The sequence below is a fragment of the Equus przewalskii genome, unplaced genomic scaffold, assembly GCF_037783145.1.
Source record: "Equus przewalskii isolate Varuska unplaced genomic scaffold, EquPr2 ChrUn-13, whole genome shotgun sequence".
In the NCBI taxonomy this organism is placed as follows: Eukaryota; Metazoa; Chordata; class Mammalia; order Perissodactyla; family Equidae; genus Equus; species Equus przewalskii.
The window spans coordinates 465322-753679 of NW_027228750.1; the positions used below are offsets into that span (position 1 = coordinate 465322).

Below are 288358 nucleotides of genomic sequence, written 5' to 3' on the forward strand. Positions count from 1 at the left end.
ATGCCAGCCACTTTTCTAACCATTTTACATATCAGACCTCATAAAACTCTATGAGGTAGTATCATTATTGTTTGCATTTTACAGATGAGGAAATTGAAGCACAGAGATTAACTTGTCCAAGATCTCACGGCTAGTGAGTGACAGAGTCGGGAGTCACACCCAGACAGTGTGACACCAGAGGCCACACTTGTAGCCACCATGCTGGATTGGCTCTGCAGACTTAGTTATCCCAATACTCATCTCCAAGTAAATGGTTTGTGAAAACAACTCTTAGATGTCTAAATGGCACTTATTTGTTGGATGATTACCTATTACCTGTTGAAATTTGTTAACTTTGTTTCTAAAAGTGACAAGCTTAGTTTTTTAAATCATCTTTTTCTGCCTTCTTTTCCACAAGAGGTAGTTGTTTGGATAGTAACCTTTTAGAAACAAAATAAGTGTAGAGTTACTTTTGTGAGGACAAATTTTTTATTTATACGCATTAAAATCTTCCTATATAACAAAAGGTATCTTTCATTTTTCTCATCTGCCATTTTTCTCATCAGTACACAATTCCCTCTCATGTACTCCAGGTTTGATATAAGACTAGCCTTTTCACATTTGATACCCTTAGGGAAAAACCAGGAAAAAGAACTGGATGAGAAAGCATTCAGACTTATTAATTTATGATATTTTAGCATTTCAGTAACTCTCATCATGCTATTTTCTCCAGCTTCTGCTGGGTCTATGATGGGGAAGAGATGCTGATCTAGAATGACAACATTTCTCCTCATTATTATTTCTTGCGTAGGATATTTTTAAAAAATTGTAATCATCTTACTTTGGAGATTTGGAGATAAAGAAAGGAACAACAAGTACAACCTGTATATTGGGAGTTTTCCTAGGGAACATTATTGTGACTTTCTTCATGAGATAAAAGAGAAGTTAGAATTATACTCTGTTTAAATTTCAGATAGTGCATTTTGGTTCAAAATTTGCTGTGAATTTTAGAACTTTCTCTTGTGTCATGGTGACCCAGCCAGGAGACTTTTTTGGTTCCTAAAGATTATTATTAATCTTATACCCCCAAATATATTTCACATGCAGTTCAACAAATGAAAATTAGGTGCTCTTACTGGGTTTAGGAGTCAATGGGCCAATGAGAATAAGCCCCTTCTTAAATAACAATCTCAGGGAGATGACCAGTCAGGGACAGTCCTGCTTTTTCCCATGGGCAGGAGGGCTGAGGGGCAGAGAAAGGAGCACTGTAAGAAGGCGAGCCCCTCTCTGGAGGCAGAACTGCTATACTACACAACTTGTTTGTTTAGATGATATTCTGAGAGCTGAATTCACCCTGTTCTCTTATTTTCTAAGAACAAGCCAAGCAACCAAAAACAGAGTCCATGCTCAGCTAAGTCAAAACCCAAGGGAATACTAGCTCACAGGCTTCCCCAGCCCACCTGGAGCATGGGAGTGTCTGTGAGAGAAGAGGGGAAGGGTGGGGTCACCACTGTCTTTCTCTTTGTGTTCACAAGACTGAAAAAACAGGCCTCTTTTCCTCTTCTAGAGTCTTGTTGTGAAGGAGGCATAACTCAGTTGGAGCATCTCCAGATTACTGTGGCTGGTTTACAAGCCCCCCTGGAAATTGATACCCTGGCACAAATTTATCAGCTACATTTTACCATAAAAAGAAACTCAGGGACTTGTTTACTCTGAGAATATGGTCAAAGTGAGAATTTTCTTTTGTTTTATGAATACACAGTATATTAGGAAATTAGATAATTTATATATTTGAGCTCAACACTAGGTAGTGAATTATTTCTTAGGAAAAGGCTAATAAGACATTAAACTTTAAAATTTAAAAACACAATCTCTAACAAATTAAATTTAATTCTATTTCAATATCAATGGAGAAAGGTCATGGTTGCGAAGGACACGGGGGAAACTTGTTTTTTAATTAAGAGAGACTTCTGGGTAAAAGATAGTAAAATCATATCATCCGCAAAAAAAGATGTTTTATAAGAGAGTTAAAGGCTATAGTCTCATCAAGATAAAGCTCAAATAGTATGAAGGCTAAGAGAAGCCTTTGCTCTTTTGGTCAATAGAAATTGGCTCTGGTGCTAGAGATCCTGAATTTTAAATTCTGGTGCTCAGCCCAGTATTATACTGATGAAGCAGAAATGTCTGCTAAGTCAAACATATACAAAAATTATGAAATGGACATGGAGAATCTGGTAGAGCTCTGTGTATTCTGCTGAGCTAATAAACAGGGAACTAACTAAATTAAGGTGGACAAAACCATTGGGTTTCTCTCAAGCTTCTAATGTTTTCAAAATGTATTTGTCCTATCACTTAAAGGCTTATAGTAATAATAATCTAAGTTCTGTTTATTTTCCTCTAAAAAGGAATAAACATTTGAGGACACAAATTCTGTACTCCTTCATCAGGAAGAACCCATCCTTTCACCGTGTGAACAATTTAACCAGAATCACTGCTCACTATTCAGAGAATGGTTTATATAACCTTTAGGTCAACTTGTGCTTCATGGTGCACTAAGCTCTTGACACTCTCCTCTATAAACTGGAGACAGATTTGTTACTTGCATTCCCAAATATTGACTGTAAACTTAAAAGGAACCTCCCTTCTAGAATTACAGAATGTTAGAGCGAAAGAGAACTGAAAGATGATCTCAAATAAGCTACCATTTTGTAGATGAAGAAACTGAAGCACAGAATGACTTGCTGATGGCTCCCCAAACTGGGGCAGAGACTGGCCAGAGCTGGATTCCCCTGACTCTCAGACCCACACTCTAGCAACAAAATCATGTAGCTTCTCTCTTATTGCTTGGTGACTAAGTATGTTAGGCACTGAGAGGATAAAAATGAAAGAGACATAATACTTGACATCAAGGAGCTCAAAATCTAATAGGGCAAATAGACATATAGACTCCTTCCCCACACCCCCACTCCCACTCTGCCAAAGCATTATATTTCATTCTGTACATTGTTGTTAGAATGATCTTTCTAAAAATACAAATTGGAACATTTTATTTGTCCCTGCTTAAAGCCCTGCAGTGCCTGCTTGTTGCCTACAGGGTAAATCTTCCTCCTTGTTCTCTGGCCTTTTGTCTAACCTCATCTATGTTGATGCCCAAGATCAGACATAGAGAACCAATTGCTCTTCCCTAAACATGTCATGCTGTTTCGTCCTGCTAAGCCTTTGCTCACGCTGTCCTCTGCTTTGAATGCCCTCCTCTCCTCATCTTCCAGGAGGGTTATCTCCTTTATACCATATTTCCTTAGGTTTCTCTCCTCTAATCTCCAACCTCACAGGCAGAATTGGCTGCTCTCTCCTGTATTTATTGTCCACTGTGTCCTGTCTATACTACTCCCATAGCACCTGTAGTACTTTCCAACACTGATTTCTTAAAAATCAATACATTTAGAGCCAGCCCTGATGGTCTAGTGGTTAAAGTTTGGCGCTCACCACTTCAGCGGCCCAGGTTCAGTTCCCAGTCATGGAACCACACCACTCATTTGTCAGCCATGCTGTGGCAGCGGCTCTCATGGAAGAACTTGAATGACTTACAACTAAGATAGACAACCATGTACTGGGAATTTGGGGAGGAAAAACAAAAGAAAAAAAGGAGAAAAAAGAGAAAGATTGGCAACAGATGTTAGCTAAGGGAGAATCTTTCCCTGCCAAAAAATTAATTAATTACTTAAATATATGTATTTGCTATTTACACTTATGTCTTTATCTACTAACTGAAGGTATGCTCCTTGATGGCAGGACCATCTTCTTTGTACCTTTAGAACACAGCTCATCACCTGGCTCATAAAAACTCCATTGAATGAACAGCCTGCAGAGGGCCTTGCAAAGTGCTATAGCAATGCAACGGAAGGAGCAGTGACCTGTGCTTGGAGGAGCTGCCCCAGAAGATAAAGCATATGCACCAAGTCTTAGACTATCAGGAGTCCATCAAGGCAGAGGGCAAAGATTGGTTCATACCTAGAGGCAAGAATAGAATGCACAAAGGTGCAGAGGCCTGAGAAATGGTGAAAATGGTGGCATCTTTGATAAATGGTGATTTGTTGTTAAACTAGAAGAGTCTACAAAAGTCAGCAGGGCCTGTGTGCGAAAATCCTGGTAATCCATTCAAAGAAAGGAATTTTGATTGTATTACAAGGAGCTAGAGAAAGAAGAGTTGTGGAGGTCAGTATTCAAGAGTATGACTGGTTGAACTTGTCTGTCAAGAGAAAGGGCAATACAGCAACTGAGGATAGGCTACTCTAGAGAGAGGTGGGACTAGCATCTTTGAGTCCAGATATGACATTGCTGATCTGAGGATTAAGAGAACTGAAAATGGTCCTGGTGAGAAGTGATGACGGCCTGAAGCAAGGCAGTGGAGATGCAGGAAAAAAGTGATTGGAGAAACATAGCATTGGTGGAATGGTGAGTGGTGACTGGTTGAAGATGAAGAATGAGGGAAAGAGAGCAGTCAAGAATGATTGCAAGAATCTATCTTGCATGTTTAAATGGATGGCAGTGTCTTCATATGGAATGCAGGAAGAAAAGATTTGTGAAAAATAACATTAAGTTGAGTTTGTTTTGCTTATGAGATACTTACAGGAAGATGTTAAGAAAGCACTTGGAATTCTGTGTCTCATACTCAGGAAAGAGTTTAGCTCATGAGTATATCCCAATGATAACTGAGTCCATAGGAGAGGAAGAGAGCATCTGGAGATCATGTGAGAATGAAGGAAGAAGGTCTAGCATGATGCCCTTGGGAAAGGAGGAGAGGAGAATGAGCCAACAAAGAATGAATTGGAGTAGACAAAGAAGTAGAAACAAATCTGACATGGAGTCATGGAAGTGATAGAAAAAGAGAGTTTATTCACAGGGAAGAAAGAGTTAATTGTGTCAAAACCAAAGAAAAGATAAGGATGATGAGGATTGAGAAAAGGTCCTGGAAGAGCTATAATAAAAGGCTGCAAAGGTACTCATTGGGGGCTGGAGGAAGTCCAGCAAAAGCCAGCCCCAGCAGAGACAAAAGGCTCCTTCTATTTCCTGGTCCCATCCAGTTCATAAGCCTGAGGTTGACTTAAACTATGATTTATGCTAAATAGCTTCATCTGTTTTGGGCTGGTGAAATTGAGGTGGTTAGATTATCTCCGCCAAGAACTTGACAAAGAATTGAGGAGCTTTCACATTAATTTTCTTCTTCATTTGTATGAGTTGGAATTGCATTAAGGAGGTAGCTGACTAAAGAGGTAAAAGATAAACATGAAAAGGAAGGGGAAATAAGAAGTATTTCTTCTGTAAAAAGGTGATGTGCCAAACAGCAGTGCTAGAACTCTTCATTTTCCTGCCTCCACATAGTCTAGGGTCTATTTATGAGAAAACTATAAGCTAGCATGGCCAACATAGGCTTCAGTGAGCTAGCAAAAAATGCAATCACCATATAATTTGTTCCAAATTCCTCAAAACCATGGGGACTAAAAGTGTGGTCTATGGACAGTGTACAGAAATTGAGAGAAAGCGTTTTGAAATTTTCAGAGCAAATCAAGAATGCTGTGACATACAAGCACATCATCAGTGGACTCATGTCGTTGAACAGGGTATGGATGAGTTTGGGTGTTGCGGGATTTACACAGTGGGTCACTTGGGGCATGACCTGTGCACTAGTCATGTACAGGAGGACCAGGTATCAGACCACAATAGTTTGAAAATTTTTAAAAATCTGAAAAACAAACAAAACCCCACATGTAGTTTTAGAAGCACTGCTTTAGATCACAACCAATTGTAAGTAAGACTTCCTAAAGTTAGTTTGGGACAATCTAGTTGACAGAGCTTGAGCGCACACAAAAAATTTAGATATAAAGTGAGAGGAAATTACTAGTCATTGTAGAAGATGTGAATTGGTGATGGAAATGTCCAAAACTACCTTCTAAAAAGACCTTCTGGATTAAGTATAGGCTAGTTTATTTTAAAAATTGTTTTGTTCACTACAATATCCCTAGGGTCTATACCAGTACCTGGCACATGGTTGAAGATTGAATTAGTTGTTCTAACTACAATGTAGAGAATAGAGGGGAAAGGCTAGCTAGCATTAGAAAAAGCATAGGAGAATTTAAAGATAGTCTAAATATAGGTTGTTGGGACTAATCAGCCTAGTGGACACAGAAATAAAGAAAATATGAATCTAAGAAATATTGGGAGGAATCTCCAGTTTTTCCTATCTCAGTAGGCAGTACTAAGGTGCAAATCAGGAAGTGGTCATCCTTGACTCTTCCCTTTGTTTTCCCCCCAATTTTCTGTTGCTCTAGGAGTCCTAACATGGTTGGTTGAATCCACCAATGCAGATCCTGAGATATGGAGGGCTGACTAAAGGACTTCAGCATCAGCAGATTTGGTATCTTCATGGGTCCTGGAGCCAATCCCCCATGGATTCAAAGGGACCACTGTGTTCTGACTTCTCCTTCTCCTACTCACACTGCTTTAGTTCAACCTGTGGCACTTCTCTCTAGGACTTTTGCAATAGCTTCCCAAGTAGTTTCCCTGCCCAGGTTCTTCCCCATTCAACCTTTCATTCAAAATTGAAAATTCAGTATTTTAACTTTTTTGTTTAAAATCATTAAGTGGCTCCTGATTTACCTTAAGCAATACCAAGCTCCCTGCTAGGGCAGCCCCTTGCAAGGCCCTATATCACCTGCACTTGCCTCACACTCCAGGCTTTTCTCACTAGGTGATCCTTGAAGCTCATTAAACCACTTGTAGCCCTTGCCCCAAGGGGGTGCCATGCTAGTTTGTGCTCTTCTTATGCTATTCCTTTTGTCTGGAACACTCTCCACACCCACACCCTGCCTACTGCTCCATCTGTATCTTTTCCTTTTGCTACTGTAACATTATCTTACATTTTTGGAAATCAGAAGTCTGAAGAGAGTCTTATGGGGCTAAAACCAAGGTATTGGCAGAACTACATACGTTCTGGAGGCTCTAGGAGAGACTCTGTTCTTTACCTTTTCCAGCTTCTAGTGGCTGCCCACATTTTTTTGACTGATGGCCACGTCATTCCAATCTCTGCTTCCATCGTCACATCTCCTTCTCTGGCTCTGACACTCCTATCTCTCTTTTATATAAGGATCCTTGTGAGTACATTGGGCCCACCTGGATAATCTGTAATCTTTCCATCCTCCCTGAAATTAATCACATCTGCAAAGTCCCCATTGCTATGTAAGGTAACATATTCACAGGCTTAGGACATGGACATCTTTGGGGAACCATTATTCTGTTTACCATACCATCTAACCGCAGTTGATCTCTTAAATCTCAGCTCAGGTATCACTTTTTCTCTGAAGCATCCTCTGGTAATCCTTCCACTCAGAGCCAGTCATTCTCTATTTTGGGTCATATACATGCTACCATCACTGCATGGATTAGCTTGTATGGCATATATTAGCTTTTTAAACATGTCTATCTCTGTACTACACTTTGAGCTCTTGAAGGGGCAGCTTATTTATCTTTGTATCACAAGCACCTAGCATACTACATGACATATAGTAAATATGAGCTAAATTTATTTTCTTAAAATGAATGTGCCAGGTACTAGGATGACCCATTTTCAAGTTACCTAAAAATGTAGATTTAAATGGTGACAGAAGCTACAGTGTGTCCTGGACTCTCCAGGGTCATCTTCTACCACTGTGCCTGTGCACTGCCCCACTTTCACACCTACTTGGAGTCACATGGACTTTCCAACCCTTCTTGATCATGCCATGCCTTCCCATCCTCATCTCTCTATTTGTAATGCTCTTCCTCCAACTTTTCTGTTTTATGAAGCCCTATTCATTCTTCAAGGAATGAGTCAAAATTTTTCCTTCTGTGATGCCTTTTATGATCCTTCAAGACAAAGTTAATTCCTTGCTTGTTTGAGTTGCTAAGATATTTTGTACATATTTGTATTCTCTATCTCACATTCCATTTTGCTTGGTTACATACATGTCTGTTGCCCCACAGCAGTGTGCAGGGACCAAGTCTTGTTTATGCCAGTGCTAGGCATATAGTGAGTGCTCAGCAAAGTTTATTAAATTAAACTGGACATATGAAAAGACGAGCATGGAAGGGGTGAGCATGGGGGGCAATAGGAAGGAACCAAAGGTAAAGGATGCCCTTGAGAAAAGGTAAAGGAGGCAGGAGGAGACTGAGAAGACACTCAGAAAGAGTGTTCAGAAGACTCAAGAAAGCAGACTGTGATGATGACCAGAGTTAGAGTGACTGACCTCTAATTAAAGAAGAGAGTGTGGCTAGCAGCACCAAATGCCACTGAGACGCTGACCTGGAAAATCAATGAGAAAGGCTGTTGGATCTGACCTTTAAGAGCTCCTAATGGCTTAGGAAGCACAGCTTTGGGAGGCTCAGTCAGGGCCCTGGGTCTGCTCCTGTTTTCAGTTTGTGAGAAAAAAGATCTCCAGAAGATAAACGACCTGAGGAAGAGGAAAACAAGACTTCTTATCCAGTCAACCTTCTTGAATGCCTAAGGACATGAACACCACAGCGCAGCTCCAAGGCAGGTTGGAAGGCTTGGTTTGGTCATCTGATACAAAGGGTTCAAAGTATCGGGACATGTGGGTGGTTCTCAGGGAAAACAGGGATCAACTTGATGTGTTCCCAAATAATAGTTAGAAATTCTCATCAATGGGGCATAAGCAGCCTGGTAGTCTAGGGGTTCTTTAGCTTCAAAGGCAAAATGTCTAATCTGGCTTCAGATCTGAGAGCAATTTCTCTTCCATGGAGCTTTTCTGGATATTGGGATTTCCCTGTATGAGACATTCTCTGACCCAGTGGACCAATATTCTCCATGCCTCTGCTTGCCTTGAACCTTGCCTTTCCTGTCTTCCACCAAAACTGCCTTCAGCTGCCTTCTCCAACCTATATCCTTCTTGGCTAATCTTTATGGCCAGCTGTCTGTCTTGACCCATACTAAACCTGATCTAGACAATCTCCTATGCCTGCCTCCTGCCTGGATTTATTTCCCAAATTGATTTCATGTAGCATTTAGTTCTGTGATATCCTTCTCTTGTGTCCCAGATCACTCTACTTTAGTCTGATAGCTTATGCATTCTCCACAGGAGTGAGAATGGTTCTTGGGGGAATGAAAAACAACTTAATTTTTTAGTGTGTAAACTACAGATATAAATACAGAACATAAACTGATGTAACAATATATCTGGGGTATTAAAATGTCATGGGGGGAGCAATTAAAAAATGTCCTAAAAGGCTCCTTAGCAGGGCAATAACGGGGGGGAAAAAGGTTGAGAAACACTTTGATAGGTGGTGAGGCTGAAATTCAAGCCACAAGAGGAGCACAAGAAGAGTGGATGGTGAGGAAATGGAGGAAGCCATGGTTGGTTACTGACTGAGAAGTAGATTAGGGAGAAGACTCTAATCTAGCAAACAAATTTTGAGCACTTATTATATGCCATGAGCTGTGTGAAACCATTTCACATTGGTTAGTGAAAAGCATCTCCTTATTTTAGTCTCCATGTACATATTCCTTGCAAGAACAGCAACATTTTCCACTGAGACAGTAGCCCTCCTATCTCCTCTCTGCTTCAGCAGGTTTTAGGCTAATTACACACTTGGAGGTAAATCCTCATTCACATTTTGCAACATAAGAAAATAAGAAACACAGCCCAGCTTGTGTTTGTAAAAGCTCCTTTCATGGCAGCCTTTCAACCGGTTGGGCAATTTAAAAGATGTAATTGTAATCATGACTAACTCATTAAAATGCTTGAGGGAAACCTGAACATCCTCAACCTACTTTTGAAAAGAGAGGAAAGGAAAATACAAGAGTTGGAATAATCCAAGGAAAACAATTTCAAGTCTTTGAACAATAGACAGACTCTAGAACCTCCTTAGCTGGGCTTGTGGTAGGTTAGGACCAGGAAACAGAATGTTGCTTAAAGGAAGCCTGGCAATCATGTGTGTCTACTTGCTCTTCTAGAGTATGACCTTGACTTGGTTGTTTGTTTTGACTTTTAAAATGCTCTTCTTCGTTCTCTTGTAGAATTAATTAAGAATTTACCACTGAGTCTTTGCATTTTATCCTAGTCAGATCATCCATGCTCTGCATTCATCTCCTGTGCTTGACTCGCGAGCTTCCCTTCTCTCCTGCTTTCCTACTCCTGTCATGAGTGCTGAAGCAGAGATGATGTTGTTGGGGTGGAAAGCTGAAGGGGGAAGATGGATGAGCCACAGTGTCCACTTAGATTCTATAGCCAACTCTTGGAAGCTTATCGGTGGTAAATCTTGTTTTCAGCTTCTTGTTGACTTTATCACCCACTGTGTGGGCTTAACTCTCTGACGGATGTTATCACCAACTCTGTTTATTCACAATGCCAAGAGTACCAGTTGAATAGGGAAATATTCAGGAAGATCTACTCTTTAACTGTTCAGTTGAACCAGAAAAAAAGAAATATCATTATTTTACTGAATTTGGCATTGTTTTAGAAATAAACACTCATTTATATTTTGTCAAACTAGTTGTGCATGTAGTCAGTCTTATTCCTCCTTTCTGGTCATACTCTGTACTTCAGAGGGAAGGGAAGAGAAGTGAAGGGAAGATTTTTAAAACACTGCTTCAAGTGGGAGTCTGAACCACAGGTAAATGTATGATTTTAGGGGATAGGGAAGCATCTCTTCTTAGGTGCACACAACTGAGAGGGGCCATTGATGACAAGAGAATAACAACAAGGGACACTGGAGGGTAATTAAACATCTTTTGCAGTTCTGGGTCATTTTCACATTGTAGCCTCAATATATTTTTTTAAGTTTTGTAAATTCTTGGAACGTCAAACATACCCATTCAAACAATTCTTTCAAATTAGTGAACTATTTGTAGGCTGCTCTGGGAATCAGGACACCTTGAATTTAATCCTTGCTGTGACATTGGCTGACCCTGTAACTTTCAACCTTTTCAGTTATCCCAGATGGTATGAATAATGGAAAACATACGGGCTTTTGAATTATTACAACATGGGTCCATATCCTACCCCTACCATTCATTAGCTTGTTGACCTTGGATAAGTTATTTAATTTCTTTGAGCCTCAGTATCTCTATTTGTCAAATGGAGACAAAGATATCTACCTTGCAGGAATGTTGTGAGGATCCAATGAGATCATGTATGCAAAACACCTAGCACATAAGAGTCACTGAATAAATGGCTGCTCTCTAGGAATATCTGCACAGAGATGGGAAAAGGCTAGGTTACAAAAGGCATGGGCATTCTGAGCTCATTAGCTGCTACATGCTTCCTTAACCTTACAGTAACATTAGAGAATGAGGATAATGCAGGCTACTCACATAGAAATCCAGGCCTGTTTTATTTCACCAGGATCTGGTCACCTCAGCAATTAGCATGTGTAGGGGTAAGGCAGAGAGAGGGAGAAAGAATGGAGAGGATCTGTTCTCTCCAAAGGCAGAGAATCTCAGCATTCCTTCAGCAGTAGTACAGGAATGAGAGGTGAATGGCTGCCTGCTGGTGGTGTGCTCATCAAGCCAGGTAACCAAAGAGTTTCCTGTTCAGTCTCCACAGATGTTGTTCTTTAGCTCTGGATAAGTCCCTGGAGGGTATTTTGCCGAAAGCAAGAAAGGCAGCTGCATGATTGCCTGGTCCATGGAGCTGACAAACTGGTGTGTCATCAGAGAAAGAGAGACTCATCGGAAATAAAAGCCTGTGGTTCAATCTCTCAGGCAGGGGGTCAGGTGGCTGTCAGGTGTCATGTTTGACTTTTGCTCATTAACAATGTTTCTCTTTATGTCCTCCTCTTTGCCTGCCTGGCCACTGCTGGGTTCCACTGGATAGGCAATGAGTGCCTACTCAAATCATCACTTATTTATTGAGTGTGTACTAAGTACCCAACATTCATTCAACACATCCATATTGGTTGTCTTGAATGAGAATAACAAAAATAATAAGACAGACTCAGACTGCGCACTCCACTAGGTCCAAATATTGTAGTTACATGTGCAACTAATTGTTAAATGGTGTATATAATATGCAGAAACCAACTGTAGAGGGGCTCAGGGAAAGGCTCAACAAGGCTGAGGAAAGTTTCACAGAGGAGAAGACATTTGAGCTAGGCCTTGAGCTAGGATTCCACAGGTCAAGGGGAAGATGGAAGAGGCAGGAAGGAGGGCATGCCAGGCAAAAGAAAGTGCATGCACAGAGGTGAAGAGCACATGAGCCCACAGCATGACTGGGGACTGGCCAGTTGTCTGATGTGCCTTTGATGTAGGCTGGGCAATACGGGGACAGCTGCAGGAGAGGAGGTGAATGTGGCCAGAGTGCCAGGGGTTTTCTGTATCAGCCCGTGGAGTTTGGGTTCTAACTACAGGGAATGGGGAGCCGCTGGTAGGTTTTAAGTACAGAGCGGTAGGATTATACTTGTATTTTGGACAGTCCTCTGGGCTTCAGTGTAGTGAATGGACTGAAAGAAGGTGAGACTAGAAGCTGGGAGACCAGTTAAGACACTGTCAATTGTGTCAAATACTGAAAAATGGTCAAGGAGGATGAGAACTGAGGAGTGCATTGAATTTGGCAGTTGAAGGTCTTTGGCGACATATAAAAATAATTTCACTACAACAATTTAAGCCAAAGCCAGGTTACTAAACCAATGGTTCTCAAAGTGTGGTCTCCAGCCCAACAGCATTAGTATCACTTGAGACTTACTGGAAATGCAAATTACCAGCCTCACCCCAGACCCCACCCCAAAACTCTGGGAGTGGAGTCCAGAAATTTGTGTGTTCGTATGCCCTTTAAATAATTCAGATGCTTGCTAAAGCTTGAGAACCATTGGCCTAAACAAATCTTTCTCCATCTCTTCTCTAGCAATCCTTACTAGGAACCCAACTATTCCAATAACTGAGCTGTTTGGTATTCCCTAAATAATCACTAATATTATGGTTTCTCAGCCCTTTGTGTAAGTTGTTTCCTCTGTCAGTTGTATGCTCTCCCTGACTCAACATTGTACATATATGCAGTCTCTACCTGGCAATACTGAACTCATTGTTCAAGGCTTAACTCAAGGGCCACCTCCCTAGGAAGTCCTTCCAGTTTCCCCCAGGCAGCCTTTCAAGGATCCTTTTGCACATATTTCTATTATGACATTTATTTTACCGTGTTGCATTGTTTGGTTTACTGTCTGTCTTTCCCACTAGCTAGAAGCTCCTCAGGAGCAGGGACTGCCTTGTTCATCTCTATTTCCCCATTGTTTTCATGTAGTAGATGCTCAACAAGTGTAGTGAGAGGAAGCTGTAATGGGTTGAGGAAGCAAGAACAGAAAGGGATAAACTACTCTTTTCAGAGGTTTGAGAGTGAGAGGAAAGAGTGTAGGGAGTGACCCTACAATAGAAAGTGCATGGGTGTGTGCACACACATGTGCCTTAAGGCTGGAAGAAAATCGCCGGCTGAGGGGGTTAAGCCAGTAGAGAGGGAGAGCCGAATGACAGTGACACTGGGTACAGATGGCTAATCAATGGCAAAATGGTCTTGGAAAAAGCAGAAGAGGATGAAATCAGTGGCTAATGCGGAAGGCTTAGCATTGGAATGAAGCAACGACTCTTCTCTGAGATGTAAGGCTAGGAAGTAAAGGTGGGTACAGAAGAGATAAGTTATGAGGTTGAGGTAGAGAGGTTGGAAGAGTTCTTAGATGGCCTGCCAATACAGAAATGGGGAAGGCAAGGAAATGTTTTACAGGGGAGGTGATAATCGTGCTAGGAGATGTCTTTATTGAAGTGGGAGGTGAGGCCTTTTTCTGGCAAGGAAACAGGGAACAGAAAGAGAGAAAGAGGCCAGAGGAGAGTGGTAAAGGCTGTAAATGCCATGGAGGTGGGGGATGGGTAGTGAGGTTAGAGAGCAGTAGCAGGGGATTCTTTGGGGCTGACCCATTTCAGCTGCTGAAGGGCCCACCCATTCACCCCAGTGGCTTTGGCAGTGGAAGCAGTGTGGGTAGATTGTCTGCAGGGGCTGTCTCTGCAATGAGATGGACAACTCTGGTACAGATCTTAATACTAAGAGGGAGAGCATTCTAGCTCTATATCACCAATCCTGGAATATAATGCAGACATAACACTGTTATATATGACAACTCTGTAGCATCACAGGAAACGATTTATGATATATGAATTAGCTGAGAGAGCAGGATAAAAACTGTATGTCTTGGTTATAACTATTTGAAATGTGCATATGCAGGAACAACTGAATAAAACATATCAAAATGTTATCCATGGTGGTATTATAGGTGATTTTCCTTTAATTTTTAAGAAAATATATTTTTGTTGATAATTTCAACAAGGATGTGGCAATCAATAGAATTGGTTCTTTCCCTACCGGAATTGTCTTTTATTAGATAGACTTAGAAGAGAGTATTTCAAAATAAAAAGTTGTAGTGTGGAATCACACTGCAGAATTGTCTGACCTTCTCTCATCTAGGGTGCAGAAGCAGGGCAATGAAGTCTTGGAGTTGTCCCACAGTTGGAGGCTGATAAGGAAGAGATTGGGGATTATGCCGTGGGGGAGCACAAAGGAGGTATGCGATCAAGCCCTTATATCAACAAATTTAGGAGACCAGGCTTACAATAAATGGTTACAGGGTGACTTATTCAGTGCTCAAGTGGGAAGTCTAAACAACAAATGGGTTTGGATCTCTGAGGCAGAGACCTGTGGGCAGGCATACACGCCATGCAGAGGTCAACTGTGTGGCACTGGAGGTGGTCAGATGGACCTGGGCTGTGCCACTGCCCAGCAGCTGTGTGCTCTCGGGCAACTTGTCAGGCTTCACTTTCTCTGTCTGTGAAGTGGGAATAATAATACCTGCTCATAAGCTGGTTGGAGCATTACAAACAATATAGCAGGTCAAGAGCTTAATACAGTGCCTGGCACACAATAAGCACTCCATAAATGGTTACTGCCATTCCCATTACGAATGCAATTATTGTCATTATTATCCATAAATATTTATGATGGAGGGCACTGATTGGGACTGGGGGCACTCTGAATTCTTTGGAGAGAATTCAGGGAGGTGTCCTGAGGGCGGTTCTCTCTCAACTCTAGAACAATGCTGTGGGTTCACCCCAGGCCTTCAAGAGGGAAGAGAGAGATGTGCAAGGAGGAACTCCACATTGGTTCTTCTTTTGCTGGTGTTCATGCCACTTCCCCACTTCCAAACAGGTGCATATTACTCCAGAGCACCCTTTCACCTTCCTCTCCCAACTCTTCCGTTCTGTTTTTCTTCTCCTCAACCCTTCTTACTTCTCTTTTCTCCTCAAAACCCCAAGTGGTGGATGAGTAAGGAAGTATACTACTTTTTGCATGTTCCAAGTTTGCCTTTTAGAAACTTGAAAGCTGTCTCCTAATTCCAGCACTAGGAGTTTACATAAGTCATTCTGTGTTCATCCTACCCATTCCTTCACTTACTTAAAAATATCTATACCCACAACAAATGATAGTCCTCAGTAGACAGGCAAGTATTCTAGACCATAAGAGTTCAATTAAGGAAGGCTCTTTTGAGGTGACTATAAATTACAAAAGAAACTCGCAGAGGCGTGAACTGTCCACAGGGCTCTTCTTGGCAACGAAGTGTACTTTCCTGGACACAGATGTAGATCTTCATGTCAGAAACATTCTCTGTCTTGCTCGCATCTGTTCTTCTTTTACTGCTTCAGCTTTTAGTATGTGTGATAAGAGGGAAAGAGTTCAAATGTTTGAAAGAAAAATGATTAGATCAGTGGTCTGAGCAAGAGAACAGAGCAGTCATATTACATTACTCTTAACAGAAATCAGAATGATTAAAAACAAAAATAAGTTGATATCCAGATCAGGTACAACCACCACTCGCCTGCTGAATTCCAATTTCACATTCCATTCCACAATGATGAATAATAATGATCCACTTTCAGCTTTGTTGGAAACCCCATTTGTATATTTACAAGGTCTTTACTTTCAGCAACAGATGCTTGCTCTGAGCCTAGCAATTACCACCTCTGTCTCTGCACACATTAGCACACATACACACCACTGATTTGTACTTTCCTATAAAATTACTCTTTCCCTTTTTAATTAGAATGTTTTCAGAGGCAAACCCTCTCGTTAAGGCCATGTACGCTTCCATTATAAATACCTGTTGCCAGCCATTAATTATCTCCTGATGAATTACTTTAGAAGATTTTTTTACACTTACTTTTAAAAATGGGATTTCTTTTCCTTTCTTTTTGATGCCCCCATCCTCCTAGTTAGTTAACCATTTTGAATTCCACATATAAGAAAACGTTCTCTTTTCTTCTGCTTCAGGAGACTTAGATGTGATCTGCACCCAGACAGCATGCAGATTTTTCCATACTTTAAGGTGGAAACTTTCTGTATGCCTGGACCTCACTGCTCAAGAATTTCTTGGCTAATTGTGAGGGAATAATATAAGAATGTTGAGTAGAAACAATTGAATAGTCCCTGAGAACAAACACCTTAACATTTCACAAATATCCAGAGATGTATAACCACTTGAGTGGCTGAAGCACTGTGACTCATCCAATAATACTGTGGTTTGATAATTACACAGTTGTGGATTTATGCTACTCTTGAATTAGGGAGATGTCCTGGTGCATACAGGTCAACTCTTTTTTTACATCATTACATCTATAAAGTGTACCCTCACTTAGGAGTTGAAGTGTAATATCTCCCTGCATAAAATACCTAAAAGAAATTTTTAGTCAGGTAGTGCTAAAGTGACCATTCCTGTACTAACTTTTCCTGCTTATCTCATGGATAGCAGAGAATTTTGGATTCGTAGTTAAGTTTTATATGTACCATTCATCACATGGTACATGCATGCTAGGAAGAGTTAATTGTACAAAGACAATCTGAAACTTTCTTCTCCTTGATATCAATTGAATTGAAATAATCACATTCTTAAAAGGACAAAAATATGTCAAGAAGCCAAAATTACAATTTCTTGTATTACATATTTGGGTCTAGGCTCAGTTGAAGGGTCTGATTGGCTCCTAATTCTCAGAGCTAGTTTGGATCTTGAGATTAACTCCTGCCTCCTAGAACTTGTTCTCTGTTTGGCTGAAACTGGTGGACCTCTCAGAATGTGTATCTTTACTGGGCACTTACTCTATGTAAGACAAAGACCCAACTACCATGGTGTTTACAGACATGAATAAAAGAAGGTTCTTGTGTTCACACTGTACAGTCCAATTGTATAGGCCACCTCTGTTCATTTGTATCTTGCAGGCTGTGTACAGGACAAAACGAAAGTGGCCTTAGAATTAATCACAGCACTCTCTACTTTTCCACAGCCCCGTGCTTTATCTCTGTTGTAGTTATGTTGTTTGTATGTTGTCCTCACTCAGTGCCCTGTGATCTCCAGAGAACAGGGGCTGGATATGATTCATGTTTGTACTGCCAGAGTCAAGAATGTGCTTTGTAGAGGGTAGGCTCTCAAAAAATGCTTTTAAATAAAAGAATGCACTTGCTTGCTTAGGTTTCCTAATTACAGTGGGTCAGATTGTTCTGTACCAATATGGAAGTGATAAGAAGCTAGTGGACCTCTGCCCAGAGGTCCCAACACTAAATACTGTCTTGGATATGCTTCACAGTGTTGCAGGAAGGGACAGTGGAATGAGACTGAATAAGAAATCAGAAACAGTGGGGTTCTGTCTCAACTCTGTCACAAAGGAGTTATTTAACCTTGGGCAAGACACTTAAACTCTATCTCAGTTTCTCCATCTGTGAAATGGGAATAATAATGACTGGGTTGGCTATTTCCCACGATTGCTTTGAGGATCAAATCAGATAATATACTTAAAAGTGGCTTGGAAAGCCTGAAGCACTTCACAAATGCAAGGCATTATTTTGAAAGAAATCTTCCCTTTAATTCCTGCTTCCACAAACACTTTATCACACAACCCTAGGTTCCTGGGTTGTGTTGTAAGATGTGTGGAGTAGCTTGATATGTCAACCTTTCCTTAATATGGACCCCAGAATCTTTTCTTCAGCACTGATAGTGTTTAAATGATTCAGGCTTGGAAACACCTCGATTTTCTCTCAATCTTGCGTCTCTCTCCAATTCATGTAGATATATATGCCCCTCCCTCAACATTTATTTAATGTTACACATTGAGCACATATGTGTACTAACTACTGTGCTAGGAACTGGGGCAAAATAGACAAATGACACAGGATCTCTGCCCTTGTGGGGTTTTTTCAGCTTATTGGATCTGAGAGAACAGACATGAGAACAAGTAAGTGCCTAATTCTGCATTTGTTTCAGGAGGCAATTTTACATGTGAGTTTTAATTATTAAAGACATATACATACATATGTATATACATACGTATATACATATATATTTAGTTTTGACTAAAACGAAAACTAGAATTGGCCCTTAGACTGTTAATCATCTGTAAATTTTTATTTGGTCTTGGAGACTGAGATTTTTCTTTCAGATGAAAGTTTGTGGGATCCTATTTTTCTTTGTATCAGTGAAGCTATGGAACTTTAAGGAATAGCAATAGCTATGATTAATTATAGGATCACCTGAATGTTTTCCTGCCAATTTCTCCTACAAAGTAGGATTTGCTTTGACTAGAAGCACTCACCTTGGGGAAGACCATGCTCCAATTCAACTGAGAAATTAATGTGCTGAGCACATTTGGGGCTGACATCTCCAGGCAGATCCTTGCCTTCATATCCTCAGCTGCTACTCAAGTTTTGAGACACCATCACAAGACCCCTTGGCTTCTGAGAGGGATGAGAGAAATGGTCACCTAAATGCACACACTGGAATTTAGGCTTAGCTTTGGGGAGAGGCCAATAGCAGAAAGCATATTTCAGTACAGTTCAGTCAGTCTACTCCTGGCTTTCCCTGAAGCAGTCAACAGCTGCTGCTGCTCCTCCTGAACATCATTTTCCCCTTCCAGAGACTTTGATATCTTGCCTGCTTAAATACTCTACCAAACCTCCTTTCCCTTCTCCTATATTTCCTATATCTGGGAATAGCTCATTATGCCTCAAGATACTGAGGTCATTGCTTATTCCTTGATCTACTGTTCCTCTTTCATCTAAGCAGTTATTAGTCTTAGGAGCCAATGCCCATCTTTTCTGCATTCCCACAGGCCCTGCCTAAGTTCTTGTCTTCCCGCTTTAGGTAACAGGCTCTGGTTTCTATTGTTTACCTGCCTCTATACTTGTTCCCTGTGCCTCAAATAGCCTTAGACCTCTAAACATGAGAAATCTCTTCTTTGCTTGCTTAATCTTTGGTCCTCCAAGTCTTAGTCTGGCTGCTGAGGTGTTCCTGGAAGCCTACCCTGACTGGACTACCCAGTTCCTCAGCTGTGAACCCGCAACACTCTACTTGTCATACTGATCTTAACTGTTGATTACTTGTCTCTCTTTCTCTCTCAACTCCTCACACAGGATCTCGCCCATGGTAAATATTCACCAAAATGCTTGTTGATAGGTTGGACTTCTTGTTCTCATCTCTCAGTTTTTGCCAATTCTACTTCTTCCCTTGATTTTCAGCTCCCTTTTTGTTTTGTTTTGTTTTTACCAATTTATATCCATAGCTTCCTCCGAAACACGTCTTTTAAAACAATTCTTTGGTCATAGCCTTCTACTTTCACTCATAACATTTATTCTTTATTCCTCTTGTCCTTATGGAAATGTATGCAATAAATTTAACATTGTAACAAAACCAAAAAAAAGTTAGATGTGATCATAATAACTGCTTTCCTTAAAACAGTCACCTTCAGAAACTGCACACCTGTTTTGATAATGTTGGCATAGCCCCAGTCATTTCTAGAACTGCTCTTTGGGAATGATTACTCCTACATTCTTCTGAATAGACTTTAACAGTGACAAATCTAACTTTTGCAAGTGATTTTTAAAATTTATATATAGCCAAGTCACCATGAGCTATATTTAGTGAGTAAAGAGAATGATCAAGCTGTTAACTCTATGGGTCCACAACTAAAAAGTAATGTTATTATCTTTCTCTGAACGTATTTGCACAAGGGAAATTCCAAAACTATCTTGACTAATTATGTTATTTTTGAAGAGTTTCTAGCATCCCAAGGTGACTACTTTCAATAATAGTACTTGCTTAGCTATTATAAAGTGCTTATTAAAATCCAGTGTTGCAACTTCATAAGCCAGTGATCATACTGACTTGCACCTGTTTACTGTTGTTTTACATTCTAGTTCAATAGCTATTATGTGATAGACGCTGGGAATGAATAAGGCCATGGTCCTTGCCCATAAGGACCTCCTAATCTAGTTGAGAAGATGAAAATATAAGGAGTCCTGTGTGAAAAATAGATATCAGTGTAAGATAAAGAAGCAGTACAGCCAAGAGACTGTCTGTGAGGGGAAGGAATTTGCAAAGCCTTCTCAGGACTGAAGGATGAATGATGATTAGAAGTTCAACAAGAGGAGGAGGGAAGGGGACTACAAGAGTCATTCTAAGCCAGGGGAACAGAAGGTACAGAGACTGAAACAAGAAGATGTTTGGGGGAATCTCAAGTCATTCAATACCGTTATTGTGTAAAGTTCACAGTGGGGGCAGAGAGGACAAGAGATGGGGCCCAATGAAGTAAAGGCCTTGTATTTACCGTTTTTTAGAAGTTTGGACTTTATCCTATAGGAGCCAGGGAGAGGCTCTGTGGGTAGGATTTCCCTCCCCAAAAGGACTATAAACTCCCACATCCAATTAGTCACATGGGTTTGCCCCTCCCCCCACTCTCTTTTTTTTCTTTCAAGATTGTCTCAGATCCATCTCTTCCTTTCCACTCTGACATTTACCTCATTAGTTCAGCCCTTCATCACCCATGCCTGGTCTGTTTCACCAACTCCTGACTGGCCCTTGGACTCCAGTTCATCTTTTGCTCCTGACAATCAATTTTGCACAGGATTATCAGAGCAACCTTCCTTTCCATCAAGTCTCACTCCTGTTCAAAAACCTTCAATGGTTTTCCGTGACCTAAGAGAGAACTGCCCCTCCCCCTTTTCAGCTTGTCATTCAAGGTCCTGCATAATCTGGTCCCAACACTCTTTCCCTCCTTGACTCCTGTCACTGCTCATAGTGCCAGAACTCATCTACTCATTCCCTGATCTGTACCTTTGCTTTTACAGTGGCTCTCACCTGGAATGCTACACCCACACAAACTTTTTTTTTTGCCGTTTATTTCTTTTCTTACAAATAGCAAGCCCATTTGTACCCATGTATGATCACATCCCCCGGGTCCTGCCTTGAAAGTGACCATTATTTCAGTTATATTCTATGACTATATACTGTATGGCATGCATCCATAAATCATATATAGTATTATTTTGAAAAAATTTAAACATACATAAATGATATACTTTATATCTCCTTCAGCAATTAATTTTTCACTATCATTTTATTTTTAAGATTCATCCCTATTGATATATGTGAATATAGTATTTTCAGTTGCTGTACTGCATTTCAGTTTATAAGTATACCATTATTCATCCATTCCTCTATGGGTGGGCATTTAGGTTGTTTCCAATTTTTGGCTATTACAGAAAATGTTACAATGAATATCCTTAGCTGGTCTCCTTGTCCTACACAAATTTTACTAACCTTTCAAGATCCTGCTCTCATCCCAGCTCCTCCGTGAAAGCCTTCTCTGAATTCACCGGCCCGCAGCAGCAAAGTCCTGGTGCTCAAAAGTAGCTTGCGCATCATGCGTCTTTGGTATCATTTCATCGTGCCAAGCACAACGCTTCCCAAAATAAGGCGCTTAAGAAATAGTTGCTAAACGAATGAATGAAAGAATGAATGAATGGTACAGCACAGCCCAGTTGATGGCTCTGTTCATTTTAAACGTCTTTGGCGCCTTAGCCCCTATTTCCTTCTTTGACAGCACTGGTCCTTCTCTACTGCCTTCCTCTAGCTAGCTCGAGAGTGTGTGGACGCGTGGGTGTGCGGGGCGAGACCTATCTCACTGGATGAGGGCTGTCTCTCCCTGCAAGTTCACGATCTCGGCAATCCTAGTGTATGAAGCTCAGAGTCCTAACACCCACCCCCTTCACCAGAGACCGGCCCAGCGAGGCGCTCCAGCGCCGACTGAGTTAAGGCGCGTCCGTACCCAACGCGGCTTGGAGAAGGCTGGAGTGGGTGTCTGAGGACCGTAGTAGATCCCTCCGCGCGCAGCTCGGGCCGGCGCTTCTTCCTGCGGGAAACCCCTGGGTGCCGAAGGCGGCGGGGCCCGGCTAGGGCGACAGGGGGGCGGGGTTTGCAGAGGGAGGAGGCGGGCGAGGCGGAAGGACACACGAGGCTGCTTCGCTGCACACCCGAGAAAGTTTCGGCAAAACTTCGGGCGGCGGCTGAGGCGGCGGCCCAGGAGTTGCGGCCTTGGGGTACAGGGAGTGGAGGCATTGAAGCTGAGCTTCGGGGCGCAGCGCGAGGCCGTGAGCCGCAAAAGCAGGAGCAGGGGAGGAGAAAGTGGGGGCTTCTCTGTCGGGACCCCCTTCCCATGTGGATCTGCCCAGGCGGCGGCGGCGGAGGAGGAGGCGACCGAGAAGATGCCCGCCCTGCGCCCGGCTCAGCTGTGGGCGCTGCTGGCGCTCTGGCTGTGCCGCGCGGCCCCCGCCCGTGGTGAGTACCGCGCCGAGGGCTGCTGTCCCCCGTGCCCAGGCCCGCGCACCCAGCCCCCGCGCCCCGCCGCCCCCGCCCGGCCCGGCCGGCCACCTGGGGCGACCATTCCCCTCCTTGCGTCCTCCTCTCTGGGATAAGGCCGGGCTCGGCCGTCGGCGCGGAGCGAGGCCACTTGGTTCCCGAAAGTTTGCACATCGTCGGGGCCCCCTCCCCGGGAGCGCCTCCTCCCCTCGCTCCCCGCTGCCTCCGGCTCCCCTCGCGGGTGGCCCCACACACGCCTCCTCGGCCGGAGGAAGGCCGGGCAGCAAGTCTCAGAAACCCCCTTTCTCGAGCGCTTCAATTCGGGGAGTTGGGCAGTCTTGCCCTTTTGGTTCCGCGTTTCCTGGGGTTGAGGGAGAGCCGGGGGCGGGCTGCCCGAGACGAGCCCTCGCCGGCCGCGGACCGCAGATGGGCTGAGCGAAGGAATGCCAGATTCTGGCGAGGAGCGAGCGGGGGCAGGGCCTCCGAGGCCAACGGCTTGCACCTTCACAGCCTGCCTTCGCTTCGCCAAAGGGAGGCACACAATCTGGGTGGGTGGGTGGGTTTGGTTTGGATGGGGACAGGGTTTTGCGATGCGTCTGAATTCTGACACTCCGAATCCATGGTCCCGATAAATCCGGTCTGTTTGGCTCGAGTCTTGGAAAGGTGGAAGCAGGAGCAGAAGGAAAACTGGTGTGGCTGCATGGTGAGCCATATGATTTAAAAATCTCAACTGCTGTTATTCTTTCCGAGGCGCGGACCTCGGGCGCTGTTTCAGAGTCTGTGTCCAGCCCCAGGAATGTGGTGTGACGATCACCAACTCCTCCAACCTGGCTGCGGCATTTGCTGCTCTTTTGGCATGGTTGGGGGTGGGGCACGGGCGGGTGAGGAAAAGTGGATACGTTAATTCAAAGTGCTTCCTTAGAAAGCCTCTTTATGGTTGGATATTTGCAACAGCCTTTCTTAACACGGTTGGACCAAGGAAAGGAAATCGAATCATATGTTACCCATCCCACTCGCACTCTTGGATTCCAGATTTCTTCAGGCTGTTTAGTGGAAAGAGCTGGGGCTTTGGAGCCCTGCTCTGTAATCCTGGGTTCAAGTCCAGCTATGCTGTATGAACTCACCAATAAAATGGGAATAAAATTAGCCAGCTAATAGGATTAATTAAGAGAATGTGTATTAAACCCATGGCAGTCAAAAGGTAGAAAGTCCTCTCAGGGCAGGGCTGGTTTTTATTTTTTCCCAACTCTGCTTCCAGTGGGATGGTCGCTTGTGCATGTTTGTTGAAATTGAAAGGGGTCCCTTCTTTTCCTAGCCTAATCTGAAGGAAAATTTTTACTTTTATCAAAAAACTAGTATATGAGCTGTGTCTCTTTGTAAAGAAAAGGTTAAGAAGATGAGGAGCTTCAGAAAAATTTGCTGTTTGTTCATTGTTAACAGGCAGTCGACATGCCAATCACAGATGTTTAAAAGAGAACAAGGTTATTTATTACAGGGCTGGATTCGGCATCAACCACATTCTTCTTGGGAAGTTCAAATTCTTCACACCTCTAGGTCCCTAAGAATTTCAGAAGTGGACCATGAGGCTGTGTGATGATGAACAAAAACTGTTGTTTCGGAAGAGTTTGACAAAGCATGTAGATTGGCATTTTTGCATTTCTTTTTTGTTTGAGTGGGAACTTTAGTATAAGTGTAGATTTAGGATAGAGAGGAGTATAAACAATGGGCTAGTCTGAGGGTTACAATCCTTGGTCTTCCATTAACTTGTTTTAGTAAATAATGTAATCTTCATGATCTGTTGTCTCCTCACCTATAAAATAGAACTCAAGAAATAACCTTCTTTAGAGAGCTGGAAGGAATAATATGATTGCAAAATTAAGTGTTAAATGATAAGACTGGTGTCAGAAGTAGGATACTCTGACACACAGGGCTTCTCATTCTAGGCCCTCACTACAGAGAATGACACCCTCTTTTATACTTCTGCACTGAGCAGGTATTGCTATTACTAGCTGCCTTTCAGGTGGAAAAGTGAGTGTTAGTCAATTAGCTGAAAGGACAAGATTTGATATTTTAATTTTTAAAAAATCGACAGGTATTCTTCAGATACTAAGCTACTGCACTATAAGAGGTTAAAAAACATTTCTCAGTACAAATCTTAAAACTTTTCAGAGTCTAGCAGTGAAGGCTTCTTGAATCTTCTCAGCTTATCAGCATTGTGTTTTGCCGAGGTACCAATTATAACACTCTTCCAAACTTTTGAGTGTTCCTGTATTTGGCTTGTGGCCAGTCGTTAATTTAAACATCACTGAGTTCCTAAGGCAAGGAGCTGTCAACCCCTCTGTCTGATTGTCTAAACAGCTATCCAAGACCACCCCTTGCTCCTTGTTTACTTTTGCTTTGCCATGGGCAGTGACTCCCTGGTTTTTCTGCCTGCTAGATAACTTCTCAGCTGAATTCTTCTCTTGCTTTTTAAAAAATCACAAAGAGCGATTGTTTTTTTTCTTTCAGATGGAGATGAAATGTACCCTAAAACTACTTTCCTTTTCTCTTTCTTCTTGTTCTTTCTTTATTATTACTCGTTTTTTGGAAGGGAGGAGGAAGGCGAGTGATTATTTCTGGTCTCTTTTCCTCTTCCTGATGTTTTGGTTTTTAAAAGTATTTACCCACATCTCCTTGGCGTCTCTCTGCGCCAGTCCCCCTCCACTGCCTCTTCTGTAGACTGGTTACGACGTAGAGGAGTAACTTTGGGTTCACCTGAACTGTAGTTGCTGACTTCAGGACCTTTAGAAAATGTTTAAATTCAGTGGGATATGCTTGGATGCTTCAGAGCAGCCTTATAATACATTTTAAAAATATCACACCCACAGCAATTCTATTTTGCCCACAAAATTTGCATTGATCTAGTTCCCACTCTCTGATGCAATTCCTAGTAGTCCCCCTCCTTACCCTGTCCTCTGTGATAGAACAAAGCTCCACGGTCTGGCTGCTTCAGAATCTGCCCAGATGATTCTTAGGCTCAGCACCCAGGGATTCTGATATAATAGGTCTGAGAGTCTGCATTTTCCAAGATTTATAGGTTCTGATACAGCGCATTGATTGGAACCCATGATGGTTCATTATTGTGCCTTCAGGTGTGTATGTGGAGTGTTTCCTTCTTAATTTGAATGATTTCCAGAATGAACCTAACCTTAGTCAGACATTCCAATGTTTAACCTTCTGACTCTGAAAGATTTTGTAAATTGCTGACATAAAAGCTGTAGAGTGTAATGCCATTTCTTCTTGTTCATCTGGGCTAGTGGGTTCCAATTGTCTCTTTAGAAGGGCTTTGTGTATTTGAATGATATTATTATAAACTACCCCCCCCCCCCCGCTGCCCCACTTCTTCTCTGTTATCTCTTTTTCCTCAAGCTCATTCATCTATATCATTTTGGACCTTTTATCTGTTGGTCCTTAATGATTTTAGAGTAAAAAATTCTAAGCAGTGATTTGAATGAGAATATAATAAGAGATTTTACATTATCCTTACATTGTGTTTACACTTGTTATTTAAGTGCTTCCTTTCTGGACATCTCTAACTAATGCAACTTGAACCTTTCAGTTTCCTCCCACCCTTTCCTGATTCTCTTCTTTTCTTCTTCCCGTCCTTTGCAAATGACTTCAAACCAAAAGGTTTTCTTTTCTTCTGTTTTTATCTCTTTATTGGTACACCATATGTCTAATATTTTGGAAAGATCACTGTCTAGGAGCCAGAAGACCAGAATTCTCCTTCAGGTCTGTAATTAATTAGTCTTCTGATCTTGGGGGAGGGCAGTTTTGGTCCTCCATTTGCTCAGGTATGTTGTCCATAGTTTTTGAGCCAGTTACAGAGTTGAGACTGGAATCTCTCTCTCCTGGTCTTCAGTCCAATGCCTTGGCCACTCTCCACACCACTTCTGTCTCTTGCACAAATGAGCTCATGTACATAAAAGCACTCAGAATATCCTCAAGTGCTTATTGTTCATGTGTACTTGTTGACGAAAAGAACTCTTTTTCATTTATGTGTTTATTCTAATGTTCCCACCCCTACCCTTATACCTAGCACAGTGCCTTGACGTCTAATAGGCACTCAATAAATATTTGTTCATTTGAACAATTACTTTTAGTCATTTTCTTATTCTGGCTACTGTGGTACTCCAAGACAGTTTTTTAAAAAATAGTATTTGTAAAAGTCATTGCTTACCTTACATTTGGGGAAAAGACAAATTTTTCCCTTCCCCGGATGTTTTATTTAAACTTGCCATTTTGAATTTCTGTGTGTGTGGTTTCTTCTCTCTCTCTCTTTTTGTTCTGATCACTTCTGCAATTCATAAAGGTCACTTTGACTTTGGAATTTAACCTCAAAGGCGCTGGCACCCACCCCCTGCCTCTCACCTGAGTTGCTACTACTGCTTTCTGTATTAGTATATTACTAGGCCAGCAATTTCTATTATTTTGTTCAGAGTTGCCACATTTTATTGTAATTTGGTCATTTTGGGGTCTACTGGAATACTATTTTTAAAATTACAGTTAACTAAGTTTATGTTTGTTAGATGATTTTTTTTTGAGATTTTTTTCATTGTGAGCTCGATATGGCAGACTTGTACTGGACTAAGAGGATATGTACATTTAGTAAAGTTTATTTGTTTTCTTTCCCATCAAGAGAGCTCCCTGAAAACCACTACCATTGACAAACTCCAAAGGTGGGATATGATAAATTTTTGAGAGAACCATATAGTGTGTGAGCTGTCTCCCCTACAGGATTTGCTTCTTGAGTTCAGGGACTATCTCACGTGTATTTCTTCTCTGACCTACAAAACTTGTCTAGCATATGCCCAACATGCAGAGTCAGCTGAGCAGCAGGCTTGGTCACAGTATCTGTGACTCCTGGTCTGTCCTCCCCACCTCTGGAACGTTCTGGAGGAGAGGCTGGTGGTGAGTCAGAGGTGTGTCTTTGTGCTCCTTTCTCCTTTGAAGAGAAAAGATCAGTTGAAAGCTGACCCCACCTACAGGCTTTTATTCTATCTCTTTTTGTTAATTAGTGAGTAGCTGAAATTTTCCTCTTTGTTGACTTACCTGCTGGCAGGAACTTTAAAATTCATCTAGTTCTTCTGTCCATCCCGTGCTGGATCTGTTCCTCTTACAACATCCTGGTCAAGAGGTAGCCTGCCTTCTTTCTGCTTGAATACCTCTTGTGATAGGCAGCTCCCTGCCTCCAGAGGCAGGTTAGTCCACCTTTGGACAGCTCTAATTCTTAGAAAGATCTTATATTCAGCTGTAATCGGTCTCCTTATGATTTGCACCTATTGGTGTCTTCTCAGGAATTTGCCTTATAGAGTCCTGAGCCCTGTGTGGACGACAGGGATCCAAAAGGGGTACCTTATTGAACTGACACCTCCCCCTCCTTGAAAGAAGTTAAACTCAATGAGGAGCATGAAGATGATCAATTTGGGGTGTTCTCCTGGAGATTCTGATTCACTGGGTCTGGAATAGTGTCTGGGAATTTGTATATTTAAGAAATAGTCTGGTAATTTTTATATCTGGCAAGTTTTGGAATTACTGCAGAGTGAATGTGGAGAAGCCAAAGGTTTAGTTTAGTTTTTGTTGGTTTGTTCTTTGATAGTGCTAGAATGGGTTGCTTTGACTGGGTCCTGTGGTCTTTTTTGCCCCTTCTTGCTGCATACTAGGTCCCTAGGGAGAAGAAAGCTGCTCTGTTATCTCCATAAGGCTAGTAAAATTGTAGGTTTTGTCTTTCAAAAAATAATCTACACACTATGCAAAGTCTTAGGACTGCTGTGTGTGTGTCATGCATGAGTTTGGTGGATGCCTCCTTATTCCTTCATCAGAATGTTACCTGAGGTGCCAGCATACATAGGTGTTCCAGTCTTTTTGGTGTCCGTTAAAGAATTCTGTCCTCAGCCCTTGTGAGTGATGCTGCCTTTGAGGACGTCTGCTTTGTTAACCCATGAACGTATCTGATGTCAGGGATTTCCCTCAGATGTGTTAGTGCAGAAAGATATAAAGGCCATTCATTTCAGGCAGTCTTGCTTTTGGGGTATCTGGGCTGCAGCAGCAAATGAAATAAAGAAGGGTGAATAAAGGAGGAATCAAGGACTTCTTAAGCAGAATAAGAGGGGCCCAGGGACCCTGCAAGAACGAGCCCAGGAACACTGCTCTGATACAGATACTTGATATTGTTGTCCTTGATAGGAAAAAGGAAGTGACTTCAGATCTGAAAGGATATGCTCATTGCCTCTGGATAGGACAGACTGCAGTGTTCATTGTAGTGATAGGAGGTTTGCTGGAGATCTGTTCTTTCTCTCCCTCTCTCCATTTTGAGGGGAATACCAGCTGTATGGCAGAAAATGCATTGTGACCTTAAAAAGAAGAGTAAAGCCTAGAAGGGGAGATGATAGAAGCCATAGCTTAGAGTGAGAAAAGTGAAGCGATTATTGTATTAATTTATTTATATATGTAAATATATGTTTTTGTATAATACTCTGGTAGGAGCCCTGGCTATTGGTGCCAAGATTTATCTTTGTAGCTCTGCTGTCTTAATTGTGTGTTAGGGAGGATTGTGGTGTGTTGTTATCCTTAATTTGTGTGTTTCCCTTAATATCATGTGGCCAGGACTACAGGGTATTCTACTCTCCTAGATGTGTGGGAATCGTTGACCAAGTAGAAGGTAGGGTCCTGACCCCAAAGAGCTGACATCATCATGGAGACAAGACAGATGAGCACACAATTAGGAATATGAAGCACAGTCATTTCATCACTTATCTACACTCTCTGAAAGCAGTTTCCTGCAGTGAGGCTGACTAAGAGCTGTAGAGTCTGGGGGAGTAAATTCCAGCTCCACCAGGGAATAGTGACCCCCCATTCACCCCTGCTGGGCTTGTCTGCTGTTCTCTTTCTCTGCTGTAATTTAGAGGTATCAAAACTTGACTTGGGGAAAAGACAAAGACCCATTTGTGTGGTGGGGGTGTAAGTATAAATTTGGCACATGTTGTGGTGTTTATTATGTCTATTAGTGGGTTTGTGGCAAGAGAGAGGGCTGAGTTCTCAGTCCGGGATGCCGAGCCTGATCTAGGACAACTTAAGGTGAAAGTATCTTCTTTGGAAGATCTAGTTCTCAGTGGCAGTAGCTGAAGGAACTTCTCATCACAGCCAGGCAATGACTGAGGTGCGGTATGGACACACCCAGAGTTGCTGCCTCAGGTGGCATTGATTAATCGTACTAACATTTCCCTCACCCTCTTGTGCTTGTCTTGGCAAAACCCTGTTTTACCAGCTCCTCAAAGTTTGGACTTTACTAGATATGATTCAACAAACTCTTGGGGGGTCATCTTACTGTCCCTTGCCACTCTTGAACTGCGGGCCAGTTACCTTGGTCTCACTCTGGTGCCCTTGGTCTCCTGGCCAAGCAGTGAGGGATCTGGGTCTCTCTTCCCATTGGACTGAAGCACTTTCCCTGGAGGCCTGCCTCGGGCAGTTTCTGGTCTCCACTTTAGTTCCTTCTACAGGGTATTGGCAGCTGGGCAGTGACTCTGGTTCTTTGAATACATCAGCCAAACATCACACCAAGATGGACTCATCGCCTCACAGAGACAGGTTGGATTTCTGGGTGTTGCAGAACCTGTTTCTGGGTTAAGAGTAGCTCTCCCGCCCTCATATATATTTATTCATATGAAGAAACTGTGTGTGTATTTTGTGAGGTAAGGAAAATATGATGATAATATTTTGATTGGAGTCAGATGTTGTCTCCTTAATAATATGTTGTCTTTTAGCAAATAGCATCTCTTAAATATGATTTTGCTTTCTGAATAAAGGGTGGTACAAGAAGCTGTGGTTCCATTCCAAAGCATACTGCCTTGTTCAGAGGCAGGTGCATTTTAAAATTATTGTTGTTTGCTTCTTTTTCAACTCTTTTTACTCTTATCTCTCTTTTATGACGAAATTCTGGAAATAGCCTATTTTAGCTGGTACCTAACAGGGAGAAGTTGCTATTTTGGCATATGTATCAAACATTCAAATAAGAATAATTGAATACTGTCTACTCGCTAATATATTTTGTTGAGTTTCTGAATATGAATAGTCACAAAACTAGGTAATGCTAATGTATTAACTTCTCTGAATGGTGAATATAAGATGGAAAGAGACTTTTGTTTAATTCTCTGCTTTCACATGCTTTTGTTTGTCCAGAAAGTAGGACTCAACTGAAGTTTGAGGATATGTGTATTTTGATTATTACTTTTTATAATGTTTTTCTTTGCTGTGAACATGGTTTTATTTGTTTGCTAGACCTCTTTTAATTGGAAACATTAAGGACATTTACTTTATTACAACATTTAAACCACTTTATAATCTTTATGAGGATTATTAGGGGAAAAACTATATCCTGTGAATCATGCAAGTCTTTTGCATTATGTTACTATTTAAAGTCAGTAACAACATGTTGTGGCTCCTGTGACATATACTTTCTAATAGATTTAAGGAAAATGGTCATAACTAAAAACAAACATTGTAGCATTTTAAGCTAGGTTTACATAGCAACAGAATTATTCCTTGTGTTTACACACAATTACCTCATATTTGTACTTTGTTGATTTTCTCTGGCACCTTTACAAGATTTTTTTTTCCAAGTGGTTATTTAAAAAGTAATTACGGGCTGGCCCTGTGGCTTAGTGGTTGTTTGGTGTGCTCTGCTTTGGCTGCCTGGGTTTGGTTCCCGGGTGTGGACCTACACCACTTGTCGGTGGCCATGCTGTGGCAGTGACCCACATACAGAACAGAGGAAGATTGGCACAGATGTTAGCTCAGGGTGAATCTTCTCAGCAAAGAGGAATATTGGCAACAGATGTTAACTCAGGGTGAATCTTCCTCAGTAAAATAAATATGTATATATATTTAAAAAGTAATTACATTTAAAAGTAGTTAAGGATATTTGAAAAATCTGGAAAAATGTAAGAAAAATATCCACAATCATACCACTGTTAATATTTTGGTGTATCTCTTTGATCTTTTGGCCTTATTTTTCTACTCTTAGGTTTACAAAAGTTGTTGATTTATAATATATATACAATTTTCTGTTTACCTTTTTTGATGGTTATAAATATTTTTCATATTTTCAAGCATTTTTCATAAATTATATTTTAATGGTTAAATAGTATTCTAATTAATAGGTTTACTGTGTTTTGACCACTCTCCTTTGGTTCGGTTGCATATTTTATTGGTTCCTTTTTTTTTTTTTGCCATATAAATGGTCCTGATCATCTTCATACAGAAAGAAATTTCCCTTCTTAGGATTTTTCCTTTAAGCTACATTTCCAGAAGAAGAATTACTATGTCAAAGAGAATGATTTTTAAAAATCAGGTAACAGAGGGGCTGGCCCCGTGGCCGAGTGGTTAAGTTCGCATGCTCCGCTGCAGGCAGCCCAGTGTTTCGTTGGTGCGAATCCTGGGCGCGGACATGGCACTGCTCATCAGACCACGCTGAGGCAGCGTCCCACATGCCACAACTAGAGGAACCCACAACGAAGAATACACAGCTATGTACAGGGGGGCTTTGGGGAGAAAAAGGAAAAAATAAAATCTTTAAAAAAAAATCAGGTAACAGAGTTAAAACCAACAACAGGAAAATGTAAGAGAAAATTAAAATTGCCAATAGTCCCGTCACCTCCAACCAAAACTCATGGTGAACATTTTGATGCACTCTAGACAGCTTTTTTCTATATCTATTATTGTAATTGGGATTTAACATATGTACAGTTTTATCGTCTGCTTCTGTACCAGTTAAAATATTGTGAACATTTTCCCACATATATAAATAGTCTTTAAGAACACGGTTTTAAAGGCTGTGTACTAGTCCGTCTTAAGGATCTACTATATTTTATTTAGACTGAAATCTATTCTTAGATTTTTTCCAATTTCCAATATTATTCCAATTTTTGTAAGTATAATAATGCTATGTTTAATGTTCTTGTATATAAATCTCAGTAGGGATATTTATTTCCTTAACATAAGCTCCTGGAAGTCAAATTATTGTATCAAAGGGTATGGACCTTTCTGTGGCTTTTGCTAAACACTGCCAAATTCCCTTCCATATAGTTTGACCTAATTATACTTCCAGCGGCAGAATATGGGACTGTCAGTGTATGCAACCATTGTCAACACTAGTTTTTATTTTTAAAACTCTCTCCCAATTTGATAAGTCGTAAATGCTACCTCATCTTAATTTACCTTTCTGATTACAGTGATGTTGAATGTTTTTTCATATGGTCTGTGACCATTTGTATTGCCTTTTAAAAATTTATTTATTTAGGTAAGTTGTATCTTTTACCCATCAAGGTGTTCATTTTGTGGTTACTGATTAGTCTTTAAATATTAGTCTTTTGTCTATCTTATATATGTTGCAACACATATGGACAGGTTGGTTAAACAACATAATATCAAGTTGCTACCAGTATTGATATCAAAAATTATTTATTTGATAGGTTAATTTTTTTACCCTTTGATTTCTAATGAGCTTGGTCAGTTTTTTATGTATTTGTTAACTGTTATTTTCTGTAGCTACTTTAAAAGCCTAATCTGACTGTATCATAAATCAACAAACCATCAGTTGTATATGCCCAGGAAATGCACATTTACTTTAATACTTTATAAAAAGATACTGGAGGAAAACAGTATATTCTGAAGCCAAATATGTGATTTTTTTGGTGGCAACAGGGTAATCTGCTTCTGTCCTGTCTCCCTAGATGTCCAAGATTTTTGAAGTATGTAACATCCCTGAAAGGCAGGACTAATGCGCTACTAAGTCTCACGTTTTGACCTAATTGATAAGTGTATAGTGGTCTAGCCAGTCAGGTTGGTCAGACAGCAGGATGACTAAGATGCCCTCCCCTTTCCCCTCACCAAATTGATTAGTTGTGGGACAGAACTGACTGAATCAACCTGTTGTTTTGGCACCCCATGGACACCACCTGTTTCTTCCATTTCTCCCTGCAGCCTCTCACTGCACTAGTGCATCGTGCACAGTGAGTAGGAGATCAATGTTGTTGCTGAAGAACGTTGCAATAAAGAAGAGTAGATTGCTTTTTTTTCCAAGCTTGTATGTTCTTTAGGCACCCTGATGCTTTTGCCATTAAGAACTCCATCTGAACTGCTCTGTGTGGAAGCCCTGCAAGTCTTAACTGTTTGATTCAGAGTAATTTCAGGCAATATGAATGCTTTCTTAAGTATCATTGGAATTTACTGGGCTGGTTGTTTGCCAGCTATTACCATATTTAGCATGAGGAGACCTGGGGAACAAGGACATTTCTGAGCAACCAAAGAAGGAAACCTCTCTGAAGGATTGTGACTTTTTTTTTTTTGACATGTAGTTAAGAGAATGGCAGTTGGAGTGAGATTCCAGTTTGTGTCCAGTGGTCTTTATTTCTGTGCCCCATCCACAAAATTAATATATGGATGGGAAAAGAGATTTGACAGTGAAGCTTTTTCTCACCGCCAAGTTTAACTCTGTTCCTGGGAGGAAATTAGAGAATTCTTATGCCTCGACTGTGTGCTGAGAGACTTAATCAGCAGGTGAAGCTGCTGATTAAAAACACGGGTTTATGGGTGTTTATTCTCATTTTTCTTCTTGAAGGCTTTTTAGGTTTTCTGCTTTGTCATAGTCTGAATTTATTTTGGCCCAGTCTTTTTCTCCATCTTACTTTTGGAATCGTCAACTTTCCCTCTATAGCTTAAAACTTCTCTGCCTCAGGGGCCGGCCCCGTGGGCGAGTGGTTAAGTTTATGGCTCTGCTTTGGCAGCCCAGGGTTTCACCGGTTTGGATCCCGGGCACGGACATGGCACCGCTCATCAGGCCATGCTGAGGCGGCATCCCACATGCCATAATTAGAATATGCAACTAGGTACTGGGGGAATTTCGGGAGAAAAAGCAGGGGGGAAAAAAAAGAAGATTGGCAACAACTGTTAGCTCAGGTGCCAATCCTAAAAAAAAAGTGCTTTATTTAAAAAAAAACTTCTCTGTCTCAGTTTTTCCACTTTAAAGATGAAGATAGTATTTGAAAGGACTAGGCAATATAATTAACATAAAACTTATTTTCATAAAGTAAAACAACCCCAATGTTTACATAGCAATGTAGAGTTTACAGAAAACTCTTAACACAATTGCCTCCTTTAATCTTAACAAAGCCTTGGTGGAAACTGAGCCTCAGAGGGGTTAGTTAGCTTGTATACCATTGTTTAGTCCTAGATAATAAGTGACAGAGCTGGGACTTAAATTTGTGGTTTGACTTTTTAAACATTTATTGAGTTCTTACTATATGCCTGTCATTCTGTTAGGGACTTTACGTATATTTCCTTATTTAAGCAATTTCACATGACTATCCTCATATTACAGATAAAGAAATCGGAGCTTAGGTTCATAGCTTTGGGTGTTGGGGCGAATCATGTAGTTAGTGAGGGATGGAGCCAGGATTCAACCTCTGTCTGGCTCCAGGGCCTCTGTAGTCAGCCGTGGCACTTTATGTGCATACATACAATTAAACCTCACAACAACGCTATGAGATGGGGAGTAGGGAAATGGGGAAACTGAGGCCTTTAACATGCTCAGAATAATGCAATTAGTAAGTGGCAGAGTTGGGATTTAGAGCTAGGCCTATCTGTCTGCATAACCTTTACTCATTCCAGTACACTGAAGATGCATGTTTTTGTGATATGTGTAGCTAAAAATTAGTTCATAAGACTGTCAGTTCTTTGAGTGTAGGAGCCAGCTGTTAGAAATCATTTGTATCTTCTGAATAAATAAGAAATGGGTGGACATTAGTTGACTGATGGCCCTTGCTTTCTCTCAGTTGCTTTCTATCACCCGGACAAGCAAATTGAATTTGGGTTGAGAGGAGGGGAGTTCCCCTAACTGAGCCACAACTATGAGCTCTTCAGAGGGGGCTGCTCTCAGGAGTAATGGCTCAACTCCTGAGGGTTCTGCATGTGGACATTCCTGTCTGTCTTTCTGGAGACTTCTCTCTGGGAGGGGGTTGTCAGCTTATGGGGAGAGAGGGTGGTGATACTTAGAAGTCTGGCTCTAGACATACTAGCCCTGTGTACTTGGGCAAGTTTCTTAAGCACTCTGTGTCTCAATTTCATTATTTGTAAAATGCAGATAATAGCGGCATGTAATTATTAGGGTTGTTATGAGAATTAAATAAGTTAATAAGTTTTAAATTCATAGCACAGTGCCTGGACATAGGAAGAGTGCAGTAAATAGTAGTTACTGTTGATGGTGGTGTTATTTTATGTTGCAGAGTGGATGGGCTTTTTGTTGCTTTCACTTTTCTTTAAACAAAAGTGAATGAGTAATTCAGACACTTGCTGATAAATAGGAGTTTTACCTTTGTAGCATGTAGATTGTTCACTGGCTTCCAGTAACCCTATAAATATTTATGGGTATTGTGTTTGAGTCTGTTACCTTAATGAGGTGTACTTCCAATTTGGAGAAATTTTGTCTGTTATACAAATTTCATTGATAGGTGTTAAATGATTTCCCCATTATTTATTAACCAACATTTGTGGTAGGATGTTATGTTTAGTACAGAAACTGATTCTTCTGAGGTGTGGCTTTGAGGACAATGTCAGGTCCAACACTCTTGTTTCCCAATTTCCTATGATATGACAAATATCATCACATGCCATTCAGTGTCACCATGTGGAGTACTAGCCTAAGGCCAAAATATTTGATGTTTTAATTAGCCTTATAGCTCTTAATGGACTATCTCTGTTAGACATTTTGAAGTAATAGAAATATCCCATGGTCTGTTATTACAACTTCAGGAGCTCCTGGAGATTTTGGGATCTCAGGCTGGAACCACCCACCTAGTCCTTCCTTGTTTTACAGATGAGGAAACCAAAGCCCAGAGAAGTGAAGTGATTGGCCAAAGGGTCCAGAGCGAGGTCAAGTTGGGGCCAGAATCCAAGCTCTTGTTTTCTAGTCAAGTTGTTTTTTGTCTCCACTCACTACTCAAATGATGTATTAGTATGTCAACCGTCTGCCTTTTGAGATCCGAGAAGGGAACAGTGCTGGAGCAGGAGAGGGGAGGGAGGGGAGAGGTGTGGCCATATTGAAAATATCAGTGATAGATGAGAAAATATTTGCCTATGAACCCCTGCCTGTCCCGCTGGACTTCTTTGTGGTGGCTAAGACAACCCAGCAGGGCTGCTGTCATTAGTGATTCAGAATTGGGTTAGCCAGGACTGGTGGAGTTAACTTTCTCAGAGAAGGGTTTCATATTTTAACATTTGTTTCCCATGACAGTTTGCTTATTCTCAAGTTTTGGCAGCCTTAAGCAAATGGTTGTCAGGTTTTTTGTTTTGTTTTGTTTTAAGACAAAACTCCAGATTTTATTTTGCCAATTTAGTAAACTGTCTTCTACCTACCACTCCCCTCTGCTCCCTCTATAATTATTTCTAAGACTTTGTTTTTCAGTTGTGGGAGTACTATGAAAGGTTTTCTTTTATAGTCTGAGATATTTATAATTATGTGTAAGCACACTGTTTACACAAAATGTAAGTGGTGCATATGTTAACTCAAATACCCTTAAAACACTTAAAATATTTTCCAAGAATTTAAATCTTTCCAAAAACCAGCTGAAGCCACTTACAGTAAGAGAGAGGAGGTATACACTGAGGATAGCAGCATTTGAATGTAATTAATATAGATGAGTGTGAATGTCACTTTGGAGGAACTGGGAGTATTTGCATGAAAGCTGACCGAGGCATGCCTCCTTATTAACAGAGTGAACCAAACAGACAGAAATCTCTGTCTTCAAGGAGCTAATAAGAAGTAACAATAGCTCCTGTAAACTGAGGGTTTATTATGTGACAGATGCTTGGGGAAAAAGTTCTTTTACCCGTTTCCTTTACTCCTCACAGTAGGTGTTATGATTCCTGTTTACTGAAAGGTTAAGGGATGGTCATCCAGGTCACCCAGCTAGTCAGTAGTATAGACCAGGAACCAGAACCTCTCTTGCCTGACTCAACCGCTCACACACTTATCCCCTATAAATAGTGCCATTGTCTATTTGATGGAACCCTGTAGTCTCACAGATACTGTAACTTTGACTTTAATAATATTTTGCACACTAAACTGACTTAAGTTTTACTCTTCTTAACACTTCACCTCTGAATGAACATTTGCATAGTATGGAAATTAATTAAACTTGAAAATTCCGTTTTAAGGAGTTGCAGTTCTTTCTAAATCTCTTTGAAAGTGGGAAGCATGGATTTATGTTTTTTGTAATCCAAGGAAAGTTGTTTAGTGTTTCTTTCCCTGTTACTTCTTGATCCTAAAAGGAATTCTTTAGTAGATTAAGACCAGGAATGAATGTGTAGCTTTTTTCTTTTTAATAAAAAACATTTTGAAAGATTGAAAATGGCAATCCAGAGTCATATTGATGCTGGCCTTTTTAGTTGCAGATAGCTTTTTCTTGACTGTGCGCTTGTATTCCTATTGTATCATTCTGAAAGGGACGTAAGAGACCATGTAAAATGATTGGAATACCTCAGCATGTGAACAATGGACATAACCAGTTGCTAAAACTACCAAAGACTAACCTATCTTGGCCTGGGAACTTTGGAATTAACTGTGTGCAACATTTCTACACATATCATTATAGAAAATGCATACGGATAACCTTGGTTTTTCTTTTCTGTGAACTTTTTCCTTATTATCTCCTTTGTTACTGAAACTTGATGGTCATCTGTACTAATAGGTGAGAGAAGTATGTTAGACACCAACAGATTATCCCATATACTCCCTTATGTTTTAAAACAAAGTCCTGCACATGCATGCTCAGACATGAGGGTCCTTTTGAACATACTGGACTTTTTCCTTAAGGTTTAGTTGTTGTTAGCCACCAGGTAAGTGGTGAAGGAGAGAATGCCCAGGAATATTATGGATAATGAAAGAGATACATGACAGTAAAGACTTGGTTGTTTATTTTTAATTACCTCCTGGAATGACTTTTAGATACTCTTCCCTACTTCATTTTGATATTTACTTTAGCATAGCTGGTAAGTTTTGGAACCAGCTAGACCTGGCTCTGATTCTTAGCTAAGACTATTGGGCAAGCCACGTAACTTCTCTAAGTCTCAGTTCCCTTATTTATATAATGGGAGTAATAGTAATACCTAACTTGCAGGATTGTTTTTAAATATTGGAAACAACATATTTAATTGCATGGTTCTGGGAACAAAATAGGTACTCAAGTGCGGGGAACCCCAAAGTTTAAACTTCGTTAGCCTTATGGTGATTCCCTTTGGAAGACAGAGTCTGGGAATTAGTTGTCTCTGGACCTCCTTGTTTCACTTTGTTTTTAATGATTTCCTTTAGACTCGGCTCCACTTTCAAGATGAGATTATGGTTCACCTAAAGAACAGACGAAAGCACTATTGTCTAGAAATTTCAAGTTTGTAGATTAACTGTGTGTGAATTAAAAGCCTTTCTAACCCTTTTGTCTGCTCATAGTTTGCAGCATCTTGTACCTCTCAACTCTCAAGCAAAGATTCATAGAAAAAAATAACTTAGTGTTTCAAATCAAAGCTGGAGAACTTTTTCAGTAAGGAGGAGCTACTTGGTTGGCTTATTTGTTTCCATCTTTCACCCCTGAGTCTTCATGGAAATCAGGTTTGAAATGTTAGAAGCAGTTGGGAAAGCTTATCTAATCAGGCATGTGAAGTGGCCTATGTCGGATTTCTGTGCCAGAGAAGGCTAGGGGAGGTTGAGGAGATTATTGCTCTTGCTTCTAATTCCTGAGCATTGCTGAGACACTAGGAGAGCAGGGGGGAAATTTTTTTTTAAATTGTCGACGTTGGTTAAAGTAGCCCAACACACATGTACCTCCCACCATCATTTGGGCTGGTCTCATAATATAGGTGTATGTGACCTAATTTGAATCATGTAATAGTTTATCATTTCTGGGCTAGATGGTGAGGATTTTCTGTTTTACAGAATTTTGGATTAGGAATTTTACATAAAATAATATTTTATATTAAATAGTTGCTTTCCGGTGCATAATCACTTTTATAAACATGATCTTATTTGAGTAACAAATGAACTCTGCTAAGGAGGGAGGCCTGGTGATACTATTTTAGTTTCACAGATGAGAATAATAAGTCTCAAAGAGCTTAAGGGAATTCCTGTAGATCACATGCTGAGTATATGGTGAAGCCAGGATTAGAACCCAGGTTCTGATTTCTAGGGCAGTTCTTGTTTCATTATACCACATTGCTTCCTGCATCATGTCCCTAAATCTGAATTCTGTTCCCCATGATATGAAAGGATTCTCTTCCTTTCTGTTTGATTAGCTGTGTCAGTTAGAGCATGGCAGCAATGAAGCAGAAGTTGAGGATTCTTTCCCCAGAGGAGTCCGTTAGCTTTTCCTAAAGCTGCTCTAGGCCTGCAGTAACCAGTAGTCTCTGTTACCTGGACAGGATGTTGATCCAAAGGGAAATTAGGGAGGAGAGTATGGCTGACTCAGCTTAACCGAGCACAACTTCCAGATGTTCTGCCACAGAGTCCATAATGTCATGTTCAAAATGACATTTACATGCATTTTGTGTGCTCTGATGTCTATTTCTTAGTATTTTTCCTTAGCTGTTTTTTTGCTTTTTGGTTTTTTTTGAGGAAGATAAGCCCTGAGCTAACATTTGCTGCCAATCCTCCTCTTTTTGCTGAGGAAGACTGGCCCTGAGCTAACGTCCATGCCCATCTTCCTCTACTTTATACGTGGGATACCTGCCACAGCATGACTTGATGAGCGGTGCCAGGTCCGCACCCGGGATCCAAACCAGTGACCCTCGGCCGCCGAAGTGTAGTGTGCAAACTTAACTGCTGCACCACCGGGCAGGCCCCCTCAGCTGTTTTTAATGTCTCAAACCTTAGTTCTTCCTAAGTGGGTTGAAGTACCTTTGCTGTTCCTTAAGTTTCCCTAAAGTCTCTCAAGAGCGTACAGCGTGGGCTAACTTCTTAATGTAATTTTATTTCGTAGCTCTTGGCATTTCCTCCTTAATCATTAAAACCTTAAATTCAAACAGAATATAAGTTGTGTATACAGATAGGCGTGTCAGTAGTGCACTGTCACTTATGTAAGCGCACTTGAGCATTTCTTCTTTCCTTTTAATCAAAATGAGGAAATAGAAAATGTTTTGTTATGGTAGTTTTACACATACACCCACAAGGAAATGCGTAGCAAGCTTCTGTGGGAACTGTAACTGATACATTTCAGGGAAGAAAATGCACAAGGGCTAAAATTTTAACTCTGCCAAATTGTTCATTTGGAAAGAAAGAAGAACGATCAAACTCACATGTTGCACTTCAGTTTAGCTTACTAATTCTAAGACTGATAACTTGTATGAGTCTCTGTCTTGTTTCCATCTATTAGTATATGAAAGTATGCTTGCCTTTCCATAAAAGTGCATTTTACAAGTTTTCTTTCAAGGGAGTCATCTCAACAAATGTTCTTTCAGGTGTACAGAGTAAGGCTTAGCACAAAGAGTGGCCAACTGGTTGAAAGTTTGAGACCTCACTATCAACAAAATGCCATTTGGACCATCTTGACTCCTCTAGCAATCTGGCTGGACATTTGGTCATGCCCTGTGGTCCGTTGAAAGCTGTGTTGATGAAGGCTGCTGTCATCTAGCAACATTGGGGCCATCCAGCTCTCTCTTTAGGAAGAATTTGACAGTTGTTTATCATGAGGTTTGGGATTCCCCATTCTCCATTATCCTGAGGGGAACTTTGATAGCAACCTTGCTCCTGAGGCACATGGATTATCCAAAATGCGTATAATTTGTTCATAGAAAATTGGGAATTGATTTTTTTATTAATGACAGGTTGAAATTAATAGACTTGTTACATTCACTGTAGTAAAGGAAAATTTGTGGTTTTGGTGAAGTTTTAAATTTCAAATTTGATAATTTGGATCTTTGAAGTAAACAAACATTCCTGCCTTAAGTGTGTTGTGAGTTCGTTTGTTGGGAGGAAGAATAGACCTTGGTACTGTTAATTTTTTTTTTTTATAATGGTGCCTATTCTCAGTTGGCAGAGAATAGCTATCCAGAATGTTGCTCAGGTCTAGTGAAAAGATTTAGGGAAGTTGTAACCAGTTTAATAACCATCTGTGGAGTGACATAGATCGACACACCCAATTACACAAGACCTGAGTCTGAGAACTGTTGATGTGCAGTCATCCCATCAGCATCTGCTCGTCATTATCAACAACAAGAATGGCTCAACTCTTTCTTTGGGGCCGCATGAAAAGACAGTGTACTCAGCATAGGGCAAGTCAGACCTGACAAACACCTAGCCCTCTCTCACCTCTTGTTCCCAATCTTCTCTTTAAACATACCCTTTTGTGAGGTTTTGAAATAATTCACTTTATTTCTTACTTGTCATTAATTTTCCTTCTTAAGTACTGTGTCTTTCCAGTTCAAATTTTTGCCAAAACCAGGAAGGGCCAATGTACCATGGGTCATTTTTCTAGCCCATTTCTTTGTCCTTTGAGAGGCTTCATGTCTGGCTTCACGCCGCTTTATGTGTACAAAAGTGTTTAGTATCTTTTCTAGTTTACACTTGTTACAACTTCCGTGAAGCCACTTACGAGCACTTTCTAATATAAATCATTTTGGTCACTGTGAGTGGGAGGGGAGGATTTGGTTCACAGGAATAAATTTGCATGTTGAGAAGACAATATCTGATAGTCTGCAAAGCACTTTCATGTGCACTCTTTTACAAGACTATGTGTTCATTTGTGGATACTGAGGCGGAGACCCTGAGACCTTATCCAGAATCGCGCTGTAGGTACCAGGGCCAGCTGGAGAACCAAAGCCAGGTCTTCTGTGTGTTCCTTGGTGTATAACTGGATCATTATTTTATTGGCAGAAATACGGAGTCTTTCTGTTTTTAAAAGGTGCCCCTTTGCCTTTGGAAGTTATGTTAGTAATCCTTTCTAGAGTGGAAAGAAGATAGTTATATTTTCCTTCCTTTTGACAAAAAATCATCGTTTTCTCTCTAAGTCTTATTGTTAGAGTCTCATGGCACTGCAGGGCTTCTGACTAAGGTGCCTTTTGGAAAATTAAGGTTTTATAGAAATTAGTGAGCTTTTCTATTACTTTCTGAAGGAGTAGACTCACTCTAGTGATAAAAATGTGTTCTTTGATTTACTGACACATTATAAATTTTAATTTTGAAGTTTTTTATTTGATTTCTTTCTTTCTGAAACAAATATATGTTCACAAAATGTATGCTTAATAAGTTCTTGTTTTGACAAGTTGTCAAATGCAAGGTGGATATTGGTAGAAGAGTACTAGGTAACTTCAGTGCCAAGATTGCTGCGTGCAGACTGGCTCTGAGACCTAGGTCTTCTTTTGAGCACTGATGTAGAGTTTCAGGAAGCACCCTGAGCCTGTGATCCAGAAGTCCTGGTTGGGACATTGTGAACCCAGGGAACATGCTTAGTTAGGTAAGACACTGTTGAAGAAATGGGTTTTGCATTCCTTCTAAGAATCAGGCCTTGTGTTCAATGTTAGAGTAGTTGTTTCAAAGGGCCTCTTTGTCTAGTTTAGGCTTCTAATGGTGAGCTAAGGAGAAGCAATTCCTGGGAACTTCCCTAGAGATTATAGCTGGCCCTTAGGAGTCTTGGTTGAACTAGGTGAGTACCTAGTTCCTAGGACTAATGAACTTTTCAGGAGTCCCTTTGGTTGTACACGTAGCTCCCTAGGATTGCTGTAGGGTTCCAAGTCATCGCAGTTTGGAATGGTGGTTTTCAAACCTGAGTGTAATCGAGTTTTGGAGGGTTTGTTAGAACCCTGGGCCTTACCCACAGAGTTTCTGATTCTGTAGGCCTGGAGTGGGACCTAGTAAGTCGCATTTCTGACAAGTTCCCAGGTGATGCTGCTGTTTTGGGAACTAGACTTTGAGAACCATTGGCTTAGAGCAACCTCAGGTGTTTCAGTTTTGGGGGAGAGGGAGCTATGCAGGCTTGGCTGGATCTTTTCACAGCAATTCCAGTGCATAGAGATGAGCTTCCAGATGTATTAATTCATTCAACAAATATGTGAGTGTCTGTTATGTGCCAGGCACTGTTATAGTTGTTAGGGGATACTGTGAAAGCACACAAAAATATCCCTTCATTTGGAACTTCAAGTGGAACTTCAATGAGGACAGACCAGGATTAACCTGACATCAGTCCTGCTGGTTATTGATGCTTGCAGGTGGGCCTGTTTCGTTTCCTAGCTTCCTACCACTTATTTTACTTTCTTTGGGAATCTTTGAATTTAGTAATAGTAACAGTGATATTATTAATCATCACCATAACTTTTTATTAAGTGCTTGTTCTTTGTCAGACACAGTGTAGCTAAGCTTTACATTCATTATCCCATTTAATCTTTAGAACAACTCTGGTGTTTTCATCTCAATCTAAAAGATGAACTTTGAAAGAATTGGTAACTTACTCAAGATTATGCAACTAGTTAATGGTGGACCTCAATCTGTCTGACTGCAAGGCCGTGTCTTTACTACCATGCTTTAGTCCAGTGTTTTTAAACAGTAGATTGTGAACACTAGTGGGTCATAAAATCAATTTGGTAGGTCTCAAATGGCACTTTTGGAGGAAAAAATGGAATAGAATAGAAAATAACACAGTAAGGATAAGCATTGTTTCTTGAAATTTTTGTTTTTTGCTGTGTACGTATATATGAATATTGAGTTTTGACTTAAAATATATTTCTTACTGTAGATTACAGTAAAAATTATTTGTAAGCTACTCCCTCATTGGCTGTGGGACCATAGGTCATCTAATCTTGCCTTTTTTTTTTTTAACAGATTTGACAATTTAAGCCTTAGAAAATTAAGTAATTTTTCAAGAGCACAAACATAGTGGCAGTACAAAGATCAGGTCTCTGATGTTTTAGCCCCTGGTCCACTGCTTTATCCCTTGCATCGTGCTGCTTCCTTAAAAGTGCACTATATTGCCTGGGAATTGAGTCTTATCTTTTCACGTGATGGGAAATATGCCATGGAAACTTTAGAGATGTTGACAAAACCTGAAAAGGGAAGTTGAATCTCAGCCTGCTATGAGTAGGTGAAAATTCTGCCATGGAGACCCTAAAGTCTGCAGACAAAGATGTAACAGTTCTCTTGTTAATTCTGGTGTACTTGATGGAATGAGGATAATAATATTAACTAACAGGGCGAGGCTGTAAGCGCATTGCATATATTAACTCGTTTAATTACTAATTATTTTGACAGGGTTGCCATGGCTGGGACACAAACTTGGCTGTTTTGAGTGAGAGGGGGCATCCTACCAGTGTGAGTTAACACTTCTCTATGCTGTCCCCAGTTCCTCATTTTGTTCCTGCTGAGTTCAGAGCTATTTTCGTCACAGCCTGGCTTACCTGAGCATGGTCTCAGCTTCATTTTCTTGTGCCAGATCACCTACCTTTATGGGTGATTTAGGTTGCTATTACTTTTCCCCTTAAATTAATACATTGCTGATTTGTATCAGGGGCAGGGCTGTGGATTGTCTGCATGATCAGGTGATGATATATATTGGTCCCCCATGCAGAATGGTGCCCCAGCACTTTAGCTGATGGTCTGTCCAGGAGTAATGGAGGACACTTGGAAAGAATTTGAGAATGCTTACAAACCCTGTCAGCAAGTTTCCTTTAGCATTAGACAAACAGTCCATGGAAGCTGAGGGGATGCATAGGCAAGGCCTCATCAGGGAGGGAGGCAGAGGTTGAGATTGGTGGGGAGGAGAGGCTAATACATTCTAGTTAGAAGAATGATGTGTAGAGCAAGTAAGGACGGGATGAAAACCTTCACTTGCGAATCATAAAATTCAAAGGAAAAACAGCGTAAAAGACCCAGAAGAGTAAAGTGATTGGCCTTTGGTCAGATGGCTAGACGATAGACAGCCAGGGAGAGAACCTAGGTCATCGTTCTGTGGCCCCTTTCATCCTAAGACACGTTCACGGGGGGTTGTCTTCCAAAGCATCTGATTACAGAAAAATGTCTGTCACTTACCCTAGAGTACATACAATAGACACCAGGAACATGTACCAGATTTATCCAGTTTCTTTGCATTTTCTCCCAAATGCTGTGTACCCCACGGCTGTGTGTGTCCTAGTTTGTGAAATGCATGGATAAGGCAGAAACCTCTAAACTTTAAAAAAAAATGTATGCCCCAAGAAAGATATTTTTTTTGAGCATGGACCCTCTCCTCCAAATAAGTAAATAAATATTTATAAATTATATGCATATACAACTATTAAACCGTACATGCATATTTAATTCTTAGTAAAGCTTGATAATAGCTTTTTTAGACTGTAAATATGTGGACGTTCTAAAAGTTCTTCTGGTACCCCAGTGGATGGTCTTGCACCCCTACACCTCTGGGATACACACATCTCATTTTGCAGACTGCTGGTGCAGAATGAAAATTGAAGAGTTTAGTGTCAAAGCTATTGGTTCTTTCATTAGATAGATTATTTTCACTCCTAATATTTCTAAAGTCTTTCTGCAAAATAGTTTTTGAATTGAAGTTTTGAATTAAAATGCTATCTTTCCAGAGAGGAAGAGGTTAAGGATGGAGGATGTATGTGAATTAGGTTGAATCTCTCCTTGAGAAAGAATGCTGTTTTTGATCTATGGAGAATAAGCCACTTTCCCTTTCGTGGTCTTTGTTGGTGCAAAACCCTTGTTTGATGTCATTAAGCCTTCCCTCCCCACCATTATAGTGATTAGCCTGCTTCATAATCCATATTAGGACTTGGTAAATGTTTGCTGATTTTTTTTTTTAATTCTTTCAACCTTAACTAGAGAGCAAACTAGAAATAGTTTGGGGGATAGATAGAGCAATAGAATGGGGGATATATTACACTTTCCTGAGGAATGCTGTTGAATGAGACTGGTAGCATGCAAGGGCTGTTGATTTGTTGTAGGCCTTCTGCAATATCACCCAAAGTCCAGCAAGACTTATAATCAGAAGTAAAGAAAATAAATTAGTTCATTTCATTTCAGACTTGGGAAGCCCAGGACTACAGGGATTAGCTAAAACAAAGGTACAGTGAGTAAATGCAGTGAAAGATTATTTTGACAATTAGAAGGAATTTCATTTTTGTAATAAAATAAAAAGGAATAACCTTGGTCATCATTTGTAGAGAGACTCTGGAGAGCAAATTAGAGAGAGGGATAAAACTCACTTTGGCTACACAGCAGAGCCAGACAAACTCAGGGACATGTATTCTATATTTGTAGGTATTTTCAAATATTTTTTCAGTTGTAAGGATGCAAATCATTTCGATGTTAGAGCAGCTCGGTCATTACTGTTACTGGAAAAACTAGTTAAACCAAGTACATGTCCTACTGAGGGTGAGTCAACAGTGTCGTTTTAATATAAGGAGGGACAGTACATTAAGTGAGTTATTCCAAGTCCTGTGGTTTCCTCCAGCTGAGCAAAGACAACTGTTGTTTCAGAAGTGAGGCTTAGATGCAAAAACAGAAGTTGCCCATTTCCTTTCTTTCTCAATTATAGCCGTTTAGTTTTCTTTTTGCCTGAGACTTTTCAAAAATTTATTTTCTCCTTAGATTTCTATCATTAGATTTCCTGAATTTTGACAGGCTACTTTTTTTTATAGAGAATATTATTTATTATAGACCCATTGTAGTTTAAAACTTTATTTTGAATTCATTTACCAATTGATGGACCAGAGTTGGTATATGATGTCAGATATCCTTTAAAAAATGTCATAAGGGAAGCAGGAAAGTGATCTGTTTTAACATTATTATTTTCTACAGTTCCTTAGCGGTGTGGACATGAAGTAAGATGGTATTTTATGGAACAATATACCAAACTGTAATGATGAAATATATCCTTTTGACTTTGGAAGACAAGAATCTGGTGTTCTCAGCTTTGTGGAAAAATAACCGTGAGCTGTCTGAGTTTTCCTTAAGTGGGATCCAATATCATTAAGAGTATGTGTCTGGAGAGTTTATTTCTTGGTTTGGGAAGGTGAGTTTTTGTCTTTTTTCCCCTCTCAGTTGATTCCTTTAATTGGAGAGAAGCAGACCAAATGAAGAAAATGTTCTCCCTTCCAGCATTCTTGGTTTACCACATTAGTTATTACCTACCTTCTCTGAGTAGCAAGGCCATACTTTTCCTGTTCACTGGGTCACTTTCCACTAACTTAACTGCACTTATGTTCTTTGGAGGGATTTATTTTTGATCAGTTGAATTACGGATAGCTTGATCAAATGGTGATGGGTTGCCTACTTTTAAGAGGGTCACCATTCTTAACAGTAAAATCTTATCAATATAAATGTGATCAGTTGTATGATCTGGTTCCATAACTTGTTGCTTCTGCAATGTTACTCTGTTACTGAGAAGAAATGGTATCTAGTTACAGTTTTACAAAGGAGGAACTCTATGCAGTTTCACCCATTCTTTTACCTCAAAGGATAGTTTGTTTTTGTGTTTTTCCTGGGAAATAATACATAGCAGTATATTGAATCCTAGAGTTAGCAGTTTTTCAAAAGTGGGTTTCTTTTGTGGAAGTAGAAGGGATACTGATGAATAGATGTCAGTTGTTGTTCTGGCATGTGTGTGAAGACTGGTTCTGAAATGCAGCATTGGTAGCTCCTCTTGTCCTGGGAACTCAGTCTTGGTTTTGCTTTTGACAAGCTTGTGGTCATTAGCTGATCTTTGACATAAATGTTTTTTATGTACATAGCTGGTATGTGGGTGCTTATCTACATGAGGATGTTATAGTCACAAATGTATATTATGGATGTTTGCAGATTGTGGTGGATATCATGTTTTTCTGACTGCAGTTCAAGAGATGTAATGAGTGAAGTGATGCTGGACTAGTAGATAAAAGACTTGTGTGCTAGTCCAGGTTTGGCCATCTTGACTTGAATGACTTTGGGCAAGTCTCTTATTTTTTGAATTGCAAGTTCCTCTTCTGTAAAGTGGTGCTAATATCAATTTGATGTCTTACAGGGTTGTTGTGGGGATCAAATGAGATCATTTGTATGAAATGTTTTGTAAACTGTGAAGATATGTATTAGTATTGTCTTTAGCCAGTTGTTCTGGGTATGGTCATTCTTCTCAGGGCTGAGAAATCAAGGATTGTGACTTTCTGGTTTGTTTGGTCACAATGTTCACATTTGCCTTAGAATGCTTGTAGGTTTGGGTGAGAGAACATCGATGGAAATCAGCTGAAAATCCCTGCCCATTAGAAGCTGGGATGTTAATCCTAAAATCGTGTTGCCAAGTCAACACCAACTCCATCTTTAGGTGGAATAGGTGCTTGTTACTCCCATTTTACTGGAAGGACTCTGACCAGCCTACTAACTTAGGATAAAACTGGCTAATGTCTGAAATGCACATCATTAGAGTTACTCCTTGAATGTAAGGTATGGTGTCTTTGGAAGGTTTTTGGGTTATTTTTTGTGGAGGTAGAAGGGCACATACAGAAGCTCACTGTACTCAAATTTATAAACTTGTTCTACTTGACAATTGTAAAGCCAGATTACATTGAGGGGAAGGATACTTGATTCACTTGATGTTTTTAATATAAAACTTAGAGTATTTGAGACTTTCTATGGTAACTTGTGTTTAGGCTTATAGCCAAAGTGATTACAATGCCTTGGTTTTAATATTTTCAATGAGGTAATGTGTGCTTTGGTAGGGAGGAGGAGAAATGTTATTTAATCACTAGCACTACACTAATAACCACGTTCACTAAATCCTTTGTCTCTTTGCTTGAACTGAGGGTTACTTGCTTTAATACTGGTTTTCCAAAGGACTTAATCCTGTTAATGTGATGAGGTGATGGGGGAAGGACATTCCTACTAGGCCTGGAGTGGTTTAACTGGTAAAACTCCCTTTGTAAATCCCTCTTGTTCAACATGAATGTCACTCCCATGTCCCCAAAGTGGAATGAATTTTTATGGAGAGAATATTTTAAGAGTGATAAACAAAAGAGATTAAAATATCTCCTGTACCAGGTCATTGTAACCTTAGAAAGCTAGAATAAACTATCATTTTGCAGATTTTATTTTTGTCTTCTTTTGTGGGAAATTAAGGACTTGTTTATATTCTCTTGGAGGGAGATAGATAATTACTGGCCTGCTCCTTCAACAGTTGGGCTTGGCAAACATTTTCTAAGCATTTACCATGTACCTGGCGTCATGGTTGGGTTGAAGCTAGATGGAGCAGACATCAGGTAGGTGTTGCCCAGTCCAGGATTTGTCTTTTGCTGGAACTCCTTTGGCTGCCAGGCAGGAGGAGTGGCAGCAAAGCAGATGAAATGAGTGGTGGGTTGGGGCATCTGCTTTTTTTTTAAATTCCTCTAGGAATTTATGACTCATTTATGAGAGTGGGGGAAGCACTAAGCTCCAGAAAGTCAACACCCCTTACAGGATTTACCAAAAAAAATTTATTTTAATATATTACAGTTTAGGTCATTTCTTTTGCTCTTTCTGAGAACTCTGGACTGAAGCTGGAACAAGAGAAGTCTTTTGATCTCTCTAGAACCAAGATAATCTTTGTCAAAGGCAATGTAACTCTTGGGTTTGCCAAATCAGGTGTTGCTGCAAATGGAGAAACCTCGATTTCCTTTCTGTGTTTGAAGACACAAGCATGGAAAGTTTAAGTTCTGGTATGGTCATTTATTGATGTATACAAAATTTTCTGTCTTTGCTTCCTTTCTTTGCTCATCCAGCATCAGTTGGATGAGCAAGAATGGACGTCAGGATTTGCAAACCGGATTGTGACTGTTTACTAGTGTGCTGGGCTGTTTTTATTAAAATGGCTGTTACTGAACTCCACAGAAATCTAAGGAGTCTTGGAGATAAATTCTTGCTTACACTCGCAGTAAAGAAAAAATGTGAGTAGTTGAAAGGTTTATGGAGTTGGAGGACTGGAGTTTTTAAGAGGATTTAATTGACCATTGAAATTATAAGCTCTTCATCAAATATCTTAAAGGGTGCATTATTATTTTTTTCTGTTGACCATGGGGCCCAAGTTATGTTGACGTGAATTGGCACTGATTTGTGTTTGAAGAAACAAATTAAAAGAATGGAGCAATTGAAAACCAAACTAAATAAAATTGAAATTTGGGGCTATATTTCCTGTTTTCTTCCCCTCTCAATATTTAATAAAAATTTGATATTTTCCTGCTGTCCGCTCTTCCTCTGTGCCAAGGTTGTTGCCCCAGGCATGTTCTGTGGAAATGGGAACGATATGCATTTACCATCTCCAGATTTAGATATTTTCCTCACAGTGCTGGTTTCCACACTTATCTGGAATGTTCTGGTTATGAGCCCCCGTTTAGGACCTTTTGAACTCTTGGGATTACACAATTCTCAGTGATGTGTGCAGGGATTTTGAGTTGAATATTGTCAACAGGTGAATAGGGTTTGTTTTTTGGCTGAAGATGTAAGACCTCTGTGACTCAGATAATAACAGAAATAACCCAAATATTAGAACCTTAGCTTCTGCAAACCCTGACTTGAGAATGGTTAGCTATACATGTAGGGGGACTTTACGTGGGACTCAGACCTCCCATCATCCATTAACACAGCACATTGCTTATGGTGTTCTGGTGACTTGATTCTTGTGAGTAGCCTTCATTGCTACTAACCAATGGTTTGTAAAAAAGGCTGTGGTGGAAGGGTGCCCATGGGGAAATCTGGGGCTGTTTTCTGGATTTTCCCCATTTGGTTTTGGGAAGTCTTCATGATTTTATATAATAACATATAACAATTTTAGGTTTTTCCATTTTCATTTTTAACATAATTTCATCCCTTACTCTTTCTTTTTGGGCTCTACCTCTAAATTAACAAACAATAGAAATTGTCTACTCCATTTAAAAAGTGTCCTGAACCATTTAAGCTAAAAGAACACTTTCTTTCTTTTGGGTGGGCAGCAAGAAGATTATATATATTTATAAAATTCTTTTCCAGCAAGTGCACTTAAAGGCATGTATTTAAAATTAAGGGCTTTTTAAAAAATGAAGCTGTACTTAACAAAATAGTCTTTAAAAAGCTTTAAAAGGGAGCATTTGCAAAAAGCACAGGAAATTAGTGACAGGCAGAATTCGTCTCTGATAACAGAACAGATATAGTTCATAGAACAAAACAGATAATAGAAGATATAAGATAAGACAATGGAATAACACCTCCAACTGGCCTTTTTTGACCATTAAGTTGTGCACAAATATGTAGCCCTTTGTATAGAGAATAATTTAACTTCTAGATATGATATAGCTTCTTCACCCTCTATTGGGTTGTTTTACACCAAGATCCTGAACCTTATGGACATGGAAATCCTGTAATTATTTCAATCAGTGTCATTTTACAAAGGGTTAGATACTTATAGTGAAGAAATACATTGGGATACTTTGGATCAGATTGGTGCTTATGCATGTATCAGTGAATCTACTCATAGGGAAAATGGTACCGTGCAATGAAAACACACTATCTTAGCTTACCATTTGCTTGGAATTTTTATTACCTTGTTTTCTGCATTTGTCATTTAGATGTAAATTATTTTGGCTTCCATTCAACCCATTTTAATCAAAGTCTTACCATAGTACACATGGCTTAAGATTCTTGGAGGAGGGTAGAGGAAGGTAGATCTTCATTCATGCAAATTTTAGGGCAGGAACTTCCAAAGATGTTTTAGTTTTATGAAGATTAGAAAAGTACAGTTCCACTTATCAACTTTTCATCCCTGATAAAGGCCAGGAAATTTGCATCATTTTTTCCTTCTCATTTTACTTTTCTACTCCTTACACAAAATGAAATCAGAATTATTAGACACAGTCATGTTTGGGTATCCTTATGGTTACTAAAATCGTAGCCTTGGAACATTTTAAACATATAAACTGATTGTTGAGTTTGAGAATAGGTTTTGTCTTAGTTACAGATAGTTCATTGAACATCTTGTGAGTATTGAGTATACCTGCTGTGATCCAGGCACTGTGCTAGGTCCTGGGTATACAAAGATGAGCTGATGATGGTCACTGCCTTTAGAGAATTTGCACAGAGGTTGGAGAGAGAGATTGGTGAGCCAGTACTCATAATACATCTTCCCAGGATGTAGTGGGAGCACAGAGGAGGAACATCTAAATCAAACTAGAGGGTCTCTGAGGGCTTCCTAAGGCTTTATCTATGATTTGAAATATGAGTAGGAGTTAGCAAGATGGAGAAGAAAGAAAGGGAGGGGAAGTATTTTCCAGGTGGAAAAATGTGTATGTGTGTACAGGTGATCATTAACAAATGGGCCACATCTAATTTATAAGTATATGTGGATTTTTCAAATTTTGCATTTCGTATGGAAGTGTTAAATCCGTTTTCATCCCCAAACTAAGAAATTAAAATTTAATAAATAAATTAAAAATTATGCAGTCTTTAAAAAGATAAAAATAAAATGGAAAGGAAAAAGTACAGTGCATAGTATATGTCAATATAGCACAGCAAATATTGATGGATTTTGTTTTTTGCAATAAATCCAGTATTATGAAATAAGACAAAATTGAAGTTTTTAAAATGAAAGATTATTCTAGATTTATCAAGTCACTGGAATGAATATCTTTATAAAACAAAAATTCTATTAGTAATGTCAAAAATACCCTTATGTTATTCATAACTTCAGTTTTTGTTGGTTATATTTTCTTAAATCAAGGCATACCTGTTTTTGAAAAGTAGTAATATTTTGCTGAACCCTATATGAACCCTGTAGCCTAAACTTTAATCTCTGTGGTTCTGGTATCAGCATCTCATAAGTAGGAAACACATTTTCTTTTAGATGATATCTGTAAGAGGCATGGAAATCCTCAGAACACTGGCAGGAAAATAAAATTAGTATCTCCCTTGCTGCATTTATTTGCCTTTTAATCAAGACAAATTTCAGGGAGGAAGACAGATGTTTTCTTCACTTTGTTTTTATTTAAATGTACCACTTGGGATTTGAAGCTTCTGCACTTCTTCTGTTTGTTTGGATTTTTTCCTTTCATGGCTTGATCCCAAAAAATGGGATAAAAAATTTAGTGAAAGCTTTGTTGTTTGAAATTGCGGGGTGCTACGAGAATTATTTCAAATCCCTGATGTCTCCCTGTCTGCCCTCAATTCTCCTATTTTTGGTAGTAATGCAAGCAGTCATTTCAGAAAACTTTGCTTTGTTCATTTTACTGAGCCTCTTCCAGACACCATGTGCCTGAAGCAACAGCAACCAGCCACAGCCAAGGTCCTAGGGCGTAAACTCCGACTTCGTCTCCCTCAAATGCTCCTACTTGAAATTTGCATAAACGTTGAAGAGAAAATTAAAAGGGCCCTGTATACCTCCTCTTCACGTATTTTAGGAACCCCAGCCATTCAAGGCATTAACATGTCTTTTGATTGAGCAGTGGATATATAAGCACAGATACCACACTGCAGACAGAGGGAGCAGGATATGAAAAAAATCATGTGAGATAGAAAAGAGACAGAGGCTTATTTGAAGAGGCTACAAAGCAACAAGTAATGCCAATTTAAAACGATTACATGTTAATACAACAAGTGAAACACATTGAAGGCTGCTCAGATTACACTAGCTGGGGTGCAGGCTTAATTACTCATGTTAGAGATTCCTAAAACAAAGAGAGGCTTTTAAACCAGTGATTCTTAGCTGGCATGATACTGAAAAGCCCAGGAAAACCAATGTAAATGCCTAGAGGAAATTTTAAGGAAGATTCCATCAAGTTTGTGTACCTTGGGCCTGTCCCTAAATGAGCAAATTCCTGAGCACTGGAACTGGTTAAAATCAATGACAGCTTATTCTGTTGTTTGCAGTATTTATATACAAAAGAAGCTGATAAACTTGAATAACTGCTAGAACCTTGTCTGGACTGAGTTTTAGTTAGTGCTAAACAACAAGGGTTCGTAGTGTATTTCTTAAAGGTTTTTTTCTGGAGTGACTCAGATTAAGAGGGTCTGCTAAAGGTATATAATAAAAGCCCATTTGGGGCCGGCCCAGTGGCGCAGCGGATAAGTGCGCACGTTCCACTTCAGTGGCCCGGGGTTCGCCGGTTCAGATCCCGGGTGTGGACATGGCACTGCTTGGCATGCCATGCTGTGGTAGGCGTCCCACATATAAAAAGTAGGGGAAGACGGGCACAGATGTCAGCTCAGGGCCAGTCTCCTCAGCAAAAAGAGGAGGATTGGCAGCAGGTGTTAGCTCAGGGCTAATCTTCCTCAAAAAAAAAAAAAAAGCCCTTTTTATTTTGTTTGTGTTTATCTTAGAGTCATTTGGGTAGGTCACAGTCTTTCTGTCCCCATCCCTAACTTCCCTCCAGTAGATTGTATGGATCATCAGCAAAGCAATTGTTTGTGTTATTCATGTTTGATTTCCATGCAATGCCCTGTAGAGAGCCATGCTCATAGTAGTTGTTCAACAGTGTTAATAGAACTGTATTAAAACTGAGTGACATTTTTGCTCATGTACAGTGTTGATTTTACCTTTAGTGACTCACTTCTTATGCCTGCAGTGCTGTACCTTTTTATTTTTAAAGAGCGGTGACCTCTGTTTTTTTTTGTAGTGGTAGTTCAGTATATCTTTTATTAGACTCTCAGTGATGGCAACTGGGAAGAACTTATTCCAGTTATTGATATCACATCCTACATTGTCCAGGGCTCTTCTATTTTTCCAGGTTTCTCAGTTTGGTTAGACTGAGGTTTGATTGATATGACAAGTTTCCCTAAAGGCACTGTTGATCATGGAATCAGTGACTAAGAATTTAAGTACCTACTGTGTGAGCTAGCCTTTTTTTGAGTTCTTACTAGGTATCAGGCATTGTTCTAGGCTCTTTAAATGTGTTAATTCAGTTCATTCTTACCAGGGCTCTGAGATTATTTTACAGAGGAGGAAACTGAAGCATGAAGAGGATACAGAGATAGATAGTAATGGTGGAGCTAGAATTCAGACCCAGATCCTGATTTCAGCATCTATGCTTTCAACCACTACACTGTATTGCCTCAAATATACAGAAAGGAAATGTTTTCTATCCTCTAGGAACTTGAAAGTGAAAAAGCAGAGAGAGTTAGAAGACAGTATAGAATTAAATTCTAAACTAAGTTATGATTGTTAGAGAGTAGGAGTTGGCCTGTGAGGACCAGAACTGTCAAGGCCGGGCTTTGTCGGTGAGGTAGGAGGTGAGCAGAACCTCAGGCGAATGAGTAGAATTTAGATAGTGGGGGGGGGGGGGGGAGGGGGGAAGCAGCAATCAGAGGAAGCTGAGACACACATGGAGGCATGGAACTGAGTTCGATGGTGATCTATTCAAGCAAGAGACTGCATTCAAAAGTAATACTGGACAGGTAAGGTAGGCTGCAGTCTTGCAGGTGAGCATGAGGGTTTAGCAAGAAGTAATGAATGGCTTGTCTCTGGAAGAAAAAGTGCCAAGCTTGGCACTGTGTGAAGGTACTGCATAGACCTCTCAGCTGGTTCTTCTGAAGCCAACCTGACAGTAAATTCTGAGAACTGATTAAGAACTGAAAGCCACTGTAGATTAGAGAGTGGTGGAGTGACATGTTTCAAGCGGTGCTCCTGGGAGGTTAGATGCCATTAGAATAAAACCCTTAACCATTTTGGGGGACCTGAGAAAATGGATATCTTCAGCCTAGTCTAAAAACAGATGACTTGAATAAGCTTATATAAGAATGGAAAAAAGCCTTTCACTCACTGCAACATTTTACAGTTTTGACTTTTTTCAAAAATAAATCTGTGTCATTTTCCTTGCTTAAAGCAGCCCAGTAATTCACCCTCACACTTGGAGTAGAAGCTGAGATCTAACCCTGCCTACGTCCCTGGCCTGTCTCCTGCTACTCTTCCCCCTTGCTTAATACTCTCTATCCATACAAACCTTGAATACCAGTCTCATGCCCATCTCAAGGCTTTTACACTCGCTGTTTCCTCTGCCTGGGATTACCGTTTCCCACTATCTTCATGATTCGTGTTCATTTAATTCTTGGCTCAAAGGATACCTGCTGAGAGAGACCTTTCCTAGTCATCCTGTCGAAAGTAGATCCCTACACCTCCAGCCTTTGTGATTACTGTATCTCATAACTGGATTCTATTTCCATCAAAAGCTATCACTTACCCCTGTCTGAAAATATTTATTTATTTATTCATTTATCTGTCTTTTCCTAATAGAAATAAGGTTCTTGAGGACAAGGAGTTTATTCTGTTAATCATGGCATCCTTGACATCATGGCCTGTACCTCACACAGTAGATGCTCTGTAAATATGTTCTGAATATTGGAAGACTGGTTCCCAAATACACTGCATGGAAAATGTGTGAAAATTGAAAATTGGCTTCTAGATTTTGTGTCACATTGCCAAGTGATGGAGTGATGACATTGGAATCCACTGCTTCTCTTCGTTTATGCCCTTTTTTGGGGGAGAGGGCATGCACATATAGATACACAAATACAGTATATGAGATTGATTTCAGTCAGCCAGTATTTATGGAGTGACCACAGTTTGTGGCTTAAGGTGAAAATTTGGAAAAAAGTCACTCGTTTTATGAGTGACTAGTTTCTCTGAGTCTATTAAAACATTTTAAGCATCAGTTCTCTGTGGTGTGACTGAACATTTCATTTTTTTACTCTGCAAATATAAAGCTGCTTTCAATTTCGTTGTTAAATTTAAATGTTGTACATTGGGAAAAAAAGTAAATTGAGTTTTGAAATGAGGTCTTTCCCAGTCTCACTGTCATGGTTTTAAGTTATCAAAGTTTTAACTCTTGTTGAATGTCAAATAATTACAGTGCTCATTTAGAAATAGCCCCTGAGCAAAGTCATGACTCTCAAATTTTCCTTTGTTTTTCTTTTGTTTATTCATACAATATATTATCGTCTGGGTCACCTAAGACCTCTAGTGGATTATATAGTCTTAGAAGATTCCTTAAGGTGGACACTCCTGCTTTAGGACAGTAGTTGTTCTCAAAGTGTGGTTCCTCAGACTGGTAGCGTTAGCATCGCCTGGGAACTAGTTAGGAATGCACATGCCCAGGCCCCTCAGGACCTGCTCAGTCAGCACTGTGGGGATGGAGTCCTGCAATCTGTGTTTTAATGAGCCCTCCAGATGATTCTGATGCACACTGAAGTTTGAGAACCGTAGCTCAGTAAATGTTAAAGGTTCAAGGTAGAGTGATCCTACACATCAGCCAAATGGCATTAATAATTAGCCCTGTAAGCCCACCTCCTTTTTGACCACTGAATTTGATTAGTTCACTAAGGCCAGGCTGTAAAGTTATTTGCTAGATTGATTGCCACATATTGACTTTGGGTTGTTTGTATTTCTCTGAACCTGTCACTGTAATGATTTGCCAGGACACTTAATAGGAACAGACTATGATTTTTTGCGCCCATGGCTTTCTGAGTCATGGGTGGCTGGGTCCTTATGCTCTTCTGGGTAGATTTTTCCAGGTACCAGGCATGCCATTCATATACTTTTAATGAGGGCAGTGTCAATCTTGCATCACAGGGGACCTTCGTGAACATTTGGTTCACCCTCGTTTGGCTTACAGGTGGGGAAATTGAGCCCCCGTGAGGCTGTGCTTTGTTTGCAGTAGCACAGCTAGTAAGTGGTATAGACGGGCTTTCAGGTCTCCTGACTCCCTCCACTGCACCAGGATTCCTGAAGGGAGAGGACAGAGCTGCAGCTTGCTCTGTGCCTGCAGGACATTCCTTTCCTACTGAGAGACTTTCTTTTTTATTTAAAGAAAAAAAGCAAATAGAAAAAAGTCAGGAAGTTCTCATTGAAACTAATAAAAGTGTCTAAAGAGAATAAAAAAATCAGTTTGAGAACTTTAGTATGGAGGAAATAACCTGACATTAACTGTTTTAATTATAGTTGTTGCATTGGGCTTATCAGTGTGGGAAGAGAGAGCATTGGAGCCCTACAGGGAAGTGGGATATGGACAACAAGATGACCCTCTTCCTGAATCTGCCTGTTCAGGCTGCAGCCTAGTGACTGCTTGTGTGACCTCAGCAGCTGTCATGGAGACAGGGCTGGACTCAGTAACAGACCTGGGTCCCAGGCCCAACATTGCCACAGCTAGTGGTGTGATGCCCACGAGGAGGTCACTTAACCTCCTTGGCCTTCACTTTCTAGTAAATGGGTATAATAAAACCTGTCCTGCCTGTCCTGAGAAGCACAATGTCAGGTGGTGGGAAGCAGTGTATCACTGTAGTTAAGAGCACGGACACTCTCACAGGATCCAGACCGCCTAGGTTCAGAGTCCTGCTCTTTCACTCACTGGTGTGACAATGGGCAGGTCACTTATCCTTTCTGTGGAATGGGCGTAATGAAATTACTTCATAGGGTTGTTGGGAAGATTGAGTTAGTCTATCTAAAGTGCTTAGAACAATACCTGATATTTAGTTAGTGCTAAGTGTTAGCTGCTGTTGTTATTACTATTTTTTAAAAATATTACTGTCTTAAGAGATGAAATTTCTTTGAGCATGTTCTCAATGGTTCCATCACTTGATAACAGTACTGGGCAGATAGAGGGTTCTTATGCAGTAATTGTTAATGGAGTTGTTCTAGCATCCAGCTTGTGCCTGGGCCTTGCCGTGAAAAGAAGCTGGTTTCGATGCCCAAGAATGGCAGGCCCAGAGCCTCTGGTATTGCACAGTTTATTCAGAGTGATGTGGCTGGAGGAAACTCAGAGGAGGAGACTTCTCAGTTTTGGTTTCAGGTAATGAACCATCCTAGGAGATGGACGTCTTAATAATCTTCCAGAAAAAGTTTGTGAACTTCAACTTTGATTTTTATTGTTTGGCTAGGTTTCTTTCTGTCTTGTCTTTCCAGTTGTTATTAGGATCCTTGACAAGCATTTTGGTGATGAAAATTCCAACTCTAAAAGCTAAACAATCAAGGTATTGTAACTATCCAGCGAGTGAATGGCAGACTTTGGGTGGCCTTCCTCCTCTTTTGGCTGAAATCAGCGAAAGTTCCCACTACCGCTGTTTATTTCTGAGTTGTCTGTTTCTGGGAGGGATTAGTGTGGTGATATGACTTTTCATTGCCTTGTAAAGCGACTGGGGTTCAAGAATTTGAGAATTATTGTTTTATCTGTTTGTATAAAATTAGCTTTTCATTTCGTTTAATGTCTGCTCCTCTACAATCTCTATTCATGGTCTACCCTCCATCTTTGTGTGAACACGTTGAAGTAAGAGATTGTGTTTTATTCATTTCTCTATGTGTTCCATTTCCTCTTTTCCCCCTGACTTCTAATATAGTGCCTGGTACATACTAGGCTCTCAACTACTGTTTGTTGAATGAGTACTGGCGATGTTTCTGATTACTTCTTGAAGTGTCCTGTTCTGAAACTTCACCTGAAGGCTTAAGTAATTCATTAATATCACGGTCACCTAGTATCTACCCAAGTCTTTCTAAATCTCCATTGATGAATCCTTATATTATTCATCTGAACTATCCAAATTCCAAGAGGCTCATGGCATGTCATGGGGTTATAGCTTTAATTTTCTTAGTATCATTATGAGATAAGGATGTAACAGCTGGGGAGACAGAGGTGCAGAGAATTAAGAACATCATCAAGACCACAAAACGGTTACTGTGGGAAGAGACTTTTGGGATGAGCTTCCGTGTTTCTATGACCCCAAAAACAAAAAGATAAAAAACTGCTTAAAACTCTAAAGGGAAACTCAGATCAGGTTGGACATGGGAATGAATGTTGGCCTGGAGTGGATAACATTTCTTTGATGTCTGAAGGTTATGATCAGTTACTTATTTCTAATGTGCATTTGTTTTTATTTTTAGCATTGCAATGTCGGGACGGCTATGAGCCCTGTGTAAATGAAGGAATATGTGTTACCTACCACAATGGCACAGGATACTGCAAGTAAGTTTTTCTCTGGGTTTTTTTTCTTTTTTGTATATTTATTTTTCCTCAGTAGGACACTGGACAAGATTTGGTTCTACTATTCCGTTTTTAATACTGCTGTGAAATGTTATTGGTTCTCTAACTTTTCAGATGAGTTTGTAGCTGGGATGAGGATGAAAGGATGTGGATGTCAGATAAATGGTTAATAAGAACTTCTTATCTTACTATCTTTTTCACTGTGAAAAAGACTTTTCAGTGAGTGGCTAGTTAATATATATATATTAAGTACATTCTTATGCATTTTTCAGTTTAAGACAAAGCCTTAGAATCACTTCTCAGTATGTTAGCTATGATCTCATTTTTAAGTCAAACCAAATAGATATTAACTTTAATTCTGCCTAGTACAAGTGAATATTACAGCCATGTGAAAGTAATTTTTTATATTGTAAAAAATCCAAATCTGAGAGAGAGACTGTGAGAGAGGAAGATGCACGTAAACCTGTAGGGATGGAGTGGGGATTAGGGGCTGTGGGTGAATGTTGTTACATGAGTTTTAAAAGAGTAAGGATCAGGAACAGGACTAGGGAGCGTAGGCTAGTTCTCAAGAGCGTTTCTTTCTTTCTCTCCGACCATCTAGTCTAGCCATACTTTTTGTTTGTTTGAGGAAGCCTGTGAGATAATCTCATAAAGAGCTTCTCTAGGTTTCCTATGGACCATTTTTTTCCTTCTACCTCAGTTGAAAATTTTTGGTAGGAACATGTATCCATTCTATTTATATCATGGAAAATAAGATTTGACCATATGAAATTTACTTTCTTTACCACTCGTATGGGGTATATTTGTTCTTTGCTTTGGTAGAGGTACTTGCTTGATAAACAGTTTTGAGTTTATCCAACACATTTTTGTTTCTTCTCTGGATATTTAATTGAATACTATAAATATAATAATGACATTTGTTCCAATCAAGTCCATTCTGGCACCAGGATCTAAGTTCTTTAATATCATAAACAAGAATTTTTCCAAGTCAGAAAAAATTTTCTTCACCAAAGTGAAAATATTTTAAGCTGCGATGACAGTAAAGCTTAACAATAGGCTGTTTGGATTGGAATAAAGATAACATTGGAAATGAAATTTTTTATGTAACTGATTATGGGCTGCTCATTTAGCTTTTCTAGCTGGACAAGCAAAACAAAACAAAACAAAAACGTGATGCATTCACCTCTAAGATTGGAAACGCAACAGCAGATAATAAGGGAAGGAACTTAATACCTTAGAATTGGCCACTGAAATCTTTTCAGTCCCTTTTTGGCATCTGGTGTCTTAGCTTCTTGCTTTATTCTATTATTCAGCTCTCTTGTGGTAGTTAACCCATCACATTAGGGTCATTTGTTGATATGTTTGTTTCTCCTACTGGATTGTGAGGTCTTGGTCTTACGCATTTTTGTATAGTGAATGCCTGGTGCAGTTCCTGGTGTATAGCTAGCGCTCAGCTGTTTGTTTCTTGAACCAAAAGGTGGTCAATAGATACCATCATTCACATGTTTTTTAATCTATTTGTCTTAAATAAGAAGAAGCTGGTTCTCTCTGAGAATTTTATTTGCTTCACGCAGTATCCAGGATAGTAGTACTATACAGAAAGGCAATTTACTTCTATTTGGAGATAATTCAACTTGGTGATTCATGTAGGGAGAATTTCAAATAGGTCTAACTGTTGGTCTACGTATTTGTAGTCTGGTATGGGGAGAGAGGATTTCTAGAGGAGACCAATCTTTGAGCACCAGGAGAGGTCACTGAGGGTAACTTTCGGGAGAAAACAAATTTGTGGCCTGCCGCTATCAGACTCTCCAACCAAGGTGAGAAAGACAAAGTTTCCCCAATTCTGGAAGAGGCACTCAGAGAAACAGGGACTCATTTTGTGATTGACAACAATGGAGCTGCCTGCATTCTGTCCCTGGATACTTTTTCACTGTCAATGGGATGGGTTGCTTATGGATATAGTTAGGGTAGGTCCCTCAGATGTTCTCCAATCCTGTTGTGAGGGAAACAAGCCCCCTGAGAAGGGAGGGTAAGGAAAAAAACGGTTGAGGCCATCCTCTTGGCACACCAATATGAACAACAAAATTTGTAAAACTTAAGAGTGTTCCTCTACCTCAGTAAAAGCAATATTAGCATCTTCAAGAGTGGCAGTGTCAACATAAGTGGACATAGGGAAAGCAAGAACAGTGTTAGGGAGGTCAAGTCAAAGATCTGTGCAATGCCATGCCAACCTCCATAGAAGGTTAAGCAAAATTTTTAGCAGAAATAACATCTGCTTGGCAGACCTTTTAGTGTATCTTCATCAACTTTGCTTTTTTTCCCTGGGGAAAGAAGGTAATCCAACTTGTTCAGTAAATATTATTTTCACAAAATGGTAAATGAATATTAGGACATTTAGAAGGTTTATAAAAATTACATCAGACATGCAGAGCATATGATTATGTTTTATTCACGAGATTGCTTAGTGGATTAAGAAAATTGAAGCCAAATTCCTTTTATTGGGGGGTGGGGTGGGAATTAATGGAAAATGTTTCAGAGTAGAAGGTATCTGACTATCTGTTTAAAGAGCATAATGCTGCTGTTTCAGCTAAAATATAATGGTTGTTTATAGAAATTATAGAAATCCTTGATAAGCTCACATTGACAGAGGAGGATAAGTACTTTCAAAGGTTAGTTTTGTGCACAGCTCACCTGTTTTTTCTCACTGTTAGGAGCCTGAGTATTCTATCAGTCTGTGATTAGATTGAGATGCCAGACTAGGAGAACCTGTGTAATCTTGCGTAAAACTCAATTATTGCTCCTTAATAGTTGTTGTCAGATCTTAATAAAGCCCTCTCACTACAGAGAGATAAGACATTTTATTCTTTCCCTTGTCCTACTGGGAGGTATAAATATATAATTAAGTTTGGCTGTCATTAATCACTTTCAAGTTGTTTGTCTCAGGCTTTCAAGATAAACCATTCCAAATCCCAATTTGATTAAAAATCGTGGGCAACTCAAGTTCACTAGAATGTTGGGGGTGGGTGAGGTCACGATTTGCAAAATGTGCATTTTTAAGGACATATTTATCATAGTTATTTAAAGTCCTTGCCTGCCAATTCTTAACATCTGGGTTGTCTTTGGGTGTGTTTCTGTCAACAGCTCTTTCTCTTTCCCTTTACTTCACATTTATAGTAGCTTTTATTATTTACTGGACATTATAGGTGATGCATCTTAAAGTTTATCTTCCACTAAAGAATGTTGAGTTTTGTTCTAGCGGGCGGTCACATTACTGGAAGATCACTGTGATCCTGTGGAAACTTGGTTTTAGGCTTTGCCATGGTGGTCTGTTTTGCCCTTAGTCTGATGGTGTAAGTCTTCGTCCTGGGATATGGTCCTTACTCCCAAGATATGACCCTCAGGGGGTTCAGTGAAAAGCATGAGGTGTTCCCAAGCTCTGGGTTTTTCCCAAGCTCCTCTAATTTGGTGGGACTTGAATGCATACCTCTGACTCCTAAGAACCCTGCTCAGCCTTTTGGCCTTCCAGTTCTTGCTTTCCCTTGAGTTCCTAAGTATCGTCTTGTTCATGCACAGTCAGGAATCATTTAAGGATTTGAGTGGAGTTGTATGCTGTTTTTAGGGCTACCCCTCTGTGGTTCTGTCTTTTCCAGGATTTCTCTTCCTCAAATTCCAGCAGCTTTGACAGTTCCAGATACCTTTGACTCCTTAGCCCAGTAAGACTTCCATTTTCTGCTTGCATTCTGTTCCTCTTGTGCTGCATGGGCTGGGGAATACCTTCAAGGAAAAAGCTGTATAAATGTAGGTTTCCTATAGTTGGCTTTTCTTTTTTTGATGCTAATATCCCTTCCAGTTTCTGCCCGCTTTTGGTTGCTCTCTGGTACCTTTAATATTTTGTCCAGAGTTGATAATTATTATAAGCAAGAGAATTGGTCTGATATATGTTACTCTGCCATTATTTTTAATGATAAAAATTATAATTATAAAGGAGGCTTTCAAAACTGTCTACATACCACTTAGAAGGTAGCTAGCATAGTGTTTATTAAACAATGGAAAGTCACCATGAGTTTCATAGGTTCTTGCGGATGAGTGACTACAGTTGAGAATCTCTACTTTTTGCCAAAGTATCTAACTAGAAACTGCATTTTAAAGTCAATCATTATAAAATGTTATAAAATACAACATTGTACCATATTTTACCTAAAATTTGTCTGCTAACTGTAAGAAACATTAAACATTAACAACTGACAATTTTCCTTGCCAGGGTTAGGGAGTAATGTTGGTGGTCCAGGCCTCCTAAAGCCATCCAAGAAAATTGCAGCCATTCTCTTCTTTGTCCTCTTGATAAGTTTCTGTATAGTCAAGTGAGAATAGGGGCTCTCAGAATCCTCCAGAGCCTGGCTTATAGCAGAGGATTCATCATCAATGTTTGTGTTGTGGTGGTGCTACCCTAGAAAGACATTTTCAAAAGTGATGACTGATTTAGTATTTTTCCCTTTTACTCACCTTGTTAACGGACTCACTGCTGTTCAGGGGCCGTGTCAGATCAAAGAAGTACACTGGGAAAAGCATCAACTGTTAAATCACTTTCTCTTCTATGCTCAAAGTGGTTCTGTCAGCAACGTTCCTTCAAGTGGACTGCCTATTTAGCAGAACATTATAATGCAATTTTTCTGGAAGATACTGGCCCCTTTTCGATAGTTCTTTTATCTTTACCATAAAATGAGGAATGCTGTCTTTTGGCTTACTAAATACCTTTCATGGAGTAATTTTTTTTAAGGTGATGCTTTAGGAGTTATTAATTCAGGAATTATCTATTGTATTGCTGTTTATGTGTACCACATATAACATACCTCAAGTCTGTGGTAGTAGGAATTATTCAATATTGTTTTGACGTTATTTCATACCTCTTGGGGAAGTAATAAAATAATGACCAATTCATTATCCTGGACTTCTTAAAGGACTTCAGAATGAGTCTTACTAGAGTATTGTAGAGTAAGTTGTGAAATGACTGACTGTAACATGGTATTTTGGTGCAGGAACCACCAATGACATAGGGCTGGGACCAACGTGAGGTAAGTGAGGCATTCGTCTTAGGTATAAAATTCAAGATGGTGCCCAAAACTTAATAATCAAGATAAATAATACTTTAATGCAGTAGTTCCAAAAATCAAAATTAATGTAAAAAAAAACTATGATAAAAAAATCCAAATTTTGAATAAAGAGAAAATCAGTAGTACTGATTTTTTTCTTTGGCCTCAGCCTCCGATATGGTTCAGTTTGGTATTCGTGAGTAGATTAAGGCATCTAGAAGAGCCCTGCCTGGTGACATGGAGACAACATAGGTTTTTATGCCACATCGACTTGAGTTTGAGCCCTAATTCCTGTTAGAAATTGGCCTTTAGCGACTTAAAGAATACTGTGCTAGCTAACATTTATTGAGTATGTGTTATGTGCCAAACTCTGTGCCCAATTAAGCTCTTTACAGGTGTTGTTTTAGTCCTCATATAAGGTAGTCTTAATATCCCTGTTTTATCAACGAGTATATGGAAACTCAGAGGTGAAATAATTTGCCCAAGGTCACATAACTCTTGAGTAGTGGACCTGAGATGTGCTCTTGGAAAATGTGCTATCGCTCCGTCTCAGTTTGCCTATCAGTAAAATGGGACAAAATTACCTACTTTAAAGTGCCAATTCAAACAGGATCTTCTGAAAAGGAAGTGTAGAGCATTTGAAAGTATATGAAAAGTGGCTTTTCAGATCAGGAATATGATTAAAACTCTGCTTTATATAGTTCCTAATTTTAAAGTAGAGACTGTAGCATTAGGTAGGCCTGGGTAGTTCACGTAATACTCGAGTATTGAGCCTACTTGTAGTTACATGAGTGTACATGGCCAGGCTTGGCTAATGCTGCATTTCTGAGAAATGATCTTTGATTTTAAAGCTGAGTGCAATTACTGCAGATGAAATATAAGAAGAGGGCAGTGAAGGTGGGGATAGAGGATATTATCTATTAAAATGATCTTTCGTGGAGAAAAGTCAATTGAAAAACTTGAAACTTCTCACTTCTTTTTCCTAATGGAAGATGAGCAAGTCCAGACAGATTTTATGCAGCTGTGAAATTGAGACAGGTTAAATTCAACGACGTCTGATACATGGTAAATGTTGCTGCCAGCACAAAAGTCACAGGTTGTTAAACACAGCACTGTACGTTTGCATAGCGAGTTATAGATGTATAGATGTGTATCCTGTGAGGCTTTCTTTGTTTGGGACTTAAGATCAGGACCCTTTAATGTACCATTCCTCAGTGACTCTTCTTATTAACACTTATGTCCTTGAAAAATCCTTTAACAAATATGTTAAGTGTCCCTGAGGAATTTTTCGTAAAGGAGGTCCTGATTAGCAGCTTCTTGTCAATATATAACAATAGGATTCTCTTACTCTTTTGAACCAGTCTTTATTCTTTAGGTTGGAATCTTTATAAACTTCAGTGTTGGGTAGAGAATAGGAGAAGGTGGTTCTTAGGTTCTGCTTGTATCCTTTTGCCTGTCTTGGGTAACTGCCAATAAGTCAGATCAACTCATTTTGGCCTGCAAACCTGGCATGAATAGACGTGAGTTTAGTTAGGCTTCTTTCAACATAGTCCCCAGGTTAACCATAATCCTATATAAAGCTGCTTTCTTATTGTTTCATTGTGGCATGTCAGCACCATTAATTTCATCTAGGAATTCTTTTTTCCCCTTTTTCCTTGTGATTAAGCAGGATAAGAAATATTTCTCTTTCAAGATCTGGAGTAGCTTAATTAAATCCTTTATTTTAAATTTTGGCTATCTGTCTTTCATTGAGGCTAGCGAGATAGCATACAAAGAGGTGGGGGGATTTCAGAATGTGATAAAAATGTAATTATCTAAAAATTTCTAAGTGCTTTTTTCTTTGTTAAGCCAGCATAGATTTGTGGGAGTGATGGGGGTTTTTGCTAAGCCCTCTTCTCAACATCCTGTAGCCAGGAATTTGGTAGCTAGGAATTAAGTTTACTGACTCCTCCACCCCCATCATTATGTGTGTGTGTTTTGTTTTCATATTTGTATTAGTTATGTTTTACTTTTGATCTCATTGTAAGGTAAATTACAATTTCTCTGGATTTCCCAAAGTTTTCTATATCTTATTTATTCATCATCAGTAATCTTCACTAACACTTTATAGTCTGACTAAAAATGTATTACTGATTCTTATACTAGTGCCTTCAGCCTTCCTTTATTAATGCCGTTACCTTCTGTTTAAAATGTTCTTCCTCTAAATAGTCTCCTACTTGGATCTTTATGAAAGGCCTTAATGAAAGACAGGTGAAAGTAAAGACTAGTAAAGACATTATTTAAGGGACACGTAGTATTACTGAGCGAACACATCCAACTGGAACATTATGTCCAATTTTTTTTTCATGTAAGTGTGAGGAGAAGGTAGGTGTTAATCAGAAAGTAACCTGATTAGGACTTATGTAGAACAGTAGCAGTTAGGGTACTAAATCTGTATAGATTCAGGCCACTTTCCTGCAGTTACTATGTCTGTATCATGTGTCCTGAACACTGAAATTCAGATAGACCCTGAAGCACTGTAGATCCTTACTCTTTGTCTTTGTCGGCCCAGGCTGCTGTAGCAACCTACCACAGACTGGGTGGCTCAAACAGCAGACATGTATTTTTCACAGTTCTGGAGGCAGGGAGGTCCAAGATCAAGGTACTGGCCTATTTGGTTCCCTGTGAGGACCTTCTTCCTAGTTTGCAGATGGCCGCCTTCTTACTACAGTCATGTGTCAGTTAATGATGGAAACATGTTCAGAGATATGCATCATTAGGTATTTTTGTCATTGTGTGAATGTCATAGAGTGTACCTACACAAACCTAGATGCTATAGCCTACCACACACCTGGGCTATATGGTATTAATCTCATGGGACCACCATTGTATATGCGGTCAGCTGTTGACCAAAATGTCATTGTGTGGTGTGTGACTGTATATCCTCACATGGTGGAGAGAGAAAGCTCTGGTCCCTTCATCTCCTTATGAGGGCACTAATCCCATCATGATGACCCCACCCTTATGACTTCATCTATCTTATTACCACCGAAAGGCCCTACCTCCAAATACCATCACATTGGGGATTAAGGTTTTAACATAGGAATTTTGGTTGGGGGAAACAAACATTCAGCCCATAGCACTCTTCAAAGAAAAGTTTAATTTTCATCAAACTGGTACTTATTGAGCTGGGTCCTATGGTAATACTGTGCTCAGAATTGTGAATATACATAAAGGTCCAAGAGGCCTGAGCTGTCTGACTTCCTTACTCACAAGTATATACACCTCCAAAGTGTCTGCTAATGGATGTTGTGTTTCTCCTGCATAAGACATGGTGGCAGTCCTCTGACACCTTGTTATCTTGTTGAGGAGATAAGGCATACGTATATGTATAAATTCAAACAGTCTATCATTGCCCATGTAGTGGCACAGATAAGAACTATGGAGATTCAGACAAAGGAGCAACTACTATGGGACTGAAGACTAAAATCAGAGGATTTTTGGTGGATTATCTAGATTATAAATCTGAGAATATTAGTGGTAGCTTAGAAGACAGATAAGTAGAAGGATGGAGGTGGGGAAACTGATGGGACTAGAAGGGCTGTTGCTTCCTGGAATAATTGCTACCAGTATCTTCATCATTTTTTTTCTTAATGACATAGTTTCAAAACTTTTCTACATCTTGGTTGCTCTCTTCTGTCTATACTCCAGTTTGTGTGAGGTTTTACTAAACCAGTATGTGGATTAATCTGGTTTCACAGTGACAGGTAAGTGATTTAAAAAATCATTCCTTTAGCACATGGTGGCTTGAATCCTTGAAGATAGAATGTCTAGAGTGAGGAGTGAAGGGGAAGACCAGGGGACAGGAGGAGAGGGAAGCTGGGAGCAGTCACCTGCCCCCACCCGCGGACCCCCAACCTTTTTGGTCTTGACTATTGATTCTTGTGCTGCTTCCAGAACAAAGCAGCCAGATAAGTTTGTGAACACCATTTATAAGGAATCTCAGAATCCATGAATCTCTGAGGCAAGAAAAAGAATGAGTTGGGATAGGAGGAGTGATATAAAAACAGAGACGCTAAGAACAGGATCAGTTTTCATAGTGCATTTTCTTAGCTGAGAATTCAGGTATCCCAACCTCAAATCTCTTTTTTCCAGCATATCTTTGGCTTGACCCAGTTCATTTCAGGGATCCAGAGTAACCAAGCATCTGCTAGCCAAGTCTTTGGTTACCCCAAATTAGCTCATGTCCTTTACTGCTTGTTTCCTCTGATTATATAGTACATATCCAAACCCTCAATTATCCAGAATAAACCAGGGCTGCCTGTTCTGTGTGGAAAACATTTGACAGTAGTTATGATTCTCTTCCCTAGACCCTGGTAGCGCCTTAGCCATTTAACTGCCTGTCCCTTTAAAATTTTGAAATGCTGGTTCTTGTTGTGTAAGCCAGACACATCTCCTTGAGGAATTATTTTACTGGGCAACTTGCCCCCTTCTGAAACCTCAGTCATCCTGAAAAGTACCTCAGGAACTTCTTTGACTTAAGTTTTTCTGTCTTAGTCCTATTTGTATATAATGTTTGTGGTATTTGAGTCTCTGTCTCATATTGCTAAAACTCATGGCCTTGAATTTCTGGGTCACTCTTAAAAAATGGACAGACCTTGATTACTAATGAAAAGTTGACTCATTTCCTCCCAGGCAAAAGCTGACACTGACTATCAGAGTTGATAATTAGTCTCCACAGAAGCAATGTCTCTAATTATGGGACATCATCTATTCTTTCCCAAATTTTATAAGAATTAATGAGAGCGTCATGAGCTGGGGAAGTGAGTAAGACAAGCGTTTATGCTGTGTTGAGAGGATATATAAAAATGATATGTGGAAAAAGTCCTACATGAATTTAATTAAGTGGTTGATTCCCCGTGAGTTTCACTTTGGTGCGTCTCTTCCCAAAGCATTGTTTTACACACACAGGAGTCATTTTTAGCCTTGTGTAGTTTATCAGCAGGTCAGATTTCAAAAAGAGACTGCAGTGTCTACAACCACTCTGTGCTTGAAGAAAATGGGCTCCCATGTTGGCCAGTTGTTTTGGGGAAGATGGTAAGACCTTTCTTTCCCTTTTAGGTTCAGGATTCCTTTTTATTTTCTGTGTCTTGTTTAAATATATTGTTGTTTTCTCCTTTGCTTGTTCTTAGCTTCCTTATGCTTCCTGTGAGGGGTTAGCTGAAAGTGTGAGTTGTGCAACAGTTCATTTACACAAGCATGTATGGAACTGTCTGCGCACTTACAAGGGTAATAGGTAGGCAGTGTGAGGGATATAAAAGGAGAGAGACAAGGCACACTTCTTTCCCCAGGCAGCCCCTGCTTGGATAGTGTGACGGTCAGGATTTATACAACCACTGACCCCAGGCATTAAGATCAGCAAGCGTCATTACATCCTTGGACGATATTGCAGAGGGAATTCAAAAGCTGAAATTGTAGAGTCATCATACTTAGGAGGTTGAAAGGACTTTGGCGAGCACCTGTCCCACTCATCTTGTTTTATATGTGAGGAGCCTGAGATTTAATGTGGCCAAGTGACTTACCCTGTATTATATAACTGATTAGAATATAGACTGGGACTAAAAGTTGTTTCTTAGACCCCTTTAGACAATCTAAAGATTCAGCACTATTTCTTTTCATTCTCGGTACCAACCTTCAAGGAACCAATGTGGGTGAATACACACACACACACACACACACACACATACACACAAAAGCAGAATAAAAAAAACCAGGGCTTTTGTGAGGCAATTTGAAAGACCAAGTATTTTAACTCTAGCTATGCATTTTTATTTTGTAACATTCCATGAAACAAAATAGTAGTCTGGAAATTCTTTTGAGTTCCTCATAAAGGAAATCTACTCTATATTAGTATCCAAGGGGCTTTGGAGTTGGATTCATACAATTTTAGAGCAAAAGGGAATATTAGGGATTATGTGGTCTAACATCTTGTTTTTATACGTAAGGAAGCTGAGGCTCAGAGAGGTAAAGTGGCTTTTTCAAGGTTAACGTCTAGGGGAAGAGCCAGGGCTGGCTGGTCCAGAGGACAGGTCTCTGGGGAGCCACTCTATCAAAAAGATCTGAGAACATGCTGAAGTCTTGGGTGAGAGATTTTTGTAAAACAAAAATATACTAATTATATTTTTATTCTTATTCAGATGAAAAACATACTCATAACTCTTAAGATTAAAAAAATTATATATATGATGTTTTTAGGACAATCTTGAACATATATATAAACATATATGTGTATAAGTTTTGAAATCTTAATATATATTTGTTCAAGTATGCCTTAAAAACATCTCACCTAACACTAGGCATGGGTTTTTTAAGCAGAATGATGCAGGAGAATGTAGCCATGTCAGGTGTGGCTTGGACCTGACTCAGATCAGTGGGTGAAGTGCCTCCCCAGAGTTACTGTGAAAACTTGAGTCTTGATTTATATCATGGTTTCTGCTATAATATTTCTTTTTGTTTAGAGTGGGGAGATTTTATTTGGAACATCAGCTTGGGTGCTAAGTACAGATGCAGCCTGGGCCATTCAGGTTTCACAGGGTCTTTGTGCTTATTACCTCCATCTTTTTGATTTTGGGGTAAATGTAATGTATTTGCAGAATGCATTTGTCTTCACTTGGAGTAAACTTCCAGGATACCTGTTTGATACTCAGTTTCTCTGGTTTAGAAGGCCACAAATCATTGTAACAGCTACGATTTTTTTTGGCCCCTTGGGCCATGGTCCTATCTTTTAGGGAAGTAGTGGTTTTTGTCTTGAGTCACCACATTAGGGTTAGACACCATAATGTTTTTCCGTGATGTCCATTATTTTATTATCTTTGGTTCTAATTATGCAAAGGTATGGCAACTGACGATGATCCTTTGACCATTTGATTGCCTTTCTGAAATTAAACATAGTTCATTACAAGTGCTCCTAAACTGACCTGATTTCTAAATAAACAAAAAAAGTTACCTAAACTGTAAGCACGTGTTTTGGGATTGTTTTTGCTTACATATACTTTAATGCCATCATGGCCTCAGAGCAGGGATCAGCAATATTTTGTTCAAGTGCCAGGCAGTAAATGTTTTAGGCTTGCTGGCCAAGAGGCAAATTGAGGATGTTATGTACGTACTTATATACCTACTTAAAACATAGCCATGTAAAAACCAGTTTTAGCTCCTGGGCTGGAGGTATAAGAACAGGTGGCCTGTGGATTTCATCTGAGGGCAGTATTGTCTGACCTTTACCTTAGAGCATAACAGCCACTTAAAATGCTTCACATCCTCCCAGGGTGTGGGGTATAGACTGGTAGAACCATTCTTTGTGGCTAGTTTTTGTTTTTTTTAATATACAGAAGAAATTCTTGAAGCAGATGTTGCTGCAGTTAGAACAAAGAATCATATCTGAGTCCTCCTTTATCTATTTTTGGTTGATGCCACTTTTCTAGTTGAGGTGATCTGTAGCGGAGGTCTGCACTAAAGCTGAGATCCTGTTAAGTTAATGAGTGGTAGCAAGAAAATAAATGAGAACATTACATTTTTTTCTTTAACAATAAACTATTCCCTTGTTGCCATCAAAGTAATCAATGTTGTGAGATGTCATTGACTTCATGAAAGTTATCCTTTGTGTGGAAAAGATTTTTGGGTGATTACTGTGATGGTGATGATTTTAATAATTATGTTTGTTCTCAAAAGCATATAATCCAGAGGAAAACAGATAAACAAACCAAATCCAGTCCCAGCAGTGTAGCTGGTGATAGAGCATGCTTCTGAGGATTGGCTCCAGGAGGCTAAGACTTTCACACGCACTACTAGCATCATCCACATGATGAGGGTTTCTGAGTTTTGTTGTTGTTTTTGTCTATGTAAGAATGCAAGAATACGTGAAATAATGATAGCATTGTACTTTTAAAAGAAATAATCTGTCTGGTGTCTGGATGTAGGTCAGGTAAACTTTCTCATGAGACTACTGTTTGGCTCTGTAGGATTTTTCACTTTGTCCCTGTGGAGGCGTAGACTTTGAGTTCATAATAGCACATCAGGCATAGGTGAAGGAATTTCCAAAGCTGAGGCACACTTGATTTTCAAGACGTGTGAGTTTGGATATATACTAATACAGGCAACATTTGTAGGAAATATTTCTATTCAATTCAACCAACATTTATGAGTATTATGAGTGCTAGATACTAGGCTAAGAATTACTTTACTTGTATAAGTTATCTTAGTGTTTCTCAATCTTTTTATCATTACCCCTTACCCAAAAAGAACCTTTTAAGGCTTTTTTTCCTAGTCCCCCCACCCCCAATTTTAATATCATATACTGTATATCTGTTTATCTGTTGTGGCCCTTTGGAAGGCCGCAAATGATTCTAATATCTAAGATTTTTTTTTGACCCCCAAGAACCAATTTTTTTACCCCTTGGGCCACGGTCCTCTCTTTTAAGGGAAGTAGTAGTTTTTGTCTTGACATACAGTTGAACACTGTTATTTCTTTTTCTATGATGTCCACTATTTTTATTATCTGTGGTTCTAATTGAGGCCATTTAAATGGGATTTTTCTTGTGTTTCAGGGCATACTGAAATTGTATTTCCCAATTTTTCACTGAACAGTTTCACATACCTACATTTGTGATTCCTTCTTTTTTTGGATAATGATTTTTTCCAAATCTACAAAGAAATATTTTTTATCCTCTTAAAGTTTGAAGGAATGCAGATTCTTCTCCCACTAACTCTCACAGTCAGCTTTCGTTTGATATGATTTGGGTCAATTATTTTTGAATTAGTAATTTTTTCAGACCAAACTTTAAGCTTTTGGAACTGTTTTGCTTTCAGACAGTTTTTGGACTTCAGAACTTTGAAGGGGGTCATCCACTCATGCTGGAGAACAGAAAGCAGGCGTCCCCACTCACTTTCTTTCCTAAAATCTTGTTTAATTTTCATTGCTTGGTCTCTGAAGAACTGAGCAGTTCATGCTACTGAGGCTGCTTTGTAGGACGTTCTGTCACTAAGGACTCCACGCTCTGGTGGTTCATGTAGTCAATGTTTTATCAAAGATTAATAAAAGTGCAACAGAGAATGAAGACTCTGTGTGTGTGTGTGTGTATTGGTTAACTTCATATTTTGGGGGAAAATGTGATTAAAAAACATCTACCCCATGTAGGGTTGGCTGGCCCACTTTGAATGATATAGGGGTGAGTGAGAGTTAAGAAGTCCTGTATATATCAGGAATCTTAATTGGCTTTGATAAGCTTTTGGGTAAATAGTCCAACCTAGTGGTTCCCAACTTCAAGTATAATTAAAGAGGGTTTTAAGATATAAAGATTCCATGACTCTTGCATTTTGCCCTTTGGCTTTTAAGAATATGAGCACTGAATAGTCTCTATATGCCAGTTACTGTGTTAGACACTGGGAGTATGGTGACGAACAATTCTTAGTCTGTTGGAGAAGACAAATAATAAGAATAAAGGATAATGAGTGATATATCAGGGTTATGGGAACATTCAGTTGGGGGTATCAGGCCTATTTCTCAGAGGAAATAACATTTAAGCTGAGGCTTGAAGGAATTTTAGGGCTTAGCTATGAGAAGAGAGTGGGAAAGAGTGTTTCGGGCTGTGCAAAGGTCTGGAGGTGAGAAGTGGCACACTCTAGCATGTTCTGGGAGCTGCAAGAAGGTGAGCCCAGCAAGAGTGTCAAGCATAAAGGAGAGATGATCTGGAGGTGAAGCCTTTTCTCAGTCTATTTTGGAATGCAAAGCAAAATGTCAAAATCTACCAAGAATTCTGTAAACCATTTTATAATACCTTTATATATTAATAATCATAACATAATCTATAGACATTTAAATATGGGGAGGACATTATTTAGTGGTCTATAGAATGCTTTCTAAACATTTGCAGAGCCCATGCAATAACTGTACAGCCCATAGCTTGGGAACAACTGGCTTAACTCATTCATTTTTGCCTATTACTGTGAAGGGTGCTTTTTGTACACTCATATGTTTAGAGTGTGTTTGCCATCTTTTAATCACAAGCAGACATTTTCTCAGGGTCCAGTGCAGTGAAATATGGTAAGATACTGAATGTATGCTAGAAGACGGAAGAAAGACCACCTTCTGTTTTAGCAGCAACATAAGCCTTTCAGCACTGTTTGTGTGCCCTTGCTCAATCTTTCAAGTGATGATTGAAGAGACTAGGCGCTCATTTCAGTTTTTGAGTTCTGATAAATGAGGCCAGACTGTAAACTGGAAGATAAGGGTGTTTGCAAATTCTTGTGTAAATACAGCATGGTTTCCCATTGCAATGGTTACTGATTTCATAGTCTCTGATGAAGATGAACAATGCTGTGAATTAACAGTTTTAAAGCTTGTACCATTGCAACTTCTTTTTGGTTTGGATTTATTAAAATCAGCATGCATTTATTGTTTTATTCGGATGAGGGGGTTGAAAAACCTGAACACATGGAAACCAAGTGAGGTGGAGTTTCAGAAGATAATTCCCACCCTCACAATTCCCTGTGAAATTCTTTTCCTGTGGGAAACTTTTAATTTGGAAGCATTCAGCCTAATGTGGGAACCCAGATTAACATTTTCTGAAATACTTCTACAAGAAAAGCAGAAATGTTCTGTTCAGGAAGCTAAATTTACATAGTAGGAAAATGGGCTGTCCTGCACTTTTTGGTAGTCTTTATTAGTTGTGGTAAAAAGTTGTGTGTGGTGTGTGTGTGTGTGTATGTGTGTGTGTGTGTATGTGTATGTTTGACGAGAGAGAGAGAGAGAGAGAGAGAGAGAGAGACAGATTGTATATTTGTCTTTGTTTCCTTTACATCAAACCAACAAAGCCCTAGAAAGTGTGTTTTACCACAAACAGCCCAGTACTGGGCCCTAACTGTACACGAATACTTTTTTTAGTTCTTTTTGTTTTTCCTTCTTGCTGAGTAAGCTATAGTGTTTCCTTTTTTCTTTCTTTCTTTCTTTTTTGGGGGAAGGGAGGGGAACGTGGGAGTGGGAATGGCCAAGAAGAAGTCAACATGACAGAGCTGCTTCCTTTTTCTTCCCCTCTGTATCAGGAAGTTAACTAGAAGTCTTCATTGCAGCTGCTTTTTTTTTTTTTTCTTTTTTTTACAAAGTCAGTAGTTGGTATAACCCAGTTAGTTACCTTTACACAGAGTTACAGAATTAAAAAGTTGACAGTCTGATGAGATATCAAACTGGAAGTGCTGGGAGGAGGGGGTGATGAAGTTAGATTAGTTGTTTGGGCCTCTTGAATGCCAACCTGAGAGAACAGAGTTGATTCTCTAGGCTCTGGGGCATCTAGATGTTTGTAGCCAGAGCCTTGGGAATTAAATGTTATATAGGAACTTTCACTGGTTACAGTTAGCCTTGGCTGTTAGCAATTATTTTTATCTACTTTAACAGGGTTGCGGGGGAGGGGGCAGGAAACTAAGCTGGCATTATGGTCACAGGAAAGAACAGACTGATTTGGGGCCTTTTCAGACTGCAGACCTTTGTTACTGACCAATGGTTAATTTGGTTTCTGGGTTTTGTTATTTTTTCCCCTGCCCTTACCTCATTTACCTTAACGACAGCTCCTTCTCTCTCAGCTAGGGCAGGCGGCCACTGCGGACTGTGGGGCTGAGAGGCCCAGAGCAAGAAGAAAGTGGGTTGAAAGCAGAGTGCTGTTTAAAGAATTTTCTGCTGGAAACCAGCCCAGAGGGAGTAAAGAGGAGCTGTAATGAGGAGCAGCTGCAGGGCCGATGCAACCCACATGAGACATTTTTTTCCCCTCTGTTCCACATTCTGTATAGATTTTGAAAAATCACGATTTTGAAATAGCTGTTTTGTAAAGCACGCCTCTCTTTTTCTTCTTCTTGTATGTGGTTGGGTTTTGCTTTGTTGTTTTATTTTTTTAAAGACTAAATCCTTGCTAAAAAACACTAAAGGCAGAGCTGCAGCAAAGCCCTGGATGCAATTTGGGTTCACCCTGCTGATACAGAACATTCGGTGGAGAAAACAAGGAGCGAGAACGCTGGCTCTTATTTGGAAAAGGGGCTTATTTCCTGCTCAGATTTCAGTCATCTTGGAGCTGACACAAGCTGCTACAGTGTTTTCAGCTTTTCTCTAGACGAGTGGCTATTCACTTAGGAAACTTGAAAGAACAAATTTTTCTGTCCTGTATTACTAGGGAGACTGATCCTGAACTGTAGCCATTGCCAGATAGCTTGGAATTGCTATTTGAATCCCAGCTTCGTTGAAATCTGTAAAGTGGCTACATGTAAACGAATCCAGCCTGCTGGTGACATCTGAGAGTTGGGGTCTGGTTTTCATCTGTTTTATTGAGGGGGGAACTGTATGGGCATCCTTTCAAATGGAATGTTTTCTAGTTCCATTAGGAGGAATCCCGTCTTTTTTCTCTCTTTTCCTCTGTCCTTCCCTCCCCTTCACCCTACTCCCATGTGTGTTTGAACAATGACAATGAAAGAGTAGGCCTCTTCATGTCAGAAACGGCAGACTTTTTCAGAAAAAAAAGCATGAATATATCTGTATGGACCTGATAAGTATTCACATTAGTTTACTAATTATTTTATAGGGGAAAGGCTCCTCAAAACTTTCCCTGTATTAACTGCCTCCTCTGTGAACTATTCTTTGAGAGTTCCAAAACTCGAGAAGGGGGATAGGAGAAAGTCACTGAGAGAACTACAAAAATATTGATAAGTTCCCTCCAGGAGGGAGGCATTCGTATAGTTTTGGGAACAAAAGGCAGCTTTCATACCCCAAAAAGATTTACTTGGTTATTTTTTAGAAAATTTCTTACATACACCTTTAGTTCAAGATGTAAGCTATTTTCCGAAAGTTATACTGGGGTTGCTTAATAGAACTACAGATTTGTGAGGGAACTTGGATGATCAGTCATGTTTCCAGCCTCTAACCAAACTCAACTTGAGTCATCTCCGGGAGAGAGCTGTTTAAACTCTTGTTTTCAGGCAGAGAGTCTTAATTCCCGCTCATACTTACAGGATATATAGTGTTCTTGTATTACAGTTGAACAGGGATTTGCAAAGTTGAAAGGTCTCCTGCCTTAGGAAACAGAGGCCCTTTATTTCTGGCTGTCTCCCTTACCCATTTCTCCCTTTTCTTCCCATGTCCATAATTCTGCTTAGCCTCCTGGGGTGTGAGGGATAATCTTGTACCTCAGGATGATTCTTAGGGTTGATTTGGCCTGTGTTCTACCAGGCAGAGCATAGTGTGGGGTTGGAAGGGGATTTTATAGCAGATTGGGGTTGAGAGACTGACTTTGTTCATCCTATGACGTTTAACTTGCTTTGGAACCAGTTGCTTAATGGTAAGTAGATGCTTATGATATTCAAGGAACCTGCACCAGGGTCTCAAGACATGCCCCCCCCCCCCATTAGAGGGGAGTTTGAAAAGGCACAGGAAATACATAACAATGGCTTAAATGAAGAAGAGACATACTGGCAGAAATAGCATGATGTGTAATGCGGCACTGCATCTACCGTTGGAGAGCTCGGAGGTGGGTGAGATGGTTTGGAGGAGCCTTAATGGAGAACATAGGTTTTGAGCAGATCTTTTTTGAAACAAGGATGGAAGAGAGGAACATTAATTAGAGACACATCAGATGGGAGAGAATGATATCTCTCACAGGAAATTAGATTTTTACATAGGGAACAGTAGATAAGGTGTGGAAATCTCTAGTGTTTGAGTTATAAGTTACTAGAGAGTAAGATGGTAGGAGTGGGGCAGACAAGCTGGTTGTAGATTCTGAGGAGCTGGGCACTAGTGCTGGTTTCTGAGCAGAGAAGTGATGTCATCAAAACTGTGCGTGAGAAGGGTTATTCTTTAAGTAGTAGTTAGTTTCAGCAAGGAATTTCCAGGTTGTCCTTACGCAGAGATGTGGATAGGATGCCGCTGCAGTTAGGATGATAGAGCTGACTGAGTAGGTGCTGGTCTCGGGGCGAGACCTAGGAGAATACTTTCAGTTAAGTGCCATTTTATGTTTTGATAAAAGATCTGTGTGAAGATAGAGATACGGTTGTAGCTGACACAAAACAGGGAAATTGCTAGATTCACAGACAACAAACTTGGGCAAGTCAGTTAGCTTTGGCATCCTTATCAGTGCAATAGGGCTTCAGACCAGTTGACTTCTGAGGCATAGTGCAGTGCTGACATTCTACGATTCTAAGAATAGAGTATAAAAGTTATCCCAATCAAGGAAACTTGGGATAAGGATTCAGCATCATGAATTAAAAAGGAATAAATAACAGGTCCCATTACTGGATTCAAGAAACATGTACACGTATACAGTGAGAGAAATGTGTCATAAAAGTAGTTCACGTGAAAAAAAAAAAGGTCTGGGCTTTTTAACTGACTCTGTGTTCAGTAGCATATATAGTATTTTGTGGCATGAGGCTACCAAAGTAGAAACATAGTATCCAGATCACAGGAGGTGATGATCCAGCTTTATGCTGTGCTGGTAAGAACACGTGTGGTTTTTTTACCCCCATTTTGAGCCCTGCACTTTAAAGAGGTTTTTGATGAACTAGAATCATCTAGTGGGGGGAGACAGGATAGCTCAGCGTTGATGTATAGTCATGCGCTGCATAACGACATTTTGATCCACGACAGCCCGGATATATGACACTGGTCCCATAAGATTAGTACCATATAGCCTGGACATGTAGTAGGCTATACCATCTAGGTCTGTGTAAGTGCACTCTATGATGTTCGCACATCGACGAAATCGCCTAATGATGCATTTCTCTGAACCTAGCCCCATGGTTTAAGGGACACATGACTGTACATGAGCTCTGGAGTCAAACCTGGTTTTGAATCTTGCCGCTGCTGTCTACTACCTGTGAAATCTTAATATTTCTAGCTTCAAGGTCCTCAAATACAAAATGGAGGTCATAATATAATATATTGTTATAGGGAGTAATAAAAGAGATAATAGTTGTTAAATGCTTAGCAAATACATAATCCATAGTAAGTGTTTCAAAAATGTTGTCACTATAATTATTATTACTATTGTTATCTTAAGCATAGAAGAGCCATTAAAATGGTGAGGAAGTCTGGAAATAATTTTACACTGAGGAATAGTCCAAAGCACTGAATCCTGGAGAAAAGAAAACAAAGGGTCAACATAACTGTCTTCAAATTCTTGAAGGACTATGTGTTCTAGAAGACAGGGTTAGCCAGTAGGTAGAAATTATAAGAAGGCAGATTTTTAAAACATAAGATGTAATTCACGTGGTTCACCCTTTTAAAGTGTACAATTCAGTGGTTTTTAGTATATTCACAGAATTGTATAACATCACCATTATTTAATTTCAAAGCATTTTCATTACACCCTAAAGAAACGCTCTGCTCCTTAATAGTCACTCTCCATTTCCCCCTCTCCCCAGCCCCTGGCAACACTAATTTGTTTTCTATCTCTATGGATATGCCTCTTCTGGATATTTTATATAAATGAGATTATACAATATATGGCCTTTTGTGCCTAACTTCTTTCATGTAGCATGATGTTTTCAAGGTTCATTCAGGTTATAGCATGTAACAGAACTTCATTCCTTTTTATGGCCAAATTATTTTTCATTGTATGTATGGATATACCACATTTTATTGATCCCTTCATCAGCTTATGGACATTTGGATTGTTTCCACCTTTTGGCTGTTATGAATAGTACTGCTACAAACATTCTTTACAAGTTTCTGTGTGGATTTATGTTTTTAGCTATCTTGGGTATATACCTAGGAGGGGTGGCAGAATTTTAAGACTTCAGAAAGAAAGAGTTTTCTGACAAAGGGATCCACCCATACTGAAGACTGTTCTATTGTTGAAGTAGTGAGCCAGTAATTTTATTTTACGTAACAAATGCATGGTGTGTACTATATGCTGGATACTATTCTAAATGCTTTACAATTATTTAAAAATGCTATGAGATAGGCACTATTATTAAATCCATCTTACAATAGGGAAGTTTACCAACTTGCCCAAGGCCACTCATCAAGTGAATGGTAGAGCAAGGATTGAAATCCAGGTACTCTGGATCTAGAGTCTATCCTTTTAATAGCAGGAACAATAATAACTTCAGGAATTTATTAAATTCTTACTATTTCTAGGCACCTTGCTTAACTGCTGGTATTCAGGTAGAGGCTTATGATCATCTTTGAGGGTTGTTTTAGAAAGAATTATCTCATTGGATAGAATTACCTTAGGGTGTCTTGAATTCAGAGGATGGATCGAAGTCAGGAGAAAGCCAGCAACAAGATGCCTGGCCTGAGGCTTTTAAGATGATCAGAATTTGTATCAAAAAGGAGACTGTGAATATGAATGATAAGTATTATAGGAATTTAGTTAACAAGACTTGTCAGAACATGGCAATAAATTATATATAACTGAAAAGGATTAACCAAAGCGACTTTTGAGATTGTGAATGGAAGCCTTAGAAAAATGGAGGAACTGAAGTTTCATGGGAAAATGATCCCACTTTTTAAATGTTTAGTTTCAGATATTGGCAGGATATGTTATGGTAAGTAGATGACTTTTAGTAAACTGAGCATATGGAACTGGAGCTGTATTTTGAGAGTCAAATACATGAAGGTAGTTGCTTAAAACCAGGTGAACAACAACAATAACAAATGCTTATGAGAAAAAAGAGCAGTGCAGCCCGGACTTCAACTTTAAAGTGGTCATAATTGAGGGGGAAGAAGGGGAAGAGGAATCAGTCATCTACACCTAAGAATTTATGGAGTTTTGAGGTAGACAGAAGGAGTCATGGAAGCCAAATGTGAAAAGATTAAAATGATGGAAGGCACGGTCAGCAATACTTTCTATAGGAGAGAATTTCCTTATGAAATCTCAGATGAGACGGCTGAACTTGACAAGGGGAGGGTCATTGATCTTAGAACATAGTTTCTGGGCAATAATTAGAATGAATTTTTTGTTGCAAAGGGACAAGTAAGAAGTAGATGGAAAAGAAAGGGAAAATATCTATGAAATTAGGCTATAATTATAGAAGTTTGATTGTGAAGGAAGGAGAATTGGGAAATGGGGCTTAGTGAAAAATGTAGGTTAAAAGGGACTTATACATGTTTTAAGGTAAAGAAAGAGGCTGATGTCTAGCCTGCTAGAACATCTAAAGTAAGAAGTTGAGTCTTTATTATTATACCAGCAGTAGGTCTAGTTTCGCATAAATATAAGATGTGGTTCTGTACAAGGACTTTAGGAGAGTGAGTCAGTTAAACTTCTTATCCAAGAATTATCTCACTTAGAATAACACAAAATCCTTCTTAACAGTGGACTAAAGGCCTTTCATGATCCGCCTTCTGGTTACAGCTCTCATCTGTTTTCAGCTGCCCTGTTTCTTAATCCCTTTGGTAGAACCATAAAGGTCTCCTTGCTACTCCTCAAACTGCCGGCACCAGTGCCTGTTTGGGGGCTTTTGCATTTGCTGTTCCCTCCACCTTGAACATCCTTCCCCTAGATGCCTGCATAGCTAGTCCCTCACTTCATTCAGGTCTTGACTCAACTGTGCCTCCTCACTGAGGCCTTCTCTGATTTTCCTATTTAAAATCAAAGTACCTCACTTTACCCCCTGCTCTCCCCAATTCCATCCTTTCCTATCCTGCTTTCCTGTTTTAATTAATTTTTTACATAGCACTTAACTCCACCTAACAAATTATGTATTTTACTTACTGATTTTGTTTTTTATCTTCTCCTAGTAGAATTTAAACTCCACAAGTTCAAGAATATCCTTAGCACTAGAACAATTCCTGGCACATAATAGGCACTTGCTAAATGTTTGTTGAATGAATGAATGAGTGTAATATTCTTTGTGGAAACTGATATGAAAACATTCTTCTTCATCACCAACATCATTATTAATAAGCATATTGGATGCTATTTATAGAATTAGGCTTCATATATTCTCTTACACAGGAGTTGGCAGATGTTTTCTGTACAGCACCAGATAGTAAATATTTTTTGTGGGCCATATAGTCTCATCTTAACTTCAACCCTGTTATTGTAATGCAAAAGTAGTCAGACAGTCCATAAATGGACAGGTGTGGCTATGTTCCAATAAGGCTTTATTTGTGGACACTGAAATTTGAGTTTTACATAATTTTTAAGTGTTATGAAATATTATGATGCTTTTGATTTGTTTCCCCAACTATTTAAAAATGTAAAAACCGTTCTCAGCTGATGGGCTATACAAAAACAGGCAGCAGAGGGGCCAGCCCAGTGGCACAGCGATTAAGTTTACACATTCCACTTCCGCGGCCTGGGGTTCGCCGGTTTGGATCCCAGGTGTGGACATGGCACTGCTTGGCAAGCCATGCTGTGGTGGGTGTCCCACATATAAAGTAGAGGAAGATGGGCACGGATGTTAGCTCAGGGCCAGTCTTCCTCAGCAAAAAGAGGATTGCAGCAGTTAGCTCAGAGCTGATCTTCCCCCCACCCCCCCCCAAAAAAAAAAAACAGACAGCGGGCCAGAGTAGGCCTGTAAGCTGTAGTTTGCCAACCTCTGCTTTCCTGGTTTATTAACATATCTTAGTTGAAACTTATTTTTCCATACTTGGTAGATAGCAACAATGTAGATTAAACCCTAGTAACAGATAATTCAGGAATACTTTTGTTTGGCTCCGGAATTTTTCATATTGTTTCCTGTTTGTTTTCCTGGGCACCTTATGTTTTCATTACGTGTATACAATGCTGACATTTAAAGGAGTTTGCATTCTCTGAGCATGTGCCACATGATAGGGTTGGAGAGGTTGTGGTGGTGTAATAGTCTGGCAGCAAAGCTGAGCAAAGCCCACCCAAGTTTAAAAGTTTACTATTATTTGCAAGGTGAATAATTCCCATATGGGAGAATCAAAAGTTGTCAGCCAGGCTTAATGCCCAGAGGACTATCACTGTACATGAGAATTGTGTTGCAGTTTTTAACATCATTCACAACAGATTTCTTGAATAAGTTACAAATGCTTTTGATAATATAGCTCAAGGTTAATTTTAGCAGTGCTACATTGACAATTTTTGCTCCTCTACTTAAAAAAAATCAGAAAATAACCTATCCTATTATCAAATCAAGCTGTGATTTGAATAAAGCATCATATTTTCCTCAATAAGTACAAGGAAAGAAAAATGTTTTTCATTTGCAAAACTTTTTATGTATAATGTTTTTCACACACTTGTTTTTTTTCAATTCTTACAATAATCCCACGATGTAGGTAGCCTTATTAACTATTTAAAATATGAGAGAACTAATAGTCAATGAGGTTAAGTAACTTGTCCAAGGTCACAGCATCGGGACTCCCAACAGGCCTTCTCACCATATGAGGTACAGACTCCTCCCTGGAAATTTCAGCCGGTCTTTGATTTCAGCGCTGTGCCTTCTCCTCCCTGCCTTTCAATCTCTAGCTTCACCTGCTCATGAAGATGCTCAAAGCTCTAGCTGCTCCTGACTGCCATGTTTACTGTATACAGCTCTGGGAAGGGGTGAGGAGGCAGTGGCCAATTACATCACTACTACTGTAGCTACTTAGCAGCTGTTTCCCCCTCCAGCCATTTTAGCTACTGCCTAATTCTTCTGGGCACGTTACTCTTAGTTCCCTAACATTTGGTCCTCCTTCTTTTCTCAATAACTGTAACTTCTAAAGACCTCACCTTGCCACCCAATGGCTAATGAAATGTCTTGGGGATGTTTGGCAAAGACAGGAAGGAGTAAAACTGTGCTTCAAGTATGGGTGATTGGGAGAATCAGGACACAGTAATTGGGCATAGGAAGACATGATAGGAGCTGGCTTTGAGGGGAAAATTTCGAGTTTGGTTTAAATGTGTTACCTTTGAGGTAATGGTAGAACAGCCTTCTAGGTTTAGTTTCCTATCCTTCAAAAAGTAAAGTGGAGAAATAAATTGAACCAAATATTTGGGGTGACAGCCAAGTGACAAAATTTATAGTTAGAATCAGTCTTTGTGTTCTTTTAAATGTGTCTTAGAGGTCCCATTTAAACAGCTTCTTCATTATGAAGATGGAGACTTTCCATGCCTTTTCTATGCTGTTTAGAGAAAATTTCCATAAATATTGCACACAATTTGGGATGGTTATGCATCTTCTGAATCAGTGCATGGCATATGAAGGGAGTCCTCAACACAGCATATGGAAGAAGTTGTAGAATGTTATTCTGGAATTGTTTTCCCTTCTTCACTTGGGTGTTTGTATGCTACCTTAGATATTTTTTATGTTATTTTAATTATATTTTGTGCTTTTTTATTTGGTTATAAAAGCTACCTACTACTTATATCTTAACAGATTTAAGTTAAAAAAAAAACCCCTTCGAACCCTCCCCTATTCCTGTACCTACTTTTTCTTTCTTTATCACAGTCTCAACCCCCTGAACAGAACCCAGAAATCTATGTATAGGCCAGTCAATGTCTCAGTGGAAATAAGAAAAGAAAAAGTTATTATTTCTCAATGCTTACTGGAGAGAAACACATGATATTTTATGTATTTTAAATTAGAGAGGATAAGAGGATCAGCCCATGGATTGTCATGTGACCATCTTGATCCTTTCAGATGGCTTAGTCAAAATGAAAAAGTTAATGAATTTAAACAGACAAGTATCAACAATGCTGCACAGAAAGGTACTGTTACCCCATACCAACCTGTACCTACAAGAAAAAAAGCTATGATTGTATTTTGCCTTTGAATAAGGCTCATGCTGACTGGCTATGACAGACCATGCTGGATCACCCACGTGGTATTCTGTCACCTTTCAAGTCTTAAGACTCAGAGGACACGGGAGTGTGTGGTTAAGTTCTCCGAGCACTTCTCTTAAAGCGAGGCAGTTTTACAAGTTGTTTTTCTTGAATGGACTACATTATCTTGTAAGTTTTTGGACTCACAAGAAGTCAAGTGTTTTCATAGACTCCTCTCTTTTCCACACAGGTGTCAAGAGGGCTTCTTGGGAGAATATTGTCAACATCGAGACCCTTGTGAGAAGAACCGCTGCCAGAATGGTGGGACATGTGTGGCCCAGGCCATGTTGGGGAAAGCCACATGTCGCTGTGCCTTGGGGTTCACGGGCGAGGACTGCCAGTACTCGACCACTCACCCCTGCTTTGTGTCTCACCCCTGCCTGAATGGAGGCACTTGCCACGTACTTAGCCGGGATGCCTATGAGTGCACCTGCCAAGTGGGTTTTACAGGTAACAAATGGGACTCAGGCCCATACTTTTCTATTTTCAGCAGGTACCTCTATTTAGCATCTTTTAGATCTTGGCATCTTGCTCTTAAGGGTTCCCCAATTCTGGTGCATGTTTAACATTATGGTAAGGGACTGGCATGTTCCAGATGACTATCCTTAACTTCCTTTTGAAAGTTTTAAGAGGGGAGAAGGAGATAAAAAAAGTCATATGCTTCTGAGCATTTGACTACCTAAAGTGTATATGTCAGGATTGGGGATCAGAATTATTTCACTGTTACCAGAAGAAAAGCTGTTTGTGCTCTTGATAACTTATTCCTTGAAATCTCCTCTCCCTAGACATTCAAGGTACTGCCTTTTCTGGTTTTCTAAATTCTGATTGTTCCTTTTGGTTCTGCATTTCCTTGTCCTCATCCATTAAATTTTTGTCTTCCTTGGAACTCTGTTTTGGGCCCTCGTTTGAGCTACATCGCAGTTCTTCCCAGGGAATCTCACCATCTCCAGTTACTTTCAGCTGTGTTATCTTTATCAGTTGCTGATGACTCTCGAAGTTATCCTTTTCACTCCACCCCAACCCTGACACTCAGGCTCATATTTCTAACTATGCATTGCATGTTATCCTTGGAAATTCAATAGGTATCTCAAACTCAACGTATTGATATAAATAGGTGGCACCAATGTATACTCCAAACACTCCACACTAGAAACTCCTTCTCCCTTGTGTTTAACCCACTTGGACCCAGTCACCCAACCCAGCCTCTGAATTACCTCTCACCTGTCTACTCTTATCCATTTCCTCTCCTACTCTGTAATTGAGGTCCATGTCATCTCTCACCTGGACTCCCGTAGTCGTTTCCTTGCCTTTACTTTCTCCCCATCTTGTTCACCTGTCACATTGCCACCTCTTTAATTATAAATGCAAATCTTCTCACAGACTTGCTTGCTTAGAAGGCCTGCTGACTTTTCATCATCCACAGAGTAAACTGCAAACTCTTTTGCATGGCTTCCATGGCCCTTCCCAGTCTAGGCCTTCTGTATTTTTATAGCCTCACCTCCCCACCAGCATCTATCTCTAGTCACGTCAACATTCTCATCACTTCCTGAAAATGTCACCCTTCCTACTGCCTCCATCCTATTACACACCCCTCTTCCTGGAATGCCCTTTTCTACAATTGGTGATTGCCCAATGTTATGTAAAACTCTGTCTTACTGACCCTTTCATGACTCTTTGAGGCAGTTTAGTTTGTATGTTCTCTTATTTTATGTGTCACTTTTTATTGCAATTAATTTTTTACATGTCTCTCATCTGACTAGATTATGGGTTCTTTAAAGGTGGGTCTGAGCTTTATTCAGGATGAACCATAAATGTTTATTAAGTTATATGAGAAAAGGAGAACCATTTACCATTTTGTCCCCCACCACACCAACAATTCTGTAGATCTAATTGGCAAAAGTTAAAAAACATACCCATAAAACTAGACTAGTTAGGAATACTTGTTATACTGATTTTTCATGTAAAGGTGTTGGTGGGGTTGAGGATAGTTAGGATGATCCATTATCTCCATCATGACTATGACAGCAGTGATGCTGTGAGTCATCGAAGAGATGTGGTGGTTAACAGATTAATTTTTTCCTAATTGTTGGTTTGAGTTGTTTTGCTCCACAGCCAAAGGGGAGGGCATACCCATTTAAAACATTTTAATCTTGTTCAGTGGAAATGCCAGCAGTGCTTTCTTCATAATTAAAATGCTACTCTGAAATGATCCCTAAATTATGACTTCTTCCTTTTCTTTTAAAAGGATCTCTTTTTGGTGTTCTGCAGAGTTCTGATCATCTTTATACATCTGCCACTTGTCTGTCACTTTAGGAATCACCACAGGTCAAGTTCATCCCTTTGGTTTTGTGATAACCCAATACCCCATCTAGTCAGACCATATTAACTTGTATCTACTCATAGATGAAGAAACAGAGGCAGGAAGTTAGTGCCTATGTATATTAGTGCCTATGTAACATATATGGAAAACCAAGTTCAAGGACCTTCCTGTTTTAGTTGTAGGCAAACATTCTGACACACATGGTTGCTAGAAGTAAGCATTTTTATCTCTTCTCCACTGTAAGTAAGTACCTCTCAGTGGAATGAGAGAAAATAGGGAGAAAAATTACAGTTCCTTCATTTTCTCTCTGCTTAGCACCCTGAGATATATGTGCTGTGCCCAGACTTTTATTGCACCTTTTCCATTTGATTTGACGGTCCTTAATAGGCAGAGACCACTTCTATGTGCTCATGTGTCACCTCGTTGTCCCTTTTAGAAAAGATGTCATAGCTCTCATTTGCTTTTCTGTGGGGGTCAAAGATTTGGATGTTTACCTAGACAACCAGATGGAGTATTAATAAATTCATGGAGTTCTCATATCTTTAGTTTAAAAAAGGATGAGGCTAATGAAAACAGAAAACCATGTGAATGCCAAATTTACTAGTAGCATGGGAGTATTTTTTTTCTCTCTCTCTTTCTATCTCAAAGAATCTGCTTTGCTCCTGTGAAGTCATGCCTTAGGATCTAGCACGTCAGAGTCTTCCTGCTTCTGCTAGTACTTTCGTACCCGAGAGAGTCCACAACAGTTACCTTTTTAGACCTTTATTCTTATGGGAACTTCTAGTTCTTTTCATATATAAGGAGCCAGAGAGTCTTCATCCTCTTCAAACACATCAAGCAATATTTGCAGCAAGACCACAATTAATAAAATGTTTCCCAGAATTTGTGTGCATGTGTGTTGGTTTAAAGGAAATAGAAGTAGTGTTGACTTGTTTCTATCATCCAAGAGGTTAATTTAGTAACTAGTAATATGCTGCGGAAAATATCAGTACATTTTATTCATTCACCAGACATGATTTGAGAGCCTACTATGGGGATCCAGCCCCTGACAGTGTGGCAGGTGGTATAACAGAAGGAAACAGCAAGCTTGAGATGCGTGTGCAGGGGCGTGTGTGTGTGTGTGTGTGAGAGAGAGAGAGAGATTTGGGGAGTTGAGGGAGGCATTAAGGATGACTTTAGTAACCGTGATTTATGAGTAGAGTTGTCAAGATAATTGGGAGTTCACTAGGAAAACAAAAAGGAAGATAGCATTCCAAACTGAAGAGCACCTTATGCAAAGACAAGGAAGTGTGAGACAATAGGTGGACCCAGACCCTTCTTTGCTGCAGGGACTGATGGGATCCTGCAGGACTGGGCTTCTTGTGACTAGCTTACAGTCTTCTCCATGTGCTCGTTGGCTCTTTGTGTCTCAGCTGAGGGCCCTGGAGAGTGCCTGTGTCAGATGATCTTGATGAGGCTCTTATTTGGGCTTCCTGTAAAATTCAGAGAGTTTAGGGATTTTCCATGCAGGAGCTCCCTGGTGTCAAGATGTGGGGTGTTGAGAATTGGGCTAACTCCCATTTTTGTGGGCAGTACTGAGTTCTCTTATCCTTCCTCTAGGTAAGCTGTGCCAATGGACTGATGCCTGCCTGTCTCATCCCTGTGCAAATGGAAGTACCTGTACCACTGTGGCCAACCAGTTCTCCTGTAAATGCCTTGGAGGCTTCACAGGGCAGAAGTGTGAGACTGATGTCAATGAGTGTGAAATTCCTGGACAATGCCAGCATGGTGGCACTTGCCTCAACCTACCTGGTTCCTATCAATGCCAGTGCCCCCAGGGTTTCACAGGCCAGCACTGTGACAGCCCTTATGTGCCCTGTGCACCCTCCCCCTGTGTCAATGGAGGCACCTGCCGGCAGACTGGTGACTTCACTTTTGAGTGCAACTGCCTTCCAGGTAAGCAGTCCCCCTAGTGTCTTGGGATTGGGGGTGCACGTGCAGCACAGAAGAAAGGTGGTAGGTGTGGCTCAATTGCTCCTTTAGGAAGTAGCCTTCCCAGGAGGGAAAAGGGGAAGTGAGAATTTTGTGTGAGGTGGGTCACTGGTGAGGGAGGGGTTTTATGGGCCCAATGTGGTCCATAAACTGAGCAGGGGGTAGTTTAACATGTCACAGTTTATGATGATGAGTGGCTAGGAAATTGTTTATTGTTCTTTTTGGAGAAACAGTAAGAAATAAGAGAAACAGAGCTCCAGGAAAGGGATAGAGAAGTCTATGGCATGGAAAGGAACACAGTGAGAATTAGACAGAAAAATGTGTATGTATGATTAATAAAGCGCTTTAAACTGAGTTGACAGTAATATCAGGTGACCAACTTTTATTTTATTTCACCTCTGATGGAGTAATAGGTTATTTTCCTGTCTACCTAAATGCACCTGCCTACTCTTTTGTGATTTTCCTTGGGCTTCTCTCCCTCAGAACCCTCTCCATGTACCTACCCTCACTGACTTCACAGTAACCCTGCCCCAGCTTGAAGCTAGAGAAGTTTGGAACTGAGGGGGTGTGGTGCTCTGTTAATCAGTGAGTGCTTAATTCCAAGATAGAAGCAATGAGAGAATCAGTGTATGGGAGCTTGGGGCCCTGCATTCTGTAGAGATGGAGAAAGGAGCAAGCCTGGCCAATTCACTAAACTCCTTATAAAAACGATGAGGAGGTTGAAAACCGAGAATTTTGATTGGGAACAGAACACAAGCAGCTGGAGCAGATGAATTACTAAGCAACAAAGATTCTGTTTTTATACAAATATTCTTAGTACAAAAACAAAAGAAGGAAAACTGTAGGGGAGAGTAATGTGCTAAGTAAGCAGAACTGCCTCAAAAAGAAGTTGTTCTAGCTACTCTTGCAGAATGGGAATCTTAGGTTCTGGTGTTGGGGCTATGGTTCACGTATAATGGGGTTGTGTGTTTAATTTGGAGATTAAAGGTGATATCTTGGTCCTCGGTATAAAACCAAATGGTAATTTGTTCACTTCATTCAGTAAAAATTTACTGACTGCCAGCCATGTTCTAGGCACCATGCTGTGTGCTTGGGATACAATGATACAAGACACTGCTGCATAATAGAAAACTTTATACCATTTAGCTGTAAACCACAAGAACAAGCTAGTAATTGTATTGCTTTCAGTTTCTCTTTCAATGAAGAGTAAATAATGTTATCATTCTAGACACTAAATAAATTTTTATTGACATAATATTACCATCACCCACATTATCTTTTAGAAGGAATAACTAAAAGATATCTTTCTTCACTCCCATGTTTGTTTGTATTTTAAGGATTAAAGAAGCAAATAGAAATGTAAACAATTTAATTTTACAAATATTCTAATAGCCTAATATTCTAATAGTCTCAGTGGCTAGTAATTGAGGTTAGTGTGATTTATTGTTGAGGCTAAATATGTTTTTCAGTTTCAAGAAAATTACTTTTAATAGTTGCCTAGAACCAGAGGTTGATTTGGCAGCAAAATACTGACGGGAAGTGAGAGAAGTCAATAAAGGAAGTTTTTAGCTAGGAGAGAGTGATTATTCACTCCCATAGTCTCTGCATTGTTAGCCATTAGCCACGATAAGAACCTTAGGGAATTCTGAGAGTGTGTCCAGGAAAGGATCTGTCAAACCAGAATAGTATCTCCTTGAGAAAGGAAATAACCAGGGATTCCACAGCTGAGAGGCTGCCAGGGCTAGTGGGATGGAGTAAGGAGATCTGGGCTGTCTCTTATGCTCTGCTTGTAGTTTAAAGCAAGACGTTTATTTACTCCCTGATGAAGTGTGTGTGTGTGTGTGTGTTAGAGATTGGGATGGGAGTGCGGGGGCGGGGAGAAGATTTGGCGAAGAGAAAACCAACATTTATTTAATACTTTTTATGAGTCAGGCACTGTGCCAGGTACTTCTGCATCCATTAGCTCAATTACATGAAAACCTTGAGGATAGGTATGATTTTTTGAGTTTTCCCAGGTGAGGTAACTCAAGTTTGAAGATGTTAAGTGATTTACCCAAAGTTACACAGCTGACATGTGGTTAGGCTGGGTCCTGAAACCCAGGCAGGTTATTTCCAAAGCCTGTGCCTTGTGCATCCAGCTGCATCACACTGTGCTGCCTGTCTGCCCCTGAAATGTGTGAAACTTTTTGTTAAATGCTTTGAGTTGTTTGGGTTAAAAAAAAGTAGTTTCATGTTTTAAGAAAAAGGAGATACTTCTAATTACGATCAAAGAGTATTTATTACATATCAGCCTATATATGGCATCATGCACATATTTAAAAATAAGTAGACTAGTTCTTGCCTTTGGGGTCCCAGGATCTAAAGCAGATGACATTAGCTTGGACAACGTGTAGAAGGAAATCAAAAAAGAATTCAAAACAATAGATGGTGCAGTAACACTATGAATAAATATGTATTTACACAATTTGTAAGATTTTATGCTCATTGTCTCTATGTCCCAGGTGGAGTTTGGAAAGTAACTTTGTTTCTACATAGGGAAATAGTGCCTGGAGACAATTTTTCTTTTAGAAAGTCCTCTTCATAATGTAATACCATTCTCCTTGCCCCTCCCTCCATTGCCCTCCACACTATTCAAGAGACTAAAATGTTAGTTAAAATAATAATCACTCTCTCAATGTAAACACTACCCTTATTTGAAGAGAATGTTCTAAAAATGAGGAAACCAAGTCAGCAGGAGGTGAAGTAGCTTGTTAAGATGCTCTGCAACTGTCCATCGCTGGTTCCCACCATATTTCAAGTCTTTGCACTTTTAATTGAGGCCTACCCTGATCACCCTATTTCAAATTGTAACCAGTCCCCTTCCCCCCTTAATTACTGGCCCTGGTCTACTTTTTCTTTTCCTTTTCTGTAACACTTAACCATCTTCTCACTATATAATTTGCACTATATAATTTACTTCATTATGTCTACTGTTTATTGCCTTTTTCCAAATTCTCCCGCCTCTTCCCCCACCAGAGGGAAAGCTATAATCTTTGTTTTTTGTTTAGCAATGTATCCCAAACACCTAAAAACAGTGACAGGTACATAATAGGCACACAAATATTTATGGACTGAGTTTAGTATAATATCATAGTATTGCGAATATAACTTTGGTCTTCTCATTTTCTTCCTGGTATCATGCATCTTTAGTTTGCTGAGGATGCACCCGGACTTAGTTTGGCTTCTCCTTTTGTTCGTGTATACTCTTGTACTAGATAAGAAAAATTTGAGAGTCCTTTTCAACTCTCAAAGTCAGTGAACCCCACATAAATTCGTGATTATATTCAAATGGCTAAGTTATAGTTCTTTTCCTGCAAAGGAAAAGTTACCATAAGTTGATTTTAGTATTATTGCAAGACTCATGTGGAGGGAATTAAAACTGAAAAAATGACTCATCTGTGTGACAAAAAAAGAAGTGTTTCTCCGTAGAGGGAAGGAAAAAAGAATATGTTCAAGAGGGAACTAATAGAATAAAACCAGGGAACTATATTTCATCTTCTCCTTGGATCAACAACTGTTAATAATCCAGATCCTTCATGAGCTACCATTAAGTAAAATCTTTAGCAGAAGCCCTGAGGAAGGGCACTCAGCCAGGATAATTTTAACGTAAGAGCAAAATAGAAAATAAATTATTGAATCATTGACTCTCAGTAATTTGGGGTTAGGGCCAACTAGTGGGGAGAGAATGAGTTAGGCTGGTTTTGTGTTTGTGGATATTTAAAAAAGTAGCACAATAATCTAACAGTGGGTTGTTTGGATCTACTGGCTGTGCCTTGGGAGTTCACACTTAAACAGGCCTCAACATACTTTCTCTTTTTCTCTCTCCCACACCTCTTTATTCCTCCGTGATCTTTTTTAAACTTCATAAAAAAGCTGTCATCTGTCCTTTCCAAACAACGAAGGTTTATTCTTTGTAAACCACCTCTTTACTTCACAGGCTGATTACGTGTAGTATCCCTATATCATTAAAATAAAGCTTAAACACTTTTTGTGGCTTTTATGTCTCCTCTGTTGTTGCTGAGCTTAACACCTGTTAGAAGTAATCCCCTCTTGCATTCTCATCTGCAGGGGCATGTGATATTCTCTTGGGTATTATACTAATCATATTTGGCAGATTTCTCTGGAGCAGATGCAGAAATGATCGTACCAGTTTCCAGGGGGCATTGGTTTAGCTCCTTTGACTTGATGTTCCTGGAAGTCTTTCCTGTTCTCCCACGCTTGGTAGTTTTGCCCATGCCATCTCTTCAGCTTTCTTTCATCTTCTACCCCTCACCCCACCTTTTTATATAGAACTTATTCTTTGTGATTTGCCAGAGGTACCTATTTCACTGAAATGCCTTCTATATTTTCTACCCCATGGGGATTAGAGACCCTCTGAGGTCTTTTGGCAACCTTCATACCTCTAGCACAGCACTTATCAAACCAAGTGTTTATTTGTTCCTTTTTCCTAGTAGACACTCTCATTTTAACTTTCCCCACAGTATACAACTTAGTGCGATGCACAAAATTGAGACTCAGTGAATATCTGGCAAATAAATGAATTCATTGTGATAGAGAAGAGAGTTCCTATATTCTGTAATTTTTTTTTATGTACTGAATTTATTGCTTTTGAACCCCCTTATTCATTTGTCTGACTTTTTTGGTGATAAGGTTGAAAGGGAGGTGGAGAGCCATAAGGAAACATCAAGGGAAGCAGGTAGGAGCAGCAGCCTGGGTGGGTGGTAGGGCTGAGGGATACATGGGCCAGTCATGGGGGTCACTGAGCTCATCTGGGCCCATTCAGAGGATGGAAGATGTGTGCCAAGGAAACCAGTTGGACAAAGATGCGGTCAGTTTGCTTTTGTGATAGGCTTCTCCCTGGGGGGGAGGGAAGAAGGTGGCCCTGTAGCCTTTTACCTTTTGCCTTTGTCCGGTTCCAGGTATCCCTGTTTTTTTCCTCACTATTTCATCGCTGTGCGCTGAAGCTCTTCCTGAGAACTTTCAGCTTGGCCTGAGAGAATCCTGGTTGTGTCATCTCATCTTCCCCTTTCTGCTCTCTTCTTTGTATCTCTCAACCCTCACACCTCCCAGGGTCTGAAAATGGAAAGATATGATGCTCTCTTGAGAGATGCTGTTTTCTGTGTGGGATGACAAGTTCAAAAGACTCTTTTCTGCTCCCCACCCTCACTGTCATCATTTATCAGTTACGTGGCCTACGGTTTTATAACAACACAGCCTTAAAATGTTCCTTCTAAGTTTAATTTCTCTCCTTTTGGCCTTTTAAGGATGTGAGTTGGCTTTCAGCAGTATACTCCTTTTAGTGCAGTCATGTGAGCCTCTCCCTAAGTCGGCTACACCCATCCCACCCACGGGTCTGGAGACTTGTCTGTTTCCCTTTCCCCTAAAACCTTAAAAAATATTTTTAAGAAGTGATTGCACTCTAACTTGTTCATATAAACCTTACCCCCTCCCCACTTTGTTAGACTTTCTTATAAGTATTTGCTAGCTGTTTCCAAAAAGAGTTCTGGATCTCTATTTTTAAAGCATAAATCTGTCTTAACTCTGGAGGAGAACTGATTTGGCTTGAGTTTTCTCAGACGTGGGAACTTTTGACCTGAGGTCAGTTTTTCAGATTATTGAAAGGAAATTCTGGAGTCCCCGAGAGCATACTGATTGAAACTGGGTGAAGTTTCTGGTTCAGCGCTGACTCCTATCTCCTAGCCATGTAAACTTGGGTAAATCAGCCATGTGGCCCTCAACTTCTTCATCTGTAATGTAAAAGGATTGGAGTAGATAATCTCTAGGGAATGCTTTGATCCTGTTGATATATAATAGTAGTAGCTAATATGTATAGAATACTTATTATGCATCAGACTGTTTTAAGTGCTTTTTCCGGAAATATAACAGCTTTATGAGATATAATTTGTATACCATATAATTTGCTCTTTTAAAGTGTACAATTCAGTGGTTTTTACTATACTCACAGATATGTGTAACCATCACGACAGTCAATTTTAGAACATTTTTATCATTCCAAAAGAAACCCTGTACTCATTAACAGACAGTCACCATCTCCTGCCACCCCCCACTCCCCCTCAGTATTAGGCAACTACTAATCTACGTTCTGTCTATAGATTTGCATATTTTGGACGTTTCATGTAAATGGAAACACATGCTATGTGGTCATTTGTGATTGGCTTCTTTCATATAATGTTTTTATAGTATTTTCATAGTTCATCCATTGTTGTAGGAGATATCAGTGCTTCATTCCTTTTCATGGCTGAATAATATTCAGTTGTATGCATTTACCACATTTTATTCATCCATTCATCATGTCTATTAATAGACATTTGGGCTGCTTCTACTTCTTTGTCTGTTATGAATAATGCTACTATGAACATCTTTTTAGAAGTACTTGTATGGACATGTGTTTTTATTTCTCCTGGGTATATCCTTAGGAGAGGAATTGCTGGGTGATATGATAACTCTATTTAACCTTTTCAGGAACTACCAGACTGTATTTCAAAGTGACTGCACTATTTTACATTCTAACCAGCAGTGTATGAGGGTTTCTGATTTCACCACATGCTTGGCAACACTTGTTATTATCTGTCTTTTTGATTATAGTCCTCCTAGTGGGTATAAAGTGATATCTCATTGTGGTTTTGATTTGCATTTTCCTGATGGCTGATGATGTTGAGCATCTTTTAATGTGTTTATTGGCCATTTGTATATCTTCTTTGGAGAAATATCTATTTAGATCCTTTACCCATTTTATAATTGGGTTGTCTTTTATTACTATATTATGTATATTGTATTCTTATCATTGTTGTAAGAGTTCTTTATATATCTTAGATAAAAGTCTCTTATCAGATATATGATTTGCAAATATTTTCTCCCATTCTGTGGGCAGTCTTTTCACTTTCTTGATAGTATCCTTTGGAGCCCAAGTGTTTTTAATTTTGATGAAGTCCAAACTGTCTCTTTTTTATTTTGTCGCTTGTGCTTTTGATCATATTATGGAAGCTTTGCCTATCCTGAGTCACAGATTTACCCTGTGTTTTCTTCTAAGAGTCTTATAATTTTAACTCTTACATTTTGAGTTAATTTTTGTATATCGTGTGAGGAAGTGGTCCAACTTTATTCTTTTGCAGGTAGATAGTCATTTGTCCAACTATTTATTAAATTAAGTGCTCTTTATATCTAACTCATTTAATCTTTACAACAACCCTTTGAGTTAGGTCCTGTTACTTCTCCCAGAGAGGAAAGAAAATTTAAGTATCTTGTCCATGTTCACATAACTATGGCATGGCAAGGTTGAGAGTTGAACCTAGGGCCCCAGAGGCCCTGCTTTAACTGTGAATGAACTCTTTCACCTACCTGCCTTCTTACCTACTTACCTATTGACAAGGAAGAACCACCTTAAAAATAGTCATAAAAAGAAAACATTTTATTTCTCATATGTTGTGGTTATGCTGAAATGCTTCTGCTTTCTTAATTTGTCTGTGGTTGGTGAATTCAGTTAGTTGTAGCATTGGCTAGTATAAATTCAGGGTTGCAGTTTCAATTCCTTCTAGTTTGGCTGCAAGGGCTTCATCACCTCCCTGACACCCTGGTCAGCCATATTTGGTCTTAGTCACCAGAGAGATCAAGGTAGGGGGAAGATGACCATTGCCAGTTCTAGAACACCCCCAGACCACACAGGTTCTACAGTGGAGGGTCAGGAGCCCTATTTCTCTCCCGTACTCTAAAACTGTATCTTTAACTTTCCTAAAGAATATTTCCATTAAGAGGACTAAACTAGGAGTATGGACCTCAGTTCTTGCTTGGGGACTGCTACTTGGTGGATCTGTAGATTTGCCCTCACTTATCGTAATTAGGGGTGGGCCTAAACAATTCAACATTTTCTGACTCAGTATTCTATTTTTAAGACTTTCATTTGATTAAACAGATATGTGAGTAATACAATAAATTTTTAAAAATCTGAGTCTCTAAAAATTTTACTAGTCTTTCTCAGTCTTACTTGGTGATTCATCTGCTTGAATGGACTGAGTACCAAATACCTGGAGAAATATGGTTCTCTGTAGTCAAGCTTTCACTTATCACTGTCTTCTAGGGAGTGATTTCCTTTGGTCTTTGGGTGATTTATTTGGCCACTTGGTTTATACTCAGTTACCTGACTGCCACTGTATTCAGAGGAACCAGCCGTGTTCCAGTGGAGCAGAGCAGATGTAGAATATCACAGTAGCTTGTGCTAAGGAATGAATAAAGCAAGATGTGATTGATGTCTGTCCCACCCACCAGGCAAATGGTGGTGAAAATGCCCTGAAATCAGGGATTCTGTCTCTTTTCCTCACTGTTATATCCCCAGTGCCTAGTTGAAGACCAAATAAGTGTTTTGAGTGAGAGAGGGAAACTTTAAGGGATATTTCGAAGAGGCCAAATACTTAGTCATACTATATTTCAAATAGGAGAATGTTCTGTGAACTTTCTCTTGTTTTAAAGCTGGTAGTCTTCTATTTTAATAGTAAGGGATTTGGTAGCAAGGAGAAATGAAAAAGCCCAATATATAAATTACAGAGGAACACACTGCGGTCAGTTAAGGCGAAGTTTGGTGTGCTGGTTCGTTTTTCATAAAAGGGAAAAATGAGGAGAAAGGAAGTAATGTTATAAATGTAGAAAGGAGGATGAAGATTTTGGAGAGTTGGTAAGTTTAATTAGTAATAATGCCACTCCATTTTCAGCTGGCTTTTTATATTTATATTGCACTTGACTCATGACGTGGCACTTATAACAACCTAGAAAGGCAGGCTGGGCAGGTGGAATCAGCCTCTTTTTACAGATAAGGAAGCTGGTTCAGAGTTTGTAATTTACTGTGTGTTAAATAGCTTATAGATAATGAGGCTGGAACTTGACTCATATCTTCAGACTTTAAGTTCAGTATTTTTCTTATGCTCCCTACTTCCACCTAGTTTTCCCAACCAATCATCCCAAGAAAAGAATAAAAGGAATTTAAATTTAATTAGGTAATCTTTTATCTGTTCGGCTCATTCCCCAGCATGGAACTGGGGCAAATATAATACTCTTTTTTTTTAGAAGCAGTGAATAGCTGTCCTGACTAGACATTCATCTTCACTGGGATTTTATTTCATGAAAACGCTTTGAAATACTTGTGAGGTAACTATGAAGGCATGTCGTTGGCATAATGATTCATTTTAACTGTCTAGCGATGCTTGAGGCAAGAGAAGATAGATGATTGAGGGATTTTTTTTTATATGGTGAGTCCTGGGTGGACCAACTGTTGGCTACTGAATTGAAATAATGAAGTAGGTCTGTTCTGATGACCATGTCCTATGGGAGAAGAGTAGATCACCTCTCCTCTATGAGAATTCATCATTTTCTCTTGTTCTTCTTGCACCAGGTTTTGAAGGGAACACCTGTGAACGGAATATTGATGACTGCCCTAACCACAAGTGTCAGAATGGAGGGGTTTGTGTGGATGGTGTTAATACGTACAACTGCCGCTGCCCGCCTCAGTGGACAGGTATGTACAGTGTGGTGAGTCAGTCAGGATGGGGCAAGGATTGGTATCCAGAGGCAGGCTTTTACTGAAGTGGGCACTTTTTATAAGGGTGCTACATCATTGGGTAAAGTGCTAACCCTGTCTGTTCACCTATTTCTCTGAAAGAAAGAAATATTTTCACAGGTATCTATTGGGCAGCTGCTCTGATCTCAGCACCATGCTAGGTGCTGTGGCAGATATGAGAGAAGAGCATGACTGACAGACTCTGATGTCACTATCTGGGAAAAGCAGTACATTGCCTGGAACATAGCAGATGCTTAATAAATATTTGAGAGGGCAAGAACATACTTAAATGTGAAAATATAAATGTTTTCACCACACACACACAAGCGGTAACTGTGAGCTGATGGATGTGGTAACTAATTTTATTGTGGTAATCATTTTGCAATGTACATGGATATCAAATTATCACGTTGTACACCTTAAACTGACATGGTGTTATAAGTCAAATATACCTCAGTAAAGCTGGAAAAAAGGGAAACTACAACTTGTCAAATTTTGGTGTAATATCAAAGAATATTCATAGTCATATGAAAAGGCCATTAAAAATACTCCTTCCAACTGAAAAAAAAAGTGAAAATAAGTTATACAGAATGCAAGAGTTCAGAGCTTATCTTCACAGACAGAAATCTATCTCATCTTATTGTCGTGTCCTATAATTGTGCAAAGAGTGGGGCAGGTCCCCTTGATGGCATTATTTTTATGACACTCACCTACATTTCTGTTTCTTCTTTTCTTGTATCCCTTTTTGCATATAGGAAAAAGAATAGATTTTTCTGCCTCTGACGTCAGGGGAGTAGTCTTGCTCAATTTCACAACCTCTTGGAAGTTTCTGATGTTGTCTTAGGCAGATTTTCCACTTACTTTTGAAAGTTAAGTGATTTTATGCAGACATTTGGTTCCAATTTCTGTTTCTATTTGTCTAACTGAAAGTGGAGACAATTAGGACCTGAGTAAGTGATTAAGAGAGAAATTGATTGTTTTAATCTGGAAACCCAAGAATAAGTGAATGTTACAGGGAAGAAACTCCAGTGCCAGCGAGGAATTGTGCCCAGCAGAGAAGTCTAGATCTTGGGTCCCTGCCGATACCACCTGGGAGTCTTTCAAATCTCCGAATTGCTTTCCCTTCTCTGTATCAGCTAATTATTTAGAGTACTCTTTAGAGCTATAAACTATGAATAGAAAAGGATTAGAAGGGTTTAAAACTTCAATAACATGATTTCCTGGAAGGCCACACATTTCTGCTTTTAATCCCCAAACTGTCATTTTTATTGCTTTCCCACCAACTTTCCCTGGAATTGGACTTCCCCTAGAATTTCTTCTCGGTGTCTTGATCCTAGGACTTCACTCCCAACCCTCTGCTCTTTCTGTCGAATTCTCTATTCTCTTTAGTTTTTGCCATTTCTCTGGTAGACTTTTCAGAGGCCATTTTTTTTTCAACTTAAAACAGTTACTGTGAAGTTAATTATGTGACACATAATACCTGGAAAGATTTGAATGTCTTTCTTTTTAATGATCCTCACGGTGGTGTTGGGCAGGATGAGATACTTGCTAGGAACATGACCCTGTTCTCATCTCTCCTTTGCCCTGTGAGAGACTGGCTTTGTGAGGTACTAAGGCTTCTGATGCCAGTGAAGATTAAATGATATTGTGATTTCATTGCTGGTTTTTCTTTGATACCATACTCAATTTCCTGCTTTGGTATGAATTAGGAAGGCCTGATCTTAGGGAAATTTTCCCAGTGGAATAATAGTTTACCAAAATTTCTTACGCAGGATGTTTAATAAATACCTCTCTTCTATGAAAGTCCTGATAAGGTGTTTCTTCCTCCATGTGTTTTTCCATTTTCTAGAAAGGATGGTAGGAATGATGGATAAATTCAATGTGGCAATATTTATTTCGTTTGATCTGCTTTCATTTAAAGTGACTCAGTCTTCAGTTTCCCATCACATGTTTCCTTCCTCTTTTCACTCATGCCAGTTCTTTGATTTCCAATGACATCCTTGTTTTTTTCTATCCCCATCACTAACAGGATGAAATCCAAGGTCCTTCCTCTGTAATATGAAGTCCTTCCTGGCCTTGGCTCTGTCTGCTTCTATAGTCTTCTCATGCATCCACCAGCACTTCATATTCTAGCAATAAGAACTGCTTCCAGTTCTCCTATATCTACCACATCCTGTGCCTTCATTCATACTGTTCCTTTTCTTTAGATTTCCCTTCTCCGCTCCTCTCCCTATTGTCCTCACCATTTTTGCCTTCCTGGCTCAGATCAAGTGGTTACTTCCTTTGGGAAGCCTTCTGTGACCTCTCTCCAGGCTGAGTTAAGTGTTCTTCTCTGGGCTTCCATACTACCCCATACATCCCTCTGTGATAATGCTCCCCACGTTCATATTGGCATTATTATATGCTTGAGGTAAGAGAAGTACTGAGTTATGGGGTGGTTGAACTATTGATGACACCACTTACTGGAACCCTTTATAGACCTTTGTTCTCAGTAGAATATAGCCGAGCTGTTCACCATTCCAACCCCCACTTCATTCTGAGAAAAATAGAAAGAAAATTTTGGGTCATAGCGTTCCTATTTCTATTGATGTTAGAGCTGTAAATTCAAATTAATATTTTCTGCATTACATAAATTAAAGAAATGAATGGGACTGGGCACTTGGAGTCAACTAAGGTTTATTAGCACCCAAATGATAATTATAATGTTTTATTTTGTATAATCTTCATGATAACTGTATTAGGGGTAGAGTTTGTTAAATATGCTTTTTACAGATGATGATGGATATTCAGAAGGGTTAAACAGTTACTCAAGTCACATAGTGGTTGGATTAGGGTTTGAATCTAGGCTTGTTGAACGCCAAGTCTGCTCAAATCTGTGGTCTTTTTTTCTATACAGATTGACTCTATGGGTTGTTTTATTTTTATTTTTTAAGGACTTTGAGTCTTTTTAATAGATTGAAAGTTCAATTTATAATTTTATCATCCTAGGATATAATGATTTAGTCTTTTTGTTTTTCCTTTTTAAATATTTGCCTGTTTACTTTGAGATTAGAAATTAAGTGAATTAAGTGAATGTTTTATATTCAGCCTGGTGTTTTTTTCACTGTACCTAAGAGCCTTATTACTGTTTTGTTCAGAATTCCCTTTACAGTTTCCAGCTATTGAAGCATGTTGTTTGGTCTGGCTTTTGACAAAATAGAAAAGGAAGGGTTGGAATAGGCACTAGGAAAGGAAATGAACTTGCCAGCTATCTGAAAAAGAATGGATGGGATTATATAGCTGAATAACTAGGTATCAATTTGAAATAATTGGAGATTTGGGAATTTGCTACAGTTTTAATGAGAAGAGCCTGATAGGTACTGTATTGCTTTATAAGTGCACATAAGTAGAAGACTTGGTCTTTTATAGCATGTTCTGGACTTCAAGATGACCAGAAATTTTTTCCGAGTCTATTCATAGTTTGATTTGGGGTAAATGAGTCAGCTTCCTTTTCTTCAGAAGTCCTTATTTGCTATCCATGCAACTGATATGTCTTACTTTGTTGGAGTATTAGGAGAATAAATGGTACAATAACAAGATTTTGAGCTTTTCATTTATTCAGCAAACAATTATCATGTAAAACATTCTAGATCCATGCTGTTTGATAGGGTAGCCACTAGCCACATCTTGCTACTGAGCATCTGAAAGGTGACTGATTTAAATTGAGATGTCACCACTGTAAAATACCTGATTTTGAAGACTTAGAAAAAAAAGTAAAATGTCTCATTAATAATGTTTTAAGTATTGATTAGATGCTAAAATGATAATGTTTTAGATACACTGGGTTAAATAAAACATAATATTAAAGATAATTTCACCAGTTTCTTTTTCCTTTTTTTAAGTGCTACTAGAAATTTAAAAATTATATCTGCATCTCTCATGATATTTCTCTTGGGCAACACTACTTTAGATGCAGAGACAATCTGTAGGTATTACCATTGCTGCTACTCTGTAGGGGCCTCCTCTCTGATCCTGGGTGATAGACAGATGGACTTTTGTAGCTATCTGCAGAGGGGCCTTGTGTTGGCCTCACTAGAGGAAAGCATGTTAGCCTTGTTCTGGTGTGGTTTCTACATCAGTTGTGGATAGAACTGTGTTCTAGTCCACTGCAGAACCTCTTTACTTGACATGGCTGTGTAGAATAGTATTAGTTTGTGCCTTTAAAAGCTACCACTCTTCTGGATGAACTAAAGCACAGGAGGAAGAAACTGGTGTTGGTTGGCAAATGGTTTACTTTTTTGTAGAAATCTTGTTACAGAGATAAGTCTGAGTAGTTGGATGCTCCTTTAGGAAATGGAAGCATACCTAAGGATTTGATGAAGCCTGAGCACAAATGTCTTTACTATTACTGTATTTGGCCCCAAGTCATCTCATGAAAGAAGTTCTGCTCTGGCAGATATCCACTTAAGGAAAAAAAAAGTTTTTAAAGTCTCCCAAATTAATTAATGCAGTGTAGATTAATGTTTTGTCTACATAGCTTGTGATTTGAATTTTCTTTTTAAAGGTTCATTTCCTTCAGAATTAAAGTTGCCTCTAAACTCAACTCACAAATTCCTCTCTGGCAGCTTTTGGTTTTGGGTTCACTTCTAGGGCAGACATGATTTATTTTCCTGTGCTTGTTATTAACCCAGAAATGTAATTTCAGCTTGGGCTTGGAATAGTGCTTTGGGATGCTAAGCAGAAGTGAACGATGGAAGTTAGGTGGACATGAGTCAAATAAAACTGACTACGTTTTCTCTCAGCTCTCCTTTATAACATGATGATCCTAAAGATTTAGTTAAGATTCCCTTTGCTGTCTGTTGCTCCAATTTCAGTAAAAATTTTTGGCATGAATCAGCAAGTGCATACTGCCAGAGGTAGTGCCTGAGCTCCTTGTGTCTGAGAATGGAGTCTTTTCATGGTGGTATTTTGATTTTGAAACAAATGCTCCTCTTTCAGTCTATCCTCTAGTTATAAGCTATTCTCTAGGATGAGGCTTTTCTCACAACCATTTTTTGTTTCTTTTCTGGGACTATAAAAGTTTTCTCATTTGTATTCTGCATGGGAGAATGGGAAAATATACCTCCCATTTCAGTTTCTCTACTGTCAACTTGATTGTGAGGACTTGATAATAAGCCTGTTTTCTGGAATTCTGCTTCCCCACCCCAATTTCAGTCTGCTCTCAGTTGGGCAGACTGCCGGAGTGCTAACCTGAAGCACCCTCATCCCAGAGGTCTCAGAGCTAATTAGTGCTCGGGGGTGTGAACAGGGCTGAGTGGTTAGTATGACCCTGCACTAAATCCAGAGGGTGAGATTGACAGGCGTCTTTCCTGCCCTTGTGGTCCATAATTCAATGTCTGGCTTTGGCTACAGCCCAGGCAGGATCCAGTCTCACTTCATGGCTTTTCAAGCCCCCATAGAATGGTTGTAAGGTAGCTTCAATAACAGATATTTATTGAAAAACTGTTATAGCCAATATGCTATGGTGGATGCTGGAAGAGATAGAAGAAATATATCAATTTCTACGTTTAAAGAATGATCAGATTCACTAGGAAGAAATAAGAAAGTCTACACATAACCACAATAGGAGGTAGAAAGTATGAATTAATGTGAGTTTGAAAGAAGCATAGGTAGGAATTAGGGACCATCTAAGTACTCAGTTGGGTGAGTGGGGAGATTAAGAAGAGTTAACTTCTGTTTGAATCTGAGCAGTGGGAGAATGTGGGGACTATTGACAGAGATAGAGAAATGGGCTAGCGATGATAGTAAGTTTGAGGTGAGTTTTCCAAGTGAAAAACATCCAGCAGAAAGACCAGGAGGTCCAAACAGAGGGAGGGGCTAGAGACTCAGATTTCAAGTCATCTTTGGTTGTCTTGGGAATGTATCAAGGCTGTAAGGGAAAGTGTGTGGAGTGAAAAGAATAGAGAGTTTGGACCTGAATTGTGAGAATTGTCCACACTTAAGAAAATGGATGAGGAAAGGGATCCAAAGGAGGAAGGTGAGAAAAGAGGATGTATGAGAGTTGGGAAGAGGCTCTGCCTTAATAGCATCCTGAGTTGGGGGGTGGGGGTGCATTCTAAGATTGTGCCCTTGACTCAATTCTGCATGCCTCTGTTGTAGCACTTGTAACATTTACTGCTCTTATTGGTTTATATGCTTTCCTCTCTTAATAGGCTCTCAGCCTCTGGAGGATTGAGAACTGGTCTTACTTATTTTGACATTCCCAGGACCAATTTTAACAAATTATAGTTACTGAATGAATGACAGGAGACTCAAATAAGAATGATAACTGCAAAGTGTTAATCAGAATTTTTCAGGTCATTGGAAATCTTCTAAAATGTAGTTTCAATATAAAGGAGAGAAGGAGGCCAGATTGCAAGGGGTTAAAGAGAAAAATAGGTGTTGAGAAGGGAGGAAGGGAAGGAGTGGGTATAGATCACTCATTCAACATTTTGTGCAGCTAAAAATTGGAGAGATACAGGGCAGTAGCTATAGAGGACAGGATCTTCATTCATTCATGTGACCTACCATAGAACATAAACTAAGAGTGAAGGCAGCTAGAAGGGAGTTGGTTAATGAACTGGGTTATTTAGGAGGGATTTACTTTGACAAGTTTTAGTGGGGGTAAATTAGGTGAAACGGTTGTTGGGAATGGGAAAGGAGAGAAATGAAAAGTTATAGTCAGAGAGTATAAGTGCTAGGTTTGAGATCTTGGAGTTGGAACAATGAGTGTCTTATAATGAGATCTAGAATGTGAGTATACTTGTGATATGGAGTGGTGTAGAGGTCTGATGAGTTGAGAAAAGTAATAATTCTTGGCTCGGATGACCTTATTGGTCCTCAACCCAGATGTTGATTTCATGGGAGATGGGAGAAGAAAGAGTGAGAAGAACATAAGCTATGTGCTTAAGTCATTCAAGGAAGTGGAAAGTGGTCCAGGAGGACAATAGATAGAGGTGAGATGATTTAAATTATAGCATTTAGTGTTTTTTAATTTTGTTTTTAGAGGTATACATGTTTAGAAAAGTTTGGATTTGAATCCGTCTCTCTGTTTTAGTGTCAAACATGAGACTGTATATACGAATTGCCTCTTCTGTAGGATGAGGAATAAACATACTTTTAGTTCTGTTATATCTTCTATTCACTCTCCAGATTTTGTTTATGTGATCTGGGATTTAAAAATTTAAAAATTGTATGCATGTTCTTTTAAAATTATTCTTGATATTTATGCTGTTTTATAATACAATTTATAATATCTTAGACTTAGCTCTATGTGTAACTTGTTTTGTGTTAACTACCAGTACATTTAACATTTATATCACAACCTTTTCATTCCTGAGTTCTTTATTTTGGTTTATTTTCTTCAGTCAAATGAGTACATCTTTGAGTAATTTTTTTTCCAGAAAAGTGACATGTTGGCATATCTTCAGAGCTCTTGGATATTTGAAAAATATCTTTTGATTTAGTTGCCTTAATGCACAAATGGCATCTTATCTGGATATTGAAATCTTGGGTCACAAATTAATCTTATTAAGTTCCTTGACGTTGTTCCTTTGCTTCTCGTGGTCAGTATTTTAGGGACGTCCAATGTAAGATGAGTCTCTCACTCCCTCTCCCTTTCTGTCTCTCCTCTCTTCTTCCTCTCTCTCTTTAAAACTTAAATCTTAAACCAATATTGTATAGGTATCTTCTCTGTTATTCTTTCTCCTAGTACTTTTTTGAGTCCTGTGTATCTACAGACTTAGGTCTGTTCTCACCTCAGGAAAAAAGTGTCCTTTTCATTCTTTTTGTGTCTTCAGGAACACCTATTATCTTTACATTAGGTCTTCATTCTTCCCCATAGCTAAAAGCTTCTCTCTCCTTATTTTAATCTGCTTGTTTTTTCCCTTTGCATTTTAAGACAGCTTCTTAAGCGTTTCCTTCAGAACACCGATTTATTTTTCTTCATTGTCAGTTCTATCCTTTATTGCTTCCAATTCTGATTTTTATTTGAACTGCAATTTTATATTCTTACAATATTTACTCATTGCCTCTAGGTCCTCTCTATTTCTGCGTTTCTCCCAGCCTGCACCCTTTCATCAGATATGATGTTCTATGTTATTTTTTATTTCTTTTTAGAACATATATGTGTCTAAATTTCTTGAGAATCCAGAGCCAATTATTTCTAAAGTATATTAGTTTCTGGATGTGAATATTTTTCACAAGTATGCTCTTTATCTACATCTTACATAGTATGTTCTCCATCTTTTATATTGCAAAATGTTTTAATAGATCCCATGTTATTTTTTTAAACTCCATTTTACTCCTTCTGCTCATAGTAACTGCTTGCCCATAACAGAGTATGTTGATTCTCTTTGGAACCCCTGCTGCAGTTAGTTTTTTCTCCCATTGAGGTGAGGAGCTCTATATGTAAACTGGTTAACAGTCCAGCAGCAGGAAGGTAGGGAGAGAGCCAGAGTGTGGGCCTCCTAGTAGGGGGACCAAAGCTTGGCACCATTTTCTTCTCTGTGGAGAAGCCTCTGTGCCAGGGGTCAGCTTTATGAATATCCAGCATTGGCACAGCATCCACTGCTCTCCATACAGTGGCTGAGGCTGGATGCTCTTTGGTGCTGCTGCATCCAGAATTTGCCCCAGATGCACCACAGACTTTCTCGTTGCTATAGCGGCCACAGGAGCCCTGGGAGTCCCCAGTGCTTTAAATTGCTGTTGACCTGGAGGGGTGAGATGGAGTTCAGTCCATTCTCCCCACAGCAGCGGAGTGGGCTTTCTGAAACACAAATTGGATCGTGTTGTTTCTTTGCTTAAAATGCTTCAGCGGGTCCTCCTTGTCTTTGGATAGAGTTCCAAGGTTCTGCATACAACTCCCTCTGCAGCCATGTCTCCCCTGGTGCATGCCTTGTCATTGAACCACACTAATTTTTCTTCATTGCCTCAAATGAGCCATGTTTTCTCTTCTGTTCAAACCAATACACATACACTTCCTTCTGCCTGAAGTACTCCACACTGCACCCCCTTCCTCTACACAGTCTTACACACATGCACACTTTCACACAACCTGGTTAACACATAAAGTCTCTCTCTCTTTTTTTTTTTTAACAGTAATTTAAAGTTTATTCAGTTATAATGCAGGTTATTCTGACTTTAAGGTAGCATCACATGGCATACTTCTGATTCCTTTCCTGAGATATTCTGTTGTACCTATCTCTGTCTGTTTTATAGATTCATGCAGTCTCTGGCACTAGGGGCTCATCTGGGTCTGGATCACATAGGAGTGAACAAATGGATAAAAGTAGAAATAGTTAAAGCAAGAGACCACTGTGATCTTAGAATATCAAGACAAATGCTGCCATTATTGTTAATATTTGATAATAAATTCTTGTAAATGCAACCTTAGGTGATTTGAAGGGGTAGTCTGTAGGAGAATGAATTGTTAAAAAAATACATTGCCTTGATATGTGCTGTCATTGGGTTCCATAATTGTGGCTCGCCAGTGAAACTCATCATCCCCAGCTGGACCTGTAGACCATAGTTCTTCTCTGTTCTCCTACTTTGTGCTCCCAAGGCAACATGTATCCATTACAACACTTATCACCCTCTGTTGTAATTGTTTGGTTGTAAAACACTTATTTGTGTAAGTTCTACAGAGTAGAAGCCACAACTGTTTACAATTAAAATCTCAGTGTATATAGGTCAGGGCCTGCCACATAGTGTATACATATTTGTTGAATAAATGAATGAATTGGGACATTAAATTTTGTAGTTATTCCTGGCCCAACCCTTCTCTCCAAATTCAGGGCTGTTATTGGGTTTTGTCAGGGTCTCTTCTCCTTACCTGGCTGAGATACTTAGTATCTTTCTTCAGTGTGGACTGGATGTGTACTCCATCTGTAAAACTGGACTAATTGTATGAGAGGATTACATTTGACAATCAATGTAAGCACTTATCACAGTGTCTGGTACCTAGAAATAGCTAAATAAATATATTTTCACTCTTTGAAGTCAGTAGCAGCATTAGGGTTTAAAGAAAAAGTTGAATCTGCCTACTTACCTTCATATAGATGGAAGTAATTGGAAGAGGAGGACCTCTGTCAAAGAGGGCTAGCTGGGATACATTCTTTAGGGAAAGCTTAGGTTTCAGTTGAAGAAGGAAGGTACCCACCATGATGGAGAGTTACTATTTAGATGTAGTTGAACTTATAGTGTCAAAAGGCAAGATGAATTTGGTATGGTATAAATGAGATGGAGTTCAGCAACTAATGAGATATCTGTATATGAGAAGTTTGAATGGAATGAGAAGTTTGTGTATTGATTGGTGGATGTGGATAAGTGGATGATGGAAACTTTGGGAGTATGAATAGAGTAGAGACACCCTAAAGGTGTGAGAGAGATGAGTTGAAAGATGATTATTATTTTGTGATTAGAATGACTTAAGAGAAAACAGAAGCAGATAAACATTCATTTAAGAAATATTTTTGAGCACTTCTCAAGAAATATTGTTAGCTGGGCACTGTGCTAAGTGCTGAGGAGTCACTGATGAAGTAAATAGATAACGACTCATTTCTTCTTGGAACTTATAGTCTAGTAAGGACAGAAATCATATAATCATCTGTAAAATTTTGAAGTGTAATAAATACCTTCAGAAAAAGTAGAGGTTATTAGGAGAGCTTATTAACAGGCAGAAGTACTTGAATTTGGGGTAGGTATGTAAGGTCTGTTTGAGAAGGTGACATTTTAGTTGTGGACAATGAGTAATAATTAGTGCGGGAAAGATGTGGGTAAGAGTGTTCCAAGCACAGGGAACAGAATATGCAAAGACCCTGGGGGGGGAGGGGGAAGATTGTGATCATTTTGAGAAATGAAAAAAAGCCAGAGTGGCTGGAGCTAGTGATGTTTCAAGGGGAGAGACTGGAGAGGTAGGCGGAAAATGTGGATAGGATTTAGAATTTTATCCTAAGTGTAATAGAAGTCATCAAAGGGTTCGAACAGGCAAAATGGCACAATCCCCTGTACATGTTGAGATCATTCTGGTGACACTTTAGAAAATATATTGATCAGGATGCAGGGATACCAGGTTTTTGAGGAGTCCTAAAAAAATGATGGTATCTAGGATTAGGGAACATTCACTGAGATTCTTGCATTTATCCATATGTGTATCCCCTACCTCTACATTATCCCCTTAGCCACTTCCGTACCCCCAGGCTTCGTATACATATTCGTGTGCTTGCGCATTAGTGCACACTCACGTTCCCTCATTAGGCAGACTCTGTAGGCTCCAGGGTTTATACAGAATGTTTCAACCAGCTTTAGACCCAGCAGGCAGTAGAACAGTCAAGCTTGTTCTCTGTTCTTTCACTTCAGCAGCGGAATGGAAAATCTCCTGTGTACAGAGGAGAAGGTTTATAGGACAGAGGTTATAAGAAAACTCTGTTATGATATGGAAAGATGAAACTCCATAACTCAGGATCTTGGGTGACTGCTGGCTGGAAGGATATGTTGGAGACCAAATTATCTTGATTTAACCATAGAATAGGAGATAGCAGGGTCAGGGCAAGGAACATTTTTATATGTTCCCCATGTGGTGATTGTTGTTGGCAATGAGAGTTGACCCTTAACAGGGCCATTGATGTGATAAAGGTTTTTCCCACACACTTCACAGTTGAGAGATGACTAGGAAGGGTGAGGGCTTCTTCTCAAAGTGCTAAGACTCAGTGATCATTTCTTTTCTTTTCTTTTTTCCCCCTCCTCCTCTCACTTCCCAGTCATTTGTAACTCCAAGTCAGATTGATGGTGTTTGTGGTATCTTGAGAGAGCCATAATGAGCTGTTTGTACCCCGGTGCGTTGCAGCTCATAAAATGGTGTCTGTTTAGTGGTCCCGGGCTCACTTGAATGCTAATGAGGCCTAGGTCATGGTTTCCATTTCAATACAGACCTCTTAGGTTTACTCTGTTGTTATATTTACTGCCACAGGCTGTGCCCTTAATCTTACTCATTCATCCTTTGGTTTTAAGATCGTAGGACTGGGCAATAAGAAAAGATTAACATGAAAGTGACACTACTCCTATAAAACCAATACAGCATGCTTATTTTTCTAATGGTTGGTTGCTAGTATTGTCTTCATTAATAGCACCACTGAGGCGTCCTGCTCTTCCCCTGTGTTACTCAATTCTGCCCTGTCCCTCAACAGTCAGCTCAGAGTCCCCTTCCCCATTTTGAAGACTAACTTGATCTGCTGTGATCTCACACCCCCAGCATCCTTTTTAGCACTGAATGATTTCCATCTTTAATTTTGTCTATTTCCAATTCTTCTGCCAACTAGCTGTGCAAATGTGGACAATCACCGTACCTCTTTGGTCCTACTTTCCTCATCTGGAAAATGAGCATGTTAGATTAGATACAAGGTCTAAGGTCTATTTCACCACTGATACCAAGTGTCTAGTACAGTGCCTGACATGGAAACTGAGGTGAATGGCAGACACAGTCCCTGCCCTCATGGTACGTACAGTCTAATAGGGGCAGAGACTGTAAAGAGTTAATAAATATAAAATTACAACTCTTGGTAAATGGCAGGATGGATTTAATGGAATAGATGCAATGATGGAGAAAAACAGGGAGATGTGAATTTGGAGATCTCTTAATTTATAAAAGAGGTCAAAGAATGAGAAGTAACTAGTCGTATAAATAAATAAGAGGGGCAAGAATATTTGAGGTGCAGAGAACAGGGTATGCAGAGACTCCGAAGTAGGAAAGAACTTAATGTTTAAGGAACCAACAGTAAGCCATGGGGGCTGAAGGAAAATATGTAAAGAGAAGATACGTATTTGTGATATATTTACAAGGTAAAAACTATCACCCAGAAAATTGTCAGTTGCTATCAGTGGCTCTACGTGTTTAAGGTATCAGCCAAAGATTTGGTAGTGTGACATTTCTAGTTAGTCCAGACTCATGGTGGCAATAGGGAAGGTAATTTGTTGTTTTTTTTTTTAAGTTGTTCTTTCTTTTTTTTTTTTTTGCACACAAGCAATGGGAAGGGCCTAAGAGCCCACTGCCTTATTCCTAGTGTTAAATGGTAGTAGCCTGCAATGTCTGGCAGTTGGAAATTAGTAAGAGGGATAATTGATACCCTCAAAAGCTTGCCTAACTGAGCTTTGTGCAGTGTATTTTGGGAGTTCACCAGCAAAGTTTGCGTGTTGACACAGATGGTGATACATGCTGAGACTTGTTTGGACTGACGATTTAGTAGCTTGGTAGGGCATGGAAACAACACAGCTCTCCCTTTTCACCAGAGGCTTTTATATGCTAGGTACCTCATAACTTAGTGCTCTCTCCATCTCTCCCTACTCACAGAAAGTCATTTGCTTTTAGTCCCTTCTGTATTCTACTGGCAGACTAATCTTCAAACACAATTTTGATCATGTCTTTGCCCACCCGTGAGCCTACAATAACTCCCCTTTGGTTGTTGTATCAAATTCAGAATTTATAGTTGAATTCAAAGCTTCTAATGATCTCCAACCTTTTCTCCTTTTAAGCACCTCCCCACCACCCTCAGTAAGCTTTCTCTCTCCAGCCCAGGCTGGTGTTTTCTTGGCATGCTGTAGTGGGAAAGTCAAATGACTGTAGACAATGCGCGCAACCCCTCTAGATAATCACCAGTAACTTTTCCCATTCTACTATCTAGAGACTTTCTGCCTTTATTCATTTCTACCAAGGGTGTTCTTAATTGTCTCATGCTTCTATGTCTTCTCAGTGTTCTTTAAAACTCTAGGATCAGGGACCTAGTCTGTAGATCTTGTTGATCAGATCCAGGGCTGGATACTTAACTGTGCTTCAGTACAAAGAGCAATAGATTTTGAGTCAGGCTGATCCAGGTTTGAATGACAGTGCTCTCACTTACTAGTTTATGACCTTGGGAGGGTTACTTAACCTTTCTGAGCCTTATGTTTTTTATTTTTAGCCTTCTGCATTGGTTTCCTCCTGTTCCAAGATGTGGTGACATGAAAGAAGTGCAGTATCATAGCAGACATTCTTTGGGGAATTTTGGAACAAGCAATTGTAGTCGCCACCAGGGTTACTGTTTTCCTCCTTCTGAATTTAAACTGGGTGATAGAATTGGAATGAGGGGAAAAAAGTTCTGGCAGAAATGAGCCTGGGAGGGAGTGTTGTTCTCTAGAAATGTGCCTGAACCTTAGAGAAAAATGATCTGTTTTGTAGAAAATGACTAATAAGCCAGTATGCTCTTGGCTGTCTAAATTTGATTTCTCTAACAAACAGTATCTAAGGTGTTCAGTGAAAGTATCTAACCTTCAAAAATCAATCTCATTCAAAAAACAGTGAACTGTACCCAAAAGTACATTTGACTTTTGGATAGTAATTCAGAGTCATAAGTTTTTCCAATAATCCAGTTGTGTGAGTCATGATTTTATTCTTCACTTTCTCCATCCTCTCCACCTCCCCATGCCTTTGTGTGCTTGGGAAAATGAGACATGCAGAAATGGTTTGATATGGTGAGATTCACACCTTAGGTCTTTGTTAAGAATTTAGAGTCAGGTGACTTTGGTTGAACTTCCAGCTCTCCTGCCTCACACTAGGCAAGTTATTTTACTTCTCTGAGTCTGTTTCATCCACTATAAGTGAGATAATTTTTGTGACAGCCCAAGTGCAATGGCTGGTTCATAGTGGGCAATCAGTGACTCTTGGTTTCCTTTCCAAAGACTTCCAAATTTCCATTCCTAGCATTGTTTTATTTACCTTATATTATGCGTAAGAAATATATGAGATATTTTTAAACACACAGTGTCTTATACCCAGAATCATCACAGAGCCAGTCAAAAAGAAAAACATTCAAATTGCTCACGTTCAGCAAGTCAATTTGGTTTGAGGGTAGCATAGATATTTGAGTTAGCATTAAGTGTAAGAGTTAAGATTGCCAGTAATTTCCAGGTTATACAACTCTTCACCTACTTCTTCGTCATGTTTTCATTTCTAAATCTCACCTGTATCCTAATTACACATTTACCTTTGCTCTGAGGTAGGATTTCTGCCAGTATATTAAGGGATCAAAGCTTTCTGTAATAAATGACATCATCTCTTATGGGGTAATTGATTGCCAATGTGAGCACTCACTCACTTACTCACTCTGTGGTACTTAATGTAATGAATTTCAATTGACAGATCCTCATCTGAAATTAGGGGATCTGTTCAAAGTGACATCTCTCAGCATGGCTGTGCCCCTGAATGGGCTTAGGAGCAGTTGAGCTTTAGGAACAACAGAAACCAGTAATTTGAATGCCTCCATGATTCTGTTTTTCTCTTCAGAGCACATCTGATTTACCCATATCACTTTGTTTGTAGATTGGCCACTTCATCCTTTTGATCCATGTGGCAAAGGGTTCCTAGTCCAAAATAGTGGAGGAGACACAGCAATAAAGCTTGTATCAGATGCCCATCCTGGCTCAGTCAGCTGTAACTAGGAGAATGTGATCATGTAAAGACATGGTAGCTCCTTCAAGAATTATATGGATGAAGTGGGGCACTGAGCATAGAGTTCCAGAGATGCCCACACACCCATCCTACCATCCTGCCATCCTAGGCTGTGGGATCTTAGCTGGGAATACAAACAGGTATTCCTGAACTGAGGTTGCTTGCAGCCAAATGATGGCAGATGGATGTGCAATCAAATAAGGCAATAGGGTGATGTTGGTGCTGTAATAATGGATGTTTAAGTTAGAGAGGAGTAAAGAATAGGTGATCAGTTAGCTTAGCTCAGACACAACCAGCTTCTGCTGCAGGGATGGCTATACAACTAGACACATTGCAGGCTTTCTGGAAATACTTGTCAGTTGAATTATTGTTAGGTATTCTGGGGACTAGGGATAGACTTGGCATTTTCTGAGTATAAACATCATATGCTTTTTCATTGAGACCTCTTCATCAGAATGCCTTTTTGAGTTATTCATTGAGTTATCGTCAAAGAAAGAAAGAAGGCCACCTTGAAGTTTTTTGAGTTTCATGCACTTGTGTTGTGTCTTAGAGATTTCAGATGATCTGAACATTAGTTCCTTTTGATAGCTCTCTAAACTGGTATCAAAAGACCTCTGAAAAGACCAATTCATCAACTTGTTTTACAACTCTGGTGGCCTGGAACTAAACTACTTGTTAATCACAAATTTCTTGCTTGTAAATTGAAGACATACTGTTGTTCCTTGTCATGGAGCCTGAGACCTTTGCAACAGTCCTCCACCCTTTGCTATTGTGGTGACCTGCAGTGTGTCCATAATGTTTATCATCCTTCATTTTGGTCTTTTTTCAGGCAGAGCAAACTGATCCTTTTTTCCATCTTCTATTACATTGGGTCAGCTTTCTGCATCTTATTCCACAAATTCACATCCTTGAAGCTTGAATGCATCAGGCTAAGCACAATTTGCTCAATATCATCTTGACTTTACCTTTCACACCCATATTTTACTAAGGCTTTTCATTGTCCTTAATCTCTTCTTTCTACCCTTGCTTGTCCTTACTTTTATTTTCTGATTAAACTTTTTATTTTTAGATAATTGTGATTACACATGTAGTTATAAGAATTAATATAGAGGGGCCAGCCCGGTGGCGCAGTAGTTAAGTTCGCACGTTCTGCTTCTCGGTGGTCCAGGGTTCACCGGTTCAGATCCCAGGTGTGGACATGGCACATCTTGGCAAAAGCCTTGCTGTGGTAAGCATCCCACGTATAAAGTAGAGGAAGATGGGCATGGATGTTAGCTCAGGGCCAGTCTTCCTCAGCAAAAAGAGGAGGATTGGCAGTAATTAGCTCAGGGCTAATCTTCCTCACACACCAAAGAAGAATTAATATAGAGATGCCCTATACCCTTTACCAAGTCTCCCCCAATAGTAACATCATCCTGTAAAACTATTGTACAGTATTGTAACCCAGATATGGGCATTGCCCATAGATAGAGATAGAGAACAATTGCCCTACCATTTTGACTTTTTGGTTCCTTCTAATTATTCTTTTCCTTACTCATTTCTTAGACTCTTCTCTCCTCGCTCTTCTCACTTATATATTTAATGTCCCAAGGATTTAACTGAGTCAAGCATCCTGCAAGACTTATCTTCTCTTTGACAGGTTGGCTAAATTCTCATGTTGTCAGAGTTTCTAAGAATAGCAACTTCCGTTCTTCTTTAAATTATTTGCCTGGAATATATATTATTTGGATGGCTCAAGGTGGCCTCAAAATTTATGTGAGGGCCTGGTCTGCTGTGATTTCTGCTTGACTTAATTTCAGGCGGGTCACATGAAGGTGAAGAATGTATGGGGGCTGGTGTGGTACTAATCCTTTGAGACTTAAGAGCCCTAATCAAAGTCACTTTTTCCCCCAAAGGACAGTTCTGCACAGAGGATGTAGACGAATGCTTGCTGCAACCCAATGCATGTCAGAATGGGGGCACCTGTACCAACCGCAATGGGGGCTATGGCTGTGTATGTGTTAACGGCTGGAGCGGAGATGACTGCAGTGAGAACATTGATGACTGTGCCTTCGCCTCCTGCACTCCGGGCTCCACCTGCATTGACCGAGTGGCTTCCTTCTCTTGCATGTGCCCAGAAGGAAAGGCAGGTAAGGCCAGTAGAAGGACAGAGCTGGAGATCAGGGAAGGGACGGGTGAGCATTCAGAATTTCTGCCTTCTCTTCATCCTGATCACTGTGTCCTTTTAATTACCATCTGTAGGAACATGTTGCTTAATGCTGTTCTGGAAATGTAATCACTAGCCAAAGTGTTATAAAGTTAGTCTTCTTCCTTAGAACTTCTTGTTCTCGTCTCAACTCTGTGCACCTCAGTGTTTCATCCTGCAAAATGAAAGTTAGTTAACTATTGCCTTGGGAGCATCTGTTGACTTCTTTAAGATATTAGGCTGAAAGGCACCTCAGAAATTAAGATTAATTTTTCAGAAATTAAGACAGAATTACTAATAAATGGATTTGGGGACTTCATTTTAAGAAGAAATAATACATTTACTCAGAAGGAGTTGGCAGAAGAGAAGCACTTAAGTGCATTCCACCTCTCCATGTCTATGGAAATACTCCTTTAAAGGATAATTTTTACCAACTGCGAAGTTAACATTGCTCTAGCCTCTCAGTTTTAACAGCTTCTAGTTCTAGGAGTAGAGAGCAATGAAGGGAGGAATGTGATGGAAGAAGATAGCTTAGTTGAGAGAACTTTGTGCCCATCAGTTTTGAAATGTTCTCATATCTATGTCTTTCCAAAAACCCCACCTCCAGCTTTGTAGAAGAAGCCTTACTTACCTGTTCTTAAGCTAATTGCAGCCTGGAAAATCCAGTTCCCATGTGAACTACGCAGAATATTGAGCCTAGTAATAACTTCAGAGTCCTGGGAGCATTTGAGCCTGGAATGTTGACACTATTAAAAGGTTGCCTTAGTACAGGCTAATGATGTTGAGCAGTTTTTTTATTCTGAGGCTAGTGAAATGTTTTTGGCCCCGTGATCATCAGGTAGCATGATTTTAGGAAAGCAGGTTGCCAAATAAAATACAGGATGCATACAATGTTTGGGACTTATAGTAAAAATTATTTACTATTTATTTGAAACTCAAATTGAACTGGGCATCTTCTGTTTTTACTTGCTAAATCTGGCAGCTCTATTTGAAGGAGATCTCCATTTTCCTGTCTCCATCTTCCTGTCTCCATCATCTAACCGTCTCACTTTCTGGACAACTCTCCCCTTTAGGAGAGGTCTAGCAGAGGGCTCAGGGGCAGAGCACTAGGGTTGTTGCAGAAGCCCCTCGCTTTGCTGATGGCTGCAGTGTGTCCCTAAGATTGCGTCAGACAAAAGGGAGAGTTGCTGCTCAATCTCCATACTGGATTTTGATAAGTCCATCACAAGGTTTCCCCTCCTTCTTTAAAGAGAAAACTTCCCCAAGTAAGTGACCTTTTCTCTTTGTTCTCATTGTGTCCCCCCCACTGCTCCCCAGGTCTCCTATGCCACCTGGATGATGCATGCATCAGCAATCCTTGCCACAAGGGGGCACTGTGTGATACCAACCCCCTGAATGGGCAGTATATCTGCACCTGCCCACAAGGCTACAAAGGGGCTGACTGTACAGAAGATGTGGATGAGTGTGCCATGGGTGAGTATATGGAACTTTTCCTCTTCCTCATGGTGTCTGTCGAGCTCGGCAAGCATTTAAACTGAAGCACGTTTTACTGTAGGGCCATATTTCACCCAAACCTCAGATCTCTCCTGTCACATGCCTGCTGTTTACAACTCACCTGTCAGTTTAACCATATATTCTCTTCTGGGAATTGAAATATATGGAAGATTTGTCCTTGGTTATCAATAGAAAGCCCTGCTTTAGTGACAGTTGGGGCAAAAGAACAGCAGAGACGTGCAAGAATTGAGATTGCCCTAGTCTGTCTTATTTCTTTATTTTTTTTAAGGAAGGATATGGAAATTGAGAACCAGATTATTAAAGGCCTAGCCCTCATGCTGTAGCAGTCAGATGTGCTTCTGTAGTCCACATTTGTGGAAACTCCATCAAGTGCTTTGATCCCGGTAATTGGTGCTTGTGTCTTCCAGCCAATAGCAATCCTTGTGAGCATGCAGGAAAATGCGTGAACACAGATGGCGCCTTCCACTGTGAGTGCCTGAAGGGTTATGCAGGGCCTCGTTGTGAGATGGACATCAACGAGTGCCATTCTGACCCCTGCCAGAATGATGCCACCTGTCTGGATAAGATTGGAGGCTTCACATGTTTGTGCATGCCAGGTACATGGGCCCATCAGTGTGTGGGGTCTATACAGGGGGCGCTGCACTGTGCTTCTCTTAGGTGGAGCACTCAGTGTAGTGTGTCAATTCCATGAGCTCTGTTAGCATTTAATTCCCAATAATGACAGGGTTCCCAGCCAAGGGGACCCTTAAGGAGTAAGGCTGTGGTAGAATTCTTAGAGCTATAGAGACCAAATTAAATAAGCCCTCAGCATCATTTACATGTAAGAGAAGAATTCAAAAGTGATTGTTTTTGTGCAAATATTCTTTGATTAATACACGATTTACCACATGAATCCTGTAAACAGTAAGCTTTCCTCATCCCCTGATATATTACAAACACCATACCATTCCATTTATAGAAATTCATTTTACAGATAATTGTAAAAGAACTTGCCATTCATTCATAGTGATGTACACATGCTTTGTTATATTCTGGAGCTCTTCTGCAAAGACTGTTTCTTGAGTCCTCAGAGAGCACAGCCAAATCCAACTTAAAATGTCAGCAGACAGTGGCTGCTTTGCCTGGTTAAGGATGCTAGCCATCTAGCTTTGGGAGGCCCCCCGACCTTCACCTGCACCCTGAGAACAACAGCATCTCCACCTCAGCTGGTCTTCAGGAACATGGAGTGGAGATCCTGAACATGAGTGGCCTGAGACTGTTCTGAAAGCAATGCCTGGACTGGTCAGAGAATGTGGGACAGTCTTTGTTGGCATGCCAGGTCTTACCTGTCTACTTACTTGTCTTTGAAGGTAACCTCTTCCCGCTCTTCACAGTGACGTGGATATCCCTGTCTAATGCTAAGTCTCTTTCCCATCATGGCAGAGTTCCCTTTGCCCTCTGCAGAAATGTTGATTCTCATAGAGGATGTAGTCATTTTTGCCAGTTTGTACTTTCTTGGCTAGAATATGCCTTTCTCTCTTTCTAAGCCACTTGTGTGGTCTGTTTTGTTCAGGTTTCAAAGGTGTGCATTGTGAATTGGAGATAAACGAATGTCAAAGCAACCCTTGTGTGAACAATGGGCAGTGTGTGGATAAAGTCAATCGCTTCCAGTGTCTGTGTCCGCCTGGTAAGTGCCCACCACCTGCCCCTGTTTTCTTTGAAAGCATAAAGCTGACTGACCTCAGGGAAGGGAGGAGGGAGAGAATGTGTGTGGGCTGTACATAAGGAAGTCATTAAAGTGAGCACTTTGGAATAGGAGTGTGTGTGTACAGAAATGAAGAATTTGTTTCAGCTAATATATCTTCCAAATCCTTTGTGGCCAAAAGTCCAAGTCTGTTCTGAATGGCCCATGACCTCTCTGTCTGTGTGTATATTTCAGAAAGTTCATACCTCACAGAAGCCTTCCTTGTAGGCTACTCAGAATTTTATGTTTTTCCCTTGGGTCATATTCTTGAAGCCCCTCTGTGAGATGATTATTTTTAGATAGTTCACCCATCGATCCAGAAACAAGTCAATTTTTTCCAGAGAACACTCTGTCTCACCTTTTGCTCCCCAAAGCTGTCGTTGAAGACATGCCAAATTTTCTGCCATAGACTATGGCCTCTTTTGTTGTTTCTTCGGAGGGAAGGTCCTAGTTCCTCTGAAGCTGCACTCACTTGTTTGAAGGCTCTACCTGTAATCATTCAGTCATTAACTACAAGTGAAATCTGTGCTGGGAAGAAACAGATGTAGAGACACACACAGGTGCCTCTGATGCACTGAGCTTCACCCAGTTATTCCAGTAACCTGTTAGGGACAATAATTTTACATTTGCTGACTCATTGATATTAAGCCCTGCCAGTAACTTAACCCAACTCTTTATGGGCATCATTCTCATAATAAAGGAAGACATAGGATAATCCTTTGACTTGTATCATCACCGTGCCCTTTTAAGGTTTCACTGGACCAGTTTGCCAGATTGATATTGATGACTGTTCCAGTACTCCGTGTCTGAATGGGGCAAAGTGTATTGATCACCCGAATGGCTATGAATGCCAGTGTGCCACAGGTAAGATTTTTCTCACTTTTTATTCCCCTGGTAGGTCTACCTGAACAAAATAGGAGACTCTCCTCTTCTAGCTGCCCTACCAGGTCAGTCCACTAACAGGGGCTGCTCTGTGTTTAGCGTCTTCTGGCAAATTTTTTTGCTGCTCTCACTGTTTCCTTCTATGACACCTGCCTCGTTCTCCACAATAGTGGCCTGGCCTGGACATTTCCATTTGGTGTCCATGTCTTTCTGGGACAGATTTTGGCAGCGGTGAGTTTCCAGCTGGCTTGACTTACTCTTTTGGGAAATAAAAGAATTCCAATTGAAAGCTATTTTTCACTGAGGCTTCTCAGCAGGAGGCCTGTCTGTGTTTCTTGAGGCAAGTGATTGAACAAAGGCCCAGAAGTCTAAGGGCGATTGTGTGGAAGTGCAGAGGTTTTCTGCATGAAAGACGACTCACGGTATGAGAGTCAGGTGTGTATCTGAACAGGCGAGGGAGCTCTGTTTGGGAAAGTCCTCTTTCCTGACTTCTGCTACTAGAACCAAAAAGAATCTGTTTATAAATATTCTGCATTTCCGATCTATGGCCACATTTCTCATTTGGGAGTGGATTCGAATAAGCTAATTGTCCCCTATTATACATTTGCTTCTGCACAGACCAATGTTGTAGAGTAAGACTAGAAACTATTAGAAGAGGTGATTTCCCAGTTTCTTTTTTATCTGACTGCTTAAGAGAGAAAGAAGTTATGAAAATAATTCAAGACATTTTTCTTATTTTAGAAAATGGATTCTTAAAGGATTTTAAACATCATGTGCATGATTTCTTATCACAGAAAAACAAACTAAGTTACAAAAATAAACACAGAGAATTAATATTTCAGTAGTAGTGGAACATTACCACTCATTAGGTCCATTTAGAACAGGCCCTGTCAGATGAATCGCTTAACTTCCTTTTCTTTTCATAGCTGTTGTCTCTGGTTGGAGAAGTTCCAGATTTTGTCCTCCTCTGACCGGATTATGCTCATGGAGAATAACCTTCATTGGAGAGAAATTAAAAACCTTAGACTCATATTTAAAAAGGAGGCAAGCCCTATTAGTGTCTTTTAAAAGAGATTTAATGTTGAATGAAGGAACTTCTGTTTGTCCCTTTTTCTCTTAAATGCTCATAACTTGTTCATTCATTTTATTCAGCAAGTATTTATTAAAAACTTACTATATATGCAGAGCACTCTGGGAGGGATTGAGAGGAATAAGAAAAGTTCTCTGTCCTCTAAGTTCAGAATTGGGAAGATAAGGTCCATGAGACCATTAATACAGTACCTGTATGTTGGGTTTGAGAGAAACAGAATATAGAGGTAAACATATAAAGGAAAAATTGAGAGCTCTTCCTCACTGAAGTCCAGTATGAAACGAAGATGCAGTTAAAGCATCTCTAATGAAACCATTGATCATTTAGAAAAAAGTATGTGAATTCTTTAATTTGATTTGATTAGGCTTGCCTTATAAGTCAACGCACGTAGTCAGTTTCAACTGCTCATTGCCTACAATGTGAATTGTTTAAGACGTGGGATGTGTAGAGTAAGTGGATGTGGCTACACTTATGTTCAGGGGTGGAGTATCTGCCTTGGTTTTTAAGCCTGCTTGGTAAAATTCCTTCCAAGGTTTCACCGGTGTGTTGTGTGAGGAAAACATCGACAACTGTGACCCTGACCCTTGCCACCATGGCCAGTGTCAGGACGGGATTGATTCCTACACCTGCATCTGCAATCCTGGGTACATGGGCGCCATCTGCAGTGACCAGATAGATGAGTGTTACAGCAGCCCCTGCTTGAATGATGGTCGCTGCATCGACCTGGTAAATGGATACCAGTGCAACTGCCAGCCAGGCACGTCAGGTAAGCTCGCTCTGTTTTTGTTCCCTTAGGTGTTTTCACTGTTTCTCAAAAGCAGTTTACACAGATGTCTCAGACTCTCTTGGCATATGCTTAGATGCCTAAAAAATAGTCCCGATTCAGAGAAGCACAGCCAAAGCCACAGCCAGAAACATCTCAGAGGCAGATGGCTCTAGCCAGTGGAGAAATTAGAGACAATAGCTTTACAAAGCTGATGATTTTGTGTATGTGTTTTTCATTTAGAAGAAGCACACCACTTCAAAAAATTGAAATTATTATTTAAAATTGAAAACCATTTTGCCTTTGTGTCTTGATTTGATTGTGTTTTTTTCTTTAACCTCCACCCCACTTAGATTAATGAACTTGGTCTTTTCCCCTCCCTCCCTCCCTTCCAATTTCTCTCCCTTCCTCCCTCCCTCTCTCTCTCTCTCTCACTCTCCCCTCCTCCTGCCCTTGCAATAGTTTTTTCTGTATTTCAGATTCCGTTATCTTTAATGTGACACTCTTCTTCTGCCATTTGTCTCTGGTGGGCCTTGGGCATCTTAGGGGATTGTAAGGGAGAGGAAAGACTTTGCTGCATGTCCCAGTCATTGTAAATTAGAATGCAGAGCTGCTGTTTCCCATCCCAAGTTCATTGCTGTTTCCTGACTCCGGTTGAATGACTGCTTGTTAGTTGTGAGGGCATGCTGCTCTTTCTGGGGAAATGTTGAATTATTTTCTCAGGCAGTAGCATTTCACAGGTTTCACTGGATTCTGTTTTCCTTATTCGAGGAATAATTATGGTCACAACTGTGGTTAATGGACAGAGAAGTACTATGTCTCAGATCAAAGGAAAATGTATTAGTGGAAGATTAACTAGTGTGTGCCTTTGTTAGAAGGGACCTGCCAATAGAAGGGAGTGATTTATTGAGAACTCATTCTCAATTTAAGGAAAATGGTCTATGTAGGGGGCAAAGGTGGGGGAGGTGGTTCGCTGCCCTCATTTTATTTTGTTATTTCCAAATCCATTTCTTCAAACTTGTCAAAGGCCCTGGTCTTCATCCAGGACCTCATACATGCCAAGTTTGAAAACAAAGTCCTTTTTGAGTTGCTCAAGCATACGAAAAACATCCCATGCCTTCACAGTTGAAAATGCCTTCCCCCTCCCCGCGTTTAGATAACTCACTAAAAGGACTGAATAGATCTTTGTGAAACCTTCCAAAAGCAATTTGCTTCCGGGCTGGTCCCCAGACATGAGAAATTGCAGTACGAAAAGAAATTTGAGAGATTTACAAGCAATTGAATGGATGCCTTTAGAATGGTGGAGCTGTTTTAGATTTTGCTATCATTCCCATTATAACAACGTCCTGGAAACCTGGGTGACTGGTGGGTTGGCAAGCACTTGGTTTTTTCTGGGATTGTATCTTTATGCCAGGGTGTATCAGGTGTGTTCCTTGGGGAGGGCAGAGAAGGTATAAGTAGCTGTCAGTGAGAAAGACAAGAAGTAAATATGAGTGGTGTGTAGACAGCCTAGAGAAGGAAGGCCCAGAATTTCAGAAAACTGCCAAATCCATTCCTGTGGCTGTTTGAAGAATTCAAGCAAAGAGATGCAGGCAACATAAAGAATCTTGGTCTGTAATTGTTGGAGAAAGACCTGGCGTGTACTAGGTAGGGGCCTGGGTGAAAGGATTCATTCAATTAATCATTATGAATAGACTCTCGAGTTCTAGAGTAAGAATCCATGACCCATTCATAATATGGTCTAAATTGGTAGGTTGGCATTGGAATGAGTGTGTAGACGGAAGGGATACTTTACAATTTGCTGGTTATGATTGTGGTTTCTCACTCACTGGGTACTTAAGGTGACATATGCTACCCAGAATCACTTCTGATGCTTTCTTTCGCCTCTCATCTTATGATGGGAACCTGAAATAAGTTTTTTTTGGGTTTCAAGTCACCGAAACCAACTTGACTAGCTTAAAGAATCATTAACAAACAAGTAAACAACAACAAAACAAGCAGAAAGAATTTCATGAAAGCACACAGAAGCATCTTACAGACTCCTCACAAGAATTGATCCACAAGGCTTTGCAGAGCCAGGAGTCAGGGCCATTTGCAGACCATAGGTCACACAGTTCATATTCCAACATTCCAGTGAGGGAATCTGATTGGCCCAACTTGGGTTGGGTGTCTGTTCCTGCCGGAACAAAACTTGGCCTTCGGGGCAGAGTCACGCTGGACCACTCTGGCTTCCTGAGGTCTGCCTTGGTCAGTTGTTGTTAAATGGAGGTTGTCAGCCAAGGGCTGGACACATCTCCTAAAGGTAGCCACTTGTATACAAGGAATATGGAAAACGTTGCCTCGTTTGTGGCTAGTGAGGCAGTATAGCTTCATTAATCACACAATGACCAGAATGGTGTGGTGAACAGTATAGAATCCAGAGAGCTGGGTTGCATCCTAGCTGTGCTGCCGTAATTGTGCAAGTCCATGACAAAATGGGTGTAATGCAACATGATTTGGTGTTTGAGTGAGAAGATTAGAGAAAAGTTATGCAAAGAGAGAGGCAGAATACTTTGTACGTATTAATAGCTCAATAAATTTTTAATGTGATTATTGTTATTAATCAATATTAATACTAAGTATGAGTGAATCCAAAATATGGCATTTTGTCATGGAAGTTTCGTTTGATAGTGTATATCCTTATTACCAGGCTTTATTTTTAGTTTTTAAACTATCGAGGTATTCTTCTATGATACCCAAAAAGCATCACTAAATTCGTGTTAAATAAATAATGAAATATCCTATTTTTACAAAATAATGGTTACAATAATGATTGGTATATTTCTATTGTTTAGTTACCCATATCTGCAATTAAACATTTCTTAACATAGCCAAACTCAGTCATTCGTTTGGGAATAGACCAGGAGGAAGGCAGCATACCTGGGAGGAAGTTACCGTACACTTACTCAAAATCATAAGATTTATCCTGAACTTTAGCCCATAATAGTGACAGTGAGTTTCAAGCTTACGGTGGTGGATACAAGTCCAAAAATTCCCATTTTCACATGAAAGCTTAAGTTTTATCTTTGGAGCCCAATACTGTCAATTGTTTTCCTTGAAATGACAGGTTTACTTCTTTCACTTAATGTTTGCTATGTACTTAGATCTCAATAGCCCTGGTTTCTCTGTCAGTTGTCCTTTCAATTAACATGAGATTCCATGAAAAAAAGCAACTTTTCAGTTCAAGACCCAGATGGTCACACAACTTCTTTTCCTGGAGACAGCATGCCACAGAATTGTTTTATGAGTACTTCTCATTTTGTCACAAGGAACAGTAGATGTATTCTCAAGAGCTGAGATATAATAAATTATAATGCTAATAATTTTGACTGTTTTAACCGTGAATGCATGGAGGTGAAGACTACAATGACCACTAGTACAATTTGGTGCCACTGCCTTGATTCCTGCGAAGATGTCAGCAGTCCTACCTCCATTGCTTTTGCATCATCAATGCAAATGGCAACACAGTGAAAAAGGCAAATAGTGACTTAGTATGATTAATAAAATCATTTTGACCTCATGATCCCCCTGACAGCATCTGGAGGATTGCGCTTAGAGAACCACTGCTTCACTCCATCCAGGATTGGCCGGGCACTCTTTAATTTCTTAACAACTAGTGTCATAAGCAGAGATCACTGATATTTGTATGGTAATGTTTCGTGGTTTCTCTTTGCTTTTATCTTTGCAGGTGTTAATTGTGAAATCAATTTTGATGACTGTGCAAGTAATCCTTGTGTCCATGGAGTCTGTATGGATGGTGTTAATCGTTACAGTTGTGTCTGCTCACCAGGATTCACAGGTACTGCTCCTTTTTTTTTTTCTTTTAAAGACTTTATTTTTTTCCTTTTTCTCCCCAAAGCCCCCTGGTACATAGTTGTATATTTTCAGTTGTGGGTCCTTCTAGTTGTGGCATGTGGGATGCCGCCTCAGCGTGGCCTGATGAGTGGTGCCATGTCCGCACCCAGGATTCGAACCAACGAAACACTGGGGCGCCTGTGGCGGAGCGCACGGACTTAACCACTCAGCCACGGGGCCAGCCCGGGTACTGCTCCTTTTTGCTGGGAGGTCCCACCTTCAGCCCCATCACTTTGAGAAAAGAGCTTCTAAAGGAAAGTTACTTTTCTAATGTTTCCCTGTTTCCTATTTTTTTTGTCTCTTGGAAGGTTAGAAGTTTTGTTTCTGTGCTTCTCTGGCCCAGTTTTCTACTTGCAGACTTTCCGTAAATGGTAGCATGAAACTCATTGGTTAGGATTTTTAGACCATGTGTTTATAGCTACCTGAAAAGAATTTCTAGTCAGACCATGAGTTTCTGTCACTGTCTTGAGTTATATAATAGCTTCCAAAGCCCACCTTCATTTTTCTACACTTAGTAGGGAATGATTTCCATAAAGACCAAGCCAAGGTAAACGTCTGTAAAAACACTGAATGCATTTTTCTGAGTGCTTCTTCTTATGGGAGATTGTTGAATAAGGCCAGAACTTGAGAGGACCAACCTAATTTGGCTAGCACAAGTGAGATTTTTTTCCCCCAAAGGAAGAAAGTAAATGGCTAAAATGAAATTGGTTATAGTAATTCTTAAGTTATAAGCAGCTAGAGCATTTATGCGCACACACACGTGTGCACACACACAAACTCACACACATCTTTTCTCTCTTCTGATGCTAATAAGATTATCTCTATCTTTTACTCTGATCAAAAAGTGCTAGAGGCTGCTGAGGAAACCTGAGGCCTCTTACTGACATACCTGTTTGTCACTGGCACTATCAGAGGGCATATACTGTGCCCATCTTATTCTTTCAAGACAGTGCCGCATACAAGCAGACACTAACATGATATTACCATTTAATAAATACCATGTGGTCATTTGCATCCGATGTAAGAAACTTCCTTAGAGCTTTTTAAACTATAACATCAAAAGGCAATCAGAGCCAGTTGAAGTGGATGCCTGCCTCTCACTTGCCAGGAACTTACTTTCCTCTGTATTTCACAGTCCTTTCTCCTGCTTGGTATGATTGTAGACACCAGGGAGGAGTGTTTGTGACCCACCTGGGTCACTGTAATCCCTGTTAAATGGAAGATTACTCAGAAGACAAGTGTGATGAGAGCTCTCATGTCTCACCGAGCAGTCCTGGTAACCAGGATGTTCTCCTGTGTCTTGAAACTTCTTACTCCAAGATTAAGTGAAAGCCAATTGAATACACAAAAATTCTTGATAGGATAATAGGTGCATTTTTGTTAAATAAGTAATAAGGAGAGAATAGCTACCATTTATTAAGGACTTATTTTGAGATAGGCATTAAATCAAGTGCCTAATCTCATTTAATTGTCACTGCGTTTATCATTCCTATGGTATTGACGAGAACCCCAGAGCTTAGAGAGCTTAAGTAGTATTGCCAGCATACTATGGCCAGGAATCTGCCCCAGGCAGTCCTCCAGAGCCTGCTCATTCCCATTTCGCTGGGCAGCCCAAGTGAGTGAGTGCCTCTTGTGCTTTCTTTTTTGATATAAGCCTTAGACTGGAATTATTTTTTTTTGGAAATGTCAGTGTATCATCTTCTCCCTCTTTTTAACATTCAGCAAACCAGGAAGGTCAAGGAGGGAGGACATGGCTAAATATATTCTAAAATAAGCTTAAGGTGTAGCATGAAACTACATAACCAAAAAATGGAATGTTTTGGTTACTGGGTGGTACCCTGTTCTTGGAACTGTTTTCCATGTCTGGGTTTTTTTTGTTTTTTTTTCTGTTTTTTAAAATTAGCTCCTAAAAATATCAAAGACAACTTTGGTGTATACTTGTGAAGTATAAATGTGAGGTGTTTTACTCTTTCCTTTATTTTATTTTAATATTACTACTTTTTCTCTTCTTTTTTTTTTCTTACCATTTTAATAGCAGCTTTGACAGATTTAAGGGAGGGTTTTCTTTTTAATAAGACTAAATTCTCTGTTCTCCTCAAACCTTTTTATACTTACTGATTGAATGGGGAAAGTAAGAAATTATGTGGTACTTCTGTAAACTGCTTTTCCAGTTTTACCTTCATGTCCATTATTTTGCTGACTTCTCTTAACAGCCCGTAAAAGTAGATAGATTGGATAAGAAACCAAAAGCACAGGCAACAAAAGCTAAAATAAACAAGCAGGAATACATTAAATTAAAAAGCTTCTGCGCAGCAAAGGAAACAGTCAATATGTTAAAGGCAACCTACAGAATGGGAGAAAATATTTGCAAACAATATATCTAATAAGAGGTTAATATCCAAAATATATGAAGAACTTGTACACCTCAATAGCAAAGAAGCAAATAATCCAATTAAAAAGTAGCAAAGGACAGGAAAAAAAATTTGTAACTATGTGGTGACAGATACTAACTAGAATTATTGTGGTAATCATTTTGCAATATATACAAATATCAGATTACTATGTTGTACACCTGAAACTAATATAATGTTATATGTTATACTTATACCCCAATTAAAAAACACATTAGGCAGGAGTGACTAAACACAATTTCAGAAAATATTATTGGAAAATTCCCAATAATTTCCAGGTAGAGGATTCTGGAAGTGTTCACTCTAGTTCTCAAAGCTGCATGATTTAACCATGGAGTGATTGTATTTTTAAGCTGTAAATCATTATTTGTATTTAGAAATCCAATATCATCTGAAACAGGTGAGTTTTGAAAGCTTCACAATTTTCCAAACCATAGTGATTTTCAAATAGCGTTTGAAAGGCTAATCATGAGTAACATATCTACCAGCATAGCTGGTCCTCATTATAGTGTCTTTATAAAACTATATAAAATTGCCAAAATACAAGGAGAAAACATAAATATGAGTTTTACAATCTCTTCTCTTTTTAAATCTCTCACAATAGTTTCTAATCAGTAGTAGAGTATGTAAGTGTTTATGAATTTATAAATGTTGAATGTGCAATTGCTTTTTGGTTCTCTGACCCTTAGTCAACCAGATAGTGGCGTATCCTGCACAGGCATACTGCCAAGAACAAGGGGAAGTGAAGAGCATTGCATTGTGGCAAAAGTGGTAGAAAATGAGTTCCGCCTTCAGAAAGATTTAAAGTGTGATCAGGAACCCAGACTACCTGCATAAGAAAATGACAAAAGACTGTGGAAGAAAGTATAAACAGTGTACATACATTCAAGAAATGCATAAGTGATGAAGGAAAACAAATAAATGTTTAGAATCAGGGAACAAAAATGGGCAAAGGACCTGAATAGATATTTTTCCAAAGAAGACATACAAATGGCCAATAAATACATGAAAAGATACTGAACATCTCATTATCAGGGAAATGAGAATCAAAACCACAATGAGATATCACCTCACACCTATTAGAATGGCTCTTATCAAAAAGGCAAGAGACAACAAATGTTGGCAAGAACGTGGAGAAAATGGAACCCTTGTGCGCTATTGGTGGGAATGTAAAATGGTACACTCATTATGGAAAATAGTATTACAGTTCCTCAAAAAATTAAAAATAGGAACTGCCATGTGATCCAGCAATCCCGCTACTGAGGAATTGAAATCTGAAGGAATTGAAATTAGTATCTCAAATAGATATCTGCACACCCATGTTCATTTCAGCATTATTCACAATAACCAAGATATGGAAACAACCCAAGTGTCCATCAATGGATGAATGGATAAAGAAGATATGGCTTATATATACAATGAATATTATTCAGCCATGAGAAAGAAGGAAATCTTGCCATTTGTGACAGCATGGATGGGCCTTTAGGGCATTATGCTAAGTGAGATATCAGAGAAAAACAGATACTGTATGATATCATTTATATGCAGAATATAAAAAACCTGAACTTGTAAAAGCAGAGAGTAGAATGGTGATTACCAGGGGCTGGGAGGGGAGGTGGGAAAATTGGGGAGATGTTGTTTAAGGATACAAGCTTGCAACTAGTAGATGAATAAGTTCTAGAGATCTGATGCCAAACAAAGTGATTATAGTCAGCAATACTGTATTATAAACTTCAAACTTGCTAAGAGAGTAGATCTTAATTGTTCTTAGCCCCAAAAAGAAGTAATAATTATGTGACATGATAGAGGCGTTAGCTAAAGCTACAATGGTAATCATATTGCAATATATAAATGTATCAAATCAGCACCTTGTATACCTTAAACTTACACAATGTTATATGTCAATTATATTTCAATAAAAAATTTAAAAAGCTAGGGAAGTTTTTTTTAATCCCCATTTAACAAATAAGGTAACTGAGAAATAGAGCTTGATGTGTCTGTGTTGTCAGCTAGGAGTCACACAGCTAGGACTGTGAGTTCCAAGAAGGCAGGGACTTCCCTAAATCGTCTTTTTAGCCAATGTCTAAAACAGTGTCTAGCACAGAAGAAACACTCAGTAAATGTAGTTAAATGAATGACTAGAACTCAAATGTGAGACTTCTGACATCTAATTCCCAGATTCTTGAGTCTGAGCTATACCATGCTTTCATTCATTAAACACCAATTTGTTGAGTACCTAAAAGAAACAACGGTTGACTTCTCATTGAGTAGTTACTGAGCCCAACAGGGTGCACAGTCTTCTGCTGGGTGGGCATTTCTGATGCCAGGTGGAAACTCTGTAAGCGTAGGACCTTGCTAGTGAAGCAGCTGTGAGTCCACATGGTAGACTGCACAAAGAGGCACTTAACCCTCTCGCCTAAAGATGTCTTGAAATTGATTCTGGAAAGAGTTTTAAAAGAAAACATGGGAGGGGGGCTGGCCCCGTGGCCGAGCGGTTAAGTTCACGCGCTCCGCTGCAGGCGGCCCAGTGTTTCGTTGGTTCGAATCCTGGGCGCGGACATGACACTGCTCATCAAACCACGCTGAGGTAGCGTCCCACATGCCACAACTAGAATGACCCACATCGAAGAATATACAACTATGTACCGGGGGGCTTTGGGGAGAAAAAGGAAAAAATAAAATCTTTAAAAAAAAAAAAAAAGAAAAGAAAACATGGGAGGAGTGGCTTCTGAGAAGTTGCTTCCAAAAAAGGACAGAAAAGGAAGGCTTTTTTCTCTCTTTCTCCAGTGGATTGCAGGCTGAGGGCATCTCTGAAGTTGAAGAGTTGTGGCTTATATCTTGGTGCCAGTGTTGAACATCTAAAAAAAATCGGAGGTTGAGGCTAAGGAAGTAGTATTGTAAAATAAGTTATTAATAAAACATGTAAGAGGAAAACAACAACCACTAGCAGATTATGGGTCTTTGCCACAAGAACCGCCAATAATGGTGTAGAGAGCAACGGAGGGTGAAAAAATGTTAATACCCATACTTTAACGGGCTGGGTATCTATTTCATTTGGAATTTCCTGTTCCAAATGCAGGGTTACTCTTTCTTAAATAAAAATGCATGTTTTTATCTGAATCAGAACATTGTACTCTTTGAAATTTATAAATTCCTTCATAGCAGTTGTTCATTGCCGTTCATTTATAGAATTATGGGTTATTTAAAAATTTGGTATTATTTTGGACTGTATAGTTAAATTTCACTGATTCAAAATTAACAAGGCAAAACTTTTATATAACTGGCACATTTTATTTAGCTTAAAGCAATAAATATCAAGATTATAGCAGACGTCTTTTCAAAGTGCAGTCTTAGTATGTTTTAGAGGAAGAATATATTCACTTCAATTTCATATATTCTCAGTATTTACATTTTTACGTGATGGTAAACTAATAATTGTCTATATCAGAGTTTCTCAGAATGTAGCATTTGAGCCACCTGCATTACTTCAAATATGGTTCCTGGACCCCACCCATCCCAGTCCATGGCGATGGGCTGTAAGGATCTCCTTTTAAAACAAGTACTTTAAGGGACTCTTTTTGCACATTAAAGTTTGAGAACCACTGGTCTAGACTGGGAGACCCTGAATGTTTTTCTCAGTTATCAGAGGACAATAGAATTATACTTAAAATGTTCTTCTTCCTGAGGCAGAAAATGGATTAATATAACTCTAAGAATGAAAGCAAAATGGTTTTTCTTTTTGACCAATTTAATCATTATGTTAATAGTCCATTCATTAAGCATTCTAGTTAACTAAGATTTACCACATGTAGAAGTGTAAGATGTTGGCTGACTGAAAAAATGAATTTGCAGTAGAACCAGCTGAAAACAGTGATAAGGAAAGCTTCTTTGACAATGCTCAGAACAGCACTAAGATGAGCAGGCAACTTTGTTAGCATTCAATGTTCTCTTTTTTGAATCTTTGCATATTTCTCTGTTTCTAAGATGGAGTGAAGAAAAAAAAATATGTCAAAACACAACACTGTTCCAGCATTTCGTTAACTTTGCTTCATTGTCATTTGATAAGCTGTTTGCTCTTTCGTCACATGGCACTGACCGCCATTGGGTTTTCTTCTTTAAATCTTGACATTTGATGCCAAGGCATCTTATAGCTTGGGCAGATGAAGATCTCAACGCAATGTCTTATAGTTCTGTGTCTATTCCCTAAGCATTTTAGATTTGACAAAAACTATACCCCTCCTCTACAGGGCAGAGATGTAACATTGACATTGATGAGTGTGCTTCCAATCCCTGTCGCAAAGGTGCGACATGCATCAACGATGTGAATGGTTTCCGCTGTATATGCCCTGAGGGACCCCATCACCCCAGCTGCTACTCACAGGTGAACGAGTGCCTGAGCAATCCCTGCATCCACGGAAACTGTACTGGGGGCCTCAGTGGGTGAGTAGCTGTCATGTATTAATAGTTTCTTATTGACCTGTGCCAAGCCATTAGGTTTTAGTACTGACCATACCCTGTAGAAGTCAGTCAGGAGCTTGAGCTGAGAATCAGCTGAAGATTTGGTAGTCTGCATTATAGTCTTCCACATCGCCACTTCTTCCCTATCTTTCAATGCCGAGTAGGTGAAAAATAAGAAGGAATGCCTCTCTCAGGTGGGTAGTCAGCACAAGGAGGAGTCCAGCATTATTTTGAGTCTTTGGCAATTGTGCTTTTAGTACTTACTGCAAAACTGAGTTCTCAGGGATATTCTATTTGATTTTTTCCTCTGCTTAAAAAAAGCTCAACTCTGTTCTATCATGGTACCAAATGTGTGCCACTGAAGTAGAGTTGGTCTCAGCTAACTTTAGATGTGGCCCTAGTAAAATGTTCACAGTTTGCAAGCCCCTGAGAGTTATGTGATATGTTGGTAGGTAATTTTGTAGAATCACAGAGTGTGACATTAGGTCCCATGAGATAGTTCTATACTCGTGCTGTGCTTGCCAGAGGACAGGGCTCTGGGCATTGCCTATTGTCATACTTCCAACAGGTGAAAGAATGAAGAGTATATTTAGAGGTAAGTGGGAAATCAAGTTATTTCCAAGAGGAATTAACTCAGTATTCCTGTTTTCAGAGTATGGCAGCCTTCAAAGCATCCCAACCCAACTACACTTTTCCTAAGGATCTCTAAACAAGGTATCTCCCGATACCACGTTCTAAGTGCTAATGATGTTCAAATTGTGAACAATGTCCATATATTTCAAATACCTTCATTTTTCCCTGCTCAGTACCCTAGGTGCTTTCTAGGGCAGGGTTTCAGGTCAGAACAAAGCATGTCTCCAAAGTCATACATTCCCGTAGCTCCTCAGAGTGGCTTAGAGTCTGTGAGACTGACCTGCTTCCTGGGTGTCTGTTTTGCACCAGAAACAAATGATCTGAAGGATTTGCTTTACTTTAGTTTCATTTATAAGAAAAGAAACCATTTAGATTTGTCCATGTTAATGTGACTATCAGATTGGCCTGATATGTTGTACCAACCACTCTTTACACATGAAAGCTCACTATAATTAATGAATTTCTCTAGCATCTTTGTGAGCCAAGAAAGCACCAGGAAGGTCTATTTACTGAATATTCAAGATGGTCCCACATGATTCACACTATGTGCATGGTGATCCAGGTATAGGTCCATCAAAGAGGAGAAATGAGATGAGCTCACCTGTGAGCTCTTCTGTTCCTCATTTCTTCACCAAGTCCTGTATTAACTATGACTGAATTGTGTATTCATCCCCCCATGGTAAAGAATTCTATCTTCTTTCAGGTACAAGTGCCTCTGTGAAGCAGGCTGGGTTGGCATCAACTGTGAAGTGGACAAAAATGAATGTTTTTCTAACCCATGCCAAAATGGAGGAACTTGTGACAATCTGGTGAATGGATACAGGTGTACCTGCAAGAAGGGTTTCAAAGGTGCAACAAAAGTGCATATTTTTCTCTCTCTCTCTGTGCCTTTCTGTTGTTACACACAGCTTGACTCCTTTCTTCCTTTCCATTTTCTTTTTCCTGTTCATTCATATGGCAAACATCAATTGAGCACTTAGTATTTGTAAGGCAATTGGGGAATAAAAAACATAAATGTAGATATAAATTCTAGTTTCAGCCTAGCAGAGAGGTGAGCAACTGAAACAGTACTAGTTAAGGTGAGCTGCTATGATTCCACTTAAACAGCTTGGACAGGTGTTCTAATTGTCAGCCCCTTCGTGTGGGTTTGCTTCTATGATAACTCAAAAGGGATATCAGTAGTAGAATGAAAATATTGTTTTACTGTAATTATGATAGCAGTAATATCATAGGAGAATCTATGTATTCACAACCCTTCCAACAAATTCTCTTGCATAGTGAGATATTCTTAGATACATAGTCACCTATGGCCTCCTGGAAAAAATGCAGAATAGTGGGTGTTGTGTAAAATTATTTTTTGAGTTGTCCTCAATCTTCTCCTAGAAACTCATGGGAGAGAAATCGATGAATAAGTCATTGATATTTGCACTCCTCTCTCCACTTAGTCATTGATTTCCCTACTCAAAAATTGTGCCAGGCCACCGTGATACAGCAATATGTTTCAGAGTCAGGTTATCTGATTACTTAAAAATTTTCTGAGACCATTTCATCATTGATTTTCTGATATATTATATTACATTTGCAAAGAAACTTACAGATATAAAAGCACTATTATTTCTTTGTCTCTTTGAGACTTGCTGATTAATGAGCAAAATAAGATCAAAATGTAAATCCACAGCTGTACAGCTGTTGAGGAGCAGAGTACAACTTGAACCCAGACTTCTGTACTCCCAGACCATCATTTTCTTTTTTTACGGTGCTGTAGTTCCTTCATGTTAGGGCTCTGTGCCAGGCTCTAGTGAAGATGCAAAGGTGTGTAATATTTGGGTACAGTCCTATCCCCATTGATGCTTCCTTTCTTTTCTCTTTTTCATAGTGGGAGTAGATTTCATGTCTTGGATCAGGGCAGAACAGCCTTTGGACTTCAGGAAGTACTACCACATCGATGGTTGAGACTGTGTATATGAAAGAGTGGGCATAAATCAGAGGCTTTGATTAATGTATTCACAAATGTTATTCCTTGATAATTTATACTCCCTTTTTAAGCCCTGCCCACATACTTTGTATAGAAAGAGCTTGTATTTAGATACAGCAGCAGATTATTCCTTTTAATAAACTTCTTGGTCCATTGTTAAGAAATACCTTGTATTTGGAGGTGCATTAGACTTCCCAGCTGTTAGAATATACTGTTCTTCCATTCATCTTTTTGACTAATTAAGCACTATCTTTGACCAACTGACTGTATGTCAGGGGCTTGTCACTGAAATGAATGAAAAAGTGTTCCACTGGCCTGAGGAAATTAATGTGATGTCTGAGGTGTTTAATTTTTATCACTGAGGATTGCTTAGTAATTGAGGTAATGAGGAGGCTAACACAGAGGTTCACTGTTTTTGGTTTTTCCCCTTTTCTGTTTACAGGCTTTAATTGTCAGGTGAATATTGATGAATGTGCTTCAAATCCATGTCTGAACCAGGGAACCTGCTTTGATGACATAAGTGGCTACACTTGCCAATGTGTGCTACCATACACAGGTGAGACCTGCAGGTGCCGGGGCCAGGGGAGATGCTTGGTCTTGCCTTATTGTGCCAAACATCTGAGTTTCAGAGTCATGGCCTGTGGGTCAAGATGCTGTTCCAAGGAAATACACCCTGGTCACCCTTCCTGCCCTCACTGACTTGGATGTGAGCTCTGAGAAAACACTGTGGCCTCCCTAGATGCAAGTGGTGGGGAAACTCATTTGCCTTCTTTGTACTTTAGGGTTTGAAATTTTCTTTTTAGTTCTATATTATAGGCTGGAATCAATGCATAGCTGATGGTTTAGTCCCTTATTTGCATGGACCCAGTGTCTTCTTGGCCTGCCCTCTTAGTTTTAGTTTCAGTTACACAGCAACTACCACTTGTTGGTAATTTACCATGTGCCATACACTTTATGTACTTTGGGTTATTTAATCTAGTGCTCACAGTAATTCTACAAAGTAGGAGGTCCTATCGCCATTTTATACATGGAAGCTAAAGCAAAGCAAAGTTATTTGCTGAAGGTCACATAGGTAAGTGGTAGATCTGGGATTCACCCCTAAATCTCTCTGAATCTAAAGCTTGTCCTCTTAACTGCCATTCTCTCCTCACATTCAGTACCACTACGTCCCATTCAGAGAGGTTTTGCCCCTTGGACGGTGACCCCACACACCGAAGACATGGGTGTGACTTCATTTCACATCGGGTGTCTTTGTTTCAGATGGTATTTTAGGTGTGTGCTTGGACATTTCTTGTCTTTTCTCCTGCCTCATTACTGCCATCTTGTGATTGGTTGTGTTTGTGCGGCTCACTTACCTCCTTGTCATCCATTTTCTTCATCCATGAGGAACAAAAAAGAAACCTGGATGATGGCTTTGCCTGTTTCTCCAGTGTGCAGCATGCAGGCAGGAGCATGGCTGAATTCTTGCTCCTCTGGAGTCTTGGGCTGTTAATAGCGACGCTAAGCTGTTGAGAGTAGCAGAGTGGCCAAAAGCATGCCTCTGTTACCTGAAAGACTTGATACTACATTGTTACCTTTGTCCCTCTTTAGAAGAAATGTTCATGTAGGGAATGTACATTTAGCCAGCTTGGTTGATAGAGTCAAAGTTATCAGAGATCTCTAGCTGTTTCCAGACAAGGACAGTCTAAGTAATGTCATTCCATAGTAACAGTGCCGATCACATGTGTTGGTAGTGAGAAGATCATCTGTCTTAGTCCATGAAGACTGAGAATTGGTGGCTGTAAGGAGATATGAGCAGGTGTCACCATGCTCAGTCACAGTATAGGCTTATCTGAGCATGACTTAGGTGTACAACTCATCTTGAAAATACTTATTTTGTCTTCATGCTACTCAGATACTATAAAAATATTTGGACTATATGCTAGCTATTGGTTTTTCTTCAGATAAGGATCCCAATAAAAGAATTTGCTGCATGTGAACTTTGGGAATTATATTAAACTTAAAGCTTACGCAGATTAGAATTTCAGGGCTATTGAGTTTGGCCATCATGAAAGGAACTAAGCAGCATCACCTTCCCCATGAGCCACTATATCTGATCAGACATGTGAAAAACTGGTTGGGGATATCAGTGAAAATTTGTGATAGTATTTTTTTTTCTTTCTACAAAGTTTTCTGATAAAATTTAAAATTGAGTTAGTTGTAACTTGACTTTAAAAACCTCATATTCCTTTTAATAAAAGCATTCTTTTAATATTTTTTTGCTGGAAGCTTATATTCTGTATACTAAGGCAAGAAATATTTGTGGGCAGATGTCCATGGCATGTTGTTGATGTTGGTATAAGGAGGCAGTCAGAATTTCTTCACAGTTTCCCACCTCTAATGGCCTTCTGATCAACCCCATCACCTTCTGGAGCAGGCCAGCAGAGGTCATGAGGAGTAGGAGGCTGTGTTGCTTCTTCCCTGCTCACGTGAAGGAGGATATGTGTGGCTGAGCTTCTGAGTACCCCTGAATCTTAGCTATGGAGATGCAGAAACCATCACTCCCTCAATGATGCAAGCATCCGCATCAGTGTAACCGCTCATGATAACACGAAGATGACAGCAACCCAGCAGCTGTTGAGCACTCACTCTATGTGCCAGGCTCTGTGCTAATAAGGACTTTGTAAGCATTTTTTCATTTAATCTTCAAAAACGCTCTGTGAGTTACATATCATCCTAATTCCCATTTTACTTATGTGGAAGGCCCAGGGAAGATAAATAACTTGTCTGAAGTCACACAGGAATCAAGTCAGAGCCAAGACTCAAAGGACCTTAGGTCTCTCAGATTCCAAGCTCTTAACCACTACCGTAGACTTGAATTTGGAGAGCATACTTTAATATAGGATTTGGGGAAATTTCCTTGACTAGTTCTCCATCATAAACTTTATCATTTGCTTTATAGGCAAGAACTGTCAGACTGTATTGGCTCCCTGTTCCCCAAATCCTTGTGAGAATGCTGCTGTTTGCAAAGAGGCACCAAATTTTGAGAGTTACACCTGCCTGTGTGCTCCTGGCTGGCAAGGTAATACCACAAGAGTGGAGAAACCAAGATCTTTAAACAAAGTGGTCATGTCATCAGATAACATGAAAGACCCTAGTCTTCTGAGGCCTGTCCATCTTTGTCAAGAACACAGACCTTGTACAGAAACTGGAATGCCTTAGAAAGCATTTCCATTTTTCGTGTCTTTGGGGCCCCCTAGTGGCTGGAAGATTCCAACCTGAGTCCGAAACCATGATGTTCTACAGGGAATTTTAGCTCCTGGGCAGCAACTTGGCAGGGCACAGAAGCCGTAAGGGACTTGCCAAAGCAGGAGACCAACCAAAATATCCATGGAGTAGCCCCATCCATCCCAGCTGAAGCTCAGGCCTCACAGAAATATCTATGGGAGGCAGCTTCCAAAGACTGGACCATTCATTGCCCCTGTGTTGTAGGTCAGCGGTGTACAATTGACATTGATGAGTGTGTCTCCAAGCCTTGCATGAACCATGGTCTCTGCCATAATACCCAGGGCAGCTACATGTGCGAGTGTCCTCCAGGCTTCAGTGGCATGGACTGTGAGGAGGACATCGATGACTGCCTTGCCAGTAAGTATGCCAGCCAGCTCCTAAACCCCCTGAGGGAGAGGAGAACACCCAGGGAGCACAGAAGAGCTCAGTGAGGCAGCTGCCTCTCAGTGCTGAGATGGGCCATCCTAATAGTTTATCATGTCTTTAATATTAGTATTTTAATAATCTTTTTGAAGCTAGTGGCTTTAGGGGTTGAGGCAATGCAATCTCTTTTAAGCATTCTCGTACTTACTGTTTTTCTACACTGACAAAGTGGGGACAAGGCTATGATTCCTTTTTTTTTAAGCAGGTCTATTGAGTTTGAGTTATTTTTAACATGCAATACACTGTCAATATTTTAAATCTATAATTCAACAAGTTTTGACATATGACAACTGAAACCGTCATTCAGGGTAACAAACATATCTATGCCCCTGGAAGTATTCTCATCTCTTTTGTAGTTTAACCCTCCTTTTCACCTGCCTGTCCAGGCAACCAGAGATCTACCTCTGTCACCATAGCTTTGTTGACAAGTTTTACAGTTTTGTATAAATGGAATCAGATAATGCAAACTCTTCTTTTGGGAGAGGGAAGGAATATGACTTCTTTCATTCAGCATGTTATTTGAGGCTCACCTATGTTGTGTGTATTAATAGTTCATTCTGTTTTATTGCTAAGTAGTATTCGATTGGTTAGATATATTACCATTCACTAGTGGGCCAGTTGGCTTTTTTACAGTTTTGGGTGTTACAAATAAAGCTGCTGTGAATGAGTCTGTGAATATATGATTTCATTTCTTTTGAGTAAATGTCTAGGAGTGGAATATCTAGGAGTGGAATAGATGAATTATGTGGTAGGTATGTTAAACTTTTTACAAAATTGCCAAATGTTTTCCAAGGTGATTGTACCATTTTCATTCCCACAAGCATTATATGAAAGTTCCAGTTGAATTACATCCTCAGGAACACTTGGTATGATTACACATTTTAATTTTAGCCATTCTAGTGGGTATATGTGGTATTTCACTGTGTTTTTAACTTGCATTTCCCTATTTATTAATGATGTTGAACATCTTTTCACATGCTTATTGGCCAGTTGTATATCTTACTTGGTGTAGTGTCTATTCAAATCTTCTGCCCATTTGAAAAATTGGATTGTCATATTTTTGAGTGGAAAGAATTCTTTATATTCTAGATACAAATGCTGTGTCAGATATTTGCTTTAAAACTATTTTCTCCCAATCTGTAGCTTCTGTTTTGGTTTTCTTTTGAAGAGGAAGAGTTTAGTTTTGATGAAATTTAATATATTTATGATTTTCTTTCATAGTTCATGCTTCTTGTGTCTTATTTAACAAATTTTTGCCTAACTCAGGATCACTGGGGTTTATATCTTTTGATTTCTTCTAAAAGTTTAATACTTTTAGCACTCACCTTTAGGACCATGATCTATTTTGCATTAATTTTTACATATAGCATGAGTTTTAAAGGTTTTAAATATTAATTTTGGTGTGTAATTTTGCTAAACTTATTATTCTAGATTAGTTTAGGTTCTAGTTTAGTTTAGATAGCTACGATTTTCTTACAGAAACAATTATGTTATCTCTAAATAAATAAGATTGGTGTGCCTTTTATTTCTTTTTAAATCTGTATACCTTTTATTCATTTTTCTTGCATTATCGCACTGGCTGAGACCTTTAGTAGATGCAGAATAGAAGTGGTGAGAGAAAGCCAGTCTTGTCTTGTTCTTGATTGTAAGAGAAAAGTATGTAGCCTTCTACTATTAAGTATGATGTTACCTATAGGTTTCTTGGTAGATGCCTTCTATCAATTTGAGGAATTTACCATGTACTACTGGTTTTCTGAGAGTTTCTTTCTTTTTATAATGAATGAACTTTTATTTTTTTCAAATGACTTTTTCTGTCTGTTGAGGTGGTAATACCATTCACTTTGCTCTTTTAACATAAGTGAGTTATATTCATTGATTTTCAAATGTTAAACAAATCTTAAATTTCTGGGATAAATTTTACTTGGTCATGATGTATTATCTTTCTTATATATTATTGGATGTGATTTCCTGAAATTTTGTTAAGAACTTTTGTATCTATGTTTGTGAGGGATATCATTCTCCAGTTTTCTTGTACTTTATTTGTATGATTTTGATAAGAGAGCAATGCCACCCTCATAGAAGAAATTGGGAAGTGTTCTCTTTCTATTTTCTGGAAGAGTTTGTGTAGAATTGGTATTATTTCTACTAAACATCTAGGCCTGAAATTTTATTTCTGGGAAGATTTTTAACTATAAATTTAATTTCTTTAATAGATACAGTATTATTCAGGGTATCTATTTCTTTTTTATTGAGCTTTGGTAATTTTTTATCTTTCAAGGAATGAGTTTTACTTTAAGTTGTCAGAATTATTGGCATAGGTCATGCATAATATTCCTTTATTGTACTTTTAATGTCTATAAGATATCTGGTATTTGTACCTTCTCTCTTTTTTTTCTGATTCCTCTGGGTAGAAGGTTATTGATTTTAGTGATCTTTTTAGCAAACTCATTTTTAGTTTCATGATTTTCCTCTATTGTTCTACTGTTTTCTATTTCATTGATTTCTACCCTTTATTCTTTTCATTGCTTACTTTGGGTTTAGTTTGCTGTTCTTTTTCTAGTTTCTTAAGATAGAAACTTAGATCATTAATTTTACTTATTTCTACTTTTTTTTAACATAAGCATTTAATGCTATATATTTTTGCTAAAAACACTGATTTAGCTGTATTTCGAAAATTTTTTTGTCATGTTTTTTCTTTCAGCTCAAAATATTATCTAATTTCCATTTTGATTTGTTCTTTGACTCATAGATTATTTAGAGGTGTTTTCTTTAGTTTCCAAATATCTTTTATTGCTGATTCCTTCCAGATAGCTTCTAGTTTAATTACATTGTGGTCAGAGAACATACTTTGCATGATCTGAATTATTTTAAATTTTTAAAGAATGTCTTATGGCCCACTGTATGGTCTGTTTTGGTAAATGTTCTGTGTGCACTTGAAAAAAAAAGTCTATTTTGCTGTTTTTTGGTGGAGTGTTCTGTAAATGTTATTAATTCCAATTGGCTTACAGTATTTTTAGGTCTTCTATACTCTCCCATATTTTCTCACTACTTATTCTATCAATTATTGACAGAGGGATTTTGGAATTTCCCACTATCATTGTGTATTTGTCTGTTTCTACTTGCAATTCTATCAGTTTTTGCGTAGTGTTTTGAAGCTCTGATATTAAGTACATAACCGTTTAGGATTGTTATGTCCTCTTGAAGAATTGAGTCTTGGCTTTGAAATGACCTTCTCTACCCCTTGTAGTATCCCTACCTCTGAAGTCTATGTTGCATCATATTAATGTAGCTATTCTAGCTTTCTTTCGATTATTGTTAGGGTGTATACTTTTTCATCCTTTTACTTCAGGCCTGTCTGTGTCTTTAAAGTAGATTTCTTGTAGAGAGCATATATTGGGTCTTGCTTTTTTTCTCTGACATGACAATGTCTGGCTTCTAATTGAGGTGTTTATACATTTAAATTTAATGTTATTTTTGATGTAAATGAGTTCAGTATTTTCCATCTTGTTGTTTACTTTGTCTTGGTCCTTTTTGTCTATTTCCATTTCCCTCTTTTTTTGCCTTCTTTAGAATAATTGAGTATTTTTTGTGATTACTGTTATTTCTCCACTGGCATATTAGCCATATCTTTTATGTGTCTATGTGATTGTTGGGTTTTCAGTATGCAACTTTAACTCATCAAAATTTACCTTCAATTATATGATGTTGTATAGAGGATAAGAGCCTTACAGCAGCATGCTTGCATTTATACTCCTCTCTGTTCTCTTGTTGTCATATAATATCTGTATTGTAAACCCCCCAAAATATGATTTTTGCTTTAAATGGTCAATTAATTTCTCAAGAAATTTAAAAAATAATTTAAAAGTCTGTATATTTATCTACGTATGTGTAGTTCTTGATGTTTTTCAGTCTTTTGTGTAGATCTGCATTTCCATCAGGTATCATTTTCCTTGTCTGAAGAAATTCCTTTAATATTTCTTGTAGTGCTTATCTCCTAGTGATTAGTTCTTTCTGCTTTTGTGTGTCTGAAAGGTTTTTATTTTGCCTTAGTTTTCAAAGATATTTTCATAGGGAGCAGAATTCTAAGTTGATTTTTCTCTCCAGCACTTTAAAATTATCCTTCTACTGTTTTCTTCCTTGCATTATTTCTGAGGAGAAATTGGCTATATCCTTTTATTTGTTTTTTTATATGTTATTTTCTCTCCTTAAATATTTTTTAAGATATTCTCTTTCCACTAACTTTTATGTTACCTGGTATAGTGTTCTTCATGTTTCTTCTGTTTGGGGCTCATTGATCTTTTTGGATATATGGGTCCAAATTTGGAAAATATTCAACCATTATTTGGAAAATATTTACTTTTTCAAAACTTTTTTGCCCTTCTTTACAACTTTCATTATACATTTTTTACGTTACTTGAAATTGTCCCTCTGTCCACTAATGCTCTATTTTACTTAACTTTTTAGAATTTTTTCTTCAGTGTTTCACTTTATATCATCTTGTTATTTGAAGATATATTTGCTATATTTTGCTATATTTTCAAGTTCACTAATCATTTCCTCTGTAGTGTTTTCTTTGTTGTTAATCCCATCTAGTATATTTTTTCCCCTCAGATATTGTATTTTTATCTCTAGAAGTTGGATTTGAGTCTTTCTTGTAACCTTATCTTTCTTCTTGTCATATTTGTACTTTCTTCACCTTCTTGAACATATGGAGTACATATATATGTATAAATGTTTTTTTTTTTGTCATTTATTATGAACATATGGAGTATATATATATATTTTTTTTTTTTTTTTGAAGATTGGCACCTGAGCTAACAACTGTTGCCAATCTTTTTTTTTCTTTCTTTATGGTTTTTTCTCCCTAAATCTCCCCAGTACATAGCTATATATTTTAGTTGCGGGTCCCTCCAGCTGTGGCACGTGGGACGTTGCCTCAGCGTGGCCTGACAAGCGGTGCCACATCCGCACCCAGGATCCAAACCAGCGAAACCCTGGGCCACTGCAGCGGAGCACAGAAACTTAACCACTCAGCCACAGGGCCGGCCCCTGGAGTATATTTATTATAGTTGTTTTATTTTCCTCACACTAATTCTACCATATGGGAAATTCCTGGGTCTGTTTCTATTGATGATTTTTTTCCTCATCATGAGTTGAATTTCCTGCTTCTTTGCCTGCCTGGTGATTTTTGATTGGATGCTAGATTAAAACAAACAAAAGAAAAACCTTTGAAGTATTTTTAAGCTTTGTTTAATGATTATTTGGAAACAGTTTGGTCCTTTTGAGTCTTTTCTTCAAGATTTGTTAGGTGGGTCCGGATCAGCCTTTAGCTCAGGGCTAAAATGACTCCCTACTGAGACAGCATTCTATGAGGACCCTACTCAGTGCTGCACCTGTCAGGAGGTCTTTTCATCCTGAGTGGCATAAACACAAGCTATTCTCAGTAGGGATTGTTCTGCCTACTTCCTTCTGGTGATTATTTCCCCAGCTTCAATAGTTTCATCATATGCCTGTGATGTACTCATACTTACCAGTACCCAGTTACTTGTGTGGTGATTAAATCATTAAACTTTAAATGAGGTTATCATAATGCATTAAGAATAATGGCACCTTAATTCACGGCATATATAATTTCAGATCATCATCTAAACGGCACCAAAGTAGGTCCTGGCCCTGCCAAGATAAATAAAACTCAGTCCTTACATTCATGAAACTCATAGTCTGTTAGGAAAGAAAGACATCTAGACAAATAATGTCAACGTTATGTGACAAATAATGAAAAAAACATGTCCAAGTTATAATTGATGGAGAAATTTAAGAGAGTGAGATCCAACTATTTGGATTCCTGTCCCACATTAATCAATATCAGTCAAAATTTCCAGTATTTTAAGATTTTTCCTATTTAAAGTAGGACTAGCAATATTTGCAATTAGTTTAAAATAATTCAGTAAATTATGGTGAGTTTCCTGAAAGGAGCTATGGAAATTACAGTAACTGTGTACCGTGTATTGTGGGTAAGAAGTGATAATGTGATTTTTTACCATTGGTCCACTGTAGATTGCAGATGAGCCTTAGAATGAAATTAGCCTAATAGATGAATAGGTACATTACGTATCCCTCTTATACAATAGGGGCCACTTTACCCACCTGGTGTTTAGTTTTCTTTTTATGTTTATGACCTGTCTTTGCAATTATGTTTTAAAGTCCTTAAGAGCAGGAGCTACATCTTGTTTTTCTTGTTCTGATTTATATGCCATATGTTGCAGAGGACCGTGCCCTGAGAGTAGCTCAAAAGTTGTTGATTACGTGTTGTGAGTGTAAAGTGTTCTAAGATTGAGCTATGTAATATTTGAAATGAAAAAAACTTTGTTTCTGGGGCCAGCCCATTGGCACAGTGGTTAAGTGCGCACGTTCTGCTTTGGCGGCCTCAGGTTTGCCGATTGGGATCCTGGGTGCAGACATGGCACCGCTTGGCACGCCATGCTGTGGTATGCATCCCACATATAAAGTAGAGGAAGGTGGGCATGGATATTAGCTCAGAGCCAGTCTTCCTCAGCAAAAAGAGGAGGATTGGCAGCAGTTAGCTCAGGGCTAATCTTCCTCAAAAAAAAAAACAAAAAACAAAACAAAAAATCCCCTTTGTTTCCTACTTCTACCTAAATCTGAAAAACAAAAAAATGGAAAAGAAAGGAAAGACGGGAGGGAAAAGAAAGGAAAGAAAGATCAATCGGCACAGGGGGCTGAATAATATATATTCTGTCCTACCCCACCCACTCCACCACCACATACACTTTTTGAAAATCTTTATTGATATTTCTGAGATTTTGTGTGTTGGGGGCACATATTTGATTTGCAAACATGTAGGGGACCAATGCATGTTTTATCACTCTTAATTTTCCAAAACTCTTAGTGGTGTATGTAAACTTGATTTCAGTTATCAAACAGCCAAGTGTTATTACATTCATTTTCGTAAATGGAGGAGTCAGGACAAAATAGACTTAAAAATACAGGTACAGAAAAATCAGAATTATTACTGTTCTTAGTGTGACTCAGTTCAGGTCACTCACCTTTATGAGTCTAAGATTAAATTGAAGCGACTGTTCGGAGCTCTCATTCTTGTGTGTAATGGCTTAGATCCTTGCCAGAATGGAGGTTCCTGTGTAGATGGAGTGAATACTTTCTCCTGCCTGTGCCTTCCGGGCTTCATTGGGGATAAATGTCAGACAGACATGAATGAGTGTCTGAGCGAACCCTGTAAGAATGGAGGGACCTGCTCCGACTATGTCAGCAGTTATACTTGCAAGTGCCAGGCGGGATTTGATGGAATCCACTGTGAGAACAACATCGACGAGTGCACTGAGAGGTGAGCAACCTATGCGGTCAGGCACCAGTGTCTTATGGAAAAAGGGAAAAAGGGGAGGAAACTACAGAGCACACTACTCGGGCTGTGGGGCAGGGATCAGTCATCCACTTAGGTCCCATTCTGCCATCATCTCCTATTGCCAGGTGCTTGATTCCTTTTAGACATGTAGTTAGCTGGTCAAAGGTCAGAGGTTGAAAAGCCTAGTAAGTTGAATCATCATTTATTTCTTCCTTAGGGAACAGAGGGAGCTATAAGTTTTCTCTTTGTCTCTTGTTCATTTCAGTTGATAATTTAAAAATTCCTATTTCTTTGCAGATTTGTCATCACTATGTAAGTGATTTCTAGGAGATTTATGTCTTTTTTTTATTATCAACAAGTTCTGTTTCTCTTTCAAAGAAATCTAGATTCAAGAGCTATTTATTTAGCACTTTCCTTATAAATTAAATTGACTTTGAAATACACTACATGGAAAACTACAGAAAGCATTCCTGGGTAAAACCTGGAAACCTTCACTTTCTCTAGGAAGCTCTAATAAGCTCAGCCTTTTAAATCCTCCTCTAAACTTTTTGGTTGTGGGAAGGAAGCTGGGACTCAGTCTAATTGGCACCCAATCTAGTTTGGAAAAAGGTAAAATTTGCCAGATGTAGGAGTTTGGGGTGCTCAGGAGTATTTGCCTCTGTAATGTCTTAAATTCCAAGAACCTTACTTTTGTAAGGAGCAGGTCAGAGGAACAGATTGCACAGCCAGTGTTGCTCTCCCTGTTTGTTTCTTAGCTCCTGTTTCAATGGCGGCACATGTGTTGATGGGATTAACTCCTTCTCTTGTTTGTGCCCTGTGGGCTTCACTGGCTCCTTCTGCCTCCATGAGATCAATGAATGCAACTCTCACCCCTGCCTGAATGAAGGAAGATGTGTCGATGGCCTGGGTACCTACCGCTGCATCTGCTCCTTGGGCTACACTGGGAAAAACTGTCAGGTAATTAAATTCCATCCCACTCACTCAGCTCTCTCCGAGTAGCTGAGGGTTACATCTATTCTTTTCTAGGCAGAATAAGCCCCTCCTAAAAGAGAAGACTGTGGGTCTCAGGGATGCCCCTGAGATCAATCTGGATAACTTCTTAATAGCTGGTGGATTCCGAAATGGTGACACTGGCAAGATTATACGGGTTAACAAACATAAGATTGTTGTAACAGACTAACCAAGAACTGCAGAAAAATACATGTGGAAAATAAGCACATAAATATCAGGGGCTGCCCTGGTGGCATAGTGGATAAGTTCGTGTGCTCTACTTTGGTGGCCTGGGGTTTGCAGGTTTGGATGCCAGGTATGGACCCAGCACCGATCATCAAGCTACACTGTGGCGGCATCCCACATAAAATAGAGGAAGATTGGCGCAGATGTTAGCTCAGTGACAATATTCCTCACACACACACAGAAATATCACTTACATTGGAAATGCAAAATGGGAAATAAAAAACAAGCAAAATAAAATCTTTAAAGGTCAGATACAACATGTAAGGGGATAATAGTAATAATTATCATATCTTGCAATATTGTAACATTTTCAAAACCAAGCTATTCACATATCTTTTAAATTCAAATATGTATAAACGTACAGTTTCCTAGACTCTTAGGATGGAAGGACCCCTCAGAGCCACCTAGTCTAGCCTTTCATTTCATGGAAGAAGAAACTGAGTTCCAGAGGTACAAAGTAACTTTTCCAAGGTTGCATACCAAACAGCATTGTGTTTAATTTTATGCGACTTTGCCTCTTAAACAATAATAGAATAACAGAACTCCAAAGAATTTAGGAATAAATGGCCAAATTTAATCAGCCTTACAGGGTGCACTCCAATAAGGCTTCGGCTATATTGGATATCTGCATGTTAAACAGCTTTTTGCTGATTCTGAGGATCAGGAAGACATTTTTCATTGGGCTCCTGCTTATTCTCAGTGTGAGACTACAAGTGCTGGGGGAGCACTCTCCCATTCCCCCCAGCCCCTCCTTTCACAAACAGTCTGTGTGGCGAATGTGGCCCTCTTCTCCAGTGGGGCCAAGCCACCACATGTGAGTTATGGAGAAAGTGCTCATCTGCTTGCACTCTCTGCCTTGTGTTTTTCATGAGCTTGATTTTTCTTCCCTCAAAATAAGTTCTTCGACAGTGTTTAGGTTTGTTAATAGACTTTAAGTCCTTTTACCCATGTTCACTACAGACAGATTTGATCACGACCCAGGTGGATTCCTCACATGGGATCAGCACAGGGAGTTATAGGCCTGTCCGACAGCTTGAACTCTTTCTTTCTAGCCCTGAGGGTGGCCAGATATCTTGACATAATCATGATACAGAGAATAACTTAAGCTATTAGGCTCCTTTAAATTCTTAAACCTCTGTGTAAGAACTTTTCAAATAGCAGAGCCAAGAGGATTAGACTATATAAGATGATTAGATTACCTGGGAGCACTGGATCTCATCTAAGGCTTGGATGAGAGCTTTTTTTTTTTTTTGATGAATTAGTGTGCTGCTTTCTTTTGATTTCATAGAATGCAGTGTAACTTAGTTTCTTCATTTCTGGATTTGGATGTTGATGTATGTGTATGCCTCTGTTTCAGACCCTGGTGAACCTTTGTAGTCGGTCTCCATGTAAAAACCAAGGTACTTGCATTCAGGAAAAAGCAGAGTCCCGGTGCCTGTGTCCGTCTGGATGGGCTGGTGCTTACTGTGACGTGCCCAATGTCTCCTGTGAGGTGGCGGCCGACCGCAGAGGTGAGCTCTGCCCGCGAAGGGTCATTCCCTGAAGTACTGACTGACCAGCGGCATTTGAGGGCACGAATTACCACTGTGGATGAGAGAGAAGGGCAGACAGTAGTGGATGGGCAAGACCCTGGAGAAAAAGGATCTGAGACAGAAGGTGATAGGGCAGAGGAATGGATTTAGAGATTCCAAAAAGAAATATATTCGAAATGAAACGAAGGCATATTCCACTTTCAGGGCTTGTCTCTTTTCAATACAAATCTGGTACTGAGGGTCGTGAACTAGATAAGAATAAAATTTGATGTGTCAACAGGCTTAGATTAGTTTGCATGTTAGTTGGTCTGAACCTGATGTGTTGTGTACTCTTCTGTGATGTTTCTTCCTCCACTGGGTTTCCAGGGGTACCCGTTGACCGCTTGTGTCAGCACTCAGGCATCTGTATCAGTGCTGGCAACTCGCATCACTGCCAGTGCCCTCTAGGCTACACAGGGAGCTACTGTGAGGAGCAGCTCAATGAGTGCTCGTCCAATCCCTGCCAGCACGGAGCCACCTGCAGCGACTTCATTGGCGGATACAGATGTGAGGTGAGTAGGATGAGTGGGCAGAAGTCAGAGACCTCCCAGAAGATGGTGCAACTATTGTGAACACTAGCATATTGAACTTAGCTGCTTATGTCTTATTTTTACAATTTATATATATATATATATATATTTGTTCCAATCACCATTACAGTGTTTACTAATCACTGTTTCTTTCAGTCCCCCTGTACAATAAGTTAACATAGCTCCAGTCAGATATTTTTTAGAGGTCTAGAACTGCCTCATTTCCACAGGGTTGCCTCCAGGATTCAGAGCTAACATTTACTACCAGAATGCATTTCACAGGCCCACCCAGACCAGTGGCACCTGTTACTTCCCTGAATAGCAGCTGAGATAGGAGAAGCCACTTTGAGGAATGTTCCTTTGACCTGTGTCATCTTTGTATATAGTCATTCATCAATCAACTAATGTTTGTTAGCCTGTTCCCTGTAGCCTCATACTAAGTGTTACATGTGTATATTTGGGGAAGTGTGTGTCTTTTAAGGAGCATGTCACTGTCTTCTTAATGTTTGGGCCGACAATGGTTAGAGCAAGATGTTAACAAAACACCAGAGATGAGAATTTGTTATCAATTCAAGTCACCAAGCAACACTGAGAAAAGCTCTGCTTCTCTATGTCTCATAAATGAGCCAAAGATGGCCTCTGTATTTTGTCCCCTAGGTTATTTATTTCTTCGCAGCAGGCTGAGGCCTGTTAGCTCAAAAGCTGCTGACACCAAACTCAAATGTTTACACATCCACTTGTTTTAAACATAGCCCTAATAAGCAGATTTTTAGCCATTTAGAGCCTGCCTGCTTTGTATATTCTGCAAAACTGTACCCCAAATCTGCTAGGCATAGATAAGATAAGCCCCAGGACATAAAAGACCCCAAGCCACTGCTGCCCTTCAGAGCTCTCTGGCCTGGCTGCTGAGTGACATCACCAAACATGTAAGCCCCCTCCCTGTGACCACTTTCCCCCCTGAGTTCACTTGCCTTCCTCTCCTCACCCTCCTCCCCGGCTCCAGACGACCTCATGCTGTGAGGGACTTCCCCCATATGCAGACCTGTCAAAGCATTGCCCAAATAAAGCCTTCATGGTCAATATCATCTTCCTTGCTCAGCCCTTGAACCCCTACATCTGCTATAGCCAGCTAGCCCACCTCCCCTGCCCTCAACCCTATCTCAACCATTTTCCCACTTATACATGTAGTGTCCTGAATCTGGAGATCAGTAAATGCAATGTCTTTACGACCATCTACACATACCATTTGACTGAGTCATAGGGTCTTCATCACATACAAAGGAATGCATATTTTAAAGATGGGAAAACCTGTACACAGGAGGCACAGAAGTTTTGCACAGGGGTCAGATCTGAAATATTCCTCAGAATGTTTAGTCCTTGCCTTCCCTTTAAAGTGGCTTTTTCAGCTGGAAGAGTTAAGTGCCTGTGAGCTGCAAGGTGCCCCTGCACAGGATGATGAGTGGGGCGTGTGGCGATGCCAGAGAAGCACACAAGAGCTGGATGGGCGTGGGGGAGAGGGTGGCAGTAACATTCCAGATATCATTTGTTCTCATGGTCTGTTTCCAACAACGCTCCAATATTTCTTATCCTTTTTGTTTGCTCCTGACAGTGTGTCCCAGGATATCAGGGTGTCAATTGTGAGTATGAAGTGGATGAGTGCCAGAATCAGCCATGCCAGAATGGAGGCACGTGTATCGACCTTGTGAACCATTTCAAGTGCTCCTGCCCACCAGGCACTCAGGGTATGAAGTCAGCCTCAGCTGTCCTCTGTCCAGGGCGTCTCTAAGTCATAAATCCATATTCAGTGTTGAGGGAGTTTTAAAAAATCAAGTGTTTAGTTCTGAATCCTGGTAATTCAAGCCATTTTATTCTCTCATCTCTTGCCTAACTCTGATGTTCTGACTTTTGTTCTCAGTTCTGTCTGGTTGTGTTGACATATTATGTTCCGTGAAACACAAAATGTGGAAATGATATAATGTTGCAACAAAATTTGCCTGGTTAGCAAGATTTCTTGGTACTTCAAGGGAAAACAGCTCAGTGGCCTTCTGCATAAATAATTCACATTTACCAGCTTATGTATTTTTTTAAGCATGCCAAGTCTTGCCTCCATAAGGTGGGAGAACAAATGAAATGAAAACATTTACCTATTTTCATAAGCCCAGGAGAGGAGACTGTTGGCCAAAGGCTGTAACTAAGAATTGCAGTAAGGCTGCATGACATGCAACCCTAGACTGTGGATGGTGGGGCCACCATACTACTATGGGCATTGCTCTGCTTCCAAACAACCTCAGGAAAGAGCTGGGAGTGTTGGTTGTTAGAGGAGATGTAGCTATATTGGTACCTGCTCTGAGCAGTCTGTGGAAAGAAATGTAAGAGGCCACCCACGGTGGTGGAAAATTCATTCTCAGTGTCAAGGAGAGTAGAATGTCAGGGAAGTAGTTATACCGTCGTAGACATTTGTCTCAGTGGATTTTGAGAATTTAGCTTACTTGAGTTCAGAATCTGACTAAAGCAAGATAGAAGAGTACCCCAGTAGCAGGCTAGTTATTGAGCAATGAGGTTAAAGGGAAAGAGAAAACTAAGCAGAAACAGCCTTCAAATATTTGAAGATTTGTCCTGTGAAAAGGAGAGTTGTTCTCTGCTCTAGAAATCAATAGTTGAAAGAAAAGTAGAAGTGAATTTCGTTTCATTATTAGTTTGTTCATGTGAATAACTGTACTGTTTAGGACAAGCTGCAATTTTAGTGGTAGCAAATTAGGCCTCAAATCTCAGTGGCTTGACAAACAACATCGTTTTTTGTTGTTGTTGTTACCCATAGTCTGAGTGTGTTGGGCTACCTCTCTCTGTGTTTTAGAAGTGTGATTTGAAGCTCTTGGCCTCTAAGGCCTCCACAGCAGGGGAAAAGAGACAGACTTGTAGGGTCATGTAGCACCTTTCACATCCTCTGTCTGGAAGTGACACCCTCACTATTGCTTATAGTATATATATTGACCGAAATTAGTAAAACGGTCTCAACCTGATCCAAGGGTGACTGGGAAATGTGGGAGAGCACATGGATTTTCATTGAACACTAAAATCTCTGCTATCCCATAAACTTTTTATTGATTATAGAGATATGGACCATCTCTAGATTGGTCTAGAATGGACCATCTCATAAAGCAACAAAATTTCTCTCTTCTGACCATTTGCTAAGGATGGTTTAAACAATGGTTTTGCTATTATTATTGACAGTCTTTTTCTTTCAGCACTTTAAACATGTCATCCCACTGCTTTTTGACTTCTGTGTCTTTTTAAATGAGAAATCAACTGTTAACCTTATTGAGGATCCCTTGTACATGATAGATTGCTTCTTTCCTGGTATTTTCAAAATTCTCTCTGTCTTTATCTTTTGACAGTTTGGTTATGATGTGTGTAGATGTGGATCACTTTGAGTTTTTCATACTTAGGATTCATTGAGTTATTATACTACGTGTGCTTGGTTACATATGTGGAGTGCTAGTTCTCTCTCCTGGCTTGACTTCTCTGGCCATTGGTGAACATTGGAGACTCTCAAGTCCCATGATCTCATGGTGAGAGTTAGCACAATGATTGTTTTTATTCCTGTTCTCCTGAACTTTGGATCTTGGTCTGGGCATGCCTCCAGTTCCCAGGTCAAGGGCTCACTATAACATTTCTGCCTTCCCTCCTACTTTGCTTCAGGCTGAGGGTGAGCTCCTTCTGACTGGATAAGTCTGTCGTTACTGCTGGTTCCATTCTGATGGGAGGATAAGGCGTCTATGTTAATTTGCTAGCAGACCTTAAATACCAAATATTCTATGAGAGTGGGAGCACATACTGATTTTGTTTATTTTTGCTTTCTTGTTTTTGATTTAGTTTGTAAATAGGTGATATATGCACATGGTCCAGAATTTTACACACACACACACTTGCACAAACACAAGTAGAAAAAGCGTACAGTGAAAAGTCTCCTTCCCACCCCTCTACTCCCGTACCTAGTTCTCTCTCCCACAAACAAGTAACCACCGCTTTTTTTTTATATCTTTCTAGAGTTTTTTTAATGTATCCTCCAGAGTTTCTTTATGTATATAGAAGCCAAATAGAAAGATTATTTTATTTACCCCAATTCTTACTCTGAAGATAGAATATTAAACACAGTCTTTTGCACTTGTTTTTTTAAAGTTAATTGGAGTTATTTTCATATCAAAATATAGAACTGCCTTAATTTGTTGTGGTCCTGCAGAATTCCCTTTTATGGGCATACAATATTTTACTTAACCAGTGCCCTAGTGATAGAAATTTGGGTAGTCCTGCATGTATATAAGTGTATTGTAGAATAAATTTTCAGAAATTCAATTGCTAGGTTAAAGAATATGTTTATTTGTAATTTTGATTGATATTGCTGAATTGCAATGTATGAGCATACTGGCTTCTCACTATGGATGAACATATTCTCATTTAAGAGTCATTTGGTTTTCCTTTTTCTATGGTTTTTCTGTTTATATCTTTGTCCTTTTTTTCCCATTACGTTGTTGTTCTTAATATTTTGCAGAGGTTAGCTGTCTATAATACAAAATGTAAATATATTCCCAATATATTGCTTTTTGCTTTTCTTTTTGGTGATTTTTTTAATGCAGAGCTTTTTATTTATTTTCTTTTTTATTTTTATTTTTTGTGTGAGTAAGATTGTCCCTGAGCTAACATCTGTTGCCAATTTTCCTCTTTTTGCTTGAGGAAGATTGTCAATGAGCTAACATCTGTGTCAGTCTTCCTCTGTTTTATGTGGGATGCCACCCCAGCATGGCTTGACAAGTGGTGTAGGTCTGCACCCAGAATCCAAACCTGCAAATCCCCAGCCGCTGAAGTGGAGCACACAAACTTAACCACTGGGCCAGGCCCCAGAGCTTTTTATTTTTAGTCAAGTTGAATTTATTAACCTTTTTAATGGCTTCTGGATTTTGAGTCCTAGTCAGCAACACCTTCCTCTGTAAGATTAGAAGGGAATTCTCCCATATTTTCTTCAAGTACTAGAATACTGAAGCACATTTTCCAGATGGCTACTGATTTTTCCCAACACAATTTACTGAATATTTGATCTTTGATAGAATAATTTGAACTGGCACTTTAATCAAATTCTAAATTCCCATGTGTATTTGAGTGTTTTTCTGGACTTTCTTTTTTGTTCTATTAATTTAGCAATACCACTCTGTTTTAATTATTATGGATCTTCTTTTTCCGGGTTTTCCAGGCTATGGGTATAGTTTATTTTTCCATACAATTTTAGAATCAGATTGTCTGTTAAAAAATTCTGTTGGTGTATTTTGTTGGGGTCACATTAAGTTGATAAATTTGTATAGAGAAAACTGACATCTTTCTGATGAGGAATCTACCTAACCAAATCATAGTGTCTTTTCATTTATTCAAATCTCCTTTTGTGCCTTTCAGGAATATTTTAAAGTTTTCATATAGGTGTAGTACATTTCTTATTAAGATCATTCCTATTTTATCTTTTGCTATTCCTATTGAAAATGAGGCCTTTTCTTACATTTTTCTTTTTCTTTTTTAATAGTCTTGCTTATATTAGTGTATGCTACAAATGCAAGTGGTAGGAATACAGAACTGTTTTCCTTTCTTTTGTAATTTTTTGAATTAATCATAGAATCATTTCTATAATAGTGATTGATTTCTTTAGCTTCTTAAAAATATTTACAGATATTCATACTAGATGGTGCATTTACATCTACAGTATATTGAATGAATTCTGTTGTAAATGGAATAAGCTTTGAGCTCTCAACAGGATATTTTCCCTCTATTTTTTTTAAAAATAAGACACTAGTGCACTGCCACTATTTTACAGGAAAAAAACACAATGGATATAAAACTTAAAAAAATATATCACTCAAATTTAGTTCCAATTCTTACCAATATTTCTACGTATTTGTAATCTATGATTTCTTGTTATATTCTCTTTTCAACTGTTTTTATATTTTGAATTAAAATGGATAAATTAATGAAAAAGTGCTGAGTCTCTCTTGAGCTCTAGTGTTTTGTCTCTCGGTTGGGACAAACAGTACCAGCTGCTCCACAGGAGGTGGCTTCATTGGTTGTGTGAGAGAGTCCATGAGAAGCTCTACGCATATCCTTTCCTTTGCTCTTACTGGTCGCCAAGAGGATGGCAGCTGTCATGGATCAAGAGTGTGCTTTGCCCTGCCTGACCTAACAGGTCCCACCACAGACTGAGGAGTATAACCTGATTAATTGTGCAAGTGCCAACCAGGGTGGCTCTCCCTGCTGGAAAGCAGTGTTCCCAGGGTTGTCATAATGCTCTCTCTCCTCTCTTCCCTCCAGGCCTGCTTTGTGAAGACAACATTGACGACTGTGCTGGGGGTCCCCACTGTCTTCATGGTGGTCAGTGTGTGGATAGGATTGGGGGCTACAGTTGTCGCTGCTTGCCTGGCTTTGCCGGAGAGCGGTGTGAGGGGGACATCAATGAGTGCCTCTCCAGCCCCTGCAGCTCTGAGGGCAGCTTGGACTGCATACAGCTCATCAACGACTACCTGTGTGTCTGCCACAGGGCCTTCACCGGTGAGAGCCCCTCCAGCCTCTCCAGCCACTCTGCCTCCGAGGGGGCTTTCAGTGAGGAAGTGGGGCCCTGTATACACGTCCTAGACCCAAGTGAAGCTTTTCATTATATGTGAAAACCTAGACCAGCTTAATTCACGGGCCCAATTTTTTCTTACGTCTATGCTCCATGGATGTTATGATCAATCTCTACCTTTTCTTTTTCCTGAGAGACACTTTTTCTTTTGTTATACATTGATTGTATCATACTGGAGCAGAAATATAAAAAAAGAAATAGAATGCTGAGGGTAGTTGAGCAAAATAACATTTTTTAATTGTGGCAAAATACACACAACATAAAGTTTGCCATCTTGGCCATTTTAAAATATACTATTCAGTGGTATTATGCACGTTCACATTGTTGTGCTACCATCACCACCATCCATCCACAGAACTCTTTTTATCTGAGCAAAATAGCATCTTGTTTTCAAGAAGCTTACATCTAACTCTGCCTTCTTTGGCATCTAGTGACTTGAGTTTCTGGGTAGTTGCTGCCACTGTGACCTTCTTTCCAACTCTGGGACCCAGAGAGACTTAGGATCTTCTAGGGTGCTTAAGGGGAGTAGGTCCAAATTTGGGTGTGTTAAATCAAAAATCAGTTGATGAGGGTCTGGACTTTCTCAGGCTTCTTTTTTTTCATCACAGATCATAACGATGACCAACTCCTGCTTCAGAGTAGGAGCTTTACCACGGGCGCTCACTAGTTACTTCTGGAGAAGGGCAGCTCGGTGACCTTTTGGGACTAAAATAGTTGTTTGTATCTAAATGTGGTAGTATCATCAGATGCTCAGATTAGAAATCTGTCTTGCGTTTCTGGGGTCATTCCAAATCTTATACTGTAGTAGTATTCCTTGGGAGTCAGATAATAGGTTGCAGTAGTCTACGAATAATTTGGCAAGTTGGACTCTGCTACATTCTGAGCCCATCTGCAAACTTCCTTCCTTCCAATTTTAAAGCTATGTTACCTTTAAGAATTTTGGAATTTTATAAAGATTGGAAGGGCTTTTGCAATATGGAAGATGCCTGGATGGAATATCAAAAGAGAAACAATCCATTATGAATATCATACCTATTGAGGCAGTGCTGGACAGAAAGAGTTTGAACAATCTGTCTACAGTCTCATATTAGCCACGATGTGCTTGGGAAGCCAGAGAGGCAAAGCTGGCTTCTGGTCCTTTCACTGCCTCAGAGGCTTCCTTTATCTGGAAACACTGACAAGTACTTACCAAGAAAGAGGGCACACATGAAGGAAGGAATGGAGACCACCTTGAAGTAGGGTCCCACAGCCAGGAAGTAGTGTTTGTGCATTTCCCATGTTTGTGAATGAAAAAAAAAATCCCTTGAGCTCCCTGATTGTAATTATTGTGGGATGCTGATGCTGAGATGAAGATCGAGGGACCGTTGGTCTCTGACCGTGTGTCCATGTGATACCTGCTCTTGGTTAGGGGCTGCTGCTGTGCTTGGAAGAGACAAACATCTGTAACTCTTGCCTATTAATTCTGGTTGGCCAAAATTATTACTATTTTAATTTCCTTTTTCAAGCTGCCTCTTTCCTTCTAATTGACTATAAGCCAGATGAGGCCCATCTCCTGCTATGTGCCAAGAGGGCCCAGCTGTGCCTCCATGTCTCCCCCATGATTTCAGTTGCTTAATTTACTTTGTGTTGGAGCAGTGGCCTCTATATGCCTTCTATTTTAGAACTGTTTCTAGAGAAAATTAACTCTGGGAAAATTAAACTGTATTTTAAAGCAGTACCAGTCAGGTTACAGAAAGGCTAGAAAATGATTGAAAAGAGAAGTTACAGATGAAAATTTTCTATAAGCTGTAAATCATCATTTAGATGTCTTGGCCTGGAGTAGCCTCTCCTATGAAGTAGATGATGTTAACAAAGTAGAGTGAAAGTTTTGCTAAGTGTTCTTTGACTTGTGAAAGGTAAAGTGCCTTAAAAAAACCTGAGGCATCATTTTTGGTGAGATTAGAGTCGTTTTTCACATCCATCCTGTTTGGGGATGTATGCCATGTGTCCTTATTGCATAGGTGAGAGAGATGAGGAACTGGCCTGAGCCAGTGATGGGTCAATCATGTGGAGATCCGGTCTGTGTTTCCTTCATCTTATGCTCACTTAGGCTGAGAACTGAACCCTCACACCTCTTGCTCCATCTCTAATCCTCTGGCTAGTTCACAATCCAGCAGTGTTCTGTTCGGTAGCTTGTAGTTCCTACTTCTGCCTTTTGAAACTCCTTTTCATCTTCTGCTTTGAGGTCGTCACTGTGAAACTTTCATCGATGTGTGTCCCCAGATGCCTTGCCTTAATGGAGGCACTTGTGCTGTGGCCAGCAACATGCCTGATGGTTTCATTTGTCGTTGTCCCCCGGTAAGTGCTGTGTTGCATGGTTAAGGAGCATGCTCTCTTTCACACAGTCTGTGACAAAGCTGAAATTAAACCTGGTTTTTTAAAGCTCCATGGGGAACTTTCTGGTTGGGGAGATTTCTTAATTTTATCTCTTTCAGAAGAAAGTGCTTAGGTTTTCCATGTAAAGCTGTTAAGATACTCCCAGAAACAGTGAGCTCCCTAATCTGTGACTGTCAGTCTTCAGAAGCACCAAGGAAAAACCACAACAAGTTGTGGAATGTTCCCTTGAAAACAGGACTACTGTCTGACTTCTGAGTCCTATGCTGGAGGGTGGTCTTGCTGCCCAGACTGGGGTAGAGTTGCTTACATTCCTTAGCAGCAACTATTTGGGAGCAAGATGTTTCTTAAACTAGAAGGAAGCCTAGTTTTAGCCACTTGCTGGCAAACTCTTTTGCCACTGCCAGAGGCTAAAACCTCCCTAGAGCAGAGATCACTATATGTGGGGAGATACCAAAAGGAAACATGTCCAGTGACCTTGGCCTGGGCTGATCAGGAAGTATAAGAATGAAATGACACAGGAAAGTTTTTTTAGATACCCAAACCTCCTGAAATGATATTTTCCCCCCTGTAAAGCCATTATATGACAGTTAGAGAAGGTGCTTATAGATACAATGTCACCTGACTCATCCCACCATGACCTGTGGACTTAGTTTCTAGAAGTGAGCTCCTAAAGGGAGAGAATTCTACATTCATCCCGTGGAATCTTCAGCCCTCACCTATAGGTTGACTTGAAGAAGTCTCTTCCTAGAACTTGGTCCAGGAGGCTACATGAGGATCTTAGCCAAGCATCCAGTCTTTCTCTCCCCAGGGGTGTGAGAGGGAAGGGATTAGGAGGGAAAACGGGTCATGCCCTCAAGAGTCGGTCCACCATCCTCATTTGTTCACTGATTTCCACAGGGATTCTCCGGGGCAAGATGCCAGAGCAGCTGTGGACAAGTGAAGTGTAGGAGAGGGGAGCAGTGTGTGCACACGGCCTCAGGACCCCGCTGCTTCTGCCCCAACCCCCAGGACTGCGAGTCCAGCTGTGCCAGTAACCCCTGCCAGCATGGGGGCAGCTGCTACCCTCAGCGCCAGCCTCCTTACTACTCGTGCCAGTGCTCTCCACCATTCTGGGGCAGCCGCTGTGAACTCTACACAGCCCCCACTAGCACCCCGCCTGACACCTGTCTGAGCCAGTATTGTGCTGACAAAGCTCGTGATGGCGTCTGCGATGAGGCCTGCAACAGCCACGCCTGCCAATGGGATGGGGGTGACTGTTCCCTCACTATGGAGAACCCCTGGGCCAACTGCTCCTCCCCACTTCCCTGCTGGGATTACATCAACAACCAATGTGATGAGCTGTGCAACACGGCTGAGTGCCTATTTGACAATTTTGAATGCCAGGGGAACAGCAAGACATGCAAGTAAGGGTCCACGGTCCCCAGAAGCTGAGGGAGACTGTCACTAACATACCTCAGTTTCTTGTTCTTACTCCTAACCACTCCAGTGCTTCAACCCAAGCTGCCTCTGCTTTTCAGACTGGTGCCCTGAAGGTCCTCTTCTTCCTGGTGTCAGCCTTGTCCCATCACACGCTACCCCGTGCTCTCCCTTGCTGACAGAGGTCCAGGAATGCTCATTGCACAACCACCCCCTCTCTGCCTATCTCTGCCTTCTCACCTGCTGCTCTCGTGACCTCCCAGGGGAAATAACTTTGGAAGTGGTGTTACCCACTCTCAGGCAGCCTCTCACATAACCTGCCTGCAGGATGGATGGAAAGGTCTGTACTCTCTCTGTTCACCCCATCCTTTCCCTAGGACTGGGTTCCCCATCTGGATTTATCAGGGAGCGTACACTAGATTAGGCCACTTAACCCTGCTGGTCTTCATTGTTGCAGTTATAGGGTGTTTTATGGTTTACATAGAAACTTTCCTTTTAGCCATCCCATTGAATTTAACCCTGATTAATTGTCAACAACCTTGCGAGGCATAGGTATTGTTAATAGTCTTTCACAGGTGAGGGAACTGAGACCTGGGATGTTAAAGGTCTTGCCAAAGCACATGAGCTATTCCTGACTCCTAATCTCTTCACTGAGCTAGTGTGGCAAGTTGAACCAAATCATGTCACTATCAAGGGGTGGGGGAGGAGAGGAGAGTGTAGATGAAATGGTTTGTGCATCATTTAGGTTTTGGGACTCAATTTCCTATTCTCAGTATTTGAAAGAGGCTGTACAAGTTAGATCTGGTATCCTGTATGAGACATACCCCTCACTGCCTACCTTCCATAGTTGGTATTCAGTTTTGATTGGGAAAGAAATGGGCCATAGTGACATGGCCCTCTGTATAGCAACTCTTGATGGTTCAAGGCTATGTGTCCAGTTTCTGGAAGAATCTTCTAGAGGCAGCTTATACTTCTGAAAGCCTCTTTGTTACCTCACAGGAGCAGTAGATACAAAAACAGAGGAAGTATGAACCAGGTTGATTTTTGTTTCAAATACACAGCTTTGTTTACAAATCTGACTTAACAAGATTACGAGCTGCCTGGGGCCCCATAAGCCTGTGTAGCATAGTGAGCTCAGTGCTGTTTCTCATTCGTGGAGCATTCACTGATGTTAAGTGGCATAGACTATACGTACTTATGATGTCAGGGATAGGCGATTCGGGGAAGGCTTCCCGGGGCATTTGGGACTTGATCTGGGCCACAGAGGACAGGTAGGAAAATCCACAGTAATTCCAAGTGGAAAACCAAATAGAGCTCCAGTCAAGTCTGAACTCCCTTCCTTGTTCTCTCCCTCCTCTGCCTCCACCTGCCTAGGTATGACAAATACTGTGCAGACCACTTCAAAGACAACCATTGTGACCAGGGATGCAACAGCGAGGAGTGTGGCTGGGATGGACTAGACTGTGCTGCTGACCAGCCAGAGAACCTGGCAGAGGGTACCCTGGTAATTGTCGTGCTGATGCCACCTGAACAACTACGTCAGGATGCCCGCAGCTTCTTGCGGGCACTGGGCACTCTGCTCCACACCAACCTGCGCATTAAGCGGGACTCCCAGGGGGGCCTCATGGTCTATCCCTATTATGGTGAGAAGTCAGCTGTTGTGAAGAAGCCGAGGATGACACGCAGGTCCCTTCCTAGTGATGAAGAACAGGAGGTGGCTGGGTAGGTTTTTGGTTTCTGAATTTCTTCAAGCTTAATTTTATAAAGCTGAGCACTTTGATACACAGAAGTCATAACTGAACCTATAAAAATGCGTACCCCAAACAGAGCAGTGTATCAGGTCAAACAAACTGATTTTCACAGTACTTATGCTTAAGGCTCAAGGTTTGCCTTGATCTTGGGATCCTGAAGGGTGGGCTGGAGCAAGCAGGAGGCAGGATGTCTGGAAGCCCTCCTCAAATGCTAGAATCTCTGTCGTTTTTCCAGTGTTGCCTCAAATCCCTTTAGTAGTGACTCCTCCTTTGTACTAATCATTGCCCTCTTTTCAAGGCCCTTCATTTGTAATATAATTCTCTTTGATGAGGGTAATAATCTCCAATTGTTTTGTCATTCATACCCCACTATTTGTTGGTATATCCCGCAACTTTCAACTCTATAGCTAGCTGAGATAGGGATGCAGAAACAAAGGAGAATAAGAACCAAAAGTATGGGGGGGTATATTTTTAGAGTAGCACTATGTGCTGCTGAGTACCTAGGAAGGGGTGAAAGACCACCACCCAACCAGGAGAGCACCGAAGTCCAGCGCTACCCGGTTTTCTCACCTTGTCCTGTGTGCCTGAGTCAGAAGGCTTAGACTCACCCAGACCAAAGCAGGTGAGACATCGCCTGAGTGGGAAGTAGTGTTTAGGATCTGAAGGGACAATATCTTAATTTCTGAGATCTTTCTGGAGGCAGCATCACAGAGATGGAAAGCGTGATGCTCAAGGTGAGGAAGGAAGGATCACATAACCCTTTCTGACTCAGCTTGCTTGACTGGCACCTTCTGTTTTACTTAGCATTTCCCTTTTTCCTCTTTCCCTTGGCATTTCACAGCTCTAAGGTATTTCTGGAAATTGACAACCGGCAGTGTGTTCAAGATTCAGACCAGTGCTTCAAGAACACAGATGCAGCAGCAGCTCTTCTGGCTTCTCATGCCATCCAGGGGACCCTGTCGTACCCTCTTGTGTCTGTCGTCAGTGAGTGGCACTGGTCTTAAGGGGAAAGTATGGGGGTGAAAGGCATCACTTGGGGGCAAAGAGAAAACATCACACTTTTCAATGTGCAGTTCTCTATTTTTCAGGGCTGGTGAGGTCAAAGCTACCCTCTAAATGAATTTGATGCGAATATTGAAAGGTCGATATTTTGTTCAGCGCTTTCCCTGTCTCTCCGCCCTTTCAGGTGAATCCTTGACTCCAAAACGCACTCAGCTTCTCTATCTACTTGCTGTTGCTGTTGTCATCATCCTGTTTATTATCCTGCTGGGGGTTATCATGGCAAAACGAAAGCGTAAGCATGGCTCCCTCTGGCTGCCTGAAGGTTTCACCCTTCGCCGAGACTCCAGCAATCACAAGCGTCGTGAGCCAGTGGGACAGGATGCCGTGGGGCTGAAGTAAGAGGGTTTGCCAACAAGCTACTGTCACAGTGGTAATGAGCAGGGATAAATCGAAAAGCAGGTCTTGTTGAATCATGTTTCTAAATTCTGAGCTCTGGCCATACCACATTATCACACTTGACCATAATTCTGAATGTCTACTGAGTGACTATGAAATAATAGTCTGGATGCTTCTATTCTATATATATTATTGCAGTGATGCTCAGCTTCTGTGTTGAGGCACACTTTTGTTGTGAGCTCTTGATCATTGGGAAAGGAAAGGATATTTTCTCAGGCGATGGGATGTAAGATACTGCCCATCCTTTGTAGGCCAAGGCGCCTGAAAGTCTGAGTATAGCCACGAGAGTGTGTCATGGTGGAAGAAGTTGAAAACCATTCTATTAGTTTGTAACATAATCTCTGCTTTTATTTTTCCCCTTCATAATTCTGTCATATCAGGAATCTCTCAGTGCAAGTCTCAGAGGCTAACCTAATTGGTTCCGGAACAAGTGAACATTGGGTCGATGATGAAGGGCCACAGCCAAAGAAAGCCAAGGTAAGCTGGCCATGGTAGAACCACCACTGTCAGCCATTAGCTGATCACATTTCAATTTGTGTCCTTTGGTATCTAGAGTGTCCCGGAAGGGAGAAAAGGGTGATAGTCTTTGTATGTTGCTTAGGCAATGACCATCCCAGGGTGTCATGAAAGGCAGGAATCTTTAGGTCGTTGATGGCCTTAGGTTACCTGTGTATGTTTTTCAATAAGAACTCTTTAAAAATAATGAAACAAACATGCTTCCTTCCTCAAGTGTCATGCTGATGGTAGTCGAATAAGGACTGATGTGTGTAAATAGCATTTCTTCATGGCTAGCTCTCTCCCTTATCGTTTCTGGACACTTTTCCTTCTGGAAGGGAAGGTGGAATTAAACAGGGAAAGAAAGCCAGTGACCATTGAGTTTGGAGGCTCTGCATCTTGAGCCCAGGAAACTAAAGCCATATGGAAGTCAGAAGTAGATTGGGCTGAAGCTGATGTGAAAAAGGAGACCATCCTTCTATCCATAGCTCTACATGGCTGGGATATGCATGTATCCCATAGATATTCTAGATTAGCTACAGAAATGAATGCTTGAAGAATGCAGGCATGTAGTACAGCATGATGGTTAGGACATTGCTTTAGTTATAATCAGAACTGGATTCTAAAACACTGCTACTTGGTAGCTACCAAATTACTTAATCTCTTTTTACTTAATTATCCGTATCTGTAAAATAGGGACAATAATAATTCTTTCCCCTGTGAGTTGTGAGGATTAAACACAATGATACATGTAAAGCGCCTTACCTATTTTCTGTCACATACTAAATATTCAATGAAGGCTAGTTGCTTTTTAAATTATAATAATAATTATCGTTCAACAAATATTTCCTGAGTGCTTGCTATGTGCTGGGCAACCTCGAACGAGTCTTGTTCCATATTCTCACGAACCTTGCGGTCTAGAGGTAGAGACTTCCATGTAGTGCCTTGGTAGCACTTAATACATAGTCAGTTAAATAGAGGTAGGCAGAGTGTGCTTTTTAGGACCAAAAAGAGGAATTAAAGTCTAATTTGTATTTGAAAAGTAGGTAAGAGTTAATCAAACAAAGAATTGGGAGAGACCATGGCAGGCAGAGGAACAACAGAGGCAAAAGCCCAGAAGCAAGAAAATGGTGCTTCGGGGTTCTATAGGTAGCATATTAGGTAGGTAATATAGGTGACATGTTAGGGCTGCAGCCTAGAGTTTGAGATGGGCGGTTGGGAGAGTTGGACAGATGATGCAGGTGAGGTAAATAGGAACCATATCACGAGGGCAGTGGGAAGCAGATGCAGTTAATAATCTGGAGGGGTAGAGTAGGAGGAGAGAGAAAGCTGGGGGGAGATTAGAAGTGGTGGGAGGCTCTGGACTAGGTCCTTGTCTGCAGTTCCTGGTGGTGGGCCAGATTGATAGGAGAGTTGTTTTCCCCTCTCAGGCTGAAGATGAGGCTTTACTCTCAGAAGAAGATGACCCCATTGATCGACGTCCATGGACACAGCAGCACCTTGAAGCTGCAGATATCCGTAGGACACCATCGTTGGCTCTCACTCCCCCGCAGGCAGAGCAGGAGGTGGATGTGCTGGACGTGAATGTCCGTGGCCCAGGTCAGCACCTGCAAGCTTCCCCTTTTCACTAGGGCATGCCTGCCCTTGGTTCTGCAGTGTTGTCCTTGTGTTGACCCCACTTAATGATATGCCCTCTGCCAATGTCACAGATTCTAAATCAGCATGAAGAAACGAATGCTTAAAGAATAGAGGCATGCAGAAATTATTAATTTACCTGAGAGGAAAGGGGAGGATTTCACATTGCTTCACATACAGCATGCTTGAGAACAGGCTGATTATATGGGATAGATTTTACTAGGATAGAAAGATAATATCCCCAATCAGAAGGCTAGAGAATTAGTTTAGTTGACACCTGAGTGCATATAGTTCTGTTAATATTGGATATTTCAAATTGTTGTCCAATTCAAAATAACATAGCACTTAGAAACTTGAAGAGAAAAGCTTGTTTACTTAGAAAAGATCCCCCAGCTTAAAATGACTCTTACTTTCCCTTTACTCTTTACAGAAGGGACAATATCAGAGGAAAAGTAGGTGCCAAATGTAAAATGAATTGCCAATTAGGAACCACAGGGATTTTTTTCCCCCATAAGAAGAACTTTACTCAAATTGAACTTTTCCAACAATAGAGTTAATTGAACATTAATGTCCTTCTCCTCTTTGAATACTTTTTGGAATTTTCCTTTCCTGTAGATGGGTGCACTCCACTGATGCTGGCTTCTCTCCGAGGAGGCAGCTCAGATATGAGTGATGAAGATGAAGATGCAGAGGACTCTTCTGCCAACATCATCACAGACTTGGTCTACCAGGGTGCCAGCCTCCAGGCCCAGACAGACCGGACTGGTGAGATGGCCCTGCACCTTGCAGCCCGCTACTCAAGAGCTGATGCTGCCAAGCGTCTGCTGGATGCAGGTGCAGATGCCAATGCCCAGGACAACATGGGCCGCTGCCCTCTCCATGCTGCAGTGGCAGCTGATGCACAAGGTGTCTTCCAGGTAAAGAACATGAGAAGAGTTGGTTCCTTTTGGATCTATAATGTTTTATCTTTGTTAAGACACTTAATATCCCATTATATTTGTTCAATAATTCTTTGAGAGAATAAGGCAGTTAGTAGAGTCATGCTTGCTAGACGGAAAAGCAGGAAAAGTGAGGCAGGCAAACTGACTTAACTCTGTACAGCCAGATAGTGATAGAACCAACAGCAGATAACACAAGTCTTCTGATTCTTAATCACTGTTCTTTTCGATGTGCAAAATGCCTCCCAAATGAATGGATCAGATAGGAGTCTTACCTGTTATAAAGCCTTTGACTAGTGCCAGCTTCTCTCTGTAAATTTATCTGACCATATGGGCTTCCAGCTGCTCCTTGGTGGTTTTCTTGACGTGAGTTCACAGTGTACTCCTTGAGGCCCTTTTATTTTACCCTTACGAGGAAATTGAAAGTATTCTGAATCAGCTTAAACTAACGCCATAATTGAAATTATGGTGTTTTCCCACACCTCCTTCTTTCTTTAGAAAGTAGAAATACATCACTTTACATGAGCCATTGTCTCTTGAGCATCCATTTATTTGTACTTTCATTCAACAAATATTTATTGATTGACCATGGTAGAATTTTGGGCACAAAGATAACGAGACATTCCGTCCCTTCCAGGCACTTACAGTGTAGCTTCAGCTCTGATGCTTTTGTTTCTTTTCTTAGCTTCATGATTTTCCTTAATCCAGGTGACTCTGTTTTCTGTACGTTCTCCTCTTCTAGATTCTGATCCGCAACCGAGTAACTGATCTAGATGCCAGGATGAATGATGGTACCACACCCCTGATCCTGGCTGCCCGCCTGGCTGTGGAGGGAATGGTGGCAGAACTGATCAACTGCCAAGCAGATGTGAATGCAGTGGATGACCATGGTAGGGACAAAAGGCAGGGATTCAAATTCTCCCCTGAAAAGCATGCCTCTAAGGAGGAAAATTGTTACACGATCCTTAAAGAACTGTCTCAGATCTGAATCCACTGAAGATTAATTCATTAATTCTTCCTTTTCGACATATTGAGTTCAGAGAACTGGACCAGTGGGAAGTCCATAGATGAAGATGGGAAGGGATCTTTAGTGAGGGTTCTTGGTCCTCAAAGCAGGTCTGTGAAAGGTAGATCGCATAGATTTCCTGTGTAGATTCCCAGCGATACCACTCTTGATACGAGGACTTATGAGAGCTGACTTCACTCGGGGGGTTGTCGGAGATCCTGAATACACAGTCTGACATGTAATAAATAAATAGGTTGTTGTCTTCAGTGTGTGATTGGTAGATCCTCCAATGGTCGATTCTGCCATGTGGAGGATGTGGGTACCGTAGACAAGTGGTCCTTTACACAGAGGTTTTCTGAAGGCCAGCCAGCCTGTAGAAGTATTTCTAGAACAGAGGAACAAGAAGATAACACTTAGGTTTTTCCTATGGGCCTTCACAGAGAACTGGCTTTCTGTTGCTCTCTGGGAAGTTTAAGGTTTTCTTGTATAAGTTATGATGTTTCCTTCTACTAGGAGTAGCTCACGTCCTTCTAAACTCTTGTCTGCTTATAAAAATGTTCTTCCTTGCAGGAAAATCTGCTCTTCACTGGGCAGCTGCTGTCAATAATGTGGAGGCGACCCTTTTGCTGTTGAAAAATGGGGCCAACCGAGACATGCAGGACAACAAGGTACAGTCTGGGCTCTGAGCTGGAGGGCAGGCATGGCAGCGCCTCAGATTAGAAGGCCTTCCCTTTTGTCCTGTAGCTCCTCCTGTGATATGTGTAGACAAAGATGAAGGCAGGTTGGAAAGGAAGTTGGTCCAGAGAGCTTGAGGAAGGGTGTTGGGCTTCTCCAGAGCAGTGTCAGGATGGAGCCCTCTGTCTGCTCAGCACTCAGTCTCAACCGGGCTGTGCTGTAAATAACTGGCGTGGCCTTCTCCGCCTCTCTTTTCTCTGACATTTCTCTTCTCCTGCTCTCAGTTCTGTCCACACTCACTTCCTTTTCTCCTGTGTGTTTTCATTTTTTCCCACTGCTCTTTTCTCTCCTGTTGGACACCATGATGTTTTCCTCTTTACTTTTCTTCCTGAGTTTTATGTCAGGCTTCCCCTCTCTCACTCATCTTATCTTGTCTCATTTATTTCCTCTGTTCCCTTATTTTAGTTCTTTCTTGAACACGTTTTATCTCTTCTTCTTTTTATTTTCCCTTATTTTTGCCATTTCTCTACATGCTCTAGGTTCTTCCCCTCCTACCTGTCTTATTTCTAACTCTTTTTCCTCTTAAAACCCTATTTCGGTGAGCTCAGTGCTCTTTTAAGTGACTCTCTGGCCCAGTGGCATGTTTAATTTCATACATTCCCCATTAAGGTGATAACATCCTCAATGAGGGAAAATTGATTGTTGAGGAGGTGCGAAATCATCTTACTCTTTTGTATATAAAATGCAGATATCCATTCAGTACATGGGTAGATATACAATTTATCTGTGGTATTAAAATTTCATGTGGGAGGGAGTTAGGAAAAAAATGTCTAAGGGAATGATAATAACAAAAAGATTGAGAAACTGCTGTATTCTCAAGAACGTTATTAAAATGTGCTCTATCTGGGCCTTTTCTGCAGGAAGAGACACCTCTGTTTCTTGCTGCCCGGGAGGGGAGCTATGAAGCAGCCAAGATTCTCTTAGACCATTTTGCCAATCGGGACATCACAGACCATATGGATCGTCTTCCTCGGGATGTGGCTCGGGACCGCATGCACCATGACATTGTCCGCCTCCTGGACGAGTACAATGTGACACCAAGCCCTCCAGGCACTGTGCTGACTTCTGCTCTTTCACCTGTCATCTGTGGGCCCAACAGATCTTTCCTCAGTCTGAAGCACACCCCAATGGGCAAGAAGCCTAGACGGCCCAATGCCAAGAGTGCCATGCCCACTAGCCTCCCTAACCTTGCCAAGGAGACCAAGGATGCCAAGGGTAGTAGGAGGAAGAAGTCTCTGAGTGATAAGGGCCAGCTCTCTGAGAGCTCAGTGACTTTATCCCCTGTTGATTCCCTAGAATCTCCTCACACATATGTTTCTGACACCACATCCTCTCCAATGATTACATCTCCTGGAATCTTACAGGCTTCACCCAACCCTATGTTGGCCACTGCTGCACCCCCTGCCCCAGTTCATGCGCAGCATGCACTCTCTTTCTCTAACCTTCATGAGATGCAGCCTTTGTCTCATGGGGCCAGCACTGTGCTGCCCTCAGTGAGCCAGCTGCTGTCCCACCACCACATTGTTCCCCCAGGCAATGGCAGTGCAGGGAGCTTGGGTAGGCTACATCCAGTCACTGTGCCAGCAGATTGGATGAACCGCATGGAGATGAATGAGACCCAGTACAATGAGATGTTTGGTATGGTCCTGGCTCCAGCTGAGGGCACCCACCCTGGCATAGCTCCCCAGAGCAGGCCACCTGAAGGGAAGCATATAACTACCCCTCGGGAGCCCTTGCCCCCCATTGTGACTTTCCAGCTAATCCCCAAAGGCAGTATTGCCCAGCCAGCTGGGGCTCCCCAGCCTCAGTCCAACTGCCCTCCTGCTGTTGCAGGCCCCCTGCCCACCATGTACCAGATTCCAGAAATGGCTCGTTTGCCCAGTGTGGCATTCCCCACTGCCATGATGCCCCAGCAGGATGGGCAGGTTGCTCAAACCATTCTGCCAGCCTATCATCCTTTTCCAGCCTCTGTGGGCAAGTATCCCACACCCCCTTCACAGCATAGTTATGCTTCCTCGAATGCTGCTGAGCGAACACCCAGTCACAGTGGTCACCTCCAGGGTGAACATCCCTACCTGACACCATCCCCAGAATCTCCTGACCAGTGGTCAAGTTCATCACCCCACTCTGCTTCTGACTGGTCAGATGTGACCACCAGCCCTACTCCTGGGGGTGCTGGAGCAGGTCAGCGGGGACCTGGGACACATATGTCTGAGCCACCACGCAGCAACATGCAGGTTTACGCATGAAAAAGTCTGCCTCCAGTTTAGGGACAGAACTGCCTATTGTAAATGCTGCTGAGGAACAAATGAAGGTCATCCGGGAGAGAAATGAAGAAATCTCTGGAACCAGCCTCTGGAGGCAGAAGAGAGGAGATGCTCTTACCTTTTAGATAATGCAAGGGAAGCAATTTTATCAGCTTCACTGGCTATATGCAGAGTTTTGTAGGGGAGAGACATGGCTCCTTCTAGTCTCTTGCCCATCAAGCCAAGTTCATGGAAATGCAAGATGAATACAAGACTTGGGACCATGTTTACTCTCTTCTATTTGGAGACTAGGATGGATGGATGCCTGTTGTAGCCCAGACAGTCTTGCAGCTTAGACTGCATTTTAAGCCCTGGGGGCTTCTGCCATATCCATGAGAAGATTCTATAGTAGAGTCCTACTGGGAACTGTGCCCTGGAATTCTGCCTGAGTTGAGTTATCTCATCTTCTCATCCTTGGAAATTCTTTTGACTTCATTTGGTGCTTTAATTTTTGCACCTTTCTATGGTTGTAGCCACACCAGCATGTTCTAGGGCAAGACCTTTGTGCTTTTACTCATTCCTGCTCTGGAAAGCAACTTCAGCCTCCTTTTTCCCCTCCTACTTTCCCAGTGCCCCTAGGAGTCTCACAGGGTTTACTTTGGTTATGGTTCTCAGCATAAACCTTTCAGGTATGTTTCTTTAGAAAATGGACCTATTATACTCTCCTACATAATAGGACTCCCAGAAGAAGAAGGGAGCAAAATATATTTCTTCGAACCCATTTTGGGGACAGGAGACCCCTTCAAGAGGCTGCACCTTAATTCTCTTGCCTGCATGTGGGGCTTCATATAAACCTTACTAGAAAGAAGGATAAAAATTGGTTGTTTTCCATTTGTGGGCCTAGTCAGGGTGACATCTTTTCCTTGGCACCATAGGTACTGTGACCTCCTTACAAAAACAAACAGACAGACAAAGGTTTGGAATGTTGGAATGACCCAGAGATAAGCTAACTCATGCAAGAAGTGGTTACCCACTGACAGGTCCCCCCCTTCCCTTCCTGCCAAGCATTCCATTGACTGCCAGCATGAAGCACATTTGTTCCCAGAGCTTAGAACCCTCGGCCTGCTTCACTCACTCATCCAGCAGGTGAAGCTAGTCCTAGCTGTTGAGCTTTTCCTTCCATCTATCTCCACAGAAGAAAATGTCTGAGACGATATTCCCTTGCCATTTAGAACTGAACCTTCCTCAGCTCAAGGGACCCCATGACAGTCGCCCTCCCTTCGTCAGGTGATCACTGTCTCTACTTCTTGATTCTCTTTCTGATCAAAGGCCTGTTTACCAGTCTTCCCTCCACATTGTATGGTCTGAGTTACTGGTACACCCAGTAGGTTCTCACCGCACACATGGATTTTCTATGTTCAAGTGCAGGAAATAGAAAGTTGGCCTCGTTCTCTAGGGTCCAAGCCAGCCCTATAAGAAGGTTGGAAAGGGAGGAACTATGAGGCAGCCTTTGCTATTTTTTGCTACCTTTTCTTTTCCTTTGAAGCAGTCATGACACTGCTGTTTAGGCAATTAACAAAGACACTTATCAGGACACTTCCCTTTCCTAGTGTCACCTTCTAGATGATAATGGACAATTTCAGACTCACCGTCTTTCTCATCCTCAGGTTCAGATTGTGATTGCATCTCACCTGAGTCTCCTCTCTGTATCTGTGATCTTGGTAACTGCCTTGACCCTCTGTCAAGGGCAGAAGCATTCCAGTCATCACTAGAAATAGGAGGAGAATAGCTTTCTTCCTCTTCTCCCTGAGTCTGCTGATAATTGGTCCTGTGGTCACACTGTCACTTCTCCCTGTGCTATGATGTCATGAAACCTGGAAAATTAGTTCTGCCGGGCCCTTTTGTAGATATTAATAGTTAAATTCCCTACTCTGTTTTGGTTTGAATGATAGTCTTCATTCCCATTGGCTGGGAGTGTTTCTCAGTGCTTCTCACTTACCTGATTTATCTGTCTATGGCCCTATATGGAAACCCTGTGTGTCTGTTAGCATGGCAGTCTACAAATGGTTTTTTGTCTTGCCCAAGTTCATTTAACCAACAAAAATAATTAGTTCTGCCCTGACGTAAGCAGATTGTTCATTCTGTGTTTTATTCTCTCACATGGCAGCTCCAGCAGCCCCTTTCATGGTGTATGACATTTTATCATTCTAAATGGTGATTCTCTATCCTTGGACCCATTTGTCAATTCACAGATGGGGAGAACCTATCTGCATGGACCACTGTGGACCCCACCACATCTGACCCTCTCTGTCATCCTGTTCCAGCCCCACATCCTGAAAGTATCAGCCTCTAATCCAGCAGCTTGGATCGTTTATAGCCTCTCCCCTCCCTGAGCTCAATGTAGGCCTAACTTGCTTGCTTCTCCTTCTTGGGATCCTTGGGTTTTGGGGAAGGGAATGTGAAAGCTGCCATTACAGACAACAGGCTTCAGTGATGAGAAGGAAGACACTGCCTTTCGAGCATTTATCAATCTCCTACATTTTAAGAGCCCTTGAGTGTATAGAATCTAATAAAAGAGAAGGTAAGACGGAGAATCACTTTCTCATTTGGGTTCAGAATTGGAGACTAGGTTTTTATGGAACACATCTTTTATGCCGTCTATAGGTCATCCCCCCCCATTTTTGGTTTATTTTTATTTTTATAAGTTTTTTCCTTTGACTCCTGTCTGTCTGGGGGATAGATGTTTTGTTTAATTGTTTGTTTTTTCTGTTTTGTGTTAAGCATCGTTTTCTGACTTACATGATGGTGAGCGAGGGAGAGGTTTGAGGGAAAGGGAGACTGAGAGTTAAAGATTTTAATGTAAGCAATCAGCTAAGATGCTCAAGTCCATTATGTCATCCTTTATTAAATTTGCTAGTTCACAATTCTTGCATAGAAAAGAACCAAATCTGTAATGTTTCGTTGGCAGATGGTTTGGGGATTTTGGCCTTAACCAGTACGTTGAATGTATGATGACTGAGAGGACACGTTGATGTGCCCTGAGACTCCCACTCGTAACTGTCTGGTACTATGGTTCCTTCCTTGTGTACATTTCCCTTAAAAGTGATATTATATCTGTTTGTATGAAAAACCCAGTAACCAATAAAATGACTGCGTATTCCTAACTATACATAGTAAGGAAAACGCACACTTTGTTTTTACTTTCAAAGTTTCATTCTAAAAGTAGTTAAGATGAAATTTATATGAAAGCATTTTTATCACAAAATAAAAAAGGTTACATGTCAAGTTCAGTGGCACTGCAGTTTTTATTTTCCTTTCCTGTATCCCCGGTCTCACAATGATCTAGCTCATGGGGTCGTGATTTGCTGAGAGAGAAAGCATTTTCTTTTCACTCTGAATCCCACAAAGCCTAGCACTAGGCTTCTTTTTTTCTTTCTCCAGTTGGGTCATTAATAAATGCTTTTGAGGAAAAAGCTTTTGTCAGATAGGAAGCATTGCAGGACTGAGTCACTTCTCTGTGCACTGGCTGGTGACAGGTGGACAATTGCTCAAGACAAAGTGCCTTCCACTGGAAATGGAGAGTGTTTGCTAAAGCCAGAACTGAGGATTGGGATGTAATTAAAAATATTGATGGTGCTGTTACTTAAACCATTAATTTGCAATATTATTCCTCAAATTTTGTGTAGAACTTAACATATGCAATTATAAAATATCATTTTGCATATAAATATGTTACCAAGTTTGTTCCTACGTTTGCTTTTTTTAAAGTCAATTAGTGAGACATTTGAACATAAATATTTGACTTTTGTGATCTGTATGGCATCAGCAGTCTTATATCTACATGGAGTTCATTTCCAGATTCTATTAGCAGAAACTTCTACAACACACATGCATAATTCTAAATGGTAGCAGTATTTTTTAAATGACTTGACTTAAATTCTCAGGATATGTTTCAGTTAAGCAGATGAAGGAACCTTATTCAAGATCTGCACAAATATGTTTTAACACAACTGGTAACACATTGGTTATCCTGAGAGTGTTGTAATTTTAGATAAGACACATTTGAGTCCTCATGTTGGGTTTTGTAATGGTGTAAAAAGATTGAACTTGAGAGCTAAGGAATGACTCACCAGTCTGGTCCTCTGTAGGCTGGCCTCTCAGAGCTGGAGTTGCCTCTTCAGGCTACTTGGGAACTAAAACTTGCCCCAGGGAAATCTGCTTTGGTGGGTCTGTGCTGCAGACCACTGGGCCGCTGACCACATCCTAGCCCTGCAATTGCAAGACTAGAAACCTAGCCCTTGATTGCGTGTGGAGGATCCAGGGCTCTCCCAGTCATGAAATCCAAGGATGGAGAGCAGGGCTGGAGGCCAAGGGCTGCCACATCACACAGCTGGAACAATAGACTTGGACACCAGGCCATGGTCATGCCAGGGGAGGGACTGATGCTTCCCCCAGTGATGCAGCTAAAAATCCTCATAGCCCAAGGAGAGGGGGCTGAGTTCCTCTTTCAGAATGTGATGAGTAGAACAATCATCCTGAATGCCCGCATATGGTCCAGGATGTGATGGACAATGGGGGAACTGCGAACCTGTTACTTCCTCTGCCTCTGTAAGTGCTCCCAATAAACACTGCTCCAGACCAGCTGTGTGAGTGGTCGAGTCACAGTGGTGAGTGGTCGAAAAGGGAATACAACTTTTTCTTCTTTTGACTTAGAGCTTAGCAAAACACATTTAAAACATTTGCACTAGTCAAGTCCCAACTGCAAAGTGTGGGCAAACTCAAATTAGGATAATTCAGTAAGAGTTTATTTACAAAAGAACTAATTATGAAGTGTGTGTGTGAGGTGTAGGGGAACTCTAAGGGGCAGTGCAGGAAGCCTGGCTAGCACCAGCAGAGCTGTTACCACCCCTCGGTCCAAAGGGCTGAAGGCTGGGAGAGGTTACCGGAACCTGGAAGGAGAAAGTCTTGCAGAGTAACTTACGTCAAGAAGAGCTGTGACTTCTGTCAGGGAACACAGTGAGCCCCAGGTCCCCTCACAATGAAGAAGCCAGGGAATGAATACCGTGATCTCATCTCCACCCACTTCCACCCTGGACTTTCCATTTGCTGAATCCAAGTGGAAGTCTGAAAATACAGGAGCCCATTGGATTTGATCCATTGATACAGGTCAGCTTCCGGGGACAAAGAGCTTGGTGGAGAAAGGAAGAAGGTGGGTCTGAAGGTGCAAACACGTCATTATCCAAAACATTCTCACTCCAACCATAGCATTTCTAAAAGACTTCTCCTGACAGCCTGCCATTGATGTGTCAAGGCAGGAAACAAAGTAAAAGGAATTATGTATTCATAATCCTGACTTAACTTCCTTTCCAGATCTACTAGTGTGTTTCATCATCACTTTGGCTTTAAGTACCCAAACTGAAGACAGTCATCAGCAGTAGGATGGATAACTTATGGTATCTTCATTCAGTGGAATACTGTAAAGAAATGAAAAAGAACAAAATGCAACAATATGAAGAATTGTCATTGACATACTGTTGAGCAAAATAAGCCAAACACAAAAGAAGACGTTCTATATGATTCAATTATATAATTCAGGATAAAAAAAAAAAAAGGTAAATAGAGAACTGAATAGTGGGTACTTTTTTGGGAGAGGGATCTTGACTGAGAAGAGGGCAAGAAAAATCTTTCTGGAATCTGGAAATATCCATGGTGATTACATGAATGTATACATATGTAAAATTTACTTAAGATTTGTGCATTTTACTTATGTAAGTTACACTGCTGTAAAATGTATAATAGTAAACAGAAATGTAGAAACACTATTATAAAATTATATATAATTTATAATAGATAATTTCTTTATTTCTCCCTGCTTCCTCCTCTTCTTCCTCCCTCCTCCCTTTCCCATTTACTTGTTTGCATAAATTTGGTTTGTGGGGATTATTTTATTCTTAAAAATATTGTTATTTGCAATAGTTTATCCATGAAGAAAATATATTTTCAAATTCAATTATATAAAATATAGGACTGCATAATTGCAAAGTTAATAAATGAGTGAGGGGAGTCAGCTGTTGGCTAGCTGAGTAGGCGTTCTGGAGCTGGGCTGGATAATCCATATCGCTCTGGGTCCTGGCTGCTATTTGGCACTACCTGGTAGCCCTTGTCTGCTTCAGCATAAACACGTTTCGGTTGATTCTGGGTTCTGTAATCTGGCTGGGATTTGCAAGACCTCATTGTAAATCATCACCTGCTTCATATGCCTATTTCAGACAATTTAGGCAAGGCAAATACTAGACGTAGGGACTCAGCTCCTGGCTCTCTCTAATGGAATTGTCTCATGTTTCTCTCTCTCTCTCCTCCATGATCCCTTTCCCTTGACTCCTGGAAAAAGGTTTAAGAACATGGTCCTGACAGAGGATACGCACCAGCCACTATGTCATATCAGAATCTGTGTTCCTATGGTTACTGCAGGGTTTTACATAGAAGAATTGGTAAGGAGAAAGAGAAGCTATCTGCATCTGAGATCAATAAGACTATATACCTGGGCAACCCAAGAAAACTTACTGAAAAACTACCCTAAACCATTCAGAATTCAATAAATAAAATGATGTAAAACTAATTCATAGAAAAACCTTTGTTATAAACGAATACCAACTGGGCGATGTAATTGAAGAAAAAACCACATTTAAAATAACAAACACACACACACATTTCCCCCCAATGTACACACAGTAATAACCTTTAAAAAAACTCCTAACTGCAAATATTACCAAATACCCCCTACTCCTGAAAACTTGAGTGATGCTGCTGCTTTATCAATTACAGCTTTAGCTCTGCTCTATTCTTCCCACCTGCTAGATAAAAATCATAAATATATCTGATCATGCCCACAACTTAGATAAAAATTCATTAAGATACTCAATTCTTTGAATCCATCTCAATACCATCTAACACAACTCCAAATCCTATAATAAGCCCTTCCTGACACCCACTTAACTGAGATACCCACATTTCCCCCTGGTGTGCAGTTTTCTCTGCTGCAAAGAGCATCAATAAATCCATCTTTGTTTGACTTGCAGAGGTGCTCCTGGTGGTCTTTGAAAGATATCAGCAGGGCCCTGTGCTCAAACTCCAAAACAGAAAAAAATCCCGTTTTCACACTCTGTTATATACAGAGCACTGACTGTAACAGTAAGAGTTCATGAATTTATTTCAAGAATATCTGGAACATTCACAAAAATTGAACGTATATGAAGCCATTATAAAATCTCAGAGAAAGTTTCAAAGAATCAGTATCATACAGACAGTTATCTCTGAACACAACACTATCAAATTAGAAACAAAAATAAACATGTAACCAACATACTTATATGTATGCAAATTTTAAAAACTTATAAATAAGTCAGTTGTTAACACAAATATGTTAGAAGATATTTAGAAACTGCACAAAAATACTTATCCAATAGTACCACTGTTTTTGAAATACTAATTATTAAAACTTATGGAAAGCAACTAAAGTTTTAAGTGGAGAAACTTTAGCCTAAATGCTTATATTACAGCAGAAAGACTGAATCAATAACCTAAGCATTTTATAGAAGAAATTAGACAAAGAACCACAGACTAAATCCAAAGAAATAGAAGGTAGGAAATTATCAAGATAAACAGAAATTAACTCACTGAAAAAAAAGTAATAGACGCAACGAAGTATTTAGTAAAATTAAATCTTCATGATAAAAATTATGAAATATAATAGCAAATTAGAAACAGGAACTTCCCCAAACTACTAAAGGCTATCTACCACAATCTATGGCAAACATCATACTTGATGAGAGTATAAATTTGTTTCCTTTAAAGTTAGGTATAATGTAGATGCCAGCTCTCATATGTTCTATTCAACTCAGTCTGGAAATTCTAGTTTCAGCCAGGAAAGAAAAACAAAAACAGTCATTGCTTATACACCATCTGGTAACGTACATAAAAAGTCCAAGAGAATATATAAACTGTTAGAACTCGTGGCCGTTAAAGAAGACAGGGGAAACAAACAAACGAAAACACAGACTCTTTCCTGTTAACAGTTAGTTGACTCCAACCAAATGGTGAAGGAAATTAAATACACTCTGGCTGTAGGGTACAGGAATCTATCTACCCATGTCAGGTGAGAACGGGGACATTAAAGGGGATAGATTTATAGACCTCTGTTGACCTAACGGAGGACACTGGAGGAAAAAAATGGGTCCAGCAGTTCCATCTGTACCTCAGGAAGAATCATCCTGGAAGCATGTAGCCTTCATTCCTTGTCCCAGCCTCAGACATCTGGGTGAAAACAAATAGAGCACTAACTAGAATTCTGTAATCTTGCCTCTCCTGACTGGCAAATCTAATTCCTGCTAGCAAACTGTGTAGATTATCCATTTATTGACTCTTCTAAAACCACCCTTTCCACCTGCTCTGTGAAAATGGATCTGGGCTCTTTAAATATTTTTGCTTGCTAGCATTCTGTTAAGCTTTATCAGTAGAGGGTGCTGGAGAGGTATTTTTTAGGAGTAAGGGGTTTTTCTTCCTGGTTCCAGTGACTCCCTAGACAGGCTCCTCCTGCAGTGTAAGTAGCTTGCCAAGTGACAGGCTCCTGAAGCACAGGCAGCTTCTCCAGCGCCCAGGGTCTGCAGTGTATGGCAGCTGGAGGCACCCACCAGCCAATAGCAAGCCCAGGCACCCACTTTTTCCCAGGTGGCTTTGTAGTAGAGTATATTAGATGCCCTGGTGAGACAGCTTCCTGGGAACAGCTTTCTCCAGTGCCCTAGATGCCTCAGTGAGACGCCCTCCTGGGAACAGCTTTCCCCAGTCCTCAGAGGATGGATTTCTGGCAAGATCCACCAGAGGGGTGCCTCAGTGAATTCTCTGCCATCCAGCGACCGAGGCTGTGCCTCCAACAAAATCTGGCTCTTAGCCCTGAAAGATCGAGGCTCTTCCTTGGATGCCCTATTTCAGCCCAATAGCTAGTAGTAGACTACACTATATATTATAGTATTTAGATTACATTACACCATTTCTTATCTTATCACTTCAAATCTGCTATATTATGTATTATATCCACTATTCCAATATTCTTTAGAGTTCTCTTTACATTTTAGTAGTAAATCTCTTATTACTCCAATTTCCTATTATAATTAATAATTCTTTATATTGCATTTTCCATCTTTGATTACGATATGGATTCTCCCTTCTGACTGAAGCCAGATTGATAGGTACAGGAGGTAATTTTTGTAGAGAAAAAAACCACTGCTCTGTGTTGTGCTTAGTTTTATCCTAATATCAGTAAGTCAGAGCCATCACCAAATCTACATTATTTTCTTTTATTAACTCCTTTCCAAAAGAGACATAATAAATCATGATGACCATCTCAAAAACTTGGAGCTGTTCTTTAAAAAGAAAAAATGATCGGAAGGGACAAAATACATTGGTGATATAAATTTTTACAATGTAAGTTAATAATACTAGGCATATTTAATCTGCTAGCACTAGCCCTTCAATAATGACTTCATGGCTCCAAGCTGTCAAGTTAAAGATTAATGATTCTAAAGCATATTTAATTGTCTCATCTCAGAAAATAGACCAAAAACTTTTACGTTACCAAGATATTTTTTCAATGTGAATATAACGTACACAGAAATGAGCATAAAATTTTTAGGAATGGTTTAACAAATATGTACAGCAAATGCCAGTGGTCAGGGCATATATTGCCAACACCCCAGCGCCCTGGAAACCACAAGAACCATAGTCTACCCCTCCTCCATTCTCTCCTGATGATAGTCCCTTCCCTTCACCCTAAAAGTAATGACTCTCCTGACAGTTCTGGTAATTACTTCTTCGATTTATTTTACCAACTATACACATATCCCTAAAAGTAAAGTTCAACTCTGTCTGATTTTGACCTTTATATTTATTTGTGTTTTGTTTTTCCATGTTTGTACTATTTGTCCATGTTGTTGCATGTAACTCTGATTTGTCGTCTCCATTGCCACAATCACTGCGGATGGAAATTAAGATTGTTTGCAGTGTGGGGAATATCGCTACATCCATGTATCCTGGTGTACATATGTAGACATTTCCGTAGCGTATATACCTAGGTGTGGAACTGCTGGATCATAGAGTCTGCATATTTTCAGCTATATGAGATAATGCTAAACAGATTTCTAAAGTGGTTTTGCCTATTTATATAAGTTCCAGAAGTGAATGAGAGTTATCATTATACATCCTCATCAAAACTTCATATTATCAATCTTTTTTGAATCATTGCCAACCTGATGATACGGTATGTAGCATCAGATAGCAGCTTTACTTTGCAGCCTTCTATTTGGTAATATAGTTGAGAACCTTCCCATTTGTTCATTGGCTACCTGAAATTCTCTTTCGTGAAATGCCTGTAGAAGTCTTTTGCTACTTTTTCTATTAGATTATCTGCCTTTTTCTCACTGATTTGTCAGAATCATTTAAGATTTTGCCCTTTGTCAGTTATAGGATTATTCAATATCCTGATCCAATGAAAAGAATCATGCCTCAGATGGTAGGCATAATTTTATTCCATATGAAGAAAATCAGAGATGTACTAAAAGAAATTTGTTAAAGAGCATATTAGGCAGACATTTTGCAATCATAGGATGAGGGAGAACAGAAGAAAGACATGGAACCCAGAAGTCAGAAGGGCTTAAAATGTTTTGTTTGGTGAAAGACTATAAAAGTTAAGTGACAAGGGATTGGCAGAATTGATTTGCAATAGATAAACAGCTCCAACAAACCAATAAATCAGAGCAAACTGTGTAATAGACGAACGGCAAAGAACACGAACAGGCAAATTTGAGAGTTACAAAAGCAGACTGGCATTAAGCTACTAAAATAGGCTCAATCGCACTAATAATCAGAAAGCGAAGTAAAATAACAAGCGATCCTGTTTTTCTAATGTGAGTCTAGATTAAAGGGTTGGATATTACACACTGCTGAAAAAGGCTGTAGGAATATAGGTCTTCTATAGCTTCACTGTTTAAAGTGGCAGCTACTAGACACACGTGTTGTTTAAATTTAAATTAACTAAAATTAAATAAAGTTTAAAATCTAGTTGCTTAGTCACACTAGCTACATATAAAGGGTTCAATAGCCAGATGTAGCTAGTGGCTACAGTATTGGACTGTATTAACATTTCCATCATTGCAAAACGTTCTATTGGACAGTCCTACTGGGCAGATAGCTTATGAATTAGCACAAGATTTTAAAGGGCCATTTGGCAGTATCCATCAATGTGAACATTTGAATTTTTTCTTTGAGGTAACTGTTTCAATTCTAGGAATCTATCACCACAGAAATACTCTCATGGGGTAAAAAGTTTTACACATATATGTGTGTGTGTTTATATATAAATATAGACATACACTTCTTTGTAAAAAACATATATATGTTAAGTTTAATCACACATATTTAAAAATTTCTAAACAACATAAATGTAAAAAGTTTAAATGACATGACTGTATCATCCATACATAAGGGAGATGGTTAAATAAGTTATTACTTGCATTCTACAGAATACTCTGCATTTATTAGAGGGAATGATCTAAATTTACATAAAGGACCTAGAAAATTATTCACAATATTCAATTTAGTGAAAAAAGCAAGTGTAAAAATAATATGTATGTTAGGTATTATTTTAAAACGTGACATAATTTCTAAACTTTTAAAGGCATATCAAAAGATGGAGAAATAATCATACCTAATAATCCTGTCTGGGGAGGCGAGTGTGTTGGAGAAGCCTGCAGGGTGGAGGGTAAAGAGGCTTTCATTTTCTACTCTAAATAATTCAGGGCTATTTCTACCCTTTAGAACATACATGCATAATTTTTATAAATAAAAAAAAATAAAATACATAAAGAGAAATATGTCAAATCAGCCTATTTTCACAAGGCTCTGTGTGAACAAACACGCTACAGAGTTTAGCACACAGACTGTATTGTAGCAATAGAAATTAGCAGCTTTCCTCAAGAAATTCTCCAACAGCCTAAAGGAAAATGGTAAAGAGATGAAAATGGTGATAAAACAGAATGGATGCAGGAGATAGATTCCAACTGCCCTCCTCAATTTAGGCCGCTGGGTGTTGCTTGAGAAAATCAACTGGATTTACAGACTGGGGAAACTGTAATTTCTGGTTTCCAACCTGAGCTAGGAGCTCAACACACTTGGTGATCCCAAAGCACTGGGCAAACGGGAGAGAACATTTGGAGGCAGACATGGGGAGACTTGAATGTGGAAGACGTTATTCCCTCTTCTCAGCTCTACTTAGGGGTGTGGCAAACCTAGGGCCAGGTGTCCCTCAGCACACATTCCTGGAAGACCCGCCCCTGTAAGGAGAAACCCAAAGCCCAGAATTTTTTTAAGAGTCTGGTGTCCAGAACACTGCCAGAGCTTGCCATCATTTATAGACTGCAGTGCAGTGCAGGAGTTACAGTAGATTACTGTCCTTAACCCACTGAGGTCACCCCAGACACTGAGTCAGAGACCACATGTCTGCAGAGCTGGAGTGACCATACAGTGACCATAACAGGGAAAATAGCAATCTGCGGGGACACTCCTTGTAAAGTATCCCCTCTCTTTTTATAAAATGTGGTAGTCTCCATTTATCATTCAGCGGGGGGCACAGGCACGGATGTTCTCATTGATCACCTGAGGGAGGCAGAGGGAAAGGCAGACAAGCACCATGTTTGCTGGATTCAGAGAGACAGGAACTGTACTGCAGTTCCCTGAAACCCACAACATTCGGAGCCTCAGTGTTCAGAAAGTCCATCAGGGCTTTCTTTTCAGGACATCCAAAATTCAATCACAAACTAAAGGACAAGTGAATACTAGGAAAATAAAATACATTGATTTGTTTCCAAAATAAGAATATCGTTTATTTGTTGATCAACACTTGAAGGAAAATTAAGTAAAAAAGAATGGGAAGAAGAACCAAGAGCCTTGTGGATAAACAAGCTTGTTCAATATACGGCCCTGCATTATTGAGTGACTGTGGATTGCCTGATTCGTCTTTTGGTTTCTTGACTTCCTTTGCCTTGGATTTTCTAACTCCAGTGTTAATTGGTGGTGTTTTTTTCTGTTTGAGTTTTAAACAATTTTCTACCAATCACTTCAGATACACAATAATCACTGAGATGGCAAAGAGAGAAATGCGTGTTAACATGATGAGAACAACCTGAAGTAAGGTGGGCACCCTTGCTTTTAGCGGTCCCGGTGGCCCACTGTCAACACTTCCTCCATACCCTACCTCCTCACAGAAAGGAGGGGCCCAGCCATACAAGCAGTGGCAGTTTTTTTTATTGTTGCAAATGCCCCGGTGGTTGCACTTCTCAGGCAAACAGTCAAACTGCAGCAATGAGCTATCCACACAGGTTCTGTTAACACATATCCGATTCGTACCACAGGAGGTACCATCATTTACCACACCAATGTCAGGTATCCCCAAGGGTACCTTGGATAGATGATAGCCTGTGCCCCAGCACATGAGGTTTTCCTCTCCCAAATGAGTAGAAATGATAGTAGTATGTTCTGGCATTTCAGGGATGGTTTTGACATTGATACACTGTAGCCTGCCACATACTGCATTTTCCCTAGTACACTTTTGATAGTCACCAATTCCTCTAATACCACAGTTCCCATATTGATCACCAATTAAATTAACTGCATCATAGCACTTACTGGGAGCCTCCCTGGCATCAGGTCCAAAAAGCCTTTGGCACTGCATATATCTGGATTGGCACCCCTTTCTGAAACAACGGGCTTCGTACTTGCAAGGGGTTCCATCCTGCTTATAAGTGTCACTTGGGCAGAGACCTGAGGTCCCAGTGCAGTACTCTGCAAGGTCACATTCATTTTCTTCCTTCCGACACACATACCCAGAGGGACGAAAGTGACACTTATGACAGCAAAGTCCCATGCTACAATTGACACCATGTTTCAATTTACAATCTGGTTGACAACACTGGTCTTTTTTACAGTCCTCTCTTGAACCACAATCACATTCCTCATTCTCTTCCACAATTTTGTTTCCACATCTCTGAACCACATAGCCTACTTCTGGGATGTCAGTTAGACACGCTCCTGCTGAGTGTATGAAAGCAATATAATAGGAATAACTACAATTACTAAACCCAGTTCGCCCAGTGCCCATGATGCAACTACGCCTGCCCTTACATTGACAGTATTCATAATCATGGGACATTCCCACACCATGGCCAAGGCAATGAGCACTCCAGGTGGCAGGTCCAAGGACATTTATATCTGGAAAGACACTTATAGCTCCACTGTATGTCTGACTACACACTCTTCCAAAGGACTGTCCAAGGTAATCGACATATTGTCCTTTAAGGTATAGGTGTGCCCAATCTGCCGGGATCCGGGCATTTAGGGTCCTGCGTCTGTACAGCAAAAATTGGCTTAAAACCTGCTGTGTCGTTGGAGAATCAACCTTCATTTTGTTTGCATCTGTCCAAACTTCAATACCTCTCAGATGTATTCTCATATTGATATCTTGGAAGTAAGTGTCCATAATCCCAGTCATAAGAATGGCATCATTTATGACTCGAGTAAGATTGGAATTGGAGTACAAATATCTACGATGATCAAAGACCAGGGCTAATTCAAGGTACTTTTTGTGTTTATAGGAGTCAGAAAAGTCCCTAAGCCGAGCCACATTCTCATGCTGGGCCATCTGCCGTTTTATTTCATCATCAAGTAAGCCACAGGACTGATTGTGAAATTCCTCTTCTTTCTTCAGAAGATATATGACATGTTCAAAACTGGAAGAGGCCTTGAGGGGCTCGATTTGGTAATGTTTGGCATCAATTTTCAATATGCCTTGGAGACCCCCCAGGCATGTACTTAGGGTAGCTTCAGAATCCCGGGTTCCTTCAATGAAACCCATATAGTTGCAGTCCCCCGGTATGTAAGGGTAATCCTCCAGGAGATCGCCCTCTTCTGTGAAGGAGAAAACCTGCAGATTTCGGGACAATAGTAACCTCTTGGGCCACAGGTGGAGGACATGCTCCTTGCCTTTTACCTGCAGGAGGTAGGACACGTGCTTGGCCACAGCCTCCTCCCCTCCCCGTGAACTCAGCTTCTTGGGGATGATGATTTCATACGAGTCAAACCCCCACTCAGGGTGAAAAATTAAATCCTCGCCGAGAGAGTCAACCAGGAGCAGCCCCAGGACTAGGATCAGGATGGAGAGCGAACGGCCTTGGGAGAGTAAGGTCCTCACTGACCTCATGGCGCAGCTCCGTCCTTTAGGGAGTCAGTCCCTGCCGCTGCGGCCTTGCGAGTCAGACTTCCAGGGGCCGCCACTAGAGGCGCCGGAGCGCAAAGTGCGGAGCTCCCAGAGCAGGGCGGGCGGGAGCTCCAGCCTCCCGGGCTCGGCCCAGCTGACATTCCCGGAACCATACCTAGACCGTTTTCTGGGCGGCGCCGTTGGGCGCACGTGGAAGAAACGAGGGAAACGTGCGCGCGAATAAAAGAGAAAAGAGAGGCTATTGGCACGAGGGATGGAAAAGGGCAGAGAGCGGCTGGGAAAAGCAGGCATAGGGAATAGGAAGAACAGAGAACCTGTTGAAGGCTCACTATGCCTGTGCCGTTTAGTCTTGTTTCTGTGGCCCGAGTGCATACCTGATGTTTTCCATCGGTTGGAATGGGATGTTTTATGGGCCACTGTGCCCACCTCACCACTCCGTTGCCAGTTTTCCCCTGGGCTCGCCTGAGGCGGAGGGAAGGAGCGCCACGGAGCCGGCAAGAGCAGCAGCAGAGCTGAGAACATCAGTGCAGAGTCTACATTCCAGCCCCGTCTCGGGCAGCGCCTGAATTCAGGCGAGAGAAAGGTTCCGGGGGGCGGGGGGGGGGGCTCTTTGTGCCGTGCGTCCTTAGGTGCCAGGGATCAGCGTGATTTGTGGGGGTGTGTGTACAGTGGCGGGGAAATCTAGGAAGAGAAAAGTACCTCGGAAAACGGCAAAACCCGGGAGGTTCCAGAGAAAGGCAAGTGTTTATTTTTGCAGTGTGAGTGAGCAGGAGACCGCCCAGGTCCGTTGAAGACAATGGAGGGACTTGTCCATGGAAAGGGTAAACCGTAAGGGTCTGTTGAGGGATTCTGACACAAGAAGAACGTTTTCAGTTTTGTTCTTAGGGACTTAATTTTGGCTGCATTACGGGGAAAGGTTAAAAAAGGACGAGGCTGAATCAGGGAGACCAGTTAAGAAGCTCTTGTAACCATCCAGACAAGCAATGTTGTCTGTGGGCCCAGAAACAGTGGGCTTGGGGCTCGTGAGAAACACAGTATTTAAGGAAGGCTTACTGTGTGCCAGGCTCTTTACATGAATCAGACTGTTAATTCTTACAATAATCCTATTTTGCAGATAATCATAACCCTATTATTATCATCCGTATGTTACACACGAGGAAGCTGAAACAATACTTTGGCTCAGATGGTGATGCGAGGTGATGCAATCACTACACACTTGTAGGCAGTTCCACCCCAGAGCTGTATTCCTTACCAGTCACCTCTGTTGTCTCTCTGGGAAAGGACACAAGTGGACAGTTTCAAAATATATGAAGGATGAAGACTCTGCCAGACTTAATGATTGAATGGATTCTCCCAGCTAGAAAGAGGCAAAAATGAAAAAGAATATTCAGTTTTCTGGCTCAGGCAGATGTGTGTATTGTGGTTCCTGTCACTCAGGGAAGGAGAAAACTTCAGAACAAGTAGTAGTCTTGGGTGAGCAGAAGAAATACGACAAGCTCCACTTGAGAACTGTAGATTTTGAGGTGCCAGCGGAGTGTCAAAGAAAGGGTTCTAAACTGCAATCAAATAAATGGGCAGCACCATCTGGGGTGAGGTGCCTGGCCTAAGCTGAGCTGGAGTCATGAGCACAGTGGTGCTGAATGAAGCCATGAACGCTGATGACATGCCTCAAGGGACTGTGTGGAAGGAGCAGAGAAACAGACATGACTGAAAGCCTCCAGAATACTAGGATTTAAGACCAGCCTGAAGAAAGGAGTTTGCAATGACCTGGAAAGAAGCAGATACCCTTGGAAGGGGAAAGTGAGGCTAAGGGCTGGCCGTAGAAGCATTTCATGAAAGATGTGGTGGTCAACAGTTGAAATACTGAGCAGAGTTCAAACACACTGAATTTAGCAAAAGTGAGGTCATTTTAGTGAGAATTGTTCGAGAAACTGCTGAGGAGCAAAGCCAGATGCCAGAAGGTCGTGATGTGAATGGGGGATTAGGAAGGAGAGGTCACAGATCCAGACCACATCTTCAAGAAATTAGATGTGACAGAGAGAGAAGAGATGGGACAGTCACTGGAGGGTCCTCTGTGGTGGAAAGAGTGATTGTTAGATGGGAGGGTCCTGGCCATTCTCATGTGCTGGTGGGAAAGCAGCAGCAGACAGCCCCACTCAGCCTCCATGAGAGGGTGTGTGGACAGTGGAGATGAGCTGGTAGGCAGGCAGGAGCAGCTGTGAATGTAGTGAGAAGACAGTAGGGGAGGGCCAGTCCAAAGGCTCTGTATCCTGAGAAGTCTGCTGCTGAGCGTGAGTAGCTGGTAGAGGTAGAGGAGATGAAGAAGAGGAGAACTCAGGAGAGAGTTGACTGGGAAAAATGGGAGGATCACCAAGTGTGTTGAGCTCCTAGCTCAGGTTGGAAACCAGAAATTAGTTTCCCCAGTCTGTAAATCCAGTTGATTTTCTCAAGCAACACCCAGCGGCCTAAATTGAGGAGGGCAGTTGGAATCTATCTCCTGCATCCATTCTGTTTTATCACCATTTTCATCTCTTTACCATTTTCCTTTAGGCTGTTGGAGAATTTCTTGAGGAAAGCTGCTAATTTCTATTGCTACAATACAGTCTGTGTGCTAAACTCTGTAGCGTGTTTGTTCACACAGAGCCTTGTGAAAATAGGCTGATTTGACATATTTCTCTTTATTTACAAAAATTATACATATGTATCATAAAGGGTTGGAATAACCATGAATTATATAGAGTAGAAAATGAAAGCCTCTTTACCCTCCACCCTGCAGACTTCTCCAACACACTCCCCTCCCCAGACAAGATTATTAGGTATGATTATTTCTCCATCTTTTGTTATGCCATTAACAATATAGAAGTTATGTCATATTGTAAAATAGTACATGCCATTCATATATTTTTGATACACCTATTTTTCAGTAAACAACATATTATAATAATTTTCTAGGTCATTTATACAGATTTAGATCATTGCCTCTACTACAAGTATAATATTCTATAGTGTTCACATAATCATTGTTTAACCTTTGCCTTTATGCGTGGATGATAAGGTTGCAGTGCTTCACATTTTTACATTTATCTTGTTTATAAAAATTTTACATCATGGTAATAAATATAAACATATATATGCATTTAAAAGAATTTATATTATATATTTATATGTAGATACACACACATTTATATACACACACATTTTTTGCCCCTTGTGATGGATTCCTAGAATTGAAATTGTTAGATCAAAAGGAAAGCAAGTACTCATATTGACTGAGTTCTCTAAAAATCAAATAGACCTGTAAAAATCTTATATTCATTTACCACCTATCTATAAAGCAGCCCTGTCCAATAGAACTTTTTAAAAATTATGATCAAAACATAAAATTAAATTTACCTTCTAACTATTTTTACAGGTACATTTCCATAGTGTTAAGTATATTCACATTTTTCTGCAACAGATCTCTAGAACTTTTTCATTTTACAACACTGAAACTCTATACTCATTAAACGCTAATTCCACTCCTCCTCCCTCTGCTCTTGGTAACCACCTTTCTACTTTCTGTTTCTGTGATTTTGAATTCTTAATATATTTTAAATGAGTACAATCATACAGTATTTGTCCTTTTGTGACTGGCTTATTTCGCTTAGCACAATGTTCTCAAGGTTCATTCATGTTGTAGCATGTGACAGGATTTCCTTCTTGTTAAGGATGCATAATGTTCCCTGTATGTAGGTGCCACACTTTCTTTAATCATTCATCTGTCGATAGACATTTGGGTTGCTTCCACTCCTTGACTTTCATGAATAATGCTGTGATGAAAATGGGTGTGCAAATGTCTCTTCAAGATCCTGCTTTGAGTTCTTTAGAATCTATATCCAGAAGTAGAATTGCTGGATTATATGGTAATTCTATTTTTAATTTTCTGACAAACCTCCGTATTGTTTTTCATAATGGCTGCCCCATTTTACATTCCCACCAACCGTTCCTGGTTCCAACTTCCCTGCATTCTTCTCAACACTCATTATTTTCTGTTCTTTTGATAGTGGCCGTCCTGCTGGGTATGAGGTGGTATCTCACTGTGGTTTTGATTTACTTTTCTGTAATGATTATGTTGAGCATCTTTTCATGTGATTATTGGCCGCTGGTATAACTTCTTTGAAGAAATGTTTATTCAAGTCCTTTGCCAATTTTTTCAATTGGATTATTTTTTGTTGTTGTTGAGTTGAAGAAGTTTCTTATGTATTCTGCATATTAACCCTTATCAGACATGTGATTTGCAATTATTTTTTCCCATTCTGTAGTTGCCTTTTCACTCTGTTTATTGTTTCTTTTGGTGTGCAGAAGTTTAAAAGTTTGGTGTAGTCCAATTTGTCTATTTTTTATTTTGTTGTCTGTGCTTTTGGTGTCACATCCAAGAAATCATTGCCAAATCCAGTGTCCTGAGGCTTTCCCTTATGTTGTGTTATAGGAGTTTAATAGTTTTCATTCTTACATTTAGGTCTTTAATCCATTTTGAGTTGATTTTTGTAAATGGTGTAAGGTAAGAGTCCAGCTTCATTCTTTTGCATGTGGATATCCAGTTTTCCCAACACTGTTTGTTGAAGAGACTGCCTTTTCTCCATTGTGTAGTGTTGGCACTCTTGTTGAACATCATTTGGCCATATATGGAAGGGTTTGTCTTTGGGCTCTCAAGTGTATTCCTTTCATCTATACATCTATCTTTATGCCAGCACAAAAACATCTTAATTACTATTGCCTTGTAGTATATTTTGAAATCAGGAATGTGAGGCCTCCAAGTTAGTTGTTTTTCAAGATTGTTTTGGCTATTTGGAGCCCCTTGAAATTCTGTACTAATCTTAGGATGGATTTTTCTATTTCGGTAAAAAATGCCATTAGGATTTTGATCGAGATTGCACTGAATCTGTAGATTGCTTTGGGTTTTAGGGACATTTTAACAATATTAAGTTTGTGAGCATGAGATGTCTTCCCAATTATTTGAAGCTTCTTTGGTTTCTTTTAGCAGTATTTTGTAGTTTTCCAAATACAAGTCTTTCACCTCCTTGGTTAAGTTTATTCCTAAGTATTTTATCCTGTTTGATGCTATAGTAGAAGGGATTGTTTTCTTAATTTTCATTTCAGATTGTGTTCATCGTTAATGTATAGGAATGCCTCTGAATTTTGAGTGCTGATTCTTGAGTGCAACTTTGCTGAATTCATTTACTAGTTCTAACAGTTTTTTGGTGGAATCTTTAGGGTTTTCTATGTATAAGGATGTACCATATCATCTGCAAACAGAGATTATTTTAATTATTCTTGTCCAATTTTATGCCTTTTATTTCTTTTTCATGTCTGATTGCTCTGGATAGAACTTCCAGTACTATGTTGAATATTAGTGACTAGACTGAACATCCTTGTCCACTTGTTCCTGAACTTAAAGGAAAAGCTTTCCCATTGAGTATGATCCCAGCTGTAAGCTTTTCATATATGGCTTTATTCTTCATTTTGTTAATGAGGTATATTACCTTGATAGATTTTCATGTGTCAAGAACCATCCTTGCATCCAAGTATAAATCCTACCTGGTCATGAAATGTGATCCCTTTTAATGTGCTGTTGAATTCAGTTTGCTAGTATTTTGTCTAGGATTTTTGTATCACATTCATCAGGGATATTGGTCTGTAGCTTTCTTTCCCTGTTGCATTTTGTCTGGTTTTGGTATCAGGGTAATGCTGGCTTCATAGAATGAGTTTGGGAGTGTCCCTTCCTCTTCAGTTCTTTGGAAGAGTTTGACAAAGATTGGTGTTAATTGTTATTTAAATGTTTGGTAGAATTCTCCAGTGAAACCACCTGGTCCTGGGCTTTCCTTTTTTGCAGGTTTTTGATTGCTGCTTCAATCTCCTCACGATTTATAGGCCTATTTAGATCTTTTATTTCTTCATGATTCATCCTTGGTAGGTTGTATATTTCTAGGAATTTATCCATTTCTTAGGTTATCCAATTTGTTAGTATGTAATTATTCATAGTAGTCTCATAATTTTTTTAATTTAATGTGACTAACTGTAATGTTTCCTCTTTCATTTCTAATTTTAGATATTTGAGTCTTTTCTTTTTTTCTGCATTAGTCTGGCTAAAGGTTTGTCAATTTTGTTGATATTTTTAAAAAGTCAACTCTTGGTTTTATTGATTTTTTTCTACTGCTTTTCTTTTCTCTATTTCATTTATTTCTGTCCTATCTCTATTATTTCCTTCCTTCTGCTGACTTTGGGTTTAATTTTTTCTTTTTTTTTCTGGTTCCTTGAGGTGTAAGGTGAAGTGTTTTATATGAGCTCCTGCTTTTTTCTAATGTAAGCATTCACTGCTATAAATTTTCCTCTTACTATTGCTTTTACTGCATCCCATAAGTTTTGGTATGTTGTGTCTTCATTTGTCTCCAGATATTCTAAATTCCCTTATGATTTCTTCTTTCACTCATTGGTTGTTTAAGAGTGCATTGTTTCATTTCCACATATGTGTTGATTTTTCTGTTTTCCTTATGCTACTGATTTCTAGTTTCATTCCATTAGAGTTGGAGAAGAGACTTTGTATAATTTTAATCTTCTTAGATTTGTGAAGACTTATTTTGTGACCTAATATGTGGTCTACCTTGGAAATGTTGCATGTGCACTTGAGAAGAATGTGTATTCTACTGTCGTTGGGTAGAGTGTTCTGTATATATCTGTTATGTCCACTTGGTCTATAGCGTTGTTCAAGTCCTGTGTTTCTTTATTGATCTTCTGTTTGGTTTATCTGTCCATAACTGAAATTGTGGTATTGAAGTCTCCTACTTTTGTTGTGTTGCTGTCTATTTCTCCCTTCAGTTTCTGTCTATGTTTGCTTCATATATTTGGATGCTCTAATGCTAGGTGCATACATATTTCTAATTTTTATAGTTTCCTGGTGAATTGACTCATTGTTATATAATGTCCTTCCTTGTCTCTTGTAACACTTGTTGACTTAAAGTCTATTTATTCTGATCTAACTAGAGCCACCACTCTCTCTTTAGGTTCCCATTTGCATGGAATATCTTTTTCCACCCCTTCATTTTTAGCCTATGTGAGTCCTTATAGGCAGCATATAGTAGAATCTTGTTTTTTCATCCATTCAGCCCATCTATGTCTTCTAATTGGTGTGTTTAATCTGTTTACACTTAAAGTAATTACTGACAGGAAAGAACTTACTATTGCCATTTTTTACATTGTTTTCTGTGTGTCTTCTAGCTGTTTTGACCCTTTTGTCATCTCTTGCTGTCTTCCTTTGTGTTTCATTGATTTTTTGTAGTGATATGCTTTGATTCCCTTCTCTGTTCCCTTTGTGTATATTCTGTAGATGTTTTCTGTGTGGTTATGATTGCAATTACAGAAAACATTTTAATGTTATGACAATCTATTTTAAACTGATAACAACCTAGCTTCAATCACATATAAAAACTCTACTCTTTTACATCTCTATCCCCCTCCTTCTTTATGTTATTGATGACATAAATTACCTCTTTTTATATTGCTTATCTATTAACATAGATTCATAATTACTTTTCATGCTTTAGAAATTCTACACCAGATTTATAAGTTATTAATTCAACTACATTACAATACTATGGAATTCTTTATTTGTCTAAATATTTACCTTTACCAGGGAATTATATATGTTTGTATGGTTTTGTGTTGCTGTTTATCATCCTTTCACTTCAACTTGTAGAACTCTTTTCAGAATTTCTTGTAGGATACGTCTAGTGGTGATGAACTCCCTCAGCTTTTGCTTATCTGGGCAAGTCTCAATTTCTGCTTTGTTTTTGGAGGATAGTTTTGCCAGATATGGCATTCTTAGTTGACAGTTTTTTCTTTCAGTAATTTGAATATTTCATCCCACTCTCTTCTAGCCTACAAGGTTTCTGCTGATAAATCTGATGACAGTCTAATAGGAGCTCCTTTGTATGAAACAGTCACTTTTCTCTCACTGCTTTCAAGATTCTCTTTATTTTTGACTTTTGACAGTTTGATTATGATGCATCTCAGTGTAGGTCTCTTTTGATTTATCCTACTTAGAGCTTTTTGAGCTTCTTGAATTTGTAGGTCCATTTCTCGCCTCAGATTTGAGACATTTTTGGTCATTGCTTCTTCAGATAGGTACTCTGGCCCTTTCTCCCTCCTTTCTCCTTCTGGGACTCCCATAATGCATATGTTGTTTCATTTGATGGTATCTCATTAGTCCCTTAGGTTCTTTTCATTTTTCTTCATTCTTTTTCTTTCTCTGTTTCACTAATTATGACAGTCCCATCTTTGAGTTCACTGATTCTTTCTTCTTCCTGGTCAAGTGTGCTGTTGAATCTCTCCAGTAAATTTTTCAATTCAGATATTGTATTCTTCATTTCCAGAATCTGTTCGGTTCTTCCATAGTTTCTGTTTGTTGATATTCTCATTTGATCATGCATCATTTTCCTGATTTTGTTTAGTTGTCTATCTGTGCTGTCTTTTGGTTCATTGAGCATCCTTATAATGGTAATTTGAATTCTTTGTTTGGCAATTCATATATCTTCATTTCTTTAGATTCAGATCCTAGAGATGTAATTGGTTCCTTTAAACCTGTCATGGTTGCCTGTTTCTTTGTATGTCTTGTTTTTGTTGTTGTTTTTGTGTTTGGGATTTTGGCATCTAAAGAAGCAGATGACTCTCTCAGATTGCTGTCTGGTTTCATAGAGGGTGGGCTTTCTCTACATAGACAGGCTAGAGATTCAGGAGACCTCTCAAGTCTTTTCTGGGTATGTGTGTGTAATATGTAATGTGTGTGTGTCCTTTCTGGGCCTCTGTGTATAACATATTTGAAGAGATTTGCCAGTTTCTACTCAGGAGCTCCCACTGGTGTCTGTCTACAATATTGCAGCCTCCCTTTTGTTGCAGTAAATCACCATCCAAGGCTCCACCTAGTGTCCATCTGTGGTGCTACACACCTTGGTGCATGGTTTATGTCTTTGTCCTCAGAGAGTCCTCAACCTGGCACCCTCATTCCTATCAATATTAGAACACAGGCAAAACAGACACTAGTCCCTCAGACAACCTTCTGAAAGTCAGTTGGACTTACATTCTGCTTCTTTCACTCCCCAAGGAGAAGATGGGAGTTGAGCATTTCCTCCCAAACATGCTGCCTCATTGAGGGGCTGGGTGGGAGCAGGGAGAAGCTCTGATGAGAGAGAGTGGAGAGTGTTGCAAATTCTGTACCCAGCTTCCATGTGGTTGGCTTCATGCTCACCTGGGGTGCTGGAACCCCTTAACTGGCTTTCTCAGAGGTATTTTGTGGTTTTTTGTGGGAGAAGGAGTGTCTAGGGCTTCCTATTCTATCTTGCTGATGTCTTTAGTCTGTTCAATGGAACTTTTTGCAATGGTAGAAGTGTTAATCCAGTCCAGTACTGTAGCCACTAACCACATGTGGTTATTGAACACTTGAAATGTGGCTATTATGACTGAGGAACTGAACTTCAAACTTTAATTTTAGTTAATTTAAATAGTCACTTGTGGCTACTAGCTGCCACATGAGACAGCACAGCTATAGAAGGACCATATTCCTACAAGCTTTCCAGCAGCACTTAATATCCAACTCTTTAATCTAGACTCACATTAGAAAAAGAATGTAGCTCATTATTTTAAATTGCATTGTCTGATTATTAGTGAAGTTGAGTATTATAGCTTAATGCCAAACTACTTTTTAAATTCTTTTTTAACTTAAGATATAACTGATATTTAACATTACATACCTTAAACGAATGATATAATATATGTATATATTGTGAAATGATCACCACAATAAGTCTAGTTAACATCCATCACTAAGTATTGTTGCAAAATTTTTTGTGATGAGAACTTTTAAGATTTACTCTCTTAGCAACTTTCAAATGTACAATACATTATTAAATAATTCTTAAATTTGCCTACACATATCTTTTGCCCACTCTTCTATTACATAGTTTTCTCTGCTTTTATTGATTTGTTGGAGCTACTTAGATATTGCAAATTAATTTTCACAATCTGTTTTTCGTCACTGAACTTTTATAGCATCTTTCATCATACAGAGCATTCTAAGCCCGTCTAGCTTCTGGATTTCATGGCGTTCTTCTGTCCTCCCTCATCCTACGATTGTAAAATGTCTGCCTAATATGTGCTTTAACAAATTTCTTTTAGTACATCTCTGATTTTGTTTGTATGGAATACAATTTCATTTCCTAGGTGTGGTATGATTCTGTTTTATTATTAGATCAAATATTAAGCAATCCTATAACTGACAAAGAGGACTATAAATGGTTCTGACAAATCAGTGAGAAGACAGATAATCTAACAGAAAAGTGAGCAAAAGACTTCTACAAGCACGTCACAAAAGAGAGAATTCAGGTAGCCAATAAACAAATGGAAATGTTCTCAACCACAATATTAAAGAGAGTACTGCAAATTAAAGCTGCTCTCTGGTACTATAGCCATCAGGTTAGCAACAATTCAAGTGACTGATAATATGAAGTTTTGGTGAAGATGTAGAATGATAAGAACTCTCATACACTTCAGTGGCAATGCAAATCAGTAAAATCACTTTAGAAAGCTGTTTAGCATTATCTCATATTGTTCAAAATATGCTCTATGATCCAGAAAAATTTCACTCCTAGGTATATACCCTACAGAAATGTGTACCTATGTACACTAGGACGCATGGATGTAGCGATATTCCCCAAACTGGAAACAATCCTAATTTCCATCAACAGTGACCGTGGCAATGGAGATAATGAATCAGTTATATGCAACAACATGGATGAATATTACACACAAGGAAAAGCAAAACAAATGAATATAAAGGTCAAAATCCGACAAACTGAACTTTATTTTTAGGGCTGCATGCATAATTGGTAAAAATAAATCATAGAAATGATTACCAGAACTGTCAGAAGACTTGTTACTTGCATGGTGAAGGGAAGGGGCTATAATCAGGAAGGGATGCTGGAGGGGCAAGTATGGTGGTGTAGCTTCTAGGGTGCTGGGGTATTGGCAATATACTGCTTGAACACTAAGGTTGGCTGTACATATTTGTTAAATCATTCCTAAAATTTTTATGCTCACTTCTGTATATGTTACATTTCATGATGAAAAAAGTTTTAATAATATAGTCTTTTGATCTATTTTGTGAGATGAGACAATTAACTATGCTTTGGAATCATTAATCTTTAAGTTGACAGATTACCTTAGAATCATAAAGATATTGTTGAAGGGATACTGCTAGTAGATTAAATATGGCTAATATTTTTTACTTACATTGTAAACATTTATATTTTGTCCCTTCCTTTTTTCTAAAAGTTAAAAAAACATAACTTCAGCTTATTGAGATGGCCATCATGATTCATTATGTCCTTTTTGCAAGTGAATCAATGAAAGTGAATTATATAGATTCCAAAATGCCTTGACTTGTTGATATTAGGATAAAACTAAGCACAACAGAGAGTAGTATTTATTTCTCTACAAAAGTTACCCTCTGTATCTATCAGTCTGGGTTAAATCAGGAGGGAGAATCCATATCGTAACTGAAGAGGGAAAATGTAACACAAAGAATTATTAATTATAACAGGAAATTGGAGTAATAAGAGATTTACTACTAAAATGTAAAGAGAACTCTAAAGAATATTGGAATAGTGGATATAATACATAATATAGCAGATTTGAAGTGATAAGATAAGAAATGGTGTAATGTAATCTAAATACTATAATATATAGTGTAGTCTACTACTAGCTATTGGGCTGAAATAGGGCATCCAAGGAAGAGCCTCGATCTTTCAGGGCTAAGAGCCAGATTTTGTTGGAGGCACAGCCTCGGTCGCTGGATGGCAGAGAATTCACTGAGGCACCCCTCTGGTGGATCTTGCCAGAAATCCATCCTCTGAGGACTGGGGAAAGCTGTTCCCAGGAAGCTGTCTCACCAGGGCATCTAATATACTCTACTACAAAGCCACCTGGGAAAAAGTGGGTGCCTGGGCTTGCTATTGGCTGGTGGGTGCCTCCAGCTGCCATACACTGCAGACCCTGGGCGCTGGAGAAGCTGCCTGTGCTTCAGGAGCCTGTCACTTGGCAAGCTACTTACACTGCAGGAGGAGCCTGTCTAGGGAGTCACTGGAACCAGGAAGAAAAACCCCTTACTCCTAAAAAATACCTCTCCAGCACCCTCTACTGATAAAGCTTAACAGAATGCTAGCAAGCAAAAATATTTAAAGAGCCCAGATCCATTTTCACAGAGCAGGCAGAAAAGGTGATTTTAGAACTAAGGAGCAATGTGAGGAACTCTCATTCATTGCTGGCGGGAAGGCAAAATCGTACAGCCACTTTGGAAGACAGATTGGCCTTTTCTTACAAAACTAAACATACTCTTACCATAGGAACCAACAATCATTGCCAGAGGTTCAGGGGTAGGGAGGGAGAGATGAGTAGGTGGAGCACAGGAGATTTTTAAGGCAATGAAACTATTCTGTATGATACTCTAATGGTGGATACATGGCCTTATACATGTATCAAAATCCAGAGAACTATGCAACACAAAGAGTGAACCCTAATGTAAACTATGGCCTTCAGTCAATATTAATGTATGAATATTGGTTCATGAACTGTAAACAACAACAAATAAACAAAAAAGCAAACAAACCCCAACGCATCAATATTATTTTGGTAATTAAGGCATTATCTTAAATAATGTATCTCTAAGTCAAATTAAGCAATATGTTATAAAAAAGAATCACCATAAATGAGTTATGTTTGTTCTAGGAATGCCATGATGGGTAAATATTAGAAGATCTATTAATATATTTCAAAAATTAATAGACTGAAAGAAAAAAGTAAATTTATGTAAAAAGTGTATAATACTACTAATACCTACTGTGGCAGATATCTTTTCCTCCTTTTATCCTGGCTTCCAATATTGCAGGGAATGAAAAGTTATAAGCGATATTTCCCAGATTCCCTTGTAGTGAGGGTTGCAGATTGGCCTAGATGCTGCAAAGAGATGAACCCGCTTGAGATGAACCCATATGTGGAAACAGGCAATGAAAGACAGAAGAAACATGTGGGGAGTCAGCATTTCTTGGTTTCCACTGGAAAACCTCTGTGATGTGTTTGGGCCTTTTTCCTGGCTCCTGTTTTTTCTGACTACTTAATCCTTAATCCAAATGAGATTTCTGGCCCTCCTGGAGAGTTTATAAATTACACAAATCCCTTGAACATGTGCTTTTATGACTAATGTAGCTAGAGTGCATTCTACCGTCTTGCACACAGTAAATTCTCAGTACATATTTGTTATTAGTATTATACACATACAAGGACCACTTACAAGATGTGAAGAAAGATAGACTTGAATAGAAGCAGAATATGCCACCCCAAAATATGCCACTTTGGTGTAAGGATTATTTTGAGCTGCAGGCAATTGAGAAGAAGCAGATACAAGAAAAGTTCTCTGCTCTTCCTCTATTTGCTGAAAAGCAGGACATAAATTTGTAAAGGTGTCCCTCCTCCCCTCTCTACTAAGAGGGAAGTTAATCACCAGAGACAACTTGAGACACTAATCAGCACTAAAGGAATCTACATCACAGACTGTGCTAACTAGCCCTTATCTTCCATTGTTTCCCCCATATACTTACCTTCCCACTATCTGCCACCCTAAGAACTCTTAAGTCCTTTGTCTTGTTACTTCTCTACAAGTTTATTGTTCTTTTGTTAAGATGCTATATAAGGCCAAGTTCTAACCACCCCTTTGAGTTACTCATCACTGAACACTCTCATGTGTATGTGCAATGCACATGTTAATGAACTATTTTTCTCTTTTTAATCTGTATTTTTAGTGCTTATTATATTTATTGTAAGAAAGCTTTTTTATTGAGCTAATATTGGTTTATAAAATCGTATGTTTCAAATGTATGACATTCTAATTTTACTTGTGTATACACTATAGCATGCTCACCACCAAAATCTAGTTTCCATTTGACGTCATAGAATTGACCCCCTTTACCCATTTCGCCCTCCCCTCACCCCACCTTTCCCTCTAGTTACCACCAATCGTTCTTGGTATCTATGTGTTTGTTTTTTACTTTTTAAAATTGTTTTAATTTCACATGAGTGAAATCATATGGTATTTATCTTTCTTTGACTTATTTCACTTAGCAAAATACCCTCAAGGTCCATCCATGATGTTGCAAATGGCAAGATTTTATGGCTGAATAGTATTCCATTGTATATATGTACACCACATCTTCTTTATCCATTCATCCATCAATGAACACTTAGGTTGTTTCCATATCTTGGCTATCGTAAATAAAGTTGCAACGAACATAGGGTGCATATATCTTTTCGAATTAGTATTCTTGTATTCTTCAGATAAATACCCAGGAGTAGAATAGCTGGATCATATGGTAGTTCTATTCTTAATTTTTAAAGGAATCTCCATACTGTTTTCCATAGCAGCTGCACCAGTGTACATTCTCACCAACAGTGTATGAGGGTTCTCTTTTCTCCACATCCTATCCAATACTTGTTATTTCTCATCTTTTTGATAACAGCCGTTCTAATAGGCATGAAGTGATAATTTATTGTGGTTTTGATTTGCATTTCCCTAATAAGTAGTGATGTTGAACACCTTTTCATGTGCCTGTTGGCCATCTATATATCTTCTTTGGAAAAATGTCTGTTCAAATCCTCTGCTCATTTTTTAATTAGGTTGTTCTTTTTTAGTTGTTGAGTTGTATGAGTTCTTTATATATTTTGGATATTAACCTCTTCTCGGATATATGATTTGCAAATATCTTCTCCTATTTAGTAGATTGTCTTTTCAGTTAACTGATGGTTTCCTTTGCCATGAAAAGCTTTTTAGTTTGATGTAGTGCCATTAGTTTATTTTTTCTTATGTTTCCCTTTTTAACGAGACATATCCAAAAAGATATTGCTAAGACCAATGTCTAAGAGCATCCGGACTATATTTTCTTCTAGGATTATATGTTTCAAGTCTTACATTGAAGTCTTTAATACATTTTGAGTTAATTTTTGTGTATTATGTAAGACAGTGGTGTAGTTTCATTTCTTTGCATATGGCCGTCCTGTTCTCCCAACACCATTATTAAAGAGACTTTCCTTTCTCCATTGTATATTCTTAGCTTCTTTGTTGTAAATTAGTTGCCCATATATGTGTGAGTTTACTTTGGGGCTGTCAATTCTCTTCCATTGATCTCTGTGTCTGTTTTTTTGTTTGTTTGTTTGTTTGTTTTTACCAATACCACACTGTTGTGATTACTATGGCTTTGTAGTATATTTGAAATCAGGAAGTGTGATTTTTCCAGCTTTGCTTGGGATTGCTTTTCCTATTCAGGATTTTTTTGGCTCAATACAAATTTTAGGGTTTTTTTTTTTTTTTTTGAGAAAGATTAGTCCTGAGCTGACATCTGCTGCCAATCCTCCTATTTTTGCTGAGAAAGATTGGCCCTTAGCTAACCTCTGTGCCCATCTTCCTCTATTTTATATGTGGGACACCTGCCACAGCATGGCTTGATAAGCGATGCCTATGTCCCTGCCTGGGATCGGAACCAGTGAACCCTGGGCCGCCGAAGTGAAGCATGTGAACTTAACTGCTACACCACTGAGTAGGCCCCCAAATTTTAGGATTTCTGTAAAAAGTGTCATTGGGATTTTGATGGAGATTGCATTGAATCTGTAGATTGCTTTAGGTAATTTGGACATTTTAACAACACTAATTCATCCAATCCATGAGTATGGAATATCTTTCCATTTCTTTGTGTCTTCTTAAATTTCTTTCAATAATGTCTTACAGTTTTCAGTGTACAATTCTTCGCCTCCTTCATTAAATTTATTCCTAGATATTTTAGTCTTTTTGCTGTTATTGTAAATGAAACTGTTTTCTAATTTCTTTTTCTGCTTGTTTGTTGTTAGTGTATAGAAACACAGTAGTTTTTTGGTTGAGTCTTTAGGATTTTCTATATACAAAATCATGTCATCTGCAAATAGTGACACGTTTACTTCTTCTTTTCCAATTTGAATGCCTTTTATTTCTTTTTCTCATCTAATTGCTCTAGGTAAGACTTCCAATACTATGTTGAATAAGTGTGGTGAGAGTGAGCACCCTTAACTTGTTCCTGATCTTAGAAGGATAGCTTTCAGTTTTTCACCATTGAATATGATGTCAACTATGGGTTTGTCATATATGGCTTTATTATGTTGAGGTACTTTCCTTCTATACCCATTTTCTTGAGAGTTGCTATCATAAATGAATGTTTAATCTTGTCAAATACTTTTCCTGTGTCTGCTGAGATGATTATATAAATTTTATCCTTCATTTTATTAATGTAGTGTATCACATTGATTGATTTGCAGATGTGAAGTCATCTTTGCATTCCTGGAATAAATCACACTTGATCATGGTGTGTGATCCTTTTAATGTATTGTTGTATTCGGTTTGCTAATATTTTGTTGAGGATTTTGGCACCTATGTTCATCAGAGATATTGGCCAGTAATTTTCCCTTTTTGTATTGTCCTTGTATGGTTTTGGTATCAGGGTAATGTTGATCTCATAAAATGAGTTAGAAAAGTTTCCCTCCTCTTCAATTGTTTAGAAGACTTTGAGAAGGATAGGCATTAAATCTTTGAATGTTTGGTAGGATTCACCAATGAAGTTGTCTGGTTCTGAACTTTTGTTTTTTGGGAGGTTTTTGATTAAGGTTTCAATCTCTTTACTACAAAACAATCTATTCCGATTTTCTATTTCTTCATGATTCAGTCTTGGATGGTTGTGTGACTCTAAGAATTTATCCATTTCTTACAGGTTGTCCAGTTTGTTGGCACATAACCGTTCACAGCAGCCTCTTTTAATCCTTTCTATTTCTCTGGTATCCATTGTACCTTCTTTGTTACTACGTTTTTTCTGGGTGTTTTAGTAATTCTCTGTTACTTTCTTCTTCTCTTGCTCTCTTCCTTTGTGGTTTGCTGGCCTTCTTTTGTAATATGTTTGGCTTCCTTTCTCTTACTTATTTGTGTATTTATTATAGGTTTCCGGTTTGTGATTGCCGTGAGGTTCATATATACAAATCTCCATATACACAATCTATATTGAGTTGAGAGTCTCTCTAGTTTGACCTCTTTCTAAAAGGTCTACTCTTTTACTCCCCTCTTCCCATATTTTATGTTTTTGATATCATATATAACTTCTTATTTTGTGTATCTGTATCTATTACTCTCATCATTGAAATAGGTAATTTTAGTACTCTGTCTTTTAAGCTTCATATTATCTTCATAGGTGGTTGATCTGCTACCTTTACTGTACTTTTGCCTTTACCAGTGATTTTATTGCCTTTTTGGGGGGATAATTTTCTTATTCCTATTTGTGGTCTTCTCTTTCCCACTTAAATAAATCCCTTTAGCATTTCCTGTAGAACTGGTTTCTTAGGATAAACTCCTTTAAGTTTTGCTTGTCTGGAAAACTCTTTATCTCTCCTTCCATTCTGAATGATAACCTTGCTTGGTAGAGTATTCTTGGCTGTAGGTTTTTTCCTTTCAGCACTTTAAATATATCATGCCACTCTCTTCTAGCTTGTGTAGTTTCTGCTGAGAAGTCAGGGTCGCCAGCAGTCAGAATGGACTTGACAGTGCCAACAACAAACAACAAAACAGTCTCCCTATAGGTTAAGGCCCTGGGACAGACAGTTCTATGTGGAGAATTACTGTAATTTCTCAACAGCATTTACCATTCTGAGGTTCAATGGTCAGATAAACAATGTAAGACTCTAGGGAAAAGAAAAAGCTATTTGCTAATGAAAACCTAAGGGAAAACCATACTAAAACGAATTAAGATACCAAAATAAATTAGAATGACACACACAATCAGTACCTTTGTTCGACTACTAACTTATAGGACTGGCATTTAAAATAAGGTAACTTTGAGCATAATTGCTTTTACTTGAATCACTTTAGGATGATATTCTTGATAAATAGTGACTATCTTTGTTGGTATATTTAGGATGTTTCTCCTTTCAATTTTCTAATTATATTTCACTAGTCTTCACCTGAAGGAAACGGCGATCATTGAGATTATTAAAAAATTACAGAAGAGCAAAATAAATTATCTTTAGGTTAAGTTATTCAAAAAGGAATCTGGTGTTATTGAGTTATGTCAATAAACACATGAATAATGTTTATTTGTCATATCTCTTTGATTTGGTTTTACTTTTGGCCTGGGTTGTCCTTACCAATTCTCTTATCTTTATAGGTTGAAGATATTTTGCTATAATTATCCTGGACAACACAAGAATCACAGACCTTATGAGGAGAAAGAGGCGAATAAACAGAAACAACAGTGTGTGTGCTTTCTCGGACAGGTGTTGTTTGCTCTCTCCTGAAGGCCCATTCTCAATGCTTCCTCCAAACCACTCCTCCTCACAGAAAGGAGGGGCCAACCTCACAAACATTGGCAGTTTTTTCTATTATTGCTAACATCTCAGTAGTTGCAAATCTCAGGCCAACAGTCACATTTTAGGGTTGTGATTTTGACATATTCTCTGTCAATACATACCAGGTCCTCACCGCAGGAAGTGCCATCCCTCACGATGCCCAAATCTGGTAATCCACAGGCTATCAAAGATGCATGATACTCTGTGCACAGGAGATTTTCCTTCTGCAGATGAGTGGAAGGTAGAGTAATATGATCAAGCATGTTAGGGATGGCCTTGACACTGATACACGGCGTCCTTCCACATGATGTATGTTCAGTTTACATGTTATATAACCACGACCCTAGATTCCACAGTTTCCAGATCCATCATCCCGTAAAGTCACTGCATTGTATCATTGACATGGCCCATCTATGGCTTCTTCTCCAAATATATTTTTACACTATAGGTAATGAATGTAGCATTCCTTTTTGTAACAAAGGCAACCACCTTTGCAAGGAGTTTCATCTTACTCATAAGGATCATCTGGGCAGAGGCTTGAATTCCCATTGCAGGACTCTGCAAGTTTGCGTCCATTTTCTTTCCGCTCTACTACTAAATTGGAGGCGGGAAGGCCTGTAGGGGGAGCTCTCACACCCTATCATACAATGTCAATTATGCCGAACAATAAGGGAACGTACGCTTGCATCTCAGACAGGAAGGTGTTTACTGCTTTCCTACAAAGCAGAAGGTAGATTTCTCTCCCTGCCTGGCAACAGCCCAGCCAATGAGAGACTGTGGCAACCCAAACAATGAGAAGCCTTTACACTTTGGACTCCCAGTTTTCTCCAATGGATTGTTTGTTTATTACAGCCCCTCCCTTCTCCCCCTTTTCCTCTATACTAGAAGCAAACCCCTTTCTTTGTTTCTCTGGATCTGATTATCATGGGTGTAGCCTGTGTATGTGGAATTACAATTCCTCTGGCTATTCCCAAATAAACTCATTCTGCATAAAACAACTGGCCAATTCACTTTTTAAGTCAGTGGTACTTAGCGTGGCTTCAGATTCCTTGGGAGCCTTCCACAAAGCCCATGTACTTGCAATGTCCAGGTAAATAAGGCTGATCCTTCGGGAGGGCTCCCTCTGTGAACAACACTCGCAGGCTTGGGGCAGCAGGAGCCTATCGGGCCTCAGGGAAAGGAGACATTCCTGCCCATCGGGTTCAGGAAGTAGCACACTTGTCCTGGCACAGTCTGTTTTTCCATTCTGGGATCAGCTTCCTGGGGGTGATGATGATCGTAAGAGTCAAAGCCTCGCTCTGGGTGGAAATTAAAACCCTGCCCCAGGCAGGCTGAGCCAGCACAGATTGCCCGCAAGGTTAGTAGCTGTCCAGTACTGGGACGTTCCCATTGCCTTCCGACCTGAGCTTGAGCCCAAGGCCCGGCGTGAACTACAGTGGCCACCACTAGAGGCGCCAGAGGGACCCGCACAGGGCGAGCCGGGCCGCTGGGGCGGCTGGGCTGCCAAGACTCGTCTGGGTCCCACTAGGAGCTGCGCAGCTCCCAGCCAGGGTCGGGGAGGCCCATCCCCCGGGAGGCGGTGCGGTTGACTCTGGAGGAGCGAGGTGGAGCTGAAGGGCACGGAGCAAGAGCGTGCGGAGGGCTTCCGGAAGAAAAGGCAGGAGCGTCTGGAATGAAGAGGGGAAACTGGGAGTCCATAGAATTTATAAAGACCAATAACATCTTCTCTTTTGGTGCCTACCCTCTGCCTTGCTAGACACTGCTTTGGTGTTATTTCTAAAAGTCAGAATTAGGATTTTATCTCGAGTTAGGATTTTAGGTGTTTTCCCTTCTTGAGGGGCTTTGTGAAAGCTGCCCTTAGTGGTCCATTCTTCAGAAGCGCTCTGGTTGGAGAAACTCATCATTGGCGAGCATGGCAGTCTTAGCGGACTGCCTTTTACCAACCTGTGGAAAACAGTATCTTCAACGCAAGTTACGAGTCTCTTTGGAGAATAACCATATCAAGTGAGGTCAGGGTGTCTCTGGATGAGCAAGCTGATCAGCTTTCTTTTTCTGGCGGTGGGCTGTGAGAGCCTCGTCAGCTGGTCTCCCCCTCGCCTGGCACCCTTTTGCCTTCTAACCGGAGATCAGTCGGTGGTGCAGAAACAACTTGTCTCAAGACTGCTCTGGTCCGAGTCTTTATGTGCTGTTGGAGTATGTATTGTGTTAAGCACACACGCGTATGCGGTTAGTCCAGGCAGTATTAGGAAAACAGTGACGTAAAGAAACAGTAGAGAGAAAGTGTGCTCGTTGGTAGTTTGTCACATACTAACACTGGCTGAAAAGAACAGTAGGTTCCTGAAACTCTAAATTTGGCTAGTTCAGACTTCCCTTTAACATGACTTTGGAATACTTTTTGGACTGTGAAAATTGCGTTGGGATAGCACAACTTTCCCACATAGTATTCTCTTTGTTTACATTTCCCTGACCATCTTCAATTTTTGGTGACATCATCTGGAACTTTTTTTTTAAAGATTGGCACCTGAGCAAACATCTGTTGCCAATCTTCTTTTCTTTTCTTCTTCTTCTTCTCCCCAAAGCCCCCCAGCACTTACTTGCATATTCTAGCTGTGGGTCCCTCTGGCTGTGCTGTGTGGGACTCTGCCTCAGCATGGCCTGAGGAGTGGTGCTATGTCCGCGCCCAGGATCTGAACCAGGGGAACTGTGGGCCGCCTATCCGGAGCGCGAACTTACCACTCCCCACAGGGCTGGCCCCGAGAGTGATTTATATTAATTGGTTTTCAAATGTTGAACAAACTGCATTCCTGGATAAACTAGACTTGGTCAAGATGTATTATGCCTGTTATATATGTCTGGATTTGATTTGCTAACATTTTGTAGAAGATTTCTTGCATCTATGTTTATGAGAAATGGTGTGTATATTTTTTTCCTATAAAATCTTTGTCAGGTTTTGGTGTTAAGGCTATGCTTGCCTCAAAAATGAATTGGCAAGTTTCTTTCTCCTCTATTTTCTGAAAGAATTTGTATAATATTTGTATCATTTCTTCTTTAAATAAACGAAAGAATTCATGAGGAAATCATCTGGGTTTGGATTTTGCTTTTTTTCAGGTTTTTTTTTTATTATGAATGCAATTTCTTTCACAGATAGATATTCTTGTTATTTATTTCTTCTGCTCAGTTTTGGTGAATTGTATTTTTCTAGAGATGTGTCCATTTTATCTAAGTTATTGCAATTATGGGCATAAAGTTGTTCATTATAATTTTTTGTTAACTTTAGTGTCTGTAGAATCTGTGGATATCACCTTGTAAGTTCTTGATAATGATGATTTATATTTTCTTTCCTTTTTCTTGATTACTCTTGCTACGTGTTTATCAGTTTTATTCTTTTCCAAAAACCCAACTTTCGGCTTTGTTAATTTTCTATTATTTATCTATTCTCTATTTCATTGATTTCTACTCTTTACTATTTCTTTTGTTCTACTTACTTCAGGTTGAATTCACTTGTGTTTTTCTAGATTCTTGAGATGGAAATTTAGATCATTCATTTTAAAATTTTCTTCTTCTCTAGTACAGACATTTAAAGTTGTATATTTTCCTCTAGATTCCACTTTACCTGCATCCCACAAATTTTAGTATGTTGTGTTTTTATTCTCATTAAGTTTGTTGAAGTCTTTTTCAATTTCTTTTGTGATTTCTTCTTTGACTCCTGTATTTTTTAGCAGGATGTTAATTTAGACTTTGCTAGGACTGGTCTAGAATAGGTCTTATTCCAGAGCCGTGGCACTTATTCCTAAGGTACAGCCTTTCTGGCATCTCAGCTGGATAGTTCTGGGGTATTAATGAGGTGTTATTGGGGTCTCCCCACCTTGGATGGGCAGGAAACTCCGTTACCGATTTCCCAACACAGCTGGACCTCAAATATTTCTGATTTATACTCAACCCTGTAGCAGCCACTCTCTGCTAAACCTCATTTAATCTTTTCCTGTGCAGGTGCAGCCCAGGCCTTGGTAAAGTACTTACATGAAACACCTACATGGAATTTTGAAGCCACCCTTCTGCACAGCTGTCCCTTCTTTGCTGGATGGAGGGGGCATGTGGCCAGGAATGTGGGTAGCTTCTAGGAGCTAAGAGAGGCCCCAAGCTGATGGCCAGCAGGAAAATGGAGACCTCAGTCCTACAGTCAAAAGGAACTGAACTCAGCTGACAACTTGAATAAACTTGGGAGTGAATTCTTTCCCAGAAGCTCCAGAAAGTAACAACACCTGGATGAAAACTTAATTTCAGCCTGCAAGACCTAAGCAGAGGATCTAGCTAAACTGTGCCTGGACTTCTGACCTACAGAAACTGTGAGATAATAAACAGATGTTGTCTTAGGCCTCTAAGTTTGTGATAATTTGTGATGCAGCAATAGCAAATGAAGCAAATATGAACTGGAAAAGACCTTGGAGTGATGACAAGTACTACAGCGTGAGGAATGGATGCCTGTGTACTGACTAGGCTGAATTGGGTCTATTACTTACTCATCTAATTAGCTATGATCTGTTAAGACGAGTAGCTATACAAAGATACTGATCCTGTGGGAGAAGGGATTGCATGGTACAGAGTAGAAAAAATCATTTTGAATTTAGCATCACTGTATCATACCGCAGGATTCAATAAAGAGATTCATGAAAGCATAATGATTTATTCTCTTTTTTATATAAATAAGTTAGTATGCAGAAACAAAACAAATTGTGGAGAAAGAAAAGTCAGAGTTACGACAGGAAAATGGTTTACATCCTCATGATTCATCTTGAGTATTCTATTGCAGGGAAGTGGTGTGAGGCTTTCTTCTTCACGGGCTAGCACAGAACCTGGGAAGATGTCAGAGAGCCCTGGATTCAGAGTACGTTAGCTGAGGCTGTTGATTAGTTATGCTTTCTGCTGCTGGAGATATGAGTGGTGTATTTTCATGGCCACCACAGGTCCCCATGCGCTGGCGTTACTCAGAACGAGAACCTAATAAGTCCCAGAAGGTCTGAGTATTTTTCCCTTCCCCCAGCCACCCCAGGAAATGGCTTCAGGACCCTAGAGAAGGCCTGATGGAAGATTTACAGCCTACACTTGTGGCTGCATAGCAGGGTTCACTCTTTCTCAGAGAGTCTCGATCTCCTCTCAGTCAAGGAGCTCCAAGTCTAAGAAGTAGGTGAGAGGTCACAAATGCCCACTATGGTGACTCAATCAGGTCTCTGTCACCCCAAACTTGAGTTTTAAAAATTGTTATGTAAATAAACCAATTTTATAGTAGACTTCCCAACTATTTCACTCCTAGGGACGCTGATTAATCACCACCGTATGTCCTTGCCCTCAAGGTAATTACTCTCACTTTGTCTCTAGGTGGTTAAGTGCCACCAGCTGTCCTCTGCTTCTCCAGAATCCTGTTATTCCCACCAACATCAGGAAGCCAGATCCATGGCAGCGTCTCCCACCGTTAGCTCAGCCTACAGAGGACGCACACCGCAGGGCCTTTTCCTGGATGCCCGAGCTCCTCTCACCTATGCATTTCTTAACACCGTGGTGAAGAGAAGGTCTTCTGGACCTTCCTTGGTGCAAGGCAAGGAAACAAGGAAAGAAATTCTGCTACGAGACCTACTGAGAACAGGGACTGTGGAAGAGGGGCCACTGAAATTCTGGAGGGATACAGCTACTGCCAGATACTCAGTACCAGAGCAGGGAGGGAGAGGGGAGAAATATTGACTTCACTTCCAGGCTCCATCTGCTGTCTCCCATTGGCCAAATTTAACTGGAATCCTGCAAGCAAGGGAGCCCAGGGCATGCATTCTGCAGGCAAGAAACCTCCAGTGGCACAAAGCAGGACAGTGATGAATGGAGAGGGTTTCTGGTGCCAAGTGGTGGAGATGGTGAGAAGGGAGAGCAGAAGAAGAATATCAGCTAATAAAATTAGGTAACACTAATATCGTACTTTCTAGTCATTGTTCTCTGCATTTTACATGTATTAAATGGGTTTAATCATCACAAAATCTCTGCAGGGTAGAACTATTATTATCCCTGACTTAGTGATGAGGGAACTGACGCTAAACTCTCCCACTGTCTGTGCTCACATTCAGAACAGAAAGTTCAGCATAAATCACTAAGCCAAGAGTCAAGATATTAGGATTCTCAACTGTCATGCCAACAGACATGTGATAAAAGGCCAGCCATTTCATGCTTTTTAAATTTGACCTAAAGGGTCAGGTAACATTGGAACTGGGGCAGCCACGTTCGATTACGTGTTGAAGAATGCCAGGCTAAGGGGAGAAGCAAGAGAGTAGAATAGATGCCCAAAGGGAACCACAGACCATGTGATCCCAGAGTCAGTGACTGCATCAGCCACGAATAGCTTCTCATTCCCCTAGCCAGAGTCCACAAGACCCAGTCATGCTTACTTTCCGCAAGATGCTTATCTTTCCAAGAAACCCACTTGATGTTGAGCTGGCTGGAGTGTTTCTCTCCTTCATTATAAACAAAATCTTAACAGTAACAATCTCCAATGAACTGTGAATGCAGTCGTCAGAATTATCCCTGCTTCGGTTCCACTATCTCCCTTGTAAGATGTGGAGGAGGTACCAAAGACCTCTAAATTCTCCTCCGGCCCTGACATTCTGTAATTCTGGGTCCTTTTCAATCACTTTGCTTTTGGAAGCAGACATCTTAAAGTAGCCAGTCGAACACCTTATGTCAACTGTGTCCAGGCATTCCTAGGGCTACTTCAGATAAGAGGCTTTCAGGTTGCTGCACCCACAAACATTGAACCAACTCTATGATGTCTGTGTCATGGCCAAATGTTTGCTCATTTGATGTGTACGTAAAGGGAGGAGACAGACAGCAAGCTTGCATATTATAAATTGTGTCATCTTAAAAAGGAAACAAAGGCAAGACTTTGCAATAATACCATAAATTTATTAATTTTAAGACCAAACCCCATGAAGGATGGTCATAACATTCTAAAGAATATTTAGGGAGTTATTAAACAAGAGATATGGACATTCAAAGAGAGATGAAGAAGCTTTCTCAGCTAAGCATATGGGCTATATTAGAGAGAAAAATAAACAAAGAACCCACCTCTGCTCTGGAAAAACAACTGGTGGCCTCTTCCAAAAACCTTCTCTAGATTTGACTCCACACCTTGACCCACAGGCTTAAATTTGATTCCCATTGGCTACTTCTTGGCATTACCTCTTCATTCCTCTCTTTTAAATCTTCCCAAGACCTGAGTTTCTCCAGAGGCAATATTACTTTGTTTGACCATCCTTATCTTTAAGGATTACCAAGAAGGAGCAAAGAATGTATTTACCTGCCCTGTGGGCACAAGTGTAATAACTCACCATGAGACACTTCCCTACTGGTGACCTCGGGGCCTCCTATGCCCAGATGCCTTGAGTACCTTGCATGGTCTGACAGGAACTCATGCTGGTTCGAGGATTCTTTACACAATGGACCAACTTCCTGAGGTCCAAGGTGATGGTAGTGGTGGAGTTATCCCCGTGTCCCATTCTCATGCTCCTGAAGTCATCAGCCATGTCTCTGGTTAGAAAAATTCACACATGTAGATCGAGAAACTTCTTTGGAAGTAGCAAAAGCTTTCTCCCTTCTCATACATTATAGGTGGAAATGCAAAATGGTTTAACTACTTTGGGAAGAAATCTGGTATATTCTGATAAAACTAAACAACTACCCATTCTATGACTCAGTAATTCCTAGGTATTTATCCAAGAGAAACTAAAACATGTCCACAAAATGAGAATATTCATAGCAGCTTTATTATTATAGCTGATACTGGAAACATTCAGATATCTATCAACAGAATGGTTAAACTGTGATATACTCATTTTATGGAATACTAAAAGTGAACAATAAAAAGGAACAAATTACTGATGCACACAACAACATGGATGGATCTCAGAAACATTTTATTGAGTGAAAGAAGCCATGAGCAAAAGAGTGTATACTCTTTAATTCCATTGATGGAAGTTTTGGAACTTAAAATTAATTTATGATGGAAAAAATTCAGAATAGTATGTACCTATGGATGGAATTGATTGGGAAAGGGCATGAGGAAGTTTCTAGGGTGATGGAAATGTTCTATACCTTCATAGGGGTTTGGTATATGTGTTTGTGTGTACTTGTCAAAACTCTGCAAATGTATACTGGAGATTTGTGTGTTTTGTTGTATGTGAATTTTACCTGAAAATAAAAAACATATAAATAAATATTAAACTTTAGTAAATGATATATATGTTGAAGTCTTTAGAGAGAAGTGTACTGATGTCTGAAATATACTTTGAAACGCATCAAAAAAAACTCCTCCAACGTGGATTGATGGTTACATTGGGAGATGGGTAAATATATAGTATGTGATAAAGAAAGGTAGTAAAATGCTAATGATAGAATCTAAGTGATGAGCATATGGGTTAAAGTATACAACTTTTGTAATAGTCTTTCAACTTTGTTTTATGTTTGAAAATTTTTGTGATGATGAAGTACTTCAAGTCTTTGGAAATCTCTCAAGGAAAGAAACTGCCATCCACATCATGTCAGCCACACTAAGGACTGACATGTTCATTAGAATGCCACCTTCATGCCCAGAATACACTTTACAAAGTGTCTATTTTTTAAAATCTGATATTTGTTAAGTTCTTACTAGGTACCAAGCACTATGCAAAACCCTTTGCTCTCTCCCCAAAGCCCCCAGCTAATAAGTGCCAGAGCCTGTGAGAACCCGAGTCTCTGATGCCAAAGCCCGTGTGCTGACAACTACACTTGTCTGCCTCCCTCCAAATCCATTATTTCAGTTAGAAATGTCTCAGAACTCATCCACTCCAATGCCATTATTTTAGGGACAATAATGAGGCCCAGAAAGGAATTCTGATTCTCCCACATAGGAATTTTCTTCCCATTAAGGTCTAGGTCATTTTCTTTGGGTAGTTTTTGATCCTTTACTTTGGGATAAGTTACAGCAGAGGAAAAGAATATCTTACTTTTTGAATTGAGACCAAGGTATTAAAAGGCTGACAATAACAAGTGTTATTGAGGATGTGGAGCACTTGGAAGTCTCATACATTGCTACTGGGAGTGTAAAATGGTTCAAATGCTCTGGAAAACAGTTTGTCACTTTCTAACAAACTTAAATACACACCCATCCCATGAGCCAGCAAACCCACTCCCAGCCATAGAATGAAAACATATGTCCACCCAGAGACTGAGCACACTCACAGCAGCTTTAGTCAGAAGCTGGAAACAGCTAAAATGTCCCTCAACCAGGAATAAGTAATCACAATAAGAAAGAACCTGTGCTATAGTCATGTAATGGAAGCTACTTAGCATTATAAAAGAACAAATTATTAATACAGGCAACAATGTGGAAGAATCGAAAAAACACTGTCACGTAAAAAAAGTCCATACAGAATAGAATACATAGTATATGATTTCATTCACAAAAAGTTAAAAAAAAGACAAAACTAATCTACGTGATAGAAGTGATAATAGTTGTTGCCTTGGTGGGGGGATTGACTGAGAAGAGGCAGGAGAGAATTTTCTGGGGTGATAGAAATGTTCTATATCTTCACCTGGAAGATATCTATATCTTCATCTATATTACACTGTTACACAGGTGTATAGATTTGTCAAAATCCTTCGAGCTTAATATTTAAGACATGTGCATTTTATTCAATGTAAATGAAGCCTAATAAAGTAATGTCATCATAAGAAAATCTTTTTAAAATGCAAAACAAAATTAAACAAGGAATTCGGCAATAAGGGGAACTACATTTTCACCTAGTCATTTTGAGGATGTGATATGGCAAGACTCAACACACAAGAAATGAGTGGATGGTATAGTGGAAATCAAATGACTCAAAGAACAAGGGGAAAAGCAGGAAGGAAGGAACGAAGGAGGGAGGGGGAGATGGAAGGAGAGAGGGATGGGGGAAAGAAGGAAGGAAGGAAGGACAAAAGGAAGGAAGGAAACAGTGAGTGGGGAGCGAAAAATTTTGAAGCCATGAGAATCCAAAGTGAAATGAAAAGTGAAATGAAAAGAGAAATGAGAGAATGCAAGTGACCAAAAATCACAAGCTGTGGTCCTCTGGTTGAATGGCCTTCCTCGAGAAAGAACAAGCACTGGCAAATTCTCAAATAATCCTAGTCATTAAAGATGTTTGCAGACATCTAATTCAGCCTTATGGAACCCAGGGGGGTCAGCAAACAGAAAAGATCTCCTGTACATTTAGTGGCTGAGAAGCCCTCCTTGCACACAGGCTAAATGATGCCCAGTTACTCAGAAAGCCCAAGGCAGTGTGACAGGTGGGGTGCTGAGGACATGCGGCAGAAGCCCCCGAGGCAGGAGGATGAAATTTTGAGAGCTTGGTGATTGAAAACCAGGGAACAGCTACAGACCACAAAGAATCTGGACCTGGCAGGAGTTTAAGAAACCGTCTAGCCCAACTCCCCCAATTTAAAGATAAGCAAATGAGGAATCAAAGGCATGAGGTACTTCGTTCAAAGTCATAAATAATCCCCTATGTGCATATAGCACTTTAGAGTTTACAGAGCACTTTACAGTTTAAAAATGGCTTTCCCATAGATTATCCTAATTGTCTTCCCAGCAGCCTGGTGAGGTGAGTAATAAAGAGATTATTTCATTTATTTTTTGTTTGGCTAATTACAAAAGTAAAATATGCTTTTTACCATTTTCAAACAATGCAACATCACAGAAAAAGCGAAAGTTCTTCCCTTTTCCCATTCCCACCTCATTCTCCAGGGGTAGCCACAGGTAAATGTGCTTTGCATGCTTTTCTAGGGACATAAATACATACACACATAATACCTACAGAGCTGATTTCTTTTACAAAAAATGAGATCATGGTCTACATAGTAAACTGTAATTTTCAATCCATATTATATGGTGAAATCCTTTTATAAAAATAGAATAAAAGCAAACCAAACCCCTCACTCTCATGAGGTCTCTGTGAATATGACGGAACTTATAAAGCTTTGGGAAATGTAGAGCTGTTTACATAATAGTAACAGAAAGTCTAGTCTGACATTAGACCAACCTGTTTTTAAAAGTCCCTTGGACACACCACAGTTCTTCACTAACCCTCTCTCTCCTCTCACTCCCTCTCCTCACCTTTCTTTTCTGCTCCCCTCCACCAAATTTCACGTTTATTGCTCAAAAGCAGAACTATTTAGATATATATTTTATGCTTCTATGCTGCTAATCAATATTCTTAGGGTCTTACTTTCCCTCAATTTGCTTATCAAGATACTGTCTTTGAAGACAACACTCCCCAAATCAAATTATGGTGCCTACTACTACAACAATATTTTCACACCTCTACATATGAATCTGTAAAACACGTATAAGTTATTCAGATAATAAGCCCAATCAAGTTAGTGAAAATCTTTAGAAGGAAATACAGAAAATGGAAGCTAACATATATTGTGTATCTTCTATGTGTTAAGCACTGTCCTGGGCATTTCAATATAATGAGTGTTTGGTCCAGCAAACACATTTTGAGCACCACCTAAGTCCCGGACATGCAGATAGAGATGAGGAGTCACATCCCTCTGCTTGAGAAGGGGCACCCTGTTGAGGGTAACAGGTCCATAAACAGATAATTTCCATGTAAAGAAGGAGATGTTATTACAGAGGAGGGGCTGGTTTAGAGCAGGGCTCAGGGAGAAGATGAGGCCCAGGTTGCAAGCACTGAAGGATGAAGAAGAGAGCTAGTCACGTATAGACTTTTCAGTTTACATCTTTGTGGCATAACTTCCATTGTACCTCTTGAGAAAATCAGCTGATGCTTTCTAGCTGGTGGAGCTTTCACAAATATAGATAGTAGATTGCCCAGGAAATTTGGAGAAAGGAACATTGCTCCAAGCCACTTGTCCCCCACATCAGGACTGAGTGAGTGGGCATAAACTCTACTGTCCTCAAGACAAGAATTTCTCCAGACTGGCTGTAAAAGTTAATAAACACCTCCTCAGTGACTCGTTTCTGCTCTCTCGCTGAAAGGATTTGATCCAGCATCATGGGATGTTACAGGGCTCATTGGCAGCAGTGCTCATAGTCAATATCTCTGTCAAATATGAAAGGGCGAAGTCTGAGACTGTAAAAATTTGCACCCTAGGGGGCGAGGAGGAATTCCTCTATAGATTTGTAAACTAATGGGTAGTTTACGCTCATGCTTAGGATTTAGGACTGGAAAAAGTTTCAAGACTCACCTTCTCATTATATAGTAACAGCATTAAGTTTGCATTATACAAAGAGTATTCTGGAAATACATATATTCAAATTAAAACTTTCTAATAAAGTCTAAAGTTAATCAGCATCAGATCTTAGAACATTTTAACTTCATTCCAAACTCTCTCTAACCCCAGTTGCTATTGTGTGGTATTTTAGTTCTGCTTTGTATTAAAAAGTAAAACAAACTTACCATTAATCTTGTTCCAAACCTCATTATAATTATTATATTCAACACATGTTTCTTTATGGTACCACATTCTTTTCTTCAGGGATCATTTTATTTTTTTGCCAAGTGACATGCCTAAGCAGTAATTTCAATAAGAGTCTATGAACAGTAACCTTTCTACATTGTTATAATTTTAACATGTCTTTATCTCATGGTCCCTCCTAATGAATGGTTGGCTGGGTATAGAATTCCAGGTTGAAAGTTGTTTCCTTTCGCCCTTTAAAGATAATCTAAACTTGCCTGACTTCCATTTTTATTTCTCCAGTGTGGTGCCATTCTGATCCTTGTTGTTTTGTAGGTAATTGTTGCTGATTTGTGGTTTCAGGTTTCTCCCTTGCCAAATTTCATGAGTGGTGAGTGTACATGTAGAAATTTTTTGAAATAATCCTACTCAGTGTTCAGTAGACCTTTTCAATTCAGATATTTCTCCAGTCCTCTATGTTCTCACATCCCACTCTTTTATGTGGGTTCTCTCAATACCCACCTTTGGAGTTAACTAATGAGAGAATTCACTGAAAGAACTTTTAAAGTCTTATCAACATCTAATTGGCTTCTTTAATCTCCTTCTCTCTCTTCTCTCATCTCAAGACTTAAACTCTTCCTATAATGGCATGGAGACAGCAGTGAGGGTTGGGGGGGGGGGGTGGCAAACCACCTAAACACATATTTTGTCAACACTTTTCTCTCTTACATCTGGACCAGTGCTTTTGAATGTAAAAGGCTTGGAGTTAATATCTTTGTTCTCTGTTGTGCCATGAAGCAATGATGGTTCCCATTCAGCTACCTAAAGGGCAATGGGCTTGTGTTTAACAGGTAGCATAAAAAATAAATTCATCTGGTAATATTCTACCGCATGTAGTTAGGAAACTGAGCTCAGAGAGATTCAGGAGCACACCCAATGTTACACAGTGAGTAGGTAACAGAAGTAGAACTTGAACCAAGATCCATTGGAAGCCAAACCTTGTGTTCTCTCTTCAGGGCAGCACGAGAATGGCAGAGGTTCTCTAAAATACACTTTGTAAACCACGGAAACTCCAGACGTTGCCTAGGATCCCCTCCAGATGTGATTTGGCATTTAAATTCTTGGGTCCATCTCATCAGTGCAAATGTGTTCAGATCACAGTTCTAGATGAATCGAGGAGCTTCAAGGAAAAACTAACAAGGACTCTGAGATCCTTGCAGTAGAGGTTTCCGAAGCACTTCTATCCCCAAGGGGAAAGGAAGACGGCTTCCAAAAGCATGTGGTTGCTCGTACTGCTGAGCTGTGCAGCCAGCACTGAAGTCCTGGGTGGTGAGTATCAGTCACTCAGCTGGAATTGAGCCCACAGCCAATGTTCATGCAGCGCACTGACACAGCCACCCATCCACCCCCAAAATAGTTAGGCCCTGCAGGAAATAGATGTCAAAGACAGGTATGAAAGATAAAGTGATGTAAAAAGTGCAAAGACTTTAGAATCAAACAAATTCTAACCTTGTATGGTTGTGAGCCTTAGTTAAATCATCAACTAAATGTAGATTATAATAATCATTTTGCAAGTTTATCATGAAGGGTAGAGATAATGTATTTAAAGCACCTGACTCCTAGCAGTCAATAAGTAATAGCTATAATTAGAGCTACCCAATGTTTACGCCTTGTTTTCCTATTTGAATATATCAGGATTCTGGTTTGCAAGGGACTTACAGCCTAGTTGGACAGATGGCTCCTACACACATTTAGACCCAGCATCTAGTACAAAGTAACACGTCAACAAAGTGGAAAGCAATACCCTAGGATCTTCCAGTGAAGAAAGCCAGGGAAGAAAACTGGGTGTGTGAGCTAAGAATAAGCATCACAGAATATCTGAAATGGAAGGAAACAAAATGTAGGCTCATCTGGTGTAACTCCTTTGTTCTGTTTATGAGGAAAATGAGGCCCGGAGAAGGGTAGAGACTTGCCTAAGGTCACATAGCAAGATAATGCGATGCTCTGGCTCCTAGTCCTGGGTGTTTCACAGTCCCACGTGGCCCTGTGGGCCTGTATGCAGCAGAGTGAGTGAAGAAACCATGCCTGAGCAGCACTTCTGTTGAGAAGAGGGCCTCCTGAGGGGGTCTAGTGTGGTCTATAACCTGGCACTTCTCCCACCGGGGAATACCTTGGTCAAGAGAAGGACCAATTGGAAGGAAATATGAAGATAAGCAGGGTTCTTCAGGCATCATGTTGGTGCCTGTGGCTGAAGTCTGTGGTCCGTGCCATAGCCCCACCCTTGACACGTCCTTGTGCTTTAAGGCTCTCTGCCCTCAACCCTGTGCCTATTTCCAGCCACCAGTTCTCTCAATCACCTCTGGCTGCTCAGGACCCGGGGAATTCAGCCACTTTCTCTGAACCATGCTAGAGTGTGAAAGACGATGAGAGGCTGCCCTCAAGCTCCTCCTGAGGAGCCACGTTTCATGGACTTTTCTCACCAACTAACTAGGTAGTTAGTTCCCTGTTGCTCTGGTTCTGGCTTCTCTGAGGGGGCTTAAAATTTGCCCAAGCTATATGCTGGGGGGTGAGAAATGAGCTGCCCCACTCTGGGATTTCACTAAAGCTCCCCAGTTTCTCTCCCCAGGGGAGGTAGACCCTGCCGCTCACCACTGGTCCTTCCATTGCTCTTTCACAGATCGTCTTCCCAGCTGTGGAAAGGCTTTCTACTTATTCTTACTATCTTGGGGGACCCTCTCTTATGACACATCCTATAGATTGTTTGCACTATGGCATATGGGCAAAGTCTAATCTTCCCTTAAGGGAAGTATGGAGAACTTAGAAATTAATTTTCTCTCTCAACAAGACCTGGTGGTCAAGATTATTACCCTTATGGCCTCAACAGTGATTTCTGTTCTTGGCCTGTAGCTGCCCTTCACCCAAAGCAATGCATAACATTAATTCAATGCATGGGGAGACAAAGAGCAATATGATTTATGGACAATAAAAAGCTTTATCTGGGGCTGGCCCGTTGGTGTAGCGGTTAGGGTTTGCAAGTTCCCTTTCAACGACCTGGGGTTCACTGGTTCGGATCTTGGGTGCGGACCTAGCACAGCTCATCCAGTCATGCTGTGGCAGGCGTCCCACATATAAAGTAGAGGAAGATGGGCATGAATGTTAGCTCAGGGCCAGTCTTCCTCAGCAAAAAGAGGGGGATTGGCGGCAGGTGTCAGCTCAGGGCTAATATTCATCAAAAAAATAAAATAATTAAAAAATTTATCCAGTTACTATTTTCAAAAATAGTACACTGGTTTTGATGATAATATGGTTATTTTAATAGCTACAATTTATTAAGGAGCTACTATTTATTGAACAATTACTACATACTGGCTCCATGCTGATCACTGTATATGCATCATCCCTATGAAGAAGGTATCTATTGTTAGTCCATTGTACAAACAAGGAAACTAAAGCTAAAAGCAGTTAAATACTGTTCCCAAGGCCACACATCTAGTAAGTGGTGGAATAAAAAGACAGTAGTAGTCCAGGAAAGATACTGGGAGCCAAAGCCTCATGGCGCCGCATGCACAGTGATGAGGAACTCTAACACCACAAAAGAGCAGGGCGAGGGCTGCTGGGGGAACACTGGCTTCTCACCCAGGAACCCTCTTACTCCCCAACTGGGCAACCTCAGCAGGTTACTTCACCTCCCGGAGGAGGTTTTCTTATCTGTACAATGGGGCTATACATCCCTATCTCTCAGGAAGTTTCTGGTAATTAAACAAGGCAATCTGAATGAATGCACTTGCCCATATGAGTTTTAAAACAAAGAAATTAAGCCTAATGACTACAACGAGTAAGAACTTCCACTTGCATTCATATTGTCTCAGGTCAAATCCTGTCTCTATCACTTACTTGCTGTGGGACCTTGTTTTCTCATCTGGAACATGGGGAAAATAACAATGTGTACTTCACAGGGTTACTACGGGGGTAACTAGAATATATGTAAACTCTCTGGAACAGTGCCAGGTACACAGTCAAGGCTGAATAAAAAGGTGGTGTCGTAGAAGGCAGCACAGTAACTCTAGCAGGGTAGCATAGTTGTAGTTCTAGGAACTAATGTGTCTCCACCAGGGAGCACATGGCCATAGCTGTGATACTGTGGGGTGAGCACCAGAGAGGGGAGAGGAGAGAGGAAGAGAGAAGTGGGGGGACAAGGAAAGAATGAGAGACAGAGAGATAGAGCATCACAGACACAGAGAGACCCAAAAAGGCACAGAGACCAATGGAAAGGGACAGTCCAGAAGAGACAGAGACATAGCCAGGGAGAGCAGAAAGACAGCGTGAGAGAGAAATAGAGAAATATAGAAAAAGAGCCAGAAAGACACAGAGATGCACAGAGAGAGAGTTGAACAGAGGGAGACAGGCAGAGACGGAGAGAGACACTCAAAAAGACAGAGACACAGAGACGGAGAAAGAAGAGTGAGAGCACTGACTGTCTGGCCACAAGAATGATCTTGGGTCTCCTTCGCCTTGAGCCCCTACAGGTCCTCCATGTGTGTCCCTGGGAACTCTGCTCTCACTACCTAGATTCAGGAAAAATAAAGATCATGATGGTGGAGGATCTGTCCTAACAGGTTTGCTCCAGAATGCCAAACGGAGTCACTTCAGAGTTCACAGAAAAAAAAAAAAAATCGAAGTGAACTGAACTAGGAGCATCTGGTGTGATGTAAGGGGTCTGAATCCTCAGACCAAGGTCTGAGGCTTGTGCTCTGCTCCACCACCCTTTCAGGATCTTCTCACCAGGGTTAAGTTGGAAGGCACGCTTCCTAACATCTCCCTAGGCTGTCCCTTACTGAAACTCAAGCCTTTCATTGGGAATGGTAATCAGTGGTCGGCCTTCTCTTTAAGAAGATCAATTTTCACTTCAGGAGTCAAGGATCTCTTTCGTTTTCTTTCTTTCAGACAAAATAACCAAGACATCCCAACCCTCTGATTTCTGTTGCTAAATTTCTAATTTCTTATTTTTCCATATTTATAAAATCCACAGTTGAGAGAACTGGTGGTGGGAACATGGGCTTGGAAGTCACAGAACTGAATCTGGAAAGCAGCTTTTCTCCCTTATTGTGTGACCTTGGGCAGGTGACCACCTCACCCTGTTTCCTCACCTCCCTAAGTTATGATATATATATATATATTTATATATCATATATATCTATTGTAACAATATGATATATATGTGACATATATTTATATTTATATACATTTATCATACCAATCTGATATATATATATATATATATATATATATATATATATATGATAAATACACAGTATGCATACACTGTCTAGCACAGTGCCTGGCAGCAAGGAAGCACTTTGTGTATGGAAGCTGGTGCTAGTGGTAGCAGAAGTAGCAGCAGTGGCATAAAAGCCTTCTTTTTATTTCACGTACAATGGTGTTTATATTTCTAAAAGTAGTAGAAGGTGAAGCATTTAAATACATGAGTATCTTTGCTGCTTGTTCCTAGCATATTTGAGGCACCCCTTGAAACCTTGTGTGCTGTACCTTACCTGCATTAGTCACTGTCCTTCATTCAGAGGTACAAAGCATAGCACGTGCAAATGATCTATGTCCATAATGAGTGTCATGCTCCAAGATGGAGCTGGGACTGCTGCAGAGGAAGATGGGGCTGGATAGGGCAATAGGACCAGGTCATGAAAGCCCTTAAACGCTAGACTGAGTGGGAGCTTATCTGAGAGCAATGGGAAGCCCCTGGAAGTTTATAGGCAAGGGATGAAATAGAACAGAAGAGTGGGGCAAACAAGCGACAATAGTGTCATCTGAGTGAGGAGAGAGGAAATGCTATGTGACAACAACAGTCTGCGGATGTCTACGAGGGGCAGAAAGACCTCCACACCCATCTGTGGCCTTGGAGTGTAACCACATTGTCACAAAGTCCAAACTGGCTGGCTTGGCATTCCCTTCATCATCTGGGCCCTCTGCATTCCCAGCCGGCTCCCCTTCTTCAGAGATCTTCAGATTCACTGACGTGACCCATTTACCAATCGACTAGCAGGAAGAGCTTGTGCCTCCCCTAATCTTGGCTTCCTTGGCCTCTAGGCCCTTACTCTCTCCTCTTCCTTCCTACCATGCTTGTCTGACAGATCCCCTACACTCGACGTAAACTGAAGTACTCACTCTTCCTATGCACATCTTGCACATTCCTGCCTCCATTCCTCTGCTCACCCACCAGTTTTGCCTAAAATTTCCCCCTCCCCTTGCTATTGATTTACAGCCCACCTATTCTCAAGTCCCATCCAAGTTGCCATCTAACCTGACCTGTGTCCCCTGACCAAAAAAACTGCTTCCTCCTTGTAATGCCTAAAACTACCAATTTACACTCCTCATCCACTCTTGTGATGCCTTGAATTATAGCTGTTTGACCTCACTACCAATGTGGGGATTCTGCCAGCTGCAGATCACGTCTATTGCAATTATACATTCTGTAACTGGAGAAACAACCACAGGAGGGGCTTGGGGACCCACTGGGCCCACTGTGAGACAGTCCTGAGCTAAAACTCCATTGATCACCTGGCCTCCACATGCTCTTACTCTGACCAGCAGACCACGGTGATGTTTTGGGTCTCCTGGAATTACTGTCACTGTAGAGCCAGTGTCTAGTAATTCTCAAAAGATCCGATTATTTCCTTTTCTTCAGTGCACAGTTACCCTGGTAAAAGGCCCTAGTTGGGGCCTGGCCTGGTGGCACAGCGGTTAAGTTCGCACGTTCCGCTTTGGTGGCCCAGGGTTTGCCAGTTCGGATCCTGGGTGCAGACATGGCACCGCTTGGCACACCATGCTGTGGTAGGCATCCCACATATAAAGTAGGGGAAGATGGGCACGGATGTTAGCTCAGGGCCAGTCTTCCTCAGCAAAAAGAGGCAGATTGGCAGCAGTTAGCTCAGGGCTAATCTTCCTCAAAAAAAAAAAAAAGGCCATAGTTCCCTTTGGAGAAGGCTGGAACAAAGGGTAACAGTATAAAGTTTTGATCGCTTAGTAAGATCCTTCTTCAAAGGCATCCAGCCTCCCCTTCATTCAAGGCATTCCAGGTCTGTAAACTGGCTCAAGTGTGGGAATTGATTGTTCTTGCCATCATAACTTGTCATTGCCTTTTGTTTATATGCTGACACCATCCTGAGACCCAGCTGTGCCACTGGATGGTTTTACCACAAGTCCAATTGCTATGGATACTCCAGGAAGCTGAGGAACTGGTCTGATGCTAAGGTAGGAAATCTGGCTCACATTTGGACCAGTGTCTCTAAAGCAAGGGGTCACCCAGAGCTCCAGGTCTCATTTGACTCAGAATCAAGGGGCCTTCCTTGGCATTCTGAGAAGTCACCTGTCTGGTGAAACGGAGAGAAGGGGATGTGTCCCAACTCATTCAATTTTGTAAGCATTGATGGAGAACATACTACATGCCCAGACCCTAGATGGGCTACAAAGACATAGGAATGGACAAGAAACAGCCCCTATCCTCAAGGAGTTCACTGTCAGGAAGAAAGACAGAAATACGTAAATCAAAGAAGGATGAGAAGATGAAGAACTTACCGAAAGAATAATCGAATTGCTGTACAAGACCTATCAGGAAAACAGCAGAGTGTAGAGAGGCCTGGAGCACAGGTCTCAGAGCCACCCGACAGAAAGTGACACAGTCCAAGCAAATGGAGGGTTTTGTTGTCTACACAACCCAACAAATGTATCCATTTTACTTCACTAGGAGATACCCACATAGTCAGTCAAAGTTACCTCAGAGGAGCGTGGGGAGTCAGTGCTGCTGTCTCTCTGGATTGTGCTATTTCACTGAAGTGACTGAGGGGGACACCACATAGGGAAATGGGGTGTGATCTGGGCCCAGAACGGCCTCAGAATTCCTGTACATAAATAACTCAGCAGTGATGGAGCACCTATTGCATGATAGCTACTGAGGATACGAAAGTCTTCTCTGGCCTTAAAAAGGGCAGGATGAGTGAGAGATTGTGACATTTAAACAGAAAACTCCAATGCAGTGTGAGCATAAGTGACTTTCCCAAGAGTAACTAGCAGAGCAAGCTCAGGGAAGTCAGCCCTAAAGCAAGGCTTTCCTCAGCTGATGGGAATGAGTGTTAAAAAGAGAGCTAAACAGGAAGGGGTGGAGCAAAATGGCAGGTGAGCTGACCCGGGAATCTCTCCCCTCCAAAATACAACAAAGGATTGGAAAAACTGAATTTCAGAGAATAAATCTAATGCCAACAGTTAGAGACCTACAATACCAAGAAGGCGGGGATCACAAATCTTGCTCACGGCCTCGGAGGCACTGGAACAGGTAGGAGAGAACGTGGCTCCCTCCCCTAGAGTCTGTGATCGCTGCTGCGCAGGTCCAGGTAGGAGTGGGGGAGGGGCTGCACGACCGAGGGATCATCCAGGACTCCTGCCACTGGTTCAGTGGAAACCCGCTGACGGGGGAAAGCTTCCGTGCGTGGGGACCCCATAAACCCAGGGCCTCGGGAGACCAGAGAACAGAACTGATCTGAATCCAGATCGGCGGGCAAGAATAGCAGCCCTTCCCTCCCGGCAAAGCCACTGGGCGCAGCCATCTTGCCCGAAGGCAGAGAGCTCATAACACGTGGCTCTCGGCCCTCATCTAGTGGCAACAGGCTGTAACTGCAACCAAATTCTACCACCATGCGAAAAAACCGCTCCTCTACCATCCAGCAATTTATAAAAGCCCCAGACCAGAAGGAAAACAATAAAAACATAGAATTAAGTCCTGAGGACTTGGAATTAGGTAAACTAAGTGATAATGAGTTCAGACGACATGATCTTATATATAGAAAACCCCAAAGAATCCATTGGCAAACTCTTCGAAGTAATCAACTACAGCAAAGTTGCAGGGTACAAAATCAATTTGCATAAATCAGTAGCATTTCTATACTCCAATAACGAACTAACAGAAAAAGAACTCAAGAAGACAATACCATTCACAATCACTACAAAAAGAATAAAATACCTTGGGGTAAATTTAACTAAGGAAGTGAAGATCTATATAGTGAAAATTACAAGGCCTTTCTGAGAGAATTGGATGACGACATAAGGAGATGGAAAGACATTCCATGTACATGGATTGGAAGAATAAACATAGTTAAAATGTCCGTTCTACCTAAAGCAATCTACAGATTCAACGCCATCCCAATCAGAATCCCAATGACATTCTTTACAGAATTAGAACAAAGAATCCTAAAATTCATACGGGGCAACAAAAGACCCAGAATTTCTAAAGCAATCCTGAGAAAAAAGAACAAAACGGGAGGCATCACAATCCCTGACTTCAAAACATACTACAAAGCTACACTAATCAAAACAGCATGGTACTGGTACAAAAACAGGTGCACAGATCAATGGAACAGAATTGAAAGCCCAGAAATAAAACCACACATCTATGGACAGCTTATCTTTGACAAAGGAGCTGAGAGCATACAATGGAGAAAAGAAAGTCTTTTCAACAAATGGTGCTGGGAAAACTGGAAAGCAACATGTAAAAGAATGAAAATTGACCATTCTTTTTCACCATTCACCAAAATAAACTCAAAGTGGATCAAAGACCTAAAGGTGAGACCTGAAACCATAAGGCTTCTGGAAGAAAACGTAGGCAGTACACTCTTTGACATCAGTATTAAAAGGATCTTTTCGGACACCATGCCTTCTCAGAGAAGGGAAACAATAGAAAGAATAAACAAATGGGACTTCATCAGACTAAAGAGCTTCTTCAAGGCAAATGAAAACAGGATTGAAACAAAAAAACAACCCACTAACTAAGGGAAAAAATATTTGCAAGTCATATATCTGACAAAGGCTTAATAGCCATAATATATAAAGAACTCTCACAACTTAACAACAAAAAATCAAACAACCCAATCAAAAAATGGGCTGGAGACATGAACAGACATTTCTCCAAAGAAGATATACAGATGGCCAATAGGCACATGAAAAGATGCTCATCATCACTGATCATCAGGGAAATGCAAATCAAAACTACACTAAGATATCACCTTACACCCATTAGAATGACAAAAATATCTAAAACTAATAGTAACAAATGTTGGAGAGGTTGTAGAGAAAAAGGAACCCTCATACACTGCTGGTGGGAATGCAAACTGGTGCAGCCACTATGGAAAACAGTATGGAGATTCCTCAAAAAATTAAAAATAGAAATACCATACGATCCAGCCATCCCACTACTGGGTATTTATCCAAAGAGCTTGAAGTCAGCAATCCCAAAAGTCCTATGTACCCCAATGTTCATTGCAGCATTATTTACAATAGCCAAGACATGGAAGCAACCTAAGTGCCCATCAACAGACGAATGGATAAAGAAGGTGTGGTACATATATACAATGGAATACTACTCAGCTGTAAAACAGAACAAAATCATTCCATTTGCAATAGCATGGATGGACCTTGAGGGAATTGTGTTAAGTGAAATAAGCCAGCTAGAGAAGGATAATTGGTGTATGACTCCACTCATATGAGTAATTTAAAAATGCGGACTAAGAACAGTTTAGTGGATACCAGGGGAAAGGTGGGGTTGGGGGTGGGCACAAAGGGTGAAGTGGTGCACCTACAACACGAATGACAAACATTAATGTACAACTGAAATTTCACAAGATTGTAACCTATCATTGACTCAATAAAAAAAAATACAGACTGATAAAAAAAAAAAAGAGCTAAACAAAGAAGGGGTTTCCCAGACTCTGTCTACTGAAAGACAAAGAGCTCATGGAGGTCAATGGACTTCCCCCCAGTTCCTGGGAAGAAACTTGAAGAAATCTTAGAAGGACATTTCTACTGCCTGTCCCCAGAGATTCCGACACCAATGCTGCCAAAACAAAGAGGAAGATATCTGTTGAACTCGGAGTAATGTAGACCTGAGTTTAAATCACAACTCTGCCACTCATTACTTACAGCTGTATGTCATTTTACCAGTTTTCTTGCTATAAAATGGGGACAACACTTTTATCCTATAGTGTTGTCGGGAGGATTCATTAAAATAACTTACAAAAAGCCTGTGGCACATGCTCAGTTCAGGCTCTTAAGGCAAAGATGGTCCATCAGATGGATGCTAAGCCTTAGCAGAGTTCACCACTCCTGAAGCAGAGTGCAGACAAGGTTCTGGGAAAGGACCCAACAAACTGACACCACGGCCGCTGCTGCTCCTCGACTCCTTGCCAATTCTGATCTTAGTTCTTGGGACTCCTGGAAGCTAATTGAGGGGACAGTGAAATGACAGGCAGATCTGATCTCGGACTTAAGAGGAGAGGTCTGAATTTAGTTCCAGCTCTGTCACTACCAGCTGTGTGAACTTGGAGGGAAAATATCACAACACTCCAAGCCTGTTTCCTCTTCTGTCCCAGGAATCTTTTGTGATCAGTACACTCACTAAGTGTTGACTGGGAATCCGGCTTCCAGGCCTCACAAATTTGAAAGTCAAATGTAATTACAGGTCTAAAAGCATTTGGGTATTGTGAAGTGCCTGGCAAGTGTGTGGACTAAATTATCATTAAACAGTAACCACATCTAACCCCGAGCAAGATATGAAAGGCAAGCTTTGGAGTAGCAGCCACAGCCCAAACCATGTTTTTATTAAATTAATTTAAGTTTTATCATGTAGGCAGATCCTGTAACACAACTCCCAAAGAGCATAAAATAAAGTATAAATGTCTATCTATAAAATGTGTATATAGAAAATCTTTGTCTTAATTGGACAATATGTTTCTGGTTAGAGAACAGTACAGTTTACAATTAGTGGTTTCTTCGATTTCTTGAAATGCAGTATTATAATACATAATTATAACAATCATATCCTCATAACTCCCTTGAGTAGCGGTAATTATTTTCTCCATTTTACAGATAAGGGAACTGACCCTTAGAGAGGTGAAGTGACTTGTTGAGGTCACATACCTACACTAACGAGAGGCAAGACCAGGACCCCAGGCACTTCCACTGACCCGAAAGCTTGTGTCCTTGCCTTGAGCTGCCTCTTCCTCTGAGACCTGGTACTTGTGGCAGTTGTCCTTTCTTCCATGGTGACAGGAAGTCTTCTGTGGGGTTTAGATCACAACCTCCGAAGGAGGAGGTGGGGCCCGTACGAGTCCATGGTGCTCGGCGCACTAGGGTTCTGAGGTGAGGGCTGTGCTTTTAAACCTCAAAGCATCATTAATGCGACTTCTCCCTGCCTGCAGCTCGAGTGTCAGTCGTACGGAAACGGAGCCCACCTGGAATCTATCCTGAATTTAAAGGAAGCCAAATTACAGCAGAGTACATACGGGGCTACCAAAGAAAACAGCCTGTGTGGATCAGCCTGCATGACCCAGAGAGGGTAACCTCAGACTTAGCCCACAGATGCCCCCTTGGGAAAGCCACGTAGATAGCCCCTCTCTGGGAAATGGCCCCCAGGGCTACTGACAAGCGGCACACGTAGCAGATTTTCTTCTCTCACGTGCCTGCAACTGACAGAGGCAAAGGCCTCAAGGTCAGGGTCCCAGTTCTGGCCCTTAGAGGAGGAAATGATTTCCGTGGCATCATTTTATAAACCTTCTATCTAATTAAAGTCCTCCCAAATCTTAGAACACAAATTACCACATTTTCAGACCCTTCAAAAAAAAGTTTGTGGAAGTATATATGGGTATATACATATATATAATGCATACGCGCACACACACAGCGTGTTATGGAACCCAGCTTAATTCAGTCCCCATTTGATCTTGAGTTAAAGTTGGAAACTTTCAGCTAAGCTTCTCCCTAAAGGCTATTGTGTTTTTGATGTCATCCCTAACTGTTTTCACTGGCCCTCGTTTTACTGTCCATTGATGCCTCATCGTAAGGAATGACATGTGAGGTCTTTGGGCTGGTCACTGAGGTCTCCATGTGGCATCTGCAGTTCACAGATCCTTTGTCGGGCTTCGACAGTTAACCCAAACAAACATGAGGAACACAAGGAGAGAACCCCCAGACTTTCTGTTTCTTGATAAAACTTTGCCATAGATGTTACAAATATTTTATACAATTTTACATTCTTATGTATTCACATTGCTATAAATCAGAACTCTCATTCAGAGATAGGATAAATATTTACATCTATTTCTACCAGATACTTTTTTTTTTTTTTTTTTTTTGCTGAGGAAGAGTCACCCTGAGCTAATACCTGTGCCAATCTTCCTCTATCTTGTATGTTGGTTGCTGCCACAGCACAGCTGCCAACAAGTGGTGTAGGTCTGTGCCCAGGAACCCAACCCAGGCCACCATAGCAGAGCACACTGAACTTAACCACTAGGCCACAGGGCTGGGCCCAACCAGATACTTTTTGTAAGTTAATTCTTTTTGGCTTATTTTCATTTTTTATTTTATTTATTTTTTACTTGTTTTGGTGACAAAGATTGGCTCTGAGCTAACATCTGTTGTCAATCCTCCTCTTTTTGCTTGAGGAAGATTGTTGCTGAGCTAACATCTATGCCAACCTTCTTCTATTTTGTATGTGGAACGCCGCCTCAGCACGGCTTGTTGAGTGGTGTATAGGTCCACACCCAGGATCCGGGCCCACGAAGTCCAGGTTGCTGAAGCAGAGCATGCCAACTTAAGCACTACCCACCCGGCTGGCCCCTCTAATTTAATTTTTTTACATTCATGTCTGAGGAAAGTAAGTGGCTAATAAATGTTCTAAAAAAATGTGTGGTGTCTCTAAAGAAATGCAAATTAAAATAACAATATAATTGACTTATCAGATCATCAAACCATTGCTTTGTCTTAATGAATAACATTTTTAAGGATCTGGAGAGATTACTGCGTAGGTGGGGATGTAAATTGCCACCACAGAACTGTTTTTGGAAAGCAGTTCGTCAGTGCATATCAATACCCTCAAAATATTCACGCTCTTTGACCATTAACTCTCCTTCTGGGACTCTAGACTAAGAGAATAACTTTAAGTACAGAAACAGCTTTATGAACAAAGTTGTTCATAGCAGTATTCTTTGTAATAATTGTAAATGGGAAGCAACATAAACATCAATCAACAGGAGAATTATTAAGGTAAATTATGGTACATGCTTATCATTAACAAAATGTTTAGAAAGCAAAATACAAAGTTGAATATGTATTTTAAAGATCACTACAGTTTTTAGTACATAAAAATATTGTGATAGATAAACCTGTTACATCAGAAGTAAATATGCTAAAGTATTAGTAATGTTTTCCTCTTAGTGGTTAAATGCAGTGACTTTTCTATTTTCCTTCTTTACACATTTCTGTGCTTTCCCAGCTGTTACAATGAAAACTATATTTTAAAGGGGCCCATGCAGCCACCTGGGCTGTGAGCCGGGGGGTGGGCTGAGCCGCACCTGTCTTCCATCTCCTGTCATTTGCAGAAGCAGCAGTGGCAGTGGATCGGTGGGGCCTTGCCTTTAGACAGAACCTGGTCTGGCAAGTCTGGGGGTGTGAACAAGTACTGTGCTGAGAGGAGCTCTAGTAACAGTAAGTTCTGATGCCTCACCCCTACCTTTGCCCAAATCGCAGCTCCTGCCCTTTGCCTACTAAGAGCAAAAAATGAATGTCTACTCCCCCTCACTCCATTTCACACCAACAACTCTTTTTTCCTGCAGGTCACTGGCCTCGTCACAGGCATTGTTTACCAAGCTTCAGACATTTGTGACCATTTTACAACCTTTGTCTCATCAGTGTAGCAGCTCTTCAGTTATTTGATTGATATTTTCTTTAAATCCACACCCCTTTTTCTTCAGCACATTTATTTTTAAATCCTGTTATATACGATGAGGGTATATACCATATGTCACATTTTGGAAAACCGACACTACAGGGAGCAAATACGTGTGACTCCTTTCTGGATTCTTCTACAGTTCAGGTTCCCCATGAGCCCTGGAAACCTCCCGTTTGCCTGGGTCCTTCCTCCTTGTTTGTCTCCCTGAGTTTCAGGCCCAGACACAGTGCCCAGCCCCTCAGCTGCAGACTGTGTACAGGTGCCTGAGCCTCCTCACTTCTCTTGCCTGCGTTCATTCTTTGCTTTTTATGCTGATAAGCTAGGGTTTTCAACCTTGGTACTAATGACACTTTGGGCTGGGTAATTCTTTGTCGTGGGGGCTGTCCTGCCCATTATAGTTTAACATACCATGGTCTAGTCAGCATATGCCGGTAGCAACCCCCCGACGTGTTGTCACAAACAAAAATGTCTCCAGACATTGCTAAATGTCCTCTGGGGGGCAAAATCACTCTCATTTGAGAACCACAGCTAGTAACTGATGTGGAAGATTTCAGTTGTAAAACAAGAAGACAGAATATCAAAGAGGAAAAGGATACTTGATGCCAAAGAGAGCATCCCACTGGGTTTAAAAGGTCATCACGGTGTCACCAGGACTCTCCTCCTAGCCAAGAAGTGGGCCTGGGACAGCGCCTGGACTGAGGACTGAGGTACTGGGGTTCAGGTGGAAAAGGATGGGGAGCAGGGTTTACCGTTGTCTGAGGAATAAAGCTTATATGCACAAAAAAAGTGAGAAAACTTTCTAACAGCAACGGATGAATGGTGGACATGAGGAGACAAACCCTGAGGCAAGGTCTAGGAAGAGCCTCTGAGATAAAAAGGTCTCATCACAGAGGAAGGAAGGACTTTGCACAGACTCGCAGAGATCACAACTGCTGTTAAAGACTAAGTCAGCTCACATGGAAGGAACACGACCAAGACCAATAAGGAGAAGCTACGAAAATGTGGATTTCTATCCAAATTAAGGAAAAAATTTTTGAACAATTAGCACCACCCAGGATATAATGGGCTACCCCAGGAAGTAGTGAGAAATCCATCGCTAGACTTAACCAAGCAAAAGTGGACATTGTAGTTGTTATTGTAGTGGCAGCATTAAGTGTCAGAAGAGAGGCTCAATGGCACAAGAGAATCAACTGAGGGACATTTTTACAATGCGAATTCCAGGGATCGCTTTGGACCTACAACATCAGAATCTCTAGGGCTGGATGCTGGACCAGCTTTGGGGAAGCAGCAGACCAGCTAGCTCCTCAGGTCCCTCTCAGGATTCTAAGATTCAATTGGACACAGTTCACAAACAAAGCTCTTTCTGCTGTCTGTCCATACTCACATCAGCAAAGTTCCCAATAATGAAGTTGCCTGTGTGGGAAGAAGAAGCCTCATGTTCTCTTGAGAACACCAGGCCTTTTGGACTCTCCTGCTTTTCCAGGTTCACTCAGCCCAGCTCTTAGCTCTCAGAAAAAAGGCTCTCACAAGGAGTGAAGCAAAGATTAGACAGAAACTGGTGGAAGGTAGAATTTAAGAGGACATTCCCCTGAGCCATGTCAATGTCAGTTTCTGTCTGTGTAACAGATTTAGCCCCACCAACCCACTGGCTAAATTGTCTCTTTAAGACTCAAAAGATGGAGTATCAGTGTCCCAAAACACAGCCACACACGTATTCTGTGTGCGTGTGCGTGTGTGTCTGGACTTGCTCCTTTTTTAGATCTATTTAGAGAGACCCTAGAAGGGCATTTGATTCTGTCCCTCCTTCTCTCACCCTCTCTGACTCCTCTCTTGCATGACAAGGTAACTCTTTTGTGACTCTCTGGAAAATTGCATTTCACAGGACTTCCTGACTTATCTACTGGTTCACTTTGAGACATTTCAAAATGACAACTAGGATTCTACAATTTAAAAATAAATTTCATATACAGTATAGTTTGGATCAAGACCATGGGCTCTGCTTGCTGAATGCCTGGGTAGGATTCCAGTTCCTTGACTTAGCTGTGTGACCTTAAGCAGATTCCTTGCTTCTCTGTGCCTCAGTTGCCTCTCGATAGAAAGGGAAACATAATAGTACCAATCATCTTTTTTGTTGAGGAAGATTAGCCCTGAGCTAACATTTGCCACCAATCCTCCTCTTTTTGCTGAGGAAGATTGGCCCTGAGCTAATATCTGTGCCAATCTTCCTATATTTTATAAGTGGGACACCTGCCACAGCATGGCTTGATAAGTGCTGTGTAGGTCCCTGCCTGGGATCAGAACCAGCAAACCCTGGGCCATCAAAACAGAGTGCGTGAACTTAACTGCTACGCCACCAGGCTGGCCCCAAGAAAATATATACTGTATGATTGCAGGTGAAAACCCAGACTTCTGGGGCCAGCCTGGTGGTGCAGTGGTTAAGTTTGCATGTTCCGCTTCAGTAGCCTGGGGTTTCCTGGTTCAGATTCTGGGTGCCTACCCACGCATCGCTTGTCAAGCCGTGTTTTGGCAGGTGTCCCACATAAAATAGAGGAAGATGGGCATGGACGTCAGCCAGTCTTCCTCAGCAAAAAAGAAGAGGATTGGCGGCAGATGTTAGCTCAGGGCTAATCTTCAAAATATAAAAGAAAAGAAAAGAAAAGGTAGATGTGAAGAGTGCATAATAAGCAAAATTATGAAGTAAACAAGAAATGGCACATCATGAAAATAAGACTGTGGTTACTGCTAAGGGCAGGGAGGGAAAATGTGATTAAGAAGGGGCATGTGGGAAGCTTCTAGAAGCCTCATATGTTGTAGGTGTTGACCTAGGTAGGAATTATGTTAATGTATAGCCATTCAGTAAGATGTACACTCATGTCTTATGCCAGCTTCTGCATATTGTGTTACACAGCTAAAGAAAAAATACCATTCTGTCAATGCTGTTCATACCAGGAAGCACAAACTGTGACAAGTGAGCAGTTGGGGTATCTCAATTTGCACAGCACTAGCAGGTGTGGGACACTATTACATCCATGTGACCCACGGGGAAAGCCAAGGAGGTGGGCCCTGGTCCCAACCAGACAACTGGTGGCACCAGGACTGGAGGAGGCCCTGTGTGACAGACACAGTGCTGGCCACCATAGCTCTGATCTATTGTCCCTGGACCAACAGCGGGTATCTCTGAGGAGCTTGGAATCCAGTGCATTCTAGAGCCATGGACTGGGGTGCCAAGCCTTTTTTTTAGGGAGGGACTCAGAGAATTGTCCTAACTCGTGGGGCCTTCTAAGAAGGAAGTGTGTTTGATAACCATGGCAGAGAAGAGGACTTCCCAGTTACCCCAGGCATTTTGTGGGTTCACAGGACAGAGCTCCTCAAGGGCAGGGTGGCCAGAGCATTCCAAGGATCTCAGAGGCCTGTAGACAGGAAATGCCCAAATGCAGAGGTGATGGGACAGTGGCCTCCAACAGAGGTCAACAACCTGGAGAGAATAGACAGCCAGAGAAGCAGCAGAACCCACAGAAGGTGGCCTGAGGTTCCCAGCATCAGCTTTCTCGTGTGTCCCCAAAAGCTCCCCCCCAATGTAAACATGTGGCAAAACACGCGCACACCCACTCACAGAGCAACAACAAAACAAAAACCAATAGCCGACAGCAACAGGAGCCAAACAACGGACAGTAAAGACCCTGGACCTGGCCAGTGCTGTTCCTCCCCTGAGTCTGTGGCAGGCCTCATGAAGGGAGCAGGAGAGAACTCAGCGCCCACAGCACTAGATCAGCGGAAGAGCTAGAGTGGCCAATTTAGATGTGAGGAAGATTAGGAGAACCAAAAGCTGGAAAAAGGAGTTAGAAACCCAGGATTAAGACATCTCTCATTAAAGCCCAGACAAGATAAAGTCCATACACCATCACTCACTATCACATATTGCACAGTCAATTCCACATTGTTATTTCCTGACAATGAGAGGGATAAGAAAACATGAAGTAAAACTGAGCAAACTTACCCTGAGGAGGCCCGTCCATTTTGGGGATATCTGCAGTACAACACGTGGAAAATCGTTCCCTGCAGCCCTGCCATAGCCTGACATTCTTTACACTGTCCACTCCCGTCTCTAGGACTCCCTCCCCCCGCCCCAGGGCTCCTCTGCACAGCACTTGTGCTCAAATTCAGGCAACCATCCTGGACGCCGTCCCTGTGGCTCTGGAAGTCATAGAGTCTGTGACCAACAGGTGTCTGAACAGCAGCCCCTGGACCTGTCTTATCTGCATAAGACCCGCCCCTGGCCTGGTGTCATTCACTGTTACTTCCTTCTGACGTGCGCACCACCTCTGGCAGGACAGCAAACTGAGCGGGAAGTGACGTCGTCACCCTCCAGGTTTAGGCCGAACGTGGGCTGTCAGGTCTCGTCCCTGTGGATGGTCTTTCATCCACAGGCCAATGTAGAACAAGAGCTCTTGAAAATTAGAACTATCATAGAAGGAATAAGAACAACAGCAACAAAAGAGTTGCAAGACCACACTAAGGACCCCACAGAGCCTGCCACGTCGTCCATGCCTTTGGTGGAGGCCGCCAGGCATCAAAACCAGGTAGAACAGCCCTTGCCGCACGATCCAGAAAAATGCCTTCCAAAACATCATACGTTTAAGTTTGATGGGATAATGACATCTTTATTTTGACTGATCTCTTCAAGAAATTTAGTTTTCCGTCTGAATGTGGGCATATGACAGTCTTGTCACTTTGTCACCAACAGAAATTTCTGATTCTTAGGATATCACACAATGGTAATGTAGATATCTCCACACGATTCTTGGGGTCAATGTCTTCCGGAGCTGGCGCAATTAGACAAGGGAGAAGAGCCCAGGCTGCGGCAGCTTGGGGCTAGAGAGACTTGGCAGAGAGGACCAGCGCCCGCCTTTTGCTGGGTAATAGGTGGGCTCGTTCATCTGTCAGATGAAAGGAGGGTGGTCAGGCCCCGCGAGGGACACTGGGTTTTCACTAATCCCAGGTCCTTTTAAGCCATGTTTGTGCTGCACGTTCTCTCTTAACTAGGTTCTCTCTTAACCTTATCTTCAATCTCTCTACTTTAAATCAGACGTGGAAAAATCCTGCCTAAACTCCTAAGGTTCACGTTGGATATTAAAGGGATTAGGTAGAAAGAATCTGTCTTTCTCTTTTAGGGTAAAAACAAGTGGTGGAGTTGCAGAGCCTAGATATCTCAGGAGAACATAACGTTTCTTCCTGAGGCTGAGTGTTTACAGCTGCTCATTCCTGGAAAGCTGGTATCAATTCCCTTAAGCCAAATCGCCAGGAACATGAAACAAGTTGGGTTTTTTATTCCTTCCAGCCAGAAAGAACACACCCCATGGTCTAAGCAAGAGGGACTTAGAAGTAATCTATTATAGGATTTGGGCTTTGGCTGGGTGATTTGGGGAAGGATGGACGGAGGCAGGGTTTGTTCCATACTGAATACTGTTGTCAGCAGGGGCAATTCTATGATTGGGCTAAAGAAATAACAGCCATTTCCTTAGGAAAAGAGGAGGATGTTTGGGATTTTGTAGGTTGCATAGTGACCTTGTCTTTGTCTATGCCTGGACGAAATTATGAGGTAACCTTGTTTTGTCTCATTTTATCAAGATCTCAGAGTAATCCCATCTGAGGTTGATATTCTGTATGTGAGATTGTTTCTTTCCAGCATGAGAACAAAACAGTCAGGCTGTGAGTGTCAGATCAGTTCAGGGCATCAGAGGCTGGTATTTTTCTTTCACTCTGGAAATCCCTAAAATAGAGAACTGGGAAAGAGAGCATCCTGGTCTCACAAGCTGTAGGTGCAAACCTGGCTGGGTAACAGTGTGAGGTTGATAACTAAGTTTCTTGAATTTTCTATGGCTCAATTTCTCATTTAAAAATGCGTCAAATAAGAGTTCTTCCTCCCTGGGTTGTCCTAGGTTTAAATGAGATGTGCAGGGAAAGCATTGAGCCCAGTGCCTGGCACAGAGTAAATACTCAGTACATCTTAGCTCTTCCCAGTCCATCCCCATCTGCATTGTTATTACCTGCCTTGTTCTTTCAAACAACTTTAGATCCTTTCAGGGTATGGATGGACCATTATAAATAAATGTTCTCCAATTGATGGACATGGAATTGCTTCCAGTGATTATTTTTACAAACAATGCTGCATGGGACATCTGTATATCTACATCCACATCTATATCTATGTCTACATCCATATCCATATCTATATCTGTATCTGTATCTATCTCTATCATTGCTTGTGTAAGTATTTCTCCAGCATCTGTCCCTGTAAAGGGAAGTGCTGGGTTTAGAAATATATTTGTACATGTATAGTTTTGCTAAATCCTGCCCTACTGCCTTGCAAAGCTTTACCAATTCATATTCTCAGTCATTTAAGAGAATGTTCTTTTCTCCACCCTCTTGCCAACACTGGGTAGCATCTGTACCTACCATCTATTTTTGTCAACAATTAACCCCTTATTGAGAGAGTTTCTCCAATGAGTTTATGCTCATTGGTCCAACTTCACTGGCATCCTGGAAAAGCTGAAATCAACATGATTTTTCTCTGTTGTGTTCTATTTGATGACTGCTCTGTTCTCTCAGATAATCTGGAGCTGTGCAAACATATCACTCCTGCTGGGTACATGCCACTGCCTGTTGGGTTTGCACACTGTTCTGGATTTTGAGGGTGCAGGGCTGGTTCATAGATGAGGTTTGGGGTTGGGTTCCCCTGAGTTCCGTTGAGAGAGTCCAGGCTGCAGGGTCTTGGGAACTCACCAACCCTAGGGAGTGAGGTGTCCATGACTGGAATTGAGCAGAATAAAAACTGGAAAATAGAGACCTTTAAGTTGAAATTTTCATTAGAATAGGACTTTAAAAAATAGACTCTGTGGTAGGCGTCCAACATATAAAGTAGAGGAAGATGGGCATGGATATTAGCTCGGGGCCGGTCTTCCTCAGTGAAAAGAGGAGGATTGGCAGAAGTTAGCTCAGGGCTAATCTTCCTCCAAAAAAACAAACACACACACACACAAAACTTTTGTTTATTTCTAGTCCAAATAAGAGGAGAGATTGCATCAATATAAGGAATTTATTTGGGAAACTTAATATAGTAGCTGCTTTATTGCTCTCCTTGAATAGGTTTGCCTGTGCTGGGAACTGGTACTTGCTATAAAACCTTGTCTGGTGAGTCAGAACAATGAGCTAAAAAACTCTGCCATAGAAAATAGAGCTAGATGATGGATTTGTAGATAATGTTATGTGGAGTTAAGTATTGTGCCCTCTTTATTCCTTTAGAGGTTTGGTTGGTCACATTAAAGAGACATTCCTCCAGCGCCTGAAATGCCCTTTAAAGTGTCCTTCATGATACACGGGCTTGGGAACAGTCATAGGAAGAGGAACACAAGATTTACATAGCACAAGGTTTTTACTGTGGTTCTTTGATCTTTTTTACTTTACGGGGATTAGCATACATGTTTGGGAAAATTGAAAAATCAGGAGAGTAGAGAGAAGCATCTGAATTAGTTTTCTATTGCTGCTTGTTAACAGATGACAAAAACAGTGGTATAAAACAACACACATTTGTTATCTCACAGTTCTGTAGGTCAGAAGTCTGGAAGGACGTGGCTGGGTTCTCTGCTCACAGAATTGGTCGGTGTGTCCTCTCCACCTGAATAGGTCTGATATTGACCCTGTTGGGGTTCTGACCATCTCCCATGAGGGCCTGCCCTTGCGATCTCATGCTCCTCTGGGATCCTCTTTATTGACCTGATTTCTCTCCGTCATGATATCTTTCCGCTCACCTAGGCGGCTTAGGAGAAAGCCTAGAACTGTGGAGCCCCAGAACTGACCTCTGCCATCTCTTTCTCCAAGAGGAGAATAAAATCACAGAGGTCTTCAGACAGAAATGACCCAGATGAGGATGGCAATCCCCAGCGATTAGAGCAGAGGAGAAAACCTAAAGGAAAATGGAGGCACCAAAAGCCCCGACTGCGGAAGCAGGGTCCTCTTTGTGTCCCACATCAGGTAGGAACCCTTCTTGGAAAGGGGGAAATTTCCTGTACAAAGGACACCTGGGACAAGGGACTTGCTTTGCTCCAACTGAGTCATTCTTGCTGCCACTAGAGCTTTTGGGGTCTCCACCCTAGCTTGTTTGTTTAATGGTGGGGCTCTCTCTTTGCATGCGATTCTCCATGGAATTTTTATCTGAAATGCAGTTTTCTGGGCCTTATCCCCAGAGGTTTTTAACAAGCACCACACTGTCTCTGATGTGGGCATCTTTAGTTCTGAAGCTAGTGCTCAGGGATTGGAGCCCTGTCTGCTGCATGATATCTCATTTAATCGTCCACCCCTCTAGTGGTCCATGCTGCCTTCTCTCTTTCCCATTCTACATTCTTCTCTATTATACATGAGATAAATACGCTCAAAGAGGGTAATGAAATCCTCCACAAAAGCATTCTGGGTCCATGGTGGAGCTGGTCTTTGAACCTCTGACTGCCTTTCCTAAGGCTGTGCTTTTGTTGCTTCAACACAGACCTGGGATAGGGTTTGCCTGCAGATGTGGTTGGGACCAGAAGAAACCAGCAAGAGTTAGTTATTCCTGGGAACTCCTATGTATCCACTTGGCGAGTGTTTCCTGAGTGGTTTATCTGGTGGGCTCTTGTGGAAGCCCTGGGGAGATGGGGTGGACAAGGCAGACAGCGCGCCTGCTCTCAGGAAGATGATCTTCTGACACAGGAGCTAGACGTTTCACAGATGATCCCATAAATACATTTTAATTATGGCTGTAATAAATTTTATTTAATATTTATGTATGCCCTGGTCTCATTGTGTCAGCCAGGGTTGAAAACTGACTGAGTATATATAAGAAGACTATAGACCTGTGATAAAAGAATTGTCCCAGGAAAGATCCTTCAGATATTTTTGTTTTAACAGTGGAAATACTGATGTTTGATCCAGTGTCCCCTGAAACTCAGATGTGGGTTCCTGGAGGTTGTGGTAGGTGCTTTGAACAGGGAAGCTTGTGGCCAAGGCTTGTGTGGTGGCTCTGCTGCCGTCAAGTGGTGAAGGATCCTGGGAAAATCTCCTGTTCTCTCTGGGCCTCAGTTTGCTCATCAGTAAGATAAGGTTGTTATTCAAATTCTCCAAAATCCTTTCCTGCTCGGTTTTCTCTAAGTACGTGAGGACTGAGTTGTGTGTTAAATGTGCCCTGGGAACTGCAGACAAGAACTGACCTTGGTCCTTTCTCTGTGTGTCTCCTGCAGGAGCCTGAGCTGAGCTCACGGGCTGAAAACACAGAACTGAGAGAGCAGATGGAAGAAAGAAAATCAGCAGGTTTGGTGGATGAGAACAACCCAAAGAATGGCCAGGTACTGGTGGAGCAGGTGGTTGCCAAAGGAGGTGAGAATCAGGCCAAGTTGAGTTCAGAAAAGTCAAGGGAAACTGAGGAATGTTTATAGCATCACCTGGCTCCTTGAGGAGCAGCCTGAGCTGAACAGTGACGACTGGGAGAGCAACTTACTCCACAGCAGACCTGTGCACCTGCCAATGAGATCCAAGGATGGATCGGGGTTGGTTTCTACTTCTGGGAAGCACCAATTCCAAGAGGAAGAGGAAGCGACCATGAGGCTCTGCCCCAGACCCTCCAGACCCCCCAGCCTCCACCTTGGGGCTGTCCTTGTAGTAGATGCCCTCCCAGTAAGTGTGGGCTTAGAGGGATAAGTGATGTTTGGAGAAGGGTTGGAGATGTTCATTCTTACATTAAACAGTTGTGCCTTAAGGTCAGGAGGGCATGGGTAGGGAACCCTTTCATCTGAAGCAGTGATACTAATAATATTCTTCTGCATTTATCGTTGAGAAATGCTTCACACACAATATCTCTTAAATATTTGATGAGGGCTTAATTTTCCTTATGCTGTGTTAAGAACTTGGAGTTCAGATATCAGTGAGATTTCCCTGAGGAAATAAGAGCAGTGAGAGGAAGAATACAAACAGATAGTTTCAACACAGTGTAGTAGCTCTCGTAAACTTGGGTGTCGTGGCAGCCCAGAGGATGGGAGGGTAGGCCGAGGACATCTCTTCCTAATGACAGGGTGCACCATCGAGAGGAAGCCCTGAGGACAGTCCCGTCATCACCAGAGCTGACCCCAGGTGAGTGTCATAGCGCCTAGAGAGTGTAGGGCAGGCTCCTCTCTAAGGATAGGCATCTGCTACATCCTGAGAGAGAACAGAGCATTCCTGACGGGACATTTGAGACAGGAATGTAGTGAGATGATGGTTTGGAACCACTTTGATTCGATCAGTGAGTGAACATCACGAGAGACTCATCAGCGCTTGACTTGGTGCTGGGAGACATGAATACAGAGATTAAGAAAATATTCCAGCTTCACAGAGCTCTCAGTCTAGGAACCAGGAAGTCATGAGAAGTGTAGTGGTGGTGGGTCATTGGAGGAAGTGGCCAGTGCTGCCTAGGGATGACCTCAGTGGTTGTCCTGGTCCCCTTTCTGTTTTTTCCTGCAGGTGGATGACCTTTCCTGGCCCAGTGACCCTGGACCTCAGCCAGGTTTCAGCCTCTCAGGATACAACCAACCTGGGCTCCATGTTGGCTCAAAGCGTTCAGCACTGCCAACGTCTCCAGAGAAAACTGCTGATCTCAGTAGCTACTGACTATATCCTGGCCAGCTGGAGAAATAAAGAGGCAAGTTTAATTAGTCTTTTGTTAAAATTTTTATTGTTTTATTTCTTTTATCTTTACTGAGGTATCATTAGTTTATAACATTCTAAAGATTTCAGATGTTTTTCATTATTATTCAACTTCTGTATACACTACCTTCTATTCACCACCCAAAGTCTAATTCCCATTTGTTACCACACAAATGAACTCCTTTACCCATTTTGCCCACCCCTCTTCCCTTCTTCCACCCCTTTACCACTTCTTCCCCTGTGGTAACCAGTCTTATGAGTTCATCCTCACCATAATGAAAAGTGATGATCCAGCTTCGCTCTGGTAACTTAAATGCATTCTAGACTTCAAGATTCTCTCCCCGCACCAAAAATAATTTGAAAATCAGACATATTCCCAGCATTTTGGAACTTGGTATTCAATCCTCAAATTTTAGATCAAATACCTGAACTAAAAATGGAATAAAGCAACTTCCAAGTTTGAAGTGAGAAGGTAGGGGGTCTGGGACTAATACCTGGCCCTCTGATATTCTAGTGGTTGATAAACCCAATGACTTTTGTTCCCTTAGAAATAGAATAAACTAACACACCCTGTGTCACTCCTCTATTTATCCTATCAAGTTCTATAAAATATAACATCTCTGCTCATCTAGATAACATGGATTCTAAATTAGTTGAGCTCCATGAATGCATTTACTGAGCCCCTGTGGGTAAAGCATTGTGCTGATTTTGCTGGAGGAGACAGTCTTTACTAAGGAGAGCTGAAAGATGCCTGTCTCCAGCTCAGTCTGGGTTCTCTGTAGGTGACAATATCAACAGCAGATACAATAGTCTCATCCTGGGGAAAGGGAAGATGATGAGGAGGAGCAATAAGGAGTCAGGTAAAAAAGCATCTGGAGAATCTCCACCAGAGAGCGTCCTGGCTGCCAACTGTCATAGTTGAGTGTCCCAAATATTGGCGTGGTCCTCCTTCCTGTGTTTCATTTCACAGATGTTATTTAGATAGTAGCCATGTCAAGAGAAAAAGCAGAGAGATGGACTCGAAAAGATTGAATAATGTGTGGTTCGGCAATGAACCTCAACAACTTTCAAGATCTCACTCAGAAAGTGATATTTTCAGGAAAACAGTGCATGGGTCGGGTGTAGTGTCATGTGGTGAGAGAAAATTTATTGCATTTAGCAACACCTAATGACTTGTGAAGACAGCACATTCCCCAAGTGACCCAAACGATGACTGTACATACCAAATAATGAAGAGAGCCATTCATTTCCATTGATCTTACAGAAACAGGAGGTCCTGCATGCACTTAAACAAGTTGGGAAAATGGCTCTGTCTCTAAGGCCATGGAACAAAACAGATCCCATTGTAGGTGCCGTAAGAAGAGGCTGAGCAGATTTTATGTCAGTGGCCACAAAAGGTGGAGGAAATGTCTTGAGGCTTTTGGAGTTGTAGATGAGTTGTCTCAGAAGAACATTACATCTTAGAAAACCATGTTTAGCGAAATTTTGGATGCCATGGACACTAAATATTTAGCCCATGATTTGCAGTCATTCTGTACAAAATTTATTGTATATTCTCTTGGACCAACAGTGACTTTTATAAAGGAGGTCAGGAAGCTGCACATCAGCACACACACCTGAAATGGAAATGGTGTATTTTTCTAAAAAAGCCAAAATAATAGAGAAGTTATTTCTTATTTTTAAATTCTAGTTTCTGTCCTAACTGAAGAATTGACTACCGTAGATATAACTATTAATGAGGCTCACAAACATGCTGACTTAATGACAGTATGATAATTTTGATAAATAGCAATGTAAGACAACTGTTTTTACAGATAGTGGCACTGTCATCCAGGGATGTCAGTGGAAGTAGTGAGTGACATTACAACTGAACACCCAGTAGGAAGCAGGTAACAAGAGGAGGGGACAGTCAGCCCAATGTACAGAATTATGTGTAATGTACACAATCATCAGTAGGTTGGTAACAAACCAGTGTGGTGAATCTATGTTTACACTGACTCTTGGATCCTGTCAAATGGGCAGAGCATTGGCAAAGAAAAAATTGGACTGTAAAAACAAAATCAGTGGGGACACTGCCTTTAGAAAACCATTAAACAGATATAAATAAAACACATTTAAAGCTGTTTGTGAGCTGTGTTTTAGCCTAGCAAGAATAAGCTTTAGGAGAGACATATAATGACAAATGGATGCTTTGGTCTTTCAGAGACAATTCGTCTGACCCACTGGGAATGAGTCCTTGTGAGTCATCCAGGTGAGCAGGCTTTACATGACTGGCTGGAAAGCTCAGTGACTAAGGAGATAACTTAAATATGCTACATACACCAGTCATGGCATGATTTGAACGGAAGGTCTTTCACCCCCTTTTGGGGAATGAAGCTGGCGCAAAGGGAGTACACATTCAGTCGCAGCCTCAGGGCTCCGATGCTCACAGACTGATGGGAGTGGACGCCTACTTCAGAGATGGTATAGGAGGCAATGTCCCCTGTGGCTTCCAAATGGCACACAACCAACCCCCCTCGGCTGCTGCTATTGATTATTTTAATGCTCTTCCTGTCATTTTTATCATAGAACACATCAGCAATAAGACTAGTCAGAACAGGGCATGAACTCACTAAATTTGGTGGATATATTTTTGCATACCGTTCGAAAGATTCTGGCAGCACGTAACTTTGCAATCAATTAAGGAAGAGTAAATGAAATAATAAGGGAGAAGATTGGTCCCTAAATCTTGTAACTGGTATTGCAGCTACAAGGGTAAATTGGCAGGCTCACCAACTGAATGGTTACTTTTAAGGAAATCTTACTGATGAACACACAAAACCTTTCAGATTCGTTAGTCCACAACAGCCCTCCTACAAACGCTTCCCAGCCACGGGACTCAGCATGGGTTTTGATTGTCTTCCTTGGACTGATGATAAATCCCCAGTTGAATTGAAGAAGATTCTTCTCACTTGAAAATACACAAGTCTCCAAAGGTATGGTCTCTGCCAGATCTAGCTTGACTCTGACGCATTTGTTTCTAGCAGGATACATGGTCAATATACAAAAATCTATTTTTTGTCTATATAATTTCAATGCACAATTGAAATGTGAAAAAATAATAGCATCAAACAAATGGAACTACGAGGTAACTGGTGAAAGAAATTAAGGAAGACCTAACAAATGAAGACAAATGCCTTGTTCATGGGTCAGAAGACTCATTATTTTTGAGATGTCAGTTTTCCTCAATTTGATCTATAGATTCACTGCAAGCCAACTCAAATCTCAGTCAGCATCTTAGGGAGACAGTAATGAGCTGATTCTAAATGAATATGAAAATGCCAAAGATCTTGCATAGTCAAAACACCTATAAAATAAAAAAACAGTGTTAGAAGGCTAGCTCTACCTGATTTCAAGAACTATTATGAAGTTATCATATTCAAAGCAGTATGGTATTGGTGTAATGATAAGTCAAAAGGTCAATGGAACAGAAAAAAGAGTCAAAAATTAAAGTAATACCTGTAAACAGAATGATTTTTGACAAATGGAAAAAGGCAATGCAGTGGAGGAAAGATAGTCTTTTCAGCAAATGGTAAAGAATGATCTTTCTCAACCTTTTCAACTAGTGGATATCTATATCCATATGAAAAATAGTTAAATAAATAAATAGAATCCATGTCTCACACCATATACAAAAATGAACTGATGATACAAAATAGATCTAAATGTAAACTTTAAAACTGTAAAACATCCAGAAGAAAACTAAGAGTAAAATATTTGTGACTTAGGTTAGACAAATGTTTCCTAGCTGGATGCCAAAAATATAATCAGTAAAAGAATACATTGATAAATTGAACGTCATAAAAATTGAAAACATTTGCTTTTCAAAAAACACTGGTAAGAGAATGATAAGTCCAGCCAGAGTTGAAAACATTTGTAAATGACATACCTGATAGAGGACTTATACACAGACTACACAGAAACTCTTAAAACCAAATCATAAAAAGACAAAGAAATCAATTATAAATTGGGCGAAAGATTTGTATAGTAATTCTGGAAATAGGCAATGTCCCAAAATACTTGCCAGAATTCGCATTGGGATTGTAATAGATCTGCAGAGCAGTTTGAGGAGAATTGACATCTAAAGCATCTTGAGTTTTCCAATTCATAACAAGTTTTATCTTTCCATTAATTTAGTTCTTTAATTACTTAAAGGGATGTTCTGTAGTTTTCAGTGTACCTTTCTTACATATATCTCATATGATAAGATAATGCAATAAGAGAATCAGTCAAAAGACTTGAGGAAATACTTCTCAAAAGAAGATATATAAATGGCCCAAAAGCACATGAAAAGATGCTCACCTCTGTCATCCGGGAAATAAATTCATACTGCAATGGTTACCATTCCCCATCCATTAGTTTGACTAAAATTAAAGAGACAGGAAATACCACATGTGGTGAGGGTGTAAAGCAACTAGAAATCTCTTGCACTTGTGGAAATGAAAAATGGCACAACCACTTTGAACAGCTGCACCACAGTTAAACACACACCAGTCACGTGAAAAGCCGTTCCACTCCTAGGTGTTTACGCAATATGTCCACACAACAATCCGCACATGAATATGCACAATAGCTTTATTCATAATGGCCAAAACCTGGAAACTACACAGATGTCCATTAATAAATGAATATATAAATAGACACAATACAGCCATACAAAGGAAATGCCCTTAGCAATAAAAAGGCATGAACTGTTGATGCCTTGAGTAATGTGGATGGATTTTAAAATCATTATGCCTCATGAAGAAATGCAGACATGAGAGTGTACATGGATGGTTCCATTATATAAAGTTGTTAAAAACGCAAACCCATCTGTAATGACCGTGGTTGCCTGGGGCTGGGGGTTCAGGGAGTGATGGACTGCAAAGGGGCGCAAGGAACATCATGAGCTAATGGAAATGCCCTGTGTCCTGATCGTAGCAGTATTTCCATTAGTGTATAGTCTGTCAGATGCATTTAATTGTGTACTTTAAAGTGGTGCGGTCTATTGTACCTAAATTATGCCTCAGCAGCATTCGTATGATAATTGATTGTATTTCTCCATTCTAGATGTGAGTTATTGAGAAAATGAAATTCAGTAAAACAATATACAGATTACCACCCGCCATCATTAAACGCCTAAGAACACATATAATAAAGGCCCCTGAAAACTATTACTGAGAGAAATTAAAGAAGACCTAGATAAATCATAAAATATCTATCAAATTTATAGAGTTGAAGATTCAATATTGTTAGAACGTCAAATCAACATTATCCCAATGAATATTGCGGCAGGCGTTTTTGGGGCAAATTTTCAAGCTAATTCTAAAATGTTTATGGATATGAAAGTACCTAGAATAGCCAAGACAACCTTGAAGAAGAACTAAGTTGGAGGACAAACTACTAGATTTCAAAACTCACTCTAAAGCTACAACAAGTACAACATATAGTATTGGTGGAAGTAAACACAACACAAATAGAGCAATGTGAAAGAGTAGAGAGTAAAATATTTACCCACATATGTATACAATTATTTGATTTTTTTAATGAAGTCACCAATACACTTGACTGGGGTAATGAAAGACTTTTCCATGGAAGGAAAGGTGTTAGAAAGAATGCATATTTATGTAAAAATAAGTTAATATTAAAAACCACTTCCCACCATACATTGAAGTTAATTGGAGATGTGAAAGTTAAAACTATAAAGCCTTTGAAAAAAGAAATGGAAGTATTTTCATGAACAAGGTATAGGCAAAGATTTCTTAGGCATAACACCAAGGCACTCGCCATACATGAAAGAATAATCAAAGTGGATTTCATAAAATATTAAATCTTTAGCTTATCATAAATGACTGTTTAAAAAGTGAAAAAGCAATTCATAGACCAGGAATAATTACTTGCAGTACATATATCTGAGTAGGGACAGTATATCCAAAGTATATAAAGAACTTATACAAGTCAGAAAGAACATTACAAATGACCTAGTTTATTAATAAGCAGAAGATTGGGAGAGACACTTGAGACAGTAAGAGAGCCACACGGCCAGTTAGCTTCTGAAAACCAAAATGGAAAACCACTACACAGCCAGCAGAATGGCTAAAATTAAACAGACTGAAAATATTAAGTGTTGGGGATTACAGAGAAACTGAAACTGTTCTGTATTTGGGAGAAAATGTAAAAGAATGCAATTCCTTTGCAAGAGTCTCCGTCAGTTTCTACCCGCCCCCTCCTTCACCATGCAATTCTGTTCCTAGGTATGTGTAACCAGGAGAAACAAGTGAATATCTCACCCCCCAAAGTTGTATATGTATATTCGTAGTTACTTCATGCAGAATAACCAAAAATAAATCTGTCCGTCATCAGAAAAATGGATAATAAAATTGTGCTATAGTTATAAAACAGACTATTTCTTGGCAATGAAAAACCAAATTATTCACACAGTAGCCTGTCAAGGTTGAACCTGAAAAGCAGATATTGAGGGAGAGAACACAGAACGAAAGGGAACATACTGCATCATCCCATTTATATGAAGTACAAAAATAAGCAAAATTAATCTATGGTGAGAGAATTGAGACTATGTTTCTCTGTGGGGGATGGGTGTTGACTGGCAGGGAGTGCGATAGAACTTTGGGAGGTGGTGGGAAATGCTCTGTTTCTTGGTCTGGGTGGTGATTACACAAGGCCTGTGTATGCTAAATTCATGGAGCTGTACCCTTAGGTTTTGTGCATTTTGCTCCAGGTAAATTATACCTCAATAAAAAAAGTTAGCAACAAAAAAGAGAGAGAGATGATGACAAAGAGTGAAAAAAGTGACAAATGACAGAGAGTAGGTAACAAATATTCAACACATAAATAATAAGAATCCCTTGAGAAAAAACCCAAAGCAATGGAAAAGAAGAAACAGGAAAATGTGCAGTTTAACCAAAAAAGATAGTGAAATGTAAAAGTTCCTCAAATAATGTTAAAATGACACACTGCTACCTTGGGAAAATTGCCCTAGAACAACAAACGCTGAGACGTATTCCAGCAAAATTACTGCCATTCAGTTTGACATCATGGTACGAGGCTGACTTCGAAGGCCAAACAGAAATGGTTTCTAGTGCTCAATCCTCTGCTCACTCGATGTGTGATCTTGGGAAGTCGTGTAGTCTTTCTGGGTTTTCTTTTCACATAAGGAAAAGGATAAAACCTGTTCATAGATTAAGATAGTTCATAGATTAAGTATGATCACTTGAACAATAATAGGCGCTCAGAACATATTTGAGTCCTCCTTTACTCACTTTAAATCTGTAGATGGAAAACTATTGGTGGAGAGCAGATTAGTTGTTCTTAAAAAAACATTTTCCCGCCATTTCTGGAAAGAAGTCGTGGATGCAGTAAGAAGAATTGGAGAGGAACAAGAGCCTTTTGAACAGCCATCCCCAAACCCTGAAGCGGGGCTCGTTTCCATCAGAGACCAGAGAGGAAAGTCTTGCCTAAGCCCAACTCCTGCAGTCTTCCCCATCTGGAGTGGACTGAGGGCGTCCACTCTAGCTCTAGAACAAGCTGGGCTCCCAAGGGTTTCTCAGAAAAACACTCAATTAGTTGTTCCACTCTAAAGACATTGAACAATTTTTGAAACCAGGAGAGGTCAGGGAGAAGCTGAAGCACATGGCCAGAACTCTCTCCTGAATCAAAGGCAGGAGGTTAGTAAATACCATTTCCCAGATCTCTGTTATAGGACATGGATGCTCCATTGGAGTGGGTGGCAGGGCTGTGAATATCAATCAAGAGGGATATAAATATATATCAATTTATAGGAATCAACATTCAAAAATGTCCCCCTACCCTAACCCAGGAAAGTTCTAATTCAAAGCAGTGTTTTGAAGAAAACATGTGTACATCTTCGTAATCTTTGATTAGGTAATGATTTCTTAGATAAGACAGCTAAAGCAAAAACAACTAATGAATAAGTAGATTGATTGGACTTCATCAAAATTAAAATTTTTTGTGCTTCAAAGGATGCTAACAAGGAAGTGAAAAGACAACCCACAGAATCAGAGAAGATAGCTGAAAAACGTGTATCCAACAAGTGTCTAGTATCCAGAATATATAACGAACTCTCACAACTCAACAGTAAAAAGACAAATGATCTAGTATATGAATGGAAAAAGGGTTTGAACAGACATTTCTCCACAGAAGACCCACAAATGGCCAATAAGAACATGAAAAGATGCTCAACATCATTAGTCACTAAGTAAATAGAAATCAAACCCATAATGAGATACCACTTCACATCCACTAGTATGGCTGTAATGAAAAGACAGGCAATAATAAGTGTTGAGGAGGATGTGGAGAAATTGGAATCCTCATGCATTGCTAATGGGAAGGTAAAATGGTGCAACTTCTTTGGAAAAAAGTTTATCAGTTCCTCAAAGTTAAACGTAGAGCTGATGTAGACATAGCAATTCCACTCCTGGGTGTATGTCCAAGAGAACTGAAAACATATGGTCAAAAACAAACATGTACATGAACGTTCATAGCAGCATTATTCATAGTAGCCAAAAGTAGAAACAATCCAAATATCCATCAAGTGATGAACAAACGAAATGTAGTATAGTCATAAAATGAAATACTATTCCAGCATGAAAATAATGAAGTACTGATACATGCCAAATCATGGATGAACCTTGAAAACGTTATGCTAAGTGCAGAAGCCAGACACCAAAGATCACATGTTGTATGGCTCTATTTAGAAGAAACATGCAGATTAGGCAAGTCTGTAGAGAGAGAAAGTAGGTTAGTGGCTGCCAAGGGCTGGGAGGAGTGGGGAATAGGGAGTGTCTGCCAACAGGTATGGCACTTCTGTTTTGAGGTAATGAAACTATTCAGGAATTAGATAGTGGTGATGCTTTCACAACCTTGCAAATCGACTAGAAGTCACAAAATGGTGAATTGTACAGTTTATGAATTATGACTTTGCACATTCTCATGCCCTGTATTTTCACTAAACATTGTGTCTCAAGTAGCCAGTGGCCAAAATAGGATGCTGTTAGCCTGTTGTGAAAAACATACTGGATGAAAAAATTAAATTCAGGAAGTTTTCAGTCGAAATGAAGTATAGGCAAAGGATGCACCTCCTAGGGAAGACCTGACACGAGAGTGAGCTGGAAAATGTGGGTTGGGCTTTGGGGGAAAAGGGGGACTCTACCTGACACCTGGCTCCAGCCCTTACAGCCAGGAGACCTTGGGCCAGTTACAGACTCTCTCTGTGCCTTGGTTTCTTCATCTGCAAACCAGGGAAATGTAACGCTTTCCTCACAAGTCGATGGTGAAGGTTAGAATTAATAATGTGTCTGAAATAATCATCCCCAAACTGTGAGGAAGGTCGATGACATCAGTGGGCCCTAAACCTGTTTCGCATCTGAGTAACTTCAGCAAATACATTCCATGCCCCACCTCCGCCCATTGAATCAGAATGGCTACAAGTGAGGACTGTGAACTTGATTTGCACTAACCCTCCCAGATGATTCTTATAATGATTCCCTCCTGGGGTGGGAAGCACTGAGCTGTGTAACTTTTACCCAAAAGACAAAAGTGGGACAGAGAAGAACCACAAGGACATTTCCAATCCATTCTCTAAAGCAGAGGAGGAACTGTTGGAGGACCCTAGAATGGAAAGGGACCTGGCGCGCCTGACCCCGTTTTAACCTCATCCAGTTTACAGCAGACACACAAGCCTTTGGGGACATACGCCTGAGGTGCCTGACAGTCCACCTTGAAAACAGTGAAAGCCTTCATTTCAAATTCTAGCTTGCTTTCAATGGAAGTTAAATTTACCCTTTTTTGCTCATTGAAGGGAGCAAAGACTCCTTCTCCAAGACTCCTACCTTACAAAAATTCATCATATTGCTATTAATTCCAACTTCAACAGAGATATTTAAGTAAGAAAGACGCAGAAATAGTCTAGCCACTTAAGAAACCAGAACATTAGCAAGACCATTCAAGTTCAGGACAGTTCAGCCCAACAGATCACAGTAACTGAGACATCACTCCTGAGTTACAGGGAGGTCATCCCTTCCTGTCATTTGACATCATGCCGACTCTAATGAGGTGGGAAAGCAGCTACCCATTCTCAGATATGGGTTGCTCTTGCCTCCAGACTGTGTCTGACGTCCTGACACCATAAGCAGTTCAGGGAGACTGTGGAAGAGCCCAGCAGTCACTTCTGCTATTGGACGTGCATGGAGCTGGGTTAGTAGAACAAGGGAGCGCTCTAGAAGCAAAGCTATATCACAGAGAGAGAAAAAGAACAGCAGTAAATGGGACAAATGCAGGACAAAGACAAAACAGATTTCTCTTACTGTGGCAAAACACAAGGTGATCACTTACTTGCTCTTATAATAAAAAGTGTTTTTTCTGTTTTTAATTTGGCTAAATAAATTTAATGTCCCTCTTCTGGTTTCTTACTTTACTTCTGGACCACAGTATTACTTCAAATGATTATGATGAAAATAAAATGCCATCGTATGCATATTGTGCTTAGCAAAATGCCTGGCACCATATCATTCAATGAACTATTACTGTTATTATGATTACTATAATCAGCACTGCAAAAAACACACCCCTGTGTGACTTCCAGTAACTCATGTAACTTTTGCAAGCCTTCAGTTTCATCATTTTTTAAAGTGACGGAACTTGACAAGTTTTTGTTTCTCCCAAAGAATGTCAGGTCCCAGAGACACCAGAAAATAGGTTTCTTTAAAGCCTTTGATGGATCTCACACATCAATATCATTACACGATGTCATTGGAGGATGGCATGGAGCGGGGAGAAGATACACTTCAAAAGTGGTTCACTTTGACATGAATGCTGGGGGGTACCTGGTCACACCAGTTGCACCCTCAACTCAGACAAGTCCAGGAGCTAAACTGAAGAGACCACTAAACTGGAGAGACTGCTACAAGGGGTCTCCCAAGTCTCAGCCTCACAAGACCCAGTTGGGATCAGATGCTGAAGAAGTAAGGAGGGGCTCCGGGCATCATTTTCCCCTGCCTGCCTCTCCTTCTCTTCTAAACCTCAGCTTCTACGTCACGGAACCCTGTTGCACATGTACACTACGGATCATCGACCATCCCGGACCCCTGACTTTGAACTGACCGTGTTCTGTTAGTGGAATACAACTACAGATCAGTGGCATGAGGACAAGTCAAAGAGATCTATCAAGCAATGTCCCATAAACACTGCTCTTGATCCCTGTCTGTGCAATATGTGAGTGAACTGAATGACAGGAAAAATAGCATCAGGTTTGCAAGTCTTTGCAAAATAGATGGTCACTACATGTCTTCAAGGATACATACCTAAACTATTTTAATCATTTTGACAGCTTGGAAAGAACACTTTGGGACTAGAATGAACTCTGTAAGTGACAAATATGAAATACAGTGTTTAGGTACATTAAAAAAAGAAAGCAAGCACCTGACATATAGGAGTTTAGGAGGTAGGGATGTCACTTGACTTGAGTTTAATGAAAAGCCAACATGCTGTGCCACTGATGGATAAGAAGCTGACGGAACACAGGGATGCAGCAAGAAGGATATTGAGAGAGTCAGGACAGAAAACATTTTTGTAAATTCATTATTCATTCTGTTAGCCTGATACTTTGCTTTTTTCATGCACTTTTTAACAGATATAGAAAAGACTGAAGAATTCCCAGAGAAGAACATCATGAGAGTCTAAAAGTTTGACAATTTTCACTGGTGGAAAACACTTCAGATCTGTTTTAATTAAAGGGAAAGGTGGGGTGATTTCATGACAGCCCTTAAGAAAATAAAACTTGTTGGGAAACTATTTCTGCCTTGATGTTTTTATAAACACAAGAACGAACAGTGGGAAATTATTATGCTTAGATATGTCTCGGAAAAAGATAGGTCGGTGGTATCAGCACAAGCGTAGACAACTCCTGAGAGTGGCTGCTGAGGGGTGGCCTCATCAGTGGTGACTTTCAGAAGAGACCAGGTGGCCTAGTGTATCATCACGGCCTAGGCAACTGGAAGGCAGGGGCTTCTAAGATTCCATGACACCCCCCACCTTCCAGTTCTGTTATTGCAACTCCAGACTGTTACCTGGCACGCTGGGTCCTCCCTCCGTCACTCATGTTGGAGTGTGAGCTAGAGGCAGTGCCTTTGGCTCTGAGCTCTGGCGTCTTGAACCTTGTTTTGGGGGTTACAGACTCGCTAGTGTTGTGGGGTGTTGATCAACTTGTTCCCGACAGTAAGTTAAGAATTCCTGGATCATACCCCTCAGTCCTCATTAAACCTATTTGCTTTCACTTGTTTTTAACCCATTCTGTGTTTGGGTCTCTTCTCCCCAGTCCCTGCCCTACCTCTTCTGCCCCACGTCACCATGGCAGTTTCTCTTGGCCCTGTGTCTGATCCGGGGGCCGAAATGACCCTCCTGGAAATCAACCAGGAGCTTCAGTCTCAGCTGGAACAAAGCAAACAGGACTTTCGAGACCTCAAAGAGAAGTTCCTTGTCTCTGAGTCCACCACCTACATCCTGGCCAACGAGCTGCAAAAATACAGTAAGTCCTACAGGGTCATGGTCACCAGAGTGATGAGTGACCACTGTGCTCCCTCTAAGAAACTAGAAACTCTCCATACCTTTTCTTCTGTTCCCTGAGGCAAAATAAATTTAATTCTGACCACAATCCAGGAAAGGTACAAGTGGGTTTTTACCCTCAGTTTGCTGAGCATGGACAAACCGAGGCCCAAAGAGTTGAGGGACTTTTCCAGGTTGGCAGTGAGGTGTAGGTGGGATTAGCGTTAAAATCCCAGTGATTGATTCCTGGTACAGGGACAGAACTGCATGTTTCCCTCAGCATCCACTCTGTACGGAATCAGATCCTGCATCACTGTTGGCCTAAATGTCCGGGATTAATGAGCTCCATCAGTTCAGGCTTCTCTGAGGTCCCACTAGCAAAGCTCTGTGCTCCTTACACTGGGGAGACGGGGTGATGGTACCCACTGGGGGAAGCAGGTGATAGAACCTGCATTACAGGAGCCTGAACATGAGTGTGCTCCTCACTGACACTGTGGTATCCGTGAGTGATGCCATCAAGACAGAGACGACCCTGCTGAGTGGGAAGCTGTGCTTCCTGAGCACAGGCTTTTGTTTCTGAGTCCAAGGAAGCCACTTTGCCTCTTGTGGTGAGGTAGAGGGTGTTTCTGGGGAAATGAGAGAATCCATACCTCCTTTTCTGTGTCTCTCTGAGCTGGTGAACCTTTGGTGATGCAGGACTGCCAGCAGGTCTGGGTGACCTTGAGGGTCTGGGCTGTGAGACTTGTGCCCAAAGTCAGAATGATGGTAAGTGGGGGTGGCCACCAGCCCCAGTGAAAACTCAAGCCAGTGTCTGGGGCAGGCCCTTCCCTTCCACAGTCAGCCTCGCAATTGGAAGCTCAAGCACCTGTTCAGTAAGAGGGGGCTGTAGTGACGAAAGGGATCATGAGAACGGGGGCACGTGCGCAACAGAATGGTTGATTAGAAGGAACCTTGACGACTCTGAGCCTGAATCGGTGTCATTTTCCAACAAACCATTGTAGGAGGGGTTAAATTAAAATAACTGACAGAAAAGTAAAAATTGAAGCCTGCTATTTAAGAAAATGAAGAGATGAGGTTTTGAGAAAGGACAGACTAAGTTTTATTTACATCTTTTTTTTACAATCGTAACTTAACTGTAGAAACAAATTTTGAAGATGATGAGGAAGAAAGATGTCACCCAAGATCTTCGTGTCAAGGTAACACAGTGCAGTGGTGAAGAGCGTGGACACCGGTCCCGTCTTCCTGGGCTCAGATCTAAGCTGTGGATCTTTCTGTGCCTCAGTTTCCTCCTCCGTTAATATGGCGCTGTCATAGTGCCTACTTCTTTGAGTGACAGCAGTGAATTACATGAGTTATTTCTTTAAAGTTCCTAAAGCAGTTCTTTGCACAGATTAAACACTATTTATTAGTTCTTCCTTCTACTATTTTTAATTTAAAACAATTTTTTTTTTTGAGGAAGATTAGCCCTGAGCTAACATCTGTGCCCGTTTTCCTCTATTTTATATGTGGGACGCCAGCCACAGCATGGCTTGATAAGCAGTGGGTAGGTCCACGCCCAGGATCTGAACTGGTGAACCCTGGGCCACAGAAGCAGAGCATGAGAACTTAACCACTACCCCACTGGCCCGGCCCCTAAAACAAATTTTGTTAGAGTCTGTGCATATTTCCTTCACGGATGTATGGTTATGCATTATACTTTACAGAACCATATTCTCAAAAATTATTTTATCCTTAAGGTACTTGAGCTCAGGGGAACCAACAGTCAGTAGGCCTAGGGGCCTTCCCGAGCACACAGGGATCGCTACTTCATGCCTCTGCTTAGTGTTTTACTCAAGAGGCTGCAAGTCTTGGTAAAGTGGCCCAGGACTCAGGGTCAGTCTCAGGGGATGTGAATTCTGACCTTGCCAAACACCAGCTAATCTTGTCTGGTCACTTTCTCTTCCTTGGAGCTTCTCTTTGCTCAGCTCTCAAATGAGGAGTGACCAAATGCCATGTATTTGGGAGGCTGAGCAATAGGATGTGGAAATCTCAGTGGAGAGCCTGGTGCTGGGGTTATATCTCCCTCTGAGAGAAGATGGAGCCTGCCTCCTCCCTTGCAGGCAGTGACCACAGCAGCATGGCCAGCTTTCCACTGAGGCCGGCCTCTCTCTTTCCTCAGAGTGTGGAGCGTGCAAAGACATCATTGAATCAGTGCTGGGGGAGAAGCTGCAGTTCCAGGAGGGGAAGCTGACAGAGAAGCCAATGTTAGCGGAGAAGCTCAAGTAAGGGGGGATCTGTGCTGGGCGTCTGGTGGGAAGTTGTAGGAATCTCTGAAGGGGGCAAGGAGCAATGCTGGGCCAGGGGAAGGGCAGAATTTTTTATGGCAGCCATATGCGTACGAATATGAATAACACAATTAGAGAACAATAATTGGTAAATTATGGACTCCAATTACTCAAAGGCTCCTTGACTCTTTTTTTTAAAATAAAATTTATTGAGGTGAAATTCACATAACGTAAAGTTGACCAAATTCAAGTGAACCATTCAGTGGCACTTAGGACATTCACGATATGCAACACCACCATCATAAACCTTTCTTTTTTTTAAATGTGTTTATTTATTTGTTTGTTTTATTGTGGTAACATTGGTTTACAACATTATACAAATTTCAGGTATATATTGTTATACATTTCGATTTCTGTGTAGACAACATCATGTTCAGTTACCATCTATCACCACACACAGGTACCTAATCACCCTGCTCGCCCTCTTTCCTCCCCCCTCTCCATCTGGTAACCAACAATCCAACGCCTGTCTCTATGTGTTTGTCATTGTTTTTATCTTCTACTTATGAGTGAGATCATACTGTATTTGACTTTCTCCCTCTGACTTATTTCACACAATCACCTCCTGGCTGACTACAGCTTATCCTCCTTTCTTTCAACAAAAAGCTGTCATTCTAAAGTTTTTGAGAAACCTCCATAGTGTTTTCCACAGTGGCTGCACCAATTTGCCTTCCCACCAACAGTATACGAGGGTTTCCTTTTCTCCACCCGTATGTGGAATCTATAAAACAAAACAAAACAAACAGACTCATAGACACAGGGAACAAACTGGTGGTTACCAGAGTGGGGAGGGGTCTGGGGCGGGTAAAATGGATGAAAGCGATTAAGAGGTACAGACTTCCAGTTATAAAATCAATAAGTCATGGGGATGCAAAGTAGAGCATAGGGAATATAGTCCATAATATTGTAATAACTTTTTATGGTGATAGATGGTAGATAGACTTATCATGGTGATCATTTCATAATGTGTATGAACATTGAATCGCTATGACGTACGCCTGAAATTAATGGGATATTGCATATCAATGATAATCTAAATTTTTTTTAAAAAAATGCTGTCTCCTTGGCACTGTCCTTCTTGTGTTCTTTCCAGTTAGCTCCAGCTGTACCTGTCCACATTTTTGTGTCTGGTTCGGCGTCCATTAACTAACTAAGGCACTATGTGTATTTTTCCATGGAAACGGACATGGCCATTCAGTAAGGAACTGAAGGGACATCTTTCTAAAGCAGGTTTAGGGAGACATTTGGTTTTGTTGAAAGAAGAAAACAATGAATGGCCTGGCAAGGGATCCTACAGGAGCAGTTTCTGATACAGACGAAGCCTTGGTTTTACCTTCTTCTTTCTCTTTGCCACAGGCAGGTCAGCACACATGTGCCCGAATTGTGCTTCAAGGGCTCCTCGGGGGATGTTCTCACTGAAATCTCTATTAAAATTTGTATAATCTGTGGTTCAACTCTGCATTTTTTAAATGGTCTCTTCTGTGCCACCCTAGGAAATGTCATGTCCTAATCCAAGATCAGGCTCAAGAGCTGGCCCAGTTACGGCAAACGGTAGAGGAAGGCAAAGAAGTTTCTGTGCTCCTCAAGTACCACTTCACCCACAGGGACCCTGCCGCCTACCAGGGGCAGGGCTTCCAAGACCAACTGGCTAAGGGACGCAGGCTGGTGGAGCGCCTTGCCCAAAAGCTCAGCCCAGGTAAGGCAGTCATGTGCCCTGATTGCACTGAGCTGCTCCAAGAGATTCCACTCACAAGGGATATTTTTCAACCAGTTGTTCTGGTTTCCATGTCATATTTGGGGCCATAACAGGGCCAGCACTGGCAGGTGAGAACAGAGAGGAGAAATGCACTGGGCCACAGGCCATAGTGATCCAACTGTCTGCTTCCTCCCTGATGGACAGTGAATCACATTAATGGATTTTTGAATGTTGAACCTCCTTTGCATACCTGGAATCAATCTCACTTGGCTGTGGTATATAATTCTTCATATACTTTGTTGCATTCAATTTGTCAAATTTTGTTGATGATTTCTTCGCCTGTGTTTGTGAGACTTAATTGGCCTGTAATTTTCCTTTTTGTAACGTCTTTGTCTGGTTTTAGTATTAGGATAATGCTGACTTCATAGAACGTGTTAGGATTATTCCCTCTCTTTCTATTTCCTGGAAGAGATTGTAGAGAACTGGCCTAATTTCTTCCTTAAATGTTTGATAGAATTCACCAGTGAATTTATCTGGGCCTTGTGCTTTCTGTTTTGGAAGGTTCTTAATTATTGTTTCAATTTCTGTAGTAGATATAAGCCTATTCAGATGCTCTATTTCTCCATGCCTGAGTTTTGGTAGATTGTGTGTTTCAAGTAGTGGCTCTGTTTCAAATTTTAGGGCACAGATTGGCTCCTAACATTCCTTTATTACCCATTTGATGTCTGTGGGATCAGTAGTGCCGGTCCCTCTTTCACTTCTCATATGAGTAATTTGTATCTTCTCTCTTTTTTCTTAGTTAATCTGGCTAGAGGTTTATCAGTTTTATTGGGCATTTCTAAGAATGTGCTTCTGGGTTTGTTGATTTTCTCTGTTGATTTCCTGTTTTCAATTTCATTGATTTCTGCTCTAATTTTTATGACTGTTTTCTTCTGCTTGCATTGGGCTTAATTTGTTCTTCTTTTTCTAGTATTCTAGGATGGAAGCCTAGATTATTGCCTTTAGATCCTTCTTTTCTAATATATGCAATACGATGCCATAAATTTCCCTGTAAGCACTGCTTTTGCTGCATTCCACAAATTTTGAGTGTATTTTCATTTTCGTTCAGTTCAAAATATTTTTAGTTTTTTCTTAGGACTTCTTCTTTGACCAGTGTGTTGCTTAGCAGCCTATTGTTTCATCTACATCTGTATTTTGGAGTGTTGCAGCTATCTTTTTGTTATTGATTTCTAGTGTAATTCCATTGTGGTTTGAGAGCATGTTTTGTATATTTTCTATTTTAAATGTGTTAATGTGTGTTTTAATGGCCCAGACGGGGCCTACCTTAGCGAATGTTCCATGTGAGCTTGAGAAGAATGTGTGTTCAGCGCTTGTTTGATGAAGCGTTCTACAAATGTCAATTCTATCCAGTTGATTGATGGTGCTGTTTATTCAACTATATGCTTCCTGATTTTCTGCCTGCGGGTTCTGTCTGTTTGTGACAGAGGGGTGTTGAAATATCCCACTGTAATACTGGATTCATCTATTTCTTCTTGTAGTTCTCAGTTTTTGCCTCGTTTATTTTGGCACTCTTCTGCTAGATGCACCTTCAGAATTGTTATGTCTTCTTCGAGAATTGACCCCGTTTTGTTATGTAATACCCCTCTTTATCCCTGATCATTTTCATTGCTCTGAAGTCTGCTTTGTCTGAAATTGATTGAGCTACTGTGGCTTTCTTTTATCAGTGATAGTGTGGTATGTCTTTCTCCATCCTGTTTCTTTTATTATATCTGTGTCTTTTTATTTAAAGGGGATTTCTTATACACAACATCTAATTAAGTCTTATTTTTTCATCCACTCTGACAATCTATCTTTTAATTGGTGCATTTAGACCACTGACTTTGAAGGTTTTTGTTGATGTACTTGGATTAATGTCTACCATATTTGTTACTGTTTTATATTCATTGCTCTTTTTCTTGGTTTCTTTTTTTTTTTTTTTTTTTGTCTTGCACTCTTTTTCTGTCTTCTCTGGTTGTAAAAAAGAATTTTATGTGATTCCAGTGTTTTCTCCTCTCTTGGCACATCAGCTATACTTCTAGTTTTTTTTCTTTCATTTTTTTCAGTGGTTGCTCTGGAGTTTGCCATATACATTTACAAATAACCCAAGCCCTCTTTCAAATAACAATATACTGCTTCATGGCTAACACAAGTGCATTATAACAGAGTATTCCTGATTCATTCCACCCATCCATTAGAGCATTGCTGTCATTCATTTCACTTTTCCATAAGCTTTGATCTCTGAGTACATTATTGCAGCTATTATTTTGAACTGTTATCACATAGATCAATCAAGAATAAGACAAATAAACTGTTTTATTTTAATTTATTCCTTCTCTAATGCTCCTACTTTCTTTGTGTAGATCCCAGTTTCTGACTTACATCATTTTCCTTTGTTCTGAGGAATTTCTTTTGACATTTCTTGCAAGGCAGGTCTACTGGTGACAAAGTCCTCAATTTTTATTTGTCTAGGAAAGTCTGTCTTTTTCTTTCACTTATGAGGGATAAGTTACTGGATACAGAATTCCAGGTTGGTGGGGTTTTTTTCTTAAACTCCCTTCTCTCCTTGCTTGCATGGTTTCAGAAGAGAAGTCTGATAGAATTCTTATCGTTACTCTTCTCTAGGTAAGGTGTTTTCCCCTCTGGCTTCTTTTAAAGTTTTCTTTTGTCTTTGATTTTCTGCAATGGGAATATGATACTCTTTCCTAGGTGTATATTTTTTGGTATTTCCCTGCTTGGCATTCTCTGAGCTTCCTGGATCTGTGGTTTTGTGTCTATAATTAATTGAAGGAAATTCTCAGTCATTATTGCTTCAAATACTCTTTCCGTTTTCTGTCCGTGCTCCTTCTGATATTCCCATTATGCATATTTACACCTCTTGTCCTTGTCCCACAGTTCTTCGAAGTTCAGTTCCTTTTCCTTAATTTTCCTCTTTGAATTTCAGTTTTAGGCATTTCTATTGATATTATTAATGTCTTCTTTAGGTTTGTTAATAGTTGCTTTATGTACTTTGGTGCCCTGTGTTGGGTGCATAGATATTTATAAGTGTTATTTCTTCTTGATGGAATGTCCCTTTGATCATTATATACTGCCCCTCTTTGTCTCTCTTTGTCTGTCTTATCTTGAAGTCTACTTTGTCTGATAAAAGAATTGCAACACCTGCTTTCTTTTGTTTGCCATTATCTTGGACTATCCTCTTCCATCCCTTCACTCTGAGGCTGTGTTTGTCACTGGAGCTTAGATGTGTTTCCTGGAGGAAGCATATTGTTGGGTCTTGTTCTTTAATCCGTCTCGCCACTCTGTGTCTTTTTATTGGAGAATTCAATCCATTTACGTTTGGGGTGACTATCGATATATGAGGGCTTAATGCTGCCATTTTATCACTCGTTTTCCAGTTCTCCTGTGTTTCCTTTGTTTCTCATCCTGTGTATTTTGGTCTGCCAATCGAGTTTTGTAGTTTTTAATGTTGTGTTTCTTTGTTTTCTCCTTATTTATTATTTGTGTCTCTGTTCTGCTGCTTTGTTTAGTGGTTACCCTGAGGTTTGTATTCAAGATTTTGTGGATAAGATAGTCCCTGTTCTGATGGCCTCTAATTTCCTTAGACTAAACCAATTCAGTCCCTTTCCTCTTCCCCTCCTAAGTTGTTTTTCTGACATCTTATTCCATCTTGTGTTATGAGTGTGTGGTTAAAATGACAAGATTATCTTTGTTTTTTGGTGTTTTCCTTCCCTTTGCCTTTAATGCTATACATGAGTATTTGGTATCCTGCTCTGATTGTGTCTACCTGTTTAACTCCTTACTCTGTGCTTTGTAACCCTTTCCCCTCCCTGTTTTTTTTCAAGAATGAGGGCCTTCTTAAGGATTTCTTGTAGGGGGAGTCTTGTGGGCACAAACTCCCTTAGCTTATGTTTGTCTGGGAAAGTTTTTATTTCTCCATCATATCTGAAGGATATTTTTGCTGGATAGAGTATTCTTGGCTGAAAGTTTTTGTCCTTCTATGATTTGAATATGCCATTCCAGTCTCTCCTAGCCTGTAAAGTTTCTGCAAGAAATTTGCTGAAAGCCTGATGGGAGTTTCTTTGTAGGTTATTTTCTTCTGCCTTGCTGCTCTGAGTATTCTTTCTCTGTCATTCAGTTTTGCCAGTTTCACTACTATATACCTTGCACTAGGTCTTTTTACATTGACGTATTTAGGAGGTCTGGCAGCCTCTTCCACATGGATTTCCTTCCCTAGGTTTAGGAAGTTCTCTGCTCTTCTTTCTTTGAACAAGCTTTCTGCTCCATTCACCTTCTCTTCTCCTTCTTGAATACCTAGAATTCTTGTTTCATTTCCTAATTGAGTTGGATATTTCTCGGAGACTTTCTTCATTTCTTTTTAGTCTTAGTTCTCTCTCCTTCTCTATCTGGAGCATTTCAACATGTTTATCTTCAATTATGCTGATACTCTCCTCTATGTTGTCCACTTGAGCATTCAGGGAATCCATATTTTGTTTTATTTCTTCCATTGTGTCTTTCATCTCTAATATTTTTGATTGATTCTTCTTTATAGTTTCAATCTCTTTTGTGAAGTAGCTCCTGAACTCATTGAATGGTTTTTCTACATTCTCTTTTACCTTGTTGAGTTTTTTTATGATAGCTGTTTTGAATTCTTTGTCATTTAGACTACATATTTCTGCATCCTCGGGACTGATTTCTGGGTACTTGACATTTTCTCTCTGGTCTGGAGATCTAATATAGTGTTTTGTGTTGCTAGAGGTGATGGCTCTGTTCTTATGCATCCTGATATTATTTGGTTGCAGTTACCACATATCGCCACTTGGTAGGAGTCAAGAGCTGCATATTCTGAGCCCTCTGCCTTCAACCAAAATCCCAGGGGCTGGAGCTGGAGTTGGGCAGCTGGGAGGAGGGGCACTTTCTCCTGCATGCTCTTGGGGCCTTCACACTCTGCTCTCCTGGGGTGTTGGCTTGATAAGGTTACCCCCCACAAAAGCTTTCTCCCCAGTAGAGGGCTTCCCTCTAGGCTGCAAGGGGGAGTCCTTGAAGTTGCCACGAATGAACATCTCTTCCCCCATTCCTTCCCTCTGGGAGGACTCTGGTGGTCCTGATCACAGTCTTTAGGGGAGGAAGAGAAGATTTCTCTTACCACATTCCACCTCCTCTGAGGGGGGCTCCAGCCTCTCTGCCCACAGTCATATGGCTGGGTGGGTCTCTATGATATTTTTTGTGTTGTGTTTGGATGTCTTCTCTTGGAGTAGGGATTTTTTTTTTGTTGTGTATTGGAAGGGAATGATTTCTGAGAGACCTCGCTCCACCATGATGCTGATGTCACTCCTCCAATAGCATGCTTTTTAATGTTGTGTTAAAAGCCAAACATGATGTACTCGGTAAAGGATTTGAGGTAAATAGGCCTTAGTGTGAGGTTTTGTCTTTATCTGCCTAGGGGTCAGGCTGGGTTTCCTGTTTACTGTAGCTATAGCTGTCAAAGGCTTAAATCTCCTCTGGCATATTTGGTTTTGTGTCCCCTGTTGTCTTGAGTTTCCCTAGAGATTTCTGCCTAAATGAGGCCTGAGCCTTGCAGTTCTCTCAGTTGTATTGCCCTGTTATCATAGAGATTCCTACTGATGTGGTGGTAAGGTGTTTGTCTGTGTGGAACCATTCTATCATCCTTTTGATCAGGTCTCAGTCTTTGAGTCAGCCTGTGTCCCTGGGTGCTGGCCTTCACACCACTTCTCAGGGTTCTCCCTCCTACCCCCCTCAATGGAAAAGAAAGGCTAGAGAGGGCTGGAACTGGGTACTTTCTTTAAAGATTCCTGTTTACAGCAAACTATTGACAGTTTACAGGAAACTGATCCCAGGAAAGTTGGGATCTGGTTAAATCCCAGTTGGTTAAACTCTGGTAAAATAGTTTCTTTGAGAACAGGTCTTGTCAAGAAAATCAGAATGCTTTAGATATACCTCAGAATGGCTGCTTTCCTCTCACTCTGCCAGAAGTGCAAGGAGATTTTTCTCTAGGCTTCACTGTGAGAAACTGATAGGGTCCTGGACATAAAACTCTCCAGAAGTGTGGGGGCTCTCCTAAGACTGGGCCCCCCTGATGCATTAAACTCAAACTTCTCTGCACCAAGTATCTAGCAGGTAGTCAATTACATGTTAAGTTTTCCTATTCTGGTGCTGGCTCCCGCCTAGGTTTCTGCTCCAATAAGTTGTAATTCTCTGTATTCACCTAGCCTGTCTGTATTTCCAGCTTGGGGGGCAGCAGTTTGCTCTCTGACCTTCATTCTCTGATGGATCTAAGAAGACTGGTTATTTTCAGTTTGTTCATCTTTTTTCTTGTTCTGAGGACAGGAGTGATGAATTCCAAGATTCTTACCTGGTGGACCAGAAACTGGAAGTCTCCCCAGACGTCTTGACGGGAGAGTGAGAGGATTGTTTATTGTCTCCTTAGAGAAAGTTCTCACCGTGCCTGAGAACTAGCTTTATGTCAAGATGGATGATACAGTTGTAGAAGTCCAGAGGGAAGCTGGACAAGTACATGGATCTTGGGAACAAAAGATACTTCTAACATTTTTTCCAATACCAGGTAGAGCATGCCATGATGGTGATCTACCAGCTCAGGGAAACTGTCTGATGGATCATAGAAACATGCCAGAACATTTATTTAATACAAATAAGAGATCTTTCTGTACAGTTCTCTCAATGTACCCTGAAATCATACATAGGTATTTATACCTTCATGACCAGACAGGCCACTCTGTTTATAATGAGTGGCATGGAAATACTTAATGCCTCACTGGACATTTCTGAATTTGTTTGCAGAACATCATGAACATGAGGAGCATGAAGAAGAAAAAGCATCACTGGACCCCAGGTAACAAGGAATGCTCAGGGCCTGGAAGAGAATGGATGAAATATGAGGATGATCATCAAATGAACATACCAAGAGGTCAAAAGTAGCCACAGATTTCAAATGCAAAAGTAGCAAAAACTGCTGATTGAATGATGACATTCATTCAACCAGTAAGGAAATAGCCTTCTAAAAGGTTGTCCATTGTCTTTGTGATACGTGTAAACCTTACCTAAGGGAAATTAACCAGTCTCGGGGAATTTGTTGTAGTCACAGAATCCATCTGTTCACTCCACTATGGCTAAATTCAAGATGAGATGCATATCTGCTTTCTGCACGATGGGCTTTAGCTTGTTAGCAGGGATTTCATAGCAAGAAATGTAATTAGACCCCTCAAAAATCATATCACGTCACAATATTGTTAGAAAGAGGTCTAGAAGGCACAAGATCCCTGGGAATCTACAATATGTCAGGAACCTGTATTCCCTGGGCTGACGTATGTAACATTCAATACAATTTCTGCGCATGGTTGAGCCACTGTTCTGGTTCTCTGTGTCTGCTGAGTGCCATTGCTGTACCATACAGGTAGAGTTGATTCTCCTTCCTCATTGAGTGCTATCTGGCCAGTTCACTGAGCACCCACTCCCCTCTTTCCTGCCCTCTGGGGCAGCCACACACTGCCCTCATCACAGGAGGACTGTTTTCTTTCTCTTTGAGGGGACTGTCCCTTGCCTTCTGTGACCAATCCCTCCACCTCCAATCAGGACCACCTGGGACTCTGGCATGCAATCCTTCTTGGTTTCATCATATCCTTTTTCCCCTGGCCTGAGCACAGAGCTACAGGAAAACAAGAGAGTGAATGAAGCCCTGAAGGGCTCAGTGGATGAAGGCCCTATGACTTCTTCCAGTCACCAGGACCTGTCTGCTTCCCATGAGCTTCCCAGCACCAATGTCTTCTTGTCTGAGGAGCACGCAGACTGTTCTGCACTGGGTGCAGCTACTGAGTACTCCCATCGTCAAGAGAAGAGAGCTCCAACAGGTCTCCCAGGTAGTGTCCATATTCTTTGTGCCCCACACCTCTGTCCAGGTAGAGAGGTGTCATCTCTGCCAGCTGGCCCTGAAGACTTATCTTGATTTGAATCAGAACCTACGACTCAGTTTTAAGCATACACATCAGGTGGGTCAGGTAGTTCAACACTCTTCCGAGTCCCAGGCCAAATCTCTGTCATCCCCGTTACCATGCCTGCTCCACTCCAAACAGCAGTCTCTGTCTCCTCTAAGTTGGCTTGTCCTCAATAAGGAGCCATCTAAGTGTCAAAGATAAACACCTCTTGAATGGCTCTGGAATTTTCCCTGAATGCATGGCGTGAACCCTGGCACCCTCCACAACTTTGAATAGCAAGAATCCTGTTCTCTAGGTGGCACCAAAGATTCTTTCCAATTTATGAGTGAATAAATTCCATCCATCAGTCTAGTCTCAGTGTATAACTTCATCCAAACCAACTGCAGCCAGGATACCTGATGGACTAAGAGCTTAATCTTGCAGCAACATTTCCAGAAAGCAACTAGATGAGCTGCTCATGACCTCTGAAATAATATGTTCACTTTTTGCCCAGGTTCAGGGCAGAGAACATTGTGATATTAATCTACGAAGTCAGAGACAGTCTGCCCAATGACTCAGGAAAGGAAGCCTGGTCACTTTCGGAAGACACAACCCGAGGCCTCCTGAAATATTCTGAGAATATCCTGTTCTCACACTGAGAATACTTGTGTCCCTGTGTTTAAATAGGCCCCTGGGTTGGTAATGTGTCAAGAAGCAACTTTTTTGTGTGACTGGCCCTGTCCGAATTTATTTTCAGAAACTCGAAAGGACCAGAAGGATGAGGAAAGAGAACAGCCAACAGCCCCCAGGTAACTGATAATCCTGGCTGTGAATGCAATGGTGACATCTGAAGATCTCAAATCCTGGGAAAAGCAGAAAGTGCCAAATAGACGTATTTCATCCAATCAGACAAGCACGAATTACCCCTTTTAAGAATGCTGTCTATTTTCTTGCGAGTTGTCCTGTTAGTTTCCACTTGGTATAAATTTCTCAAGTTTAGGAACCTAGAATCAGTTTGACACAAGGCAAAGTAACAAATCTTAGAGATTTCCTGCACTCAGGGAGACCATGTGTCCTCTCTTGTTCGGGGAAAACTAAGATAAGATGCATAACTTCTGTCTGCACATTTGGCCAGTTTCTTGGTGAGAATTTCATAGCATGACATATAGCTAGACAAAAATGTGTATATGGTATTACAGTATTGAGAGAAACAGGCCTAGAAGGCACAAGATGTCTGGGAGCCCACAATGCCCCAGGAGCCTTTACTCACTGGGCCTCTGTAAGAAAAGTGGAACAGAAGTTATGCTTTGGAGTTGTAGGAGCTCCTGTGGTTCTCGTTGTGTGCTCTGTGTCATGACTGTGCCATAGAGGAGAGCTGAGTCTCCTTCCTCATTAACTTGTTATCTGGACAGGGCAGTGAGCACCTGCCGCCCTCTCTCCCACCACCACGGCAGCGTCACTTAGTTGCAGTCATACAAGGATTGTTATCTTCTTCCTACTTCAAGGGATGCCCTCTTTACCTTCTGTGACATCTCCCTTAGTCTTCCAGTCAGAACCAGTTGGGATGTTGTGGTGTCCAATCTTTCCTTGTTTAATATTCTGTTATCTTTGTGCCTCTGGGCTCAGCAGGGAGCTCCAGGAGGAGGAAATGAATGATATGCTCCAGGATTCTTTGGATGAACAGTATTTGACTCTTTCCAGTCACCATGACTTGTCTGACTCCTGCCTCCCTCCCGATAGTCCCACCATCCCATCTGATGAGCATGAAATCTGCTCTTGTCTGGATGGAGCCTGTGAGTACTCTATTGTAAAGAGGACAAGCTCCGAATGTTCTCCAGGTAGCCTCCAAGTTCTTTGTGCTCACACCTCTGTCCAGGTACAGAAATGTCTCTTTGATGGCAGGCCCTGGAGACCCATCATGGTTTGAATCAGAATCTAAGATTCAGTTGTAAGCACAGACATCGGGTGGGTCAAGTAGCTGTACACCCTTGCAAGTCCCAGGTCAAATCTCTGTCACCCTGGGGCCCAATGCCAAGTACAGGCTGGTGAACACCAGGTAAACCAGAGTGGGGAGATTGAAGAGATCATAACACGCTTCCAGCCATGCTGATGCTTGTGCACAACGGGAGTCTCCATGAGCTCTTTCTATAAAGATGGCCCTCTGATCTCTCCTGTAATTTTCTTCCTAATTGAGTTCCTGAACTGAGCATTAATGACTGTCCAAGTAGGGTGGTAGTCTTGCCTATCTCTTTGGAGATGTTGTTACCATGGTTCCTCAGCTCTGAACTCCGGTCTCTCTCACCTCTGAGACATCTTGTCCTTGCTAAGCAGTCTGCTGAGGAAAAAGACAAAGATACCTCTGTCTTTCCATGTCTGGAGTTTGCCCTGAAATCAAGGCATGGGCCCTGGTGCCCCCACCTCTATGAATCACCCAGGTCCCTGGCCTCTCGAAAGCGCCAAATATGCTTTCCTACGTGGGGTGTATGGATTCCATCCATCAGTCTTGTCTTGGTGTATAATCCCATCTGTCTCACCAAAGACCAGGGTGTCTGCTGGGGCCAAGCTGACTCTTTCAGCAACACCTATTGAAGGCTGCTGACATGTTCCTTGTGCTTTTGGGGAAGAAAGACATGTTTAACTGGTTGCTCAACTCAGGGCAGAGGCTATGGGGATGACGATCTACCAGGGCTGGGTCAATTTGCTTGATGGCTCAAGAAGGCAAGCCCGGCCGCTTCTCACAAGGCCCAACTTGAGGCCTCCTGCAGTGTTCCTCTCAGAAGACGCTGGTTTTGCTCAAAGAATATTGCTATCCCTGTGCTTGTATAGTTTGGGGAAGGGAGAGATGTCTCTGTCCTACTCAATCGGCACTTTAAGGACCTACTCACTACAATGACCTTGACAATGACAAATAAAAATGGCAAGCAATAGGATATTGGAGTATATCAGGAAGCCATTTGGTATAAACCTAATTCGGCCTGACTTTGTTTTTTCCAAAAGGGCCTGACTGTGGCTATTGAGCATGCACTGTATATCTGCTTAGACATTTCCTATGGCCAGAACAAAGGCCTTTGAGATAAAGGTGCAGCTTCCCCCCACATTAGAATTTCCTTAGGGATAAGCATTTTTCCTTAGGCTAGGAACTGATTGCTGCACTCACCTTTGACCACCCAGCTCACCTGTGACCACTCAGCTGGAGACAACAGACTGCCACCCTGCTGTGTTCACTGAGACAGAAGACCTACCTGCTGTGTCCATCATTCGGCTGTGCCGACAGAGCAGTCATGAGACTATTGTAAAAGGGACATTTCAATCCTATGTGAAACATCCTCTCTGGGGGTATATAACCACTCTGTGCACCCCACTTCTTCGGTGCCCTTTCTTCCTTCGGGAAGAAAGGCCCCGGGTTATAATCCTCAGATTTAAGCTCAGAATAAACTCACCCAAATTTTCATTTATAGATTGGTTATGGATTATTTTCGTCGACAACAACTACCAGGGACAGGGTTTGCAAGAGCAACTGGCTGTGGGATGCAGGCTGTCATAGGGCTTCACCCACAATCTGAGCCCAGGTAAGGCGGCCACAGGCCCTGATTCCACTGAGCCCCTCCCACGTCCTCAGCTCACAAGGGACTCTATACAGTCACTCGTCATGTTTTTCCCAGCTGTCCTGGTTTTAATGTCACATTTTGGGCCATGACAGGACCAGGTCTGCCTGAGTGGTAAAACAGAGGAGAAATGCAGCAGGTGGAGGTCATAGTGTTGCAATCATTGCTTCCTCCCTGATGGACCATGGCCTTTGGGGCAGGAGGCAGCCTCCACCCAGTGTTAGAACACAGAAAGGAGGACATGACAGGAGGCAGCTTGTTAGAGTGAAAAGACCCCTGGACTGAGCAGGAGTTTCTCAGGCTCTTGCCTGAGCACTGGCTTTACAAAGAGCAGGCTAAGAGTTATTGATTTTTACTTCTTCCATAGCTGTCTCTTCATCTTTAAAATGGTTCAAATTATCTATTCACGGTAGCTGTCCTGATCAAATGTGGGAATGTTTACAAATGCACCTCAGAAAAATGAACGCCCCTCACCACGTGGGGTTGGATGAGGTGCCTGATGCAGTAGAACTTGGTGCTGGGAAGGTTGGTTTATACTGAAACGTTTTCCATATGGAGAATTTCCCCTGATAACACAAGAAGCCATCTCGGAGGTGCCCAGGAAGGCCTTGGATGTCTGGAAGGACTTGCCACAGGGTTGTCTGCACTCTCGTTAGAGAAAGGAGGAGATTCTGTATGAGAGCTGTGGCAGGACAGAGTCACTGAGCCTAGGAAGCAGCCTTGTGGCAAGGAGGAGGCGACAGAGGGAGAAGTCCAGAGGGCAGCCGGGATAGTATATGGCGATCTGTGGAACTAAAGAAATTTTTAACTTTTTGGCCAATTATAGGCAAAGCATGCCATGATGGTGAGCCACCAGATCAAAGACCTTTATGTGACGGCTCATCAAACCAAGCCAAGCGATTTCTTTAAAGACAAACTATGAGACCTTTCAGTACAATTCTCTCAGTGTCCTGAAATTGTCCCTGGTATTCCTGTCTCCCTGCCAGACAGGCCCCTGTGTTTGCAATGGGTGAGGTGGAACTGCTTAGTGTCTGACTACGCATTTCTGAATTTTTTTTGCAGAAAATCAGGAAGACGAGGAGGATGAGGAAGAGAAAGAACCACTGTCCAAAATGAATGATCAGGGGAGGATAAAGGACAGGTAAAGAATGGGAAGGGTCCTAGAAAGAACAAAGAGGGCCAAGGTGACCACATTCATGATGTGATGGTCACCCAAACCTGCAGATTGCACTCCTGTCATTCTCTCAACCAACAACGACATAGCCCTCTTAAGGGGGTTGTGCAGTCTCTTTCTGGTAGTTGTGGAGTTAGTCTGAACCAAGGTAAACTAACTACTCTCATGGATTTCCTGTACTCACAGACACCACGTGTCCTCTCATGGATGGTTGGTTAAAAGGCAGGGTGAGATTCGTATCTGCTTTCTGCAGAGTTCATCTTAGGTCGTTGGCAGGTATTTCACAGCAAGGAAGGTAACTAGACCCCAAAAAAATCGCATTATGTCAAATATTGAGAGAAGGTGGCCTAGAAGGTACAAGAACGCTGGAGTCTGCAATCCCTCAGGAGCTGGTATTGCCTGGCCACTGATGTAACTTTCAAAAATATTTATGCATTTACCAAACATGTCCCAAAATTCTGTTTTGAAGGCAAATGGTGGATGTTCTCATAGAAACCTCTGTGGAGGTCCTAGGAACCTTTGATTCAATTCCAATTATAAATTTTCCCTTCTAACCCACCACAGGGAGTTTGATTTTCTAATTTGAGTTCAGGCACGAGAGCTGACCCAGTTACACCTAAAGACACGGGAAGGAAGAGAGCTATCCGTCCTGCTTAATCAGAACCTCAAGGACCTCCTCGCCCGCAGTGACCTTAACAACCTCCAGGGGCAGGTCTTCCAAGAGCAATTGGCTGAGGGATGCAGGCAGTCCCAGGCCCTTGTCAGCAAGCTCAGCCCAGGTAAGGCGGCCACAGGCCCTGATTGTGCTGAGCCCTCCAAGGTCCCTGGCTCACAAGAGCCTCCACTTCTCCCCTCATAATGTTTTTGCCATCTGTCCTGGTTTCCACATCACACTTGGGGTCATGACAGGACCAGGAGCGGCTGGGTGGGAGGACAGAGAGGAGAAATGTACAGGGTGGAGGTCATAGTGCTCCACGTGCCTGCTTCCTCCATGATGGGCCATGGCCCTTGGGACAGGGGGCAGCCTCCACCCAGTATTAGAGCACAGAAACGCAGACGTGACAGGAGGTGGCTAGTTAGAGTGAAAAGGGCCCTGAGCTAAGCGTGGACATTCCCAGGCTGAGTTCTGTCTTTCCTAGCAGTGGGCGAGGGATGGATGTATCCTTCCTGGATTTCAGTTTCTTCATCTCTAATGTGATTAACACATGTGTTGCGTGGTAGCTGTAGCATTCCAATAGGGAATGTCTATGAGTGTACTTTCACAATGCTAGAGTCACTCACTGGGGTTGATTTCAGTCCTGGGTATGGTAGATCTGGTAGTGGGATGTGGGTTTACTCTAGAATACTTAGCACTTAACATGGAGAGAATTTTCCTGGTGAACAGTAGACGCAGATGTGGAAGTCCCCACAAAGGACCAAGTCATGTGAGACTCGTGGGACAGAATTGTTTTTCCTCTCCTGAGAGAAAGGAGGAGGTTCTCTGTGAAAGGCATGATGAGACACAGAGTCACTGAGCTTGGGAACCAGCCTTGTGGCAGGAGGGAGGAGAGAGTGGGAGGAGCCCCTAGGAAAGCTGGAGAAGCATCTCTTGATCTGGGTAACAAAATCAATTTTTAACTCCTTGCCCAATTCAACCCAGAGCATGCCATTCTGGGATCCATCAGATCAGGGCCACTTTGCCTGATCGATCAGAATACCACTGCAGCCCATTTCTTTACAGACAAAACATGACACCTTTCTGAACTCATGTAGAGATAATTCGTGTCTCCATGCCCAGAGAGGCACCTGCATTTGTAATGGGTGAAGTGGAACTAGCTAATGTCTAAATGGACTTTTCTCAATTTCTTTGCAGAAAACCATGAAGATGAGGCTGAAGAACAACTGGGATCACTGACCCCCAGGTAACAATGAAGGATCAGAGGAGAGTAATGTACAAGTCAAATGCAGAGAGGGTTCTGGAAAGAACAGACGCAGAGGTCAAAAGTAGCTACTTTCCTGATGCAAGGAGGCACAAAACTGGCTGATTGTGCTGGTCTCCTCCACTCCCCCAGTCTGGATCATCCATGTTCTTTGTAGCATGTGGAGTCTGTCTCACTCACAGTGAGGTAACCAGTCCTAGATACGTCCTGCCCCTTCAGAGATGCCTTCTTCTCCTCCAGAGGGTCAAAACCCAGAGTAAGATCCATACCTGCTCTCTGCATGTGGGCCTGAGCTTGTTGGCAGGTGTTTCATGACAAGGAAAGTAACCAGGCAAAATAAAAACTCATATTTTGTCTCAACCTTTAGAGGAGGAGGCCTAGAAGTTACAAGATCTCTTAGAGTCTCCAGTGTCTCAGGAGCATGTTTTTACTGGGTCACTGTGTGTAAAATGCAAAAGGAAAGAAGAAAAAATGTGGTCCACCAAAAATGAGCAGATTTCTACTTGGAAGGCCTTTTGGGGATATTCTCACAGAAATCTCTCTCAAACTCCTTATCATCTCTCATTACCCCATTTCCATTCTGAGGATTTCTCTTCTCTCCCGCCTTAGGAAATACCATTTCCTAATTCATGATCATGCAGGAAAGCTGACCCAGATACGCCAGACATCACGGGAAGGAAGAGAGGTCTCTGTCCTCCTCCATCAGCACCTCAGGGACCTCCTCATCCACAGTGACCTTGGCAGCGACTGGGGACAGGGCTTCCGAGAACAACTGGCTGAGGGACGCAGGCTGGCAGAGCACCTTGTCTGCAAGCTTAGCCCAGGTAAGGGGGCCCCACAGGCCCTGATTGCACTGAGCCCCTCCAAGGCCCCTGGCTCACAAGAGCCTCCGCATCTCCCCTCGTAATGCTTTTGCCAGCTGTCCTGGTGTCCGCATCGCACTTGGAGCCGTGACAGGACCACGACTGGCTGGGTGGGAGGAGAGGGGAGAAATGCACAGGGGGACGTCATAGTGCTCCAAGAGTCTGCTTCCTCCCTGAGGGATCGTGCCCTTTGAGGCAGGAGGCAGCCTCCACCTGTTGTCACACTGCAGAAAGGAGGACGTGACAGGAGGCAGCTTGTTAGAGTGAAAGAGTCCTGGACTGAGCGTGAGCTCCTCAGGCTCTTGCCTGAGCTCTAGCTTTTATAACTACAGGCGAGTGATTGATTTCTCCTTCCTGGATTCCTGTTTCCTCATCTGTAAAATGGGTCAAAAGATGTCTTGCATGGTATCTGTAACTATTAAAGGAGGGAATACTCACAAATGTACTTCAGAAAAGTATCATACCCCTAACCATTTGGGGTTTATTTAGTTAAAATCGTAACATCTGGGGGCAGATAGGTTGATTTGTAATAGAACACTTTCCACAAAGAAAATTTTCCCCTCTTACATTGTAAAAGACAATTTGGAGGACCCTGTGAAGTCCCGGGACGTATGGAGGGGTGAGTCATGGGGTTTTTTATCCTCCTTTTAGAGAAAGGAGTAGGGTCTATGTGGGAGTTCTGAGTGGACATAGAGTTACTGAGACTGGGAACCAGCTTTGTGGAAGGAGTGAGGATAGAACTAGAGAATTCCAGAGGGAAACTGGAAAAGTACCCGCTGATCTGGAGACAAAAGATATTTGATCTTTTCCCAGTGAAACTCAGAGCATGCCATGATGGGGGTCCAGCAGATCAAGGACATTTTGCCTGATGGGTCAGTACACCCTCCCAGGCCATTCCTTCAAAGTCAAACATGGGGCTGTCAGCACAATTCTCTCAGTGTGTCCTGACCTCATACACAGGTCATTGCTGTCCATGCCCAGGCAGGCCTTTGTGTCTGTAACGGGTGAAGGGGCACTATTTCATCTCCGTCTGGACATTTCTGAATTTTGTTTGCAGAAAATCTGGAAGACGATGAAGATGAGGAAGAACAAGAATCACTGACCCCCAGGTAACAGTGAATGAGGAGGGCTAATAAGCAAGGGTAAAGTGTGGGGAGAGTACCTGAAAGAGAGACCCTGAGGGCCAAATAGCCCCAGGTTTCACATGCAAGGGGGAACCAACACTGCCCCTTGTGTGATTTCAGTCACTCAAGCAAGGATGGCAAAGCCCTTTGAACGAGGTTGTCTGTTGTCTTCGTGGTACTTGTGGCCTCAGTCTGACAAGGGGAACTAAGCAGTCTCAGGGATTTCCTGCCCTTAAAGAAATCCCTTGTTCTCTCTTGGAAGGCTAAAACAAGGATGAGGTGCATGTCTGCTTTCCCAACTGTTGGCCTTAGGTCCTTGATAGGTATAGCATAGCCAAAAAAGGGACTAGACAAAAATAATAAGAAAAAAAACCATAGCAAGTCACAATCTTGACAGAAAATGGCCTAGAAGGCACAAGATCTCTGGGAGTCCACAATGCCTCTGGAGCCTGCATTCACTGGGCTGCCATATGTAAATTCAACACAGTGTATTCACAAACTGGAAGCCATTGTATTGGTTCTCCAAGTGCGATGAGTCTGCCTTACAGGGAGAGTGCAGGCCCCATCATCACCTCACTGTCTGTCCAGTGCACTGAGCACGTTCTGCTCACTCTCTTTTTTTCTCTCTCCCTCTCTCCTGTTCCAGGACAGCCAGGCTTTGCCCCAGTCCCTTGGACCCTACCCTTCAATCAGAACCAGCTGGGATACTGTGGTGTCTAATCCCTCTTGATTTCTTCTTTTCTCTTCCCTCTCTCCCCAGTCTGGAGAGGGAGCTGCAGGAGGTGAATGTGAATGAAATCCTTCAAGATCCATCAGTGAACACAGTTTGACTCCTTCCAGTCCTTGTGATCTGTCTGCCTCCGGGGAGCCCCTCAGAAGCACTGCCTTTCCATGTGATGAGCCTCAAGTCAGCTTGGCTCTGGAGGCAGCCAGTGAGTACTCCCATTATAAAGCAGATAAATCCAAGTGGTCTCCCAGTTAGCCTCCATATTTTTTGTGCTCACCACAGCTGGCCAGGTAGAGAGATATCATTTCTGCAGGCTCTTGGACAGAGTTTTAAGTACAGATTTCAGGAGGGCCTGGGAGCTGTGCTGTCACCCTAGTCCCTAGCTATGTCCCTCTCAGCCTGTCCCTCAGTGGCATCTGCAAGCCATTGTTCCCCAGGTGGGAGAGAGAAGGGATCATAACCACCTCACAGCCACCACTACAGCAGGGGCACAGTAGGTATTTGTCAGACCTCTTTCTTTAAGATGACGCATCTCATCTCCAGCAGTGTTCTTGCTAATTGCTCTTCCTAAGCAGTGTCTCCCACTCTTCTCTGGCCATCCACATGTGCCAACAGTTTTGCTCAATTATTCTGGAGGTCTGTTCTCATGATTTCGGGTTCAAAGATGATTCTCCACTTCCTCTGGAGTGACTACCTCCCTCTGAAGATTTAAAAATGAGATCCTTGACGCCACATCCTGCCTGAGCCCATTAGTTTCAGTGAAGCCAAAGCTCTGGCTCTGGTTTCCCCTCCTCCATGAATGGCCATGGTTTTCATCCTATGTGCAGGCCCAGTGACTTCTTCCATGTGTGGGTTAGAGCTTCAAGCATGAGTCACGTCTCAGTGTTCTACTATCATGTAAATGTCAACAACCAGTGTGTCTGATAGGACCCTCGCCTAATTTGTGAGCAAAGCAGAACATGAGGCCAGAAGACTGAAGGACTACAAAGGCGGGGAAGGAGTTTGCCAGAGTAGAGTTGGAACGTGATGAGAACAGGACTTCTGGGTGATTAGATTGTTGAGACGTTTGATCGTGTGGAGATGACAGGATCAGAGAAGCAGAAGGAGATTGATGAATCCAGACATCAATGATGATGAGTCTCATAGAGTATGTTGTCAGGATCTACATGGCAACACCATCCCAAGTGATATTTTTAAGAAACAGTTCAACTTTGGCGGCAATGAGGATGTGTAGAGAGGAGAAGATAGGGGAATGCACAGTGGTGTGGAGTAGGCCCAGGGGGTCATGACCCTGCCTTAGCCTGACCTGGACTGGTCTGAGGCTATTTGAGGTCTTTGGTTAGCCCTCTTTCTGAGAATATGTTTTTATTTCACAGAAGAAATATAAACATGTTTGATTAGGGACTGCTGCCCAGACCCCAAGGAGGAGTGTGTCATATAAGGATTGTGTACCATATTACGTCCCAGAAGAACCATACAAAGTCTGATTCTGTAGCAGTCCTGGCCCCTAAGTTTCCAATAAGGGACTCAGACCCCTACCACATTACTTACAGCTGCTAGTACATCCCTCCATGTGGCAATAGAATATATAAGTGTGGGTGATAGAGGGGCAGTAAAATGTTACAGACAGGGAAGGTCAAAAGGCTCCAAAACTTTGCAAATATTCCATAACTTGGTCCTTGGTCTACAGTTTCCCAACTCCCTTTCTACTGGAATCTGAAGCCTTGGGACCATACTTCTTCTCCTCTTCTTTTATTCTTCTGGGTAGACATCAGCAGCCCTTTCTCTCCCATCTCTTGAGCCCTCTCTAGAACGGTCTCTGTAGGCTCCTGGACTAAGGTTACTAGTAACAGAGTAATAGGCATGACCTCGTCTGCCCATGCAAAGCCCTCTGGACTCCAGTGGGTGATTGGCCACTTCAGGGACACTGTAGTCTGGGCACCTGCCATCTCAGCCTCCCCGGGCACACACATCATGGCGACATCTCCTTCATATACATGAAGTCTGCGTTTGTTTCCTGGGTCACTGGGTGGTCTCACTGACAAGCAGGGGCTTCTGAAATGAGTGGTCTGGGAGAGCTTAGCAAAGGGAAACTCGGATTGGTCCTACTGAAACCACTTCTTGTTTCAGCTCCTCCCTGGGAGGCTTGTCAGCAGGTGCCTCTGAGGGGAAACTTGAGTTTCCAAAGGTTAGAGATGCAAACTTCACAAGCACAGCTGGAGCCAAGCAGCAGGTGAGAAATTATCTGCAGCTGGACCTGGACCAGTTTCATTGCGGGGATGGCAAAGCCCTGCTTGGCCTTTCCTCCACCATCTAGAGCTTTGCAGCCAACACTGCTTCTAGAAGTGCCACTCTTCCAAGGTGAGGAAGAAAAGAGAAATAGGGAGCTCTAGTCCATGTGTTGGGCATCACAGGGCTGTGGGGAGGCGGCAATGGGGCCTCTCCTGTGCTCACTTCAGGTCAGGTTGAAACCCATGATGCTCTGATAGAGCGAGGTGGTGAGAGCCTGGGCTTTAGGATGAGCCCTGCCCCAGGTCCCGGGTTTGCATCTTACTGGCTGTTCACCTTGGCCAGGTTGTTTACCCTCTTAGGAATTTACATCTCAATTCCCTCATCTGAAACCCCTGAGAATTATGTCTGCATTCCATGTTTCTTGGGAGTATTAAGGACATAATTTCCACAGTGTCTGATTCAATAAAAATTGCTTGATAACAACTATGAGTATACATATCTAACCCCATATCTTCCTGGTGCTTTAACACTTACAAAATGATTCCACGTGCATTGTTCCGTCTGACAAAGAGCAGTCTTGATGGTCTCCCCTCTCTCTGGACCCCATCTCCCCTTGCTCTCAGAAAGGCACGTTTGCCCATTTCCCCCTCTCCTTTCACGATCCATCATCAGGCCAATTTCTCCCCCATTAGGTGCCCTCAGTAACACTGTATTCGGCACGTTCAGTCCCAAAGGAAACACTGGTGCATAGCTCAGTCTCCTGCTTATTCTTCAGTTTTTTTCCTGTTTTTAAAATGAAGGGCCACCTTCATCCGTAAAGTGCACAAATCGTCTCTTTTATGGTACTCCATTTAATTCATCATCTCTACTCATCTCCAAGACCATGTCCTCAGTTTTCTTCTCATCAGGATCCACTGATGCTGAGGTTTGCTTAAAACTGAGCTTCCAAACCCTGACATCAATTTCCTCTGGGTCTTGTTCCTCCTCACCCTCCACCGCTCTCAGCATCTCCTCCTGGGCCCTGGAGCTGCCTGGTGCTCATCCTTCAGGTGATGGTGTCATCTGAGGAAGGAGGAGAGACCCATGTTCTCAAGTGGAGGTGGGGCAACAAGGAGTGTCCTGTTGCTCATGGACAGGTTCTAGAGAAAGTCTCAGTGAGGGTCAGGGGAGGCGTAGCCCTGACAAGTGCCATCAGATATTGGGCCATTTAGTTGTCTTCTCACCCTCTAGCCTCTCTTTTCCTTCTCCTTGGCTTCCCCAATCCCAGCCAAGACTCAGCCTCACTGGCTCAGTCGCTGTCTTTCCTGCTCACTTTCCACAGGGGCCTGAGCAGGAAACTAGGCTCCACGCCAGGTTTTTTTGGCCAAGGATAGTTTCTTAGTCCGTTCAGGCTGCTATCACAAAAACACCATTAACTCGGTGACTTAACACAACAGAAATTTATTTCTCACGGTTCTGGAGGCTGACACATCCAAAATCACGGCACTGGCACACTTGATGTTTGGTGAGAGCCCCGTTCCTGGTTCACAGAGGCTGTCTTCTCGCTCCGTCCTCACGTGCTGGAAGGGATAAGGGAGCTCTTGGGGTCTCATTTATGAGGGCACTAATCCCATTCATGAGGAGCCTGCCGCCCAAAGGCTCCACCTCCAAACACCATCACACTGGGGATCTGGTTTCCACAGAGGAATTTGGGGGAACGCAAGTGATCCTTCTCTGGAGATACCGTTAATGCTCTTTGTGTTATCCTCACCCGCCTCCTCCTGGTGTTCCACGGGTCATCTGTTTCTCACCACAGCTTTTCTCCTTCTCGTATTTCTAAATTTTTTCCAATTTCAACTGACCAGAATAGTGATTAGAATGTTATATTTAACGTCTCTAAGTCCCTTTATATTCATTTGTTCAATTAGATAAATGGATACATATACATATATGTATTTATACGTTTGTCATACATTATGTGTATTTTGTGTGTACATTATATATAGGTACATACGTGAAATACATGTATGTGCAAGTTTTGTAAACTCCCCTGCTTTCACCTTCTGCCGTTCTGTTTTTTTCTCTCCTAAGTTTTCCCGTCCACTGTGGTTTTGCCTGATCTCTACAGTCTCTTCCCTCCCAATACAACAACCTCTGTCCATGTGATTTCCTTGCCTTTGTCTTCTCTACTGAGACACTGTCTTTATCAATACTATTTTTCTTGATATTTCTTGGCAATTGGGAGTGTGTTTGCCTCCTGATAATCTCATCATCACTGAGTACTGTAAGAAAGATCGACAAAAAAGAAAATATCAAAGTGTCTGCATTGGCTTCACCTCACCCCCACGGATTTTCAGATGGCCGTTGTTGTTCGAGCCACTTTCCTTATTCGATGTCCCTCTTGGGTGGGAAGTAAGTCACAGTAAGACTATGAAAAACTGTGGATCCTGTTGGCTGTGGTTTTCTTTTCAGAGCTGGGTTTGGATGCATCCCTCAGGATGAAGACCCCTCCCACGCTGAAGGGTGATGCTCTTGAGTGTTCGGATGCCAGCAAGCAGGGGTGTCAAGTCGTTGGCCACATTAATGCTTCAATTGCCATTCAACAGAGGATTCTCGAAAGAAAACTGTGGCTCAGCAAGTGGAGACTACCATGCAGATTCCCTGGCCTTCAAGCTTAGAGTCCAGAGGTGATCCCATCTGGGGCTCTCAGAGGCACGAATTCCTCAGTGCTCTCTGTCTAAGCTTATAGCTCAGTCTCCCGCTCTTTTTTCTCTCCCTTGTTTGTTCAGTTCAACAGCTGGTGCTACCTCTGTCTGGTCTCACCTCTGTCCTTCATGGGGGCTGCCACTGTGCCAGGCCCTTCCTTCTCCATCTCCTGTTTGCACTCTGACCTCTGCTGTGTTTCCACTGCCGCTGTCCTGATACTCCCTCTCACCTTTCCTCTTAGCCAAGGGGAAGCCCGGCCCCATGGTGGTCCTCATCACAAGAGCATCTTTTAGCCTCTGAACACATCGTACTTCATCTGAAATCAGACAGTTTCTTGGCTTCTTTGCCTTCCCTTCCCTGCTTCCCCCACTCCACTGCCTCTTTCTTCTGGGAGCATTGTCCTAACGGACCACTTGCACATGGATCCTCCTCCTGGGTCTTTTAGGGAACCCGACCTAGGACAACCCTTAACCCTGGACTTCTCCATGTGAATAAGAAGTGTTAAAACTGAGGAGAAAGAGCCCTAATTAAAAAAGCTAAATGGGAACCTGGGTCACAGGTGGGAGTGCTGGACTGGCCTGGAGTCAGGTTTCTTCTCAGCCCCAGGTGTGCAGGCCCAGGCTGGTCTGCATGGGACCTCCAGGGAATGCGTGTCCCCACCTCAGGGCCTCCTTGGAGCTGGCGTTAGTACTGCCATGTAATAAACACCTAGTGAAATTTTATTTAAAATGAATGCCTTGACTTCATACTTCAAGATTCTCATTTAAATGGTCTGGGGTGGGGTTGGGGCTTCAGTATTGTTATAAAGCTCCCAAGTGATTCTCATATGCCGCTAGAGATGAGAAGAAGCATTTGTCTCCTACGATCTCAGGTTCAGCATATAAATATCCCAAACATTTCACCACTTCATTGTAATGACTGAATATCCATCATTGATGGAATTTGTATTCCTCTCTCAATGGTACTATCTGTATAACATACCAAAAAATCGAGAAGAAAAAGAGGTAGATAAATGGATTAGACTTATAACCTCTCTACTTGGAGGAGAGTTTCTGAAACTTTTTTGAATATAAGATAAAATAAGAAATAAACATTATATTAAAATTCAGTTTACAGAAAAAAATACCTCCCCATTATAAATAAGCAGAATTTAGAATTTTCCTTAATTTTGGAGTTTTGTGGGGGTTTTGTGTGGGTGTGTGGTGAGGAAGATTGGCCCCGAACTAACATCTGTTGCCAATCTTTCTCTTTTTGCTTGAGGAAGATTTCTCTGAGCTAACATGTGTGCCAGTCTTCCTCTATTTTGTAAGTGGGACACCGTCACAGCATAGCTTGATGAGTAGTGTGTAGGTCTACACCCAGGATATGAACCCACGGAACCCGGGCCACCTAAGCAGAGCCTGCGAAGTTAACCACTACGCCACCACACCATCCCTTTCTTTAAGATTTTTATCGTAAAACTTGAAGTTCACATTCCATCAAATTTTTTTCAAGTCTAATGGGACTACAGTTGGAAAATTTTAGTTTTGATCAATTTTCCTCATTAAGTAAAATCCCCAAAGAGAACAATTATGTTCATTCCCCTAAAGAGAATGTAATAGTAAATAAACTGAACATTAGGAAAAAGAGTGTAGGTTTATGCTTCTTTATGTCATTCTTTAAACTGGCATAAATCCTAAAAAGGAATCTTTCCCGAGGGAGTGCTTTGGGAGAATCAAAGGGAGGATGGGAGACAATCTAGTCAAACCAGTTGCCTTATGCATCCCCTTCAGAGACTTTCTGGTCTAGATGTTGAGAATATTCCTAGCAATGCCCTAAGGTGTATCCTGGTGTGGAATCAACACAGGAATGAAGGAAAATGGGTGGGACCATGGTTGTACTCCCTGCTGTCTTTTGCTAATTCCATTGTGAGTTTCCCCTTGTGGGGTTCTTCCTCAGTCCCTCTGGAGAATATTTCTCTGTAAAGCCTTACTCTTGCCCAGCCAAGGTGACCCAACAGTATCTACTTCCTGTCGACACCTCCGGACTGGAGCCTTTCCTCTCACCTTCCCCGAAATGTACACAAAGGGAAAGGCCTGGTTTCTAGCCCCAGGGTTGTCGATAACAGATCACGTGGCTTTACTTAGGCCTTAACCCCTTGGCACCCCAACTCCTCATCTATAAAAGGTGGAACTGGATTTGGATATATTCTGAGGTCCCTTGTAGGCTCTCACATTCCGGACCTCTTCCCATCGCCTGCCCTTCCTCCTCAGAGTACTGGGACAGAGAGAGAAAGAGGGCGTGCCTCTCTGCCAAGGGTCCTCTCCTTCTAACAGCAGTCTGTTTCTGTATGTGTGTGATGGATGCCGAGCACATCCCTCCCTGGGAGGTGTGAGACAACCATCCCCTTGCTCCAGACGAAGGGGATTCAGGAGTGAAGTGGCTGCTGAGGACAGGGTGGTGGGGATCTGGCTAAGGCTCTGCAGCAGCTCTGAGCTCGGATGTCATCAGCTCCTGGTGGGCGAGGACAGGGGTCCCTGGATCCTGCACCATGGACTGGATGGAAGTTTAGGGAGGTTCTTCTTCTAACTTTGGATCTCACTTTCCCCTTCAGCCAGCCTGCGGCTCCCCCTTCAGCTCCTCTTCCCAGTAGGAGCTCAGCTTGCTCCTGGCCTCTGTCACCATGTAGTCAGCCCTTTAGGCTCAGCTCTCAGCAGGACCTGACAAAGACTCACACTGGATTTCTTTTCTCTCTCTCTCAGATACCAAGTACTTCTGAAACTAAGAAAAGAAGAAACCCCATTATAAAGTCACTTTTCCACTTGACAAAACAAACCTAAAACAGCAAAACAAGTTAAAGACCAGAGGGATCCTTTGCTGAGAATCCACATCACAACCACAAACCACTCTCCAGGATGTTTACTCCAAAAGCCTGCTTCGATGGGAGCAATCCCAGCCCCTCAGCCTCCAGTTGTGGTACATCGCGAAGGAGCCCAATGCCTAGATGCACACACGGTTCTGAGAGACCTTAACCCTCGCTCCTCTCAATTCCCATCCCCTACGAAACCAGAATCAGGAGCAAATGGGAAAAGACAACATGTCGAACCGGACGTTCTTTGCCACCAGCAGGCAGCAGTAACCATGCAGTGTTCTTGTTGAGAATGTGCAGGCTGAATTTCATCATGAGGTCATCAGACAACTGCAGAATGTAGACCATTGAACAAGACAACTGGCCTTTCTTCCAACAGTCAGTGCCACCACAAAGACAATGACCAAGAGGAGAAGAGATATTTTGGGTTTCTAAGGACTGAAAAGATTATGTAATTATATTTCTTTAGTCCTTTTGGACCAAAAATATCTCCTCACCTTTTTGTGGTTGTCTGTGGTGGTGGTGACGTGGCCTTGTTTGCAGGGGACAGGTCAGTTGTCCGGCTCAGTGGTCTACATTCTGAAGTTGTCTGACCATTTCCTCATGATTAAATTCAGACTCACCCTTCTGCCAAGAACACTATACAGTTAGTTTCTGCTGTGAGTGTCCTAGCGCAGCCCCCTGGAGACCAAGGATGTCTAGTTTATCCACCACCGTTACTGTGAGACTAGCATTGGTCACTTTGTTCTGGAGGGCCTACGAGATCAGTTCATTGTAAAGACACATTTTTCTCTTCTATCATTAGTAATTTGATGAGTAGTGGTTTGAGAATGTTTGAATATCCTCTTCTCTAAAGATCTTTCTCTAAAATTTTTACCATCCATTAATGAGTCCTGCTGTGTGTCAGTCATCATATTCCTGTTTGTACACTGGAGATTTTCTAATCTCATATTCCTCTATACTTGTAGTTGTTGGCACAGTGCTGTGGAAAAGAACATTCCCTCCCCCTTTCATACCATTAAAGTTTCTATTGTGACTGTCACTGTGGACTCATGAATTTTTAACATTCATTAGCATAATCCATTATACTCATGATTGATTTCAATGGATATGGATTTAAGTCAATATAAAGATTCTTGTTCCTCGTGTTCATGTTTATATGCTAAAGTTTCCCACATAAACAAAATTTCCTCAATCATCTTTGATTGGGTAGAATTTCTCCTTCAAAGACTTCTCGTGATGGAATCAGGACTCCCTGAATGTTGCATGTTTACTAGTCTTGATGCGTGGACAGCTTGGCTAAATATAAAATACTTGGCCACAATGATTTTTATTGAGTTTTTAAAAAATACTGTCTCGCTCTGTATGTTCTGTTGAGATGGAGAATGTAAATTGTTTTTCTCCCAGTTGTATGTAAATTGGCTTTGAGGGGGTAGGGGCAGGTCTGGAACTTCAGCGGAATTGTTTTTTCTTTTTCTTTAAATCTTTTAGTTCTAAGAGGATAGAATTTGGAGTTGACCATTCCAGTCTATTTCTCCCAGGTATCTATGATTTTCTCTCTGATCCTTTCTCATCATCTTTTCTTCATTTTTGTTCTGCTTGATGCTTTCATTCTTTATACAATGTCTCTTCTAATTTTGGACAGATGTGTTGCCCTTATCAACCTTGCCATTTAGCCTCTTTTTCAGAGAATGTTCTTTTTCTTCATTTTTTCCTAAGTTCTGCCATTGTTTCTCATTTCCTGTTTCTTGTCTAATTCTCTTTTGAGTTGCCTATTTCTTATGTGAAGTTTTTTTCATATCCACAAATGCTTTCTTAGGAACGTTTAATCCAGATAGGGATGTCATTTTACAGTTTTCCAGTGTTTTGTGATTGATTTTGAGGGGATTCTTTTCATGAGTTGAAATCTTTAACTCTCTCTTCCTGTTTTTTTCTTCTGTCCCCTTAGAATACATGTCTGCTATATGACTTTCATATTAACATGCCTAGGTTTACCTGGATGAGAAACACAGGTTCTATGTAGGAACGGATGGGCGTTTGAGTGGTTTATTCAATTTCTTAGGTCTAGATCTCTCTCTTTGGTGCAATGACTCTATTGTGAGGTTTTGGGGCTGGGTGTGGTGCATCTTCTGATTCTAGAAATCTACCTTCTTCCAGTAGGACCTTTAATTTCTACCAGCTGCTTCATTCTTCTTTTTTAAATGTAATTATTAATTCA

General features: G+C 40.8%; 4 protein-coding genes, 1 long non-coding RNA gene and 1 pseudogene across 10 annotated transcripts; 3 read left to right on the plus strand and 3 right to left on the minus strand.

Moving 5' to 3' along the window:
• Positions 1-14135: 14135 nt before the first annotated feature.
• On the minus strand, positions 14136-22266 carry LOC103559127 (uncharacterized). 3 transcript variants are annotated; one of them, XR_546905.2, is made up of 4 exons: positions 22151-22266; positions 21643-21816; positions 18641-18782; positions 14136-15706 (listed from the first exon to the last, which is right to left on the minus strand). It is a non-coding gene; the product is annotated as an uncharacterized lncRNA (long non-coding RNA). The 3 variants fall into 3 exon arrangements; XR_546904.2 differs by having other exon boundaries at positions 22086-22185; XR_546903.2 differs by lacking the exon at positions 22151-22266 and having other exon boundaries at positions 21643-22061.
• Positions 22103-175875, plus strand: NOTCH2 (notch receptor 2). 2 transcript variants are annotated; one of them, XM_070607719.1, is made up of 34 exons: positions 22103-22659; positions 60582-60663; positions 86742-87001; positions 90471-90806; positions 100282-100404; positions 117838-118071; positions 119445-119600; positions 120050-120238; positions 121195-121308; positions 122116-122229; positions 123870-124103; positions 127828-127938; positions 134653-134845; positions 136200-136345; positions 137914-138027; positions 140413-140532; positions 140943-141095; positions 148296-148524; positions 149298-149499; positions 151136-151289; positions 151677-151861; positions 153489-153621; positions 158225-158461; positions 160759-160871; positions 161808-162313; positions 163701-164048; positions 164919-165061; positions 165264-165474; positions 165916-166012; positions 167461-167629; positions 168281-168582; positions 169346-169493; positions 170180-170277; positions 171205-175875. In XM_070607719.1, exons 1-34 carry the CDS (start codon positions 22587-22589, stop codon positions 172591-172593), a joined length of 7416 nt encoding a protein of 2471 aa, XP_070463820.1. In that variant the 5' UTR covers positions 22103-22586; the 3' UTR covers positions 172594-175875. The 2 variants fall into 2 exon arrangements, with proteins under 2 accessions (XP_070463820.1, XP_070463821.1); XM_070607720.1 differs by lacking the exon at positions 22103-22659 and adding an exon at positions 50379-50412.
• LOC103548373 (ubiquitin-conjugating enzyme E2 D3 pseudogene) lies at positions 109569-109954 on the minus strand (annotated as a pseudogene).
• Positions 175876-184024: 8149 nt separating the features above from the next.
• On the minus strand, positions 184025-188288 carry ADAM30 (ADAM metallopeptidase domain 30). Its single transcript, XM_070607721.1, has one exon. It carries the CDS (start codon positions 187892-187894, stop codon positions 185753-185755), a length of 2142 nt encoding a protein of 713 aa, XP_070463822.1. The 5' UTR covers positions 187895-188288; the 3' UTR covers positions 184025-185752.
• Positions 188289-256492: 68204 nt separating this feature from the next.
• LOC139081581 (putative NBPF family member NBPF5) lies at positions 256493-273669 on the plus strand. Of its 3 annotated transcripts, XR_011536702.1 has the most exons (8): positions 256493-256634; positions 256735-256944; positions 259120-259222; positions 260779-260981; positions 267834-268909; positions 269721-272299; positions 272422-272532; positions 273631-273657. XR_011536702.1 is itself a non-coding variant. In XM_070607628.1 (5 exons), the coding sequence occupies exons 1-5, from the start codon at positions 256517-256519 to the stop codon at positions 267887-267889; spliced, it is 690 nt and encodes a 229-aa protein (XP_070463729.1). In that variant the 5' UTR covers positions 256493-256516; the 3' UTR covers positions 267890-269686. The 3 variants fall into 3 exon arrangements, 1 of the variants encoding a protein (XP_070463729.1); XR_011536701.1 differs by having other exon boundaries at positions 269721-272532; positions 273631-273669; XM_070607628.1 differs by lacking the exons at positions 269721-272299; positions 272422-272532; positions 273631-273657 and having other exon boundaries at positions 267834-269686.
• On the plus strand, positions 268756-287182 carry LOC103548375 (NBPF family member NBPF8-like). Its single transcript, XM_070607619.1, has 10 exons — positions 268756-268909; positions 269721-269772; positions 270593-270756; positions 274330-274521; positions 275595-275643; positions 276271-276485; positions 277582-277633; positions 278409-278580; positions 283059-283273; positions 286034-287182. The coding sequence occupies exons 1-8, from the start codon at positions 268756-268758 to the stop codon at positions 278476-278478; spliced, it is 948 nt and encodes a 315-aa protein (XP_070463720.1). The 3' UTR covers positions 278479-278580; positions 283059-283273; positions 286034-287182.
• The last annotated feature ends 1176 nt before the right edge of the window (positions 287183-288358 follow it).

Excerpts from the sequence above, each read along its gene's own strand:
- ADAM30 (XM_070607721.1), bottom strand. The coding sequence starts at position 187,894 with ATGAGGTCAGTGAGGACCTTACTCTCCCAAGGCCGTTCGCTCTCCATC.
- NOTCH2 (XM_070607719.1), top strand. The coding sequence starts at position 22,587 with ATGCCCGCCCTGCGCCCGGCTCAGCTGTGGGCGCTGCTGGCGCTCTGG. Across the intron at positions 87,002-90,470 it reads CTGCCAAGTGGGTTTTACAG|GTAAGCTGTGCCAATGGACT; the intron begins GTAACAAATGGG and ends TCCTTCCTCTAG. Across the intron at positions 165,062-165,263 it reads CCCTCTTGTGTCTGTCGTCA|GTGAATCCTTGACTCCAAAA; the intron begins GTGAGTGGCACT and ends CCGCCCTTTCAG.
- LOC139081581 (XM_070607628.1), top strand. The coding sequence starts at position 256,517 with ATGTTGGAGTGTGAGCTAGAGGCAGTGCCTTTGGCTCTGAGCTCTGGC. Across the intron at positions 256,945-259,119 it reads CAACGAGCTGCAAAAATACA|AGTGTGGAGCGTGCAAAGAC; the intron begins GTAAGTCCTACA and ends CTCTTTCCTCAG. Across the intron at positions 260,982-267,833 it reads TGCCCAAAAGCTCAGCCCAG|AACATCATGAACATGAGGAG; the intron begins GTAAGGCAGTCA and ends ATTTGTTTGCAG.
- LOC103548375 (XM_070607619.1), top strand. The coding sequence starts at position 268,756 with ATGACTTCTTCCAGTCACCAGGACCTGTCTGCTTCCCATGAGCTTCCC. Across the intron at positions 268,910-269,720 it reads AGCTCCAACAGGTCTCCCAG|AAACTCGAAAGGACCAGAAG; the intron begins GTAGTGTCCATA and ends ATTTATTTTCAG. Across the intron at positions 269,773-270,592 it reads GAACAGCCAACAGCCCCCAG|GGAGCTCCAGGAGGAGGAAA; the intron begins GTAACTGATAAT and ends TGGGCTCAGCAG.